Source organism: Amblyraja radiata, chromosome 25, assembly GCF_010909765.2.
Source record: "Amblyraja radiata isolate CabotCenter1 chromosome 25, sAmbRad1.1.pri, whole genome shotgun sequence".
NCBI classification, from domain to species: domain Eukaryota; kingdom Metazoa; phylum Chordata; class Chondrichthyes; order Rajiformes; family Rajidae; genus Amblyraja; species Amblyraja radiata.
This window is the reverse complement of record NC_045980.1, coordinates 14,176,322-14,464,679: the sequence shown is the minus strand read 5'-3', so window position 1 is coordinate 14,464,679 and position 288,358 is coordinate 14,176,322. Positions and strand designations below refer to the sequence as shown.

Here is a 288,358-nt window from a genome sequence, read left to right as displayed (position 1 = left end):
GAAGCCAGCTACTTGGATGTCCTGGTTTTGCACCATTGTAAACTATTCAGGGGCAAACATATAAGTGAATGTTTATGTCAATCGAACTACATTGACATCATGAGGTCAGGGAAGTGCTCGCGTATTAGTGGTGCAGCGTATGGAGGTGGTTGATTAAACCAATCTGGTTCAGAAGTTCCTTCCTCAGAGGTGACAGGATGCTGCAGTATTAGTAGTTCTTCATTTACAGCTTCTCTTTTCCTCTTTGCTTCCTTCGGTTCAGCTTTGCTTCCTTCATTCCTTCATATGAGCGAGCACCGCTTTTTACATGAGCATGTCAAACAAAATGATCCAAAGCATGTTGTGCATAAGTTCATAAGACTCTGTGCCATCCATTATTCTGGCCACCTTCCATCACGGAGTTGTTGGACAACTGTGATGAATGTTTTTGAGGCAACCACAATTTGCCTTGTTCTTCACAGAGCCCTTATGGCAAACAGGGTTGCAAGCTTTTATAAACTCAACAGAGGTGGTGAACAACTTTGCAGATTTGTTCTGGGCACTTCTCTCGGTAGACACCTCACAGTGATGGTCATGTTTACTCTTTCACGCCCTTGATGGAAACCACATTGACTTTCAGGAATTAGGTCTCCTTCGAGGTGAGTAGTTGGACTCCAGCGAGGATTTTAATGACAGTCGAGAGGAAAGAGGTTCCTTTGTGATTGTCACAGAATTGTAATTTCCCCTTAGTCATATGGGATAGGAATAGAATTAGGCCATTCAGCCCATCAACTCTACTCCGCCATTCAATCATGGTTGATCTATCACTCCTAACCCCATTCTCCTGCCTTCTATTTGAGTATTGAGAGGATTTGAGTATAGGAGCAAAGAGGTCCTTCTGCAGTTATATAGGGCCCCGGTGAGACTGCACCTGCAGTATTGTGTGCAGTTTTGGTCTCCTAATTTGAGGAAGGACATCCTTGCTATTGAGTGCAGCGTAGGTTCATGAGGTTAATTCACGGGATGGCAGACTGTCATATGAAGAAATAATGAAACGACGGGGCTTGTATTCACTGGAATTTAGAAGGATGAGAGGAAATCTTATAGAAACATATAAAATTTATTAAGGAATTGGACACGCTAGATGCAGGAAACATGTTCCCGATGTTGGAGAAGCCCAGAACCAGGGGCCAGTTTAAGAATAAGGGGTGGGTCATTTAGAACTGAGATGAGGAAAAACGTTTTGACACAGAATTGTGAATTTGTGGAATTCTCTGCCTTGGAAGGCAGTGGATGCATTCAATAGAGAGTTAGATAGAGCTCTTAGGGCTAGCAGAATCAAGTGATATGGGGAGAAGGCCGGGACGGGGTACTGATTGTGGATGATCAGCCATGATCACATTGAATGGCGGTGCTAGTTCGAAGGACTGAATGGCCTACACCTGTACCTATTTTCTATGTATTCTCCCCATAACCTCTGACACCTAAACTAATCAAGAATATCTGACTTAACAATATCCATTGACTTGGCTTCCACAGCCTTCAGTGGCAAAGAATTCCACAAACTCACCACCATTTGAAAAAAAAAAATTCTCTTCATCTCCTTCCTGAACGAATGTCCTTTAATACTGAGGCTATGACCTCTAGTCTTATACTCTCCCACTAGTGGAAACATCCTCTCCTCATCCTTATGCTTGTGTAGGTGAATGATTGAGGCATTCTTGAAGTCATGGGATACATTCTCCTAGTTCCTTCCCCTAAATCATGAGAGGGAGATAGAGTGAATGCCTTTATTCTTTGGATTTTATTCCTAGGAGCGCAGATGGCTGAGGGGTGATCGTATGGAGGTGTATAAAATCATGAGGGGAATAGATAGGATGAATGTGCATAGTATTTTACCCAGAGTAGAGGATTCAAGAACTAGAGGACATTGGTTTAAAGTGAGGGGGGAAAGATTTAATAGCAACCTGAGGGGCAACCTTTTCAGTCAGAGGGTGGTGGGCATATGGAACGAGCTACCCGAGGAAGTAGCTGATTCTTGAACGATAATAACATTCAAAAGACACTTGGACAGGTCGATGGATAGGAAAGGTTTAGAGGGATATGGACGAAATGTGGCAAATGGAACTAGCTCAGATGGGGCATCAAGGATGAGTTGGGCTGAAGGACTTTATGACTCTGTATGACTATGACTTTAGTTCTATCATTTCCCAATCAACTGTGGGCCCCCTTGTTTGATAACTTCCTCTTGTGTAGTATCTGTTCTCCACATTTCACTGACGTTTAAACTTTTGCAAGCCCAGGGTTTCTGCAAGAGTCAGGCTTATTGGATGTTGTGGCGTGCAACCCACTGCTTCATCACCAAGTGTAGATGGTCTATTTTAGGAGAGCGTTGAAATGCTTAGCTCATCTCTTCAAGGTCGGTTTTCCAGTAATGACTCAGTCCATCTGTACTCCGTAGCGATGAGCTGCCAGGAAGTTGAGGAGCATTCATAGATTTATATATAGAGCAGTGTAGACATCTTTCGAGTCTTTCTGATCAACGTAATCTGTACTTCATCTGCCACATACTCCAGCCACGGATCACGCATCTTGTGGAATCTTTTCTGGACACTTCTGCAAGTAATGGAAAAAGCCTGTGTAGGAAGCAACAGCAGGTGCTGGTTTACACTGAAATTAAACACAAAATGCTGAAGTAACTCAATGGGTGACAGCATCTCCACACAAAAGGAATAGGTGACGTTTCGAGTCAGAACCCTTCTTCAGTCTGAACGATAGAGATAGGGGGGGAGGCGATAATGGTTCATTGGAGGCGAGAAAAGGCCAAAACAAAACGGCCGGCAACAGATGACCTCGGGAAGGGTGGAGGCCATAATGGTTCATTGTTGGCTGGGGTTGATGTGCTAACGACAGAACGGATGCTAAGAAAAACATCCTTTTTAGAAATGGATGTAGGATGGACCAGGAATGCTCTGAAAAGTTTGCGTTTCTTGCAAACTTGTCTCTTGTTACTTTAATCAAATCAGTTGAGAGAGAGAAAGGGTGGCGGGGAGAGGGATGGTTCAGGAGGGGGGGCTGGGGTAGAGGGAAGGAGGAGACACAGAGGGAAGGAAGAGAAAATGGAGAGAGAGAGAGAGAGAGAGAGAGAGAGAGAGAGAGAGAGAGAGGAGAGAGAGAGAGAGAGAGAGAGAGAGAGAGAGAGAGAGAGAGAGAGAGAGAGAGAGAGAGAGAGAGAGAGAGAGAGAGAGAGAGAGAGAGAGGAGGAGAGAGAGAGAGAGAGCGAGAGATTGAAAGAAATGGTAGACAGGGGGGAGGAGAGAGAGAAAGAGAGAGCGAGGGAAGGAGAGAGGCGGGAGAGAGAGACGGAAGGAGGAGAGAGAGGGAAGGAAAGGGGGAGAGAGAGCAGGAGAGGAAAGGAGAAAGAGAAAGGGAAGGGAGAGAGAGAAAGAGAGGAGAGAGAGAGATAGCAGGGGAATGCAGTATATAGAGAGGGAGGAAGAAGAGGTGTCCGGGTTGAACCTGGCCATCGCGGACACTCTGCTAATCTGCGCCCTACCATTTCGAGTTGACTATTACATCCGTGGGAAAGACTGGATTTTCGGCGATGTTGCCTGTCGCCTGAAGATATTCACGATATTTATGAACCGGGCAGTGAGCGTTGCTTTCCTGGCGGTTATGGCGCTTGAACGCTACTTCAAGGTGATCCACCCTCACCATAAAGTGAGCAAAATGACCACAAGCGGTGCGGTGAAGGTATCCTGCATTCTTTGGCTTGTAACGCTGGCGATGTGTCTGCACATTTTGACTGAACCTCGCACGTTCCAGCACATGAATGTGTCAAATTGTGAGCCGTTCAAACCATTCAAGCCCTTAAGTTCCACAGCGATTTTGACTAACATGGTTTTTATTATTTTCAATTTCCTTTTACCGGCTTCGATCATCCTGTTTTCCACTTGCTGTATCGCCTGGAAGCTAAAGCAGATGAAAGCTGAACTGAGGGCCAAATGTAAACGAGCAACGAGGCTTGTGGTGGTCGTGGCGACGGTTTTCATCATCTGTTTCTTACCCAGCAATGTTGCTGTAATTGCTGTTTTAATCTCAAACCGTGTAAGTAATTGCAAGACGTTCGACGTTACCGTGCAGATCTTCGACAACACTCTGTGCATCACTTACTTGAACAGTGTGCTCGATCCGGTTGTTTACTACTTCTCCAGTTCCACGTTCAAGGAAACTCTGAAGAAAGCTCTCATTTCTCACAACATCAGACTTTTCAGATCAATAATTCGCTCAGCTCCACCAAAACCAGAAACACAAGTTGAACCGCAACGATCATCTGTTCTCAACACCTGGGACAATTTACGAACTGTGTCGAGTGACAATCTGTGAACCAGCTCCCAAGGTAGCTGCTTGCTTTCTTCCAACTTGCTCTGGGAAGTAGGGTCTGGGCGGGGCGCACTCCCAAGTATTTTTAAATCTTTTGATCTTCTAATGCAAAAGGCAACCATAGTACTAAAAATATTGCTAGATGCAACCGCGATAACCAGTAAGGAGACACAATGAACTGCAGACGCTTGAGCCTCGATTAGAACACAAAGTGCTGGAGGAACGCAGCGGGTCAGGCAGCATCTGTGGAGGGAATGGACAGACGACGTTTTGGGGATTGAGACCCTTCTTCAGACTTCACGTCATGCCCAATGTCTAGGAAGTCACCGCCAAAGCTTCATTGTTTGCCTTGGACTTTACTTCACAAGTGCGGGGAAGCGAATGAGATCCTTGGGTGGCTTCAAGGTGCAAAGTCCCGCAATCACTCGTTGCCCGATTGGAGTGCCTCAAACACTGAGACAGGAGTAGCTCCCCACCGGTGTTCACTGTGAATGTTCCCTGCACCCAGCATGGTTCTTGTCTCCTGCCTCCTCCCGGCTTCACGATATCGCTGATTGCTGGAATAACTCACCGGGTCAGACAACATTTCTGGAGAAAAAAGATGGGTGACATCTCCGGTCTGGAAGCTTTCTTCAGACTGAAAGTATGGGTTGGCGGTGAACGGGAAGAGCTGGAGGTGAGGAAAGACCACAACTCGCCTTCTCTCTCCAGCTCTCCCTCTCCCTCCATCCACCCCTACTTTCAGTCTGAAGAAGGGTCCTGAACCAAAACGTAACTCTTTTTCTCCAGAGAGGCCGCCTGACCCACTGAGTTATTCCAGCACTTTGTGTCCATCTTTGGTCTAATCCAGCATCTGCAGTTCTTTGTTTCTTCATCATAACGCTTTGGGATAAATCTTGTTAACAATAAAACAATATTTTGTATGTGGCAACTGGTCATCTTGTGGCACCAGAGAACAGAGGCGGCGGGAGCGGCGACCCGGCCTCGGTGATCGGGCAGTGTTCCGGCGGCAGCGACCACCCGACCCGACCGCGGGCCCAGTGGACGACATCGTCGGGAGCTCGCAGGTCACAGGTTGGTTCTCCGGAGCTCCCGCAACAACAGCTGCGTCCGCTGGACTGGAGGGCCGCAGCTTCGACCACCCCGGGTCGCGGAGTTGAACCGGCCCGTTCGCGGAGCTCGGATTCAGCCGCGGGACTGACATTACTTACCATCACCCGGCGGGGTCACAACATCTGAAGCTTGGATCGCCTCGGTGCAGAGGGAGAATAAGAAGTGATGAGACAAAGACTTAAGACTTTTGCCTTCCATCACAGTGAGGAGGTGCCTGGTGAACTCACTGTGGTGGATGTTAATTTGTGTTTATTGTGTGTTTTTGTCATTTTTACTATATGTAGGACTGCAAGGCAACAAAATTTCGTTCAGACCGCAAGTTCTGAATGACAATAAAGGCTACTTTGACTTTGACTTTGACGAGGTGGGGGCTGGCAATCAGGCTGATCAATGATGTCTCACTGGGAGACAGTACAAACTGCTGAGGTCAGCACAAATTGATTGAAAGATGTAGCATGGAAACAGGTGCTTTGTCCCAGCGAGCACACCGACCATCGATCACCCACTCGCTCTAGTTCTATGTTAACCCATTGACCTCAGTTGCTGTCTGTATGGAGTTTGCATGTTCTCCCTGTGACCATGTGGATTTTCTCCGGGTGCTCCGGTTTCCTCCCACATCGCAAAGACATGCAGGTCTGTAGGTTAATTGGCCTCTGTAAATTGCCCCAAGTGTGTTGGGAGTGGATGAGAAAGTGAGATAATATAGAACTAGTGTGAATGGGTGATCGGTGGTCGGCGTTGACTCGGTGGGCCGATCATCCTGCTTCCATGCTGTATCTCTAAACTAAACAAAGGGCGTTGGATGGTTGGGCGTTGGCAATATCTATACAGGGCTGAGAAGTATTTATTTATGGATGTTATGGGAGGCATTGGTGGAACAGAATTTTGGAGTTGTATATTAAGTCCTATTAAAAGAAGGATCCCGATTCAATGGTTGAGTGGCTTTTATTGTCACATGTGCAAAGTGCAAACGCACAGTGAAATTATTTTCTTACAGCCCAGTGGAGTATTGACATACCCAAGCACACCCTCAATTAGCAATTGTACAGAAATAGTCTACTGAGCCTGCGTGAGGCGCCATGTTTTGGTGCTATTTTTCAAGTCCAGTCCACTTTCCAGTCTGAAGAAGTGTCTTGACTCGAAACGTGGGCTGAATGGCCTCCTCCTGCACTTATTTTCTATGTTCCTATGTGTCTGTGTAAAACTTGCATTTCCCTGGGTTGGTTTCTAGATAGACCAGGAACCAAAGCAGAGAGTGAAAGAGGAAATTCCTAGAGTTTTTCAATCTATTACTCAAACCACTATTGTAGTTAACATGTGAGCCATATTTTGTGTGAGATATCTAGAAATGGGCTTTGTAGACACAAGGAACAGTAGATACTGGAATCTTGCATTGAGCACAAAGTGCTGGAGTAACTGTGGGCAGCACAGTGGTGCAGCGGTAGAGTTGCTGCCTTACAATGCCAGTGTTCTAGGTACGATCCTGACTATGGGTGTCGTCTGTTCAGAGTTTGTACATTTTCCCCATGACAGCATGGGTTTCCTCCAGTTTCCTCCCACAGTCCAAAAACATGCAGGTTTGTAGGTTAATTGTCCTCTGTAAATTGTCCCTAACCTGTAGGATAGAAGTAGTGTATAAGTGATCGCTGGTCAGCACAGACTCGGTGGGCTGAAGGGTCTGTTTTCATGCTGTATCTCTCAAACTAAATCTAAAATTAAAACTCAGCAGGTCAGGCAGCATCTCTGGGGAGCAGGGGTAGGTGACGTTTGAGGTGGGAACCCTTTTTCAAAACACAGTGGTATAAACGTTGATTTCTCTCATTTCTCGTCACTCCTGCACATCCTTCCCCCCCTCCTCAAGATCGTCGCGTCAACGGAGGACTCGAGGACCCCGACCGCGGGCGAGCAAAAAAGGGAAGAGATTTGAACTTTTTTTCGCCTTCCATCACAGTGAGGAATGTGGAGGAGTCACTGTGGTGGATGTTTATGTTAAAATGTATTTTGTGTGTTACGTTGTTTTCTATTTGTATGACTGACTTGGCAAATGAAATTCCTCGTATGTTGCAAAACATACCTGTCCTAATAAAGTATTATTGTGTTTGATTGTGATTAACTTCTGTACAGTTCGATGCTCTATGTTCTATGTTGATCCAATTACAGTTAGAACAGAAAGACAGTCTTGCGCACTAGCTCATTAAAGAGGTTTGCACTGGACTGACAACAAGGTGAGAAACAATCACCTAACGAATAAATAATTAAAAAAGACAAAATACCCCTATTTTCCTCAATAGTCTTGAAACAACCAGCCACAAGTAGAGGAACTGAACCCAGCACTGGTGTAAACTGCAAGAAAAAAGATAATAGTTTATAATATCTTGTGAGAAGCAATTACTTTCGCAATGCTTCTTCTCGTTGTTTTGTTCCACATTAGATTTTAAAGCAAGATATAATTATTTATAATGTGAACATAACAGTCTTTCACATTGTCCAGTTTAACCGTCGCTCTCACCAGATAATTTGCATTGTTGAATATAATTTTATAATACTTTTCCACTTTTATAATTTGACACCTGTGCTGAAACTTATGTTGCAGGTGCACTTTGAGAATTGCTCAGGTTTTACTAAAGTTCTGATACAGCTGAGGATAATTCACAACCATAGTGCACTGAGCCTATCAATACCAGTTATACAAGTAAAGCAAAATTATGAGTAGGAAGGAACTGCAAATGCTGGTTTACACCGAAGATGGACACAGAAAGCTGGAGTAACCCAGTGGGTCAGGCAGCATCGAAGCAGGGTGACAATGAAACTAACAGGACAACTAGGATGCTATAGATCAGCATCTGAGATCTGCAATGTTAGTGAATAAACACGGGTCACGAGGACCTGTGGTCACAATGTTCTCAGGATGGATAAGGAACTGGCTAGAGCATCAACAACAGTGCATGCAGTCTCCTCATACAGCTTCCAATGGCTACTGCACTTTTCCTAATTTCCCACGTGGTGCATTATGTCAATGGCCCTAGAGTCAGTTTTAAGAAATCCTACCCAATTTCACAGCTCAGATGAGCCCAAAGACGGGTGGGTTTGTATGTTAATTGGCCTCTGTAATTTGTCCATAGTGTGTAGGGAGTTGAGTTTAATGCTCCATATGTTGCACATGAACCCACAATTACAGTTGGATCTTCATTGCTCCCCCTCTATAGCAAGTGCAGTGTTTCTTCGGTAAGGAGACCATTACTATAAGCTACTGTGCTATACAAGTTACAGTGGGGGCAGTTTCACCCTGTAGTCAAATCCAGTGATAACTACTACATTTATTTTGCTCAGGAGGATCCCCTCCGGACCCTGTGAGTCCCAAGGCAACTATCTCTTTAATCCCATAGGAACCATCCTAGCAAAAACTAGAGAGCAGCCCTGAGCTACGATCTACCTCATTGGAGACACTCAGATTATCTGATCGTAATTTAATGGATTTTCTCTTGCACTAAACGTTATTCACATTATTCCTATTATCATATTTGTACACTGTGGATGGCTTGATTGTAATCATATAATCATAGCATGCAACAAAAACGTTTCATTGCACCCAGGTACATGTACTAAACAAACTAAACGTAAACTAAACTCAACCTCCTTGATTTACAATTTTCCTTTCTCTAAAGGGTTTTCTGGGGTATTCATAAGATGATTTACAATTTTCATCAATGTGATTTTCAGTTTTTACTACAATAGTACATCCAATTTGTTCATTCTGGTAAATTACTTGAGGGGGTTCTAGAGTAGGAGGTCATGTCTCCATGCCCACAATTCCAGGGCGGGTTGGTGAGTCAGGACTGAGAAAATGGGTAGGTTTGAGTGAACGGTGCGTGACTTCTTAGTTCCTGACATTCAGGCCATCTCTCTCTCTGGTCCTTGAATTAAAGGACCTCCCAAAATTCCTTGGATTTCAGACATTTCTATATTCCCTAGGATTTCTAAATTCTTCGTAATCCTGGACTTCTATAACCCTTCTCTTTCATTCGCTCCTTTGTTGGACAGGCCTGACTCCAATGTCCCATTCCCCCACAAGTATCACAGTGATTAGGCAACATGGTTGGTCTTATTCTGCCCCTGGGTTCCATTGGAATGGGTTCTAAATTGGGAGTGTGGTGGTGATAATAATCTGAGTAATCTGGGACCCTAATTTCTCCCAATCCGTAATTTGCTGGTACTCTAGGAATCCATGGTTCAGAGTTAGATCTTGGCAAATCTTTCTTGGCTCTGCGTTCACTTTCTCTTCTAGTTACAGGATAATTTTCCTGGTTCCTACCTTCCTTCCAATATTACCTCACAGCTCTGACTATTTGACTGGCTCGGTTCTCAGACTAGTTCCTGTTATCAGTTTTAATTAAATCCGCTACTTTAGTGGGGAGAGCATTCAGCAAGATAGCACAATATTGAGGGGAACTTGCTCCATTCTGATAGTCTAAATCACCTGATTGGTCCATATATAATTTTGAAAAACGGTCAAGAAATTCGTCTGCTCCTTCACCCTTTTCTGGTTTTATTTCCAGAACTCGACTTAAATCGCCAGGTTTGGACTTCAGGAAGCGCTATGGTGGCTCAGGGCATGCGCTATTCACCTCCGCACCGTTTAACGCCAAAAACCTACTGAGAATTCAAACCGGACAGATCTAAAAATTCGCACCGGCAGACGATCAGCAGTCGCGTAAGTGACATAATCAGAACGCGACCCCGTACTTTTAATAAATGAAAGTTAGGCGTCTGCCTAAACGCCTGAAACATCAACCAAAAGTTATTGAAGGGCAAGAAGAAGCCTCGACCTCAATCATGGCACCCCCCCGAGAGGAAGCAGCAAGGCAAACTCCGGATTTGGTGAAGGAGATCCATTCAGCACTGTGTCAGGAGCTTTCGGCTGCGAAGGCAGAAATCTGTGGGAAGATTGACAAGATTGATGCCCGTATAGAGAAGGTGAATTCCGACATGAAAAAGGAAATCCACAGGCTTGAAACTGACATCAGCCGTAAGTTGGAACCTATTCTTGCTACTTCACAAAAAGAAAGCGAGGCTATTCGGGAATTAGAAACTGCTGCGCCTTTAAATATCGAGACAACACACAGGCTGACGGCTGAGGTGGAACGTATCTCCGGGTTACCAGCTAAAGTAACAGAAAAATGTCTAGATTTGGAAGGGCGCTCTAAATGTCAGAACCTAAGGATTGTTGGAGTGAAATATTCCGATTCAGCTTAAAAGGTTGCACTTTTGATCTTGATTCCCCTAAAATATTCTGTGCAGTCACTGTGTCCATTCCCCTCATGACTTTATACACCTCTATACGATCAGCCCTCAGCCTCCTTCACTCCGCGGAATAAAGTCCCAGCTTGCTCAATCTCTCCCGATAGGTTAAGGCCTCGAGACCTGCCGACATCCTCTTAAATGTTCTCGGCACCCTTTCCAACTTAACAACATCTTTCCCAGAACAGGGCGACCAAAACAAATACAAAACTCTAAATGTGGCCTAACCAAAGTTTTGCACAACTGTAACACAACTGTTTCAACCAGTCCCTGCAAACCTGTACTGTCCCTGCCTGCTTCAAAGCCTCCACTATTGTCCCTGTACCCAAAAAGGTAAGGATTACAGGTCTTAATGACAACAGGCCTGTCGCACTGACCGCTGTAGTCATGAATACCCTTGAAAGGTTAGTGCTGGCCAAGCTGAAAAATATCACAAACCCCCTGCTGGACCCTCTGCAGTTTGCGTATCGGACCAATAGATCTGTGGATGATGCTGTCAACCAGGGCCTGCATTTCACCCTCCAGCACATTGACCGCCAGGGGACATATGCAAAGCTTTTGTTTGTTGATTTTAGCTCTGCATTCAACACCATTGTGCCAGAGCTACTACACTCCAAACTTTCCAAGTTGACTGTGCCTGAACCCCTCTGTCGGTGGATCACCAGCTTCCTGACAGACAGAAAGCAGCATGTGAGGCTGGAAAAGCACATCTCGGACCCGCAGACCCTCAGCATAGGAGCACTGCAAGGCTGCGTACTCGCCCCTCTCCTCTACTCTCTACACCAATGACTGCACCTCCACGGACTCCTCTGTCACGCTTCTCAAGTTTTCAGACGACACAACCCTGATTGGACTGATCCAGGATGGGGAGGAATCTGCCTTCAGACAGGAAGTGACACAGTTGGCATCCTGGTACCATCGCAACAACCTGGAGCTCAATGCTTTTAAACCAGTGGAATTGATTGTAGACTTTAGGAGAGCTCCCCTTCCTCTCACCCCACTCACCATCAACAACACCACAGTCACATGGGTGGAGTCTTTTAAGTTACTGGGAACCATCATCTCCAAGGACCTTAAAGTGACAGCACTTTCAGGGAATTATGTACTTGTGCTACAAGGTCCCTGTGTTCTCTAACACTCCCGGGCCCTACCATTCACTGCCCAAAACTGCAACAATTTGTCAACCTTAAATAGACACAAAATGCAGTGGGTCAGGCAGCATCTCTGTAGAAAATGGGTAGGCGACATTTTGGAGTGGGACCCTTTTTCAACAGCACGGAAACAGGTCCATTGGCCCATCGAGTCTACATCAACCAGCGATACCCGCGCACTAACACTATCCTACACGCACTAGGGACAATTTACAATTTTTCCCGAAGCCAATTAACCTACAAACCTGTACGTCTTTGGAGTGTGGGAGGAAACCCAGAGAAGACATACACTGGTCACGGGGAGAACGTACAAACTCCGTACAGACATACCCGCGGTCTGGATGAAACCCAGGTCTCTGGCACTGTAAGGCAGCAACTCTACCACTGCGCCACTGTGCCACTCTAAAGACGAAGTTCTATATTTCATTAGTTTTGTTTAGTTCAGAGATACAGCATAGAAACAGGTTTTTCGTCCCACAGAGTCCACACCGACTATCGATCATCCATTTACACTAGTTCTATGTTATCTCACTTGTCATCCACCCCCTACACACCAGGGGCAAGTTACAGAGGACAATTAGCCTATAAATCTGCATGTTTTTAGGGTGTGGAAGGAACCACCACTGTGGCCACCATCACCACCCTGGCCACGCTCTTGTTTCAGTCCTGTATTGTAATGTTTTTTAAATTTACCCATCCACACTCCCAATGAGAGAAAAGGAATGGGTGACGTTTTGGGTCAAGACCCTTCTTCAGGCTGTCTTCAGACTTTAGATCCTTCGTCAGAGGTGCATATGCCCAAAGTGAACTGAGGAGAAATATCAACCACGAACGTTGAATGGCAGATCAGACACGAGCGACAGGTGAGCATCTTTATATATATCCTTCCCTCAGTAATCAAACAGGGACCATTAGCTTTTAGCATCAATGTGCCGGTTCACAACTGAAGATCATTTCAGAGATTTGCTTTGGACACTCACAAGGCCATCACTTCTATTGAGTTGTAAAATATTTTTATCAAATATCCATTGAAACCCTTAAGGCAATCAAAACTAGTTATTAAATGTGAGGCATTCTGAATCTACAGCATTGCAACTGCAGGGAAAGACGATTAATAAATGTTCCCATTTGTCAACAGCTAGGTGCAGCTAAAATTAAAGAATGTCGTATTGTGAGAGGGGAATAATTTAAAGGGATATGTTGTTCACACAGAGGGTGGAGAGTGTCTGGAATGACCTGCTGTCGGGGGTAGTTGAGGCAGATACAATTACAACATTTAAAAGACATTTGGACAGATACAAGGATAGAAAACGTTTTGAGGGATATGGACCAAATTCAGGAAGGTGAGACTAGCCCAGGAAGGGATCTATTCTGCATGGATGAGTAGGGCCAAATGGCCTGCTTCTGTGCTTATTGGAGAGCCCCCTACTTAACTGCAGTATGAGAGGTCAGGTAGGACTGGGGTTGTTTGGATAAGATGAGTGCAGTCTTGTAGACAGGATCCATGAGACCACTGGAACCAGGTAAACCATAAGAACATAAGACATAGGAGCAGAATTAGACCCTTCAGCCCATGGAGTCTGCTCCGCCATGGCTGATCTATTTTTTCCTCTCAACCCCATTCTCCTGCCTTCTCACTGTACCCTTTGATGCCATTACTAATTTTAAAAAAGCCTATTTATCTCTGTTTTAAAAATTCCCAATGACTTAGTCTCCACAGTCCACAGCCATCTGTAGCAATGAATTCCACAGATTCACCATTTTTCTGACAAAATAAATTATTGGCTTGTGCAGGAAGTAACTACAGATGCTGGTTTACGCTGAATATAGACACAAAATTGTGGGGTAACTCAGTGTGTCAGGCAGCAATCTGGAGAAAGGACATTTGTGATGTTTTGGGTCGAGACCCTTCTTGTTCAGAGTCTGAAGAAGGATCTTGACCCGAAACATTATCTATTTATTTTCTGACCCGCTGAGTTACTCCAGCACTTTGTGTCTATCCCCATCATTGACTCCATCCACACTTCACGCTGCCTTTGAGAAAGCAGCCCAATGTATCCCACTTGAGATCACACCTTCCACAGCCTACAATTGGCCTTTCAGTGAACCACCCTGCCTGAGGTCATCTGTTGCCACCTAGTTGTCCTGGACTTTACTTGCCTCCAGTTTTTTCTTCCCCTTTCCCCTCCAACTTACAGTCTGAAGATAGGTCCTGAACCGAAACCTCACCCTTCCAGTTTCCCCAGAGATGCTGCCTGACCCGCTGAGTTACTCCAGCACTATTTGTCTATCTCAAGATTCAAGATTCAAGAGAGTTTATTGTCATGTGTCCCAGATGGGACAATGAAATTCTTGCTTTGCTTCAGCACAACAGCATAGCATAATCTTTGGTATAAACTGCCATCTGCAGTTCCTTCTAATTCCCAAAACAAAGACCTTTCTGACTTTGGTCATCCCTTATTTTCCCCACTCACATCAGGCAGATGGAAAGCAGCTTGAAAGCGCTCACCACCAGAATGAGGAACAGTTTCTTCCCCTCTGTTACGAGGCTTCTGAACAGTCCTTCAATAAGCTAGGGGACCATCAGGTTCACCTCTACCTCATTGCAGACATTGAACTTGGTCTCTGCAACTGATGCGCTACAATGCTGAGAATTATATTCTGCACTCTGTATCTTTCCCTTTGTTTTACCTATTGTTTTTGAGTTTGGCTTGATTGTATGTATAGTAATGTCAGATTTGAAAGCAACAAACCTTTTCACTGTACCTCGGTACATGTGATAATAATAAACCTAACCCCAAGTAGACCAAATAGCCAAGCAGGTTTCAGAATTCTTACAGCAAACTAGGAAACAAAAAAAACAATACTTTCTTGAAAGGCTTGGATAGAGTGGATGTGGAAAGAATGTTTCCACTAGTGGTAGAGTCTAGCACCAGAGCCCATAGCTCCAGAATAAAAGGACATAGCTTTGGATAGGAGATGAGGTGGTATTTCTTTAGTCAGAGGGTGGTGAATCTGTGGAATTCATTACCACAGAAGGCTGTGGAGGCCAAGTCAATGATATTTTTAAAAGTGGAGATTAATAGATTGTTGATTAGTGCAGGTGTCACGGATTATGGAGAGACGGCAGGAGAATGGGGGTTGAGAGGGAAAGATAGATCAGCCATGATTGAATGGCACAGTAGACTTAATGGACCGAATGGCCTAACTCTGCTCCTATAGTTTATGAACGAAACTTTGTGCAGTCTCTTGTGTCTCCAATAAACCCATTCAACATAATCCCAGGTTCCTCAATGTGATTTAAGGCTGCCGTGTACCTTGGTAGGATTTCTCAGTGAGTTGTTGGAAGTTTCACAATGCAACTTATTTTAGCTGTGCGGTTTTGGCCGTGGAACCACCCCAGATCTATGATGCGACGTAGCATAACCCCCCCCCCGTACATATTACACTGCATCTCATCTTATTCCTCTTTCAAAGTAACTGAGTTTACTTCCACGATGGGTGACGAGAACAAGTCTTGCTTATTCGTGAAGGACATTAACTCATCCTACAATCCGCCAGTGCTCATTTTAACATTTATCTTTGGATTCATTGGAAATGCAATTGCTCTGTGGGTCTTCTCTTTGCATGTGAAAACCTGGAGATCAAGCGCAGTGTACGGGTTGAACCTGGCAATCGCGGACACTCTGCTAATCTGCGCCCTACCATTTCGAGTTGACTATTACATCCGTGGGAAAGACTGGATTTTCGGCGATGTTGCCTGTCGCCTGAAGATATTCACGATATTTATGAACCGGGCAGTGAGCGTTGCTTTCCTGGCGGTTATGGCGCTTGAACGCTACTTCAAGGTGATCCACCCTCACCATAAAGTGAGCAAAATGACCACAAGCGGTGCGGTGAAGGTATCCTGCATTCTTTGGCTTGTAACGCTGGCGATGTGTCTGCACGTTTTGACTGAACCTCGCACGTTCCAGCACATGAATGTGACAAATTGTGAGCCGTTCAAACCATTCAAGCCCTTAATTTCCACAGCGATTTTGACGAACATGGTTTTTATTATTTTCAATTTCCTTTTACCGGCTTCGATCATCCTTTTTTTCCACTTGCTGTATCGCCTGGAAGCTAAAGCAGATGAAAGCTGAACTGAGGGCCAAATATAAACGAGCAACGAGGCTTGTGGTGGTCGTGGCGACGGTTTTCATCATCTGTTTCTTACCCAGCAACGTTGCTGTAATTGCTGTTTTAATCTCGAACCGTGTAAGTAATTGCAAGACGTTCGACGTTACCGTGCAGATCTTCGACAACACTCTGTGCATCACTTACTTGAACAGTGTGCTCGATCCGGTTGTTTACTACTTCTCCAGTTCCACGTTCAAGGAAACTCTGAAGAAAGCTCTCATTTCTCACAACATCAGACTTTTCAGATCAACAATTCGCTCAGCTCCACCAAAACCAGAAACACAAGTTGAACCTCAACGATCATCTGTTCTCAACACCTGGGACCATTTACGAACTGTGTAGAGTGACAATCTGTGAACCAGCTCCCAAGGTTGCTGCTTGCTCTCTTCCAACTTGCTCTGGGAAGAAGGGTCTGGGCGGGGCGCACTCCCTAATATTTTTAAATCTTTTGAACTTCTAATGCAAAAGGCAACCATAGTACTAAAAATATTGCTGGATGCAACCGCGATAACCAGTAAGGAGACACAATGAACTGCAGACGCTGGAGCCTCGATTAGAACACAAAGTGCTGGAGGAACGCAGCGGGTCAGGCAGCATCTGTGGAGGGAATGGACAGACGACGTTTTGGGGATTGAAACCCTTCTTCAGACTTCACGTCATGCCCAATGTCTAGGAAGTCACCGCCAAAGCTTCATTGTTTGCCTTGGACTTTACTTCACAAGTGTGAAGAAGAGAAGGAGATAAGCTTAAAGTATGGGTTGGCGGTGAGCGGGGAGAGCTGGAGGTGAGGAAAGACCACAACTCGCCTTCTCTCTCCAGCTCTCCCTCTCCCTCCATCCACCGCTACTTTCAGTCTGAAGAAGGGTCCTGAACCAAAACGTAACTCTTTTTCTCCAGAGATGCCGCCTGACCCACTGAGTTATTCCAGCACTTTGTGTCCATCTTTGGTCTAATCCAGCATCTGCAGTTCTTTGTTTTTTCATCATAACGCTTTGGGATAAATCTTGTTAACAACACAATAATATTTTGTAGGTGGCAACTGGTCATCTTGTGGCACCAGAGAACAAAAGAGGCGGGGGCTGGTGATCAGGCTGATCAATGATGTCTGATCAATGAAGTACAAACTGCTGAGATCGGCACAAATTTATTGAAAGATGTAGCATGGAACCAAGTGCTTTGTCCCACCGAGCACGCCGACCACCGATCACCCACGCGCACTAGTTCCATGTTAACCCATTGACCTCAGTTGCTGTCTGTATGGAGTTTGCATGTTCTCCCTGTGACCATGTGGATTTTCTCCGGGTGCTCCGGTTTCCTCCCACATCGCAAAGACATGCAGGTCTGTAGGTTAATTGACCTCTGTAAATTACCCCAAGTGTGTTGGGAGTGGATGACAAAGCGAGATAACATAGAACTAGCGTGAACGGGTGATCGGTGGTCGGCGTTAACTCGGTGGGCCGATCATCCTGCTTCCATGCTGTATCTCTAAACTAAACAAGTTGGCGATATCTATACAGGGCTGAGAATTATTTATTTATGGATGTTATGGAAGGCATTGGTGGAACAGAATTTTGGAGTTGTATATTAAGTCCTATCAAAAGAATGATCCCGATTCAATGGTTGAGTGGTTTTTATTGTCACATGTGCAAAGTGCAAACGCATAGTGAAATTATTTTCTTACAGCCCAGTGCAGTATTGACATACCGAAGCACATCCCCAATTAGCAATTGTACAGAAATATTCTGCTCAGCCATGTTTTGGTGCTATTTTTCAAGCCCAGTCCACTTTCCAGTCTGAAGAAGGGTCTTGACTCGAAACGCCACCTTTTCCTTTTCCCCAGAGATGCTGTCTGACCTGCTGAGTTACTCCTGCTTTATGTGTCTGTCCACATTCCAGTTGTTATGGGCGGTGCCCGATTCTGGCAAACCCCAGGCTGCTGCAGGGCATCCAGCCGTCACTTTCCCCTGGTCAACCAGCAACCAACGTACTCTCCTCACTGGTCCACCTTTGTTCCCTGCGGGCTCATGATTGTTGTAACTCATGATTTTCCATACCTGAATTATCAGGAACTGTTTGTGTCAGAGAAATAAAATGGGCATTACTCCACTTTGCACATCGAATGGATATATTGGCTTTAAAAAATAATAATATCAATTTAAAAAAGTCCCAGGTGAATTTTGGGCTGGGCCTCTTTCAAATAGCAAGTGGTGCGAGATTTTGTTTAGTGAATATGAAGAAAAAAAGCTTCTAAATCCACCAATCCATAAACTCAGAACTGAAAGATGTTTTGAGGAAGAACATCCTTGCTATTGAGGCAGTGCAGCGTAGATTCACAAGGTTATTCCCCGGGATGGTGGGACTGTCATACGAGGAAAGATTGGAAAGACTGGGGTTGTATTCTGAATTTAGAAGGTATCTTATAGAAAGTATAAATTATAGAAAGGACTGGACAAGCTAGATACAGGAAAAATGTTCCCAATATTGGGGGAGTCCTGAACCAGGGGCCACAGTCTAAGAATAAAGAGGAGGCCATTTAAAACTGAGATGAGAAAAAACTTTTTCACCCAGAGAGTTGTGAATTTGTGGAATTCTCTGCACAGATGGCAGTAGAGGCCAATTCACTGGATGAATTTAAAAGAGAGTTAGATAGAGCTCTAACGGTTAGCAGAATCAAGGTATATGGCGAGAAGGCAGGCATGGGTTACTGATTGTGGATGATCAGCCATGATCACAATGAATGGCGTTGCTGGCTCGGAGGGCCAAATGTCCTCCTCCTGCACCTATTTTCTATGTTTCTATGTTTCTGTGTAAAACTTGCATTTCCCTGTTTACAGGGTTGATTTCTAGATAGCCCATGAACCAAAGCAGAGAGTGAAAGAGGAAATTCCTAGAGTTTTTCAATCTATTACTTAAACCACTACTGTGGTTAACATGTGCGCCAAATTTTGTGAAACATATCTAGAAATGGGCTTTGTAGACACAAGGAACTGTAGATACTGGAATCTTGCATTGAGCACAAAGTGCTGGAGTAACTGTGGGCAGCACAGTGGTGCAGCGGTAGAGTTGCTGCCTTACAATGCCAGTGTTATGGGTACGATCCTGACTATGGGTGTCGTCTGTTCCGAATTTGTACATTTTCCCCATGACGGCGTGGGTTTCCTCCAGTTTCCTCCCACAGTCCAAGGTTTGTAGGTTAATTGTCCTCTATAAATTGTCCCTAATCTGTAGGATAGAAGTAGTGTATAAGTGATTGCTGGTCAGCACAGACCTGGTGGGCCGAAGGGCCTGTTTTCATGCTGTATCTCGCAAACTAGATCTAAAACAAAAACTCAGCAGGTCAGGCAGCATCTGTGGGGAGCATGGGTAGGTGACGTTTGAAGTTGGAACCTTTTTCAAAACATTGTCGTGGGTAAGAGAAAGCTGAAAAAGCGGATACGAAAATGAGACAAAGGAGTGTCGATAAGGAGAGAAGGGGTTTGTAATACAAATGCATTATAAAGCCAGAGGGACGGATATAGGTGTAAGGTCACAGAGGGAGGTGGCAGTGAAGGGAGGAAGGGTAGTAGGAGAATGGGTGCAAATTGGGGTCAGGAAAGGGCAGGGGGAGAAAGAAGAAAAAGGATGGGGTGGGATGCTACCTAAAATTGGAAATCCTATCCAATTCAATTCAATGGGCCTTTTCTCCTTGTTTTTCTCAACCATGATACTGTACGTAGGTTCCACACAATATGCCAAATGCAAATTGGAGGAACAGCACCTCATAGTTTGATTTGGCAGCTTACAACCCAGCGGTATGAATGTTGATTTCTCTAATTTCTCGTAACTCCTGCATTTCCTTCCCCCCACCCCCCCACCCCCACCTCTCCTCTCCCCGCTCCCTCAATCCTACTAGTTCCACTGTTCACATCCTTGCATCCCTGTTGTTAGCACATCTTCCCTACCCAACAGTGGCCCATTTAGGCCTCCACATTTCCTGAGGTCATCTGTAGCCAACCCTGTAGAATCTATGTGGAAAAATTAACTCGCTTTATGTGTGAAATTGTTTAGCTTAACATTAACATATCTGATTCTAGCTGAATTGAGCTGATAATTCATGTTACTTAAACTTTTATTTTGAAATGATCAGAAGCTGTCTGTATACATTTTTTTTGTGAATGTAAAAATACAATATAAAGTTTGAATATGATTGTACCATCTATGGTTTGTGGTTCCCGGACAAGTAAAAAACCCTTGTTTTTTGTCCACCATTTGCAAGATTCTAGACCAGCACATTTACCATAGATCAGCATCTGAGATCTGCAATGTCTTTGAATAGATACGGAAGCCACGAGGACCTGTGGTCACAATGGAGAAGGAAATGGCTAGAGCATCAACCACAGTGCATGCAGTCTCCTCATACAGCTTCCAATGGCTACTGCACTTTTCCTAATTTTTCACATGGTGCATTATTTCAATGGCCCCAGTGTCAGTTTTATGAAATCCTACCCAATTTCATAGCTCAGATGAGCCCAAAGACGGGTGGGTTTGTAGGTTAATTGGTCTCTGTCATTTGTCCATAGCGTGTAGGGAGTGGAGTTGAATGCTCTATATGTTGCACAAAAACCCACAATTAGTCTGGTGGATCTTCATTGCTCCCCCTCTATAGCAAGTGCAGTGTTTCTGCAGCATGACCAAAATTGAACACAATATTCTAAATGTGGGCTCACCATTCACTGTATGGATGAGTTGGGCCGAAGGGCCTGTTTCCATGCTATATCACTTTATGCCTCCAAATTAAATGATGAAGGAGATAGAAAGAGCTTTAAATTAAGTAAGAGTTAGGGGCAAAAACATTTATAGTACTAGACTAGACATCACACGGGCGGGCTGGTCCCCCAACGCAATATTCCACCTCTCCACCAATTCCAATATTGGTGGCTGGGGGTGGGGGCTTTCTGGAGCACTAGTATGGGTGTTGTGGGCTGAAAGAACTGGTTTCCAGAGGGTTAGTATGGACATTGTGGGCCGAATGGAGTCTTGGGCTGGCGGCTCAGTCACTCAAGCATGTTGTGCTGGCAGCTCACTCACTCACGGCTGGTGGGCGGGCAGTTGACACGGCTAATCCTTGAAATTCAATTTTAAGCAGGGTGCAATGCCTCCAAATTCAAGTGCAATTTTTTACCACTTCAAGCAGGGTGTAAGGCCACCAAATTCAAGTGCAGTTTCATAGCATTTCAAGCAGGGTGCAAGGCCACGAAAGACAGTGAGTCTTGACCTCTCCCTCCTCCATCTTGCAGAGACTGAGCCACGCCCACACTTCTGGGTTTTATAGTCCATCCCCCCCTCCCACCAGAAGGGGCGTGGCCTTCATGACGTGGTTGACAGGAGAGAGAATCTCAAAAATCTTTAAACACTAATAACTCTTTTCTTTTTCATCGATGGGAAAAATCCTCAGCACCTGATGAGCGGAGGGGGACTCTGAGTAAGAGAGCCAAAAATCAAAGCCGTACGTGGTGGCGGTTTTTTCTAAGTCAAGATTAGACTTTTAATTATATAGAAGGCAAGGCAACTTTAATTAGGCAAGGCAACTTTAATTAGGCACGGCAACTTTAATTAGGCAAGGCAACTTTAATTAGGCAAGGCAACTTTAATTAAGCAAGGCAACTTTAATTAAGCAAGGCTACTTTAATTAGGCAAGACAACTTTAATTAAGCAAGGCAACTTTAATTAGGCAAGGCAACTTTAATTAGGCAAGGCAGCTTTAATTTGGCAACAGAGCTTTAGCATTTCCAAACCAAAGGCAACACAGCTTTAGCATTTCCAAACCAAAGGCTACACAGCTTTAGCATTTCCAAACCAAAGGCAACACAGCTTTAGCATTTCAAAACTATATTTTCAAACCACATTATGGGCACTGACAGGTCAGTAAAACCACACAGTTCAGTTAACATGTGTTCAGAATTATTCACAGCTTTCTAAAATCAATATACAGAACAAAAGGAAGTGGTCAAGATCAGACTTTTAGTTATATAGATTAAAAAGACATATTATAGTATGATGTTATCCAAGTTTCATATTCTGTGCACTACACATTAGGGGCAATTTACAGAGGACAATTAACCTGTAAACCCGCACGTCGTTGGAATATGGGAGGGAACCGGAGCACGCGGAGGAAACACATGTGGTCACAAGGAGAACTTGCAGACTCCGTCCAGACAGCACCCGAGGTCAGGATCCAACCAAGGTGTCTGGTGTTGTGAGGCAGCACCTCTACCGGCTGACCCACAGTGGCCACACCAAATGAGAGAGGGAGAGGAGAGATGGTCACTGTGTGTTTGGTAAATGTATTCCTTCCCAGTTTTCAAAAAATGTCCTGAATTAAGAGAATAGAGAAATGGTTGCTCTGCCCATGGTCTTGTGACTAGGGGAACAAGATTCACCGACCTTCCTTTTTCCTTGAGATCTTGTGTTACTAAAATTGCTTGTTGCCATCTTACTTAGGCTGCATGTAACTGGAGTGAGATTTCTATATTTCTATATTCTATTCTCATTGCATTAAAATCTAATGCACTAATTATTTGTCTTCCTAATCGCTTGCCAGAGATCCAGGTTCGATCCTGACTACGGGTGCTGTCTGTGAGGAGTTTGCCAGTTTTCCCTGTGTCGGCGTGGGTTTCCTCCAGGTGCTTCGGTTTCCTCCCACATTCCAATGACGTGCAGGTTTGTCGGAAAATCGGCCACTGTAAAATTGCCTCTAGTGTGTAAGGAGCGGATGTGAAAGTGGGATATCATAAAACTAGTGTGGACAGGTGTTCGATGGTCGGCGTGGACTTGGTGGGCTGAAGAACCCACCAAGTTTCCATGCTGTATCTCTAAACTCAAAGAAATTTAGTAAGGGTTGGAATTGTTTGCTCTGTGATTTCTTCTGACTGACAGTTGTCGCCTCCTGCTGGCCAGATCACCCCTGATATAGACACAACTAGCTGGAGTAACTCAACGGTTCAGGCAGCATCTCTGGAGAAATGGAATAGTTGACATTTCAGGTCGAGACCTACTCACCCCTGATTCATCTCACCTTCCAAAAAGGTTTCTTAAACATAGTAGGTAATTAAGCATGGAAACAACCTTCCATGCCCTTCAATGATCACCCGTCCACACTAGTTCCATGTTATCCCACTTTCCCATCAACTCCCTACACGCTATGGGCAATTTACAGAGGCCAATTTACCTACAAACCTGCACGTCTTTGTGATGTGGGAGGAAATCGGAGCACGAGGAGGAAACCCACGCCATCACAGGGCGAACGTGCAAACTCCACACAGACAGCACCTGAGGTTGAGATCGAACCCCGGTCTCTGGCGCTGTAAGGCAGCAGCTCTACCGCTGCGCCATTTTGTCGCCAAATAGTTTGTCCAAATGGTTTCTCCACCAAATCTATGCTGCACATAATGTTCCATCTGCCCCGCTCATGGCCTTCCTTTAATCTGTACCTTTATAGCCACTTCATATGTTCCTCAGAAGCTGACTTTCTCACTCAGATATGTATCTGCAAACGTCACAAGGGTCTGGACTTTCTGACCATTGTCATCTGCTGCTGAGAGGCAGAAATGTTCTCAGAGGATTGCATGGACCCTGTGGTATCAATTATCTCTAATTTCCTAATTACCGATAGGAAGCAAAGAGTACGAGTGAACGGGAGCTATTCAGAATGACAGGCAGTGGCGAGTGGAGTGCTGCAAGGCTCGGTGTCGCAACTGTTTACCATATATATTAATAATTTGGAAGAGGGAATTAGGAGCAACACTAGCAAGTTTGCAGATGACACAAAGCTGGGTGGCAGTGTGAATTGTGAAGAGGATGTTAAGAGGTTGCAGGGTGAACTGGACAGATTGAGTGAGTGGGCAGATGCATGGCAGATGCAGTATGATATAGATAAATGTGAGGTTATCCACTTTGGTGGCAAAAACAAGGGGGCAGATTATTATCTCAATGGGGTTAGGTTAGGTAAGGGGGAGGTGCAGCGAGACCTGGGTGTCCTTGTACACCAGTCACTGAAAGTTGGGGTGCAGGTACAGCAGGCAGTGAAGAAAGCTAATGGAATGTTGGCCTTCATAACAAGAGGATTCCAGTGTAGGAGTAGAGAGGTTCATCTGCAGTTGTATAGGGCTCTGGTAAGATCACATCTGGAGTATTACGTACAGCTTTGGTCTCCTAATTTGAGGAAGGACATCCTTGTGATTGAGGCAGTGCAGCGTAGGTTCACGAGATTGATCCCTGGGATCGCGGGACTGTCCTAAGAGGAAAAATTGAAAAAACTAGGCTTGCATTCACTGGAGTTTAGAAGGATGAGGGGGTTCTTATAGAAACATAAAATTACTAGACTAAGTGGGACCCGTTGGGTCCCATGTTCACACGGGAGGGCTGGTCCCCCGACGCAATATTCCAATATTGGTGGCCAGTGTGGGGTGGGGGGGGGGGGGGCTTTCTGGAGAGCTGGTATGGGTGTTGTGGGCAGAAGGGACTGGTCTCCAGAGGGCTAGTATGGACATTGTGGGCCAAATGGATTCTTGGGGTGGCAACTCTGTCCCTCAAGCCTGATGGCAGCTCACTCACGGCTGGTGGGCTGGCAGTTGACTCACGGCTATTCCTTGAAATTCCATTTCCAGCAGGATGCAAGGCCACCAAATTCAAATCAATTTTCCTACCATTTGTTCAGTTTCCTACCACTTCAAGCAGGGTGCAAGGCCACTGAATTCAAGTGCAGTTTCATATCATTTCAAGCAGGGTGCAAGGCCACCAAATTCAAATGCAGTTTCATACCATTTCATGCAGGGTGCAACGTCACCACATTCAAATGCAGTTTCATACCATTTCATGCAGGGTGCAAGGCCACCACATTCAAATGCAGTTTCATACCATTTCAAGCAGGGTAAAATCACCATAAAACCACACAAAACACCACACTCACAGTTCAGTAGACATTCAGTGTATTCAGTTGATTCACAGCTCAGACAGAGTTGTGATCTCTCCCTCCCCCATCATGCAGAAACTGAGCCACACCCACATTTCCGGGTTTTATAATCCATCCCTCTCCCACCAGAAAAGGTGTGGCCTTCATGGCGTGATTGACAGGAGAGAGATTCACAACATTTTTTCAATACTAATAACACTTTTATTTTTCATTGATGGGAAGAATCCTCTGCACCTGATGAGCGGAGTAAGATGGCCAAAAATCACAGCCGTAAGTGGTAGCGTTTTATCTAAAATCAATATACATTGCAAACAGGAAGTTGTCAAGTTTAGACCAAACAACCATTTGCAGTGCTTCTTACTTCAACCCAAACCCCCCAAACAACCATTTGCAGTGCTTTTTACTTCAAACCAACCATATTTTCATTTTCAAACCACATTAAGGGCACTCAAGGTCAAACAGTTTAATTAACATGTGTTCAGTGTTATTCGCAGCTCAGACTGAGAGACGTGATGCTCTCACTTCCCTCACTTCCCCCATCTTGCAGAGACTGACTGAGGCACAACACTTCCGGGTTTTATAGTCCCTCCCCATCCTACCAGCAGGGGCAGCAGAGAGAATGTCAACATTTAAAAAACATCAATAGCTCTTTAATATTTCATCGATGGGAAAAATCCTCTGGTCCAGCTCAGCGGATGGGGACTCTGAGCGAGGTGTCCAAAAATGACTGCCGTAAGTGGCGGCGTTCTTTCAGAAATCATGAAACAGAAAGTCAGCAAGTGGTCAAGAACTTAGTTTTAGTAATATAGATAAAAAGGACTGGACAAGCTAGATGCAGGAAAAATGTTCCCATTGTTGGGTGAGTCCGGAACCAGGGGCCACAGTCTTAGAATAAAGGGGAGGCCATTTAAGATTGAGGTGAGCCAAACTTTTTCACCCAGAGAGTTGTGAATTTATGGAATTCCCTGCCACAGAGGGCAGTGGAGGCCAAATCACTGGATGGCTTTAAGAGAGTGTTAGATAGAGCTCTAGGGGCTAGTGGAATCAAGGGATATGGGGAGAAGGCAGGCACGAGTTATTGATTGGGAACGATCAGCCATGATCACAAATGAATGGCGGAGCTAGTTCAAAGGGCCGAATGGCCTCCTCCTGCACCTATTTTCTATGTTTCTATGTTTCTATCCTAATGAGATCTGGAACAAGGGGCTAGATGTCAGGGAGCAGTGGAGTGTCCATCGCTGTGTTATCATCAGTGACTGCTCCCTTGAACACACAGACAATACTCCCCATCATTGGCTTGTGTAGGAAGTAACTACAGATGCTGGTTTACGCTGAATATGGACACAAATTGTGGAGTAACTCAGTGTGTCAGGCAGCAATCTGGAAAAGGGACATTTGTGATGTTTTGGGTCGAGACCCTTCTTGTTCAGAGTGTTACGACTTCCGAATGCAAGTACTTCAGAGCCACGTAACACAAGTCAAAAAACCAGGTTCAGGTTCAAAAAACAGTTTTAATTATTCATTGGAACACAAAACTCAAACCTGATTTAAACAACCCAGTCAGGGATATGGATAAACCGACAAACAATTTAACAATGCTCCAGCCAGCCACGCTATGGGCCGTCGAACCGGAGATTCCAAAACCTGCCCAAAGAGATACAACCCTGAAACCAAAATACACGAAAACTCTAAGGTCAGCCCTTATCCGTCCCAACTCAATATCTGTTAACAAGGAATGGTGAAAATACACAAAGTTCTATGCCATGTGGTCAGGCTGCCTCGGCCCCCACCAACAGTCTGCTCATCAGTCAGAGTCTACGACGAAGAGACGAGAATCCTGGGAAGCTCTCGTATTTATACTTCAGATGAGTCACCCGTCACCTGACGCAGCTGGGCCAATCGGGTACAGGAGCCTTTAACCCCTCGATTCCAGACTCACAGCCACGAGGCCTGTACTTGGGATAGAAACAGAGAGGTAAGTACATAGCATTCACCAGGAGGGGGAAACGCCTAACACCCCCACCCAAAGATACTGAATAAGTTTCTGAAAATGAACAAAAAAAACACCACCAAATTTCAGCAACTATTCAGTAACACAGACATCACTGGCGCGACAATGCATAAGCCAATGCATCATCCTTGCCACGGATATGCCAGTCAAATGAGACAACCGCAAGGGAAGCGTCTCCAAAGCCTCAGAGTTACTCAGCTTTCCCTGCGTTACTGCCACAGACAACCGTGCTTCCCCCACATCACCACCCGTGTCAGGGGGCAGCACCACTGCAGCCAAAACAGGCTTAGAAGGACATAGCTCCGACCCATCAACCTCCACAGGCTCCTTCCTGTCGAACCAGTCCTTCATCCTAGACTGAGCAGAGGCAAGATTACCCATTGCCAGTTCGCATGCCCTCCTCAGTCTAGAGCGAAAAGTACAGACGTGGTCTAAAATACTACGTTTTGTATCCTCCTGCAACCATTTCTCCTTCAGGACCCTCAACGGACCACGTACGGTATGCGCGAACACCAGGTCAGCAGGACTGAACCCTAAAGACTCCTGCACGACCTCACGCACCGCAAACATAACTAGATGAACCCCCTCATCCCAGTCTTTTTCAAACTCCAGGCAGTAAGTCCTCAACATAGATTTCAAAATCTGGTGAAACCTCTCGAGAGCTCCCTGGCTCTCAGGATGATACGCACTGGAGTAACAATGCTTAATATCTAACAACTTCATTACCTGACTAAAAACCTTCGACATGAAGTTGGTACCTTGGTCACTTTGCACAACCTTGGGCAAACCGAACAACGAAAAAAACTTAGTGAGAGACTTAACAATTGCAGGGGCAGTAATTCTACGCAAAGGGACCACCTCCGGAAAGCGGGTAGTCGCACACATAATTGTTAATAAAAACTTGTTGCCCACCCTTGTCCGAGGTAGAGGGCCCACACAATCAACTAGAATCCGCTCAAACGGCTCACCGACCACAGGGATTGGATATAAAGGCGCAGGAACAATCGATTGGTTCGGCTTTCCTGCCACCTGGCAAATGTGACAACACCTGCAGTGCTGTTTCACGTCCTTTTTCAACCCTGGCCAAAAAAAATTCTGTAAGATGCGGTCATACGTCTTATTGACCTCCAAATGTCCACCCAGAGGACCATCATGAGCCAAACAGAGTATCTCGTCCCTATACCGACGAGGCATCACAATCTGATCAACCACGCTCCAATCATCATGCCCAGATATATCCAAGGGAGACCACTTTCGCATCAGTAAGCCATCCCTTAGAAAATACCCCTTTGCTGTGGAATCCATATCCCCCTCAGGCACTGCGCAGTCGCACAGATCAGATAAACCTGGATCACTCTTTTGCTCCTCAACCAGCCGGTCACGTGACAGTGACACCGGCACATTTCCAGACACTATCCCATCTTGAGATGGAGAAACACCCTTCACAACACAGGATCTATCATCCTGATCCCCAAAAATGCTCTCACTCAGGTCCACCACATCCTCAAACTTCGCCTGGCTCTTAGCCATAGCCCTCGTGACAGCACAAGCTGCGAAGACCTGTGGATGCTGCATAGCCAATCTATCAGGACTCTGCACCATCGGAACAGCCGTCACCTCAGGAGTGACTAAAACTCTACCTCCTGCCAAGTCATTCCCCAAAATCACAGAAACTCCCCCAACGGGAAAACACCACCAACAGTTACCCGGCCTGAAACCAACTCGGACTCGAGACGCACGGTATGCAAAGGCACTACCATGTCATCCATCCCGAATCCTACCACTGGGACACTTGACCCAACCGATGATTCCCCAGAAAACGGCAGTACACCATCCAATATAAAGGACTGAGTAGCACCAGTATCACGCAAGATGGATACTGGAACTCTGTCACCCCCATCCTCTAGAGAAACAAAACCATTCATGATGAACGCAGAATAATTCCTACACTCATCAGACTCAGGCACCTCAGGTACGACAGGTGCCTTCTGTGTTCCCACCAAAGCCACAGGCTTTGCATTTTTCTGCTTCAGAACGGGACACGACTTTAACATGTGCCCTCTCCTTCTACAATAGTAGCACACAGACCTTCATCAGTCCTTACATTTCCGTCAACCTTATCAGCTCGGACCTCCCCCTGTATCAACGTGCTGCCATTTGCAGGCACAGAAACAGCTTTGACACTGCCACCGGCGACACCACCACGATCAACCGGCCGTGCACCAAAACTATAGGATCGCCCAACAAAATCAGATTTATGAGTCAATACATACTCATCTGCCAACACTGCAGCCTTAGACACCTCATTCACCTTCTGCTCATTAAGGTAAGTAGTAACCCTCTCAGGGAGACAGTTCTTAAAGTCTTCCATAATTATCAAGGCCCGCAGTAGCTCAAAATCCTTCACTCCTTGAGAAGCGCACCACCTGTCAAAAAGTGCCTCCTTCTCCCTAGCAAACTCCACATAAGTCTGACTATCAAACTTCCTAAAGCGCCGGAACTTCTGCCGGTACGCCTCTGGAACTAATTCATAAGCCCTTAATACTGTAGACTTCACACACTCATAGTCCAGACTGCTTTCAACAGATAAAGACGAGTACACCTCCCGTGCTTTACCCACAAAGACACACTGCAATAGCAAGGTCCACACGTCCCTAGGCCACTTCAAGGACAAAGCCACTCGTTCAAACACTGTGAAATACTTGTCCACATCCTCCTCACGAAATGGGGGAACCAGGCGGATGTTCTTGCTCATATCAAACTCCCGTTCCCTAGAAGAAACCCGGGAATTATCTATTTCTTTTTCCCGCAGCTGAAATTCAGCCCTTTTGGTTTCCTCCTCAAGCCGTTTCATTTCAAGAACATGCATGAGCTCTTTCTCTTTTAACAAAGAGGCAATTCTCTGTGACTCAAGCTCCATCTCCTTCAGTTTAATGACGGCCTCCATGTTCTGAACTGGCTGAACAGAAGGTGGGGGACTGTCTGCACCACCAGGCAAAACCCCAGCCTCCACCAACGCAGCCCACAACTCCGATTTAATGGAGTGTTTCTTTGAATGCTTGTCAATAGTCACGGCATAGTTCTCAGCCAGCAAAATCAAATGTTCCTTCGTACATCTATCAAACAACTCCCGACTAGGAGCCTCAACAAATTCTTTCACCTTAAATTCCATTTCTAAAGTAGCCCCAAAACACCAGCTAAAACCTGGGCACTAATGCTACCACAAACAGGGAAGAAAAAATTCCCTCTCAACACACAGACTTCCTCAGTCCAGAAGCCTACCAAAAATACCCCCTAAAAACGTCTAGGGTCCTCAAAACTTAGGACGAGCCCCCATTTTGTTACGACTCCCGAATGCAAGTACTTCAGAGCCACGTAACACAAGTCAAAAAACCAGGTTCAGGTTCAAAAAACTGTTTTAATTATTCATTGGAACACAAAACTCAAACCTGATTTAAACAACCCAGTCAGGGATATGGATAAACCGACAAACAATTTAACAATGCTCCAGCCAGCCACGCTATGGGCCGTCGAACCGGAGATTCCAAAACCTGCCCAAAGAGATACAACCCTGAAACCAAAATACACGAAAACTCTAAGGTCAGCCCTTATCCGTCCCAACTCAATATCTGTTAACAAGGAATGGTGAAAATACACAAAGTTCTATGCCATGTGGTCAGGCTGCCTCGGCCCCCACCAACAGTCTGCTCATCAGTCAGAGTCTACGACGAAGAGACGAGAATCCTGGGAAGCTCTCGTATTTATACTTCAGATGAGTCACCCGTCACCTGACGCAGCTGGGCCAATCGGGTACAGGAGCCTTTAACCCCTCGATTCCAGACTCACAGCCACGAGGCCTGTACTTGGGATAGAAACAGAGAAAGGTAAGTACATAGCATTCACCAGGAGGGGGAAACGCCTAACAAGAGTCTGAAGAAGGATCTTGACCCGAAACGTCAACTATTTATTTTCTGACCCGCTGAGTTACTCCAGCACTTTGTGTCTATCCCCATCATTGACTCCATCCACACTTCACGCTGACTTTGAGAAAGCAGCCCAATGTATCCCACTTGAGATCACACCTTCCCCAGCCTACAATTGGCCTTTCAGTGAACCACCCTGCCTGAGGTCATCTGTTGCCCACTAAGTTGTCCTGGACTTTTCTTGCCTCCAGTTTTCTCCTCCCCTTTCCCCTCCAACTTACAGTCTGAAGATAGGTCCTGAACCGAAACATCACCCTTCCAGTTTACCCAGAGATGCTGCCTGACCCGCTGAGTTACTCCAGCACTTTGTGTCTATCTCAAGATTCAAGATTCAAGAGAGTTTATTGTCATGTGTCCCAGATGGGACAATGAAATTCTTGCTTTGCTTCAGCACAACAGCACAGCATAATCTTTGGTATAAACCACCATCTGCAGTTCCTTCTTATAACATAAACAAAGACCTTTCTGACTTTGGTCATCCCTTATTTTCCCCACTCACATCAGGCAGATGGAAAGCAGCTTGAAAGCACTCACCACCAGAATGAGGAACAGTTTCTTTCCATCTGTTTCTAGGCTTCTGAACGGTCCTTCAATAAGCTAGGGGACCATCGGGTTCACCTCTACCTCATTGCAGACATTGAACTTGGTCTCTGCAACTGATGCGCTACAATGCTGAGAATTATATTCTGCACTCTGTATCTTTCCCTTTGTTTTACCTATTGTTCTTGAGTTTGGCTTGATTGTATGTATAGTAATGTCAGATTTGAAAGCAACAAAGCCTTTCACTGTACCTCGGTACATGTGATAATAATAAACCTAACCCCAAGTAGACCAAATAGCCAAGCAGGTTTCAGAATTCTTACAGCAAACTAGGAAACAAAAAAAACAATACTTTCTTGAAAGGCTTGGATAGAGTGGATGTGGAAAGGATGTTTCCACTAGTGGTAGAGTCTAGCACCAGAGCCTATAGCTCCAGAATAAAATGACACACCTTTGGATAGGAGATGAGGATGAATTTCTTTGGTCAGAGGGATGCGAATCTGTGGAATTCATTGCCACAGAAGGCTGTGGGGGCCAAGTCAAGGATATTTTTAAGATGAAGATTGATAGATTATTGATTAGTGCTGGTGTCACAGATTATGGGGAGAAGGCAGGAGAATGAGGGTTGAGAGGGAAAGATAGATCAGCCATGATTGAATGGCACAGTAGACTTGATGGACCGAATGGCCTAACTCTGCTCCTATAATTTATGAACGAAACTTTGTGCAGTCTCTTGTGTCTCCAATAAACACATTCAACATAATCCCAGCTTCCTCAATGTGATTTATGGCTGCCGTGTACCTTGGTAGGATTTCTCAGTGAGTTGTTGGAAGTTTCACAATGTAACTTATTTTAGCTGTGCGGTTTTGGCCGTGGAACCACCCCAGATCTATGATGCGACGTCGCATAACCCCTCCCCCCCCCCCCCCCCCTCCGTACATATTAGACTGCATCTCATCTTATTCCTCTTTCAAAGTAACTGAGTTTACTTCCACGATGGGTGACGAGAACACGTCTTGCTTATTAGTGGAGGACATTAACTCATCCTACAATCCGCCAGTGCTCATTTTAACATTTATCTTTGGATTCTTTGGAAATGCAATTGCTCTGTGGGTCTTCTCTTTGCATGTGAAAGCCTGGAGATCAAGCACAGTGTACGGGTTGAACCTGGCCATCGCGGACACTCTGCTAATCTGCGCCCTACCATTTCGAGTTGACTATTACATCCGTGGGAAAGACTGGATTTTCGGCGATGTTGCCTGTCGCCTGAAGATATTCACGATATTTATGAACCGGGCAGTGAGCGTTGCTTTCCTGGCGGTTATGGCGCTTGAACGCTACTTCAAGGTGATCCACCCTCACCATAAAGTGAGCAAAATGACCACAAGCGGTGCGGTGAAGGTATCCTGCATTCTTTGGCTTGTAACGCTGGCGATGTGTCTGCACGTTTTGACTGAACCTCGCACGTTCCAGCACATGAATGTGACAAATTGTGAGCCGTTCAAACCATTCAAGCCCTTAAGTTCCACAGCGATTTTGACTAACATGGTTTTTATTATTTTCAATTTCCTTTTACCAGCTTCGATCATCCTGTTTTCCACTTGCTGTATCGCCTGGAAGCTAAAGCAGATGAAATCTGAACTGAGGGCCAAATATAAACGAGCAACGAGGCTTGTGGTGGTCGTGGCGACGGTTTTCATCATCTGTTTCTTACCCAGCAACGTTGCTGTAATTGCTGTTTTAATCTCGAACCGTGTAAGTAATTGCAAGACGTTCGACGTTACCGTGCAGATCTTCGACAACACTCTGTGCATCACTTACTTGAACAGTGTGCTCGATCCGGTTGTTTACTACTTCTCCAGTTCCACGTTCAAGGAATCTCTGAAGAAAGCTCTCATTTCTCACAACATCAGACTTTTCAGATCAACAATTCGCTCAGCTCCACCAAAACCAGAAACACAAGTTGAACCTCAACGCTCTTCTGTTCTCAACACCTGGGACCATTTACGAACTGAGTCGAGTGACAATCTGTGAACCAGCTCCCAAGGTTGCTGCTTGCTTTCTTCCAACTTGCTCTGGGAAGAAGGGTCCGGGCGGGGCGCTCTCCCTAATATTTTTAAAACCTTTGATCTTAAGAAAGTAATCGCCCTGCAGTTTCTAAGTTAAGTTACTCGCCTGACCACATTTCTAATGCAAAAGGCAACCGTAGTACTAAAAATATTGCTGCATGCAACCGCGATGGCCAGTAAGGAGACACAATGACCAATGTCTAGGAGGTCACCGCCAAAGCCTCATTGTTTGCTTTGGACTTTACTTCACACGTGTGGGGAAGAGAAGGTGGCTTTAAGGTGCAAAGTCCAGCAATCACTCGTTATGGGAGGCATTGGTGGAACAGAATTATGGAGTTGGGTATTAAGTCCTATCGAAAGAAGGATCCCGATTCAATGGTTGAGTGGCTTTTATTGTCAGATGTGCAAAGTGCAAGCACACAGTGAAATTATTTTCTTACAGCCCAGTGGAGTATTGACATACCCAAGCACATCCCCAATTAGCAATTGTACAGAAATATTCTACTGAGCCCTCGTGAGGCACCATGTTTTGGTGCTTTTTTTCAAGTCCAGTCCACTTTCCAGTCTGAAGAAGGGTCTTGACCCGAAACGTCAACTATTCCTTTTCCCCAGAGATGCTGTCTGACCTGCTGAGTTACTCCAGCTTTATGTGTCTGTCCACATTCCAGTTGTATGGGCGGTGCCCGATTCTGGCAAACCCCAGGCTGCTGCAGGGCATCCAGCCGTCACGTTCCCCTGGTCAACCAGCAACCAACGTACTCTCCTCACTGGTCCACCTTTGTTCCCTGTGAGTTCATCTCCCAGTTGTAACTCATGATTTTCCATGCCTGAATTATCAGGAACTGTTTCTGTCAGTGAAATAAAATGGGCATTACCCCATTTTTCACATCGAAGGGATATATTGGCTTTAAAAAAAATTAATATCAATTAAAAAAAGTCCCATAGAAGTTCTATGCTATTGAGGCAGTGCAGCGTAGGTTCACGAGGTTAATCCCCGGGATGGTGGGACTGTCATATGAGGAAAGATTGAAAAGACTGTGGTTGTATTCGGAATTTAGATGAATGAGAGGGGATCTTATAGAAACGTACAAAATTATGAAAGGACTGGACAAGCTAGATGCAGGAAAAATGTTCCCAATGTTGTTCCTCGTCTGTTGCAAAACATACTTGGCTAATAAAGTATTAATTGTGATTGATCGTGATTATCTTCTGTACTGTTCGATGCTCTATGTTCTATGTTGATCCAATTGCAGTTAGAGCAGAAAGATAGTCTTGTGCACTAGCTCATTAAAGAGGTTTGCACTGGACAGACAACAAGGTGAGAAACAATCACCTAATGAGTAAATAATTAAAAAAGGGAAAATATCCTTAATTACTCCAACTGTCTCTTGAAATAACCAGCCACAAGAACTGAACCCAGCACTGTTGCAAACTGCAAGAAAAAAGATAGACACAGAAAGCTGGAGTAACCCAGTGGGTCAGGCAGCATCCAAGCAGGTCGACAATGAAGTTAGTAGGACGTAGGATGGGGGAGGGACAGAGAGAGAGGGAATGCAAGGGTTACTTGAAGTTAGAAAAATTATTAGTCATACCGCTGGATTGAAAGCTGCCCAAGTGAAACATGAGGTGCTGTTCCTCCAGTTTCTGTTTGGCCTCACTCTGACAGTGGAGGAGGCACAGGACAGAATGGTCAGAATGGGAATGGGAAGGGGAGATAAAGTGTTTGGTGACCGGGAGATCGAGGCGGACTGAGCAAAGGTGTTGAAGTTCTTTTTAATATTTAAAACTAATTGTGGACTTTATGTGGAAACATTTACTCGCTTTAAGTGTGAAATTGTTTAGCTTAACATTAACATATCTGATTCCAGCTGAATTGAGCTGATAATCCATGTTACTTAAACTTTTATTTCGAAAAAACAAAGTTTGAATAATATTGTACCATCTATGGTTTATGGTTCCCGCACAAGTAAAGAACCCCTTTGTTTTTGTCCACCATTTGCAACATTATAGACCAGCACATTTACCATAGATCAGCATCTGAGATCTGCAATGTTAGTGAATAAACACGGTCACGAGTGTAGCGGCAGATTTTTCAGATCTTTCAGGAAATTAACTCCCTAGCCACTAATTGGTTGAGAGGGGATAAGGGGAATATCTTCGGTACGCATGCAAGCTGCCTCAGAGACTTACAGAGCTTCTACTTTCATAAAGCTTCAGCACACAGTCTTTTAATGAATATTTTCTTTATTGTAGATATAAAACAGTAAGATACATCCAAGGTTTTCCGACTTGTTCTAGCAATCTTCTTCAAACTCCAGCGCATTGCTTCAGATACTAGAAAACTCTTCGTGTCTTCTTCTTCACATGAGGCTTGACATGCTTGACCTGCTTGACATGCTTGACATGGTCGAAGGATAAACCTTCTCCCTCTCCTGTCCAAAACGAATTCCCAACTAAACTAACACGCAAGCAGTTAAGCTGCATAAACACGCCCCAAGACATGTCATAAAATCCCACCCACATTATAACGGGCTGGCTAAAATTTAAAGGAACATGCCATCCACAATGACATGCAAAATAGGCCAAATGGCCACTACATACCGGCCCCTAATTGTTCCGAATACATAATGAGGCAATTACCAAATAACATCAAAAAAGTGGCCATTAAGGCTTAACATACATCAAAATCAAAATCAAAATATCAGGGAATAAAACCCTGTGGCTCCCTCGTCAGGAAATCAAACCGCGATCGCCCGCATGCCAGGCGTGGATACTAACCACCATACTAATGAGGAAAAAATAGCATGCACTATATATCTGCAATCACAATTCTTTCTCGACTCTTCCATCTTCGCTTTCGCCTTCTAGAAGCAAGCACAACTTAGTTATTGTGGTCTTATTAAAACATTGTTTTTTGTTTTCAGTCGCACTATACGTACCAAACCCTGAACATCAGGCATGATTTCCAGTATTCTACCCATTAACCAAGAACCTCTAGATGCTGTAGAGTCAGCCACCAACACAATGTCGCCTGGAACAAAGTTCCTTTTAATCCTTAGCCATCGTTGTCGTTCTTGGATTAAAGGCAAATACTCTTGTATCCATCTCCTCCAAAAAAGATTTGCCATATATTGTACTTGCTTCCATCTACGTCTCATATACAAATCTTCTTTTACAAAAAGCCCAGGTGGAAGTGTTGGAATGGTTTTCAGCAGAAGAATATGATTTGGTGTGAGTACTTCCAGGTCATTAGGATCATCAGAACCTTTCGTAATAGGTCGATCGTTTAAAATCGCCTCAATTTCACAAAACAGTGTCTGTAACCCTTCATCATCCAAAACTTGTTGTCTCAGAACGGAGCGCAGCACATTTCGTACCATACGAATTAATCGTTCCCAAATACCGCCATGATGGGAACCCATTGGAGGATTAAAGTTCCATTTTATGCCTTGTTGAAGCATAGTATATTGGATTTTATCCTGATTTAAGTCTTTGAGTGCTTTTTTTAGTTCCCTATCCGCTCCAACGAAATTCGAACCATTATCCGATCTTAACGAAGTAACTTGACCCCGTCGACAAATAAATCTCCTTAATGCCTGAATACATGAGTCCGTGTCGAGTGTAGATGCAACTTCAAGATGTACCGCTCTACTCGCCATACAAGTGAAGATCACACCATATCTTTTCACAAGGCTACGTCCTCTCTTAACTTCCATAGGACCAAAATAATCCACCCCCACATCTGTGAATGGAGGTTTGTCTGGAGTGATCCTCTCCAAAGGCAAGTCTGCCATCTTCTGTATACCAAGTTTCCCACGCTCTCGCGTGCATATGATGCAATTTTTTATTATCTTTCTTGCTGCTGAATTAGCCTTGGTAACCCAATATTTTTTACGAAGTTGGGATAGCATGTAATTTCTTCCTCCATGCCCAATTTGTTCATGAATATGCCGTAATAATAATGTTGTTATGTAAAAGTCCTTAGCGAGAATGATAGGACGTTTCCTTTCTTCAGGCATTGCCAATCTGTTTAGGCGTCCACCCATCCGCAGAAGATCTCCTTCCCAAATTGGGTCGAGCTTATACAATTGACTACTTCTTTTTACCCCTTCTCCACCAGCTTGTAATGTTAATATCTCTTCTTTGTATTTCTGCCTTTGACAATAATCTAGACATTTCTTCATGTTCTTGGCTGGTACTTTCATTGAAGTCATGATTATATTGCTTCATTAACAGCTTTTCCAATTTACCTGTAGATATTTGGTTAACAGCAACAGCTCGGCAATTCATTTTACTGGTGCTTTCCTTATTCTTACCCAAGGAGCCATAAATAACCCATCCTAGTAGGGTCTTCATAGCATATGGTCCATCCCCTTGGCTCCTAATTATCTGTACAGGTTCTAATGCTCTCAGGGCATTCGTTCCAATAAGTAAGTCAAAATAACAAAGATAAATTCTGATATTGACTTACTTATTGGAACGAATGCCCTGAGAGCATTAGAACCTGTACAGATAATTAGGAGCCAAGGGGATGGACCATATGCTATGAATATTGCCTAAAATCCGTATCTACCGAGTTAGAGGCAATTCAAATAGTGAAGCACCTAACCTTTCTCTGCAATAAGGGAGGATTTGTACTTACCAAGTGGGTCAGCAACAGTCGTGCTGTTTTGGAAAGCATTCCACCAGATGACAGAGCCGAAGAAACCAAGGTGATGGATTTAGACAAAGACAACTTGCCAATGGAAAGGGCACTGGGACTGCACTGGTGTGTGGAAACGGATGTGTTTAAGTTTAAATTGTCAATTCAGGAACGACCATGCACAAGAAGGGGTATCTTATCTGTGATTGGTTCAGTATATGATCCTTTGGGATTTCTGGCACCATTTACACTGCTAGCCAAGTTAATTTTACAGAATCTGTGTCGAGAAAAACTTGGTTGGGATGAGAGTATAACTCAAACATCCTCGCACAGTTGGACAGAATTAACTTGTCCTAGTTATTTTGACTTCTTTCAGGTAAGGCCATCTGGGTACATTTTGACGACCAACAGGCATTGTTTCATGTGTGAAAACCTCTGAAATTGGAATAAAATTATCTTCATCCAAACTGGATATCTCCATATTTGTTATATAATAACTCTGGTAATCCTTTTCTTTATTCATGGTACGCATTTGAATTTTAACTTTCTCTCCAGTAATGTCCAACCTTCTCATCAAATTCTCTGTGCAAAAAGTAGCTGAACTCCCATGATCCAGAAATGCATATGTTTGCAACACTACATTAGTTTCCCTATTTCTCACTTGTACTGGTAAAATAGAGAAAATGCATGCTTTCTCTCCGGCCCCAATATGTGCAGTTACTTGAGGCGAGGTGATAGCATTTACATCCGCTGACTCCTTTTTCTGCTCAGTATGATCTGGCTCTTTCTTTACAGTATGAAGCACATCAGGATGATTCTGCTTACATTTGTCACAAATTATTGGACACTTACAGTCTTTTACCATGTGCCCTTTCTTTAAACATCCATAGCAAATTCCATTCCTTTTTAAAAAGTCCATCTTTTTTTCATATTTCTTTTCCTTAAATTTACGACACCATCTTATGGTGTGACCTACTTCATCACAAAATGGACAGAATTCATTCTTTCTGGTCGGTGCATCCTCTTTTGCACCACCTAACACCTTCTCAGGTATTATATTGGTAGCAAAATTGCTTTTCTTAGGCCCTGTCTTTTGTTTAGTTTTGACATAGGTAGAACCCTTATAAATTGCAAGTGGCTTGGCTTCTTCAATAATCCCGCTGCATGAATCTGACATGTACCGTACTTCTCTTTCTAAATATTCCACCAGGTCTGGTAGCCTGGCTACTTGTTTGCTCTTATCACGTATTTCACCTGCCCTATCTCTCCACTTTTCTCTCATTCTTCTGGGCAACTTGCTAATGATGATTCTCATATTACTTGAAAGATTAATTTCCTCCATATAGCCAAGATTTTTCATCGAGCTGCAACATCTTCTCAGAAATATTGCATATTCACTCAATTTATCCACATCTTCTGGCTTGATTTCTTTCCAATCATGGGCCTTTTCAATGTATGCATTCGCAATCCTCTGTTCATCACCAAAACGTTCCTTCAATAATCTTCTCGCCTTTTTATAGCCCTGGTTGTCTGGCTCCATCTGACAACTTTCCACAAGCCCCTTCACCTTTCCTTGTGTGTACTTCACCAGAAACCGTAAGCGCTCTTTTTCATCCATAACTTTCTTCTCTAATACCTCTTCCAGTGCCCTCACGAAAGTTTCATATTCTAAAGGATCTCCAGCATACGTAGGAATTTCAACTGGTGGCAAAATGAGAGATTTATTTCGTCGAGCTATAATCTCGTTGAATTCAGATTGCTTATGTAGCAGTGCCAATAGACCAACCTGATTCCCTTCTCCTTGGTCCACTGGTCCTTCTCGAGTTTGTACGGGTGTTCTTATAGTAGCTAGTTTCGGTCCAGCACCCATTTGCTGAGCTGAAGGTTCACTCAACCTATTTAGGTTTTCCAATCCAAGGTATCCTGTGGACTTTGACCGTGGAATCGATTCAACTGCCAATTCACTCTGAGCAGGTCTGGCTCTCTGTCTAGAGCTTATCGCCTTTGATGATCTAGAGCTGCATCTAGACCCTTCACTTTCCAGTATGTCCCTGGCTTTAGCCACCTTCAACTTTGTATCTAATTCCAGTTGTTCCTGACATCGCGCCATTTCTTCTTGCTGTCGGGCCATCTGTTGCATCATTTCTTCTTGCTGTCGGGCCATCTCATGTTTTTTCTTCATAGCATCCGCTTCTATTGAGAGCGCTGCTAACTCAGCCTTGGCTCCCAAAGGAGCAGAAGCCCTCGAAACCGAACTGGCTGAGCTACCAGATTTACGGCCTGATCTTTGTGAAGATACATTTGAGATACTATCTCCCGGTTCTATTTCATCACCTTCTTCTTCTGGCTTAGTATCTTCTTTTCTGCTACCTTTACTTTTGCTAACTTGCTCTAACCATCCTTCTACAACTTTGGATTCATCATAATACTCCGTATTTTCACAATCCCACTTAAAATGTCTTTCACGCTCCTCTGGAGAACGCTCTGCCTCCAGCAGTGTGTCCTGCTTCTCTTTCAGCTCATGGTTAAGGCTACTTATCAGGCGTAATTTCTCTTCCACCTTGTCCTGGTTCTCTTCTGATTCCATGAGTGTCTTCACGCTTTCAAACAGCTTTCTAATCTTCTTCCCCAACTTGTTCCTATCCAATTCAGCCTCCTTGAGAACATAACTTCGACCTTTCTCAGTGAGTTTAAGTTGTCTGGCTGGTCTTTCTTCACCACCATGTGGCTCTTCTGGCATAGCTCTGCCCTCATCTTCCTTCATGATTTAAAAGAGGTCTTGGCAGATTGCCAAGTCTTTAAATTAGTCGAAAAAAAGTCTCTGCTTCTGAGTGACTTTGTTATTATCAACAATTTCTTCTGGCTCTAAAACATACTGATAATGTAGAGAACCTCTCTCTAATTCCAGGTGCAAAATAAATGATGCTAATTCCAATGGAATGCTCCTTTATCTCTTTGATTCAAAACAATCCAAGGTCGGTCTGCCTTTCCCAGACACGCTGGAGAAAACAGCTTGTTGAGCTCTATTACAGAATTCTTTCAATTAAAACCGTAATTTTAATTCAAAAGGTAATAATCAATTCGTACTCACAATCCAGTGATACGTCTTCTGATGCGTTCCGATGCTGTTGATAGACCTCAAGGCTCCTCCTGGCCGAGATCTTCTTCAGTTCCACGATTGGAACCAATCTTCTTTGGCTGCGCCTTTTCGAGGTCTTAGCCTTCGTCCTGCTCTGGCCGCACCTCTCCTAGGTCTTAGCCTTCGCACTTCGATCTTCTGTCCCTATCTCAGGGACTGGTATTTACCCCCGCCGGAGGTTCGCTTTTACTTATCTTCTTCTTCTTCTTCTGTCCCAATCTCTGGGACTGGCAATTACCCCCTGCCGGAGGTATCCTTCGACTTAATGTGGCGGCAGATTTTTCAGATCTTTCAGGAAATTAACTCCCTAGCCACTAATTGGTTGAGAGGGGATAAGGGGAATATCTTCGGTACGCATGCAAGCTGCCTCAGAGACTTACAGAGCTTCTACTTTCATAAAGCTTCAGCACACAGTCTTTTAATGAATATTTTCTTTATTGTAGATATAAAACAGTAAGATACATCCAAGGTTTTCCGACTTGTTCCAGCAATCTTCTTCGAACTCCAGCGCATTGCTTCAGATACTAGAAAACTCTTCGTGTCTTCTTCTTCACATGAGGCTTGACATGCTTGACATGCTTGACATGGTTGAAGGATAAACCTTCTCCCTTTCCTGTCCAAAACGAATTCCCAACTAAACTAACACACAAGCAGTTAAGCTGCATAAACACGCCCCAAGACACGTCATAAAATCCCACCCACATTATAACGGGCTGGCTAAAATTTAAAGGAACATGCCATCCACAATGACATGCAAAATAGGCCAAATGGCCACTACAACGAGGACCTGTGGTCACAATGTTCTCAGGATGGAGAAGGAAACGGCTAGAGCATCAACAACAGTGCATGCAGTCTCCTCATACAGCTTCCAATGGCAACTGCACTGTTCCTAATTTGCCACGTGGTGCATTATGTCAATGGACCCAGAGCCAATTTTAAGAAATCCTACCCAATTTCATAGCGCAGATGAGCCCAAAGACGGGTGGGTTTGTAGGTTAATTGGCCTCTGTAATTTGTCCATAGTGTGTAGGGAGTGGAGTTTAATGCTCCATATGTTGCACATAAACCCACAATTAGTCTGTTGGATCTTCATTGCTCCCCCTCTATAGCAAGAGCAGTGTTTCTTCGGTAAGGAGACCATTACTATAAGCTACTGCGCTATACAAGTTGCAGTGGGGCAGTTTCACTCTGTAGTCAAATCCAGTGATAACGACTACATTTATTTTGCTCAGCCCACCGGCTCCATGTGAGTCCCAAGGCAACAATCCCTTTAATCCCATAGGAACCATCCTAGCGAAAACTAGAGAGCAGTCCTGAGCTACGATCTACCTCGTTGGAGACACTCGGATTATCTGATCGTAATTTAATGGACTTTCTCTTGCACTAAACGTTATTCACATTATTCCCTTAATCGTATTCGTACCCTGTGGATGGCTTGATTGTAATCATATAATCATAGCATGCAACAAAAACGTTTCATTGCCCCCAGGTACATGTACAGTAATAAACTAAACCTAAACTCAACTCAACCTCCCCCTTTCTGATGTGGAACGGTCTGTCCTGAGCAGAGGCCTCACATTTGTTCCCCTCCACCCCCACCTATATGAGTTCCATGTCCGTCACGATGTAGAGCTCTTTTTCTATCGCAATTCCTCCGGGCCTTTTTATATGGGAAGGAGTCCTCGCCACCCGGTGGTGACCCCTTCTCCCGTCTCCAACAGACCCCCTCCTCTTGGACTCCTCCAGATGGCCATCTACCTTCTTTAGATCTTTTCATTTACAACTGCCGGCGGGACATCAACAGACTCACATTTACCGCCCCCGCTACTCACTGTAACCTCTCCCCCCCCCCGAACGTACAGCCCTCCGCTCACTCTGCAGTAAACCCGACTGGATAATCAAACCTGCTGACAAGGGAGGTGCCGTGATAGTCTGGTGCGACTGAGGCCAGGCAACAACTCTCTGACTCCTCCTCCTACTTATCCTTGGACCATGACCCCACAGACAAGCACCAGGCCTTAATCTCAAGCACCATCACTGATTTCATTACTTCCGGCACTCTGCCCTCTAAAGCCTTCAACCTTATCGTTCCCCAGCCCTGCACGGCCCGATTTGATCTGCTCCCCCACATCCACAGACACAACAGTCCTGTCAGACCCATTGTGTCTGCTTGTTCATGTCTCACCAAATGAATTTCCACATCTTAACCCCCTAATCCAATCCCTCCCTACTTATGTCCAAGACACCTCACACACTCTTTGTCTCCTCAATGACTTCTGTTTTCCAGGCCCCCACTCCTCATCTTTACTATGGATGTCCAGTCACTCTACACCTCCATCCCCCACCAGGAGGGTCTTAAAGCCCTGCGCTTCTTCCTCGACCGCAGAACCAGCCAATTTCCATCTACCAATACTCTCCTCGACCAAGCAGAGCTGGTCCTTACCCTCAACAGTTTCTCCTTAGACTCCTCCCACTTCCTCCAAATCCAAGGCGTAGCAATGGGCCCCAGCTATGCCTGCCTCTTTGTGCGGTATGTCGAACAATCCCTATTCCAGGCATACACTGGCCCTATCCTCGAACTCTACCTCCGCTACATTGACGACTGCATTGGTGCTCTCCTGCACCCATGCAGAACTCACTGACTTCATCAACTTCACCACTAATTTCCATCCTGCACTCAAATTCACTTAAACCATCTCCGACATCTCCCTACTGTTTCTATATCTCACCGTCTCCATCACAGGAAATCGACAAATCAAAATCTACTACAGTCCGACTGACTCCCATAGCTATCTTGACTGCATAGTGTGCAACAAAAAAGCTTTTTGCTGTACCTCGGCACAAGTGACAATAATAATAAACAAAACTAAAATAAACACATGAGTAGGGAGGTTATGCTTCTATCTTAGAGTGTGTAAACTCCACACAGACAGCACCCGAGATCAGTATTGATCCCGGGCCTCTGGCGCTGTGAGACAACGGTCCTACCCGCTGCGCCACTTTCTGACAAAGCTTTCCGGGGAGAGTAACTTTAACAAAATCAGAAAATATTAAAAACTGGAAACAATTCCTTATTCAAATATTTCATGCTCATAGGATATAGGAGCAGAATTAGGCCATTCAGCCCATCAAGTTCACTCTGTCATCCAATCATGGCTGATCTATCTTTCCCTTTCAACCCCATTCTCCTGCCTTCTCCCTATAACCCCAGACACCCAAACTAATCAATAGAGTTTTTAGTTAGAGTCACAGAGTGATACATTGTGGAAACAGGCCCTTTGTCCCAACTTGCCCAACCGGCCAACATGTTCCATCTACACTAGTCCCACATTCCCGCGTTTGTGTCATATCCCTCCAACCATGTCCTATCCATGTAAACCTGTCCCATCCATGTAAACCTGTCCTATCCATGTCCTATTCATGTGTTTCTGGCTTCTTACCCTCAAGCGTTTTTGACTAACATGGTTTTTATAATTTTCAAGTTCATTTTACCAGCTTTGGCCTGAGAATCCTGCTGTCTTCCTGCTTTTCAACTATGTTCCAGCCTACTACCCCTCCCCCCAAATCAGTCTGAAGAAGAGTCGCATCCAATCGGTCCATTCCTTCATAGATGCTGCCTTAACCGCTGAGTTCCTCCAGCATGTGGCGCTTTTCTCAAGATAACAGAATCTGCAGTTCCTCATGTCTCCGAGCACCATGGTTCAGATGGGGGAGGGGAAGAGGGGGTATGATGCCATTGGATCCGATGACGAGTACCCACATTACAGGGAAATGGCAGCAACATCTGAAGGTAAATTGCAAAGCTACACCCAAGTGAAAGATCTCTACACCTTTGCCAGAGTTTCGTGAATTTGGATTGTTATTTTATTATTCATTTTTCCACCCTTTGTGGAGTTCAGTTTAGTTTAGTTTAGTTTAGAGATACAGCATGGAAACAGGCCCTTCGGCCCACCAAGTCCACGCCGACCAGTGATCACCCGTACACTGACACTATCTTATACACCAGGGACAATTTACAGAAACCAATTAACCTACAAACCTGCATGACTTTGGAATGTGGGAGGAAACCGGAGCACCTGGGGAAAACCCATACAGTCACAGGGAGAACGTGCAAACTCCGCACAGACAGCACCCGAAGTGCGGATCGAACCCGGGTCTCTGGCGCTATAAGTCATTAAGGTTCATATTCATTTGAAGGTTTTCTAGTGAGCTCTGAAACTTGTAGCTCTGAAACTTGAGCAAATTGCATTTACTTTAACTTGGTTCTCAGGATGTGGGAAACACATAAAAAATTGCACACACTCGGCTTGATAAAGAGACATGTCTTTCGTGACTGATGGTAGTGTGTGAAACCGGACGGATTAATGGTCAGACAGTCGGCGATGTAGTGCTCTGGGTGTGTTTAGCACTCGCTGTTGTTGCCTTTAGTAGAGGACTTCCCATATCATAGAGTGTGACATTAGCAAACACAGACAGAAGGCCAGATTCCTGCACTTCACAATAAATTCAGATTCAGATCAGATTCAGATTCAACTTTCATTGTCATTGTCAGTGTACAGTACAGAGACAACGAAATGCAGTTAGCATCTCCCTGGAAGAGCGACATAGAATATGATTTCAATAAATAAAACTATTTACATGCGGCGGCACATTGGGGTAGCTGGTGGGCTGCTGCCTCAATGCACCACGCGCCCGGGTTTGACCCTGACCTTGAATGCTGTTCGTGTGGAGTTTGCGTGTTCCCCTTGTGACCGCTTGGGGTTCCTCCGGGTGCTCCTGTTTCCTCCCGCCTCCCAAAGGCTTGCAGGTTTGAAGGCTAATTGGCCTCTGTAAAATTTCCATGACTATGTAGGGAGTGGATGAGAAAGTGGGATAAAGTAGATTGATTAGCAAGGGGGTCTGGGGTTATGGGGAGGGCAGGAGAATGGGGTTGAGAGGGAAAGATGGATCAGCCATGACTGAATGGTGGAGTAGACTTGCTGGGTCGAATAGCCTAATTCTGCTCCTATAACTTCTGAACTTATGAACTAGTGTGAATGGGTGGTCAATGGTTGGTGTGGACTCGATGGGTTGAAAGGCCTGTTTTCATGCTGTATTTCTAAAACTAAACTGTATGACAGGTGCCTATATTGAGTGATATTGCTGCCAGAATCACATGCATCCATTTAACCGACAGAGGCTGAGGTGTTTTGAGGGTGTTTTATGGGACAACAACAGCTACTTAAAAGGGAGCAAAAATGTTGCTGCCCAGTTTATCCTTTTGACCGGTACACAAAATTACTGGGGAAACTCAGCGGGTGCAGCAGCATCTATGGAGCGAAGGAAATAGGCGACGTTTCGGGCCGAAACCCTTCTTCAGACGGGGTTGAATTCCAAAAGTTATCCTTTTGACCTGCAGGAGCACTGAGAAGGACATTAGTCATCCTACTATCTGACCGGTCCATAGGACCCATGAGCTGCTCGAGGATGTGGTTGAGAACTAGATCTTCGGTAAAGATAAGGGTCTTGCAGCAAGCTTTCCGTTCTCCTGTCAACAAGGCTTTCTGATCTTCACACCTTTTCGTGCTGCCTGAGATTAGATTAAAAGCCACTCATTGTGGGGAAGTGAGTTTAACAGTTTGTACATGTTCTGCTACTGTGCTTCGTAAGTTTGCAGGGGGGGACAAGTTCTTTACAGAGTGATGAGTGCCTGGAATGCGCTGTCGGGGGGTGGTGGTTGAGGCAGATACTTTAGCGGCATTTCAGAGAATTTTGAATCGGAATCGGGATACGCAATATGGTGACCAGAGAAACTCGGTTTTTGTTCTGTTTGGGAGGAGAGGAAGTGAGAATAAACGTGCAGAAAATAGATGCTGAATAGAGATGACTTATTTAACTGTGAAAGAGAAGAAGTGATGATTCAGGGAAGAAGGAATTCCCCACAGAGCCATCCTTCTCAGAGCAGTGGAAAATATTTAACCTCAGAGATTTGAATTTGAGCAGTTGGTATATGATTAAACAGGTTTGGTTAATGGCATTCTTCAGAATGGACTGGAGTATTCCCTTTAAAGCTTAATAGTCATAGTCCTGGAGTCATAATGCATGGAAACAAGCCCTTTGACCTAACTCATCCATGCCAACCAAGATGCTCCATCTAAACATGTCCCACCTGCCCATATTTGACCCACGTCCCTGTCCAAATGTCTTTTAAATGTTGTTATTGTACCTGCCTCAACTAACCCCCCCCCCCTGACAGCTTGTTCCATGTACCCACCACCATCTGGGTGAAGAGGTTAACCCCCTCAGGTTCCGTTTCAGCTTAAAACATTGCACTTTAGATCTTGCTTCCCCTATGGTGGGAAAAAGACCCTGTGCAGTCACCGTGTCCATTCCCCTCATGATTTTATACACCTCTATAAGATCAGCCCTCAGCCTCCTTCACTAGACCACCAGGGGACCTATGCAAGGATTTTGTTTGTTGATTTTAGCTCTGCATTCAACACCATTGTGCCAGAGCTACTACACTCCAAACTGTGCCTGAACCCCTCTGTCGGTGGATCACCAGTTTCCTGACAGACAGAAAGCACCACGTGAAGCTGGGAAAGCACATCTCGGACCCGCAGACTCTCAGCATAGGAGCACCGCAAGGCCACTCCAAAGATAAAGTTCTATATTTCATTAGTTTAGTTTAGTTCAGAGATACAGCATGGAAACAGGCTTTTCGTCCCATGGAGTCCACACCGACTATCGATCATCCATTTACACTAGTTCTATGTTATCCCACTTGTCATCCACCCCCTACACACCAGGGGCAATTTACAGAGGACAATTAGCCTACAATTAGCCTACAACCCGGCATGTTTTTGGGGTGTGGAAGGAACCACCATCACCACCCTGGCCACGCTCTCATTTCAGTCCTGTCTATGGGACGAAGGTATAGGAGGAGCCTGAAAACAGGTTCTGAAGCAGCTTGTTCCCAACAACCATCAGACTCTTTACACTTTAGACTTTAGAGATACAGTGCAGAAACAGGCCTTTTGGCCCACTGGGTCCGTGCCGACCAGCGATCACCCTGTACACCAGCACTATCCTGCACACTAGTTACAATTAACCCACAAACCTGTACATCTTTGGAGTGTGGTAGGAAACCAGAGCACCCGGAGAAAACCCATGCTGTCACATGGAGAATGTACAAACTCCATACAGACAGCAGCCGTAGTCAGGAATGAAGCCAGGTCTCTGTCACTGGAAGGCAGCAACTCTACTGCTGCAACACTGTGCCACCTTCACATGAACTCTACAAACACCAACTAAACTGCAAACTACAAACTGTCTTGGTTGCCCTTTTATTTTTATGTTGCATTAAAAAAAATATTACTTTTTAAATTTTAATTTACTAAATTTACTTTTAATGTATCTTTTGTTCTCTTTTTCTCTTTTTCTTTTTCTATGGCTTGCTTCTTAACTCTTTTTCGAGTTTTTCGTTTCTAAGGGTCTCTCTTGATCACTCATTCACACACTTACTATCCTATCTAACTCTCTTTACTTTTCTTCTTTTTAAAGTTTAAAATATGAAGTGGTACAGGAAATGTATTATGTTATATTTGGCTGATATCGTTGTAATGTACACTACTTCTAATAAATAAAATAAAAAAATAAAAAAAAAAAAAATATTGAACTAATATTGAATATTAGTCGTGTTATCTATAAATACGGTGTTGACAGATCTGTTAAGTTCCTACAAGGAAGAGTTGAATTGTTGCATTTTCAGTAGATGTGACAATTAAAGATGCATGACTCAATGAAACTGAAACACCCAGAGGAAATCCACGAGTGCTTTTGTTTGGTTCTCTGTAGTTAACTGTACTAGTTTCAGATGTTTTTTCCACATGGTGCCATTGAGCCATACAGCACGGAAACGGGCTCTTCTGCCCACCCAGCCTGTGCCAACCATTTATGCTCAATTCTTGTTATCCTCCCCACCTTCACATCAACTATCCTTCATTCTACCACTCACCTTCATACCAGGGATCGCCAACCGATTCATCTCCTGACTGACTCATCTTTGGGGTGAGGACAGAAGAACTCCACACAGGCAGCACCGGAGTATCTCAGGATAGAATGCAGGTCATTGGAGCCACGAGGCAGCAGTTCTACCCATCCATCTACGTTATCAGGAACTTGAACGCACTGCGCCCACTGTTTGGAAGCTTGTTGGACACGCATACTAATTAGGAACAGTTGCTAGTATACTCCGGCTCTGCTCTCCGAGCTAACATACCGGCATGGATTATTCCTACCTGCCCATGGCCATGGAGATTGGTGGGACAAAGGTGGACTGTGGTTCCCCTGTGACTAGTTTGGGGAGAACACAAAATGCTGGAGTAACTCAGTGGGTCAGGCAGCATCTCTGGAGGACATGAATAGATAGTTTTGAGATAAGACCCTTCTGCCCCAAGAACCACCTCCCCTCTCTCTCACTGTCCTCCCCTCCCCTGAACCCTAGCTGACCTTGCATTGGTTTCTCCCCGTCCCCTCCCCCTTCCCCTCCCCCTCCCCTCCCATCTTTACTGTTTACAATGGATGCACAATAGGCAACCTTCTACCCCCAAGCGAAGCCATTTGCAACCCTTCATCCTTTTTGGGTTCACAGCTGTCTCTTCACCTCTGACCTTTGACTAACAATCAGCCTATCAAATAACCCCCTTGCCTGTGACCACCTCTTACTGCCCATGCTCTGTCCTGTTCATCCTTCCTTCCAGCTGTTTTCCCACTCCCCCTTGCAATCAGCCTGAAGAAAGGTCCCGAGCTGAATTGTCACGTATCTATCTTCACCAGGGATACTGCCTGATCCGCTGAGTTACTCCAGCATTGACTATTAACCTCGGGCCCTGCTGCAGTGGTTTACATGCACTCCACGCATTTCAGTTCAGTACACTTCCTTTTTTTTCTTATCATTTATAAATATCTTTCTTGGAAATTGAACTAGCTTACATTTCCCCATTTAAACAGAGCTGACTAGACTATCTTCCCACTCCTCACATTTCCATTTCTAAATTCTAACATCTACTGTTCCAACTTTCTGTCTTTGCAGACTGTGATGTGTGATTCACAACTTTCTATGGGCACACGCATGGGCCCCAGCTATGCCTGCCTCTTTGTAGGGCACGTCGAACAATCCTTGTTCGAGGTGTACCATGGCCCTATCCCCGAACACTACCTCTGCTACATGGACGACTGCATTGGTACTACTTCCTGCACCCATGCAGAACTCACTGACTTCATCCATTTCACCACTAACTTCCACCTGGCACTCAAATACACCTGGACCATTTCCGACATCTCCCAACTGTTTCTAGATCTCACCATCTCCATTGTAGGTGACAGACTACTGACTGACATCTACTATAAACCCACTGACTGCCATGGCTATCTGGACCACACTTCTTCCTACGCTGCTTCCTGTAAAGACTTTATCCCCTACTCCCAATTCCTCCGTCTACGCCGCATCTGCACCCAGGATGAGATGTTCCAAACCAGGGCATCAGAGATGTCCTCATTCTTTAGGGAACAGGGGTTCCACTCTTCTACTATAGATGAGGCTCTCACCAGGGTCTCTTCTATACCCCGTAGCTCCGCTCACACTCCCCAACCCCCCACTCATAACAAGGACAGAGTCCCCCTCGTCCTCACCTTCCACCCTACCAGCCGTAACAAAAAAACAGATAAACCTCCGACATTTTCACTATCTCCAACTTGATCCCACCACTGGCCACATCTTCCCATCTCCTCCCCTGTCTGCTTTCCGCAGAGACCACTCCCTCTGTAACTCCCTGGTCAATTCGTCCCTTCCCACCCAAACCACCCCCTCCCCTGGTACTTTCCCTTGCAATCGTAGGAAATGCTACACTTGTCGCTTTACCTCCCCCCTCGACTCCATCCAAGAACCCAAGTAGTCTTTCCAGGTGAGGCAGAGGTTCACCTGCACCTCCTCCAAACTCATCTGTTGCATCCGCTGTTCTAGGTGTCAACTGCTCTACATCGGTGAGACCAAACGCAGGCTTGGCGATCGCTTTGCCCAACACCTCCGCTCAGTTCACATTAACCAACCTGATCTCCCGGTGGCTCAGCACTTCAATTACCCCTCCCATTCCAAATCCGACTATTCTGTCCTGAGTCTCCTCCATGGCCAGAGTGAGTCCCACCGCAAATTGGAGGAGCAGCACCTCATATTTCGCTTGGGCCGAAACGTCACCTATCCATGTCCTCCAGGGATGCTGCCTGACCCGCTGAGGTACTCTGGCATTTTGTGTCATTTTGTTTTCCTGTTTGGCATTTGCACTGGCAACGAAAAGTGAAATTCTTATTTGCAGCAGTATAACGGGCCTATAACACAATACACATTGATATAATAAACAAAAAATTAAATGAAATTTAAACAAAAACAATACTAGTGCAAGAAGCCTGAAGTCATAGGTAAAACCATGACAGTTCATTGTTCATAGATTAGTTCATGTTTTGTTGTGTTCATGATCCTGATGTGTATTGCGAAGAAATCAGGTTCTTGAACTTTCGTTTTCAGGCTTCTGTACCTTCTTCCCAATGATAGGAGTGAAATGATAGTGTGGCTAAGGTGGTGTGGGTCTTTTGTTGATGCTGGCTGCCTTATTGAGGCAGCATCTCCTAGAGATCCCTTCGATAGTGGGGAGGTCAGTACCAGTGATGGGGTGGGTGGTGCCAGGATTGAGGACTGGTGTTTGATCACTTTTATTCAGTCAAATGAAGGCTATGCTGATGCTTTGGAGATGATAATGAACATTGCCATCAAACTTATAAAAACCTCCAGCAATCTTTTATAAATCCCACGTGGTTGATGGTCAAATCAGGAACATAATTGGAAATGAAAGTCTTTATTTAAATACATATTTTTAGGATTATTTTAAGGTTATTGATTTCTCACATCCAAATTAATCTTCTATGGTACACTGCTGGATCATGTAGGCAGTTCATATTCTAGAGCTGAGTTATGAAACACATCTTAATCAGGGCTGCCAACATTGGGTGAGAGTTGGGAGTGAGAAATCGCGAGAAACCAAGCCCGAGGGAGTATAGCGACTGGGGGGGGGGAGGGGGGGGAGGGGGGGGGGGGAGGGGGGGGGGGGGAGGGAGGAGGGGGGGGGGGAGGGGGGAGGGTGCCCCCCTCCCATTGGTACGGAACATTTGCATTTTTCAGCTTGAAATTGTGCAATATGGTGCATACTGTAGCGAGTCTTTTAACTTACACTTGAATGCAATATATATGCTTTAAATTGGATTGGAGCGTTTTTGAAAGGAGGGAGGCTGTGCAATCACTGATCACTGGCCTTTGGGGTACCCGGTGAGGAGTGGAGCAACCGAGTGGGGAGAGGGTGTGGAAGAAGGGTGTCCCCCCTCCCAGGGTAGGAACATTTTGAAATTTGATGTATTAAAATCATGTTTTAGTGCACTGCAGAAGCATGATTTCATTGTTTTTTGTATGAAGTATTTTTAAGGGGTAACTTTATCCACACAAAGGGTGATGGGTGTATGGAACAAGCTGCCAGAGGAGGTTGTTGAGGCAGGGACCATCCCAACATTTAAGAAAAAGTTAGACTGATACATGGATAGGACAGGTTTGGAGGTATGGACCAAAAGCAGGTGGCGTAGCTGGGACATGTTGGCGGGTGTGGGCAAGTTGCACCGAAGGGCCTGTTTTCACACTGTATCCCTCTATGACTACATTATACCTCCACCATGCATGAATGCTTCAAAATCAAGTGATCAAGTTTTATTGCCATATACTCAAGCATAGAAACATAGAAAATAGGTGCAGGAATAGGCCATCGGCCCTTCGAACCAGCGCTGCCATTCAATATGATCATGGCTATTCATCTAAAATCAGTTCCTCTTTCCTGTTTTTTCCCCATATCCCTTGATGTCGTTAGCCCCAAGAACTAAATGTAACTCTCTCTTGAAAACATCCAGTGAATTGGCCTGCACTGCCTTCTGTGGCAGAGAATTCCACAGATTCACAACTCTCTGCGTGAAGAAAGTTTGTTCTCATCTCAGTCCTAACTGGCCCCCCCTTTATTCTTAAATTGTGACCCATGGTTCTGAACGCCCCCAACATCGGGAACATTTTTCCTGCAGTTACAGTAAGTGAAAATCTAGCAGGCAAGCAGGATGCTTTCACCAACCACCCCCATTTGAAGTCCACTATCTTCCACCGTATCTACCCAGTGCTTGGTACTTACTTCCAGCAGCCACTGGTTGTCCTCCAGGATGCACCGAGCCGCAGCCTGATCCATGCCGGTCACCTGGGCAAATTCGGCACAGAGACTCTCACGGCAGCGGCGCAACGCTTCGACGCCTCCGACGGCCCGGGACTCTTGCACTGAGGCTGCTCCATGGCCGGAGCTGCAGTGAGCGACTCACCAGCCCGGCAAACATTCGCCAGCCCCGCTCCCCGTACGCATCTGTCCCCGCCGCTGCTTCTGCTTCCAACACCCGCGGCCCATGCAGTTGATATGAGTTTTGAAATTTTCGTTGATCACAGAATTTCTCACAACAGAGCGAGAGAAATTTGTGATCAGCGTGAGAATTTGGTGAAATGCGTGATTCTCACGCTCAATGCATGGGAGTTGGCAGCCCTGCCTCTCAATCCCCCTCTCCTTCTCCCCCCTTCTCTCTCTCCCCCTCTCTCTCCTCTCTCCCTCCACCTCTCTTTCTCTCCCCTCTCTCTCTCTCTCCCTCCCACCTCACTCTCATCCCTCTCTCTCTCCCCTTCTCTTCCACGCTCTCTCCTCTCAACCCCCCTCTCTCTCCCCCTCCCCCTCTCTCTCTCCTCTCTCCCCTGTCTCACCCCTCTCACTCTCTCCCCTTCCCTCTCTATTTTCTCTCCCCCTCTCTCTATCTCCCCCCTTTTTCTCCCCCCCTCTCTCTCCTCTCTTCCCCTCTCTCCCTTCTCTCTCCCCCCACTCTCTCTCCCTCTCTTTCTCTTCCCCCTCTCTCCCTCCCACCTCACTCTCCCCCTCTCTCTTGTCCCCTCTCTCCTCTCTCTCCCCCTCTCCCCTCTTTCCCTTCTATTTCCCCTAACTCTCTCTCCCCTCTCTTTCTCCTAACTCTCTCTGCCCCCCCCCCCACTCGCTCCACACCCTCTCTCTCTCCTCTCTTCCCCTCTCTGTCCCCTCTCTCTCTCCCACCTCACTCTCCCCCTCTCTCATCCCCTCTCTCCTCTCTCTCCCCCCCTCTCTCCCTCTATCTCCATTCTCTTTCCCCTAACTCTCTCTCCCCTCTTTCCCCTAACTCCCCCCCCCCCTCTCTCTCTCCCCCTCTCTTTCTTCTCTCTCTCTCCCTCTTCTCTCTCCCTCCCTCTCTACACATTCTCCCCTCTCTCTCTGTCTCTCCTCTCACCTCTCCCTCACCTCTCTCTCTCCCCCCCCCTCTATCTCTCATCTTTCTCTCCCTCTCTCCCCCATTTCTCCCTCCCACCTCACTCTCCCCGGCTCTCTCTCCCCTCCCTCTTTCTCCTCTGTCTCTATCTCCTCTTTCTCTTTGCCCCCACATCTCTCTATCTTTTCCCCTCTCTCCCCTCTCTCTTCCCCCTCTCTCTATCCCATTCTCTCCTACCCTCTCCTCCCTCTCCATCCCCTCTCTCTTCCCTATTTCTTCCCTCTCACCCCTCTCTCTCTCTTCCCTCTCTCTCTTCCCCCCTCTGCCACCTCTCTCTCCCCCCTTTCCCTCTTCTCTCTCTCCATTCACGCCCCCTCTGTCTCTCCCCTCTCTCTCTCCTCCCACTCCCCTCTCTCTCTCCCCACTGTATCCCTGTCTCCTTCCCCTCTCTCTCTCTCCACCTCCCTTTGAGAGTCTGTCCCTTCGGCACAGAGACTCTCGCGGCAGCGGAGCTTCCGACGGCTCCGCGGCCCGGGACACTCGCACTGTCCGGAGCGCTCCATGGCCAGAGCTGCAGCGAGCGACTCGCTAGCCGCGCAAACACTCGACAACGCCGCAAACTCACCAGTCCCGGCTCCCCGCATCTGTTCCCGCCGCTGGTGCTGCTTCCATCCCTCCCGCAGCCCCGGCTCTCCAACACCCGCGAACCATGCAGTTTATCCGAGTTTTGACATTTTCGTTGATCACAACATTTCTCACCACTGAGCGTGAGAAATGTCTGATGAGCGTGAGGGCGTGAGAGTTTGCTTGAGGACGTGAGTCTCACGCTCAAAGCGTGAGAGTTGGCAGCCCTGTCTATTGCATCCGCTGCTCTAGGTGTCAGCTGCTCTACTTTAGTGAGACCAAGCGTAGGCTTGGCAATCACTTTGCCCAACAACTTTGCTCAGTTCGTAATAACCAACCTGATCTCCTGGTGGCTCAGCACTTCAACTCCCCCTCCCCCTCCCCTTCCGAATCCGACCTTTCTGTCCTGGGCCTCCTCCGAATTCAAGTGCTTTCTCTCTCTTTCCCCTCCCCTTCCCAGCTCTCCCACAGCCCACTGTCTCCGCCTCTTCCTTTCTTCTTCCCACCCCCACCACCCCCACATCAGTCTAAAGAAGGGTCTCGACCCGAAACGTCACCTATTCCTTCGCTCCATAGATGCTGCCTCACCCACTGAGTTTCTCTAGCATTTGTATCTACCTAAGATATAGGCTGGGGTCATTTGAGCGAATCTTGAGCAAAACACACAATGAGGCAGGCACCATCTCGGGAGAACATGGGCAGGTAACATGTTGGGTCGGGGCTTTTCTTCCGACACTTCTTCAGAAGCTGTTACAAGTTTCACTGTTGAATCTGAAGAAGGGTCCCGGCCTCAAACGTCGCCTATTCATGTTCCCCAGAGATACTGTCTGTTAAAGAAAACTTTAAAACACACTGCAAAGATCAGTCAAGGCAATCAAGACTTTATTGAAGAGCATCAAATGCAATGATCAATGCGGGCTGATCTACTGTAGTTAAAGATTCATGTGATCTTAGATCCATTACCTCCTTTTGAAGTGTCGTTTACCATTGCAGGCACGTAAGCATTTCCTCTTCTTCAGAATAGTCTTACAGTTATGAATCATGCACCTTGATAGACACAGCAACAGCCACAGCTCAATCCAACACCAATGTCGCTAAACAGATGTGTAAGAAGGAACTGCAGATGCTGATTTAAATCGAAGATGATGAAGGAAACAGGGTGAAACAGCTAACAATGGCACTGCGTTCTTTACCATCGCTACTTTTTTGCATATCATTCATTCATTATTCTTTATCTCCCCACATCACCGTCTATATCTCTCGTTTCCCTTATCCCTAACCAGTCTGAAGAAGGGTCTCGACCCGAAATGTCACCCATCCCTTCTGTCCAGAGACGCTGCCTGTCCCGCTGAGTTACTCCAGTTTTTTGTGTCTATCTGCAGCTAAACGGATGTCGTGTGACGCTTGCAAACTCTTCCTAATTTATTCCAATTGCCATTTGATCCATTACACTGATCGGCTGAGTTACTCCAGCACTTTGTGTGTTTTGCTCAAGATTAAAACATTTGCAGTTCCTCGTGTCTAATGAACAAATATTGTGCTTACAGCGAATACATGGAAGAGGAACTGTTGCGACCTTGATCTTTTTCAAAAAATACATAGTTTGCTGTTTCATATCTTGATCTGGAAATTGAATATTTTTATATCAGAAAATATTCGTAACAAAAAAAACATTGACAAAATATTTCATGTTTGCACAATTTCACAGTTTCCATTCATGCATCAGCTTTGCCCTCATTACCTACTCAAATAAGCATCTGGTTCAGTCTGGATGCAAATGATCAGAGCGGAGTTTCAGAGATCATTTGTCGATCCGCAGTCAGTCCATCCATCGAGTCCTCTTGTCCAGTTTCCTGACTTATGACCGATCTGCCCGACTTTAATTTCAGCCGAACGAGAGCTTTCATCAAGGCGTTGTTAAATGACGAATTTAAAAAATAATAAACAACGGGATTAATCATACTATTCATGTAAGTCAGAAACAATGTATTATAAAATAAATGTATTGCTATTTTAAACGCATTACAGTGTCGGGCACTTCTTAGCTTCGTGACTACAACTGCGACAAAAGCAATATTGGTGGGCATGAAGCAAATGATGAACATTGCCGCCACAGTTGTCACAATCCTCACAGTCCGTTTATATTTACGCCGCGCGTTGCTTTTGATCTGTCTTAACTTCCAAGTGATGCAGGAGGTACAGAACAGAATAACTGAAGCTGGTAGAATAAAGAGAAAGATTATGTAAACAATTCCACTCCAAATACTTGTGCCATTTAGAGGGCTGTTTATTTTGAAGGACTCACAGAGCGTCACATTATTATGCTCCAAGTCGTGTCGTTGTGACACCAAATGATGGCTATAACCATTAGGAAAAAGATGCTGCCAGTCCGATTTATGGAAATCATGAATAGATTAATGCGGCAAAGAACATCACCATAAATCCATCTCTTCTCGTGTACCAAATAACTAATTCTAAAGGGTAGGCAGATGATTAGAAGCATGTCGGCGATGGCCAGATTCAGTGAGTACACGGTGTTTGGTTTCCAGCGTTTTACATGAAAGAGGAAGATCCACAGAGTTTGCTTGAGGGCGTGAGTTTGCTTGAGGGCGTGAGTCTCACGCTCAAAGCGTGAGTTGGCTGCCCTGTCTTAATTTACTTCCAGAAATGTAATTATAATGTTGTGTTTTGTTGGCAAATTCAGGAAATTATTCTTGTTCAGTTTGGAGTATGTGGCCCAAGCTTTGAGTCAGCATTGAAGGTCAGGGGGGTGGGGGATGGGGGATGGGGGATGGGGGATGGGGGATTGGGGGGGGGGGGGGGGGGGGGGGGTGCATTTCCTGTTTTCAATGCAATTTGCACACAGAAGCTAGTTACGCAGAAGCTGAGCTCTGCAGCAACAGAGAGACTCCAAAGGGCACAAAGTGCTGGAGTAACTCAGTGTGTCAGACAGCTTCTGTGGAGAAAAAGGATGACGTTTCAGGTCAGGACGCTTCTTCAGACTGTTCAGTTTGAAGAAGGGTCCGGAACCAAAGCTTTACCTGTCTCTGGAGATGTTGCCTGACCTGCTGAGTTACTCCAGCACTTTGTATCGTTTTTTGTCATTGGTACTGGCAATAAAATAATGAAATTCTCTCTTGCAGCAGCATTACAGGCCTGCATCACTCGGCACATAGATTAACAAACCCCAATGTACGAATTCCTTAGTGGAATCAAGACAGTTCATTGTTCATAGATTAGTCAATGTTTTCTTATGCTCATGAGCCTGATGGTTGTTGGGAAGAAATCAGGTTCTTGAACTTGGAGGTTGTGATATTCAGGCTCCAGTACTTTCCTCTCTATGGTAGGAGTGAGATGATAGTGTGGCCAAGGTGATGTGGGACTTTGTTGATGGTGGCTGCCTTTTTAGAAGCATAGAAACATAGACAATAGGTGCAGGTGGAGGCCATTCGGCCCTTCGAGCCACCACCGCCATTCATTGTGATCATGGCTGATCGTCCCCTATCAATAATCTGTGCCTGCCATCTTCCCATATCCCTTGACTCCACTAGCCCCTAGAGGTCGATCCAACTCTATCTTAAATCCATCCAGTGACCTGGCCTCCACTGCCCTCTGTGGAAGGGAATTCCATAAATTCACAACTCTGGGTGAAAAAGTATTTTCTCACCTCAGTCTTAAATGACCTCCCCTTTATTCTAAGACTGTGGCCCCTGGTTCTGGACTCACCCAACATTGGGAACATTTTTCCTGTATCTAGCTTGTCCAGTCCTTTTATAATTTTATGTTTCTATAAGATCCCCCCTCAACCTTCTTAACTCCAGTGAATACAAGCCTAGTCTTTTCAATCATTCCTCATATGACAGTCCCGCCATCCCAGGGATCAATCTCGTGAACCTATGCTGCACTGCCTGAATCACAAGGATGTCCTTCCACAAATTAGGAGACCAAAACTGTACACAAAACTCCAGATGTGGTCTTACCAGAGCCCTATACAACTGCAGAAGAACCTCTTTACTCCTATACTGAAATCCTCTTGTTATGAAGGCCACCATTCCATTAGCTTTCTTCATTGCCTGCTGTTCCTGTAAGCCAACTTTCAGTGACCGGTGTACAAGGATCTGCCTTGTAATAATCTGGCCCCTTGTTTTTGCCGCCCAAGTGGATAACCTCACATTTATCTATATTATACTGCATCTGCCACGCATCTGTCCGCTCACTCAACCTGCCCAGGTCACCCTGCAACCTCCGAACATCCCCTTCACAGTTCACACTGCCACCCAGTTATGTGTCATCCGCTAACTTGCTAGTGTTGCTCCTAATTCCCTCTTCCAAATCATCAATATATATGGTAAACAGTTGCGGCCCCAACACCGAGCCTTGCGGCACTCCACTCGCCACTGCCTGCCATTCTGAAAATGACCCGTTCACTCATACTCTTTGCTTCCTGTCTGCCAACCAATTTTCTATCCATGTCACCACCCTACCCCCAATACCATGTGCTCTAATTTTAGACACCAGTCTCCCGTGCGGGACCTTATCAAAGGCTTTCTGAAGGTCTAGATACACTATATCCACTGGCTCCCCTTCATCCATTTTACTTGTCACATCCTCAAAAAATTCCAGATTAGTCAAGCATGATTTTCCTTTCATAAATCCATGTTGACTTGGACTAATCCTTTTACTGCTATCCAAATGCCCCATTATTACCTCTTTAATAATTGACTCCAGCATCTTTCCCACCACCAAAGTCAGGCTAACTGGTCTGTAATTCCCTGTTTTCTCTCTCGCTCCTTTCTTGAAAAGTGGGATAACATTAGCTATCCTCCAATCCACAGGAACTGATCCTGAATCTATTGAACATTGGAAAATGATCACCAATGACCATCAGGCCCAGGGGATTTATCATCCTTGTCCCATTGGCCTACCTAATACTATTTCTCGCCTAATGAAAATTTATTTCAGTTCCTCTACCCCCTTAGATCCTCTGTCCTCCAGTACATCTGGGAGATTGTTTGTGTCTTCCTATTAGTGAAGACAGATCCGAAGTACCTTTTCAACTCTTCTGCCATTTCCTTTCCTTTTGAGGCAGCGTCTTCTATAGATTCCTTCAGTGGTGGGAAGGTCAGTTGGTTAACCAGAAGCTAGTTAGGCAGGATCTGAGCTATGCAGCAACAGAATGACACCAAAGGACACAAAGTGGTGGAGTAACTCAATGGGTCAGGCAGCATTTCCGGAGAACATGGATAGGTGATGCTTTTGGTACGGACCTGAAACATCACGGATCCATGTTCTCCAGATATGCTGCCTGACAAATTGAGTTACTAAAGCACTTTGTGTCCTTTTGTGTAAACCAGCATCAACAGTTCCTTATTTCTACAGAAAGACGCCAGACAGGGTGAACAACTAATCAAATAGAAATTCCCACAGAACAGAAACTAAGATTTGCTGACAATTTTACAGAAATTACTATTGTTAGTTACATATGAGATGAATGTGAAATATTATAAATAGGCACATAGAATAGGGCAGCACATGAACAAGCCTTTCAGCTCACAACGTGTGAATCAAACATGATTCTGAGTTAGATCTTAGATTAGATTAGATTATACCTTTAATAATCCTTTACAGGAAATTACAGTGCCACGACAGCTTCAAGACAGACATAACACCACACATTTCCTCAAATAGCTTCCATACTTAACAAGTTAAAATACAAGTTAAAATACAAGCTAAAATACAATTAATTAAAAAAAGTGCAGTTATTTATGCACATTATATAACCTTATAGCAGCTGGTATACAAGACTTCCTATATCTCTCAGTTTTGCACATTGGTGCAATCAGTCTCTGACTGAAGATGCTGCTCTTGATCACCTTCAGGGCATGGAGTGGGTGAGTGGGGTTGGTCATTATTGAACCCAGTTTGTTCAGAGTTCTGGCCTCTGCCACCTGCTGGACCGTTCGTTGCTCAGCCCCGACCACTGAGCCGGCCTTCCCAATCAGCTTGTCCAGTCTGTTTTTGTCCGCTATGCGGGCGCCATCTCCCCAACAGGCCACAGCAAAAAAACAGAGCACTGGCCACCACTGAATGGTAGACACTGCACAGTAGGGGTTGGCAGATGTTAAATGACCTCAGCCTCCTTAAAAAATACAGTCGGCTTTGTCCCTTCCTGTACACCGCCTCCATATGACACTTCCAGTTCAGCTCACTGTCAAGCTGCACCCCAAGGTACCTGTGGTTAGCGACCACCTCCACCTCAGTGCCCTTAATGGTGATTGGTGTTGCATGAGTCCTCATCCTCCCCCTCCTGAAGTCCACAACTATCTCCTTGGTTTTTTTGGTGTTAAGATGGAGGTTATTGTGTGCACTCCACTCCACAAAGTTACTTATTATGTCTCTATACTCCTCCTCATTGCCCCCTTTAATGAGGCCGACAACAGCTGTGTCATCCGAAAATTTCTGCAAAAAGCAGCTGTTGGTGTTATATTGGAGATCCGCTGTGTAGATGGTAAACAGGAACGGAGCCAGCACAGTTCCTTGTGGAGCCCCTGTGCTGCTCAAGATGGTGCCCGAGACACTGTTCTGTAGGCGCACATACTGTGGTCTGAGGGAAAGGTAATCCAAACACCACAGTACCAGTGATGGATCCACTTTCATCTTCTCCATCTTCTCCCCTAGCAGTCTGGGCTGAATTGTGTTGAAGGCGCTTGAGAAGTCAAAAAATGTAATCCTTACAGATGCATCAGTAGTGTCCAAATGTGTGTACACCCTCTGCAGCATGTAAATGAGGACATCATCGACACTGATGTTAGGCTGATATGCAAACTGTAAAGGAACCATTTGATTTGACACACTAGTCCTGATGTAGGAAAGGACAAGTCTCTCAAATGTCTTCATTATATGTGAAGTGAGCGCTACTGGTCTGTAGTCATTGTGGAGAGTGGGATGGGTCTTCTTTGGGACAGGTACCAGGCAAGATGTTTTCCACAGGCTGCTGGTAATCCAAGGTTTGTTATTAGGGTAGCAACGAATTACCCTGGATGGCATGATGTCATCATAACAGAAATTGATGTAATGGGTAATGCATTCTGTTAGTCCGTCAATGTCTTCCCCATACTCCCCACAGAACACATCCCAATCTGTTGTCTCAAAACAGTACCTCAGGGCTTCATCTGCCTCAGGATACCGGCGCCATTTTCCTCCTATCTGCTCTGCCTGCACCTGATCCACAAGTTGCCGAACTCAGCTCTGAAGATTGGAGAGTCGAGGGGAGGAGCCGCTGACGACGACGGATGCGAGGAGTGGGCAAGTAGGAGAGGAGTAGGTATTGCCTCCAGCACCTTCAAGGTCGGCTGCAGGAGGCGCCCCCGGGACACAGAGGCGGTCGGTCGGGCGAGGAGAGGGACGCCGGTCCGTTGGGCGAGCCGGTCGAGGGCGGTGGAGGAGGCCCTGCAGCTGCCTGGGGGTTATCTGGATCTGGAGCTTCTCCAGTACATCGAACTCATGGACCGGACTTTGGACTTTTGTAAATGGCGCCAAAATATGGTGACTTGTGCATGTGTGAGCTATGCAACAAGAATTTCACTGTGCAGTGCTTAAGTGACAATAAAGAACCATATGAACCATTTCAGCTATTACCCTCTAACCAGACTGTATTCTGGTAAACCTCACCTGCACCTTCTCTAAAGTCACTCCATCTTCCTATAATGGGCTGACCAAAACTGTACACAATACTCCAAATGTGGTCCATGCAAGCTTTAATTAAGTTGCAGCATGACTTCCTGACTCTTATACTCAATGCCTTGACCGATGAAGCAAGGGTACCCAGTGCTTTTTTTACCACTCTATTTATATATTACCACTTTCAGGGAGCTACAGACTATGGAACTATGGAGCCCAAGATTCCTTTGTACATTAATGCTGTGAAGAGCTAGCCATTAACTGTATACATTCGATCTCCTAACATCTCACATTTGTTAGGATTAAACGCCATCTTCCATTTCTCGGTCCATATCAATACTTTATCTAAATCCTTTGAATCTATTTCCTCTTTCTTTATGTCTCTCTCACTTTATGTCCCTCTCCCTTTCTCTGTTTTCCCCCTCTCTCTATCCCTCTCCCTCCCACACTTTTCCTTTCTCCCATCCCGCCCCTGCCTCCTCTCCCTCTCCGCATTCCCCCTCCCCATCCCTCCCCACACTCTCACCGTCTCTCACTCACTCTGTCTATCTCTGTCCCTCTCTTTCTCCCCCCCCCTCTATCTCTCACTCCGTTTCACCCTCTATCTTACACCCTCCCTCTCTCTCTCTCTTTCTCCTCCCCCTTCCTCTCTCTTTGTCTCTGGCTCTCTCCCACACTCTCGCAGTCTCTCTTTCTTTCTCTCTCTCTGTCATTCCATCTCTCTCTCCCTTCCCCTATATCTCTTTTGCTCTCCCTCTCTCATTCCTCCCCCTCCCTCTTTGTCCCTCTATTTCTCCCCACTCTCTCTCCCTCTCTCTTGCCTTTCACTCCCCCCTCTCTCTCTATCTTTCTCGCTCCCCCTTTCTCCCCCTCTCTGTCCCTCTTTCTCTCTGTCTCTCACTTCGTCTTTCTATCTCTCTCTCTCTCTCTCTCTCTATTTCTTTCTCCCTCTCCTCTCACTCTCTCCTTCTCTTTCATAGAAACATATAAAATAGGTGCAGGAGGAGGCCATTCGGCCCTTTGAGCCAGCACTTGTGATCATGGCTGATTTTATTTATTTAGCGAATGCAAAGTCCTTTAGCCAAGCAGTTGCCTCTTGATCTGCTGTATGAAGGGTGACAAGTCCTCCTTTGAGCCTTTGTTGAGGGCATGCTTCAATGATGTGTTGCATTGTTTGCTGCTCTCCACAAGCACACCGTGGGGTTGGACTGCTGCCCCATTTGTGAAGGCTGGCCAAGCAGGGGCCATGTCCAGTCCTGAATCTATTCAGCGTCGTCCACTGCTTCCTTGGGAGATTGGTGCCAGGGACCGGTAGGGTGGGGTCTGACACCAGATGTGTATTTGGGACGTCCTTGGACTCCCATTCCTTTTTCCAAGCTGATTGGATGGTGAAATCAGCTGGTGGTGGGTTCTTCCAAATTGGTGGTCTAGATGGAAGTCGAGCAGTGGGTGGGTTGAAGATGTCCATGTGAATTGGCAGGTGAGGGGAGTTTTTGGTCTTTTGGAGCATCCTTTGAGTGAGGACTACTCGCCGGATGTGTGGAGGGGCTATGTTGGATAGGACAGGGAGCCAGGGGAGTGGTGTTGAGCGGATTGTTCCTGTGATGATCCTCATTGTTGAGTTCAATTGGCTGATCATCCACAACCATCAATTTTGATTTACAAATTTACCAATCAATCTACATTTACGAATTGGTTGGATATATATCACAAAAAACATAGGTCCTTGCAAAGATCGCTGTGGAATACTACATATCATAGACCTTCCACCACTACCCTTTGCCTTTTATGGGTAAGACACTTCTGATTCCAAACTACGAAGACACCACTGTTCCCATACATTGTAATCTTCTGGATTAGCCTACCATGTAGGACTTTATCAAACACCTTAGTAAAATCCACGTAGACAACATCCACTACTCTCATCAATCATCTTCCTCATCTCCTCAAAAAACGTAATCAAGTTAGTAAGACATGACGTGCCATGGACAAAGTCTTGCTGATTGTCCCTTGTTATCCCATTATCGTCCAAATGTGAGTAAATCCTCCCCTGAAGAATCTTCTCCAATAGTTTCCCCACCACTGACATGTGGCTCACAGGCCTATAATTCCCTGGATTATCTCTACTTTGTTTCTTAGACAATGGTGGCTCTGCAGTGCTTGGGACCTCATCTGTGATGAGAAGGAGGTACTAAGATTTTCCCAAGGCCACTGCAGTCTCCTCACTTGTTTCCCTCAATAACATGGGATTGATCCCAACAAGCCCTAGACGTTTATTTCAGGTGGCCCAACTCCATCTCCATCTGCCCTAGCATAGTAGCATATCTTACACCATTCTCACTATTGACCACTGGCAAATGACCACAAGGAATGAACAAGCATAAATCACTAAAGGCCCAAGGCTTGTGTCTGAAATAGGGTCTCGACCCGAAACGTCACCCATTCCTTCTCTCCAGAGATGCTGCCTGTCCAGATGAGGTACTCCAGCATTTTGTATCTATTTTCAGTTTAAACCAACATCTGCAGTTACTTCCTACATCCTCTGACTCCTCGTATAATTCTCTCCTTTATCCTTAGGTTCTCCCGTTACCCTCTTGGTTTTAATCTGTGTATAAAAACCCTAAGAATTGTCTTTACTCTCAATGACATACAATGGGCCCTTTTAGCCAATCCAAATCTGAGGAAGGACATTATTGCCCTAGAGGGAGTGCAGAGAAGGTTCACCAGACTGGTTCCTGGGATGTCAGGACTGTCTTATGAAGAAAGACTGGATAGACTTGGTTTATACTCTCTAGAATTTAGGAGATTGAGGGGGGGATCTTATAGAAACTTATAAAATTCTTAAGGGGTTGGACAGGCTAGATGCAGGAAGATTGCTCCCGATGTTGGGGAAGTCCAGGACAAGGGGTCACAGCTTAAGGATAAGGGGGAAATCCTTTAAAACCGAGATGAGAAGAACTTTTTTCACACAGAGTGGTGAATCTCTGGAACTCTCTGCCACAGAGGGTAGTCGAGGCCAGTTCATTGGCTATATTTAAGAGGGAGTTAGATGTGGCCCTTGTGGCTAAGGGGATCAGAGGGTATGGAGAGAAGGCAGGTACCGGATACTGAGTTGGATGATCAGCCATGATCATATTGAATGGCGGTGCAGGCTCGAAGGGCCGAATGGCCTACTCCTGCACCTAATTTCTGTTTCTATGTTTGATGCCTGATTTGAGTGCTTGCCTGCTTGCATTTAAAAAATATTTTAAATCTGTAGATGCATCATGGAATGGAGAACTGGAAATGCATATGTTTCCATGTCAAAGAGGCTATTAACTAATATGTAGCATAATTAAAACTTCAGTTTCACGAGGCTTAATATTTTTACTGGTTCTTTCATTGAGAAGATGGGTGTAAAAAGTGACATTTCTCATCATTTTACTGTGTTGATTGCATCTATGGAAGTTTTGCCACCAATCCAACCTCAAATGTCCCAATAAAATGTTTAGAAATATCATGCCCCAGGTCGCAAGAATGCCAGGTAAATGTATTTCCCTTTTGTTTTTGAGACAACTTTTTTCCGTTTTGTTGACAACACAAAATCTGGCAATAACTTGGAAGTGTGACTGTGTAAGCAAGTTAGAATTTAACTGTTGTGCTTTCAGTACAAGGTCATTTAGACACTGTTGACTGTTACTCAACAGTATCTTGAAGGCAGTGCTGTGTCTTACAGCACCAGGGACCCAGCTTCGATCCTGGCTATCAGTACTTGTCAGTATGATGCTTGTACATTCTCCGTGATCGTGTGGGTTTCCTCCCACATTCCAAAGATGTGGGTGAATTGGCGTTGGTAAAATTGTTGAATTGTCCCTAGTGTGTGGGATAGTGTTAGTGCATGGGTGTTAAATCGTCCCTCGTGTGTAGGGTAGTTACTGTATGCAGCTGGTCGGCGCGGACTTGGTGGGCTGAAGGGCCTGGTTCTGCTCTGTATCTCAAAAGGTTATACTTTTGGGCGTATGACAAACAGCAGCCTATTGTTTCACAAAGTTAGTTTTATTGGGATAAGGTATATCAACGCAATATCCAAAATAAACAACACCAGCTTCAACTAAAATAAAAAAAAAACTCAAAAAATCTCCCAGAAAATATAGTGAATGAGGCAGAGTTAAAATATTTAAATTATATAGGTGTAGTGTGAGAGGGGTATGATTTAATAGGGACCCAAAGGGTAACCTTTTCACACAGAGATTGGTGGGTAAATGGAACGAGCTTTCAGAGGAAGTTGTTCAGACAGGTACAACATTTAAAATAGACTTTAGAGATAGTGTGGAAACAGGCCCTTCGGCCCACTGAGTCTAGCCGACCAGTGATCAGCCTGTACACTAACACTATCCTACACACTATGGACAATATTACCATAGCCAATTAATCTATAAACTTGTATGTCTTTCGAGCATGGGAGGAAACCAGAGCACCCGGAGAAAACCCACGTGATCACAGAGAGAACATACAAACTGCTTAGACAGCACCCATAATCAGGATCGAATCTGGGTCTCTGGCGCTGTGAGGCAGAAGCTTTCCATCTGCTCCATTGAATGTTTGAGAGGTACATGGATAGGAAAGGTTTACAGGAACATGGTCCAAATACCAATCAATGGGACCAGATTAGATGGCATGGCGAGTTGGGCTGAAGGGCTTGATTGTGTGCTATTGACTCTTATCAGTTTAAAATTAATCTGGCTGCCAATGGAATCAACAAGCAAAAGAGACCCCAAAATTATTTGAATATTTATAGTCTACCTGGTTACAATATTGCAACCTAATTTCTATATATTCTGCCTTATTCTTTTATCTGTAAGAGGCGGAATCTGGATAGTCGTGGATAAATATATTTTATATTTATTGTGCAGTGCCATGTTTTACTGCTAGGAGACATCACAACCTGTGATGTGAACTTACTTAAATATACAGCGTGGAAACAGGGCCTTCAGCCCAACGAATCACTGCTGACCAACTATCACCCCATACACTAGTTTTATCCTACACACTTGGGACAATTTACAGAGGCCAATTAATGTACAAACTCGCCCGTTTTTGAAATGTGGAAGGAAACTGGAGCACCCGGAGAAAACCCACACGGTCACAGGGAGAACGTACAAACTCCATAAAGACAGCACCCGTAGTTGGGATCAAACCCGGGTCTCTGGTGCTGTGAGGCAGCAACTCTGGCACCCTGCTGTCGAGCAATAAAGAGCAATCGAAAATGCTGCAGTCCACATACAGTAGTTGGTTAAATGGTTTCTCTCTCCATGGATGCTGCCCAACTTCATAATTTTCAGCATTGTCTCTTTTGATTCCGGCATTTGCTCCTTACATGATTAGCTGTGGCTTGGAAATTGGGAGATTTTTAGACATCTTCTGCTTTGCTTGGGAGATTCCAATTGTTTAAGCATTTTATTGCACCTTGAAATCTTCTCCTTGGTAGACCTGGAACACTGACCCCCAGTATCACCCCAAGTACCCTGTCCTTCTCACGCCACTGAAAACCCCTGGCTGTTTCCAACCAGCATCTGAGGGAGGTTGACTGGAAAGTGTGCACTACCATCATGGTGACTTACTAAACCTCAAGTAAAGCTCCCTGCATCAACGTGCCAGGTGCTTTAATTGCATATTAGACCCTCCACTCTTCCCATTGGGGACTCGAGTGTTGTCACTTTCCATTGAGGCATCAGCTGCTCTGGAGACTGCCCATGTCAAGCAGCAGCATATATTATCAAATTCTTGTGGATTATTAAGTCAGAAGCCACTGGCTATTTTCACAATTCCACTTATCTGACTGTTGTTATGAATTACCTTCACATAAACTGCCTAGATTTGGCTTTTTTTTCATAAATATATTGCATACTGCTAAACCTCCATCACAAACACATAGATTTTTCTTGTGAGGTTCATACTTCCTTGTTCTTCAGCCTATTGAATCATATTGTGGTTGATGATAGGTGTGATGGAGAAATAACACTTCTGAATTTTCTGCCATTTCTTCTTTCTGTGCCATTTGTTGGGGTGGAATGAAAGGCAAAAACAAGTTTGGCTACTATATGCAACTGATTTGAAGAAAGCCAACAAGTATCTTGCAAATGGTGCACATAAACATCTCAATTTATCTGACACAGGAATATTTGTCATCCTCAACTGGATTAGCTGAGTGTCAAGCTTCCTCCTTCTGTGGGAGGGTCACTTAACATCGACGGTCTTCCACCTGGTACTAGTTCAGTAATGACAGTGGAAAAGTGGGTCTGATTCTGAAAGTCCACTTACCAACTTAAGGCAGGAACTACCATCCCTTCAGCTAAGAATGTTAGCATTCCCCTACAAGGTGAGTTAACCCTAATGTTGCAGTATTGATAATAGGTAGCGAGCGTAATTAGTGTATCTCTAACCAACACAGCAGCCATAAATGGAGGTAGTTATGCTACAAGTGGTTAACTATTGCTGTTGTGGGAAGGTTGCAGCATGGAAGTGCAATGTATGATGATCAAGCAATGATCACCACTGTGCTAATCCTCCATTTATCATATGCAGCTGGATATTTATGTAAGACTCTCTGATATTGATACTCCTTATGTAAATTTATCTGCGACTGCATTCTTGGTTTTCCCAGAACCTTTGTCTTTGCTTAATTTCAATCTTCAATGTTTCAAAATCTGTTAATGAATTTGATCATCTTTGCATAAATCAGAAAATATTATTTCATGATAGTTGTCAGTTGCAAAGCAATTACCTAGCTCCCATTGAAAGGGTTAATGTATTCTTATTTATTGCATTTGCATGTATTTCACATCTTTGTGCTGTCTGATAGGTGATGCAGAACCACAATGCGTTGGACTAACAATGTTTGAAAACAAATCCCAACTCTAATGATCCACAAGAGATCAAAACAGATATTTTATTAAAGTAAGGATCTTAGTGCACTCAATGTTCTTTTTTTAAAGCATAATCCAGAATTTTCACAGGAGCTTTGGCAACCAAAGTACAAGAAAATAGCCTCAAATCCATTGAGGACGTTTGACTAGAGGGGATATCTGTAATAAAAAGCCTTATCACTGTTTGTCCAAATATCTTCCGCCAGTTGAAACGAACAATAAAAGTGCTGGTCACTTCTTTACTTCTCCAAGATCTTCAATTGAGTCATCATCCACCTGCAAGAATAATTTACATTCAGCAACTGGAAAGGTGAAGCAGGTTAAACACAAGATTGATTGGCGAGGACCCTTCTTCAGACCCGAAACGTCACCTATCCATTTCCCCCCAGAGATGATGGCTAACCCGCTGAGTTACTCCAGCATTTTGTGTCTATCTTTGGTATAAACCAGCATCTGCAGTTCATTTTTGTTACATTTAAACAGAAGATTGATTGAGTCCCCTCAGTGTCGTTGTTGAATTATGCAGGACAAGCATAAATATTCAAACAAGGTGGAAATATTCTGACCCCTGAAATGTTATTGGGTAGTCATTAACCAGAGCCTGATAAGGTTGTTGTTATAGCAGAGAGGACAAAAGGAACCAAGACAGCAGATATTTCCAAACCTTGCACCTGCAGATGCTTCTGTACCTGTCCGAGAACATCTTTATAATAAACTTTATGCCTTGATAGTCTAACCTCACTGAACTGAAGTTAGCATAATGTTGAAATCTATCACCACACTCATGTCATTTTAAAGTTCTCCCCTTTGTCCAGTTTCCAAATTCCTGTTCTACCTGGTTCCTTCCCTTTGGTGACGTCCACTGGGGAAAGCCAGCATGAATCAGTCCTAATTTCAGAGACCCTCCACACTGATCGACTATAGTAAATTCACATCACCTTTCTCTCCAAGGTCCAGCCCTGATACTGTAATATAATGTGGTACATTTTCACCCTGCTGTTTCGAACACAGACCTACATAATACAACTCTTGACACCTCTCTCTATCTTCTTTTACACTAGAAATCAAGATTAATCATTATTTCACCTAACATTTCTTGACATTGCACTCAAACTCAACCTTCAATGCCAAACCAGTTTCTCTCCCTTTACCACGAGATACAAACACGATTGTCATTGTAGAATTCACACTTCAGCCTGTTCTTTCCTCAAGAACCTTATTTCTCTCTAAAGATAGATACAAAATGCTGGAGTAACTCAACGGGACAGGCATCATCTCTGGATACAAGGAATGGATGACGTTTTGGGTCGAGACTATTCTTCAGACCCGAAACTTCACTCATTCCTATCCCGAGACGCTGAGTTACTCCAACATATTGTGTCTACATTATTTCTCTCGATGGGTCTTTCCTTATCCAGTAACTTCAGATCTACATTTTGACCATTCAAAGCATCCAAAGCAAGCACCCAGTTAGGACAGGGCGACAACTCTTCAACAGGACTTTTTTCTTGAACAAAACCCCCATCAGTTTATACCCACAACCATCTTCCTCTGCCTAAATAAATATATTCTTAAATTGAACACTCCTTTCAATTCCCTTAATACTTCTAAATATAAAATACAATATTACTAACCATGCCTGGCTGGCTGTGGAACCAAGGCATTGCAGCCCTTCACAGTCTTCTTCATCTTGATTCCCACTGACCTTGTCCTGCTTCCCACTATTACTCCAAACTAGAAAATGCAATTAACCTCGGTCCTCCTTTGCCTTTACATTGGTGATCATCGACATTTCTATGCCATCTCCATTTGGGGAAACAAATCAAACAGTGCCCAATATAAACCTGCTGGTACCAATAGCCACCGTGATCACATTTCCTTCTTCCTTGCTTCCTATGAGAATACTATCCAATTCTATTATTTTATATACTTTGGTGATAGCTGCTCTTACAATGCCAGCTTTCCATTCCAATGCTTTGTTGGTCTTGTTTCAACTGTAGTTGACAAGGGCCCAAGTGTGTATTTGCCTCGATATCTGAGTTTTGCCCTCACCTCTGTTATTCCCTCCTGTAATCATAAAAGGGTTCACCCTTTAAACCAGAAGCCACCACTTCAATAGAGCATTCTCCGAATTCTTTAATACATCTGGGATTTATTTTTTCAGTATTCCAAAAATATAATTCATTCCACACCCAGCTCGTCCACCATCCCCTAACAGTGCTCCCTTCACATACATGTTAGAAGATGCAACACCTGCTCTTTTACTTCTGCACTCTGTGAAGGCTCCATAAAATGGTGACTTGTTTTTAATTGTTTCATGTTTATTATATTCATTACTCACTGTGCTTTGCTCTACCTTGGGACCAAATACTTGCTGGCGTATTGCTTCCCTCTTCAGATCACAAGTATGACTGAGCATTTGTCTTTATACTTTTGTCTCTCTATCATTCCCACAGCTGTGGCCTCAGTTTCCTGTTCTCAACAGATACTCATCTCTCCATTAGGTATTTTATACCCTTCCAGGCTCCACAATCTATTCCAACTATTTAAAATGATGAACCCTGTTTATTTTGTGATAAAGTACGAATTGGCAATGATTCTGTTACAATTTACAGAGTCTTATGACAGTTAAAAAGCAGGTCAGAGGATGCACTAAACTTAGATTTCCAGGAACTATTTAAATAAAGTGCCACATCAAACATTACATCTAAGTGTGGAAGGAAGATGCACTAGATAACAGGAAACAGAGAAAATATAAATAGATGTGAAGGATGGAACTGCAGATGCAGGTTTACACTGAAGATAGACACAAAATGTTGGAGTCAGGTAGCATCTCTGGTGAAAAGGAATAGGTGACGTTTTGGATCAAGACCCTTCTTCAAACCTTTCTTCTGAAGAAGGGCCTCAACCTGAAATGTCACCCATTCCTTTTCTCCAGAGCTGCTGCCTGACCCGTTGAGTTACTCCAGCAATTTATGTCTATTTGAACATAAGTAGATCTTTTCTGGTTGCCAAATGTGACAAGGGGTGGTGCTACAGGAATTGGAGCCATGGCCTCAACTTCAAACAATTTATATAAATGAATTAAACAAAGGCAGCGAAGGGATACAAGGAGGAGAGGGAAATAAATTGTGGGGAGAACATAAAACAGGGACGCAAAGGGATAATAGATTAAATGAGTGAACAAAGATGAGGTAAATGGAGATCAACGAAAGAAAATGCAAAAGTGTTAATTTTGGTACAAAAAATAAAATAAGCAGTTTATTTAGATGGTAAGAGATTGCAAGAGTTCTGAGGTGCAAAAGATTCTGGATATCATTGTGCACGATCTGCCAAAGTCAATTACAAGTCAATAGATAACCAACAGAATGTTTACCATTATTTTTTGCAAATTGAATGCAAAAGTGCAGGTAAAGCTTCAGTTATACAGAGCATCAATAAGACCACATCTGGTGAAGTGTGCGTAGCAATGGTCTGCTTATTTAAGGAAGGATATATATGAGTTGGAAGCAGTTTATTGAAGGTTTAGACTAATAACTACAATAGGCATATTTCCATGAGGAAAAGTTGGACAGGTGGAGTTAAAGACTTGAGAGATTAAAACATTAAGATCCAAATGGATCTTAACAAAGTGGATGTGGGAGAATCTACAGCTAGGATTCACTGTATAAAAACAATGAGTTACACATTTAAAACAAATTTTGTTCAGCACGAAGCAGGTTACTATATCGTAATTATGGTTAAACAGCCTTAAAAACCCTACTCAGATTTCCCAGATGATATCTAAAGTATAATTTGCAGAAAGTCTGGTTCATTTTATACCAGAGGCTCTAGTCAGCTCAATTAATTTGCGTGGATAACAGGCAAAAAAATTTAAAGAATTCCATACCTAAATGCAGAAATGCTGAAATTGCTGTCATTTCAATGGCAAAATCCAGTAGCTTCATTGTCAATACAACTGCAAAATCGAGGGCAATGTTCAATAATGAAGGACCTTAACGAATGCTTAAAAGATGTCTCGTTAAGGCCAAAAGATAAAATTGTTATGCCTTGCTGGATGAGTTTTATTTATATGCCAACCTTTAGTCAGGTGGAGGTTGAACTTTGCGCCGCATCATGCTGTGCATTAACAGTTCGACTGGCAAGTGCCGTATATCAGCCGTTTAGCTGCTCAGCTCATTTTGGGCATTGCTTGGACAAAAGCAGATGTCTGAAATGACCCAGGTGTCAGATGCTGGTGCAGCTGACTTTCTGTTCCACGCCTGGACTCCGAAGCAGAATTCAGCAGAACATTGCGTAGAGGTAGAGTTTAGAGATTAGTTTAGTTTTGAGATACAGCTCGGAAACAGATCCTAAGGCCCGCTGAGTCCGCGCCGACCAGCAATCCCTGAACATTTACATTATCCAACACACTAGGACAGGGGTCGGCAACCTTGTTCTGCATAGGGGCCGGGAAGCATGTCTGTGAGCGGATGGCGGGCTACATCTATCACGTGTACACATGGATCCCGCCCCGAATGGCAGGCATCAAATCACGTGTTCACATAGATCCTGCCCCTTCGAGGACGCCACCCAGAGCATTGGCCCCTAGTTACGGGCGCTCACTAACATGGCGTATCTACGGGCCATTGCCTTGGCTCTGTCCTGAAGGCGGTGGCCCAAATATCATACTCACTCGTCCCCGGCCTATTGACAACCCCGATCCCGACAGTGAAGCCCAGACACAGAAGGTGCGCGGCCGTGCTGGCGGCTTTGTGCAGGACACGGTACAGCCAGAGCTCGGCGCTTAGCCGCTCTGCAATTACGACTGCCAACGCAGGCCTCCTTGTGTCCTTGCGTCACTGTGCCTGGGCGCCTCGGGCCAGCGAGGTACCGGAGATGAAGGAAGTCTGCGGGCCGGATGATTACGGAAAAATAAATACGCCTGCGGGCCGGCTGATTTCGGGTTACGGGCTGCATTTGGCCCAGGGGCCGTAGGTTGCCGACCCCCTGCACCGGGGACATTTTATATTTTTTACCAAAGCCAAATGACCTACAAACCCCTACATCTACATGGAGTGTGAAAGGCAACCGGAGCAAATCACAGGGAGAACGTACAAACTCTGTACAGACAGCACCCGTAATCAGGATTGAACCCGGGTCTCTGGCGCTGTAAGGCAACAACTCTACCGCTGTGCCACCATACTGCCCCAAAGATACAGCATGACAACAGGCCCTTGGCCTACCAGGTCCACCCGGACCATCGATTACCCGTTCACACTAGTTCTATGTTATCACACTTTCTCATCCATTCCTTAAGACATTAAGGGCAATTTACAGAGGGTCAATCAACCTGCGTGCCTTTGGGATGTGGGAGGTAACTGGAGCACACGGAGGAAACCCACAGTCAAAGCGACATTGTGTAAACTCCACTCAGACAGCACCCAAGGTTAGGATCGAACCCTGATCTCTGGCGCTGTGAGGCAGAAGCTCTATCAGCTGTGCCACTGTACAGATCTCACTGTGACAACACAAATTCAGCAGCAGAGTTAGAAAGGAGTGTTACATGCATTTTGTTATCCTTGTGCAAAATGATATGTGTACGAATGCAGTTCAATTATATATATTTATAATTTGATTTTAAAAAAAATCTTATTTTTAAAATTATTCCAATCTATTTGAATTTTTTTTTTAAATCTTCAGCTATCAGAGACACTAAATAAAATTCAAATTACTTTGACGGCAGCCAGCACCAACGCTACACACCCGAGGCCTATTCACCTCCTACAGCCCACTGCAGCATACAGTATGCCTGTCCAATGCAGCAGGCTGGGTTGGCCCTCCATTACCAGAGAAGAATAGTGGGGGCGGAGAGGCAGTGAACCCAAGTTAGATCAGAACCATCTAGTCTGGTTTTTAGTTTACCTTAGTTTAGAGATACAGCGCGGAAACAGGCCCTTCGTCCCACTGAGTCTGCACCGATCAGCAACCCCTGCACATTAACACTATCCTACACACACTAGGGACAATTGACACTTATACCAAGCCAATTTACCTACATATCTGTATGTCTGAAGTGTGGGAGGAAAGAAAATCTCGGAGAAAACCCACACAGCTCACGGGGAGAACATACAAACTCCGTACAGACAGTACCAGGAGTCGGGATTGAACCCGGGTCTCTGGTGCTGCAAGCGCTGTAAGGCAGCAACTCTACCGCTGCCCTAGTGTTAGATTTTTAAAAATTTTTTTTTTATTAAGAACAATCTAGCAGAGCTCTTTTCCGGAGATAGATACTCTGGTAAAGTTAAAACCTCAAAATAACAGTGGCGCTTCTGGTAGACTGCTGTCTCACAGCACCAGAGACCCAGGTTCGATCCTGATTTTGGGTGCTGTCTGAAGACAGCTTGTACGTTCTCCCTGTGACTGCGTGCGATTCCTCGGAATGCTCTGGTTTTCTCCAACACCCTAAAGATGCGTGATTTTGTAAGTTCCTCCCTGTGTGTAGGAAGTCGATGTGAAAGTGGGATAACATAGAATTAGTGAGAACGGGTGATCGATGACCAATGTGGACTGGGTGGACCAAAGGGGCTGCTTCCATGCTATATCTGTAAAAATGAAACTGAAATTCCTTTATCAGATTTGCATTTAAAGAAACAAATGGATCAATGTGTACCGAGAACAATAAATACATCTGCAAATAATGAATAGTCCCTCACCATTGATGGAAAGTAGCAAATTACCTATTTTCTTTCGCCTCCACTGACAAACCCTGGAGTCTGCAATACGTTTTTATAGAACATAGAACAAACAGTACAGCACAAGAATGGGCCTTTTAGCCAATATCTGTGCCGAACACGATGCCAAGATCATCTCTCATCTACCTGTCCACAATCCAAGTGCATCCATACCTTGCATGTCTATATGCCCATCCAAAATCTTCTTAATTGCAATCATTGTATCTGCCTCAACCAACCCTGATAGTGCATTCCAGGCGCTCACCACCCTCTTTGTAAGAAAATTTCCTTCAAAATCTCCTTTAAACTTTTCCCCCGTCGACTTAAGGCTATTCTATCCTGGGGTAAATGTTGACTGTCTACCCTATTTATGCCTCTCATAATTTTATATACTTTTATCAGGTGTCTCCGCAATCTCTGGCATTCTGGAGGAAACAATGCAAGTCTGTCTAACCCCTCTCTGGAGCTAATACTTTCTAATGTAGGCAAAATTCTGGTAAACCTCCCCTGCACACTTTCCAAAGCCTCCACGTCCTTCCTGTAATGTACAATTCTCTCTCCAATTAATCTTCACACTTTTGATATATCTGGTTGGGCCCATTAGGAAGGCAATTTTCCTTGTTACACACCAGAAAAAATTGTGCTTAGAATTTCTTCAGCATTGTATGTGCATAGATTGCAGGCATTGAACACCCATCAAACCTGAACACTTCCATCAGGGGACTAGTCTTGAACTTAAAGTTCATTAACTTCATGTGTGGGAAGGAACTGCAAATGCTGGTTTAAACTGAAGATAGACACTGGAGTAACTCGGCGGGTCAGACAGCATCTCTACAGAAAAGGAATGCGTGGTGTTTCGGGTCAAGACCCCTCTTCAGACCTAGACTTCAGAACAATAATTAGTCTCAACATTGGTGAAGGTTTTCAAAGCCACAATCTGAGAAATTTTATAGAGCAGAGAAAAGTAGCTCATAATGTTTGTGGCAAACAAGATGCTAAGTTACATGATCTCATCTGTCCATACATGCTCCATATCCATCTATTCCCTGCACTTCTATGTGACTATCTATAAGCCCTTAAACACTACCTCCACCACCACCCTGGCAATAAGTTTCAGGCCCCCACCACTCTCCGTGTGGCAGTGAAGAAAAAGGAAGTCTTACCTCTGGCCATTTCTCTTGAATTACATCCATAATATCATCTGTTACATCACCCTGAATCGTAATTTCATCTTCTCCTGTAACGGATGCTCCACAGGAGAACTTCTGAGCAAAGAATCGTTGGGCTTCTTTAAGTTCGATCTCTGTTTTATATACAAAGAAAAGAACCATTAATAATAATTTCAACTAAGATTTTGGGCTGAGTTAACCAAATTCCAATTTTAGAACAATGTTGCATGGGAAATTAAAAAGAATAAAAGGCATTCAGTTAATCCATCAGTTTTCCTCTCTGTATTAAATTATTGCATGATATTTTGTTCAACTGCTAAGGTGTTTTGTTTGAGGAGAGGCAATTTTAGAGAAAATAGGAATTAAATCAACATGCAGGAAAATTCCAATTCATATTTTTCATGCTCCCCGTATTCAGAAGAATATAAAATGACAGTAAAATGATTAACATCGAATACTTGCCAAAGGTTGCAAGGCCACAGACTCTTGTTACATATTTCTTTTTTGCTCTTGGGATTTTGGCTATTGTAACCTTTTGAGGGGCTGTCTTTTTCTTTTGTTTAATTATACCTCTGCCACCTTAAAAACAAAAATGCAACTTTTATTAGAACACGAGTTCGATCACTACCAACAATCCGCACATGCTCAGCTTGTTTTATATAGAGGCAAATCACATTTGTAAATTATCTGTAGTTAGAAAATTCAAACTTTATTTGACATTTAGTTATGTAACTTGCCACTTAAGCACAAATCATAAAGTACCAGAGTAAAGGGCTTGTCCCACTTGGGCGTCATTTACGCGACATCATTTAGGCGTCACGACGCACACGTGATGCGCGTACGGCGTGCATGAAGCGCGCATGGCGCGTGGTGAAGCATGGTGGCGTAGGCAGTGACGCGCGGGGCGCCCCAGGATTTTGGGATTCACAAAATCTTGGCGCTCCACCTGCGTGACGCGCAAATGACGCCCAAGTGGGACAGGCTTTAAACCAGCGAGTTAGGCAGCGATTTTCAGAAGGCCTTTGATAAGGTGCATCACAAAGGCTGCTAAACAACGAGAGCCCATGGTATTAGAGGGAAGATACAAGCATGGATAGAAGGTTGACTGTATGGCAGAAGGTAAAGAATGGGAATATAGCAGGCATTTTTTGGTTGGGTGCCGGTGACTAGTAGTGTTTCACAGGGGTCGGTGTTGGGTCCGCTGCTCTTCACGTAGTATATTAATGATTTGTACGATTAAATTGATGGCTTTGTAGCCAAGTTTGCATATAATACGAAGGCAGGTGGAGGGGCAGGTAAGTGTAGTGGAAGCAGGGAATCTGCAGTAGAGCTTGGACAGCTTGGGAGAGTGGGCAAAGTGGAAGATGGAACACAGTGTAGCAAAGTGTGAGGTCATGCACTTTAGTAGTAGTAATAAAAGTGTAGACTATTCTCTAAATGGAGAGAAGATTCAGAAATCGGAGGTCCTTCAGAAAGAAGGTGAAGAGGAATTTCTTGGTCCAGAGGGTGGTGAATCTGTGGAATTCATTGCCACACATGGCTGTGGAGGTCAAGTCATTGGGCATTTTTAAAGAGGAAATTATTGGGCAATTTTAAAGAGGAAATTGACAGATTATTGATTAGTAAGGGTGTCAAAGGGTATGGGGAGAAGGCAGGTTAATGGGATTGAAAGGGAAAGACAGATCAGCCATAATTGAATTGCGGAGTACTCAATGACCCAATTCGGCTCCTATGAACCTATCTGTGGAAGAAATGGATAGGTGATGCTTCAGGTTAGGACCCTTCGAGTCCCAACACAAAATGTTGTCTATACATTCCCTCCATCAGCGCTGTCTGACCCACTAACAGAGTTAATACAGCACTCTGTGTTTTGACAAGAGTTCCAGCATCTGCAAGTACATCTTTCAAGTACAAATCATACTGCTTGTTTTGAATATTTAAAAATATTGTTTTACTCTGGAGGGCAAGAAAATGGCATATCAGTTGTGTTAATGAATCTTTAAACTGCATTTTAAAAAGAAATTGGATAGAAAATAATATTTTATTTTTTGTGCACTGATTGCAATTCAGGAAACTAAACACGGAGTTCCAACTCCTCTCCGTGCATTAAGTCTAGAAGAGTAGGGAATAAAATTAGTATAAATGCATCACTTCTGGTCATGGTTCAGGGAAACTATGAAACTACATTAAGTGTTCATAATAAGTGCAAAAAGAAAAGGATGGAATACATGACAATTTCCACATTTGGGTAGCCAACATTCACAGGGCCACGCACGGCCAATTGCCCAAGCATTGGGGATTGTCTATTCGCGGAAAAGTATCTCTGCGAATGGTCAACAACTTCTTCAGCAGAAAAGCAGTTGAAGATAGAAATATATAATTTGAGATAGAGTCATAGAGTCTGCCAACTAGGCTCACTTGTGATCCCATCCGATTACTTAATGAGGCAACATTCTCTTAGAAAAGTGGCAAATGGAAAACTGTATTGAAACCTAGAATATTCCAACTATTAATTATTTGTGAGGGTTGTTTTATAGAGAAGCAGCAGTTCAAGGTTAACACATTGACAATAGTATTCACATTAAACCAAAGTACTAGCAAAACAGAAAACGGAGTAGACACGTAGCAAGCTTTAGTTTACCACACAGAGATAAACGCCCATCTTTGATGTTAGTTGACGGATGTGTAACCCGTAACTATTCATAGTTACACCAATGATACATTGCTTTTTGGTGTAGCAGAACTCTCCCACTCTGCACTACTGAAGTGGAAGAAATTGAGTGTGTCTGGAAATGGGAGGTCTTGGAATATACACAAACCTTAATTTAAATGGATGGAATGTGCATTGAAGTTAGTCTGAATATACAAGTCGACATATATGCAGTTCGTTCGCTCGTGTGTCAGACTAAGTTCTGCCATTGCTTTGCCACAGCCAGTGCCACATCTGTGCCTCTGTGGAGATCGTCCACAGTGCATGCCTCTCCACCGCAAGTCAGTAGGTGGGCCATTGTCTGTACCTCTCCACAGTTGCACTTGTCAACTGGGGAGAGTTAGTCTGCACATACAAATATTTGAGTGGAAAATTACATTCAGATTCGGAAAAGGCTATCTACTCACCAGAAAGTACAGTGCAACTGTGGATCTCACTCAGTGTGGGACCTATAAACCCATTATTTACTTGGAAGCAGATCAAATAGGTAATAAAAAGGAACTACAGATACTGGTCTATACCAAAAATAGGCATAAAATGCTGGAGTAATTCAGCGGGTCAGGTAGCATCTCTGAAATAAATTTTTGATGATGTTTTGGGTAGGGACCTTTCACATAGGTAGCTGGAAATCAAGAGATTCATAATTTTTTTTTTAAATGACCGGTGGCTACTTCAGTGATGTTTTAGCTGCCTCCTACTGATTATGTTGGTTTGAATGTTTGTAAATGTTTGATATAAAAGGCACAGTAACCTCGTCTTTGTTTTTTCTTTTCTTCCTCCTCTCCAGCTGGCGGTTCTCCTCCTCCTGAATCGGGTTGTGTAGACTGATCTATTAAATAAAAATCAGAGTTAATTTTCAATGGAAAATCTTGTCTCATTCATTTTTTAAATAAATATTTGATGTAGATTCTGAGTTTCAATTGTATACTTTGTTGACATGATCTAGTTGAGAAAAACTGCTCAAGCAATTTAGGGTGACACAGTGGTGCAATGGTAGAGTTGCTGCCTTACAGCGCCAGAGATCCGGGTTTGATCCTGACTATCTGTACAGTGTTTATACGTTCTCTCCGTCACCCCGTGGGTTTTCACCGGGTGCTCTTTCTTCCCACACTCAAAAGACGTATTGGTTTGTAGGTTAATTGGCTTTGGCAAGTTGTAAAATTATCCCTAGTGTGTGTAGGTTAGTGTACAGGGATGATCGCTGGCATGCACTTGGTGGGCCGAAGGGCTTCTTTCCATGCTGTATGTCTAAACTATATAGTTTGTAGATAAAACACGATTAACACTTTTTAAAATCTCTCTCAACTCTTTGTAAGCAAAAGTGAAATTATAAGAATGATATGATGCAAAGACTGCCTCCTTATTACATTAATTTATCCAGTGCTTGTTAATTCTCGCAAGACCAGGAAGGTTCTTGGACAGTTTACTGACTGCAGGAAGTTTCCAGCTAATTGCAAATCAAGAAATTAATTGTGGTGCTCCAGAGCAGAAAGGCACTTGCATTCAAGATTTACAAGCCAAGTTAGGTGGAGTTGACGCATACAGGGTCAGCATTCACATTATGCCCCGTAAACAAAGACTAGTTCATTTTTCCCCCAAAATGTTACAACTGTGCAAAAGCAAGAACATCTTTTACAATAACATTTTAATAATGCCACTGCTGAAAGACTGTGGATTATTTGAGCAATACACATTAGAAAAGATCTTCATGCAACATATATTGATGGGGAGAAACATCCTTGGTTGTGTTCAGATTCTAAAGATGTCTTCATAATTGTGATGAACTTGTGTTTGTCTTGTGCCTATTCTATGTGCCAAGACAGATGACATTGTTTTGTTTTAACCCATTTCTTCCATCAAAGTATCAAATACTGCTGGAATTTTATGTAAATGCATGTTATATTTATCAGTCCATTCTTGGCACAATAACAATATTATTGAATTCTGAAAGTAATTTTTTAATCTTAGTTCATAGCAGTGGAAGGCAAAAAGTCAGAAAGGGTGGCTCAGTAGCGCAGCTGGTAGAGCTGCTGCCTCACAGTGCCTGAGAACTGAGTTTGATCCTGACCTCAAGTGCGGTCTGTGTGGTATTTACACATTCTTACTGTGATCATGTTGGCTTCCTCTGGGTGCTCCAATTTCCACCCCCGTCTTAAAGACGTGCGGGTTTGTAGATGAATAGGCCTCTGTAAAAAACAATATGCTCCTAGTGTGTAGGGAGTAGATGAGAAAGTGGGATACCATAGAACTAGTGATCAATGGTCGGCACGGACATGGTGGGCTGAAGGGCCTGTTTCCATGCTGTATCTCTAAATTAAACTGTGAAATAAATGTTTCTTCTCTCTCCCTTATCTCCCCACCTCTGAATTCATTTACAACTTATGGTCGTTATCTCTGTTAGGATATTAAATGATCAATTGTGGGTTGGGAATATTGGGCACTTTAACACACACAAGCTTGTGGATAAGCTAGCCTTTCTTACTAATCATTTATTTTGCTTTAAACTACAGTGATATATTTCAAGTCAAGAGTGTTTTATTGTCATTTGTACCGAAACAGAACAATGTAATTCTTACTTGCAGCAGCATAGCAACTTTGACTGGAGATAGTAAGGCCAGTGTCTGTATCATGGCAAAACATAAAGGCAGGAGATAGGGTGCTGTATTAATACCTTTGGAACTGATACAGTACATAGCATATGCACCACATAAGATGCTTCAAAAATTAGTTTCCCCAAAGGGAGCTCACATCAACATCCTGAAGCACAGATCTTTATATTTAAAATACTACACGAGAAATGATTCTTTCATACCTATACTGAGTTTTGCAAATTCCTCTGGGCAGTTCTTCTCCAGCCATTGTCTGCACTTGGTATACTGAGGCATATACTCACAATACTGTCAAAAGAAACAGCGTGTATATAATAATTTTAGAAACGTTATTGAGTTAATGAAGATTTCCCATTTGGAGAGTCAACATTATAAGTACCAATGGTAGAATCAAGAAGCCAAGCAGCCAATATTGATTCCGTGATAGAAAACGCCAACCCATTACTAGTTTTTATACGAGGTAATGCATCATACAATTTTGGAAAGAAACATCAAAATCTTCAAATTTTGTCAAAATTCAAACACAAAATAGAAGAATTTTGAGCTTATACTCTGTAACAGCAAATTTTTCCAGTTCAAACATGGCCAAATGGATTCGACATAAATTAACAACCTAAAACCAATAACGTCTGAGGAAAGATCATTGGCCTGAAATAACGGCTCAAGTTCTCTCTCTACAGACACTACTGGACCTACTGAGTACATGTTACATTTATCAGTTCATTCATGGCACAATAACAATGATATTATTAAATTCTGAAAGGAAAATTAATGTTTATAATGATTTTCAAGAGGTTCACAGCAGTGGAAGGCAAGAAGCAGTGGTTCAATATGCAGCTGGGAGAGCTCCTGCTCCATAGCGCCAGAGATTCGGGTTCGATCTAACCTTGGGTGCTGTCTGTATGGAGTTTGCATGTTCTCCCTGTGTGGCTTTGTGGGTTTCCTCCAGGTGCTCCGGTTTCCTCCCACATCCCAAAGACATACAGGTTTGTAGGTTAATTGACCTCTGTAAATTACCCCCTAGCTTGTAGGGAATGGGATTACGTAGAACTAGTGTGAATGGGTGATCTATGGGTAGCATGGACTCAGTGGGCCAAATAATCTGCTTCCATGCTATATTTCTATACTACGAGTCAGACAAACCTAACCCACTGACTCAGTCAGAAGTGTTGACTGTGTGTGGTTATCAAGATCCTCTATGGACTGACTACTACTAAAGTGCAAAATATTTAAATGGCACAGTCCTGATCCCTAATGACAGAAAATTGGTACTTTCGCCAAATGTGAAAATAAATTGAAATGCGTCATTTTGAAAGGAAGTGGCCTTAAGTGCTCCAAAGTGGGAAAGGTTATAGAACTCCGTACTCACTGAGAAACCGTTAGCAACGTCCAGACAATCCCCTTGGCGTGGGCAAGTTGGGCCAAAGGGCCTGTTTCCATGCTGCATGACTCTAACATGCTATTGAATGCAGAAGCCACGAACCTGCTGCCAGTGATTTCCTGCACTTCCCCGGTTACATTGCTATGTAAACTACTCTCAAGTCAGCAACAAATAAAAACCTTGAATTGAGGTGAATTCAGAAATGTCTACAACTTAGCCTCACTGGAAAGCACGCATAAAGTAACACAAGTTTGTTGCACAATTTGACAATCTTTAATACTCAGTCATACTTTGTGTATTTTTATATACACGGTTGGACAAAAATGGACATCTAGAAATAAGGAACTGCAGATGATGGTTTGACAAAGAAGACACGAGTGCTGGAGTAGCTTAGTGGTCAGGCAGCATCTCTGGAGAACTTGTATAGGTTCCGGTTCGGGACCCTTCTCAGACTGCAAAACGACATCTATCTGTACTGTCTGCAGGGAGTTTGCACATTCTCCCTGCGATTGCATGTTTACCTCTGGGTGCTCCGGTTTCCTTCCACATCCCATAGACATGTCGCTTCATAGGTTAATTGGCCTCTAAATTGCCCCCAGTGTGCAGGGAGTGGATGAGAAAGTGGGATAACATAAAACAAGTATATGGGTGATCGCTGGTCAGCGTGGACTCGGTGGGCCAAAGGGCTTGTTTCCACACTGTATCTCTAAAAGTAAAATCTAAACTAAAGCCAATATATATAAAATAGTTAAAGAACGGTTCTGACCCAAAACATCACCGATCCTTGTTCTCCAGAGATGTTGCCTGACCCGCTGAGTTACTCCACCATTCGTGTTATTTTTTGTAAGCCAGCACCTGCGGTTCCTTGTATCTCTCTCTAAAATATTTGATGCCTGTCTTATTTGTAGCATAATCTGAAGAAGGGTTTCGGCCCGAAACGTTACCTATTTCCTTCGCTCCATAGATGCTGCTGTACCCGCTGAGTTTCTCCAGCATTTTTGTGTACCTTTGTAGCATCGACCATGGTTTGGGAGTATGAAATCATTAATAATTTAACCATGGAGTGTGATTGATTGGGATATAAAAAGGTCTTAAGGTACCATTTACATATGTATCAACACTTTATTTGTTATAACTGAATATTCGTACAGTCCGAGTAAAATGCAGATAAAGGTCACATGAAAAGCTAAGCAAATAGAAATATGGGTGCAGTAAAGTTTAATTAAAGAAGTGTAACTTCTCCATATACCTATCTTTTCTTTCGCTGTATAGCTGGGAAAAACAGGAATTGTAAATTGCTATCTATTTACACCATCCAATCAACAGAGGCTCAGAGAACTTGAAAAATACCATTCAAAATAGGAAAAAAAGTAATAAACAAAAATAAAAAGGAGAGCTTAATAGATTTGGTAATTATTTGTACTTACCTCTGTTGGCAATGAACAGACTAGAAAGAGGGAAAAAACAGTAATTTGAGTTTAAACAATTATAAAATTTTGGAACAAGCAATGTACGAAGAGTTTGAAAATGCTTGCATGCAATTAAATCAATTAAGCAAATTGATTAAGACGCCAATTATATGCCTTAGAAGTGGCAAGTTCAGTAAGTGCAATTTAAACTCATATCCCAATGTTTAATTAGAATAATATACAGGGAATAAACAACTTCATAATATTTTTGCTAGATAATTTAACTTCCATTAAAAGATTTTTTTAATTTAAAAAAACATGATACTTTGTCATAGAGAATGTCATTGCACTGGGCATGTCTTTATTTTAGATGTTTAATGTAAATAAGTAAAACATTTTATGTATATTGTATTATTAAATGTTTTTTGTTCCACACTGATGTATTTTGTAAACCCATTTTTGGCTTAACTTTAAGTTGTTTCCCTTCTCAGTTTTGCTGCTCGTCCTCTTTCTTCCCATCTCCCCTCACCTCATAATGAACAGGTTCATCCAAACTTTACCATAAATCCTGTTGTATGCGATCATGGTTACATTCTCATTTTCCATATTTCTGGCAACATGACTAGATGTAGAACTGTTTAAAACGTTATCATTTCAGCCCGGCATTTCATCACATCAAACTAATAAGATCCTCATCATGTTAAGGACCTGTCCCACTTTCACGACCAAATTCACGACCTCTGCCAAGTTTGCCCTTGACTCATACTCGCAGCATGGTCGTCACAAGGTAGGTCGCAGCAGGCCGTGATGCTTGTCGTAGATACTCGTGGCATCAAGTAGGTCAGGGTGTTTTTCTAGCATGATGAAAAATGTCCACGAGTAAAAAAGATCGTGAATTAGGTCGTGAAAGTGGGACAGGCCCTTTACTGTTTTAGCACATAGTACTTGTCAAACTTACTTCCACAGTAGAGTACTTTTAACGGACATGGCACCTTATTGCTGACTGTTTTATCTCCCATTTTGTTTCCTGATTCAGCAGTTTCTGTAGTGGCCATCTCATCAATCTAAAGAACAGATTCATTCAAAACAAACAAGATAAACATTATTTCTCGTTTTCTACTCATAAATTATATATATATTTTTATCCTGTTGTTAAACTCCCCAATCGGCAGAAAGAAATTCTCTCATCTATATTATCAATTGCTATTGCCATAGATTACTACAACAAAGAACAAACACAAATTTCACACGCTGTTAATCCGTTTCATATCTTACTTCACCCCATGACTACGAGACGACCACATGTATCATCAGTCTGAAGAAAGGTCCTGACCTGGAACATTGTCTGCCCATTCCTTCCACAGATGCTGCCCGACCCACTGAGTTCCTCCAGTAGTTTGTTTTTATGCTCAAGATTCCACCATCTGCAGTTTCTTGTGTCTCCAATTAATAGCAGGTTTTGTCGGCCCGAAACGTCGCCTATTTCCTTCGCTCCATAGATGCTGCTGCACCCGCTGAGTTTCCCCAGCAATTTTGTGTACCTTTGTATTATCAAAGTTGTGTTTATGCCAATTTTGGTCCATACCAATGGCTTCTCTATTGTCATGTGTACCTGGTACAGTGAAATACATTGTTTGCATTCAGCTCAGCAAGACTATCTCAGTACTACCATAAACTCTTGCTGCTCAATCCCTCTCCTTCCCTGGTCAACTGCACAAGTTAAAGCAAACAGCGTGAACCTTATCATGAGCTTTGACAAAGTCAGGCTTCAAATACTCCATTCATGCTCTGTTATCGATTTCTGGCACTACCTTACCCCACTACTGGCAAAATAATTATAATGTTTGGACACAATTTCTCAAACTGCTTCTTATAATACAGCTTTCTAGCTTTTTAAAACACTCAAGCCACTTCCTCCACAGCAGTACATCCCATACTTCAAATACCATGTCTTCATTGAACTACTGTCTGTGTCCTCTAATGCATGGGTTTAAAATTCAGGTCCTCCTCCATGGCCCTGCTCATGACCATTCTTGTAATCTTCTCTGCCTATTTATTAATCTTCCTTCACTCCTCCAGCATTACCTTCTTCAGCTTATACCAAATGCCTGTCCCTGTATTTCCTGCTTCACCCACAGTGACACACTACAGGTGAGGATACTAGAATTGAACACCGTGGCCCCCCTTTGCACGGCGCCTGTTTAGACGCACGCTGGTCTCCAACTCGTTGTAGTAGACCCCATCTCTATCACGGAAGGTGGAGCAGTAGTTTTCCTTGTATCAGAGGTCCCTCACAAATTAACTACCTGAATATCCAATTCCCTTTCCAAGGGAGTCTGCCGGGATTAAGGATTCTGTGTTCGGAGGTTGGTGAGAGGCCAATGTGGCATCCACAGATCCTTCCAGAGATGGAGTACAATATACTTTGGATCAATCTGGTGGTGTCCGAAAAATTCCTACTCTATTGACATAAAGGCACTTCATGAAACAGGCTTAAAATGTGCATAACTTTTAGTTAATACTTTCAATGGTGCTGACCCTCAGACCTTATGTCAACAATTCAGTCATAAATTAAAATTGATAGATTTATTTAAGTCTGAAGAAGGATCCCAACCCAAAACATCACCTATGCATGTTCTCCAGAGATGCCTGACCAAATGGGTTACACCAGTACTTTGTGCCTATCTTTGATAAACCACCTACAGTTCTTTGTTATTACGGATTTATTTATGCCCCTGGTCACACCCACAGGACAGCCAAAAATGCTGTAGAACCATCAAAAGCAAATTGAGTAATAACATGTTTTGATGAATACTGCCTAAGAGATAAATATTGGTTAGCACACATGGGCTGAACACGGCGCTGAATCTTTTACATTCATTTGAAAAGGCAGATAGGAACTTAATTTGAGGTCAACATCTTTCGCAGTTTGGAGTTTCCTCAGTGTTATGTTAAGGTACAAGTACATTTTTTGCAATAGGACGTATTCAAAGATGAGAAGGCTAACCATTGAATGGCTTATGAAGGGTCCAGGATAAAATGGGCACACCAACAGAGTTATATTAAATGGCTGATGAGATTCTGGCCTTTTTACTCTTGTTTAAATCAGATACGCTTGTGAAATGGTTACAGCTGTGAAGAATTCTGGTATTCGCCCCCTGCTGGACAGTTCTGGACACTTCAGCCCTGAAGTGATATACTGAACTTGGAGGGGATGCAGAGTACATTTACAAGTTGCAAGGGCTCAAAGAAGACAATAGCAAGGACAGGCACAGGTGAGGCTGACATGCCTATGAGATTAATCAACAGAATGGAGTAACAACAGCGTTAAACCTAAACACACTATCTAGGTGAACGTCCAGTGTAATATTGAGTGCGCCACAATGTCTGATACTATTATGGAACTGAATGTAAAAGATCCCAAGACTCTATTTGAAGAGTAGGAGTAAGAGTCTCCCAATCAAGATTTTGCCTCCAACCCAAACCCTTCAGGGTTTATCAAGTCAGTTGTGCATTTCTTTCTTATGGTGCTAACAATATGGATAACTTGTGTCTTAAAAATGAGTAAACAATATAATTCATTGTTTGCAATAACCCATTGTGACATCCAGAGGGTGTAATCAGGTGTTATGCAGATGAACAATACTTGTTTCCAGCCTGACAAATGTCAAATTTCAGAAGCACAAGGAAGAAATACTGTTGTTTTAATATTGCACAGCTTACATGCAGGTTACTACATAATATTATAAGCGTGGATTAGCTCACTTTACTGTAGCAGGCACTTAGATTATTTGCCACCCGCTATAAACCATCAAAATTGTTGGGGAAACCCGATTAATGATAGATACCTTCCACAATAATTTCATATTTTGGTGGAGCGGAAGGCATAGTTGAGACGTTGGGATAGTCCCTGTCTCAACTACCTCCTCTGGCAGCTCATTCCATATACCCACCAACCTTTGTGCAAAAAAGTTACCCCCCAGATACCCATTATATCTTTCCCCCTTCACCTTAAATCTATGTCCTCTGGTTCTCGATTCCCTTACCCTGGGCAAGTACTCCTTTATCCTTCTGCGCTCCAAGGAATAGTCCCAGCCTGCTCAACCTCTCTCTATAGTTCTAGGAAGATAAAGTATATCAGTTTGCAAACAAATTAGGGAAGAAAGAGTCAGATAATTTAGGCTTGGAAATAGGTAGTCTTAATGATGGCACAATTGTATGGTCCAAAAATCAACTCCAGTTCACACATGGTAACAAGATCAAGAATAGTCTGGTTCAGTTCACTATAGATTCCTGGAGGAAAAAGTCGGAGGTGAGAGAACAGAGTTTGCAACAGGAATTGATATCAGTGCGTTTGGTCTTCCCAACAGTTAATGGGAGATGTTTTTACCCATTGCTAACCATCTGTCAAACAATCTGATACTTGGAATACAAGGATCACCAGGTGGTGCTTCAGCGATGGCAGTCTCGCCAATGGTATGTCTGTCTATTCATCTTTTTTATTATTTTTAGTGTGTTTTAAAAGTATGTGTTAATGTTCTCGGCTTTGTTTTATGTGGGGCGTGGGCCGGGGGAAACCTTTTTCAATCTCTTACCTTGCCGGAGATGCGATTGTTTTCCGGATCGTATCTCTGGTCGCTCTGTGGCCTAACATCATGGGGCTGGAGGCCTTGCTCAAGACTGATTTTGAACCCCACCCCAGGGCTGTGGACTGCGATCCCTTCCCTGGGATCGACACTCCAAACGCGGCCTGCGGATTTCAACATCGAGGAGCTCGCAGTCTCGAGTAGTGACTGATGTCAGGAAGCTCCAAAGTTGCAAGAGGGTCGACTAGCCCCGACCCGGGGTCCAATTGACTGGCACGGGGGAGCTGAGATCCCCCCGATGCAGGAGCTTGATTGCCCCGACGCAGAGGGCCCGACCGCCAGCTACGGGAGCCAAGATCGTCCAGTCAATGGAAGGCTAGAGGCCCCCGACCGCAGGTGAACAAAGAAGGGAAGAGATTGAACTTTTTTTTCACCTTCCATCACAGTGAGGAATATGGAGGAGTCACTGTGGTGGATGTTTATATTAAAATGTATTTTGTGTGTCTTGTTGCTTTATATTGGTATGACTATGGCAAATCAAATTCCTCGTATTTGTAAAACATACTTGGCTAATAAAGTACGATTATGATTATGATGATCAAGAGAGGCGGTGATGATGCACAGCTATGTATAATGCCAACATCAACATGATCATGTTTGAGATAATGCATCTTGCAAGAGTCATGGAGGGATACAGAACAGGAACAGACCCTTCAGCCCACACAGATCATCAACCACCCATTCACCCGAGAATCATGAAGTCATAGAGCACTGACATAGGCCCCTCGGTCCAATTCATCCATTCCGACAAAGATGCCCTTCCAAAACTTTGCCATTTGCCCATGTTTCTCACATATCCCTCGGCACCTTTCCCCTCCGTGTACATTTCCAAATGTATTTTTAATATTTTTCTTGTATCCGCCTCAACCATTTCTTCTGGAAGCGCATTCCATATATCTACTAGGCACTGTGTGAAAAAGCAGTTCCTCGGGTTTCTATTAAATCTTTTCCCGTCACCTAAACCTGTGCTCTGTAGTTCTTGATTCCGCTACCCTGGAAAAAAGACCGTGCATTCACTGTATGCGTGGTCCTCAGGATTTTATACTTTTGTAAGATGACCATTCAGTCTCCTACGCTCTAAAACCTCTCATTATAACTTAGTCCCAAGTCTTGGCAACATTATGGTAAATCTTTTTGGCATTCTTTTCAGCTTAATGACATATTTCCTGAAGCAGAGTGACCAGATCTGAACAGAATACTAATAGTGCAGTCTCGTACAACACCCCAACTTCTATGTAGAAACAAGGAACTGCAGATGCTAGTTTACAAAAAAAAGACACAAAGTGCTGGAGCAACTCAGCAGATCAGGCAGCACTCAGGCCGAGTTCCTCCAACATTACGTGTCTTTTATTCATCTCAACTTCTATACTTAATGACATGACTGATGAAGGCCAGCTTGCTAAAAGCTTTCTTCGTCACCCTGTCTACTGGTGACATAATTTACAGGAAACTATGTACTAGTACACCATGATTCTTCTATGCCACGTATTCCCCTGAGCTCTACCGTTCACTGTGTTTGACTCCCCAAGAAGCTACACCCTACACTATACAAATGAAACTCCATTTGCCATTCCTTGGGCTACTAACCCAACTGTTCAAGAACCTGCCGTAATCTTGACAACGTTCTTCACTGTCTACAATACTACCTATTTTAGTGTCGTATAAAGACTTACTTTTACCTTCCTGCCACAGAACATGCCTTCTACATTCTCATCCAAATCGTTGATATAGATGACAAACAACAAACCTTTAAACCCAATTTTGAAGGCACACCACTAGTCACGGGTTTCCAGTGCGAAAAACAACCTTCCACCATTACCCTCTGGTTCCTACCATCAAGCCACTTATGTATCCAATTAATTAGCATTCCCTGTGGGATTTCATGTGATCTAATCTTCCAAAGTAGCCTACTATGCTGAACCTTATCAAAGGATATATAGACTATGCCTACCACCCTATCCTCAGCAACCTGTAAAAAAAACTCAATCAAATTTGTGAGACATAATCACAAAGCCACGCTGACTATCTCTAATAAACTTTAGTCTTTCCAAATGCATGCACATCTTATCCAGGGCTGCCAACTCTCACGCATGAGCGTGAGACTCACGCATTTTACGAAATTCTCATGCTCTCACGCTGATGACAGAAGTTCTCACGCTCAAAAATATATATTTTTAAAATATAAATAATAAATAAAGTCACAATCCTCCACACTCACCAATGAGAATAGTTTTCTGTCGGCGGGTTTCCCGTAAAGAAACTTTCACTTTGAAGAAAGATTTGATAACTGGGATTGTATTCTCTGCAGCAACGGAGGTGAAGAAAATACTTAGTTGAGGTGAATAATATTATGAGAATAGGACCTGTTTCGCTTAACAAAGGGTGTAGGAAGGAACTGCAGATGGTGGTTTAAACTGAAGATGGACACTAAAAGCTGGAATAGCAGAACAGGCAGCATCTCTGGAGAGAAATGTGTGATGTTTCGGGTCGAGAGGTTGAAAACCAGCCATAAAACACAATGACTGGAGATGTGTATTATCCAACTAAGGCCAGAAATCAGATTCATGTGTTCATTTTTATTGACGTGACACCATAATATATTACAGAAAAAAATAATTTAATGGGGTGGCACGGTGGCACAGCGGTGAAGTTGATGCCTTGCAGCACCACAGACCCAGATCAGATCCTGACTACGGGTGCTGTCTGTACAGTATTTGTACATTCTCCTTATGACCACATGGTTTTCTCTGGATATTCTGGTTTCTCCACATCTGAAAGAAGTGCAGGTTTGTCGGTTAATTGGCTTCTGTAAATTGTCCCTGGCGTGTAGGATACAACTGGTGTATCGTAGATTGCTGGTCAGTGTGGACTTGGTAGGCCGAAGGCCTGCTTCCATATATATGTTTTACATATATATATTAATTTCATTGAACCATATACAGTTGAAAATGTGGCATTATTTTCATCTTGTTTCTATAGTCAAAGGGTAAGGTTGATTGATTTATTTGTGCAGACCAGTGATGGAAGTCTGACCACTCTTGCCTTGATTCTATGTTTTTGTTTCTCTATCTCTCTCTATCTCTCTCTATATACATATATATACACATATATATACACACATATACATACATATATATACACATACACACATATATATACACATACACACATATACATACATATATATACACACACACATATACATACATATATATACACACACACATATATATACACACACACATATACATACATATATATACACACACACATATACATACATATATATACACACACACATATACATACATATATATACACACACACATATACATACATATATATACACACACACACATACATACATATATATACACACACACACATACATACATATATATACACACACACACATACATACATATATATACACACACACATACATACATATATATACACACACATATACATACATATATATACACACACACATATACATACATATATATACACACACACACACATATATATACACACACACACACATATATATACACACACACACACATATATATACACACACACACACACATATATACACACACACACATATATATATACACACACACACACATATATATACACACACACACACATATATATATATACACACACACACATACATATATATACACACACATACATACATATATATACACACACATATACATACATATATATACACACACATATACATACATATATATACACACACATATACATACATATATATACACACACATATACATACATATATATACACACACATATACATACATATATATATACACACACATATACATACATATATATACACATATATATACACACACATATACATACATATACACATATATATACACACACATATACATACATATATATACACACATATACATACATATATATACACACATATACATACATATATATACACACATATACATACATATATATACACACATATACATACACATATATATACACATATACATACACATATATATACACATATACATACACATATATATACACATTCATATAATATATATATATATATATGCATAACAGCATGAATTATAATCTGATTTCCATACATGAATATACTAAGGTCATTCATGTGCTGCACCTGTTGACCAGAGCCTGGCCTAACCTTATTCATACCTAATCCAATTTGAAGCATAAAAATATTGCATTCAAGTGCAAGTTAAAAGACTCACTACAGTATGCACCAGATTGCACAATTTCAAGCTCACCCAATGTTGGCAGCCCTGTCTTATCCCTCAGAATCCCCAGTAACTCACCAACCACAGATGTTAGGTGTATAGGCCTATAGCTCCCTGGGTTTTCTTTGCAGCCTTTCCTAACTGAAGTATAACTTCCAGTACCTCATCCTAATCCCACATTATTCCATACACAGGAAACCAGAAGGCAGCAAAAAGGTCAAGTTAAGATGCATACTTCATGGTTTTAGAATAACTGCACATTTCGAAATTTGCTGAGAATGTTGCAACAATCCGTCTAGCACATTTTGAAGGTAGTAAGGGAGTTATTTCAGTCCTCACCTATTTTTATCCCATGTTTAGGTTTACAAAGAACAGATTTCCAGTTAATTTTTGTATTCAAGTTTGCGAGAAATGGCGAGCAAATTGGCTGCACTACTCACCGCATGTTACACCACTCCCCGCAGTTACAACCGTCGGCTGTACCACTACCCACAATTACAACTGCTGGTCCCACGGCTCCCCACAATTGCAACCGTTGACTATACTTTAAAAAAAAAATGTCACCAGCTGTGAAGGCATTTGGGACACCCTGAGGAAGAAAACACACACCCCACAGTCGAGTGGGTCGTGCACAAAATTGTCATTATGCAATCCGTATAAAGGCAAATGGAGCAATAATACCCCAACCCAGTGCAGTAAATGATGTGGGATTGCACCGAAAACATTTTTGTTTAAATGAGGGGAAAAAAAGCAAAGTAAAATAATTGCAGCAACGCATGGCTCGGGCAGCAACTGTCCCCCAGGAGATTGGGAGTGGACAGGTGTCCGGCCGCACCTTCACACTGAGCTGCAAAGGCCGCATCATACCTTTGCACCAGTCGCCGGGTTCCAGTGTGATCATCAAACGCGGATCATTGATTCCTCATCAAATGAATCAAACTGTCCCCGTGAACCAACCGTCCGCACGGCCTCCCGCACCGCCCGACGCACACACACCGCGCCAAATAGGCTTCCTACGCGAAGCCGGAACTAATTCCTGCAGCTTGCAAACACCATCTGTGTCTGGATGTTGTCGTCCGCATTGCAATACAGCAGTGAGATAAGTGGGTATCGATGGCGAACATTGCTGCGGGTAGTTTTCGCTGTGAATTTGTGCAGGCGGAGCGGTGGCAGTTCCAGGGGCGGGCCTTCCTCACCAGTCGCACAGACAATGGCGGCCCCGGGCAGCGGCGAGAAGGGTGAGAGCCGGGGAGAGAGAGGGATGGGAGCCGGGGAGAGAGAGGGATGGGAGACAGCGGCCGGGGAGAGAGAGGGATGGGAGCCGGGGAGATACAGAGGGGATGGGAGCCGGGGAGAGAGAGGGGTGGGAGCCGGGGAGAGGGTGGGAGACAGCGGCCGGGGAGAGGGGTGAATGCCGGGGACACCAATGGGAGTTCATCTGGTTTGTCGCCGACGACTTTAATTTTAGACCGAACTGATTCGGAGCGATTGGGAAACCCTCAGGGTCGGTTCCGGCTCCAGTTAACTGAAGGGGAGATCATAAAAGTTGGCTGGTCTTGATTCACACCATCACCAAAAACAGTGAGAAACCATCTCCACCACACAGATCAGTCTGAAGAAGGGTCTCGACCCGAAACGTCACCCATTCCTCTCTCCAGAGATGCTGCCTGGCCTGCTGAGTTACTCCAGCATTTTATGTCTACCTTCGATTTAAACCAGCATCTGCAGTTCTTTCCTACACAGACCACAGCACCATCTTATTAACATTCATCACCACACACACTCCACCACACACACAATCTCCACCACACACACAGCACTATCCCTATCACCATTCACCACCACCATTGCAAACAAACATCCCCATCATCATCTACACACACACACTAATTATCACCATACAGACATACACAGAGTGAGAAACCATCACCATATCACTCACTACAGCACCATCCCTATCACTCAACTGTCGTGAGTAGTGTGGTTTCATCATGCCGCCACCCCAACATCACCTTCCCACACCCCCCCCCCCCCCCACCACCCACCTACCAACACTACCACTACCCACGTACACCCGCACCATCCCCAGTATCATGCTCATCACCATCACCACTATCGGGAGCATACACGCACATTCCACCATTCCCACCAGCACATACACAACATCCCACCACCACACACACCCAACCCCCTGATAGAAAGGATGGTATTGAAAGATTTTCACCTCCATCAATTTCTGGGTGCATTCATTGGTTTGAACCTTTTTCTGCTTCGACCCATTCAAAGTATTTTTCTAGATCAATAGTTTCCATGCCAATTTCGACGCACTTCCACAGATTATTTCACACATTTCTCTGACCTTGGCTGAAGATCTGATTTTTGAGTCTTGGTGTCTGAAATTAATATTTATGTATTTAATAGTAATATATATTGGTTTAATATCATCATAGGATCATGTTTTCCCTTAACAGTTTTGCAAAATAAAGTCCTTGCTGATTTTTTTTTTGTTTAAATACGAGTTCTGGTCTAACTGAAAGTATACCCGGTACACTGCTTCTAAATGTTTACATAGTGTACTTATCTAGTATACTTTTTCTAATGGTCCTGCGCATTCAGTTTCCCTGAGTGCATTGGACCAATATTTTCTTGGTCCCATGCACTTAAGAAAACTGCCTGTGCAATTCACCTCCAGTAGTAACAAGGGCCAGAGACAGACCAAAGTCAGAGTCAATTTTATTCGTCACATGCACCCAAAGGTGCATGTTTAGTAAATTGTCTATGATACGGGTGATGATATAATTTGGTGGTGATAGAGTCGAGGGTTCGGTTGGTTCAACATTTAGACAATCTGTTGGTTGAACCAATCCTTGAGTTTATTGCGTCGGAAAGAAGTGCAGATGCTGGTTTAAGTCTGAAGAAGGGTCTCGACTGAACGTCGCCCATTCCAGCATTTTGTGTCTACCTTGAGTTTATTGTTTTAAGCACATTGGTACAGCTGACTCACTGTCTAATATTGAGTCAGATTTACCAGAGGATATTTTATTTATTTTGTCGAGGTGATGATTTTGATAATTCAGAAAGGTTAATAGCTAGCCAGAAGGGGGGCTGACCAATGCAAAGGTGAGCTCAGGGTAGCTGTGAGCTGATTGGCTGGCCAGTACCACTATGGCATCATAACTGAAGTGATAACACATCACGTTGTGATTATTTGTGAAATGTCCTGGTATCATTCAGTTAAATAAACTCGCATCGCGACGGTACAAACTATCTTGCATGCATCAGGAATATTTATAGGTTAGCCTTTACTCTTTTTTTCATCTTTAGGAATTATTTAATTAGACAGCTTCCATTTTTAGAATAATGGTGAGTATATATAATGAACTGATTATCTTTTCTAATTCCGATAATTATGAGTCAACATGCAATGAAACTTTGAGGACCCATTTGCAATGATCATCAGGACCCATTTTATGCTTTCTAACTGTTGCAATAATTAAATGTGAACCATTTATCTGTCTCAATCAGTTCATGCACTATTTTATGATTGAAACCAGGTAATCAGAAGGAAAGAGATCAGGCAAGATTAAGGTTATGTACTCTATGAATATGCTTTAAATTGAGTTTGTTCAAGTGAATGAAATGTGCTGTATGATTGTATATGATTAATTCAAACCAAATATATTTTCCACTTGGATTACTTTTCCTCATGGCACTTTAGTATTGTTGCCTTTCTTTCACCACTGTCTTTTTTTTAAATTTTGCTCAATTTGTTACCCTGTTGCTCCCCCTTCACATGACACATGAATACCTGAGGTGGTCCAACAAAGTGAATTTCAGAAGCAAAGTTCAGTAACCATACGTAACAATCATATTTTTGGCATTACACACTCTGTATTGATAATTCACACTATTTAAATTGAATTTCATATTTCAAATTCATCGGCTTTTCTCCTTGTGATTGGTTCATATGAATTTGGTAAGGATTTTTGAGTTCATTTAAAGAAAAAAAATCACTCTTTGCTGCAATTATGTTGGAAAACTGGGCTTTGAAATAAATCCTAGTTAAGATCTTAATACACTTCTTTAGTTTTGAATTATTTGGTTTTAGAGGTTGTATAAAAATTATATTGTAGCTTGGCTGTGAAATTTTTTATAATAAATTACTTTGACCTAAACTTTCTTTGACCTGACTGCGGTATATAATTCTGCACTTCTGTTAGGCACCAGGTGTCGAAATGGAAGGAGACATCCCTTCAGGAGACTCCACCCTTATTAACCCGAGGAATACAGTAACTGCAGCAGGTTCCGCCTCAGGTATAATGCATGATAGATCTTTATTTTGATATGACTTACATACTTCTGTGCCATTAAATGACATTCCTAACTCTTAATTGATTGAGGTATTAATAGATTCTATTTATGTCCATTATAGAATGTCACATTGAACAGTGGCGAAGCACTCCTAAATCTAAAGTAAGAGAGCTATCTAAAATAATCATTAAGTATATCATTTGTCTATCATTATTTATAGTAGAGTTTCATTTTTGTCAACTGATGAGAGCGGGAAGCCAGTTCATGTTACCTGAAAGAGCTGATGGACCACGGTTACTTAACTTGTACAGCCCTGTGTTTGTCTTCCACTCAATGACCTTGATTTTTTTTCTCACCGCGCCCCCTCCACCTTGCCCAACAAGTGTGTTGCAAGAGAAAGAGAAAGATTAGTCTGAGCGGACTGTGGATATGCCAATTTTGCTCCGCTTCATTGCCAATATTCAGTTAGTTGAGGAAGTCAAATAGGCCGAAAAGGGCCTGACACAAGAAGTCACCTCTCCATTCCCTCCACAGATGCATCTGACCCACTGAGTTCCTCCAGCACTTTGTGTGTTGTTCAGGATTCCAGCATCTGCAGTTCCCTGCGCCCTCGGTTATGTTGAGACAGATTTAAGACCTAATTGAATGCATGCCTCCGACTCAATTTTTGAGTTTACAAGAGCCTCCTCCCACTACCCAAAACCAAATTTTTTTAACACCATCTGCACAATTGTTATCTCACTCTCCCATTCCAAACATTGTTCCCCTCCAGGTCTCTCGTCCACTTACTGCTGGGGTTCATTCCCAGCAATGTCCGGCCACTCTGCCCTGTAGGTAGGTCCACTGAGCAGGTGATGCATCGGCCTGGGTTCTGATCACTGCAAAATTCCACATAATGGTTCCCATCCTTCCATTAAAATTTACCAGGCCTCATTTCCCTGGACTCTGATTCCATGACCCACTTTGGAATTTTCACTATTCTTCTCTTCTCTTTTCACTATTCTTCCCAGTGTCTCTTCCTCCAGCATGGCTGAGATTGGCATTGGATGCTTCAAGACATAAGATACATTATGAGTGGAACCAAAACATTTTGTCTGCCTTGTTAATTTTTCAAATACGGTCAAACTACAGATCTAGTTAGTGATGTATTCCTTTATTATAATTAACACAAAAGATAACTCATTTTGCTCATTAAGTCTCCTGGTGACTTTCAACAAGGACATTGGCGAATAGAAAATCTGACCATCTCTCATATTCTTCAGGCTTACTGAATTAAATGGTGTTGTTCTAATATTGATTTTAATTTATTTCAGCCTTCATTAGAGAATGTTAGCTGTTCAAAATCTATTGGAGATTCAAAAATGAACTTTGGAAAAATGCAAGACTTTGCACCAAGGTATAAAACTGGCCCGACTAAAGCCATTCATGCAATTCCAACACTGAATGGCTCTTCCAAAAATGTGAGTAATATATTTTGTTTTGTCCGATTACGTTTTTACCCAAAGAGCATAATTTAGATTATCTTCTGTACAAGGTCCTTTTTCATTTGGGCAGAGTGAGACCTTCTTGAACTACTGTTGTCTTTCTGGTGAAGGTGCTGTCACTGTGCTGTTGGGCAGGGAGTTCCAGTGCTTGGATCGATCTCTTTCCATGTCAGGTCAATGCACGAGCTGAAGAAGAACTTTTTACTGAACACTTACGCTCAGTCTGCCTTGGCCTACACGATCTCCCGGTTGCCAAACATTTTAACACCCCTTCCCATTCACAAATGACCTTTCTTTCCTGGACCGCCTCCACTGTCAGTTAGGCCACTGCAAATTGGAGGGACACCACCTCATATTTTGCTTGGGCAGCTTACATTCCAGCGGTATGAACGTTGATTTCTCTAATTTCTAGTAACTCCTGCATTTCTGCATGTGAGTTTGTACGTTCTCCGGGTGCTCCAGTTTCCTCCCACATTCCAAAGACGTGCAGGTTTGTAGGTTAATTGGCTTCTGTAAATCGCCCTTTGTGTGTAAGAAGCGAAAGTGGGATAATGTGGAACTGGTGTGCGGGTGATCAATGGTCAGCATGGACTCGGTGAGCCTAGGGCCTATTTTACTTCGGAGTCACGTGAGTGACTACGTGAAGAACCCCGCCAGGACGCATGCGTGTCATATCGCTTTCACGCTTGCGAAACGACAGGCGGGGTGGAGCGTTCCCCCGCAGCGGTAAGTTTGAAACCGCGACCTGCAGGTAAGTGATTTACTCTGCGGTAGTTTTGTCCCCGCGCTGTTTTTACACGGGGGGGAAGCTGGACAAAATAGTGTCCACAAGTGCTGCGAGTAAAGCTGGCTGGGGAGGACCGCGAAGTTGCGAGAGCCAGCAGCAGCTGAAGGCACAAGCCCCGTAAGGGATCAGCTGTGCCGACTATTGGTCCCGCGCCGGCCTGAACACCACGGCCGGGCGGGAGACTATTCAGATGGGGCCGTCGACTTTTGACAAGTCGAAAACAGCAGGAGGCGGGGTGGAACGACGTTTCCCCATAGCGACAATTTAAACCTGGACCTGCAGGTAAGAGCTGCGGTCTTTTTGTGTTTTCCCATGCTGATTACAGGTGGAGAAACCAACGGGCTGCGACAAAGCTGGTGGGCTAGCAGCGGCCAGCGGCACTTGAATCACCGATAATGGGATCAGCTGTGCCCGATGTCGCCTCCGCACCGGCCAGATCCACTCCGCGGCCGGGCGGTAAGGCAAGACAAAAAACCATCAAAGTCGTGGACTCAGAGGAGTCCGACTTTGAGCAGCCGCGGGCGGCCAGCGACCGTGAGCATTGGAGCCGGATAGAGCGGTGTGTGGAGCATTTGCTCCAATGTGACAGGCTCCGGGAGATGGAGTCGAGTCACTGTGGGCCCTGTGTAAAACCCACAGCAGCACCTCTTGTAGGGCTGCACAGTGCTTCTCCCTCGTCAGAGGGGAGTACTGGGGGTCAGTTCTGGGCTGATCCTGAAGAGGGGTTTGCAGAACAGAAATCAAGTGTGCAGGGGGTGCAGGAACGTGAAAATCTACTGGACATGGTGTCCAACTTCATACAGCCAGACCAGACTGGCCAAAACCTGGAGGACACCTGACACCGGGTAACTGTATATCCCGGAATGTTTCCTGTCGTAAATAATTGTATATGGAAACTCCTAAACAGCGGGGATAACAGCTTTCACCCGCACAGTGGATGAGAAGGATATGTCGCAGGACCAACAGGGTGCACTGGCACAGCTTTGCAACACACGGCCATAGACAGCACCCTTACGCACCCACCAGTAGAACAAGACCGACTGGTGAAAGCTCGAAGGTCCGGTACACCAAACATGAGTCTTTCTTAGGCCATGGCCCAGACTGGCCTTCTTGGAAGATATGCAAACCTCCAACATCAACCAAACCACAAACCCAGACACCGACGCCTCAACATCAACGAAGGATTTACAAAAAATGTTTGCCACAACGATGCTGGGGATAATTGAGATGTCATGAGGAAAGGTAAAAGGTTCAACAGGTTGAGTTTATATTCATCGTCTCAGAGGTTTGAGAGGTGATCTTACTGTAACGCATAAGATTCTGAGGGAGGAATTTTGAAGTAAGGTGCACAGTTTCAGTTTAAGCGATTGCCCGTTTTAAAATGGTGAAGAAGAGTTTCTACTCTCAAATCATGAATTTTTGCAATTCTATGAACTTTGGGTCGTGACTGTTAAAGTAAATGATACTATTAGATACTATTAGAAAGGCGCTATATAAATCCCATCCATTATTATTATTATTATGGAGAATATTGAACAGAGTTGCCATGATTTCTAATAGAATTATGGGTTAATGTTATTGTTGCCAATAACTCAACTAGGATTGCAATTGGTGATATTCCGTATACTCTTAAGAAAGTTTAATAATGTTCTCCAAATGCAAGAAAAGATGCTTTATTATAACATTTTTTATTTCCAGAATGCGAATATAGATCTGGAGAATGCTACAATCCAGAAACAACGCACTGAATTACAGCTGCTTGTTGCAGAACTCAAGGATCGGGATAAAGAATTAAATGAGATGGTGTCTGCGCATCAGAAGCAGCTCCTGGCCTGGGAGGAGGATCGTCTTCGCATACTTGGCCTGGAAGAGAGATGTGCCAAAGTGGAGCGTTAGTACTCTTTCTAAACATTTAAACTGCATTTCAGTGTCTTATGTGTGGCAAAAAGTTAATTACTTTGTGGTTTGTTACTTTGAAACCCCCTATAATACTGGATCATAGAGATGATTCACATTGATGGGAAAAGTAGAATTGGATTTATAACTTTAGACTTTAGAGATTTAGTATGGAAACAGCCCCCCCCACCCCCCCGTACACTAACACTATCCTACACGATAGGGACAATTTACAATTTTGCCAAAGCCAATTAACCTACAAGCCTTTATGTCTTTGGAGTGTGGGAGTAAACTCGGAGCACTCAGAGAAAACCCACGTGCTCGCAGAGAGAACGTACTTTGTACAGACAGCATCCGTAGTCGGGATCAAAGCCGAGTTTCCGGCACTTTAAGGCACTCTATCACTGTGCCGTCTATAGTGATTTAGGTCAATTTTAATATTCAGTGCCCTCCATAATGTTTTGGACAAAGACCTATCATTTATTTATTTGCCTCTACTCCTCAATTTGAGATTTGTAATACATGTGGTTAAAGTGCACATTGTCAGATTTCATTAAAAGCCATTTTTATACATTTTGGTTTCTCCATGTAGAAATTACAGCTGTGTTTATACATAGTCCCTCCCCATTTCAGGGCACCATAATGTTTGGGACACATGGCTTCACAGGCGTTTGTAATTGCTCAGGTGTGTTTAATTGCCTCCTTAATGCAGGTATAAGAGAGTTCTCAGCACCTAGTCTTTCCTCCAGTCTTTCCATCACCTTTGGAACATTTTATTGCCGTTTATCAACATGAGGACCAAAGTTGAGCCAATGAAAGTCAAATAAGCCATTATGAGACTGAGAAACAAGAATAAAACTGTTAGAGACATCAGCCAAACCTTAGGCTTACCAAAATCAACTGTTTGGAACATCATTAAGAAGAAAGAGAGCACTGGTGATCTTACTAATCGCAAAGGGACTGGCAGAAGAATTCTAACTATAATAAAGAAAAATCCCCAAACACCTGTCCGACAGATCAGAAACACTCTTCAGGAGTCGGGTTTGTCAATGACCAAAATCCGCAGAAGACTTCATGGACAGAAATACAGAGGCTACACTGCAAGATGCAAACCACTGGTTAGTCACAAAAATAGGATGGCCAGGTTACAGTTTGACAAGAAGTACTTAAAAGAGCAACCAAAGCTCTGGAAAAAGGTCTTGTGGACAGATGAGATGAAGGTTAACTTATATCAGAGTGATGGCCAAAGAGCAAAGTATAGAGGAGAGAAGAAACTGCTCAAAATCCAAAGCATACCACCTCATCTGTGAAACACGGTGGTGGGGGTGTTATGGCCTGGGCATGTAGGCTACTGAAGGTACTGGCTCACTTATCTTCATTGAGATAGACAAAGACAACACAAAGGACATTTATTGTCACATACACCATTTTGGGTGCAGTGAAATTTGAGTTGCCATTTGCAGTACACCAATAAAAATAAAACACAACATTAAAGAACTTGGCATTAAACATAAAAACATCCCCCCACAATGGTTCCCACTGTGAGGGAAGGCAGCAAAGTCCAGTCCTCTTCCTCTTGTTCACCCGTGGTCGGGGCCTATTTGAGGCCGCCGCAGTCGCCGCGGTGGCGGCCCGATGTTTCAGGCCTTCTCGCCGGATGATGGAGTTCCGGCATCGGAGGAACACTCTCAGCGGCCTGGAGTGTCTGGAACGGCCGCTTGCTGCCAGAGACTGCGGCTCCCGAAGTCCACAGGCTGCGCTGGTCGGAGCTCCAGCATTGGCGATCTTGGCGAGAGGTCCCAGGCGCCGCGGTGTTTGAATTCAGCGCCGCCCGCAGCTGGATGCTCTGTGACCACAGTTCCGCGATGTTGGAGTCGGTGGTCCCAACACTCCACACGCTTACCACACGGCGACCCGGGTAAGGCATCACCCATGATGGTGCTTCATCTCTGTGCCGCCGCCGAAGTTCTGGCTGGTCCCGGCAGGAAACGCCGCTCCAGTCCCCCTGGTAGGCCGCGCGGAAGGGGGCGAAGATGCGGCTCGGAGGAACGCCGCATCTCCGACCAGGTAGGGACCATGAAATACAGTTTTCCCCCTTCCCCCCCCCCTTCACCCCCCACATCAAAAGATTAGACCTCCAAAAACAAAAACTTTTGGCACACTAAAAATAAAAAAAAAGGGTGAAAAGACGAACAGCTACAGGCTGGGCAGCCATACTCGAATGCGCGCCGCCTTACAATTGCTGATGGTAGTAGCATGATGAATTCTGAAGTGTACAGACACACCCTATCTGCTCAAATTCATTGGACGGAAGTTAATTCTACTGCAAGACAATGATCTCAAACATACTGCTGAAGCAATAAAGGAGTTCTTGAATGGCCAACCTAATTTAGCATGCCTTTACAGCCCCCAAAACAAGAATAAGCTAAAGATGGCTGCAGTACAGGCCTGGCAGAGCATCACCAGAGAAGACACCCAGCAACTGGTGATGTCCATGAATTGCAGACTTCAAGCAGTCATTACTTGCAAAGGATATGCAACAAAATACTAAACATAAATCAGGTGCGGACCCATTGGGCCCCGGGTGCCCAGGGCAATATTCCACCATTGACCCATAGCCCCCAACTGCGCAGGCGCGGCTGAGGGGTTTCCGTTATGATGCCAGTGATCCCCGTTGTGACGCGAGTCATGGCAACCCTCCCCAACTGCGCCTCTCCATCCTTCTTACTACCCTATTCTCCTCCATTCCCCTTCATCTCCCTCCCCCTCCTCTTCACACTCCTTCTTTCCCCTCTCCTCCCCTCCCCCATCCCCACCCCACGTCTCCCTCCCTCTCCTTTCCCCTACCCTCAGTCACTCCCTCCCTCCCTCCATACAAACTTAAAGCACACGGCATTGGGGGTTCAGTATTGATGTGGATAGAGAACTGGCTGGCAAACAGGAAGCAAAGAGTAGGAGTAAACGGGTCCTTTTCACAATGGCAGGCAGTGACTAGTGGGGTACCGCAAGGCTCAGTGCTGGGACCCCAGCTATTTACAATATATATTAATGATCTGGATGAGGGAATTGAAGGCAATATCTCCAAGTTTGCGGATGACACTAAACTGGGGGGCAGTGTTAGCTGTGAGGAGGATGCTAGGAGACTGCAAGGTGACTTGGATAGGCTGGGTGAGTGGGCAAATGTTTGGCAGATGCAGTATAATGTGGATAAATGTGAGGTTATCCATTTTGGTGGCAAAAACAGGAAAGCAGACTATTATCTAAATGGTGGCCGACTAGGAAAAGGGGAGATGCAGCGAGACCTGGGTGTCATGGTACACCAGTCATTGAAAGTAGGCATGCAGGTGCAGCAGGCAGTGAAGAAAGCGAATGGTATGTTAGCTTTCATAGCAAAAGGATTTGAGTATAGCAGGGAGGTTCTACTGCATTTGTACAGGGTCTTGGTGAGACCACACCTGGAGTATTGCGTACAGTTTTGGTCTCCAAATCTGAGGAAGGATATTATTGCCATAGAGGGAGTTCAGAGAAGGTTCACCAGACTGATTCCTGGGATGTCAGGACTGTCTTATGAAGAAAGACTGGATAGACTTGGTTTATACTCTCTAGAATTTAGGAGATTGAGAGGGGATCTTATAGAAACTTATAAAATTCTTAAGGGGTTGGACAGGCTAGATGCAGGAAGATTGCTCCCGATGTTGGGGAAGCCCAGGACAAGGGGTCACAGCTTAAGGATAAGGGGGAAATCCTTTAAAACCGAGATGAGAAGAACCTTTTTCACACAGAGAGTGGTGAATCTCTGGAACTCTCTGCCACAGAGGGTAGTTGAGGCCAGTTCATTGGCTATATTTAAGAGGGAGTTAGATGTGGCACTTGTGGCTAAGGGGATCAGAGGGTATGGAGAGAAGGCAGGTACGGGATACTGAGTTGGATGATCAGCCATGATCATATTGAATGGCGGTGCAGGCTCGAAGGGCCGAATGGCCTACTCCTGCACCTAATTTCTATGTTTCTATAACCCCTCTCCCCTCCCTACCCCCTCCTCTTTCTCCCTGCTCCCCCACTCTTCACAACCCCCTATCCCACTCCCCCACACTCCCTCCTCACCTCCCCACTGCCCTCCCTATCCCACTCCCCCACACCCCCTCCTCACCTCCCCACTGCCCTCCTGTCCCTCTATCCCCCACTTCCTACCCCCCCCCCACTTCACCCTCTCCCTCTATCCCTCCTCCTCTCCCTCCTCACTTCCCCCAAATACCCTTCCCTACCCTCCTCCTCTCCTCTATCCCCTATCCACTCTTCTCCCCCACCTCCTCACCTCCCCCTATCCCACTCCATCACAATGAAAATCGCATTTAAAAAAAAAGATGAAACCTCCCCCCCATCCCCCTCAATGAAAATCGCATTTTTACTTTAAAATAATTGAAACACAATTTTAGCGGTTAATGAAAATTGAAGAATTTGATTAAAATGAAGTTTTTTTTGAAAATCGCGATTTTTAAATTTTTTTAATGTAAATGACATTCGGGATCTCATTGTGAATGAAAACGGAAGAATTTGATTAAAATGTTTTTTTTGAAAATCACTATTTTTAATGTAAATGAGATTCTGGATCTCATTGTGGCGTCATTATGACGTCAAAGGCGGCTGACGGCAGGGCAAGTGAAAAAATGGTTTGAAAAGTGAATATTGTAAAGTTTTAAATGTCAATAACTTGTAAAATATAACATCAATCCAAACAAAATATGTTTCATTTACATCCCAGGACAATGCTGAGTAAGGTGGGCCAAAAATTGTAGACCTATCCTGTAGCGTTTTGGTGGCGTTTTGTGATCTCACGCAGATGCATGCATACAAACAAACAAACAAGATGAGAATTTTAGTATACTAGTGCTTGTTTTGGGGACTAGTCCCCTTCAGTTTTCTCTTCAGCATATAAAAGGCGTGCTCAATTGGGTTCAGATCTAATATATACTAGACTAAGTGGGACCCATTGGGTCCCTGTCAGACGGGAGGCCTTGTCCTCCAATGCAACCCGTTTCCCAACGCAATATTCTACCACTCACCCGTTCCCCCAACGCAACCCGTTCCCCAATGCAATATTCCACCACTCACCCATTGCTCCCAACTGTGCAGGCGTGGCTCATTTCCCTTCATTCCCCAGCACTCCCTCCCCCTCCTCTTCACACTCCCTCCCCCTTTATTCGCCCTCCTCCCCCACTATTCCCCTTCTTCCCCACTCACTTCTCACCCCTCCCCCCACTTTCCCCCCTCCCTTCTCACCCCCCCCCCATCCCTTCTCACCCCCCCCCCTCCATCCCTACCTCCTCCTCTCCCTCAATCCCCCCACTCTCCCTCCTCACCTCCCCAGGATCTCGTGGGTGCTGCTCCATTCCCCCCTTGCGTGCCCGGACAGCAGAGCCACCTCCCTCAGAGCCAGGCTCAGCGCCCAGGCCCCGGATCGTTGGCGCGGCCTCTCCCCACCCCCGGAGCCAGCTGCTGCAGCCCCAGCCTCAGCGCCAAGGAGGCGGATCTCCACGGGTCCGGAGCAACAGTAAAATGAAATTAATCTTACCCGTGTCGCTGTATTGAAAAAAAGATGGCGATCTGAATTGTGGAAAGGCACAACTGCACAGGCGAGGCTGAGGACCTGTTGGGTGCCCTTTGAGACGCCAGTAAAGACGCGCACGGGATCCCTCCCCCAACTGTACATGCACGGGTGGGGGCACTGTTTTGTTATTTTAGGTTTTAAACGTTAATAATGTTTAAATTATCCCATCAATCTGAACAAAACTTGTTTCATTTACACCACAGGACAATGGTGAGTAAGGTAGGTATGTTGCAAAGCCTACCTGAAGCGTCGCTGAATATCTGCCGCTGAGGTTGTGCGCGATTTTGGCGCCGTTTAGAGGGGGCGGGTTTAAAACGCGATTTTCTCTAAGCTGTTCCAATCGAAAATGTTCAGCCTAGTTAATTATTAACGAAAAATCGCTGATAGACCCCGTCGCAAAAGCTATTATTAGGTTTAAAGGCCTTGAATAATAGTTATAGTAGTTTAAAAATCAATCTTTAAACCCGCGACCGTCAGCAACCGCAGGGTCTCATAAAGAAAATAGCAGAAGGTAGGTTGTATATTTTTACATTCAAAAGGGCTTCTAAAGATCCCTTTATACAAAGTTTAATATTGCGAGTAGCTCAATTTGGGCCCATTATATCGCGCAGTATTTTTCTGGGCATTTGAGGCACAAATCTACCGCAATGTGAACGTTCTAAACCAGCGCGTTCCACAGGGACCCACTGGAAAGCTGATTTAAATGGGCATTTATTTACAGCAATTGAACACTGAATTCCTTCCATTTGGCCTATAAATTAATGTAAATGAGATTTAAAAATCATGTTTTATTGTGAATTATTTGTGAATATTATTTGGACATTTAGGCTATTTAAAAATGTTAATCATTTATTAAGAAATGGATAGATGTTTAGATCTAGTAATTGAAGTCTGAAATTAGCTACAATTAGGTAACTAACTAATTATATGCTTTAATTTCAGGTCATCCAAGTAAGATTATTTTATATTTGTTTCAGAATGCTTCAATCTATGATAACTGAAAATTTCATTCAGTTCTCTTAATTTTTAAGAAAGTTATGGGCTTTTGACTGTTCACGATCACAACTTTTTTGTTATGTCCATAGAAAATCAATAGGGAACAAGATGCTCATTTCCCAGTATGAAAATGGCCACAACTTTTTAAATACTTGAGATATGAAAGTGAATTAGATGTCAAATTAAACTTATTTTTATGCTTTATCTGATGGGATAAATTACAGACTTGATTTTTAAAATCTCAAAATTTTGTAACATTGCTAAGTAAGGTGGGCCAAAAATTGTAGCGCTATCGTGTTACGTTTTTGCGCAAATAGAAGTACTCACAAACCAGCAAACAAACAAACAAGATGAGAGTTTTAGTAATATATACTAGACCAAGTGCAGACTGTTGGGTCTGCTCCCCCAACGCACCTGTTCCCTACCCGTAGCCCCCATGGGAGGCTTGGTCGTCCAACTCAAGTCATTCCCGAACGTAAGATTCCAGCACTCCACTACCTCCCTGAGCCGTGGCTTTAAAAAAAATTCCAAGTGCACTTCCCCTGAGTGTGCAATAGCAATTTGCTCTCCCCCTCCTGTAAGGTGAAAAGTGCAGAGTGTTCCTGTGTCGTCAACTGCTAGCCGAGCCATTGTGACGTCATCAGTTGAAGCTGGTCATTTTAAATTCAGTATTTTTATTTTTTTTTAAACCTTAATCAGTAATGTTGAGAAATAAAGCATAAAATGTTCAGTGAAGGAGTTCTCGGCCTCGAGGGGAAAAATGTCAATCAGAATATGTAAAAATGTAATCGTTACCGCGTAGTGTTTTTGCGAAGATGTAAAGACAACCACATGTACACACACATATACACACACATATACACACGTACAAGATCAGACTGTTAATAAGTATATGATAAGATAGATAACTACTTTCATTTACATGACATTGCTGTGTCCCAAACATTATGGTGCACTGAAATGGGGAGTCTATGTATAAACACGCTGTAATTTCTACATGGTGAACCAAATTGTATAAAAATGGTCTTTATTAAAATCTGACAATGTGCACTTTAACCACATGTGATTTTTTTTCTATTACAAATCTCAAATTGTGGAGTACAGAGGCAAATAAATAAATGATGGGTCTTTGTCCCAAACATGGAGGACACTGTAGGCTATTCATGAATCACAAAACTAACACATAGGTATAGCAAGCAGTCAAGAAGACACATGGCAACCTGTGCACAATTGATATTGCAACATCTTTAAAACCTTATTGCCATTTTATTTTCCCAATACTAGTTTCATTATTGATGCTTAACGGCTTTATTCTGTTTTTGTCCTTCAATATTCTTTTTGTACTCTTTGAATTTTGCACTTTAATTTTGCATCATTCTACTGTTTTACATTCATCCTTGTACTTATTTTTGTATTCATCCCCACATATGTATGTTGTTTACTTCAAGCTTCATGTGAATCAGGAATTTCATTGCACTCTGGTGTATATGACAATAAACTAATCTAATCTAATCCTTGTTCATTTGTAATTTGCTTTATTCAGCTTTAAGACCCTAGTTTTAAATTTGTTCAGAACTAAAATTGCTTTTAGTTTTTATATTCAACTCTATTATATTGTGTTCATTATTCCCTAAACGCCCCTTAACTAATTAATCCTGTTTGCTTGATCCTGACAGTGTACAACCAGTATATATGAACTCAGGATAAGGTGTACATAGTATAACCTATTTTTTGTCAAATAGTCCCCTGACAAAACCTTGCTCAAAGAATTAGAAAAGCATTCTCCACAGACCAGTAGTGTGCAAAGGAAATTGCATTAATGTGTATACAAATTTTTTTTTTAAAGACACTTAATAACATTGTGTTCAACAGATGAACTGCGAAACAGGAATGAAATTATCAGAACTTTAAGTACACAGCAAAAGATTTTAGAATCTCAACAAGCTGATTGTTTAAAAACACTCAACTGCACCCAGCAAAAGCTGAAGGAAATGTCTGAGAAAGCAGCAGAGTCTGTTAACATCTGTGAAGAGCTAGAGGTAACAAAAAAGAAAATCATTGACACTATCGCCCCATAAATGTGTATGTGAATTCAATTAATTGATTTTGTTTGCTTCTACTAGGACAGGAACAAAAGTCTGAATTCCTCTGTAATGGAGCTCTCTGCCCAGGTGGGACAGTTACAGGCGCATGAACAGGAGCTCGCTACAATGCTGGAGTTAAAGGTACTACGTGATCAGTAAAATGTGCATACACATGTGCTCTATTCTGAACTATAAGCAAATCCTAGTTTCCATTCAAGAGAAAAAAAAGGTGTAAATGGAATGAACAAGATGTTATTGCTAGACCTGATGCTATTGAAGCCAGGGTTTTGAAAAATGATTATTAAACTTTTGTAGACACAAGGAACTGCAGATACTGGAATCTTGAGCAGAAAACACAAAGTGCTGGAGTAACATCCATGTCGTCAGATATGGATCGACACCCTATCCATGTCAATCTATATCCGTTGAGATGGATATGGACTTCACATTGAAGAAGGGTCCCGATCCGAAACCTGATCCTGATCCATATCCTCTACAGATACTGCCTGACCCGCTGAGTTACTCCAGCATTTTGTGGATTTCAGCATCTGCAGTTTCTTGTGTCTTCTTGAAAATGTTCTAAATGGTGTCTAGCATAAATGCTGCAATAACCATGATGCTAATATAATATATTTTGTCTAGGACAAAGATATGGTTGAAGCTACCAATCATATCATGGATCTTACAGCTAGGTTTAAAACCTTGGAAGGTGCATTACGAGAAGCCAGGTTAAATGAAACAAATTCCAGGAAAGAGGTTCATGATTGTAAACAGCATTCAAAGAAACTGCGACATGAAATCTGCAAGCTTAAGGGTAGGTATAAAATACTATTCTTTAGGAATTGATGTTAGTAAAGGGCGGTTCTGTGGCGCAGTGGTAGAATTGCTTCCTTAACGCCAGAGACCTGGTCTCGATCCTGACTACCGGTGCTGTCAGCGTGGAGTTTGTACCTTCTCCCTGTACTTTTTTCCGGGAGCCCCGGTTTCCTCCCACACCCCAAAGACGTGCAGGTTGATGCGTTAATTAGCTTCTTTAAATTGTCCCTCGTGTGCAGGATAGAAGTGGCAATCGGTGATGGCTGGTCAGCGCAGACATGGTGTGCCAAAGGGGAAGTTTCCTCGTTGTATCTCTAAACTGAACTAGATGTGTTTATGAATTAGGATTTTCCAATATTCTACATTATTTGGAAAAATACTGATATCCGGCATGCTTGGAACTTTGGTGGTGCCCAACCAGTAGCTTTTCCAGATTATTGGATGTTAATACCTCAACTAACTTTTAAAGTTGTTGTATAGATATAGATATAGATAGATATCATACAATAACTTTAAAAGTTAGCTGAGGGGGAATGTGTACATCACAATGGAATCTCATTTAGCAGCAAATTTGGGATCGTTAATCTCATTTAGGGAGGAGGTTTTTAATGGTAGGGGGGGGGGGGGTGAAATGGGGGTAGGTCCCTGTTTCATTGTTGGGGGGGGGGAGGGTGGAATAGGGCAGATGTTTCATTTACAAAATAAGACACATGTGGGGGGGATGGGATGGGGGAGGAGATCCCCATTTCACTCACCCCTCCCCCCCCCACCCCCACATAACCATATAACATATAACAATTACAGCACGGAAACAGGCCATCTCGACCCCTCTAGTCCGTGCCGAACACATAATCTCCACGTGTGGGTTTTTATTGTGGGGTGGGGGTTGAACAGGGGAGAATTTTCATTTACAATAACAAATTCCAGGTCTCCTTGTGGGGGGCGGGGGGGGAGGGGTGGGGGTGACGGGGGAGGTGATCCCCACCTGCGTGGGGACGATTGATTGCCTCTGCAAATTCCGGAGGTGAGGAGAGGCCGCACCGGGGTCCCGGGGCCTGGGCACTGGGGTTGTGTCTGCGTGCGGTGGCACTGCTGCTCCGGGCCCGGGGCAGCAGAAAATGGGGCTGACGGTGGTGTATGAGTTGCATGTTTTCAGGAAAACTATTAGGTCCAATGTCATGATTTGCATTTGTCATTCCCTGCATTGACCAGCAGGGATTACTTTCCGGATAGTATCTGGACTCGTCGCATCAGATGTAGTAGTTTCAGGAAAGATGGAGCAAAGTGGGAGGTGATGGTGGTGGGTTTATTTCAGAGAAAAAAGTTCTAAATCAAGAATTCTAATTGTAAAGCAAAAAATTCTCTCAAAAGCAAATTGAAACTGTAAATCTGTCTAAATTAGTACTTGCCAGAGATTGAGAAAACTAATGATTTAAAGGTAGAGGCTTGATGTCAACATCAGACTGCAAAATTCTTCAACACTTTGAGCGTAATCATTTTCTGTCCTATGTCCTGAATTTTCACCAGTCCACCACTGATGACGTTTTACCTTTGTTCTGTTTATTTAGATGAGTTGGATGAAAAGACAGCAGAAAATAATGAGCAGAGGGAAGACATTATTCGCCTTAAACAAGAAAGACAATATCTTGGAAATGAGCTCACTTTAGCTGGTGAGTAAATAATCCTACAGAAATAACCAGGATTATTAGTTCTGCTGCATGATATTTTATGACCCATCAGGGATTCGAGGTTGGTCACGACACGCGAACGAAAGCAGAAATCAGTGCTAATACCCGTGTATTCTGGGACATTGAGAGAAAATACAGTGCTCACTCACCTAATTCATTATTCGTAGAACTTGGAATAATACAGCACAGGAACAGGCCCCGTTCGGCTTACAGTGTTTATGCCAAACATCATGTCAAGTTAAACCCATCTCATCCAAATCCCTCTATTCCTTGCACTTCCGTGTGCCTATCTCAAAGCTCTTAAACACCTTTATTGATTCTGCCTCCACCACCACCCCCATGAATGTGTTCCAGGCCCCCATCACTTTGTGTTAAAAAAAAAAACTTCCCCCTCACTTCTCCATTAAACATTCCCCCTCTCACCACAGTGATCAAAGGGCTAAAGTGTGGTGCTCCCAGGGGTGCAGTGTTGCCAGAGCTCACCGGAGCGCCACTCCACCTCGGGCACCTCTGTAAGAAAAAAACAGGGGACTTTTAACTAGCGGGAGTGTGGTCGGGGTAACCTGATTAAAAGAAGGGGAAGACATCACTACTGATGGGTTTTCCCTGTAGGAGGGGGGGAGCACTAGGACCCACCCAGCAGAATCAGACCATGTGCTGTCTGCATCGTGGAGGATGGAGGTTGTGGGCCTAATGCTGCACCTGGAACTCTGATGAGGTGAGTGTCGGCTCTGGCCCGCTGGTGTCTGGTGGAAAGGCGAGGGTCGGCGGAGTCGCTGGTGGAGGCCCGTGAGTAGAGGGTCGGCGGCAGCAGCATCGGTGTCCGGGGAGACAGTGAAGGTGGGTGACAGCGGCGGTGGCCCCACCCGGGTAGGTGGTAAGAGTCAGCAGCCGCGGGCGGCAGTTTCGGTGGTCCGACTCCGGGCCTGGGTTTGGCCGGGTAGGCGGTGAGGGTCGGAGAGGCGGTGGATGTTGCTGCTCCTCGTGGTGGCCATCTCGGTCATGTGGTGGTCAGGCAGGCGGCGCCATGGTCCAGCGGTGGAGCTCCGGCCTGTGGGCGAGTGGTCGAGTCGAGGAATGTCTGTGGAGGGACCAGTCTGGAGTGGGTGAGTAAGTGGGTGTGTGAGTGAGTGGGTGGGTGTTTGTGAGTGGGTGGGTGTGTGAGTGTGTGTTTGTGTGTGAGTGGGTGTGTGAGTGGCTGTATGAGTGGATGAGTGGGTGTGTGTGAGTGGGTGGGGGGGGGGGGTAGGTGAGTGTGTGTGAGTGGGTGAGTGAGTATGTGAGTGAGTGGGTAGGGGTGTGTGTGTGATTGTGAGTGTGTGGGTGGGTGTGTGTGAAGGCCCAGAGCTGAGGGAGGGTCAGGGCGAGTTGGTGCAGGGCATCCACCTCTATAAAAAAAACTGCATTTTAACTTGTTTTTTCTTATGATACTTTGCTTGCAGTAATAAATATTCATGATAATTATGAGCTGCAAACTTGTGCAATTATTTTGTTATTGGGAGAATCCCTCCCCGATCTCGCACTGAATTTTTATTGGATTAGCGCTCCAAACTGGCGATTTAGGATAGTCTATTCATCCATTGTGTTGGAACCTCTTGAGGCAGACTAGCTGTGGCCCCGCCCCGCGTTCGTCGCGTCCACCCCAAGACAAACCGAATAATAATGCCCCTGTTTGACAGCTCCAGCACCTAAAAAAATAGCACTGCAACACTGGGTTCTCCCTTTTGCTTTTCATAATTCAGCACAAACAAAAGACCTGCTTAATAAAGAAATATTAAAGGGTTTCTTTTATTTGGGGCTGTGCTCTTTAGCTTCAGGATCAGAGATTGTTGAAAACAATACCTTCCAGAATTCTTAAGTAATTATATGAGTAAATAAATTGAGTTAATTTGCTAAATCAGCTTAAAGCCAACATTTCAACTGAAAGACTGGTAGGAAGGTCAATTGTGAAAGGACCTGAAACAGACGCTGCAGGGTTTGTCTGGCCCCCATCTCTCTTTTGCAGCTTCATCCCCATTTCAATCAGTCCGAAGAAGGATTCCAACCCAAAATGTCGTCTGTCCTTTCCCGCCACAGATGCTGCTGGAACACTATGTTTGCTCAATACTTTAATATTGATTGAACATAGAACAGTTTAGCACAAGAAGTCCCTTCGGCCCAGAATATCTGTGCGCATGGTGTCATGACCATCTCTTATTTGCCTGAAAAAATCTATATCCCTCCATTCTTTGCATTTCGATGTGCCTATCCAAAGTCTCTTAAATGCTACAATTGTAAATGCCATTGGTTATGTTTAGATTTCACTTTCCAATAATTTTAGTAATTTTGCACGTTAAAGAGAAAAAAAAAAGAGAAAATCAGTGCCATGTCTTGAAATTCTATTTTAGTCGAACGAGAGAAGAGAAAAGACCAGATTCTGGAACTGGCAAGATCAAAGCAGGAGCGAGCTGACACTGAACTGCATGGTCTACGGCAGGTAAGACCACCTGTAACCTGTTACTTACCTCAGGATTTACATTGTGTACCACAAATTTGCTTTGAGGTACTCAGGTGAAGGTTGGAGACCTTCAACTGCTACTCAATCATCGTGTGTATAAATATAATTGATTTCCACATTCAGTAATCTGATTGTATAAATTAATTATTTTACATATTTAAAAAATGGATCATAGAAGCTCAATTAGTATTTAAAATGAACACTCCAATGCAGCAATTTCTTTACAGAAGATTGATCTGGAATTATTATGCCTTCTACTTTGGTCAGTGATATAAGTGGAAAAACTTTGTGTGCAAAGCTTAAAGTGAAGCTTATCTCTCATGAGATGTGCACAAATAACTTCTAAAAGACAAGACATTACATAGAATAAATTGCATACAAAAGCACAATAAATTACATAAAAAGGCACAGTAAATTACTTACAAAAGCACAATAAATTACATACAAAAGCACAATACATGGTTTAAGATCAAGAATTTAAAAAATCAGTGTCCTGCAATGAGACAACTATACCAATGTCTCCACAGCTGGGATTGGTAGCGTGTAGTGCTAAACCTTATGTTAGATGAGGCCAAGATGATTTCATTTTCAGAGTCATTAATCCGGAAAATAAATTTATACATAAGATTTCTTAAGACAGTTTGTAAAGTATTTGCTCCTGCAGCCACAAACATTTCACTTGCACTACACCATCTCTTAAGTAATATTCTCATGGCATTCTTATAAGCTACTTTAAGTCTCTGTAAGCTTGCTTTTCTATAGTTTGACCATAGGTGTGCAGTATAGAGTGGTGTACAATATGCTCTGAACAGAGACCACTTCATCTGTATACGCACTAAACTTGCATAAAATAATTACATTCATCATACGGCGTTGCCTATAAATATCCTCATCATCTGTCAACATGAGGACCAAAGTTGTGCCAATGAAAGTCAAAGAAGCCATTATGAGACTGAGAAAAAACAAGAATAATACTGTTAGAGACATCAGCCAAACCTTAGGCTTACCAAAATCAACTGCTTGGCACATCATTAAGAAGAAAGAGCACTGGTGAGCTTACTAATCGCAAAGGGACTGGCAGGCCAAGGAAGACCTCCACAGCTGATGACAGAAGAATTTTCTCTATAATAAAGCAAAATCCACAAACACCTGTCCGATAGATCAGAAACACTCTTCAGGAGTCAGGTGTGGCTTTGTCAATGACTACTGTCCGCAGAAGACTTCATGAACAGAAATACCAAGGCTACACTGCAAGATGCAAACCACTGGTAACTGCAAAAATAGGATGGCCAGGTTACAGTTTGCCAAGGAGTACTTAAAAGAGCAAACACAGTTCTGGAAAAAGGTCTTGTGGACAGATGAGACGAAGATTAACTTATGTCAGAGTGATGGCAAGAGCAAAGTATGGAGGAGACAAGGAACTGCCCAAGATCCAAAGCATACCACCTCATCTGTGAAACACGGTGGAGGGGGTGTTATGGACTGGGCGTGTATGGCTGCTGAAGGTACTGGCTTACTTATCTTCATTGATGATACATCTGATGGTACAGGTGCACAATCTTTTATCCGAAATTCCAAATAACGAAAAGCTCCGAATAGCGGACATTTTTTCGGTCCTTGAAGAAAGGTCCTTGAAGATGTACACCGAGGGTGGCCCGCAGAGGTGACAGCGGAACCTCCGGTCGGTCCTCGAAGAAAGGGGAACTAAATCCCCATTCATAAAAGAGAAGGTGAGGGTATATTGCGCGGGAGGGTTAATAATTGACAATCTGCTGCTGCCTGCGATTGCGTGGGAACTTTTTAACTCAGCGGGCAGGCAGCAGCAGATTGTCGCTCCCTTCAGTTTCACCCCACCTACACCCCTTTGCTTCCCGGCCATGTGTGTGACCCCTACCCTCCCCTCTCCAGCTCCCCGCCCATTGCACTGGCGCGGGAGCTTTGCACTGTCTTCACGTCGGCGATGCCAGCAGGTCAGTGCCAGTCACCGGAGACGTCAGGACCAACGGGACACCGACCCCCAGGCCCACTGCAAGCACAGAGATCCCAGAGACCCACAGCCAGCAGCAGCCCAGCCCCGTTCCAACTCCAGAGGAACATGCTCCCCATAGGGACAGAAGCTGATGGTGTGCAAGGTACGTCTTGTTCTTGGGGTTGCGGATGAGGGGGCGCAGCTCGGGCTGTGACGTCTCCGGCCACCCCCCTGTACAGGAGCTGAGACTGGGAACTGTACCGCCCTTGCAGGTGAGCAGGAGAGTGGGGTTGTTTGCAGTTGCAGAGGGAGGGGGCAAGGGCGGTACAGTTCCCAGTCTCAGCTCCTGTCCAGGGGGGTGGCCAGAGATGTCAGGACCAACGGGACATCGACTGCAAGCAAGGAGATCCCAGAGACTCACAGCCAGCAGCAACTCTAGCCCAGCCCCGTTCCAACTCCAGAGGAACCCGGGTTGCGGATGAGGGGGCGCAGCTCGGGCTGTGGGCGAACTGCCACTTGTCGCTGTAGCGGCCCATCGGGGAGCGGGTTCCTGTTGGTCCTGACGTCTCCGGCCACCCCCCTGGACAGGAGTTGAGAGACGTCAGGACCACCAGAAGCTGCTCCCCGATGGGCCGCTACGGCGACAAGTGGCAGTTCGCCCACAGCCCGAGCTGCGCCCCCTCATCGGGACACCGACCCCCAGGCCTACTGCAAGCACGGAGATCCCAGATCAGCAACTCCAGCCCAGCCCCGCTCCAACTCCAGAGGAACACGCTCCCCGTAGGGGCAGAAGCTGATGGTGTGCAAGGTACGTCTTGTTCTTGGGGTGGCGCAGCTCGGGCTGTGGGCGAACTGCCACTTGTCGCCGTAGCGGCCTATCGGGGAGCGGATTCCTCTGGAGTTGGAGGGACAGGGAGACACAGCGGCTTTTGAGAATGGTGGGCAATCACTTCCAAAGGTGTGCCCACACAGTCAGTACACCTCTCCTACACTTGTCTCCCGCACTAAGATCATCTCGTAGAGAATGATCCCAGCCTAACCCTCCCTATTCTCTCCTATTCTGCAAGAAAAAACTACATTGAAGACTCAAACTCGCGATCGAGTAACTGCCGGGATCGAGGCGCAAGCCTTGCGGATATGAGCCGAGCACTCTACCACTAAGCCAGCCGTTAAAATCTACGCTAAAAATCTTCCATTCCGAAAGCCGAAAAATTCCGAATTACGAAAAGTGTCTGGTCCCAAGGCTTTCGGATAAAAGGTTGTGCACCTGTAGTAGCATAATGAATTCTGAAGTGTATAGACACATCCTATCTGCTCAAGTTTAAACAAATGCCTCAAAACTCATTGGCCGGCAGTTCATTCTACGGCAAGACAATGATCCCAAACATACTGCTAAAGCAACAAAGGAGTTTTTCAAAGCTAAAACTGGTCAATTCTTGTGTGACCAAGTCAATCACCCGATCTGAACCCAATTGAGCATGCCTTTTATATGCTGAAGAGAAAACTGAAGGGGACTAGCCCCCAAAACACGCATAAGCTAAAGATGGCTGCAATACATGCCTGGCAGAGCATCACCAGAGAAGACACCCAGCAACTGGTGATGTCCATGAATCGCAGACCTCAAGCAGTCATTGCATGCAAAGGATATGGAACAAAATACTAAGCATGACTACTTACTTTCATTTACATGACATTGCTGTGTCCCAAAAATTATGGTGCCCTGAAATGTGGGGGCTATGTATAAACACTGACATAATTTCTACACGATGAAACCAAAATGTATATAAATGGCCTTTATTAAAATCTGACAATGTGCACTTTAACCACATGTAGTTTTTTAATATTACATATTTCAAATTGTGGAGTACAGAGGCAAATAAATAAATGATGGGTCTTCGTCCCAAACATTATGGAGGGCACTGTATGATCTGTTTGGATAGAATGCATAACAAGGCATTTTACTGTACCTTGGAACATGTGACAATAATGTGACTATATCTTTGGCACCAGGAGAGGATGGTGACATTTTAACTGCATGCTATTGGGTCTTATTCTGAGAAGTCAATAACTATTGAATCTTTATTTCGGCTACTTAATATCTTACTCCATCCATGTTGGTTAATTAGGCTCTATTACTGAGCTTTTCCAACCTACATCTAACATTGTCTTAGCTCTGCAGGAATCTTGCTTGCATGTGGAATACCCACTCTGTGTTGAATACATGAAGATTCAGTAGTTGATGATTTCTCAGTTAACTGAACTTAAAAAAATATCACCATTGTTCTTAGTTACAATGCATTATTATGTCCGTACATCATTGACAACGTACAGATTCAGTGTTCATAAGCCAAAATTATGATGAAAATAACTGACATTAAGGAAGACTATTTTCTTAGTTCATTCTAGCATGTTGTAACTCGGCACTCCTTCCAGAGGTCTGTATGCTTGTTTATATACTTTATTATGATTTGAGGTCTAGCAATTTTATTTCTTGTGATCAGGTAAATGAAAAACAGCAACATGACTTGCAGCTTCTTCATTTGAATCTTGAAAGTTCTCAGGAATTGATCCAAAAACAGGAAGAGAAAATTCTTGAAATTAGGTAGGTCGACAACTTTGATTTTGTGTTTTTAAGTGTCAGTCTCGTGTGCCAACTCTACTCTATGCTGTCATCAACCCATCATAATGGTCTACGCCAAAATTAGCACAAGCTACTGAATATGCAGTGGTGTGCCACATATGAACGGAACGTACATGGCCGTGGGGGTTACAATGGCCTTGTTTATTAGAAGATAAGTAATGAATCTCATTGAGACTCTCATCAACAGTGTAGAAGGTGTTAGATTTCTGAAAACTGTTCCATATTAACATGCTTGGAGATTTGGATGTTAGGTCTTGCATGACTAAAATTTCCTTTCTTCTTTAGTTTAGTTTAAACTAAAATAGAAAAAGGCCCTTCGGTCCACCGAGTCCTCGCCGACCGTCAACCACCAATTCACAGCAATTCAATGTTATCCCGCTTTGCATGCACTCCCTACACACTTGGGGTAATTTACAGAGGCCAAATATCCACCAAACTCTGAGCAAATCAGAGCACCAGGAGGCAACCCACGCGGTCACTGGGAATGTGCAAAGTCCGCACAGACAGCACCTGAAATCAGGATGGAACCTGCCTCCAGCGCTGTGAGACAGCATTTCTGCTATCTGTGCCGTGTTCTCAAGAAGGGGAAAATGCATAATATCGAATCTTTGATAGTATTGGGCGAAGGTTTTTCAGTGGACAAGTCTAGATGCTTCTCCATATGCTTCATTGGTATACCACGTGGTGTTTTAGTGAGATAATTATCAATGCTATATTTCTGGTTGTGTTAATGTGCCCATTCTTGTGAAAAAATTTCAATGTCATAATTGTGAATGGTTTCCCAAGTCATGTTAGGATAGAAGTAACTATTTCATTAGAACTATTTCATTTTGAGGGCAGCAGATGAATATTTGACTGATCATTTTGATGTATTACAGAATAAAATAATTTATTTTTTAGTCGTAGTCTTTATATCTGATCCTGGGCAAAAATTGGCCTGCTGGATTATATGACTTGCCATTAAATTATATGATTTGCCATTAAATGCATTTCGTTGTCTAATGCATTTAGTTGTCTCTGTACTGTACACTGACAATGACAATTAAAATTGAATTGAAATTGAATCTGAATCTAAACTGGGCATAAAGGAAAATTAAATGCTTTCTTTTATGCTTTTCTTAAAACGTACACCTTTACAAAGTTTCTGATCTAAACAAGTTGTTTAAAAAGATACAGGATAGTGAGGTAGTTTCATGTAATGTGATGTTCAGAATAAGGGATGTAATATTGATGAGGTCTAGTCTAATCAGGTGTAAAATAAGGAGGCATTGTTCACACGAGGATAGTGGGGAAACTTCTCAAAAGTCTGCAGTTGATACAGTTAATGGAAATCTCCAAGATTCAGATCACCCAAGGTTAAATAAAAACCTTGAAAAGGTGTATGAATAGATTTTAAGCTGTAGAGACATGGGACTCAATGGCTGACTCCTGCTCTGATTTTTCTATGGTGTTATACCTATCAATGCGAATCGTTTTGATAAAAGTCCTGAAGATTTCCGTGCCCAGTTGAAGCTAGTCTGGCTCTGATCATGGTTCAGCATGATCTTATCCTCAGCTTAAAGGGGCAGTTCCTCGTGGTTCTGTGTGATTCCTGGCAGAGTTCACTCAATTGAGAATGCAAATACTTACTTTATATTTGTTTTTTTGGATCTAGAAACTCAAGCCAATTGTTTGTTGGGTTTTTTAATAATGACAAATAGTTAAGACATGAACGTTGAAATTATGTTGTTAATGCAGCAATGGAACAGAATTTTGATAGTAGAGTGTACAATGCATGGCTGCCACTCTTTTTGTGTATTTACTGTTTTGAGCTTGCTGGGGATCAAGGGATTGGGCATTTAAAGGGATGAATTTACTACTTTAATGTGTATTTTTACGTTTGGAATGACATTTTATAAAAATGGAGAATTTGTTTAATGATAATATATTGTGGATGCTGAATGTTGACTACAAATCAGCAAATTGAAAAAATGATAACTATTCCATTTTACATGTTTCTGTACCTTACATTTTAATCGTGAAGCAGATAAGGTTCCACTGAATTGTTAGTATAATAGTATAGATTTTCTAAATGTGACATTTTTATGTTTACCCATATAATTCCTTAATCAGAACTTGATTTAAAAAAAAATGTCATTAGTATTAACATTTTGAAAAAAATATAAAGGGACTACTCGACGTTAATCTTACCGTTGTTCCTGTTGTACCTTTTGTTTTAGTTCTGATAGATTTCTGTCAGACTCCAAATGTATTATACAGAACAACAATGGACACAATAAAGTAGAGGGACAAGAACATAAAAATGTCTTAAAATGGAAAAGGGGGCCAACTAAAGATCACAAAGTGGAATCCATGACCAAAAGACACACAGAAGTACCTACCTCAACTCAGAACCTTGATACTGAATTAATTCCTATGAGTACCAAAGAACAAGGCCACTTAATGGGACCAGAAGGGTGCAATGCTATCGATTCCAGATGTTACAGCTCGAATGATGGTGCAAATACTCAAACAACCTATCCTATTGACTTTGATCAATGTAGTAATGGAAATATGACATTCAAGACCCAGAGTCCACAGTGTAACACCAATGATTCCAATAAGAAGACTACAAAATACGTGGTGCAAAAGCAAAATTGCAGGTATACGACTGCAAAGGACTGTGGCTCGCCTCAGGGAAGAGAGAACAATTTGCAGCAAATGTCGAGGAAGCAAAAATGGAAGTATGAGGGCCCTTGTGATGCCCCCACATTTGAGCATGATAACTTGGCATATATAAACTCTGACCACCGCAGTCCCAGCTGCGGCACCTCTTCCCGTTGCAAAGGCAGCATTTCAGCAGACAGTCATCACCCTCTTTGCACAAAGCCAAGTACGACTTCACTCATATCAACAAAAGAAGCTGTAAGGATTTCTGAGAGTCATAGCCTGGAAGACAGATACAATAATGAACTGAGTGAACATGGAATGAGTGACGAAGTGACTCAGTCCCCTGCAAGGAATGAAGCTGACCAGGAGGCTCCAATTTCTGAACAAGATTGGATGAAGCTTTATCAGCCAGCTGTTGATGTAAAAGATTTGTGGTGGTTGTACCTCAATGATGGTTCAGTATCATCACATGGGTTAGGTAGTCCTACTTGTGTGGAAAAAAAGAGGTGCGATACTCTATTTAACTCTCTACATTAATTAGAAAAGGAATTGTTTACTTTGACCACCATTTCTGGTGCCTTTGGCTCATTAGACACTTGTGCTAGCTCAGTATTTGGGAAGTATTGAGTGAGTAGAATTATATTTGAAAGTAACTTCCTTACTTGGAAAACTCCAGAGACTGTGTATCAGGGAAGAACACTTGGGTGCTTCTGTGTTGCTTGAATTGTGACATTTTATTCTATGATTTATCACCATTAACAATAAACAAGAGAAAATTGGAGAAAACTTAAAACAATAAATATGAGGAGAACTGACGGGGAAAAAACTGCAATTACTGGAAATCAAAAATTAAAGCAGAAAATGTTGGTAATACTCAGCAGATTAAGCAGCATCTGTGGAGGGTTTAGTTTTAGTTTAGAGATAGAGTATGGAAACAGGCCCTTTGGCTCATTGGGTCCACAAATGCTACTGATCACCTATTCACATTAGTCCTACATTATCCCACCTTCTCATTAACTCCCTACACACTTGAGGCAATTTACAAAGGCCAATTAACCTACAAACCTGCACGTCTTTGGGATGTGTGTGGATACCAAAGCACTTGGAGGAAACCCACGTGGTCACAGGGAGAACGTGCAAACTCCGCACAGACAGCACCTGAGGTCAGGATCGAACCTGGGTCTCTGGCGCTGCGAGGCAGCAGCTCTACCAGCTGCACCACTCTGCCACCCTCATTGCCAGAGAGTCAATGATCAGTCATCGACCTGAAATATTGACTCTCCTTCTCTCCCTATGTATATTGCCTGACCTGCTGAATATTTTCAGCACTTTCTGTTTTGGTTTTGGTTGTTAATGAGACCTTGTAGCTGGACTTCACTCTGCAAAAAATAGAACTTTGTTAAATTGGTGTTTGGAAATTGTCACGGTTTTTCCTTCTTCATTTTATTCTTGTACCAATAACAGTGATGAGAGACTGGACCTGAATGCCTACGGTTTGGAGTCACCACTACGTTCCATGACTTCCTCACCGGTGAGAGAAAGGGCGAGGAGAAAGAGCAGCCTCCATGGCGAGCTTTGCGGCTCTGTGTCACCGTCAAGACTGAACGCCAACGAGGACAATGCATCGGCGTCTGCTCCTAATGTAAGTTGTTGTAGTCTAATGAAGATTAGTGGCTAAAGAAGAAAACCATTACCGTCGGTGGGACCTTGCGCTGGCTTGGATTTCCATCTTTACAAACGTAAACCATGATGGAATTTTCCCAGAAGATCACACAATGGCAACTTTAACAGACCAGTGTGAATCATATTTGAACACCAGTATATTTTGAAACAAAAGATAAAGTGATAAAAAGAGATATAAAATTGCATTTGCTACAGTTCTAAAATGCTTGGCAAATTGAGTAGACTGTCAGGCAGAATATATAAGCAATTAATTTCAACTTTATGACAATGCATTTGTGAAGACTTTGTAGTTATGACCTACATGAACATCAACTCCATGCTTATCCAGTATCAGCTGAAATATTGCTACTGGGAATTATAACTTTCCCTGCTTGTAAAATGGAAGGGAAGAGCAAATGTTCAACATTATGTTGTACCTGTAGTATCCTTAAAAATTACCATTTTGTATCAATATCCTTAAATTTCAGAAACTTAAATTGCCAAACTAGTAAATTGTATATTTGACACCTATTTTAGTGAGAACAAATAGCATGGTTTATGGAAAATTACTTGCATTAATTATGTAAGATGTGTATTGAGAATAAAAGCTACTAATTTTTGTCACAAAGTGCAAGAGTAACTCAATGGGACGACAAAGTCAATTTTATTTGTCACATGCACCCGATGATGCAGTGAAATGAATTTGCCAGCAGCGATACACTTAAAAAGAACACACCATACACAATAACATTTAACACAAACATCCACCACAGCATTCTTCACTGTTGTGGAAGGCAACAAAGTTCAGCCAGTCCGCCTCCTTGTTCACCCATGGTCGGGGCCATAAACCCTCCTTAGTCGCCACTACGGACGGCCCGATGTACAGGCCCTCTCGTCGGGATGATTGAAACTCCAACGCCGGGACGGTCGAACACGCTCCACGGCTTTTAAGGTCACAAACACTTTCCTACTGGAGACAGCGGCTTCAGGATGCTATAGGCCGGCGGTCGGAGCTCTCACAGCGAGGGATCCCAGGCTCCGAATGGTAAGTCCACACCCCGCCCGCGGCTAGAAGCTCCGCAGACCACAGCCCCATGATGCCAAAGTCATCAGGGCAGCATTCGGAGCACTCCTCGCTGGCGAATCCCTGGCAAGGGTTCACCCACTCCGCGATGGAAAGTCCATGCTGCCGATTCTCCGTGCCCATCTCAGGGAATGGCCACTCCTATCCATGCTGTTAGGCTGCGAGGGAGGCGACTTGGAAAAAGTTGCCTCTCTGTGGAGGAGGTGACCGAAAACGCTTCCCCCCTTTCCCCTCCCCACCACCCCCCAAACAAGATACACCGAGAGACACCCAAACCAACACTAGACACACCAAAACCCCCCCCAAAAAGTAGAAATAACGAACACGCTGCTGGCAGGGCAGCTGACGCGCAGCGCCCCCACCGACCAGTCAAGCAGCATCTCTGGAGAACATGGATAGGTGATGTTTCGGATCGGGATACATCTTCGAAAGAATGGTCTTCTAAAACACAGTATGGCACAGTGGCGCAGCTGGTGCTTCACAGCGTCAGAGACCCGGGTTTGATCCTCACCTCAGTTGCTGTCTGTGTGGAGGTTGCGGGTTTGTTGGTTATTTGGTCTATGCAAATTCCCTCTTAAGTAGAGAGTAGATGCAAAAGTGGGAGAACGTGGAACAAGTGTGAATGGGTGATCGATGTTCGTTGTCGATTCGGTCGGCTGAAGAGTTGCATGCTGTGTCTCTAATGCAAGAAAGGTCCCGAAGTGAAGCATAACCTATCCATGTTCTCCAGAAATGCTGCCTGACCCACTGAGTTACTCCAGCACTTTGTCTTTTATTGGTAAACCCACATGTGCAGTTCCTAGTGTGCACTAATGTTTGTTCTGTTAATATTAACAAGGCTTACCGTGAGGACTGTTCACCCACTAGTAAACTGCAACGCCTCCTAGCTGAATCCCGGCAGATGGTTGCCAGCCTAGAACGCAGCACTCAGCTTCCTCTTAGCTTGTCCTCCTGTGCCAGTAGCAATAGCAACTTAAGGGTGAGTGAAGTTTTTGTATTAATGCACTACATTGTTGGGGGAAAAACCCATCAAGCACATTAGGTTGTGGCACAGTGATAAAGTTGCTGCCTTACATTGTCAGAGACCCGAGTTCGATCCTGACTACAGCCGGCGCAACATGGTGGCCGAAGGCCCTGTTTCTGCCCTGTATCTCTAAACAGTTACATGTTCAATTAATGAATAAGTAACACAATTTCCACTTAAGTCTTTCTGACCTAAATAACTGGAGCATAGAGCATAATGGTTGATGTGGATGAATGGGTTGGTGTTGTGTCTGTGCCATAATTAATGTGTGGTGCTCATTCCCTCTGATCTGATTACGGCTGTTGTTGATGCCATCATTGCTGTTACTTAAATTGCGAGATCATGTGTCACCACTTGTCTCACATGTTAGGCATTAAGTTTTATTTACATTTGGTTGCAAAACTCTCGTTGCCATTTTTGCTCATCACTTTGTTCCAGGAAAATAAATAGCAAATTTCCAAGATTAATTTATTCCTATCCCGATTGAAACTCTTGAAAGCTGCTTGCTGGTGAATGTTTGAATTTACTGCTGTGCTTCCAGGACAACTATTTAATCCTCAGTCCCTTAGAATCTTTATCCCATCACCAGGCACGCAAACATACATGGCCTCAAATTTCTCAAACCACAAGTTTTATGGAAATAACTTTTTTCAAACTCGTGAATTGAAACAGTCTGTAAATTACTTGCACAAAGGGTTACTTGGGTGGAAATAAACATTTAAAAATTGGTTTGTTTAATTTAAAAGATAATGTAAAGACATTTGTTAGAGTTCAAGTTAACACTGTACAAATCATTTGACTTTAATGACACCATCTTATCAATTCTGATTCAAAGTTAAGGCTTGTTCCTACTCTTTGTAAGTCATTAGGGAACAAAGCCATTACCACCAACAATCTTACCAATTTCCTTTCCATTCCCAAAAAATGCACAATGCCACCCATTCACTATTCAAACAACACTGCAGAAAGCTGTTATAATTTCCTCTGCTTGGGGGATACAAGCATAAAGCACTGATATTAAAGTAATTTACTGTACAAATAGAAACTGATCATATTTGCAAAATGTATTAACGGGATAATCCAGAAATGTGTGAGCTGATCTGTTTGGGGTGAAGGAATATATGATAAATGGAAGGATTCATAAGATCATGTGATAGGAGCAGAATTAGGCCATTCGGCCCATCATGTCTACGCCATTAAATCATGGCTGATCCATCTCTCTCCTAACCCCATTCTCTTCCTTCTCCCCATAACTGACATCCGTACTAATCAAGAATCGTATTTATCTCAGCCTTAAATATATCTACTGACTTTGCCTCCACAGCCTTCTGTGGCAAAGAATCCCTCAGATTCACCACCCTCTGACTTAAAGAAATTCCTCTTCATCTCCTTCCCAAAAGAACATCCTTTAATTCTGTAGAGGAATTGAAAGATAGTAGGCTTTTAAGAAGCTTTTGAATGGGCACATGATACGTAGGGAAAGGAAAGATATGGATTACATGCAAACTGAAGAGAGTAGTTTAACTTGGCATCATATTCAGCGGGGACATTATGGGCGAAAGGGCCTGTTTCTGTGCTGTACTGGATTATGTTCAATATTCTACGGATTAGTATTGGGGCAAAAACAACGAGGTTCAGTTTAAGTTCGAATATAGGTCAGATTAAAATTTAAAGTTTATAATTTATGTCGGGTAACATCATTCAACATGTTGTAAATGTCACCATTCTGCAATCTATTGAAATCTTTCCTGATTAAATTGTCACTATGCAATTTTATTTTTGCAGGATGGCGGTTCACTGTAGTGTAAGAAAAATCCATTCAGTAAATATTACTCCTGCTTGATGAAGTAAAATTGTAAAGCGGAGTAGATGCTAAAACAAGACTTCGGCTGCAAAGGAAAGGATATTGAGCTTTCAAGGTGATTCACAATTAGGCAATGTTTACCAATGGACCAGATACTGATGTGTTTTAGGACGCAGATATGAAAATTGCAAATAAATACACAGAAGCAATTGTCGTTTGTGCACAGCAATAACTAAGGTAGAATTTCAAGTTAGACACTTGGTTTTCATGTGTACCTCACTTTTTCACGTGTGTATCGCGTTAACCATGACATGTGAAACTTGTATTGCTAGTGGCGCTTTGAGCAAAATCTCCACTTCTACAAGTTGTGAGGTAAATGTATATAAGCTACAAAATTTCATTACTGTTTGTGTAATCTGTCTCATATAACCAGAGACTCTGGGTCGGCCACTGACGCTTCCCCCTCAGCAACCGCTCCACCGCCGCCGCCTCCCCTCCATCTTCCCGCTTCACCGGAAGTCACTCTAGTCTCGACAAGTGTTGGACGATAAGATGTTACAAGATAAGATATCAGTCTGAAGAAGGGTCTCGACCCGAAACGTCAACCATTCCTTCTCTCCAGAGATGCTGCCTGTCCCGCTGAGTTACTCCAGCATTTTGTGTCTACCTTTTGGACGATATGATGTGGATTTCTGTGAAAAATACTTCAAAATGGAGATAGACACAAAATGCTGGAGTAACTCAGCGGGACAGGCAGCATCTCTGGAGAGAAGGAATGGGCGACGTTTCGGGTCGAGACCCTTCTTCAGACTGATGGTCAGGGGAGTGGGCGGGACAAAGATAGAATATAGTCGGAGACAGTAAGATTGGTTGGAGAACTGGGAAGGGGAGGGGATGGAGAGAGAGGGCTACGTTGGAGAAGACTATGGAATTATTGCTGCTTGCTTGCTTTTCATTTCAAATGGAAGGACAGTTTTTCCACATTTTGGGATAAATGAGATTGACGACCATTTCTATAAATTATCACTTGATAAGAAAATCCTTATAACCAACTTGTGGCAAAAGCCCCCCCAAAATGCACCAGATTTCAAATGTCTAAATGTAAAAACTGTCCATTCCTGCTAACTTTTTAATTGACTTAATTATCATAAAAAAAGGCCCATTAGTCTGATTAAATCTCGATACTCAGGGACTGAGTCAACAGCTCAAGAGTTGGGTCAACAGACCACACTGTTTAGAGTGATAAATGGGAGAGGAGATAATGCAGTTGAGGGTTTTCCTTCATCGTAGATGTTTAATTCTTTACAATTCTGTGAGAGCAATTCTAACTCCACCAGGCATAAATAAACCAGTTGGTTATGTAGACGTTCCCTTTCAAGTAATTCAGTTTCAGTCATAGATATAACATAACCACAGATGAAAAGTAAACTTCAGTGAGCCATCTGCAAATGGAGGAAATGTGCTGACTGCTCCAGATCTCCAGTGTGTCTGTTCACTTTGAATGGTATAGTCCAACCTGGACTGGGTAGAATGTGGATTTTTAGTCCTAGACTAGAAGTAAACAGCAGCCTTGTTTCTTGAGCAGCATCTTTTGGTACTTTTTTTTAAAGAAGTGCACTATTCTAATTCAAAGATAGACACAAAATGCTGGAGTAACTCAGCGGGTCATGTAACAGCTCTGGAGAAAAAGAATAGGTGATGTTTCGGGTCGGAACCCTTCTTCAGACTTATTTTGGGTTGGAGCCCTTCTTCAGAAGTCTTCCCAAAACATCGTCTAGTTTTCTCTAGAGATGCTGCCTGATCTGCTGAGTTACTCCAGCATTTTGTACCTATCTTCGGTATAAACTAGCATCTGCAGTTCCTTCCTACACCTGTTCTAATAATCTAGTTTTCAATTATGATATAAACTTAGCAAAATGAAACAATTTCTGATGCGCATTGAAAGAATTTCAAGCAAGGACTCAGGAAGGCAGCTAAATTAAATGATTGCATTAATTCATTATGCAAATTAAGTTAAATCCATTTGCTCTGACAAGAATTTATTGACAGTTTATCATTAGACCCACTAGTTATGCTTTACTCTCTGGAGTAATTACTTTTCCATCCATATTTTAAACTGCTGAAAATTGATATTTGCATTGAAGTATGTTTGCAGTTTTACAAGATATCAGAGCCCAAACAAAGCATTTGTACATTGAGGATGTTATGGCATTCAACTACATCATGGGCAATCTTGCAACTAAACTCAACTCCAATCATATCTCTTGGCTCCCTTAGATTCCAAAGGTTTATAGATTTTGATCTTGAATATACTCAACAACTATGCTCCACAATTATCTGGCAGTGAATAAGAATCCTCTGTAAGGAGATTTGTTATAGATCTAAGCAGACAGTCCTGAGAGAGCAACCCCTGGTTGTAGACTTTCCAGCCAGAGGAAAATCCACAATAAGCCCACTGATGTCCTGTCCAAGTATCGGACCATACATGAGAGGATAGTCTAGACCAGTAGAGGGAAAGGCAGTACGTCAAACTCAAACTGGATTCTCTAATCACTTACAATCCACAGTCTAGCATGTGCTGAATAGTAATGAGGAGCAGTGTTGTTCCAGCACAGTAGGCAATTATTGCAGAGATTGGCATGTGCTGGGGGTGGAAAGCATTAGTTCCCAGTTCATGTAGATTGTTCTCCCACTGAATTGCACACTATATGCTGTATTTAAATGGCCTTTCTGCCAGTTCACATTCCCAGTTCTTGTAGATTGTTTCCACACTGAGTTGCACGCTATATACTGTATTTAAATGGCCATTCTGCATGATTTTTTTAATTGAGATGTATTGTCTTTGGACAGGACCTGTAAATATTGACCTGTAAATGTTGAACTAATTTAATCTGTAAAAAAATATTCTCTGTATAAATTGTAAATATTTTTTTTATTTGGTGGACCCATTATTGTACAATTAAAATGCTCCCTCAGTTGCATGTCTACATGCATGTATCTATGTAATATAATTAATGATTAAAACAAATCTGTCTTTTTCAAATTTGAAGTTTCCCATATTTGATGGGAATCAAATGTTTACGTATCCACTCATGTTGTTAGCAAATGTAGTAAGTTTACATTTTTAAGCAAGCCACTATCTCTAGTGTTGGAGTGATCAATCCAAGATGAGGATTTTGCCTCCATTGTGTGGACGAGTGTCTCCGATTCCCTGCCAGAATGCTCTTGTGTGTGAGCTGGTGGAGTAATCATCATGTGAAGGGGAATTAAACTACAAGGACATTTGCTATGCAATCCCCTGCAACTAATTGTGCCTCTTCTTAACTTGACAATTCCAACACTGGTAAAAGTTAACTTCCCTTCCCCATTGAAGCTGGGAAGTGAGGGTTTCAGCAAGAATGCATACATTAATTATGAAGATATTTTATTGCATGGAACGACAGAGTAATGTTTATAGTATGTATTTAATTTTTAAATGTGTCCTTTTGTATCCTTTGTTCATTTATTAGAAATCAAGCTGCACAATACATTCATAGTTTATTAAGGAGAACAAAATACTTAATCTCACTGTTATGTGCAGCATTAATTCTACCAGCAAAATTAACTTTTTCACATAAATGTTTCTAAACATAACTGACTTATTTTGAAGCAATGTAATTGCAAGTTTTGTACTTGTTTTTTTTTAAACATAAAAGATTATTTAAGTATAAAAAGAAGTATACATGTGGTTATTTTGTTGCACCTGGCAACTCAATATATTTTCCACCCCCAGAGCCTTGTAAAGATTGTGTTGCAAATAATAGTCTGAACTTTGACGGCGTGGAAGGAATTAGATAAAAAGTACTGAACAAAATTCCCAGTTTAATAATAGGTTTTTTTAAATGGTCTGTTTACTGTTCTTTTTGGTATAACTTTAAACAAAAATATCTGTATACATGTGGATACATTTCATTTATATTTCTTATAGTTTTCAAGATCCTGATATGCTTTGGTGGGATAACATGTGTATAAATACCATTGAGCAGTCTCAAATGTTATGGGATTAATTGTAGGTGGAACCCAGTCGACCATCCATATGACCTAAGTAAATGTAACAGAGTTCTAAAGTAATTAGGTGACCCATGTGCAATTTCTATTTAGTTCATAGTTTAGAGATACAGCATGGAAACAGGCCCTTCGGCCCACCGTGTCTGCGCTGACCATGATCACCTGTACACTAGTTCTATCCTACACACTAGGGACATTTACAGATGCCGATTAATCTACAAACCTGCACGTCCCGAGTATGCGGGAAGAAACCGGAATACCCGGAGAAAACCCATGCAGTCACAGGGAGAATGTGCAAACTCTGGACAGACAGCACCCAGAGCCAGGATCAAACCAAGATCTCTGGTGCTGTAAGGCAGCAACTCTACCACTGCCCGCTGTACCGCCCTTTGTGTTACCCTGATACCAAGCCCAGTATTTAATTTGAGAGGGTTTGTGTAAGTGTGTTGGTTATTGGAAGGAAATCACAGCCATGCAGCCTGCTTTTCTGCTTGTGCTGAATAAGTAACTGGGTTGTGCTGTTTATTTCCTGCCCTTATTAGATGGAGTGTATTCTTTCCTCGCCCAGAAGAAAATATTTAAGCTGTTTTTCTTTTTCATTTATACATCCTTCTGCTCCTTACAGTCATTAATTCTTTCCTTAGAAAAAGACTAGCATTAATAATTTTAGGGGCATTGCTGCCAAGGCTGGCATTTATTGCTCATTGCTAATTGCCCTAGAGAAAGTAGTGGCGAGCTGCCTTGAACAGCTGTGGTTTTGGTTGAAGGAACTCCAGTGGTGGGGAATGTGGTCTGAGATTAATTTCCATTGACCATGTATGAACAGTAACATTTCCAAGTAAGGATGGAAGGGACACTTGTGGTGGTATTCCTTGTGCCCGTTGCTCCTAGGTGGTGGTTTGGGAGCCTTGGAGAATAATTGCAGTACACTTTGTGTATAGTACACACTATGTTCTACAGCGGGAGGACAAGAATGCAAAGAATTGTGGAATGGTTCAATGGTACTTTATTGTCACATACCTAGACCCAGTGAAATTCCTTGTTTTGCATACAATTCAGTAAAATATTACCATGCATAAGCACAATCATACCCAAGTATCAGTAACAACGATCATAGTGTAAGCATAGTCGATTACACTGAGGCAGTACACAAAGAGTTGCCACGTTTCCAGCTCCATCTTGAATGGGTGACAGTAAGCCTGTTGTAAATGTGTGTTGAGCTGTTGGAAGTATTGTCAGATTCAGTCAAACAAATGTTGAGAATTGTATCGTACAGCAGTACAGTGTACAGCGGTAGAGTTGTTGCCTTACTGTGCAAGATACCTGGGTTGATTCCTGACTACGGGTGTTGTCTGTAAGGAGTTTGTACGTATCCTTGTGACTGCACGTCTTTTCTCCAGGTGCTCCGATTTTCTCCCACATCTCAAAGACATGTTGGTTTGTAGGTTCACCAAAATGCTGGAGAAACTCAGCGGGTGCAGCAGCATCTATGGAGCGAAGGAAATGGGTAACGTTACGGGCCAAAACCCTTCTTCAGTTAATTGGCTTCAGTGAGTAGGATAGAGCTAGTATGGGTGATGGCTGGTCGGCGCAAACTCTATGGGCCGAAGGGCCTGTTTCCATCCTGTATCTCGAAACTAAACTAAACTATACTAATGAGAATTGCATCACAAGACACTCCTGTCTTGCACTTTTGCAGATGGTGGAAAGGGTTTGGGAATCAGAACATGACATTGACTTCATCTGCAGGTTCTTTTGTTTTACCTGAAGCTTTCTCTCAACTAATGGTTAATACGGTGGGGTTTCAAGATTAATCTCTCACTGCTCCCCCTCTGTAATTCCCCCTGCCCTCCGACTTAAGAAGAAGGGTCGCGACCCGAAACGTCACCCATTCCCTCTCTCCAGAGATGCTATCTGTCCTGCTGAGTTACTCCAGCATTTTGTATACCTTTGATTTAAAATAGCATCTGCAGTTCTTTCCTACACAATAGTAACTTTCCTGTTTTCCTTCAAATTAGTGCTAATTCAAAGGTCAGATGAGTCCATGGTTTAATTCACATCTGAAAGGAGATATTAATAATACACTACATTGCATCTTAATTTTGCTACTCAAGTCTTGGAGTGAGTTTTAAACTCAATTTTCAGATTTTGCACTGATTTATATGACAAACGTCAGATTACCAGAATATTTGAAAGCACCATATGGTGCAGACAGATGTTTGTGGATTCAATATAAACTCTGGGGGAGAGGGAGAACAAGGATGAGGAAAGATAATTCCTACAGTATCCACAAGGTGGTGCAAACTCATACACTTGTATCGCTCTGGTTTGGTAATTTTATTGGGAAAGACAAAAATAAGCAACAAACATTTTGAAGGAAATGTGGAAAATGTATTTTTCCTAATTTTCCCTAAGCACCTAATATAAACTTGCAGGTCTCAGGATTTTTAACATAACACACCAGCTATCTGGACAACTAAGGATCTCGACCCAAAAACCTCACTTGCTACATTTAACATGGATGTTCCTCAATCCAGGAGAATTTCTTTCAGCCAAATTCTTTCAAACTGGTTCAGAGTCTTAAACAACTCCTGGTGGTAATGTTTTAATGTGTCTCTGATATTTCAACTGTTCATGTCACCTATTCCAACTACTTCAAAGCCTACACTGTCCAGGTTTTCAGTTTTAGTTGAGTAAAATAAAACTTACCCCACATACCATACAATAGAACTTTATTTATCCTTGGAGGGAAATTGATCTGCCAATAGTCATAAAATACAAAATTCATGAAATATGAAATTAAAGTGATGAGTGGAAAGGATTGGGGATGTGCAACAGAAGGGGGAAGAGTGGTTCCGTTTGATAGCCACAGGGAAGAAGGATCTCCTGTGGCCTTTCTGTACTGTAACTGGGTGCAGTGCTAAGATATTTGAACCGGACTGAAAATGTAGTGTTTTCTGGATACCCACCTGCATATTCAGTCTGGTTCAACACTGCGCCCGTGCCATAGAACAAGGAACAGTACAGCACAGGAACAGGCTCTTCAGCCCGCAATGTCTGTGCTGAACGTGATGAAAGTTAAACTAATCTCACCTGCCTGCACGTGATCCATATACCTCCAGTCCCTGCATATCCATGTGCATATCTAAAACACTTTTAAATGCTGCTATTGTATCTGCCTCCACTGCCACCCCTGACAGCACATTTCAGACACCCATCACTCTGAGTTTAAAAAAACACCCCACACATCATCTGTAAATGTTGCTCCTCTCACCTTAAAGCAAACCTTTCTAGTCATTGACATTTCCAATTTGGGAGGGAGGGAGGGGGGGAGGGGACGACCTTCTATCAGGTCTCCCCTCAGCCTCTGATGCTCCAGAGAAAACAATCTGAGTGTCCATGCTCAATTGTTCCATTTCATTCAATTTCATGCAATCATTAATTGTTTTATTGTTATTGTTAACCCTTTTATCATTAAACATTGTGAGCGCTTCTTGGTATTATAGTCATCATACTTTTTAAGTACTCTAAATGCTGAAAACTTAAGAAATTGTGAACACAAAAAAAACACAAGGTGCTGGAGTAACTCAGCAGGTCAGGCAGCATCTGTGGAGAACATGGATAGGTCACAGTTCGGGTCAGAACCTTTCTTCAGGCTGAAGATGAGTCCTGACCCAATACATCACCTATCCATGTTCTCCAGAAATGCTGCCTGACCTGCTGAGTTACTCCAGCACCTTGTATCCTTTTGTGTAAACTAGCATCTGCAGTTCCTTGTTTCTACATCTTGAAATTTTGAGCACCTTTGTTTAAGTTCTTGCTTTCATTTCATTTGCTCAATTTTACATTATGCTTATGCCTACAAATTCTGATGATGTGACCTTTTACATCACATGGCAAGCGCTCAGATGGCATTTATTTCCTCTCATGACACTAATAGTCTTTGTTTACCTAAAATGACATTCAGTTTGTTTCTGAACAGTGTGTTTGCCGTGTGTGCAGTCTCATTTGCAAATCCTTACATGCTCATTCCATTGTCTGGCATCTCTGGTAGGTTGCCTCCTGTTTCATTTATGAGTATAGGAAATAAACTATAAGACCAAGTTAATGTGGGAGATACAAGGAACTGCAGATCCTGGATTACAAAATAGATACACAGAGCTGGTGTAAATCGGTGGGTTCGGCAGCATCTCGAGAGAACATGCATTGCTAACCTTTCAGTTTGGGACCTTTCTTCCCCAAAATGTCGCCTATCCATGTTCTCCAGAGATACCTGCTGAGTTACTTTAGCACTTAGACTATTTTTCAGGCTAGTATTGGATGCTTACAAGGTTAGTTATTTAAAAAATGACAGTACAAATCATGTTTTGAGTGCATTTAAGGTTTAAATTTAGGTTTACTATTGTCATGTGTACCAAGGTACAGTGAAAAGCTTTGCTTTGCATGCTGTCTAATGTCAGTTAATAGAATACATAAATCAAGCCAAACACATGTAAAATAGGTAGGATGAAAGGGTAGATACAGAGTACAGAATATAGTTCTCAGCATAATAGCACAGCAGTTCCAGAGACAATATGTACTGTATTTCCTAATTTTTAAATCATGAGTCCATTTAAAGGACTGAAGGAAAGCAGGGTTGAACAACTGTTACAATGCACAGCATGTAGAAACACCCCCACGTGTAGATTGTCTCGTGTTCAAGGTTAGTCTTTACAAATTGACTGTGGAAATCATGTTTTATTTGCATTTTATTTTTATTGCCATATGTTCTGAGGTACAGTGAAAAGCTTTGATTTGCATATTCAATGATATCATACATAAATACAATCAAGTCAAAGTCAAGTACAAGTAGAGCAAAGGGGCAGATTCAGAGTGCAGAATATAGTAAGCATTGTAGCACATCAGTTCCAGAGACAAAGTCCAATGTCGGCAATGGGGAAGAGGTGAATTGGACAGTACCAGAGCTAATGGAAGGACTGTTCAGAAGCCCAATTATGGAGGGGAAGAAGCTCTTCTGGCACCACTGATTTCAGTAACAGTTTATATCAAAGATACTCCTAGGTTTATATTGTCATAACAAGTCTTAGTAGCCTTATTTAAAATAAGAACATGTTTCAGTGTTTGGGAGTGACTGAGATAGGAATCCAAGAGAAAATCAGTTATAGGAAGAACTGTTTAGAAGCTTGATAACAGAGGGGAAGAAGAGTGGGGTAAAAGTGTACTGCCTATGTAAGGTTTGCTGTATGATTTTACCAGATTGTATGTAAAAACAGAATTTCACTGCATCTAGGTACATATGACAAAGTATCTTAAGAGCACAACAGTTCCAGAGACAATATGTACTGTATTTCCTAATTTTCCACTGTCAGTCTGAAGAAGGGTTTCGGCCCGAAACGTTGCCTATTTCCTTCGCTCCATAGATGCTGCTGCACCCGCTGAGTTTCTCCAGCATTTTTGTGTACCTATGACAAAGTATCGTTGAATCATTCAACCCTAAATATACATTTTTAATTCTCAATAACGCTTATTTTTAAAATTAATAAAATGCTTCATCTATGCATGTGGGCTTTTTTTCAAACCTAAAAAATAAACTTTATTCAGAATAAAAATATATATACAAAGTTTAAAAATCTGGGAAAACAGCTCACACATTCTCAGTGTCTACACAGTCAGTAGACACAGTGAGGAGTGTGTGTAAGCAGGTCGCCTCAGTGCAGACCTCAGCTCGCCTCCCCCCACCCTCCTGTAGCCGTGGCCGCTCCGCCCCACGCCGCCGTCCTGCCCCGCCCTCGCCCCGTGCACGCGGACGGGCGCGCGCACGCCGTCGCTCGCGAGCTGTTCCCCGGGGACGCGGGTACGCGCCGCCACCACCACCACCACCACCAGCAGCAGCAGCAGCAGCAGCAGAAGCAGAAGCAACAGAGACATCGTCGCCTGTGCCGCATCGGGCGGCAGCCAGGAAGACTTTCCCCATGAACACCATCAGACAAGTGCCGGCCAAGGTTCTGCACCGCCGCTCGGTGCACAGCCTGGAAGCGGAGCGGGAGCAGTTTGACAGGCAGCAGGTACACATACAGAGGGTGGGAGGGAGGGAGGGAGCGCGGCCAGGCGGCAGGTACAATGCAGAGAGAGGGAGAGAGAAGGGGGGGGGGAGAGAGAGTGAAGCGAGAATGAGCGCGCAGGCAGGGGAGAGATGGAGATACAGGGAAAGAGGGGGAGCGCAGGAAGACAGGGGAGAAATAAATGGGGCGTGGGCGCAGGCAGGGGAGATATAGAGATGGAGGGAAAGAAAGAGAAGACAGGCAGAGAAGGGAGATAGAAATATTAGGGGGGAGAGCACAGGCAGGAAGGAAAGAGATAGAGGGAGAATACAGACAGGCAGAGGAGAGAGCACAGACAGACAGTGGGTGCAACACAGCACGTTCCCTCCCTCTGTGGATAGACTAACGCCTGGATACACTGCAGGAGAGCTCAGGTAGGCAGGTGTGCGGAGAAAACCCGGGCAGGCAGGAGGGAGAGACACGGAGAGGAAGAAATAGCACAGACAGTGGATATAATGCAGTGTACCCCGGTGTTAGGATATGTAGAGGGACTGAGGGAGAAAGCCCAGGCCAACAGGGGATATATAGGAGAGAGAAAGCACAGAGTGTACACAATGCGGAATGTACCCAATACAGAGTATACTCGGGCGTTATGAGTGAGAGGGAGAGCCCAGGCAGTTTTCTTTTTACAAAACAAAGTGCTGGAGTAACTCTGGGTCAGGCAGCATCTCTGGAGAACGTGGATAGGTGACATTTCGGATGGGGACCCTTCAGACCAATTAAACAAAATGTAACCAATTGACTAATTAAATTAATGCAAAGAGAGTTCGGGCTGGGGGGGGGGGGGGGGGGGATAGAGAGAGTGACAGAAAGCATGGTACACCCAGACACAAGGATACCCACTGTGAGGGAGAAAGCCCAGACAACGGGAGGGAGAGGGAGCTCAGATAGTACAATTAGATTGTATTCAGTTATTGGAATCAATTCAGGGAGCGGAGGGGAGAATCAAGGATGGAGGGAGGGAGGCAGTTGATGCAGGTAAATAAATGGCTCAATTGTCACAAGAAATCATCCTCGCTCCAACATTCGCCATCTTCTTGCTTTGAGTAGTTTTACTCCCGTTTATTTATCTTGTTTAACAATGATAGAGAGTTCTGCAAGAATCTAGGTGACACTGACAACTTTATTGATCGGTGCCCGGGGGGGCGGGTTGAGTGAAATTGGGGTTTTCTGCAGATACGATGTTGACGGGGACACACCGGAGGTGGTCATAAACTGCCACCATCCGTTTATTTCACCCGGTTTCGCAAACCTTTGGACGTGACGATAGTGCTACTCACTGCCCCCGCCTTTGTCGGCTGCAAATATTGACATTGCAAGCGTCAGTTTACAAACTGCTCTGCCTGGATTCGAGCCACCTCGCTGAAGGTGACAGGACAGGGGGAGTCACGTCTCTGTTATAGGGGTCTCTTGCTTCTCACTGAAATGGGCAGGCACTTGTCAGACAGAAACTTCAACTCTCAATTGTTGCGTGTTCATTCTGTCCAGGAGCCGATCTGTCAAGTCTCCAGCTACCCGTGCTCAGATGTTGCTAAATGGTGCCGGAAATGAGACCCTTGACCATTGACAAAATACACGTAGAAACAAGAAACTGCAGACGCTGGTCCTGGAGAAAAAGAAACAACGTTTCTGGAGTAACTCTGGGTCAGGCAGCATCTCTGGAGAACGTGGATAGGTGACATTTCGGATGGGAGCCATTCAGACCAATTAAACAAAACCTTTAACCAATGAACTAATTAAATGAGTCCCTCAACGAATTGACCAATTAAATGAAAACATAGACACAAAATGATGGAGTAACTTGGTGGGTCATGCAGCATCTCCTGGAGAAAAAGGAGAGGTGACGTTTTGGGTCAAACATCACCTATGTTCTCCAGAGATGCTATCTGACCCATTGAGTTACTCCAGCATTTTGTGTCTCTTTGGTATAAACCAACATCTGCAGTTCCTCTTTATTACATGACCATTATGAGTCGCATAACCAACTGAGCAATTAAAATCTGCTTGCCCCTTGTAGTGTCATGACCAGTTGCATCCATGTCTAAGGATAGGTGCTGCAAATCATATCTGTAAAAGTAGCATCCAATGCTGCCTTGTTGTAACATTAGCTCCCTGTGCATGTGATATCCTAGCAGGATATTTTTAAATGAGGATGTCAAAGGCCAAGATTTGGCTTTAACCAATTCAGAATTTAGCTTGGCTTGACTTTGATGTTCAGTCTGAAAGGTTCAAGGGTTTAAAAAAAAATCCTAATTTCCATGAAGCACTGGCTTTTAATACTAGATATTATTTTACAGCGGCGCAAAATGTCACTTCATAGAACCATACAGCCCCTGGAACCAGGCCTGTTGGCCCAACCTGCCCATGCTGACCAACATGCCCCATCTACACTAGTCCCACCTGCCTGCACTTGGTCCATAACCCGCTAAACCTATCCTATCCATGTACCTGTCCAAATGACCCTCAAATGAAATGATTGTACCTGCCTCAACTATCTCCTCCGGCAGCTTGTTCCCAATACTCACCACCCTTTGTGTAAAGAAAACCTCTCAGGTTCCTATTAAATCTTTTCCCCGCTCACCTTAAACGTATGTCCTTTTGTTCCCAATTCGCCATCTCTGGGAAAGACTCTGTGCATGCACCCGATCTATTCCTCTCATGATCTTGATCTCTATAAGATCACCGCTCATCCTCCTGTGCTCCAAGGAATAAAGTCGAAGCCTGCTCAACCTCTGTCTAAAGCTCAGACCCTCGACTCCTGGCAACATCCTTGTAAAATGTCTTGGTCTTAGAAGGAGGAGGATATGTTGCATATTGAACAGAGATAATACAATCACCTAAATCCCATTTATTATCATAGGATGCAAATTATTTGTTTCCCTATCAGTCTAGTTTTGCATGCCTTTGGACCAGTGTGGTTTATGTTGCTTACTCATCGCAGAGGTATAACCTTGGCTAATGGCAACCTTTTAGAATCTTGCTTGAGAGGGTGTTTTTTTATTGTTGAGCCTTCAGCGCTGACTATCCATTGATCGGCTGTTCCCATAATGCCTGCACATGCACACGTCCCTGAAGTCACAGAGAAAGGGGAGTACAGACACTGATGACCCACTGACACCAGTGCTATTACCCTGCCCTATATCCGAAAGGCTGAAGCTCAGTAACAGATGAAATAACCCAGCACTTATTGGGTAATCAGCTGTGATTTGCATCAAAATGTTTTGTCACCGGATCAGAAGTATTTGAATGTGGCTCAGGAAAGGTGTTTTTGGGGAGCAGGACTAGGTTGAAATGTCAGTACATAGAATCATACAGCATGGAAAAAGGCCATTCAGCCCACCTTACCCGTGCCGACCAAGATGCCTCATCTATTCTTGACCCACCTTTCTGCATTTTGACCACATCCCTCTAAACCTTTCCTATCCACGCTCTTGTTCAAACATCTTTAGCGTAGGGAATTTGTTTTTGTATGTTTCAAAATACTCTTTATTGGCTAACTCTAAATATTGTTGGTATCAGTGAGATGAAAAAAAAAATGCAGATCAATATTAGAACAATTTTATGCAAAAAGCCCATGAAGGTTGGAAAGATTTTCTGTGTGCACCGGATAAGCCAATTAATTCTAGAACGAGGCAAAAAAAAGCTAAAAGATAGACACAAAATGCTGGAGTGACTCAGTGGGTCAGGCAGCATCTCTGTAGAAAAGGAATAGGTGACCTTTCAGGTTGGAACACTTCTTCACACTCAGTCTGCAGAAGAGTTCCGACTTGAAACGTCACCTATTCCTTTTCTCCAGAGATGATGCCTGACCCCTGAGTAGCATTTTGTATCTTTTAGGTGAAAACCAGCATCTGAGTTCCTACCTACGTGCTAACTAAAGGATAGATCTTACTATAACATCCAGTAGTAAGTGATAAGGGTTGTTTGCTTTCTGTCATTGACTTTCAGGAAGTGGTGTTGAGGCCCATGTTTTAATGACTAAGATTTAGCACTAATGGAACTGATTCACTGGAACTGACGCTGTGAGGAGTTACATCTATGCAATATATTCGATCATCATTTCCCTGATGTTTCTGTCCATTTTAATCCTGAGTGAATTAATTTATCTCTGAATCAGTTCCCTTCAATCTTTGTTACATTCCTAGTTCAGATGAAGGCTCTTATCATAATATCATAAGACATAGGAGCAGAATTAGGCTATTTGGCTCATCAAGTCTGCTCCACCATTTGATCATGGCCGATCTATTTTCCTCTCTCAGCCCCATTCTCCTGCCTTCTCCCCATAACGTTTGACACCCTTACTGATCAAGAACCTGCCAATCTCCGTTTTATAAATACCCATTGACTTGGCCTCCACAGCCGTCTGTGGCAATGAATTCCACAGATTCACCACCCACTGGCAAAATAAATTCATCCTAATCTCCATTCTAAAGATACATCCTTTTATTCTGAGGTTGTGCCCTCTGGTCCTGGACTCTCTCACTACTGAAAACATCTTCCCACATTCACTCTACCTAGGCCTTTCATTTTCCAGCAGGTTTCAATGAGATACTCCTCAACCTGAAACGTGATCTGTGTTTTTCTTTTCTGCAGTTGCTGTCTGGCTTAGGGAGTGTTTCTAATTTTACTTTTCCATTCCACTTAACATCTGCCTCAACCACAGCTTCATTCTTTATGCCAGGCCCTGCTCATCCATCAAGTGTCACCGGTTATGCGGAGAAGGCAGGAGGATGGGGTTAAGGGGGAATGACAGATCAACCATCATTGAATGGTGAAGTAGACATGATGGGCTGAATGGCCTAATTCTGCACCTATCACTTATGAACATGAACATCGCCCAGACACTTTGGCTGCTGGTTAAACATTGAACACAGGACAGGAACAGGCCCTTCGGCCCACATTATCCGTGCCGAAGATGCTGTGAGGTTAAACAAATCTCTGCCTGCACGTGATCAATATCCATCCATTCCCCGCGTATCCACATGAAAATGCTTTCTTTAAAACAAAATCTCAATTCACATGCTTCAAACCCCTTCAAGATTTCTGCTTCTCCTTTTCCTCCATTTCTGCAACTGAAATATTCACACTACCGTCTCTATTGTGATTTGTTCCTCACTTAATTTTCTCCGGCATTGTTGGTGGCTGTGCCTTCATCTGCCAGCTCCCTCCGCTCTGAAACCTTCTCCACTCCATCTACCATACTTTCATGCTCGTTAAACTATTCTCTGACCAAGCTTTTGGTCACCATTCCTTAATGGGTTGGAACTAGTTTTTGTTTGATTATATTCCTGGGAGGCTCATTCATATGATAGACACAAAGTGCTGGAGTAACTCAGCAGGTCAGGCAGCATCTTTTGAGAAAAAAGATGGGTGACCTTTTGGGTCGGGACACTGCTTCGGACTGTAGAAGGGTCCCGACCCGAAACGTCACTCATCCTTTTTCTCCAGAGATGTTGCCTGACCCGCTGAGTTACTCCAGCACTTTGTGCCTTATCTTTGTTATTACATTGAGGCACATTCATATATTTTATTACTGTGCCATATTAATGGAAGCTCTTGATTGCTTACTCCATCAGATGAAAATAGAGGCACTTCTGCTTTCCGAGCGTACACTTGGGACTTTTTGCTCCTCTGAGCTTCATCACTTGTTCTTGGCTAGTTTATTATCTTAATGTTGAGTGCAGTAAAATATGTAGGACACAGCCTTAGGAACAGGTTACACTGGATTTCTGATGAATAGCAAATGAAAATTTGAGCAGAATTTGATTGTTCGGGAACCTCTCACGAATAATGAGCATAACTTGAATAAATTTGCCATGGTGTGTGAGGGCAAAATTAAGATTTTGACCTGAAATACACTGATTCCTGTGCCTTTAGAAATCTGTACTTTTACAGCCCAGGTATACTATTGAAGTATGATGTGCTATGAAGATTTTGAGAAGAAAGCCACATAAATAAACAAATGGAAAATCAAGCTAACTGGAGAGCTATAAAAAGCAACAAGGGGATGCAAAGGGACTTCTGTAAATATATTAAAGGAGAGAGGGTGATATGTGAGTCCATATGAAATATGGCTTGCATGAAATGGATAGCGAGCGGGTTGCACACAGGTTAATTGCAAACAGTTCATCCATTTTCACATGGGAGCAAAATGCTTGAGGTCCGAAAGAAACTCGAATGATTACGGGGGCAGTTGGTGTTTGGGTCTTGGTGGTTCTAATGTGAGGGAGAAAATAACAATCTCAATGAAATGAGAGAAATGAAAATAATCACTCGCAATTCAAATGGGAAAATTGACATCTCCGATACAGAAATGTAAAGAAAATGATTGAAAATTGCAGATTTTAACTATCATTTCCGAAAACACTCTCAGCTCAGGAACAGCTTTGAGAGGAGAGGGCTTGGGAGGCCAGTGCAGTTTAGAATCAGTTGATGCGTGGAGAAAGTTATTAGATGTGTCTTTGAGAACGTAGACAAGACAAAATTTGAAACCGGTTCAGAGACCGCAGTAACTTTTGTGGAAAAAACACGTTGTTTCTAATCAATACAGTTGGTGCTCCTGGCAAGATGCCTCTGGATGTTGTCCACATAGACATCTTGAAGGCATTTGGTCATGAATAAACATCGAGAGCAATTGTGAATGAAGGAAACATAGCAGAGGTTTAGAGGGATATGTCCCATCTGCACTACTCCCACCGAACAGTGTTGTGTAGATAGGGCATCTTGGTCAGCATAGGCAAGTTGGGCCAAAGGGCCTGTTTCCATCCTGTATGAGACTATGAATTTATCTGGCGTGAACTGATAGTATTTTGAGCATGTGCACACAGTGGGTTCCCTGACTGGCCAGCCTGACTTGGTGTACCACACGGATCCATAGTTCAGTTTCACGTTCCCAATGTAAGAGCAAAGAATTGTACATCAGAGTTTGCAGACACTGCAGTTAGAAAGACTGGAAGTTACAAAACGCATAAGTTGTAATAGTGGATAAAATTGTGGCAGGTGCTGTGTTCAATTATCTTCCACTTTGGACTTCCGATATACAAATCAGTGTCCTTGATGGATCTTGGAATGGGTAAGCTGCAGATACATGCGGAGATAGATATCAACAGCCGTTTTATGTTTTGCCTATCTACATTCCCAATGACACATCGAATAACTTTCTCCACACTGCAACTGATGCTAACCTGCGCTGGTCTCTCATGGCCTCTCCTCTCAAAGCAGTTCCTGAATCGAGAGTTTCAGAAAATGATACTTAAAAGGCTGCAATTTCCAATGCTGCCTGACCTGCTGAGTTACTCCAACATTTTGCGTTCTTTTGTGTCTTAACTAGCATCTGCAGTTCCTTGTTTCTACATTGAGTATAGGAGTTGGGACATCATATTACTGTTGCAGAAGGCTTTGGTGAGACCCCACCTGCAATATCGTTGGCAGTTCTGATCGCTGTTCTATAGGAAGGATGTGATTAAGCTAGAGAGGATGCAGAGATAATTCACAGGATGTTCTTGGGACTGGAGGACTTGATTATGAATAGAGACCGGATGGGCTGGAACTGTTTTCCCTGGAGTAAAGAAGGCTGAGGGGTGATCTTATAGAGATTCATAAAATAATGATGGGCATAGACAAAATATATGGTCACAGTCATTTTCCCAGAGTAAGAGACTCGAAAACTACAGGACATAGATTTAAGCCAGGAGGGAAATGATTTAAAGGGAGCTGAGAGGCATGTTCTTCACACAGAGTATGTGGGAATATGGAACAAACTGGCAAAGGAAGTGGTAGAGAGGTGATTACAATTACGTTTAAAATATTTTTTGACAGGTTTAGAGAGTTATGGGCCAAACGCTGGCAAGTGGGATGGGAAGGAATCTTGTTTGGCATGAATGAATTGGGCCGAAGGGCCTTGTTTTTGTGTTGTACGGCTCTGCACTGTTCATAAATAATACCTACCAAGTTTTTAAGGGCCAAATTATGAGGATAGTTAGCAACATTACAGCATATTTTCATGGGTTTAAGAGGTTGAGGGGATGACCTGGTCAATGTATTTTCAATATAAGGCAATTGAATAAATTGATTGAGGAAATTGATAAATAGATTTCAGGGAATGGTTACATACAAATTATTTGCTCTGGTGTGGTATGCAAAACATTTGAGTTAAATTGGGAACATTTTTAAAAATAACCATCTTATCTTTAATTAAGAATGTTAATAGCCAAATCAATATTTATTTTCGCTGATGTGAATTGTAACCCATTCAAGTTTCTGTAGGAGGGGGAGGTTTAATTTTCATTTCTCCACAAACACTATCTGGTTGTAGCACTTCATGTTTGCATTTGATTAGAAATGAATTTTCTGGTGAATATTTGTACCAGCATTAGGTAATTAGTCGAAGTCACCTTCCACTGGCATAAATAAATCATTTATATAACTACTATGTGGGAAATGCCAAGTCACCCATGCTAATAATACACCAAAACTGCTTCAAACTTTTGCTTGAACCATGAGTATTAATTAAAGTCCCTTGCTTAGGTTGGAAACGTACTATTTTGCATATTTGCAAACTATCCTCATGACTTAACACTTAAAGCCTTGGTAAAAGTTATTTCTATGCAGTATAGTAATACAACACAAAAAACAGGCCCTTTGGCCCAACTCATCCATACCAACAAAAATGCCTTCTGTTCCATTATGTTGTTCAAATAAGTGCTTTAATACACATAAGCGCAAGAAAAGGTTAGTATTTCACTAAATTAAGGCACTTTGAAAGACATAGACCTTACAGAATTGGAATGGACGCAAGCCATCCTCAACCCTGAGAGACTGTAAAGGATAGGGAACGAAGGTAGACACAAAAAGCTGGAGTAACTCATCAGGACAGGCAACATCTCTGGAAAGAAGAAATGGGCGACTTTTCGGGTCGAGGCCCTTCTTCAGTCTGAAGAAGTCGTTCTCTCCAGAGATGCTGCCTGTCGCCCACTGAGTTATTCCAGCTTTTTGTGTCTATCTTTAGTTTAAACCAGCATCTGCAGTTCCTTCTTACACATAGTGAACAAAGGCACTGATATCATATCTATTGCTTGAAAAGGGGACTATAGATTTTGACCCTGGCTTTGTAATTAATATAGACACTTCATGTCTCGTGGAGATAATTGCTTGCACTCATTTGGTTTGAAATAAAATTCCAAATAATGATCCAACTATCCTTGTTTATGCGTTGTACGGCAGCTGATCGAGACTGTTGTGTTCCAGGTTCCTTTCTATACAATCCTGCACATTTCCCGTGACTCAACAAATCGTGTCCAAATCCTTCTCATCGCTCATTTCTATTCCACCTGATCGTTTGCAACTATATTCCCAACAACAGCAATTGGTCTCTTTGCTGCTTTATGACTCCAAGGCAAAGCAGTCTTGAGATGTTCCTTGTTTAAAGAGGATATTGTAATAATTGTTGGAATCAGGACTTTAACATTCAACATTCACCTATTATTAAAATATATTTTGGCAGTCATATGGAACGGAAGGGTTTAGAGGGCTACGGGACAAATGCAGGCAAATGGGACTAGACCAACATGGCAACTGGGTCAGAATGGACAAGGTGGGCTGAAGGGCCTGTTTCTGTGCTGTTCATCTCTCCATCCCAGAGAATTGTAGATATTGCTGTCCTTTATGCTATATAAATACAGTTTTATTGAGGAATGGAATTCATAAATCTTAATATGCTTGTCCCTAAAATGGTTTGATTATATTGCATACACAGCTTTGTGTGTGTATAAAATACATTTTAGTATTAATAGGAAGATGGATCATAGGTGCAATTCTTCTTTCTGGAAAATAATTTTGTAGAAATGGTTAAATGCTGACCTTTAAAACAACACCTCTCTTAAGATTTAGAAGGTTGCAGATGTTATAGTGAATCAGAAATGACGCAAATGGTGTACTCTATTGTCTGGTAGAGACAAAAGGAAATAGTTCATGGTTAAATGGTGGGTAGGTGATGTTTCAGCCTTTGATGTTATGTGAGGAAAAAATAGAAAGTGAAAGTATACAATGATAATCTTGTGATAGCAATAGTGATCATGAGACAAAACCAACAATACTTAAAACAATTTCTTTATCAGAGTGGGGTTTGGCTCTTGTCGCTTTGCTCAGCTATTCCTTTTCCATTTACTTCTATTGGCAAAGCAAATGCCCACAGGATTTCATCCACATTTATTTGAAGCAGCATGATAAACATCAGGGATGTACCCATCACAGCTGAGCCTAATTCTACGCTCCCAAGAGCAGTTTCTTTGCTCTTTATACCTTCCAAGTCGAGCAGTTAATGAGACCAGATGTGGTGAGGAATTGAGGAAATGCAGAAAATTAGTTGCTGTTTCTAATATATTCTCACTTCCTCAGAACAATAGTTCAGATACTATTTCCAAATTTTGTAATTATTATGTACGCTAAGTATGGGAGGAAAATTATATTTGGAAGTTGCAATATTTTAGCATAATAGTCCATGCCGACCATCGATTACCTGTTCACATTAGTTTTATGTTATCCCAGTTTCACATCCACTCCCAACACACTTGGGGTAATTTACAGAAGGCAATTAACGAACAAACCCATGGGTCTTTGCAATGTGGGAGAAAACGAGAGCACCCGGAGAAACCCATGCAATCGGTCACAGGGAAAACGTGCAAACTCCACACAACCAACAGCTGATTTTAAGATCATACCCAGGTCTTTGACGGTGCACCACTATGCTGCTCAACGTTACAGAGAATGAGAGGATATTGTAAATTATACATTGAACAATTGAATTAATTTTTTAAAGCATATTTGAATGGTTCCCAACTGCTTAGACTAAGTGTAATGAGGATTGTTAAACTCAAATTACAATAAGGTATTTTCGAAAATGCAATTAATGTGAAAAGACAGGCTGCCTACAAAATCTCTATCTTAACGTAGAACATAGAACAATAGAGCACAATAACAGGCCATTCAACCCACAATGTCTGTGCCGAATAAGATGCCAAGACCATCTCTTATCTACCTGTGCATAATCCATATCCTTCCATTCCCTGCATATCCGTGTGCCTATCTTAAAGGCCACTATCATATCTGCCTCCATCACATAGAAACATAGAAAATAGGTGCAGGAGTAGGCCATTCGGCCCTTCAAGCCAGCACTGCCATTCAATTTGATGATGGCTGATCATCCAAAATCAGTACCCCATTCCTGCTTTTCCCCCATAATCCCTTGATTCCTTTAGCCTAAGAGGTAAATCTAACTCTCTCTTGAAAACATCCCGTGAATTGGCCTCCACTGCCTGGCAGTGCGTTCCAGGCACTCCCCACCCTGTGTAAAAAAAAGTTGGCCTGCACATTTCCTTAAAACTTTGCCCCTCTCACCTTAAATCTATGCCCTTTAGTATTTGATTTTTAAATTAAAATAAATATTACACACAGACAACCTTGGATTGTGATTAGGAGAAGTCCAACCTGTGTTTTGTAAGAATCTTGCATTGTCGGATTTCCACTTACATCTGGGCTTAGTTAAACTTGTTGCTGTGAATGCAAGTCAAAGAAACCCCATTGATACTTCTAAACATAAGCCCGTGTGCTTTTGACTCCTCGATTGTGGAGTAGTAAAAGGAAAGGAACTGAGTGTGTAGGAAGGAGAGGAAAACTGGAGATATGGAAGGTTACAGAGAATGTAGTTTTCTCACCTACCATTCTCTTTGTACCCATCCATATCTCCATCTTACTCTAAGTATGATGAAGGGTCTCGACCCGAAACATCACCCGTTCCATCTCTCCAGAGTTGCTACCTGTCCCGCTGAGTTACTCCAGCACTTTGTGTCTATCTTCGAAAGGAAATGAGTGTCTCAGTTAAAAAAGAAACATCTGACTTCCAATATCTGTAGCCACTGGATACTGTTGACAAGGGTGTGTTTTAATTAATACGCTAGTGCGAGAATCCTTCTCTTGACTTGCGCACAATAATCTCTTGTTGCTGGAACTGTTTGGAATCTGATATTTTTGCAAGCTAAACTTCCGCACAAAATGTTGTGTGTCTCTATTGAAAAATAAATGCGTAAATGCTCCTGCTGAGAATTGACACCGGTGATTGAAGAATGGTGAAAGCAAATATCCCTGCTGATGCAGAGTGACATGACCGAGCCTGACTGAAGGTGCAAGGTTGGGTCCTGAGGACACGATGTGTTGCTGTGATTCCAATTAGTTGCCTTGTCCCTGGGTCAGAAAGGAGAACTTTTATAAAGCCATAATGTCAAAAATACAATGTCCCACATTCTTCCTGAAGCTTGGAGAGAATATCAGCATTTAAAAGACACTTGGACAGGTACATGGATAGGAAAGGTTTAGGGGGATATGGACTGATAAATGGGGCAATTAATAGCACGATATTGGAAAAATATTTAGATAAAAGTAAATACATGCATAAAGACCAAATATTGGAATGAGCTCTTTTTAAGGTTGTCGAGTTGTATGTGTAAAAAAAAATGTTTTGGATTTGTTTTGTTTTCTATTCCCGTTGAGTCTTTGCAACAGTTTTGTTTGGGGTGAGGTGCGGTGCGGTGATTTAATCCTCAGGGGGATCTGGTTTTCTGTAGTAGACAGTGGAGGAGCGGAATCAACAAGAGAAGATGCAGTCACTAATTTGGGATGCCTCGGTGATTTTTGTCATTATAAACATCTAATTTGGCTTTTTCGTTGCATTGGGGGATTGGTGTTGCTGGGCTGGTTTCCTCACTCTCACGATAATACATATTTAGTGCCATTCAGGCAAAGAAACCTCTTTGAAGCCATCAAACTGCATAAAAAAACGCTGATTTTAAATCATAAATGAAAATCTGTTGTATAGTTGTGAACTTCCCTTAAGTGAGAAAACCCATTGAGATGCAATAATTCATTGACTATTCAGTGTGGTTCACTGTGGGTTGATGAGATGCAGATTTAATCTGATATATTTACATATGATGAGTTCTTCCTGTCTATCTTCATAGAATATGGGTTCATTGTCATCCCCTGCAAATGAAAGGAAGGTGAAAGATTTTTTTTAAATCTGCACTTTTTCTGTAACTGTAACTCCATAGTATATTCTGCACTGTTTATTTTCTCTTTTGCACTATTTGACATACTCAGGGAGCGCAGGAGGCTGAGGGATGATCTTATAGAATCTTATAAAATCATGAGGGGAATAGATAGGGTGAATGCACAAAGTCGTTTACTCAGTTGGGGAAACAAGAACAAAAGGACATAGGTTTAAAGTGAGAGGAGAAATATGTAATAGGAACCCGAGGGGCAACTTGTTCACTCAGAGGGTGGTGGGTTTATGGAACGAGCTGCCAGGGGAACTAGTCAAGGCAGGTACTATAACAGCATTTAAAAGATGCTAGGACACGTACATGGAAAGGAAAGGTTTCGGGGGATATGGGCCAAACGTGAGCAGGTGGGACTAGCGTAGATGGAGCATTTTGGACAGCATGGGGAAGTTGGGTCGAAGGGCTTGTTTTCATGCCATAGAACTATATGACACTATGTATTGTATGATTTGCCTAGATAGCATGCAAAGCAATGTTTTTTATTGTATCTTGGTACATGTGACAATAATAAACCAGTACCCATACCAATTTTCATTGGCAGCATTAGCACTTCTAGGGGGATGTCTGTCGAGCATCATTGGCCTGTTGTGTGTATGCTGATTGACAGTATCAAACACAATGGTGGCAATATATGATTGAAGCCATTAACTTGCTTAATCACTTCCTTCTGTGTTTCCCTTCTGCCCAGAAAGATCTTTAGTCATCCTTATCCTGTATATTCTTTTGATATGGTCTCTCTTCTTTGTTCCCATTTAATCCTTTAACTGTGCCTTCATCATCTCCAGATATATATATATTCCAGTGTAGTCTGAGCTAATCACCATTGATCAGCAAATTTCAGCTGTTTCAAATGCGTACAGCTTGTGTTCTGTTCACTTATTTCTCCCTTCTTGCCAACCTAAAGTCCCTTATGGCTTTAATGCACACCTTGAGTCTTGAGGTTTTCCAAGTTGACTTTCCTTAGTTTTATAACTTCCTCTACTTCAAAAAACGCCTGCATTTTCTGTTTCTGTGAGTGGTTACTTTATGCATTCCACCTTCTCTTTACCCTGATAATGGTAGCCACGTCTCTCTAGGCTCTGTGGCTCTTTAAATATCTCCATTCCACTTCTAACATTCTCCTGCTGAAAGAGCAAAGAACACAAAGTGCTGGAGTAACTCAGTGGGTCAGGCTGTATCTCTGGAGAACATGGATAGGCAACGTTTTGGGTCGGGACACTTCTTTAGACCTTATCCCAATCCGAAATGTTGCCTATCCATGTTCTCCACAGATGCTGTCTGGACCACTGAGTTCATTTGCTCAAGACTCCAGCATCTGTATTCCCCCGTGTCTCCTGCTTCAAGATTTCTGCTTTCAAGATTTCAAGATAAACTGCTTTCACAGTTTAAGGATAAGGGGGAAGTCTTTTAGGACTGAGATGAGAAAAACATTTTTCACACAGAGAGTGGTGAATCTGTGGAATTCTCTACCACAGAAGGTAGTTGAGGCCAGTTCATTGGCTATATTTAAGAGGGAGTTAGATGTGGCCCTTGTGCTAAAGGGATCAGGGGGTATGGAGAGAAGGCAGGTACTGGATACAGAGTTGGATGATCAGCCATGATCATATTGAATGGCGGGGCAGGCTTGAATGGCCGAATGGCCTACTCCTGCACCTATTTTCTATGTTTCTATGTTTCTAAGATTCTCTTTTCAACACCTTCTCCATTGATCGAGCTTTTCTTAACATTTATGCTACTTGCTGGGAAATTCACTTCCACAATTCAGTTTTGTCTTTCTGCAGATGAAAACAGATTGTCTATGTATGAATTAAATGTACCCATGACCAGTTCTGGGGCATTTCATGTCATATGGAAAACGTGACAAGGCTTTACATCAATGATAAGGAGTCTTATTAATCTCCTTGTGGCCCTTTTGACACCTTGCAGGGGAACTTGGGCCACAGTGTTTGGTTCCACTGACTTTTTGGATTGTTACCCTTGGGACAATGTGGTCTTCATCCCACAGTGATGCTTTAAAAGGCCTGCAAGGTTAGTGCATTGAACGTCCTGTGGGTAGAGCCCATACTGAATTTACTCTTTTACCCCACCCACCGCCCCAAGTTATTTTACTTCTACCCTGTCCCAGGAGTGGAGAACAACACAGGACATTTTGGACATATGAATGCACCTGGTCATAGAGTCATAGAGCACAGAAACAGGCCCTTCAGCCCAACTAGTCCATGCTGACCATCTTAGCTAGTTCCCTTAAGCTAATGTAGTAGAAGCACACCAACATCTCTAGTTCTTTAGATGGCTTGGGAAGTTTGGCATGTCCCCAACAACTCTCACCAACTTCTACAGATGCGCCATAGATATCATTTTATCGGGATGCATCACAGCATGGTTCGGGGGCGGCTACATCCTAAGACTGCATGAAAATGCAGAGAGTTGTGGATGTAGCCCTGACCATCAGTCAAACTAACCTCCCTTGCATTGACTCCATCTACACTTCATGCTGCCTCGGCAAGGTTCACCAGCATACTCAAGGGCCAGTCTCACACCGGTCACTCCCTCTTCTCCCATCAGCCAAGAGGTACAGAGGTTTGAAAACACATACCTCCAGATTCAGGGGCATTTTTCCCCCAGTGTTATTAGACAACTGAACCATCCTATCACCAACTAGAGAGCGGTCCTGACCTCCCATCTACCTCACTTCAACCCTCGGACTTTCTTTAATCGGACGTTGCTGGCCTTTATCTTGCACTGAACATTATTCCCTTTATCCTATATCTGTACACTGAGGACCATTTGATTATAATTATGTAAGAGTCTTTTTGCTGACTGGATAGCACACAACAACAAAACTGTGTACTATACCTCTTTACATATGACAACAATAGGCTAAACGAATTATAAACTAAACAAAACTAAATTTGACCCATAAACCATGATGTCTTTTTTGACATTGAGTTACTGCACATTTCTCAACTACTTTGTCTGGCAGCTCATCCCATACACATACCACCCTCTGTCTAACGTGACGGGGAATTAAATATTCAAAATGTTCACTACCACCTAGGCTGGTGGCTTTGCTAATAAATCATTAGGAGAGTGTGAAGATTGCACATTAGAGCTGTTGTGCTTTGCAATTAATCGTATGTGCATATTAATAATTAACCATGAAGCTGAGAAAGTGAAATGTTGTCAGAAATCTTCACAATTACACATTAATTATTAAAACTGTGAGGTTAGGTACAGCTCTAACATTCAATTTGTAACAATTTTGAGTTACAATTATGTAATGACTTTAAAAGTCTGATTACATATGATCTTAATTTAGTTATAACTTTTTAAATCACCTTGATTTGCAAGAGGTCCATTAGTTTTTATTCCTTCACTTTCCTGTCATTTTCTTTGGGAGTTTAGTAGAATGATCTGTTTTACAGTCGCTACAATGGTTGATGTATGACCAACTAAGTGGTTTACTTTTACATTGTAGATATTCATATCACTGCAGGTAGTGATAGGATTCTAAGTAAAAAATAAATTGTTATCTCTGCATGAGGGAGTGATTGTAGTCAAGAGTCAAGGAATTGAAAATCCAAAGATAGTGACAGGAAAGTGGTGGAACTCGGGGCAGCAACCGCGGTGCACAGCTGGTAGAAATGCTGCCTCACAGCGCCAGAGACCCAGGATCAATCCTGACCTCGGGTGCTGTCTGCGTGGAGCTGTGACCGCGTGGGCTTCCTCTGGGTGCTCCGGTTCCCTGCCACATCCCAAAGACGTGCATTTTTAGATCAACTGGCCTCTGCAAATTGCCCCCTGCGTGCAGGGAGTGGGTGTGAAAGTGGGATAGCATAGAACTAGTGTGAATGGGTGATCGATGGTCGGTATGGACTCAGTAGGCAGAAGGTCCTGTTTCCATGCTGTATCTTGGACTTAAATAAAAACTATATCTACTTCTTGCTGATCAAGGTGATTCAAAAAGTTATCATTAGATTAAGTTATGAAAGTTCCTAGGTAACCAGTTTAAAAAAAATCATTCTTTGATGCACCATATCTGTAAAGAAACACAGACATGCTTTTGATGTCGGTTGCATTTATTGTGAGTTGTTTGGTTTTCTATTTCTGTGATAAAGAAAATAATTTCCTGTCTAGGTTTTGGGAATAATCTACCTCATGTGCCTGTCTCAAATGCAGTTCCTTATTTAACAAAAATATTAAGATGCTATTACCCTTCATGGTCACAAGGTTGTTTGATAAATGAAGCACATTAAGGCGTGTTTTGTTTAGTTTTGCTTACCTTCCCTCGGTAGAAACTTTGTGTGTTGCATGCTGCACTGAGAATTGTCCATTACAATCCCGATTGTAATGCTTCCCAGTCATCCGTGGGTACGTGGTCAGCTCTGATGGCACCATTCTGTTTTTCATTTTGTGGCGACACCTCCAGTCAACAGCTGCTGCTTGACGCGACTGAAATCAGGAGCTCCCGTGAGCAACCAAGAGTCTTGGACTGCAATTAACTTGTCCAGTTGATCCAGAATGAATGGATCGTACTTGCATATCATTCTGGAATGATGAATACTTTAGCTGTGTTGGAATATTATAGGGCAGATAAAACTAGCAACTAAATCCTGGCTTCAGGATCACTCACACGTTGGACATGTTCATCCAGAAATAACTGTTAGAGTTCAGACAATGGAGATGAGTTGTCACCTCCCCTGCACAACAGAAAATAGAATTGTGAGAGGAAGTTGTCTGCTAGTCATTATGATGTCGCAGACATCATCGGCGTAGCTTGTTTAGGGTATTGGAAGGGGATATAAACTACATGTGGGCCAGGCAGTGTGGCTGATGAAACAGGACAAGTTGGCCTTGTTTTCTTTGAAGTGGAAAAGATTTTTGGGGGTGCTAATAATGTTAATAGAGGGTTAATAGATGGTTAATAGAGTTAATGGGGTGGCTATTGGCTGTTAAGGGATTAACAGAGTATTAATATAATAATAGTTTAATAGTATTCATATATTAATAGAGCATTAATAGTATTAACAGTTATTGCTCTATTAGTATTTAAAGTAATAGAGTATTAACAGCTAGCCGTTCCCATTAACAGAACGTTCTAGAACCCGGTGGCATAGGTTAGGATGGTGATTAAGGAGATTTCAAGGGGACGTGAGGGAGAATTTGTTCACCCAGAGAGAGGTTAAAATCTAGAAGAAGGTGCCTGAAGAGTGGTGGAGGCCTTGTGATATTTAGGATACATTTAAATGAGCATATGAAACACATAGAAGGCATCGTGCCGGAATATTTATGGGTACGTAATGGCTAGAATGGACATGATAGTCCGTGGAGATTGACTATCCACGACTATTGTGCTATCTGACTATTCTACTATATGTGTCTATTGTACTCTCTGTGACTGGTATACTACATACCATCTGCGAATATTCATGGACATGATAGTTTGAGGTGATTGTGTCTCTGTGACCTCCCAGACGGTGTTGTTGGTGGGAACAGGAATGTGCAGTGATGGGTGTCTCCAGAACACCATCAGTGCCCATAAAATAGATGTTGCATGGGGGTTGAATCTAGGCCACATGGTCTTTACACTTCAGACTCTAGACTTTAGAGGTACAGCATGGAAACAGGCCCTTCAGCCCATCGAGTCCACACCGACCAACGATCACCCCATACGCTAGTACTCTCCTACATACTAGGGGCAATTCACAGAAGCCAATTAACCTACAAACCCACATGTCTTGAGCGTGGGAGAAAACCTGAGAAAACCTACATGGTCACAGGGAGAGTGTACACATTCTGTACAGACGACACCCATAGTCAGGATCAAACCCGGGACCCTGGCGCTGTAAGGCAACAACTCTACTGCTGATCCACCGTGCTGTCCCTGTGGACCTGTTGTGAAAATTGTGTGGGGTTTGTAAGGACAATCTCCAGAAGAATTTTTTGAATGACCCAAATCACCACAAAAAATATTTTTTCATTTATATAACACTGAAAAAAACTGCTGAGATTGAACATCCAGGCACATCAACTTTTTTCTTTGGCTCCAATTTTACAATTTTTATACGAGTATACAGGACAGTTACAGTTTATTTCTAATGGCAGAGGCAGCCAAGATAGTATAGGTTCCCGTGGTTTCCTGGTCAATTGCCCTCTTGGGTGGCAAAATTGACATATCAGGCAAATCATTTATTCTTAAAGTGCAACCAAAAATAATGCTTACATTTGTGCTCAACCAAAACCTTGTGTAGTATTTTTTTTACATATCGACTGAGGTATAACCAATCTTGTTCAAATGTAACAACCCAATGGGATTGCTAGAGTGAGAACACACGCAAACTGGCGGACCAGCACCTCGTATTCTGCTTGTGTTGCTTACAACCCAATGGTATGAACATTGAATTCTCCAATTTTAGATGACTACAAAACCCTTCCCTTTTGTACCCACCAATCATTCACCAGGCTTTGTCCTGCCCCTGCTCTCTTCCAGCTAACCTCCCTCCCCCCACCCACCCACCGAGCTTAGTCTAAAAAGAGGTCCCGATCCGAATTGTCACCCATCTCCCAGAGACCGCGTGGGTTTCCTCTGGGTGCTGTGATTTCCTCTCACATCTAAAATACTTGTGGGCTTGTAGGTTAATTGGCCTCTGAATTAGCACTGTTGTGTAAGGAGTGAATAAGAAAGTGGGATAACATGGAACGAGTGTGAACAGGTGATTAAAGGTCAGCATGGACTTGGGCCAAAGGGCCTGTTTCCGTGCTGCACCTCTAAACCAAACTCTAAACTCTAAAGTGACCATGCTTTTGACAACCCTGCCTTATCTAATGAACATTTGACTGTACATATTTTACCTGAACTTCTGGCATTGCATTCATCATGCTGCTATTTCCTGCTTGAAGGTGGTTTGACTGCTTTGATTCCTTATCTCTGTAACCTTAAAGGCACTTTGCAACCAGTTATTTCCAGGTGTATATTTAATGTGTTGCTTTGACAGCACCTGCAATCTTTACTGTGAAAATATCAAGAGCACCTGCACCATAGAAGTACCGATGCCTTTTCTGGGTCACAGGTTGGCACTGTGGCGTAGCTAGTGGAGCTGCTGCCTCACAGCGCCAGAGACCCGGACTCCTCGTGTGTGGAGTTTGCACGTTCTCCCCGTGACTGCCTGTGGGTTTTCTCCGGGTGCTACGGTTTCCTCCCACATCCCAATGACGTGCTGGTTTACAGGTTAATAGGCCCTCTGTAAATTGCCTCAAATATGTAGGGAATGGATGAGGAAGTGGGATAACATAGAACAAGTATGAACAGGTGGTTTATGGTCGGCGTGGACTCGGTGAGCTGAAGGTCCTGTTTCCATACTGTATCTCCCTAAACTAAACACAAACCTTGATAAAGAATACAGAGGGACAAGGTGTTTGTTGCCCTTATCTATGTACTGTGCTGCCTCGTGAGAACATCTGTGCCTTCATAAAATGTCATAAAAGGAGCAGCCTTTCATGGCCTTCTCGGGATGTCTGGTTATTGCAATAAATATAGCTCTGCCAAGACTGGCCACACTATGTGCACAAACCAATTCTAGATGGGTTAAAGTGATTTCTTTAACTGAATCAAGAACCAGTGGACATAGTGTGTAGAAAGGATCTGCAGATGCTGGTATATACTGCAGATAGACACAAAGTGCTAGAGTAACTCAGCAGGACAAGCAGCATCTCTGGAGAGACGGAATGGGTGACGTTTCGGGTCGAGTTTCCGCTAAGTTACTCCAGTTTTTTGTATCTATCTATCTATGAGATAATGGTCCTTCCTGACTCTGGGAGCTCCCCCCTACATAGCAGCCTTTAGTGTGTTTACAGCTGAAGCCCTTTATATTATTGCACAGTAAAGTATCAGCTTGAAGAAGGGTTTTGGCCCGAAACGTCACCTATTTCCTTCGCTCCATAGATGCTGCTGCACCCGCTGAGTTTCTCCAGCATTTTTGTGTACCTTCGATCTTCCAGCATCTGCAGTTCCTTCTTGAACAGCTTCTCAGCTGAATTCAGTCCGGTGATGATGGGAACAACTATGTTGTAAAGCATCGCATTCTGGGGGGAAAAGCATCCAAATTCTGTTACATACTTGTGTTTGACCAGGTTTGCTATATTTTTTGAGGGGTACAGGTTTTATGTTATCACTGAACACAAAAACAATCCTGAACTGACACATTTCTGAATGCAAAACATGCATTATAGAGTCAATTAGGAATGCAGTCTCCTGACAGAAGTTCACTTGTATAGGGGCCACCATCATTGACAACATGGTGTTAGTGACGTCGGTATCAACAAAGTGCTAGAGTGTCTTTGTGTCGTGGAAATCAGCTGTGTACATGGCATATGTATATGCCTCACTTAGTTTTCTATCACCATTTGTCCCAAATTCATTACTCCAGAGTAAATTTTACTTCTTTGGAAAAAAATACTCTTGTATGAAAACATGAGAAGTGTAAATATTTATTTTTATTTTTAGCCCCAGTCCAGTCTGAAAACTGTACAATTAACTTTTGAAAATATGCCAGAAATTATTGTCTGAAGAAGGGTTTCGATCCAAAACGTCACCTATTCCTTTTCTCCCAGAGATGCTGCCCGACCCACTGAGTTACTCCAGCAGTTTGTGTCTACCTTCGGTGTAAACCAGCATCTGCAGTTCCTTCCGACACAACTATTTTGTCATGCGATCATTTATGTATTTATTGAGACTTGTGAAAGGAAGGCAGTGTAGTTCTCGGGTTTACCAGTCAAAAGCAGTTTGAATGAGTGAGATCAGGGCTGCCGGATTTTCAGATCCAAATCAGGTAATGGTGACTACTAGTTGGCAGCTTGTTCATTTCTGTAAAGTTTAGTAAAACAGTACGGAAATGGGATCTTCGAACTAATTCATCTATGCTTACCAAGATACCCCATCTGCCCAAGTTTGGCCCATATCTCTCTAAACCTTTCTTATCCATGTACCTGTCCTAATGGCTTTTAAATGTTGTGATAGCATCGACCTCAACTACCTTCTCTGGCAGCTCGTTCCACATAGCCGCCACTGTCTGGGTGTCAACGATGCCCCTCAAGTTCCTATTAAATCGTTTCCCTCCCACCTTAAACCCATGTGCTCAGGTAGACACAAAGCGCTGGAGTAACTCAATGGGTGAGGCAGCATCTTTGGGGAAAAAAGGGATGAGTGTTGTTTCGGGTCTGAAGGACTCTTAAAGAAGGGTTCCGACCTGAAACGTCACCTCTCCCTTTTCTCCAGAGATGCTGCCTGACCAGCTGAGTTACTCTAGCACTTTGTGTCTGTCTGCGGTATATACCAGCATCTGCAGATCCTTTCTACACACTATGTCCACTGGTTCTTGATTCCCCTATCCCGGGTAAAATACTTTGTGCATTCTCTCTATCTATTCGCCTCATTATTTTATACACCCCTCAGATCACCCCTCAGCCTCCTGCGCTTCAAGGAATATAGTCCTAACTTGCCCAACCTCTCCCTATAGATCAGACCCTAGAGTCCTGGCAATATCCTGGTAAATCTTCTCTGCCCTCTTTCCAGCTTAAATGCATCCTGCCTATAGCAGGATGACCAAAACTGAACATAATACTCCAAATGTGGCTTCGCCAACGATTGTTAGCAGAAAGGTTCACAGATGAATTCTGAATAAAATTAAATCATAATATAAAATAAAGTAATGTTAAATGATGTTTCATGAAGAGAATACAGCATGGGGAAAAAATGGGACAAAATATAGATATTATTATCTCAACCTTTCTATTACCACTAGATCCAGTTTTACAATACTATACCATTTATTTGTCATTTGAAACTCACATGAGGTTCAAACGAAATTTGGTTTCTGCAGCCATACAAGAAAAGAACCAAGACGCACATCAACACAATTTACACAAACATCCATCACAGTGAATCTCCTCCTCACTGTGATGGAAGGCAAAGTCTTGTCTCTCCCCTGCTCTCCATTCTTCTCCCGAAGTCAAAGTCAAAGCCCCCGGCGGGTGCTAGCAAGTCTGCAGCCATTTAAAGCCACGCCGGGCGATGTAAGACCCTGCTCCGGGTCTTGATGTTGGAGCCCCCGGCGGGCGCTAGCAAGTCCCGCGGCTGTTTAAGCCGCGCCGGGTGATGTAAGGCCCTGCTCCAGGTCACTCTCAACCCCGCAATTCGAGTGGGAGAAGTCGCCGTTGCCGGTGCCCCGCAAAGCAGTCTCCCACCGCTCCCGGTGTCACCATCCACCGGAGTCGGGTCGCAGCCGCGCGCCACCGCAGCTCTCCACGCTCCGAACTCCTCACGCTCAGAAGCTGGCCAGCTCCACGATGGTAAGTCCGCAGCTCCGCCGGCTCCGTGACTTGAGCCCCCAGGTCTTTCCGGTTGGAGGCCGCTCCACGGCGCTAGGCCCCAACGACAACGGAGACCCGACAGAGAAAAGGTCGGGTCTCCGTGCAGGGAAGAGATTTAAAAGTTTCCCCCACCCAACCCCCACACATACACATTTAAAAGCCCACTACAAACTATACACTCAACGGGACAATGGCGAACTGTCAATGTCAAACGGTGCCACACCTTTTCATCAAAGTAATTGAGGTAGTTGAGGCCAGTTCATTGGCTATATTTAAGAGGGAGTTAGATGTGGCCCTTGTGGCTAAAGGGATCAGGGGGTATGGAGAGAAGGCAGGTACGGGATACTGAGTTGGATGATCAGCCATGATCATATTGAATGGCGGTGCAGGCTCGAAGGGCCGAATGGCCTACTCCTGCACCTATTTTCTATGTTTCTATGTAATTGCAGATTTATCTTTCAATTCCATTGAGAAATCAGGCCAATTGACTCTATTGGAACAGGAGCAGTATTCTCTAAACACCAAGTGCTGGAGGTTCGCTTCTTGTGCCTCCAGCAACCTTTCCTACCTTTAGACTTTAGAGATACAGTGTGGAAACAGGCCCTTCGGCCCACCAAGTCCATGCTGACCAGCGATCATCCTGTACACTAACACTATCCCACACACTAGGGACAATTTTTACAATTTACCAAAGCCAATTAACGTACAAACCTGTGTAGCAAGGAAATGTAGTTACGTAACCTATGAACCTGTTTGTCTTTGGAGTGTGGCAGGAAAACCGAGCACCTGGAGAAAACCCCCATGTTCACAGGGAAAACTTACAAACTCCATACAGACAGCAGTACCCATAGTCAGGATCGAACCTGGGTCTCCGGCACTGTAAGGCTATGTAAGAACACCGCTGCCACTGTGCCGCTCCTTTTCAATATTTGTTGTTTATCTGTAGTGTTTAGTCCAATTTCACTTGCCTTGAATAGACAGGGTGTGCCTTCTGAGCTTGATTGCCTAAAAAGAAGAGTTAAGGCTATTCCCTGGTCCAGGGAGTCTTAAGCAGTCCAGCTAAGAGCTTTCTGATACATCAATGAGAAACATGAGCTGGTTACTTTACTTGTTTGGCAGCTTTTCCCTGGCGATTAATTGCATCTATTCATGAGCATTGAACTGGAATGAGACTCAATGTGTTGCAAAATCCCTGGCATTCTTTTTTAAGAAGTATCACCAATTACTATCTTCTTCAGTCAACATTTATTTAACACATGGGAGATGTGAACATAGCTAATTGCCATTGATTTCTAGAATCAACCTAATAATTGTGAAAAAAAACCTAACACTGTATAGCACCCTGACATTTACAGTTGTAAATATTGATTCCAGAGTTCTTTAATTGGGAAACGATGCAGTGGAAATGCTGGTACAAATCTATTTGTGTTAAAAGACAGTAAAAGACTGTACATCCTACTTGCCCTTGAGATAAACATAGCATGCGGATTTGTTCAATTTAAAATTATCTTTATTAACCCATGTAAATGTTAGCATCTGAAATTAATTAAAGAATAAGCATCTTTCACTAATGGTTCAATGGTGTATTTAATGTCACGTTTACCAGCTTAGCAACACGATTTTTAAAAAATGGTGTTTCTCGTAATGGTTATATAGTTAGTGTTGACATTATGGTGCAGTTAGGTAGAGCTGCTGCCTCGCAGTGCCAGAGGTCTGGGTTTAATAATAACCTTGGGTGCTGCCTGTGTGGAGTTTGCGTGATCTCCCTGTGCCTTAGTGGGTTTCCTCTGGGTGCTCTGGTTTCCTCCCAAATCTCAAGGCGTGTGGGTTGGTAAATTAATTAGACTCTATGCATCATCCCTGTACAGTAGTGCGATCTGTTTGGAGTTAATGAGAATGAAGGGAGACTTCAATTAAAAAATGGGATCAACGTGAGATTAGTGCAGATGGGTGTGAGGTGGTTTGAGCAGACATGGCGGCTGCGAGTGGAAACAAGGAACTGCAAATGCCAGTTTACAAAAAAAGACACAAAGTGCTGCCGTAACACAGCGGGTCAGACAACATCTCTCGAGAACATGGATAGGATAAGTGACTTCATTGCATACTCCCCTCCCTACTCTGCCCTTGCCCCTCCCTCCTCCCTAGTTGTTTTACCAGTTCTCCACATTGTTTCTCTTAATGTCACACCTTCGATAGTCAACAATGGACCTACCAGGCAACCAGACCTAAGGTAATTTGTGGCTGGTCCAGAATGGTCCTAATTTACCAAAGCTAATTAACCTACAAGCCTGTATGTATTTGGAGTGTGGGAGGAAACGGGAGCACCCGGAGAAAGCCCATATGGTCCACGGAGAGAATTTACAAACTGTACAGTCAGCACCCGTAGTTAGGATTGAACCAGGATCTCTGGTGCTATCTGGCACCAACTCTACCATTGCACCACCATGCTACAAGGTGTGCAAGACAAGTTTTATTACAGAGAGAGTGATGAATGGTTGGAACGCGCTACCAGGGGTGGTGCTGGAGGCAGATAAAATAGGCATTTAAGAGGCTTTTGGCAGGCGCACGGCAATGTGGTTTGTAGACCACTGTCAATGGCTCCGTGCAGACAGCATGTCCAGCAATGACCTTTGTGAGTGCAGTTTCTGTACCAGCTTGTCCTCATGACTGGATTAGAGACATTTCCACTCCTCAGTGTTTCTTTATTTACTCGCCGACAAGGCTGTGTGTGTGCCTAAATGTGGGGGTTGTTTCAGTTTGTGTACTTAAGATAGTTGTTCAACTGCAGCAACGCTGACTTTGTTACAAAGTCATTTTAGTTTTCAATTGAAATTGCCTTTGATGGTAGGATTTAAGGAGAATGGAATGAAAAGGAAACATATTGAAGTATCATGGGCCTGTCAAGGATTAGTTTAGTTTAGAAATAGTGTGGAAACATGCCCTTCGGCCCAACGATTCCAGGCCGACCATGATCACCCCATGCACCAGGGCTGCCAACTCTCACGCATTGAGCGTGAGGCTCACGCATTTGACGAAATTCTCACGCTCTCACGCTGATGACAGAAGTTCTCACGCTCAAATTTTTTTTTTTTTAATAAATAAATAAATAAATAAATAAAGTCTCCTCTCCTCGCCACTCATCAATGAGAATATCTTTTTGTTGGCGGGTTCCACGTAAAGAACGAGCAATTTAATTGGCTTAAGCCCATCGCACACTATTTAAAATGGCAACGTAGACAGAAATGCTGGAGAAACTCAGCGGGTGAGGCAGCATCTATGTCTGAGTTTGACCGTTCTTCAGACTCAAGCATTTCTCCAACATTTTTGTCTACGGCTCTATAGATGCCGCCTCACCTGCATTCACATTCCCGTGCAGATGGTTTGATAAGTGAGACACGGCGGTGGTCCCAGCACCGCCCCCCCCCCTGAGGCACCGCTCACACCTCCCACCCTCACCTCCGGGGGCTCTGTGTCCGGTGGCCACTCTGTCCACACCGTGTGGAGTTTTAACCCCGGCCCGGAGCCAGGAGCGAACCGGGTGAGTGTGTGCGTCGGTGCCGCCTCCGGACCGCGCGGATGAATCTCAGGCTATAGCTCCTCTCCGATGCCCGACCCCCGGGTCACTGATCCTCACCTACCCCGGGCCTCCGGGTCACTGATCCTCACCTCCCCCGGACCCCTGGATCACTGACCCTCACCTCCCCCGGACCCCAGCTGGACACAGAGCATCGGGGCCGGCCCGCATTCCCGGGAGGGGGAGGGAGAGGGAAATGCTCCCCGGACATCGCCAAGTTTCCGCTCACTCCGGGTGTTGTCGCCGCTTCACTGACACACTCTCACACACAACCTAACACACACCCTTACACACACACTGGCACACACAAGGTTTGATTGGATATGTGCCAAATGGGGATAAATTGGACTAGTTTAGATGGGGCATCTTGATCTGCATGGACAAGTTGGGATGAAGGATCTGTTTCCATACTGTAAGACTATGACACACTGTAGAAAGGGTGCAATTGCTCTGGAGAGGATCCACGGGCGATTTATGAACATATTGGCTGGGCTGGATTTTTTTTTTTCACTTTGAAGAAAGCTTAGGTAACTGGGATTGTATTCTCTGCAGCAAAGGAGGTGAAGAAAAGACTTAGTTGAGGTGAATAATATTATGAGAATAGGACCTGTTTCACTTAACAAAGAGTGTAGGAAGGAACTGAAGATGGCGGTTTAAACTGAAGATGGACACTAAAAACTGGAATAACTCAGCTGGACAGGCAGCATCTCTGGAGAGAAAGAATAGGTGATGTGTCGGGTCGAGACCTTCACACTGAAGACGTTGAACAGCCATAAAACACAATCACTGGAGATGTGTGTTATCCAACTCAGAGCAGAAATCAGAATCATCTTTATTGACATGACACCACAATAAATATATTACAGAAAAATGAAGTTAATGGTGTGGCACGGTGGTGGAGCGGTAGAGTTGCTGCCTTGTAGCACCACAGACCCAGATTAGATCCTGACTACAGGTGCTGTCTGTACAGTATTTGTACATTCTCCTTATCTCCTTATGCCCATATGGTTTTCTCTGGATATTCCGGTTTCTCCCACATCCAAAAGATGTCCAGGTTTGCAGCTTAGTTGGCTTCTGTAAATTGTCCCTGGCGTGTAAGATACAACTGGTGTATGGTAGATTGCTGGTCGGTGTGGACTTGGTGGGCCGAAGGGCCTGTTTCCATATAAATGTTTTACTTATATATCTTAATTTCATTGAACCATATACAGTTGAATATGTGGCATTATTTTCGTCTTGTTTCTATAGTCAAAGGGTAAGGTTCATTGATTTATTTGTGCAGAACAGTGATGGAAGTCTGACTCCTCTTGCCTTGTTTCAATGTTTTTGTTTCTCTATATAGAAACATAGAAAATAGGTGCAGGAGTAGGCCATTCGGCTCTTCGAGCCTGCACCGCCATTCAATATGATCATGGCTGATCATCCCTCAGTATCCCATATATATATATGTATATATATATATGCACAACAGCATGAATTATAATCTGATTTCCATACATGAATATACTAAGGTCATTCATGTGTTGCACCTGTTGATCAGAGCCTGGCTCCACTGTGGAATGTAATTAGGAATGTAATTTAGCCTAACCTTATTCATATCTAATCCAATTTGAAGCATAAATGTTGCATTCAAGTGTAAGTTAAAAGACTCGCTACAGTATGCACCAGATTGCACCATTTCAAGCTGAAAAATGCAAAAGCTCCCTCCCACCCTCCCCCCCCTCAGTCGCTATGCTCCCTCGCAATTTCTCATTTTCAACTCTCACCCAATGTTGGCAGCCCTGCCGTACACTAGCACTATCCTACACACTAGGGGCAAGTTACAGAGGGCCAATTAACCTACAAACCTGCACATCTTTGGAATGTGGGAGGAAACATGAGCACCCGGAAAAAAACCCACGCGGTCACAGGGAGAACGTACAAGCTCCGCACAGGCAGCACCCAATGTCAGGATGGAAGCCGGGCCTCTGACGCTGTAAGGCAACAGCTCTACCTCTGTGCCGCAGCGATAGACAACTCAAAAGTTCTACTTATAACTTTCCAGCCTCCATCTCTTATCCTCCCCCTCCCCTCCCCTCCTCCACCTCTTCCTCTATTTTTATTTTAATTGTCCTGGTTCACCTATCACCTCCCAGCCCCTGACTCACTTTCACACTTACTTCTTTATACTGGCTATCTTCCCTCTACACTCTAACTCCTGGTGCATTGACACATCGACCATAATCGTGCCTCCACATATGCTGTTGATCTGCTGAGTTCCCCAGCCATTTGTCTTCCTTCAATTGTTCAATGATGGTTTCTTTATATCACGTGCACCAAGGCACAGTGAAATACATTTTTTTTCCCCGTACTATTACCGTACTACATTTTTTTTTAGTACTATTACCCCTGTCGTATGTCCCGCCCCCAGTACCAGCTTAGCTGGGTCCCCTGCCAAGTGCGAAGAATTCTCTACTTTTTTCACCAGTAAAGTTGAGAACATCAGAACGAATATTTCCCCTCCCACCCGTAACCCAGCTGCCTCTTTGGTTTGTTCTTCTAAATTAGACTGCTTCTAAACCGTTACTCTATCCTCCCTTGTAAAGCTTGTCTCCACTATGAAACCTGCAACCTGCCCCCTTGACGTTGTTCCCACTGCCCTTCTGAAGGATGTTTTTGCAATAGTCGGTCCCAGTATCCTCTCTATCATCAACAGTTCTCTGGCCACTGGCACTGTTCCAACCTGTTTCAAGCACGCGGTAGTCCAGCCACGCCTGAAAAAAACTAACCTAGACCCCACCTTGCCTAGTAACTACAGACCTATTTCCAAACTGCCTTTCCTCTCAAAAGTCCTAGAAAAGGTAATTCTAGCCTTACCTTCACCAAAATTCCATCCTGGAAAGTTTCCAATCAGGTTTCATGGCCCACCACAGCACTGAGTCTGCCTTGTTCAAGGTACACAACGACCTCCTTCTCGCCATCGACTCCGGCAACTGTGCAATCCTGCTCCTTCTCGACCTCAGCACAGCGTTTGATACAGTGGACCACACCATCCTAATTGGCCGTCTCCGGTACGGGGTTGGTGTTGTTGGCACTGCCCTGGAGCTGGTTTGTTTCCTACCTAAAAAACAGGAGTTTCTCTACAAACATAGGCAATTCTTTCTCTTCCCCAGCTAGCCTTTTCTGCAGGGTTCCACAAGGCTCCATCCTAGGCCCCATTCTCTTCTCTCTCTACATGCTCCCCTCGGCCAAGTCCTTCAAAGGCATGGCGTTTCTTTCCACTGCAATGCAGATGACACCCAACTCCATCTCCCCCTGAAACCCAACAACTGATCTAATTTAAGCAGCCTCATGCACTGCCTCGATGATTTAAAATGCTGGACAGCTCAGAACTTCCTCCAACTAAACGAGAGCAAGTCTGAGGTTATTGATTGATTATACCTTTAATAATCCTTTACAGGAAATTACAGTGCCACGACAGCTTCAAGACAAACATAACACCACACATTTCCTCAAATGGCTTCCATACTTAACAAGTTAAAATACAAGTTAAAATACAAGTTAAAATACAATTAATTTAAAAAAAAGTGCAGTTATTTATGCGCATTATATAACCTTATAGCAGCTGGTAAACAGGACTTCCTATGTCTCTCAGTTTTGCACATTGGTGCAATCAGCCTCTGACTGAAGATGCTGCTCTTGATCACCTTCAGGGCATGGAGTGGGTGAGTGGGGTTGGTCATTATTGAACCCAGTTTGTTCAGAGTTCTGGCCTCTGCCACCTGCTGGACCGTTCGTTGCTCAGCCCCGACCACTGAGCCGGCCTTCCTGATTAGCTTGTCCAGTCTGTTTTTGTCCGCTATGCGGGCGCCATCTCCCCAACAGGCCACAGCAAAAAACAGAGCACTGGCCACCACTGAATGGTAGACACTGCACAGTAGGTGTTGGCAGATGTTAAATGACCTCAGCCTCCTTAAAAAATACAGTCGGCTTTGTCCCTTCCTGTACACCGACTCCATATGGCACTTCCAGTTCAGCTCACTGTCAAGCTGCACCCCAAGGTACCTGTGGTTAGCGACCACCTCCACCTCAGTGCCCTTAATGGTGATTGGTGTTGCTTGAGTCCTCCTCCTCCCCCTCCTGAAGTCCACAACTATCTCCTTGGTTTTTTTGGTGTTAAGATGGAGGTTATTGTGTGCACTCCACTCCACAAAGTTACTTATTATGTCTCTATACTCCTCCTCATTGCCCCCTTTAATGAGGCCGACAACAGCTGTGTCATCCGAAAACTTCTGCAAAAAGCAGCTGTTGGTGTTATATTGGAGATCCGCTGTGTAGATGGTAAACAGGAACGGAGCCAGCACAGTTCCTTGTGGAGCCCCTGTGCTGCTCAAGATGGTGCCCGAGACACTGTTCTGTAGGCGCACGTACTGTGGTCTGAGGGAAAGGTAATCCAAACACCACAGTACCAGTGATGGATCCACTTTTATCCTACTCGGCTCCTCCGACCCCATCAAAACGATAACAGGCAGCCTTGGAAGCCTAACCTCCTTAGTCAAACCGCTCGTCAAAAACACTGGCGTTATATTTGACTCCGCATTAAAGTTTGACTAGCAAGTCAACTCTGTGGTAAAAGCTGGTTTCTTCCAGCTTCGTACAATAGCTAAAATCAAAACATTCCTCAAATTCGACGACCTTGAAAAAATCATGCACGCATTCATCTTTTCCCGCCTTGACTACTGCAACTCCCTATACACTGGCATCAGCCAATCATCCCTGTCCCGTCTGCAATTGGTCCAAAACGCTGCAGCAAGACTTCTGACTGGTACCCGTAAAAGGGACCACATCACCCCGATCCTGGCCTCTCTCCACTGGCTCCCAGTACGGTATAGAATCAACTTCAAGCTCCTCTTATATGTTTACAAAGCCCCCCCCCCCCCCCATATCAAAAATCTTCTAACCTACCATTCTACCTCCAGGTCCCTCAGATTGGCCGACTTGGGGCTACTGATTATCCCGCGGTCTAGGTTTAAGTTCAGGGGATACCGCGCTTTTGAATAGCATCCAGGGAGAGACCGCTGTGGAATAGCATCCAGCTCCTCATCAGAACTGCCCCCACCATTGACTCCTTTAAGTCATGACTCAAAACCTATTTCTACTCCCAAGCGTTTTTGAGACCCTCTGAGGGGGCGCTGTAAACAGTTTATTGTTAATGTTATATGTATTGTTAGGTCTGTCTACCGTTGTATGTATCAAATTAGTACCTGCACTGGTGTGAAGCACTTTGGTCAACGTGAGTTGTTTTTAAATGTGCTATACAAATACATTTATTATTATTATTATTGGATCTGCAATACTATCACCATACATAAGCACAATCCCCTAGTTAGTACAGAACAGCCCAATGAGTCCATATGCAAGAGTCACCATTCTGGCACCGTGTTACAGTCCCAGTTGCAGCTGGCCCATTGGATCTGTCGCCTCCATTCCAGTCGTCCCGCGAACCGTCCTCCCCCATCTTGCACGGCCATCTTCAGCCCTTGTTGCCATCTTCAGCCCTTGTTTCCATCTTCAGCCCTTGTTCGCCGGGGGATACTTGCCACAGCCGATCTTGAGTGAGTTTATTCCCTATACTCACCAGCCTCATCATAATGGCTATCATGACACCATTTATTGGACATGGGAGTCTTGCTAATGTCTGGCCTACAAATATTCCTGACCAAAATGCTAAAAATAAATGAACTACTTGTTGACTTTATTTGCTCGATGTGGGCCCTGTCTATGTGTGCATTTATGGGCAGCTGTATTTGTTTACAAAAGATCAGTGACTATGTTTTAAAAAAGACACGTTGGCTGTAAAGTTGGACTGTTTGCGAACACGGGGTACTTTATAAATGAGAAACTGTCTGTTTATTTACTCATTTACTGCATTACTATCCATTATGTTGATTACTAATGCCATAAATCCATTAATCCTTTGTGGGAATATTGACTTGATGGGTAGAGTTGTTGCACCTTCAGTAGCAAATAAATTATACATTTAAATATTTTCCTATTACTCATTAGTTTGTGACTTTTTTGGAAGTGTGAAAAAGCAAAGAAAAAGTTTGATATTTAATCATTATTACTAGATTTTGGATATCCCGGAACCTTTCAATGATTTAATGCGAATTTAATTGTAAATTCCAAATATAAGACTGGAAGAGCTCCAGAAAAATGCAAAAGCACAATTGTTCAGGCCCGTTTTGTTGCAATATTTTTCATAGTTATACAGGTGCACAACCTTTTATCCGAAAGCCTTGGGACCAGACACTTTTCGTAATTCAGAATTTGTCGGTCTTCGGAATGGATATTATTTAGCGTAGATTTTAATGACTGGCTCAGTGGTAGAATGCTCGGCTCATATCCGCAAGGTCGCGAGTTTGCGCCTTGATCCTGGCAGTTACTCGATCGCGAGTTTGAGTCTTCAATGTCGTTTTTTCTTGCAGAATAAATGTTTGTATGAAATACAGTGTAGGAGAAGTGTACTGACTGTGTGGGCAGAACTTTGGAAGTGATTGCCCACCAGTCTAAAAAGCCGCTGTGTCTCCCTGTCCCTGGGATAGCAGGGGGCGATCAAACAGCACAATACCCCCCTCCCCCTCCAACTCCAGAGGAATCCGCTCCCCGATGGGCCGCTACCAAAGATCATAGAGGAGCTCCTCTATGATCTTTGGCCGCTACAGCGACAAGTGGCAGTTCGCCCACAGCCCGAGCTGCGCCCCCTCATCCGCCACCCCAAGAACAAGACGTACCTTGCACACCATCAGCTTCTGCCCCTACGTGTTCCTCTGGAGTTGGAGCGGGGCTGGGCTGGAGTTGCTGCTGGCTGTGGGTCTCTGGGATCTCCGTGCTTGCAGTGGGCCTGGGGTTCGGTGGGCGGCGGTGGGAGCTGTGGACCTACGGACCTACCTCCGTGGAGCTAGCCAGCTTCGGAGCGTGGAGAGCTGCGGGGGCGAGCTGCTGCGACCCGACTCCGGTGGATGGTGACACCGGGAGCTCGCGGGTCTCCGGTGGGAGACTGCTTTGCGGGGCACCGGCAGCGGCGACTTCTCCCGCCCGAATTACGGGGTTGAGAGCAAACATCATAGAGGTTGAGAGTGACCTGGAGGGGGGCCTTACAACGCCCGGCGCGGCTGTCAATTGCCGCGGACTTGCTAGCGCCCGCCGGGGGCTCCAACATCAAGACCCGGGGCAGGGCCCTACATCTCCCGGCGTGGCATTGAGTGGCCGCTCCCCGATGGGCCCCTACGACGCCCCGAGCTGCGCCCCGTCATCCGCAACCCAGGTTCCTCTGTAGTTGGAGTGGGGCTGGGCTGGGCTGCTGTTGGCTGTGGGTCTCTGGGATCTCCGTGCTTGCGGTGGGCCTGGTGGTCGGTGTCCAATTGGTCCTGGCACGGTCCTGCTGCAATCGCCGACGTGAAGACAGTGCAAAGCCCCCGCGCCGGTGCAATGGGCGGGGAGCTGGAGAGGGGAGGGAAGGGGTCACACACATGGCCGGGAAGCAGAGGGGTGTAGGTGGGGTGATACTGAAGCGAGCGACAATCTGCTGCTGCCTGCCCCGCTGAGTTAAAAAGTTCCCACGCAAGACTCACGAAACACTGTGTATCGTGAGTCTACCGTGGGAACTTTTTAATTCAGCGGGCAAGCAGCAGCATATTGTCAATTATTAACCCTCCCGCGCAATATACCCTCATCTTCTCTTTTATGAATGGGGATTTAGTTCCCCTTTCTTCGAGGACCGACCGGAGGTTCCGCTGTCACCTCTGCGGGCCACCCTCGGTGAACGTTTTCAAGGACCTTTCTTCAAGGACCGAAAAAATGGCCGCTATTCGGAGGTTTTCGTTATTTGGATCTTCGGATAAAAGGTTGTGCACCTGTAGTGCCATAGTCATCCAGCGTAGAAACAGGCCCTTCAGCCCAACTTGCCCATGCCGCCCGACATGCCCCCATCTACACTAGTCCCACCTGCCTGCGTTTGACTCGTAGTCCTCTAAACCTACGCTAGCTATGTACCTCTCCAAATGTTTATTTAAATCTTGCGATAGCACCTGCCTCAACTACATCCTCCAGCAGCTTGTTCCATACACCCAAAAAGGAGCCCCCTCAGGCTCCTATTAAATCTATTCCCCCCTCATCTTAAACCTATGCTCTCTCCTTGTTGATTCCCCAACTCTGGGTAAAAGACTCTGCTTTTATCATATCTATTCATCTCATAATCACTTTTATTTGTGCCTGCATGAATGGCCCTGACCCACATAGAACGTTTCCTATCCATATCCTCAACAGATGCTGCCCGATCTGCCAAGTTACTCCAGCACTTTGTTTTTTTAAATATTTCAACTGGTTCAACATTATGATTTTAAGGTTCTCGTATTCAAATCCCTCTATGTCTATGCTCCTCCCTACTTCAGCTCATCTTGGTCTGCGGGATTATTAATGAAATTCCTTCAAATCTAGTCTTGATCATCTTTCTCATTAATTGCACTGTCATTCTATACTGGATGGATTTAAGAGAGAGTTAGATAGAGCTCTAGGGGCTAGTGGAATCAAGGGACTGGTTATTGATTGGGGACGATCAGCCATGATCACAATGAATGGCGGTGCTGGCTCGAAGGGTGGAATGGCCTCCTCCTGCACCTATTTTCTATGTTTCTATGTGTCCATTTGGTGACCATACCTTTACTTCCAAATGGTCAAAATGGTGCAATTCACCCTTAGTCTCTTTGCTCCTCTCTCTGCTTTTATCAGAACCCTATCTCTTTGACTAAACTTTTGGTCATCTGCCCCATTATCCCCTTCTGTGGTTTGGTATTCAATTTTGTTTACTTAAACTCAGTGAAGTGGTTAGGGATGTTTTGCTATGTTGTAAATATAAATTGATCTCCTGGGGAATGACTGGGTGATGGAGGTCTGCGTTTACAGAAACCGTGATAATTTTTCTATTGGTTCAGTTTCCGTTGCAAGTGTACAATGTAGTCTCTCCCTGGGTGGACTTTTCATTACATACAGAGATCGACCAGCTGCCCAAACATTATGTGCACTGTTTGATATCTCTTGAGATGAACGGTAAACTTGCATTTTACTTTTGTTCTTGTGGTAGGCTGAAGATCACGCTTACGAATTGCATTCCAAGTATAAAATGGTTCTGCTTTTCTAACAGCAGATTTTTACCCTTAAATGCATCAGAATAGAAAGGTGTGTGACCAGTAACAAGAATTCCAGGATAATATATTTCAATCAGACTGTGCAGAGATCAGTTCAGGTTCATTTATTGTCATGTACAGGACCGCAGGCCCTTGAGGCCAAGGTACGAATCAGCAGCAAATGTCTGTGGGCCCATAGTCTCAAGTCCTTCCGCTGCTGGACATTGAGGGATAGAGTCGGTGGGGACAACCCTCAAACAAGGGAAGGGACGTCACCCCAGGGGGGCACCTGAGTTGCAAGGGTCTTATGTTTAAAGATAGAAGCGAACCACTACTGAATATGACATTATTGAATGTATAGAGAATGTATTAAGAGTTTTTGCACAGTTTTTGTTGTGTATATATTTTTTATTCTATATTTCTCTATTTTTAAGAACTTGAAGGATACAAGTTGGTGCCGGAAACTTGGCAACTCTTGTGCATTTCCTCGGCATAATTTACTATTCTTACACACTTGTACTTAATATGGTTGTGCTTATGTGTAGTAAACATTTTATTGAATTGCATGTAAAAAAGGAATTTCACTATACATAGATACATGTGACAAAGTAGCATTGATGTACTGTACATCAGAGTGCATTGAAATTACTTGTTTGTACAAATGTTGCAGAGTAAACTAACCACACAGTAACATAGGTTTGTTTGGGTTTAGGTTTATTATTGTCACGTGTATGGAGGGACAGTGAAAAGCCTTGTTTTCCCCCCCATGATATCCAAACAAACCAGATACACAAGTATATAAGTCATAGGAGCCATTAGGCCATTCGCCTCCACAAGTCTACTCTTCCGTTCATTCATGTCTGTTCTATCTGTTCCTCTCAGCCCTATTCTCCAGCCTTCTCCCCATAACCTATGACACTTTTACTAATCAGGAACCTGTCAATCTCCGCTTTAAAAAAACCCAATGACTGACCTCCACAGCCTGATTCACCACCCACTGACTAAAGTAATTCCTCCTCATCTCCTTTCTAAAGGTATGTCCTTTTATTCTGAGAATAAATACAATCAAGTCAAGCTCAAGTACAATAGATAGAGCAAAGGGGAAGGTACATAGTGCAGAATACAGTTCTCAGCAGACATATAGATAACACTTAACCATATGACCACTTCAGTCTGCAATAAAATGATGAGACTGAGAGGACAATGTTTTTACTTAAAACCGTTTTGAGCATTTAACAGTGTGTCAAAACTATAAACATGGAACTGTGGCAATTTGGCTCAGCCTTCCATCACAGTGAATGGAGAAGCTGGGAATGATTTCAATGAGTTCTGGTACTCTGAGAGAAATCCCAGCTGTTATTAGAAGACGCACAATAAGTCATTGTTCAGTTTTGTCTCGGCGTACTGTCCCTCACATTCAAATTTGTGTAGATGAGTACAGCTGGAATGATAAGGTACCGTTCTAAAGCAATTCGCAGCCGGCTGAAGATCTCTGAATGTGAATTGTGAAGGGACACAGAAGACCCTTTGTGTTAAATGAGGTCATTTATGTTGAGTATTTTGCCGTTTAAGTAAAGGGTACAGTGCAGACTGAGCAGACGGGGTACAAAGAGGAGGGTTAATGTTTGGGTAGAGGAGGGGATGTGCATTGGAAACATCCTATTTTAACATTATTCTTCACTGTCAAAATGCCAACCACTCTTGGCCATATTTTAAAATAACGGCTATTGCCTTGAAATTCAGAAAAGACCAGCTTAGAATAAAGGTGGTGCTTTATGGTGCTATACAGTCCAGAGACAGTCCTCTTGTCCCAACTTGTCCGTGCCGTGGAGTTGTACAGTTCGGAAACAGGTCCTACTGCCTAACTTGTCCACGCCTACCAAGGTGGCCCATCTAAGGTGGTCCCATTTTCCCGCATTTGGCCAATATCCCTCTAAACATTTCCTATCCATGCTCCTATGCAAGTGGATCTGTGAAAATTTCAAAGATAGGGTGAATGCACAAAGTCTTTTACCTAAAGTAGGGGAATTGAGAATCAGAGGACACAGGTTTAAGGTGAAGGGGGAAAGATCTAATGGTAACTTGAGGGGCAACTTTTTTACACAAAAGGTGGTGGGTGTATGGAATGAGCTGCCGGAGGAGGCAGGTACTATCACAATGTTTAAGAAACATTTAGACAGTTACATGGTTAATGATAGGTTTAGAGGGATGCTGACAAGGGGGCCTAATGCCGAGGGGCAATTTACAGAGGGCTAATTAACCTACAAACCTGCTGGGTTGTGGTGGGAAACCGGAGTACCCGAAGGATACCCATGCAGTCACAGTAGAATGTACAAACTCCACACAGATAACAACTCAAGATCAAGACGGAACTCGGGTTGCCTGGTGCTGTGAGGCAGCAGCTCTACCAGCTTCACCGCTGTGCCTCCCATATAGAAGGATTTGCACAGTCTGATGTTTGTCACATTCAGAGCATCTTGGTCAAGTTTATCGGTGGAAAGGCCTTTCAGTTCTGTATGGTCAGAAAGATCAGGAAGGCACCCGCATTCTTTGGACACTGGTGTCCACTTGGAAGTTATCTCTGAACTCCGGGTGAGAATGTCAGTGTCTGCTTTCCAGTAATGCTTGGCGCAGAGTTGTAGGACTATATTTTCTGACTCATGTGCTAATGTCTGTTGAGGAGAAATCAATCATTGTGGAAATACACTGTAAATTTTTACCTACAAGACTAATTATATTTTTAGTGTATGAGAGCATAGTCTGACATCAGTGTCATCATTCTTCCGTGCATTTTCTAATATCACAGGGAACATCATAATTGCCTTTAGATAAGAAAGGATTTTGGAAATCAGCTTAAAATTGGATGTGCCTTATGGGGGTTTGTATCTGGAAATGGTTGTGTAATCACCATATATGATTGTCAATCTGCCATGTGAGAGAGAGATATTTTTCTACATTCAATGTAGAGCACCGAAGCCCAGGAGATTTGGAAAGTGGGATTCCAGGAGAAACTACATGGAGGTTGAGGAAAGAGTACAGGTCCACCACCCTTGGTCCCTGAACCTTGCTGGATTATCCGTTTGGCTGGACCAACAGAGGTCACGGCCTGGGGGGGGGGGGGGGGGCCAAGACAGGGCCCATGAATTTGGCCGTGGAAGTCGGTTATGGCGATGGATCTGCCGGCTCCGGCCAGGCCTGAACTCCAAAGCCCTGGCCTAGGCGGGAAATTCAACCAGCCGATCGGCAATTCCAATGAGGATCACCTAGCCGAGGCACCGCATTTTCGGGCGTATTTCCAGGGAGGATTCAAGTGCGCTCACGTATTGTGTGCAAGTTGAAAACCTGTCATTCAGAACAATTGTTACCTAGAGTTTTATTTTTGTTCGAAAGATCAGACGTTGAGGAATTTGTCCAAAGATATACTCTTGTGTGTGGAAACTCAAGCTTAGAGTCATGGAATCATCAAGTGTGGAAACAAGTCCTTCGGCCCAATGTGCCCACATTGACCAATCTGCATGGTGCACTGACAACAACCTGGCCCTTAACTCCAAGAAGACCAATGAGCTCATTGTAGACTTCAGGAAGTCCAGGGGCGGCACGCACACCCCCATCCACATTAACGGGACGGAGGTGGAACGTGTTTCTAGCTTCAGGTTCCTGGGAGTCAACATCTCCGATGACCTCTCTTGGACCCACAATACCTCAACTCTGATCAAGAAGGCTCACCAGCGTCTCTTCTTCCTGAGGAGACTGAAGAAGGTCCATCTGTCTCCTCAGATCCTGGTGAACTTCTACCGCTGCACCATCGAGAGCATCCTTACCAACTGCATCACAGTATGGTATGGCAACTGCTCTGTCTCCGACCGGAAGGCATTGCAGAGGGTGGTGAAAATTGCCCAACGCATCACCGGTTCCTCGCTCCCCTCCATTGAGTCTGTCCAAAGCAAGCGTTGTCTGCGGAGGGCGCTCAGCATCGCCAAGGACTGCTCTCACCCCAACCATGGACTGTTTACCCTCCTACCATCCGGGAGGCGCTACAGGTCTCTCCGTTGCCGAACCAGCAGGTCCAGGAACAGCTTCTTCCCGGCGGCTGTCACTCTACTCAACAACATACCTCGGTGACTGCCAATCACCCCCCCACCCCCCGGACACTTATTATCACATTATTATTTATTCAAATCATTTGCTATGTCGCTCTTCCAGGGAGATGCTAAATGCATTTCGTTGTCTCTGTATTGTACACTGACAATGACAATTAAAATTGAATCTGAATCTGAATCTGAATCTGCACTGGTCCCACCTGCCTGCTTTTGGCCCTTATCCTTCTAAACCTATCCTATCCATGTACATAGCCAAATGTTTTTTAAACATGCCTGAACTACCTCTGCTCGCCATACAAGCTTGCAATACAAGGTTCTTCTTTTCCTTGATGAACTCCAACCAGGCTTCCTTTGGGCACAAGACAAAAACAAACCATTTATGACATTAACGTAAATATTTTCTACTGTGGTCAGCTGGAAATTTGCAGCTTGATTTCATTGTCAACTGCAGCCCTGCTTTTTCTCTTACTCCTGGGTCCTATACACTTCTCAATGCAGTGCCATGCGTTCTTAAAATAGCACCTTCTAAATGTGAGTTATTTGTAGTAAATCAGTCTTGGACAGAACATTGTATTCAAAAAGGAACTGCAGATGCTGGAAGATCGAATAAACCATTCTTCAGACTCTGAGTCTGAAGAAGGGTTTCGGCCCGAAACGTCGCCTATTTCCTTCGCTCCATAGATGCTGCTGCACCCGCTGAGTTTCCCCAGCAATTTTGTGTACCTTGGACAGAACATTGTCATGTCCAGTTGCTGCTCAGTCCCTCTGGAGGCTGAGAATGGTATTGCAGGAGTGGTGTGTTCTGAAGAAGGGTCCTGATTGAAAACATCACCAATCCATGTTCTTCAGAGATGCTGCCTGACACCGCAGAATTAATCCAGCACATTGTGTCCTTTTATGTTCTGAGCAACAGGGTTCTGGATTCTGCTTGAATTTTTGCTCCTGTAATTCAGTTTTGTTTTGAGATAAAGCATGGGAACAGGCCCTTTGCCCCTCTGAGTCCACACCAACCATCGATCACCCGTTCACACCGGCTCAATGTTATCTTATTGACTTTGGATGAAGTTCTTAGACTGGCTTAGTTTAGCATAGTGTAGTTGATTATTGTCACTGAGATACAGTGAAAGCTTGTTCTAAATTCTATCGAGTCAAATCGTACACACGTGAGTACGGTCAAACACGAGTTGCGGTCTGAAATAGGGTCCTGACCTGAAACATCACCTATCCATGTTCTCCAAAGATGCTGCTTGACCTGCTGAGTTACTCCAGCACTTTGTGTCTATTCTTAATCTTTGTAGGTATTTAAGAGCAACAAATAATCCTCAATTTACTGCATCAAACACGATAATTTTGAATCTTTTGAATGCCACACTAGCTCTGTATCCATGGACTGCAGCCTTAGGATTTCTGAACTAGTTTTCTCATCCAAGAACATTATTTTTTAAAGTCTAATGTTTATGTGGAGCCTTTCAAGAGGTGTCCAAAAATGCTCGACAACCAATAGAGTTGCTGTTGTAATATAGGAAACTGGAATATTCATCATGGTTTAATAAGTAACCAAATTGCATTTTAGGAAACCATCAAGGGTTTATTACTTAGCTGTGAAGTTATGAACTGTAACATAACATGTAATGTGTATAAGAGTTATCTACGGGCAGAAATATTGAAAGGATAGGTTTTGTAGTAAATGCAAATGAGTGTATAAAAGTTTTTCTAAATTAAATATAGCCACAACAGTAGAGCATTCCTTTATCAATAGGATTCAATCCCTAAACCACAGCATTGGCTGCCATTTGTAGTCATTGCATCACCCCTGGTGATAGGCAAGTTACAAGTTTGGGGTTTTATCCTGTATAGTCAGCTAATCACACACAACCCATTTTGATTCTTCTATTCAGCTGTTAAGTGATAACCTTATCTGTAAATGTTCTGTTAATGCTATCGGTAGACTTTCATCAGCTGAATACATCTAACCAGTGTTTTTTTTTGTTATGGGAAGTGGCTTACTGGCATCTATTACATAATTACAAACTAGATTGATGCACAGCAGGTAAGAGTATCACATGAACTATTCTATGTGTCAACAAAAAAGGCACCGCTGCTAACTACTTGCACTGAAAGATCTTGGATGTTGGTTAACAGAGCCAGTGGTTAGAGTGACACAGAGGTGCAGCGGTAGAGTTGATGCCTTACAGCGCCAGAGACCCAGGTTTGACCCTGACTATAGGTGCTGCCTGTACACTAGTTCTATCCTACACATTAGGGACAATTTACAGAAGCCAATTAACCTATAAATCTGCACGTCTTTGGAACGTGGGAGGAAACGGGAGCACCCTTGAGAAAACCCACGCGATCAAACTCCCTGTGACCACGTGGGTTTTCTCAGACCACGTGGCTTTGCTCCGGTTTACACCCACATTCCAAAGACATACAGGTTTGCAGGTAAATTGATTTCTGAAAATTGTTCCCACAGTGTAGGATAGAACTAGTGTACGAGTGATTGCTGGTCGGCGTGGACTCGGTGGGTCGAAGGGCCTGTTTCCACGCTGTACTTCTAAACTAATGTAAAGCTAGGTATCAGATTCTCAACGCCAGTTAATTTGTCCAAGTCCTTTTGAGAAATGTTCAGTTGATTTTCTCCCTCCCACAGTGATTTATAGTGATTGATATAAAAATTGGAATCCTCCTTAATAGCAACATTTGAACCATTTAACGGCCTCTTTTAACTACAACGTTTGTCTGTGGAGATCCTTTCTCCTCTGTTCTTGGAGCAGGTCCATGAAGGAGAACTAATTGGCTCACCCAATGTGACAATCATTTGTTCCATTTGATGTAGAAGTGAGGGGGATTGCTGGGCAGAGGGAATTTTGCATTAACTACCTGCAAGAGTTGGTGTGTTCTGCCTCTAAGACCAAGAGCGGGGAGTTACACTCTGTAGAGTTTGATGTTTTCTTCAGGATATGGGTTTCAATGTTCTTTCAGGAAGTGCAGACCAATTTAAGATATTTGGGGACACAAGGAACTGCAGATGCTGGAATCTTGAGTAAAGCACAAAGTGCTGGAGGAACTCAACGAGTCAGGCAACAAGTGTGGAGGGAGTGGACAGGCGACTTTTCGGGTGGGAACCCTTCTTTAAATTGATTGGAGTAAGGGGAGAGAGCTGGGGACCGGTCAAAGTGTGGCAAGTGATAGGTGGATACAGGGGAGGGGGTTGATTAGCACATGGGTGGAGTCAGTGACAAAGGCTAGTGATGAAAAGGAGATAGCAGGGTGTCAGATAAGTCGAGAAGAGGAGGAATGAAATGTAAAGTTGCAAGGAGGGACAGAGTTGGAAGGAAACGGGATGAGGAGAAGGGAAAAGAGGTGGGAAGTGTGAGAAATGAGTGCACAACCCAGTTGGGGAGGGGCACAGGAAAGAGAAAGGGGATGGGTGGGGCGACTATTACCTAAAACTGGAGAATTCAGTGTTCGTACAGTGTGTTTTAGAATTCTGTTATCAGTGGGCACCAAAGGAAGTACTTTCAGGGGTGAGTGCACACAATGAAAAGAGAAGGACACAGTGCGTTTGTTTCAACGGCATCAATTACAAATAGTGACAAGCTCTGGAACAGAGGAGAGGAAACTGAAACCCAAACCTGCCATTATCGATGTGCTGTTGGTGCAGATAATCAGTCCCAGGCAGACTTGTCTGTGGAAACAACGAACGGCAGATGCTAGTTTACACCGAAGGTAGTCACAAAATGCTGGAGTAACTCAGCGGGACAGGCAGCATCTCTGGAGAGAAGGAACGGGTGACGTTTTGGATCGACACCATTCTTCAGACAGCAGATGCAGATTCATGAAGGGTCCCGACCTGAAACATCGCCCATCCTTTTCCCCAGAGATGCTGCCTGGCCTTTTGTGTCTATCTTTGGTGTCTATCTGTGTGACCGGTTGCAGTTGCATTGGTATCAAACCACCTACAGTACAGAAGGCCACAGAAGATCCTCCTTCCCTGTGGCTATTTTTTATTTATTTAGCGAATGCAAAGTCCTTTAGCCAAGCAGTTGCCTCTTGATCTGCTGTATGAAGGGTGACAAGTCCTCCTTTGAGTCTTTGTTGAGGGCTTTGGGATAATGACTAGGATTCTTTGACTTGGCTCTCAGGCGTCGTCTTGTAGAATTTAGTCTGCTGGAAGGATCATTGGCTTCCCCAGGCGAACCTGGGTACTGACGGGAGGCGCGACGAGAACGCTGATCCATTGTCCCCCCTGTGGCTATCAAACTGTACAACTCATCCCCCTTCAGTCGAGTGGTAGACTGACTCCCCCCCCCCCCCAATCTTTGCACATCCGCAACCCTTTCCTCTCGTCATTTTAGTTTGATGTATTTTGTGTTTTATGACTGTTGGCAGATCAATTTCCCTCCTGGGATAAATAAAGTTCTATCGTATCATTTTGTATTGTGTAGGTTCTGCTGATGCCTGTGTTTGTATCTTGCTGACAGCTGTTGTCTCTTTCTCTCTCCCAGGCGGCCAGCATCAGCAAGGCTATCAACAGCCAGGAGGTGCCCGTCAAAGAAAAGCATGCACGCAGTATCCTTACTTAGCAAAGACTAAAGTTTAAGCAAGTGAAACCAAGCAGAGATCGAATACCGTCATTCTTCATTTAGTAGGCACAAGGAACTGTAAATGATGGTTTACTAAAAGAGGACCCAAAGTAAGCTCAGAATAACTTCATGTTGTGAGCAGAATTAGGCCATTCGGTCCATCAGGTCTATTCCGTCATTCAATCATGGCTGGTCTATCTTTCCCTCTCAACCCCATTCTCCTGCCTTCCCATAACCACTGAAGTCCGTACTAATCAAGAATGTCAATCTCCACTTTAAAAATATTCATTGACTTGGCCTCTACAACTGTCTGTAGAAATGAATTCCACAGATTCACCACCCTCTTGACTAAAGAAATTCCTCCTCATCACCTTTCTAAAGGTATGTCATTTTATTCTGATCGGGGAAAAGCTGAGTGAGTGGGGTGGAGCACCTTCAATGGGGTGAGTCACTTGTAGTACAATGGGCCTTTGAAGTGAAAATAAATCTGTCACCAACTCTGATTTGCAATCTTTCCATTATGACTGAATTTAATATTGAATTTTGCCATCAAGTCAAGTCCATTAAGTATATTTCGCACTCTTTCCCATCTTGATTATCTCGAATATAAATGTGATTACTTTTTAAATTGGTCATCCTTTCTTACTTGTGCTGCTTTAGAAGTCCTGTATCTGAAAGAGGAATGTAAAGAGAACGACAAGGAATTAGGTTAGGAAAAGCTTCATTTGCATTTCCAAATGACTAGATTACAGCTTGTAATTTACCCAGACTCTGCACTTCACGTCAGACCCTGTATGTTTTTTCCCTCATTTTCACCAGACTACATATCGAGATCAAAACACAAAGTGCTGGAGAAACCCAGCGGATCAGGCAGCACCTGGGGAGGGAATGGGTTGGATGAAATTTTGGGTCTGAAAAGGAATGGTCTTGATCCGAAACATTGCCTATCCATTACTCCCACAGGTGTGGCCTGACCCGCTGAGTTCCTCCAGCATTTTGTGCTTTGCTCAAGATTTCAGCATCTGCAGTTCCTTTTGTGTACATTTTATGATATTTGGTCAGGACAACATTGCACAACCCAAACAAGGAACCAACTAAATAAGCTGAACAGAATTCTCTTTTTTAATAACTTCAATTCAAAGTTTCTTTCCGATCAATTTTAATTTTCAGGACTGCACAGAACTAGGAGCAGGATGACTTTTCAATGGCAGCCTGAAATTAAATGGTTTATATTTGCTAGTGTATGAAATGCAATAATTCATATGACTTAATATAATGAATGAAATGTAATAATTCATATGAGAGTAATAAAAAAATTACAACCTGCAATGTCCAGGAATAAGTCTGATCTGGCAAAAGAAAAAGATCTTCAAGAAGGAACTGCAGATGCGGGAAAATCGAAGGTAGACAAAAGTGCTGGATCTATGGAGCGAAGGAAGTAGGCAACGTTTTGGGCCAAAACACTTCTTCAGACTGATGTAGAGTGGGGGGGTGGGGGGGGGGGGGGGGGGGGGGAGAAGAAAAGAAGGGGAGGAGCCAGAGGGCTGAGGGAGAGCTGAGAAGGGGAGGAGACAGCAAGGGCTACCGGAAATTGGAGAAGTCACTGTTCAAGCCGCTGGGGTGCAGACTGCCCAAGCGGAATATGAGGTGCTGCTCCTCCAATTTCCGGTGGTGCTCACTCTGGCCATGGAGGCCTGGTGCAAATTGCCCCAAGTGTGAAGAATAGAACAAGTGTATGAGATCGCTGGTCGGCCGGGACTTGGTGGGCCGAAGGGCCTGTTTCTATGCTGTATTTCTAAACTAAACCAAACTAAATATAACTAGAGAATAATTTGAATGAAAATGTTTTACTTCAGCGAGCAAAAAAATGTTGTTCTTGGGGTAGAATCATAGACCATCTTTCTTGAAGAATTATCTGTTTACATTTAAATACTTGTTCTCTGTAAATGATAGCAGTACTTGTTACAAGAGACTGACATTATGGACGGACATAATATTAATTTAAAATGATTGAACGGTGTCATATTTACTCCAAGCACTTGTGAATTTTCTTGACTCCCTCTGTATGAATTATATTGGGAACGCACCATGAGAAAGGGGCCTTTACCTTCTGGTCCTATGCCATTGGACTCCCTTTATCCAGCAATTCCATCATGAGCTGGAAGTTCTGCCACGTTCTCCACAAAATCTTGAGAGATGGACATCCAAATGTAAGTCACTCTTTTCTATTCACGAATACTCCAATGAAAGAGAGTAGTTTTTAATCCATGCCTTTAAATGTAATTATCATTTACATATAATGCACTTCGAATATAGAATTTAGGAACTTTATGCCAATGTTGTGATATAGGAATTGTGGCAACCAATATGCGCATAGCAGTATTTCCCAGACTACAATGGCCTGATAATCAGTGAGTGATGTTGATTAGAGAATGACTATTTTCCACTATACTTGGCACCAAATGTTCTAATTTTCCTTATGATTGTGCGAGATAACTGAGAATAGAGGGGGTCTCGGTTTTACCATCTCATCCAAGGGCTGGCAACATGGATTGTGTAGCTGTTCCTCAGTAACCTTAAGGACCCAAGGCGACACAAGTGTAAGGGGTTATGGGGAGAAGGCAGTAGAATGGCGTTGAGAGAGAAGGGTAGATCAGCCACGATTGAATGGCGGGAGAGACTTGATGGGCTGAATAGCCGAATTCTGCTCCTATAACTGATGAACTTATGAGGTCACTCCACCATTTGTTGACTTTGCTTCCTGAACTTTATATCCTTGGGTTTACTTGGTATCCAATAATGTGGGAATCTCGGCCTGGAATATACGTTACTATTGACTATCACCAGGCCTTTGATGTGGAAGATTTTGAAGATGTACAACCCTCTTTGTTCTGGTAGCCCTTGCCAATAAGGTGTCATTTAGGAGGATCAGGTTGGTTGGTCAGCCAAATGTGTGTCGGGCAGCAGTGAATGTTGCTTAATGAAAACATTTCTGATATGTTGTGTTTACTGTACATTTGACACATTCCTTCTAAAGAAAGGTGACACATTTAATTATAGTCATGCAGTGTATCACGAGGTGTGATATTTACCCTGAAGCAAAAACATACATTTCTGGAAATAATCAGCAGGTTGGGCAGAAATGGAGGTAATGTTTTGGGTCAATAACCTTCCATCAGAATATCTACCAGAACACAGCATGAGAATTTCCAACATTGTTAATATTTACAGTACATTCAGCATTTCATACATTTGGTTGTTGAAGACTGCTGGGTTAAGATTACCACAAATCCAAAAAAACTAAAGTCTCTAGTTCATTGGGAAGGGACTGTAATCCGTGGTGAAGTATTGAACATCTGTGTATATGGGTGCAACATTTGTCGCTCTGCCTAAAGCACTGATCATTTTCTTCTTGAGGATTGTTTTGTCAAATAATGCTGATGTTTTTAAAAAGAATGTTACGACAAAATTCTGCTTCTGCTTATTTTTAGGTTCTTCACGATTTTACCAGGCATAAAAGTAACATCCATGAAATGGGAAATTTATGGGTATGTTGGGTCATGAAAATTATGACATTCCGATGTATTGATTGTTTGAAAAACATCATAAATGTTTTCTTTTTTATTCCCAGTTTGTAATCATTGGAAGATCTAATGCAATATTTAAACATGCAGCTTCATAAAAATTAGAAAAAACTAGAATTTAGAAGAATGAGGGGGGATCTTATAGAAACTTACAAAATTCTTAAGGGGTTGGACAGGCTAGATGCAGGAAGATTGTTCCCGATGTTGGGGAAGTCCAGAACAAGGGGTCACAGTTTAAGGATAAAGGGGAAATCTTTTAGTACTGAGATGAGGAAAACATTTTTCAAACAGAGAGTGGTGAATCTCTGGAATTCTCTGCCACAGAAGGTAGTTGAGGCCAGTTCATTGGCTATATTTAAGAGGGAGTTAGATGTGGCCCTTGTGGCTAAAGGGATCAGGGGGTATGGAGAGAAGGCAGGTACAGGATACTGAGTTGGATGATCAGCCATGATCATATTGAATGGCGGTGCAGGCTCGAAGGGCCGAATGGCCTACTCCTGCACCTATTTTCTATGTTTCTAAAAGTACCATAAGTTTTAATTGGAGGGAAAGAGTAACGTATATCGCAGTTGAGATCTGTAACATTGCTTGTAAGGTGAAAAGAAAGTTCTGTTTTTTCAATGAAGTGACACAGCGATAGAGTTGCTACCTTACAGTGCCAGATACCCGGATTTGATCCTGACCACAGGTGCTGTCTGTACATAGTTTGTACGTTCTCCCTGCGACAGCATAAGTTTTCTCCGGGCGCTCCGGTTTCCTCCCGCACTCCAAAGACGTGCAGGTGTGTAGGTTAATCGGCTTCTATAAAATTGTCCCTAGTGTGGAGTAAAGTGCTAGTGTAAGGGGTGATCACTGGTCGGTGTGGACTCGGTTGGCCAAAGGGCCTGTTTCTGTGCTGTATCTCTAAACTAAACTAAATAAACAAAACTAAGTTTGGATGAATGGAGCAATAACTGGACCACACTGTTCTGATGCCATTCAATCTGTCTTCGGAAGTGATATGTGTTGTCTTTGATTTTCTATTTTTATTATAAATATATTTTCATTTGCTTTTATAATGGAAGATGTAAATATTCTTCACTATACACATACTTGTCAGTGGTAGAACTGGGTTCAGGGTGTGACTGTAGCAAGACAGGTTTACGTAGGTACATTCCATTGGGAGGAAGGTGTGTGTAGTTATTGTCTGACTAGTTTTGCACAGGTGGATGAGTGGGAGGCTGTTAACTGACCAATGTTACATGGACTGTATCCATTATGTGTACAAAAGTACAAATTTGTAATGGGATCGAGTGTCGACAGAACTAAGTTTATCATATGTTATAGGTAGAAACACAGACACAATGATGATGCCATAGAGTTTAGTTAAAGATTGTGAATGTACTGGGCTATATGATACATAGAATATATGACACATAGAATAGATTCTAACCCGTTTTGCTCACACCCACACCATTGCATATTTTAGCAATTTTTCTTGTCAAAACAAACCTTTGTCTTCTGTCAGAATGACTAGGAATTAATTGTCTATATTGTTGGTTACGAAATTTATACCTGAGTGGTTAACTTATAAGATTCTTGGAGTCTTGATTGTACATGTATGTGCATATACGTTACGTGTAGACACAAAATGCTGGAATAACTCAACGGGACAGGCGACATCTCTGGCTTTATTTATATATATATATACACACACACACACACACGTATATGTATACACACGCACACTCATATATATATATATATATGTGTGCGTATATGTGTACATATACGTGTGTGTGTGTGTATGTATATATATATATACACGTATAGATACATATATATGTGTGTGTGTGTGTGTGTGTGTGTATGTATATATATATATAGTATTATATTTACATATTCTGTTGTGATGCTGCAAGTAAGAATTTCATTGTTCTGCCTGGGACATGTGACAATAAAACACTCTTGACTCTTATATAACCTAAAATGCTGTTTTAAACAATTCTGCTTATCTTTACTCTCACTTTAAGGGAAAGTATTTTTGCCCTGGAACGTCTCCAATCATGCCATTGTGGACCTTGCCCTTTTCTTTAATTACATTCTCTTTCACTGTGACAATATATTCTGCACTCTGTTTGCTTTCTCTTTGCACTACCTGATGCACACATGTATGGTTTTTGATTGTAATCATCTATAGATTTTTTTAAACCTAGATAGCACTATTAATCCAACCTCTCCAGTGTCCTTTGTCACAAATGTATCATCCCATTCCTTGCCTGCTGCTTTCAAAGTGCCCTAACGTGATAAATGCCATCTTCCATATGTTGATCAATTTGCCTGTCTGATCTCCATTTATCACACTTGATAAGTGTATGTATGGGCGGTGTAAAGTATAAAGAACATCCCAGCTAGTTTCATTATCATAGGTGTAATCAGGCTGTTGAAAACAATTCTTGATAACGTTTTCCCTTTATTTGTGAGTGCGTTGGAGGTGTGAGGCTGCTGTATTCTGCCTCTTCCCCGATCTTTGTTCCAGTGGGCATTGTGTACGTTTTGGTGCTGAATACTGGCAGTGTAGTCAGCCTTAGAGTACAAGAGCTGAACCCAAAACCACACTTGCCCAATGCCCACTTTCCGTAGGAATCCGGCGGTAATATTTCATCTTTGCCCCAGGCCATTTGGAGCGGCTGTGGTTAATGATTATAGAGGTTAATGAAACCTCTAATGATATCCCATCTCAGATATCAAGTAACTAAGCAATCCCTCGAGGCCTGCCAATGAGCCAAGTCTTGCTTGTTTGGCATGACTCAGCCAATTGTGAGATAACTAACGAATCTGCTTCTGAATTGAAGAGTTTCACTTTTACGAATATTATTCACCACTGCCATTCAGTTTTATGCCATAACCATTTGGGACGGCACAGTGGTGTAGCGGTAGAGATGCTACCTTACAGTGACACAGAGTTGAGTTTGATCCTGACTACGGGTGCTGTCTGTACGAAGTTTGTATGTTCTCCTTGTGAACACATGGGTCTTCTCTGGGTGCTCCAGTTTCCTCCAACATTCCAAAGACGCACAGGTTTTGTAGGTTAATTGGCTGCTGTAGATTGTCCCTAATGTGTAGGATAGAACCAGTGTGTGGGAATCGATGGTTGGCGTGGACTCGGTGGGCCGAACGAGCTGATTCCACACAGTATCTCTAAAGTATACTAACCTAAACAATATCTAATCTCCTTCAGGATGGGAACATAATATATCAATAATATAGAAATACAATCTGGATGTGAAGGTAAAATTCACTTATTGATTGGTAATTTGACTTTAGTATGTTTGTAAATTAACTATGAAAGCAGTCATGTGGTTGGGGGATGAAATCATTGTAATTGATTTCATTTATATACATGGCCATCTAGCTGGAAAATGTACTATAACTTACTGTACTTTCATTTCTGTTCCCAGTCTGGGCTTCGTCCAGTAGTGTTTAGTTTAGTTTAGTTTAGAGATACAGCGCGGAAACAAGCTCTGCGACCTACCGAGTCCGCACCAACCAGTACACCAGCACTATCCGACACAACAGGGAGAATTCTGAATTTTTACCAAAGCCAAATTAATCTGGAAACCTGTACATCTTTGGAGTGTGGGGGGAAACCGGAGCACCCGGGGAAAACCCCGCTGTCACAGGGAGAACGTAGAAACTCCGCACAGACAGCACCCATAGTCAGGATCGAACCAGAGTTTCTAGTGCTACGCTGCGCCACCGTGCCACCCCTTATAGTGCGAATAGGTTCACATTTTATGGAAAGAGCTATTGGATAACAATACATTTGGTAAATGTATTTTGATGACTTTTTTTGGATAACTACTGTTAAAATCATTGCTCACTAGTCAGGCTGAATCCACAGATTGACACTGGGTCTTGTCAGACTGCATTTCACACAGGGCAACAAGGTTACCATCTGAGCCACTTATACACACACTAACATTCCCCAGTGGCAGCATCTTGAGAGCATGGGACATATTTATTCACATGTGGTCGGACTATCCAACGGTTTAAAACGTACATAGAGCAAAACAACACAGGTACAGGCACTTTGGCCCACAATGTCTATGCTGAACATGAAGCCTGCACATAATTCATATCTCTCCATTCCCGAAGAAGGAACTTGAATTAACAATGTCTAAGAAGGAACTGCAGATGCTGCAAAGTCGAAGGTAGACAATAATGCTGGAGAAACTCAGCGGGTGCAGCAGCATCTATGGAGCGAAGGAAATAGGCAACGTTTCGGGCCGAAAAGTTGCCTATTTCCTCCGCACCATAGATGCTGCTGCACCCTCTGAGTTTCTCCAGCATTTTTGTGTAACTTGAATTAATACCACTGGAAAATAGGGCAATAGACCTTACTGATTATTTCTGGGTAATATTACAATAACACAATGTACGCATCATTGTCTTCATTACACTAATATTTGAAAAGTTCCCATCTCTATTAGAATGCAATTCTTGGTGCTATCGATTATCTGAGAATTGGGGCTTCGGAATTTGTTGAACATTTCCACAGTTGATAGTTTTGCTTTAATCCAGCTTGGCCAATTTGACTGTAAAGTGTCTAATTTTCAATTTCATATTTAGTCTTCTTTAAATGTTGCATTAATATTGTTGCATGATATCCCAGTGTACCGTACTTCTCTGGGCACTGGTGGGAGATTCTCACCATGAGCACACTGGATATTTACACCAAGCGTGGTCTACCTGTCCACCATTCCAGCAGAAACTGCATTAGAACATTGCTGGCTTCATTAAAGTTGAGTGGCACAGTGGTGTAGCTGGTAGAGCTGTTGTCTCACAGTGTCAGAGACCCAGATTCAATCATGACCATGGATGTTCTCTCTGTGGAGTTTGCACGTTCTCCCTGAGACCGCATGGGTTTCCCATGGGTGTTCCATTTTCCTCCCACATCCCAAGGACGTGTATGTTTGTGATTAATTGGCCTCTAAATTGCCCCTAGTGTGTTGGGTGTGGATGCGAAGATGAGATAACTGGAACTAGAGTGAATGGGTGAGCGATAGTCGATGTGGGCTTGGTGGGCCTTATGACCTATTTCCATTCTCCATCATCCCACCATATTCTATCCCACCCCACCCCACCCATGTCCATGTTACCAGTTCAAAATATGTTGTCTGGCATCAATTAGTCCCTGATATTCATGGAATTGCATGCAGGGTATAGAAGAAATCCTATGTGGAACATGGGAGGTAAGATGTTCACTTTCATTAGGTTTCCTGTACACCAGAGGTTGATGTTGAAGGTAGGACATGTTCGTCATTAATGGAGGTGAAGTGGATGCCCAGGTTTTGAGAGGACATGAGACCATGGGTATGAGTTACTGTATCTGCTGGGTGGCATTTACTCCATCGATGGGTCACACTCCAGCAACTCTTGGCCTTTCCCGTGAATAGTGCTGCCTGTCTATTTACGACTGCTGGATTTACGACACTCAGCCATACTGGCTTACATAGTTTAAAACCAGAAACATTCTTCAAATATCCAATCTGACTTAAGAGTTTTAAAGTGACTGATCTTCATCTAATAGTGATTGGTTTCTGCCCTCGTCTTGCTCGAAGTAAATCATAAATGGATGCGTTGAGTTGTTTTAGATTTTTAACCTTTTTAACCTCTTGCCCGATCCAAATGTAACAGTTTGGGAGGCTTAAAATTTCCCTGGTAGTTACTAAACAACCTATATCATTGTGAGAGGCGACTCAAACAGCCACATCTTTGGAGACAAAAAAAAGATGGTTGCATAGATTTACATTTGAGGGGTGCAATGTGCCCAAGCGAGAGACAAGGGCTTCTCCATAAACAGAAACATTTCCAGTTGGAACACTACCTTTTAATTTTGTGGTACTATCTTTTTTTTCCTAGGCGCATATGCATGATCGTTATGGACAACTGGCAAGTGTCTATGTTAAACTTCTCAACACCAAGATGGATTTTCATAAAAAGGTATTTTCTTTTCACACAAGATTGTTTGTATAGCCTGCATTATTTTATGTTTTTTTATACTGAAAGTATCCAGAAGCAACATAGTTAAATATAATGTTTAGGAAAGAACTGCAGATGCTGGTTTAAATCTACTGTCTGAAGAAGGGTCTCGACCCAAAGCGTCACCCATTCCTTCTTTCCAAGAGATGCTGCCAGTCCTGCTGAGTTACTCCAGTATTTTGTGTCTATCGTAGTTGAATATTGTTGTGCCAGGCCGGCACAGTGGAGCTGCTATCTCATAACGCCAGAGACCCGGGTTCGATCCTGACCTTGGGTACTGTCCATGTGGAGTTTGCACGTTCTTCCTGTGACCCAGGTGCTCTAGTTTTCTCCCACGTCCCAAAGACGTTCGGGTTTATAGGTTAATTGGCTTCTTAAATGTGTAAGGAGTGGATGAGAAAGTGGGATAACAAGAACTGGTGATCGATTGTTGGTGTGGATTCAGTGGGCCAAAGGGCCTGTTTCCCCGCTGTATCTCGAAAGTAAACTAAAAGAGATTAGAGATACAGTGTAGAACCAGGCCCTCCGAGTCCACGCCGAGCCAGCGATCACCCGTACACTAGTTCTATCCTACACATTATGGACAATTTACAGAAGCCAATTAACCTGCAAACCTGCACGTCTTTGGAGTGAGGGAGGAAACTGGAGCACCCGGAAAAAATCTACACAGTCACAGGGAGAACGTACAAACTTCATACTGACAGCACCCGAGGTTTTGGTGGAACCAGGGTCTTTGGTTCTAAGGCAGCAACTCTACCACTGCGCCACCATGTTGCCCCCTGCGCCAGTGTGCTGCCACAAACTAAAAACTAAATACAAATGAATATTTCATGAACAATCTGTCTGCTGTTGTTAATATACCGACTCCTTTGATCTTGTACAATGTTAGAGTGCATCTGCAGAGTGCTTTCTATATTCCTTGGCTTGCATCCAACAAGCTTAGTCTTATTAAGAAGGCAATTTCAAACAATGAGCTGTGGAAGGTGGGTTTCTGCAGCAGCTCCTTAGTAATTGAACACTGCGTAATGCATCCTCTAGGACATACTTTAAAGACTGCACAATTTAAAGTGTGCCCTTATTTATTATTATCATTGAGAATAACCAGACAATCTAACTTGTGGACAACTTAATTGCCACCGTGGTGGGTGGGGTGAGGACTGTTTTCTTACCAACAAGATTGTGGGTAAACTCTTACCTGTTAATGCATGAGGCTGACAGTTCCCTGTTACATTTTCTCCAACATACAGTCACCGTCGAGCTGCAGTACACTTGCCCTGAGCATTCTCAGCCCCATCTTCGGAATGGGCCAATCTTGAACTCACTGGCTCAATTTCATTGTGTAGGAAGAAACTGCAGATGCTGGTTTTTGTGTCTATCTTCGGCCCAATCTCTTTCATCCCTTCAAATATTCCAATTTGCTCGCAAACAAATTGGCAGAACTGCCAGAGAAAGGTAGTTGAGGCAGATACCATAACAACATTTAAAAGACATTTGGACAGGTACATGGATTAGACAAGGTTGGAGGGATATGGGTCAAACGCGGGCCGATGGGACCAGTTTAGATGGGGCATCTTGGTTGGCATGGGCAAGTTGGGCTGAAGAGCCTGTTTCCATGCTGCATGACTATGACTCTCTATGACTATGACTTCTTCATGTTCATAAGTATTAGGAGCAGAATTAGGCCAGTCAGCCCATCAGCCCTAATCCACCATTTAATCATGAATGATATATCTTTCCCTACCATCCCCATTTCCCTGCCTTCTCCCTGTAGCCTTTGACGCTCTTAATAGTTAGGAATCTGGTAATCTCCTCTTTAAAATACCTAATGATTTGGCCTTCACAGCCATCTGTGCAATGAATTCCACAGATTCACCCCCCTTCCCTTTCTCTTCTTTAATTGTTGAAAATAAGTAGCATTTTAAAAGCACAAGCCCCACTTCACATTGGCTTGCATGGGATTTGCACTTTATGGATATTAATGTGTATTTATTGTCTGAGGGTAAATTAAACGATTCCTAAAGAAAGATATGCTTGCATTTATGTAGCTTCACAAATCGGCTGAAGGCCCCACATAATGGTTCAACCAATTAATTCAGGAAAAAAGGGCCCTTAAACAGTAGTACAATATACAATGTGGATCTTTCGGCTTGTACAAAATCATGAGAGGAATAGATCGGGTAGACGCATAGAGTCTCTAGTCCAGAGTAGGGGAATCGAGAACCAGAGGACATTGGTTTAAGGTGAGGGGGGAAAAGATTGAATAGGAATTTGAGGGATAGCTTTTTCACACAAAGGGTGGTAGGTGTATGGAACAAGCTACTGGAGGAGCTAGTTGAGGCAGGAACTGTCACAACATTTAAGAAATATTTAGACAGGTACGTGGCTAGGACAGGTTTAGAGGGATATGGGCCAAACACAGGCAGATGGGACTAGTGTAGATGGGACATGTTGGTCGGTGTGGGCAAGTTGGGCCGAAGGGCTTATTCCCACACTGTATCACTCTATGACTTGAATAAATTATCACATGCCTCCTCTCCACTTTGAAATGGTGACATGGAATCATAAATGTCCTCTTGACAGGGCAAGAGGGACCTTTATTTAATATTTCAGCTGAAGGACAGAAGCTCTACTGCACTGTTTACATCCTGACATTTATTGATCACCTCCTCAAATATATGCAGCGACTTGGCCTCCATGGCCTTCTGCAGTAGATAATTCTGTTGGTTCACCAAGTCACGCTATTTCTCCTCTTCTCAGTGCTGTATCCCGGGACAGAAACTCATGCTTCTTGAACCTTCAGCCAAGGGAATCTTCACCCTCGGCTTTCTGCTTGTCGAGCCTGTGAGATTTTGTACATTTCTATCTTCTAAATGCTAGCGAATGGAGGTCTGGTTGCCTAATACTCAAACCCACATGCGATGCAGGTCAAAGTACCTCTGCTTTCCACTCTGTGCCTCACCTGGATGCACACCCATTTCTCTCTTGGACCTTCTCTTGTCCCTTACACGTATATTCCTTCCTCTAGCTTCACAATTCGAACTCCCTTCTATCCTTATCTCACACTTTTTGTCTTTTCATCCCTCCCCTTTTGTCAACCATCTGCCAATCAAAACCCCCCTCACCTGTATCCACCTATCACTTGCCAGGCTTTGTCAGGCCCCCAACTCTCTTCCAACTTTCACTCCCCTATCACAATCAGTCTGAAGAAGAGTCCTGACCTGAAACGTCATCGATCCATGTTCCCCAGAGATGCTGAGTTATTCCAGCACTTTGTGTCTCATTAAGACCAAAGTGCTATTTGCCTTCTTAATGGCTTTCCGCTCCTGTTGTTTGCTTTCAGTGACTCATGGCCAAGAGCCCTGAGAGCCCTTTGTACATCAATGATTTCCAATCCATCACCATTACGCTTGCTTTCTATTTTCCCTTCATTAGTATCTGTGCGTATTTTTCCACTTAATTAACTTGTCTAAATTGCCCTGAAGCCTCTATATCAAAATATTCTGTCATCAGCAAACGTAGAAATAGTAGAGTCTCTTCCTCCCATCCAAATCATTGTTAGATTTGGTGAATTGCAGGGTCCCCAGCACTGGTCCTGTGGTACCACACAGCCAGCACCGACTGCCTACAAAAAGATCTGTTTTTTCTTCCGTTCCTGTTAACTTTCTTTTCAGGTCAGAATGTGACTCCCAGTCCTAAGTGCGATAATTTTGCACACATAATTTCTTACGTGAGATTTTCTGAAAGTCCCAGATAAATCACATCCACTTGCTCTCCCATATCCCAATGCAGATTGTGTTGGTTATTCATAACTCCACCATTATTTAATCACCTTGGCATTATGTACCTACTTACCAGCAGGTGAACAATAACCATAGGATAATCCAAGGGAGACCTCTCATGCTACCAAATGGACTTAGCCTTACAATAATTGGAAGAAGTTGACACTAGGGCGGCAAGGTGGCGCAGCAGTAGAGTTGCTGCCTTGCAGTGCGTGCAACACCGGAGACCCACTCTGGTTCGATCCCGACTATGGGTGCTGTCTGTACTGAGTTTGTACGTTCTCCCCGTGACCGCGTGGCTTTTCTCCGAGATCTTCGGTTTCCTCCCACACTCCAAAGACATGCAGGTTAGTTGGCTTGGTGTATGTGTGTAGGGTAGTGTTAATGTGCGGCGATCGCTGGTCGGCACGGACTCGGTGGGCCGAAGGGCCTGTTTCTGCTCTGTATCTCTAAACTAAACTCAAAACAAACTAGAAGTAAAGCTGGGAATTGGATATTCTGTAATACAACCTGTATTTACATTGTGCATTTAGATGCCTGCAGGGAATGGTGCCTAACAAGATTGTATACAGACAGTTTAGATACCTGGTGTTTGATTGTATTGCTTGCTGCGGGCAGCAGCTGTTATTTGCTGGAGTGTCACTGTCGATGTAATTACTTTTTAATGTGCTGAATAAATTCAACAGTTATTGCTAAATTTAATTCAGGATGGGAAAGAAATTGATTTCTTTTAGAATGTAGGTGAGGGAAAACAGACTCAAGGAACTGCAGATACTAGTTTACGACAAAAGGCACAAAGTGCTGAAGTAACTCAGTGGGACAGGCAGCTGGACAAAATGGATAGCTAACGTTTAGGGTCAGGAAGAAGGGTCCCGACGCGAAAAATATTTGTGTTCTCCAGAGATACTGCCTGATCCGATGAGTTATTTCAGCACTTTGTGCCTTTTTTTGTGTGAGAAACAGATTCTGTGAGATATGTACACAAAATGATGAGAGGCATAGATAGGGTTGGTAGGCGGTCAGAACCTTTTTCTCAGGGTGGAAATATCAAAGACTAGAGGGCATAGCTTCATGGTGAAAGGGACAAAGTATAAAGGAAATATGCGGGGTGTTTTTTACGCAGAGGGTGGTGGTGGTAGATGGCTGGAACATGCTGCCAGGGGTGGTGGTGGAGGCAGATATACTGTAATAGTGGGTTTAAGAGACTTTTGGATAGGCATGTGAATATAGAGGGATATGGATTTTGTGCAGGCAGATAAGAGTTGGTCGTGGCATCATAGTTAGACACAATGTGCTGGAGTAACTCAGTGGGTCAGGCGGCATCTCTGGTCACGTTTTGTCACGCCCCCAAGGATGAGTGATTTTTTGGGACGGAACCCTTCTACAATCGGGTCTTGGCATCATGTTGGGCTTGTACATTGTGGGCTAAGGGGCCAGTTCTCCTGCTGTACTGTTGTATGTTCTAACTCTCAAATAAATTCACTTCTTGAACACAGATTGTGGTTATTATTTTGCACAGCATTCTGAGTTCCCATCGAATCTGGAAGTGACAGATGAAGCACTGGATAAAGCTTCTGGCACAGATGTAAATAATATGTAAGTCTGATCAGCACCAGGCCACCACTGTGTTTCTTTTGAACGTGATGCATTGAGTTGATCTGAGCGTGTTTATGGGAGGAGTAGTTGGAATTATACCCGAGGAGGGTGGCTGTGATTGTTGGCCAGTGCCCCCAGGCTTGGACTTCACTGCAGGAACTCCTCAGCTAGTTATACTTGGCCTTTCAATATTCAACTGTTTCATCAGCTCTTGCCTTCCTTCCATCACATGCTCAGCACAGACATTGTGGGCCGAAGGGCCTGATCCTGTGCCGTATAGTTCTACATTGCACAGCTCAGAAAATAACTCATGCCTGCCTGCATGCTGCAAGATGTAGGCAATCTCCTGCCGATTACTGTGAGGTTGCAAATCACATTTGTGCCTCAAAAGTGCCGGGCAATGTCGATCTCCAGCAAACGATGGACGAACAAGCTCGGCTTTCAGATAGGTACATGGATAGGAAAGGTTTAGAGGCATATAGGCCAAATTGGACTAGCTTAGATTGGTCATGTTGCTTGGCCTGGACAGGTTGGGCAGCACAATGGCACAATGGCAGAGTTATTCCCTTACAGCGTTAAAGACCCGCGTACAATCCTGACTACGGTTGCTGTCTGTATGGAGTCTATACGTCTCCCTCTGACCACGTGGGTTTTCTCCGGATGCTCCAGTTTCCACCCACACTCCAAACACAGACATGTTTGAAGGTTAATTAGCATATTTAAATTGTAAATTGTCCTAGTGTGTAGGATAGTGCTAGTGTACGGGGTGATCGCAGTTCAGCGTGGACTCGGTGGGCCAAAGGGTCTATTAACACACTGTATCTAAAGTCTAAAGTAAAGTTGGACTGAAGGGCCTGTTTCCGTCTCTGTTCAATGGTATTACTATCAATGTCCTGCAGATCCCACTTAATTGAAAACTAAATCATCTTGGTTGCAAGACTACAAGAGGGGCTGGGTATCCAGTCCCGAGGGTCTCACCTCCTGACACCCCAACACTATTCCACAAGGCACCAGTCACGAACAATGATGAAACACACTCCACTCGAATGGTTGAACGACGCTCCATCACTTACCCGTGACAGCATCCAGCAGAGGCATTCCCTCCACCGCCCGTAATACTCATTCTCACCAGTGGCTGAATTGTGCACCATCTCCACCATGGTCACTCACCCTGGTCACTCTGCATCCTCTAACACCAGGAAGCACAAAGGCAGAGGACACACAGGAACACCACCACCCTGCAAGATCCCCTGCAACCTGTCCAACATGCTGACTTAGAAAAATATGGCAAATATTTCCTCATCACTGGGTCTAAATTCTACAGCTACCCATCCAATAATACAATTTCATCAGAAGGAGGAAAGTTATTGATTGATTGATTGAAAGATACAGCATAGAAAAGGGGCACTTCGGCCCACCAAGTCTATGCTGGCAATCGACCACCCGGTCACACTAGTTCTATGTTACCCCACTTTTGCATCCGTCCCTACACACTCGGTGCAATTTACGGTCAATTAACCAGCAAACCTGCACATCTTTGGGATGTGGGAGGAAACCGGAGCTCCTGGAGAAAACCCACGTGGTGACAGAGAGAACGTGCAAACTCTACACTGACACGATCGAACCCAAGTCACTGGCGCCAGAGATAAGGACAGAAGAGGTGTGGAATGTGAAGCCAGAGGAAGGGATGTAGATGGACAGGGTGGGTGTTGGGGGGGGGGGGGGGGGGGGGGGGGGTAGGGGTGGAGGGAGGAGCAGCATTGTGAGAGAATAGGATTGAACCCGAGTCTTTGGCACAATGAGGCAGCAACCTTACCAACTTGTTCCACCATGGGGCCCTAAATTGGGGAGAACGTGCAAACTCCACACAGACAGCACCCGAGGTCAGGATCGAACCCGGGTCTCTGGTGCTGTGAGGCAGCAACTCTACCAGCTGTGCCACTGTGTAGTTCCTCAATGGTTCATGATATCAATAACCCACAAGCTGCACATGGACAATTATGAATTGGCGATAAATACTACCTGTCCTTGCACTGTCCACTGTCCAACAAATACAAGCAAATTCCATTGTTAGAGGATTCCTACATTACTGGAGAGATTGAAAGGAAGAATGTGTGTCCCTCCTCAACCGCATATAATCGGCACATTTATCCATTTACAATTTGACTGAGTTGTTATATATTTAACCTCAACCTAGTTAATTTGCCTTGCTGAATCTTAAATTGAATTGTGGTTGAAATCTCCAAGTAGTTTTAATAATTATCTTGAGCTGTGAGAACATCTCAGGTGATTCATGATTTATTATTTTTGACCTTGAAATCGAGTGCTTGTTATTCTCAAAAGCAAAATATTTACCTGAATATACATTTCACTTTGCTGCCTCTGGGCTTTTTGCACCACATCTGAACAATTGTGCGGCACGGTGGCGCAGTTTCACAACGCCAGAGACCCGGGTTTGATCCTGACCTCGGGTGCTGTCTGTGTGAATTTTGCATTCTCCCTGTGACTCTGGGCGCTCCGGTTTCCTCCCACATCCCAAAGACGCGTGGGTTTGTAGGTTAATTGGCCCCTGTAATTTACCCATAGTGTGTAGGGAGTGGATAAGAAAGTGGCATAACATCGAACTAGAGTGAATGGGTGATTGATGGTCGGCATGGGCCGAAGATCCAATTTCCATCTTGTTTCAATAAGGTAAATTAAACTAAACTAAGAGGCACAGATAGATTCCCTTGGTCACATACGTTGCTGCTGTATGAATGATCTGTGGGGACCAAGGAAGAGCTGCTTGAAACTATGCCCTAATACTCTTCTGTTTTTGAACTGTGTCCATGTTTGTCCAACTTTGTATTTATCCAATGTTTTTCCTTGGGAAGAAATATTGGGAGAGCTCTATGTTAGTTGGGCATGTCCATAAACCAGATTCATTTTAACAGAAGACTTTAAGATTAGACATGTGTAAGACAGTATTGTTTTCTCAAAGTAGTGCCCTGGACTCATTGATTATCACCTGAACTATGAGGAGAGACAAGAGAGGTGCTAGTGATATCTCAGCTGAATGAAGGTAACAAAGATTCCCTGTGGAAAGGACCAGCTTTTCTAAGGCCTGCTGGATCTCCCGGTTGCTAACTAGAAACTAGAAAAAGTCAGTGCATGTTTAAAATTAGGAAACTTCCTTTCACACCCACGGTAAAATATTCTCCCCAGTATTTGTTTTCTGTGATCAAACTTTACTGTTTGTACCTTTTTTAGAGCATTATTCTCTTTTTGGAGGTGAGTTGAAAAGACTATACCTGGATGCCATTTTCTCAGTGAGTGAGCAGAAAAATGATGCCACTAACATTGGCTGTTTTATGTAATAATATTTACCACCATATCAAACCTACCAACCCCCTCCCCACCCCAAGTTCAGGAGAATCACAGCTAACCTCAAATCTTATCATTTTGAGCAATAAAGCTAGTTTTGTATTGAAAGAATGTTGGCAGGGCAACGTGGTAATTCTGGTGTAATCAGCACTGGTATGACGGATATAGCCTTCAAAGGTCTATTGGAACAGGAAAGTCTGATATTTATGAATTACTGTCAGTCCTCTTTTAAAACATTGAGATTTGTTCTCTCTTTTGCATTAAAACCCTAAATGCTGGTATTCCAATTTAACTGACAGTGAAAGACAGTAGTTTGTAGATCAAAGGACTTCTTCACGGTCTGATCTGAAGACATTGTAAGCAATCCTTTTGGTAGATTTTTGTTCAAATACTACATTTCCGTGCAACTTAGGGCACTCTGCATCATTCGGTTTACATTTGTAAACATTAACATTGATCTTCCCAATTTATAAAGGTGGTGAAATAGAACACTGTCAATGCTCTTAGTCATTCTTGCTCACCATACCTCACGATTGTTGACCAAAGGCTATTGCCCTGAATGCGTAAATAGATAATTATTTAGTTCCATATTTGTATCAGGCAAAAACATTATCTCCACAAATAATGTGCTGTTAGCCATTTCCAAAATTAAGGTGCCTTTGCGGTAATAGGTGATGTTGGGGAAACAATGTAGACCCTGAGAAAAACACACAGTGCTGGAGGAACTCAGTGGGTCAGACAGCATCTGTGGAAGGAATAGATCAATAATATTTTGACCACCTTCAAACTGTTTGGAGTAGGGGGGAAACTGGAAAAGTTCGTAAGTTATAGCAAGTTATAACTATAGAATTAGGCCATTTGAATCCCCATCATCTATTCTGCCATTCAATCATGGCTGATCTATCTTTCCCTCTTAACCCCATTCTCCTGCCATCTCCCCATAATCCCTGACACCCGTACTAATCAAGAAAAGAGAGGTGGGGATGAACAAAGTCTGGCAAGTGACAGGTGGATACAGGTGAGGGAAGGGGTGTGATTGTGCTGTTTTTTTTACAAAATTGTCGTGTTATGTTATTTTTACAAAATGCTGGAAACACGCCTGGGTCTATGCTACCCTGGCATCACGCATGCATACATACACGTGTGGGGCTTTGAAACTGCTGATGAGTTGAAGACATAAAAAGAGTGATCCTGCATCTTGTATTTATAGATTAAACAGTTGATATAATTAGAGGAGCCAGCCTCCTGGTCTGAATGCAAAAGCAGAATAGTTGCAAAGTTTTAATCTTACGTAAACCAGAGCACAGTTGCTCTAAATGTCTATCTGTAGCATCCACTAACCTAACAGGCCCTTCGGTTTAGAGCATGTTTCTAACAAACACAAGTTATGGTGACATTTTAATAAAGGCATTGGTTTGCATTTAAATCTGAACTTTTTTTACCAGCGTTAAATTTATCATTTGGGCTCTAACTTTGTTGCATTTATAGTTTAGTTTTTTTTTAAAGCTAACTTTACTCCAGTGACTATCTAACAGGAACAAACATGCTAGCAGATGTACACTGTTGTACCAAATAATAGTTCATGTCATCTATCAGTAAGGCATTTGTTTTTTGAATGGTGATCTGAGAATAGAGATGTATACACAAGGAGCTGCAGATAGAGTCACAGAGTCATAGTTTACAGCATGGAAATAGGCTCTTTGAACCAACTTACCCACACCAGCCAACATGTCCCATCTGCACTAGTCCCACCTGCCTGCATTTGGCCCATATCTCTTAAAATGAAAGCTCGACAAATACACGGAGTTACAACTGCATCCAAGGATGAAACAGAGTTTTTTCTTTAGGTAATTGTTGATGTGCGCGATGCTGATGATTTTTCAGACTGGAATACTCAGGCTGTGTTTGCTTCCCATGTGATCTAAGGGAACGATGGTGCCCTTGAATTCGTAGGTCAGGCAATGATGAGTATTACTGTGACCTTCCTGGCTTCTGTTGTTGAGGCTGACCATTACTTTTCAGAGGGTAAAACCCAAAGAGCTGGAGGAACTTGACCTGATCTCCTCGGTTCCTCCAGTACTTTGTGCTTTGCTCAAGATTCCAACATCTGCAGTTCTTTGTGTTTACGTTTCAGAGGGTGCTGTTTTCTCCTCAAGAGTTTACTTGCTAACCCTTCAGTTTACGTTTCACACAGAGGGTGGTGGGTATATGGAACGAGCTGCCAGAGGAGGTAGTAGAGGTAGAGACGACAACAACATTTAAAAGACATTTGTACAGGTGCATAGATAGGAACGGTTTAGAGGGATATGGGCCAAATGCGGGCAGGTGGGTCTAGTGTAGAATGGGGGCACCTTGGTCGGCATGGGCAAGCTGGGCCGAAGGGCCTGTTTCCGTCTTGTATGACTATGATTCTAAACCACAAAGTGGCATTTGTGAAGGTGGAGGGTGGGTGTCAGTGGGTAGCTTGTACCGATGCCATTGTGCTTCTGTGCAGTTAATCAATTTCAGAGACTGGTTAATGATATTAGGTGCAGAGGACGAGGAAGTGCAGCTGCATGTTTGAATATGCTCTGTAACAGATTCGATGTTAAAGTAAACTTTTTTTTCATTGCAGCTTTCAGCTCACGGTGGAAATGTTTGATTATATGGATTGTGAACTTAAGGTTGCTGAATCTGGTAAGGATGTTTCACTTGGATACATTTCCCTTCCACCATTTGGCTGGAATGTTAATTGATGTCTAGCTGGGCTGATAAAAGAGATTTTTAAGTCATAGTGTTATAGATTTCTACAGCTCAGAAAAAGGGGCCCTTCAGCCCGTCTTGAATCTGATCTTAGAGATACGGCGTGGAAATAGGCCGTTCGACCCACCGAGTCCACTCTGACCTTCGATCATTAGTACACTAATTCTATGCCCTACATACGAGGGGACATTTTCAGAAGTCAATTAACCTACAAACCTACACGTCTTTGGCATGTGGGAGGAAACTGGAGCACCTGGCAAAAACCCACGCAGTCACAGGGAGAACATACAAATCCCATACAGGTAGCACCCGAGGTCAGGATCGAACCTGGGACTCTTGCGTGTGCGGCAGCAACTCTACTGCTGCGCCACTGTGTCGCCCCAATCGACCTTTTGGAGAATTCACTGTTCATGCCGTGGTGTTGTGAGCTGCTTAAGAGGAATATGGGGTGCTGTTCTTCCAGTTTGTGTGTTGCCGCACTCTGGCAATGAAGGAGGCCCCGGACTGAAATCTCAGTATGGGAATGGGAAGGGGAGTCAAAATGGTTGGCTTCGGGGAAAATGGTTAGCAACTAATTATTTAGTGAAACAGTTGTCAAGGCTACACCTGGATCAGGAATGCTGAATTCAGTGGACGAGGTTGGTGGAGGTGCATGTAAACATCTGTCTCTCCTGGGGGTGCTGCAGGGGATCCCTCTATGGAGGTGAGGGAGGTGGTGTACGGACAGGTGTTGTACCTCCTGTGGTTGTAGTGGAAAGTGGCTGGGGAGGGGTGGGTGGAGTAGGTTGAGCAAACCAAGGGACCAGGTAGAGTTGCTGCCTTACAGCGCCAGAGACCCGGGTTTGATCCTGACTACAGGTGCTGTCTGTATGGACGTTGTACGTTTTCCCCATGGGTTTTCTCCAGGGTGCTCTGGTTTTCCCACACACTCCAAATATGTACAGATTTTTAGGTTAATCGGCTTCGGTAAAATTGTAAATTGTCCCTAACGTGCTGGATAGTGCTAGTGTATGAGGTGATCGTGGACTCAATGGGCCAAAGGACCCGTCTCCGCGCTGTATTTCTAATGTCTAAAGACGGAATTCAATGCCAGTAAACATCCTCCTTCCTGTGCTCACTTCTTTCCACAGATACCAGGCTTTTAAAGGATCTACTTTCTGCGCTGTGAAATTAATGTCCCAATCTCCTGCAGTATTTTAAACTCATAGGCGTCTTGATTCTAAACCAGTCCTCGTTACACAGATGCCTTTAGAGATTCCTACCGTCTAATTCTGGCAGCCTATATTTATTCTGTTATTTTTAAGTGTATTTTTAATATTTGCAGTTGAAGAAAATAATTTTTAGCAAAGTAAAGAAAAAGCTACTTTTGGAGATTGCCTTAGTTTTCAAAAATACATTTAGCATTGAAGAACCGGCAGGAGGTCATTATTAGAATCTTTTATAATTTGATGATGCGTTACGCTGTAGAGTGTTGTACTGTCAAGGATCAGTGGATGTTTATCTAGAGTTTGAAATATAGTGGAATGAAATGGTATGCATTCCTTTTTTCAATTAAAATTTAATGTAAATTTTTTTTTTCCTCTTCCCTGACTGTTGTCAGTGAAGTTGTTCCCCAGACAGTACGGGTCCACCACTGATTTTCTGACACCCTTTGTTCCAGAGCCTTGCCATATTATTTGTTTCACCAGACCAGCAGAGGTCACGGCCTGGAGGGGCGCGAGATACCGGCCCACAAAGTCGGCCATGGGAACGGATCTGCTGGCACCGGCCAAGCCGGAGTTCCAGAGCCCTGGCCCCAGGAGGCAAATTCCACCCGCATTTTCGGGGGGACTTCCGCGGTGGATTTAAAATGCGCTCTCGCGATTTTGCCCGGGTTAAAGGAGTCGCTGGACCAGCAGTTGCCGGAAAATCAGCGGTGGACTCATAGTGGCTTTAATGTATCACCCAACAGCATAGAGAGCAATGGACTCATGGAATTTGTTAGTTGGCCATTAGATATCCCACTTGATTTTATGTACATCATGAGGTGATGTACAGAGGTCAACAAGCCAATCAGCCATTATTGATTCTCTATTCAAAAAGCATCCGTGGTGCATGGTTCCCAAGGAGGAGTAAAGAACCTGGCTGAATTCCCCCATCAACCTTTATGCCCTGACACTGCCATGCTAAGTATTACAAACCAGGCAACTTATTTCCTAATATACTGGACATTCAATATCCTCAGGTTCCTATTAAATCTTCCCTCCTCCCCCCAGCCCCCTCCCCTCACCTATGTTCTCCGGTTCTTAATGTCCCTACTCTGTCTAAAAGAGTCTGTGCATTTAGCCGGTCTATTTAGTTGATGTAACTGAATTACAACGACTAGTAGGGTGGTGGCTACATTTGTACTCAATACCAATAGAATTAGAATGTAACCGCTCATTTAAAATATCACATTATAGCGTGACGCCACAATCAGAAGCCCTTGGGTGTGGTTTGAATATATCTGGTACAGCTGTCAAATCAGATCATACTTATCACCTCTATTTTACATAACTAATATTTAACTTTTATGTTTTTGCTGCTGAGTTCCTGGACTACTGGACTGCCATCCATCAATCATTGTAACTGGAAAATAACTGACAGGCTCCAGCTGATGGAGATAATTGCTTCCGTAACTTCCCCAGTCTGTTTATAGCAGCTTGTAGCAGCTTCTACACTTCAAACCAACGCTGCCCCAGTTCTATTCAGATCATAAAGAGAATGGAAAATAAATTGATGTCAGATGAGCAATGAGTGCGCAATAGCAACTCATATCAACGCAAACATATCAGTTGTGTAAGAAGGAACCGCAGATGTTGGTTTAAACCGAAGATAGACACAAAATGCTGGAGTAACTCAGCAGGACAGGCAGCATGTCCAGCGAGAAGGAATGTGTGATGTTTCGGGTCGAGACCCTTTGTCAGATATATCATTCTCTGTATTAGAACGTAGAATTAGAGGGCGGCGGAGTATGTAGTGGTAGAGTTGCTGCCTCACAGTGCCAGAGTCCCGGCTTTGATCCTCACACAGGTTCCGTCTGTATGAAGGTTGTACGTTCTTCCTGTGGCTGCGTGGATTTGCTCTGGTTTCCTTCGGCACTCCAAAAACATACAGATCTGTAGGTTAATTGGCTTTGGTTAAAATTGTAAATTGTCCCTGGTGTGTAGGATAGAGCTAGTGTACGGGGCGGTCACTGGTTGTGGAATCAGTGGGCGGAAAGGCTTGCCCCGTTCTGTATCACTAAAGTCTGTAGTAAAGTCTAAAGAACAGAGGAGCACTGGATCCACAATGTCTGTGCCGAACATGATGCCAAGTTAAACTAATCGCCTCTGCCTGCACAGGTTCCATATCCCTCCATTCCATATACAGTACGTGCCTATCTAAAAGCCTCTTAAACACCACCATTGGATCTGTCTCCACCACCACCTCTGACAGCGCATTCCAGGCACCCACCATGCTTATGTGCGTGTGGTTAAAAAAAATCGTAGTTGCTTACACATTCCCTTTAAACTTTTCCCCCCTCGCCTTAAAACTTTTCTCTCCCTCCTCTGAAATCTATGCCCTCCAGCCTTTGAGATTTCCTCCCTCGGGAAAAAAGCTTTGATTGTGTACCCATGCCTCTCATAACTTCATATACTTCTACCTGGTATTCTACCTATTAACTGGAAACGTACTATAGCCACTAAAGCTCGGAGAAGGCGAGGTGTCAGGATATGGAAGTTTGTGATTGTTGAGGCTGGGGAGGAAGTGGATAGAGAATCGGATATTATATTTATGATTGTCGTTTTGGCCTGTCACTAACCCTGAACTTATCTCAATTGAACATCCCAGAGCTGTTTGTACAGATTTGCTTTAATGTGCAGTAGTGCAGACTGGAGTGTAGAATTAGCATAATAAACTGAAAATATTACTGAGTGTCTTCAACGGATTTTGTTTTACTGCAGATTTCTAAGATATTCAATTTTGTTTGCTTCTCATTAAAGTATCTGTAATTGTATTTTGTGCTGTTAATGTCAAATATCTTTATTTATCTACAAGGGGTTTAAATGCATGCTGGTTATTTGCATAAGAAGCACCTTATTTACCAATAGGCATTTTACTGGATTTGCATCTTGATTAGTAATTGACATGCCACAGAAAACTAGTAACTAATGATGTTTGTGTCCATTTAATAAGATGGCAAATGTTAGTGCAATGTAAATCAAGATCTTTGGCCCATAAGCTGAAGTTTAATGAGTAGGAAAGAACTGCAGATGCTGGTTTAAATCGAAGGTAGACCCAAACTCAGCGAGACAGGCAGCATCTCTGGAGAGAAGGAATGCCATTCCTTCTCTCCAGAGATGCTGCCCGTCCCGCTGAGTTACTCCAGCATTTTGTGTCTACCTTCGAGCTGAAGTTTCATCTCTGGTACTCGTTCAAACAGATTGTAAATTGTAGCTTGGTGTTAAAAATGTCAAAAGAGGTGGGGTGGAGTTGTTTGTACCTTCCTACCCCTTTCCCCCCAACCCCCTCCAACCCCCTGCAATCTTAGTTCAACTTTCTTCTATATTTAATTTTGACAAGACTTTGTCCTCTTTCTCTGTCATCCCTCAATCCATCTCAATATTCACTCTCTGGTTAAAGAGAAACACAGGTGTTAGCTCAGCAGCTCCCAAAGACCCAATCTGAGCCCATTATTAAGTTTAACACAGTCGCAGGCAAATGCAACCAACTTGGATGGGGCATCTTGACCTGTGTGGAGGAGTTGGGCCGAATGGCTTGTTTCCGTGCTGCCTGACTCGAGTATAACTTCCAGCAAGTCACACTGCAAATATTATTGAATTGATGCTGCCCAGCTGAAAGGTGTGCAGAGAAGATTTACGAGGATGTTGCCAGGACTGCAGGGTCTGAGGTTGAGCAGATTGGAGGAAGAGGTTGAGCAGGTTGGGACTCTATTCCTTGGAGTGCATGATGATGAGGGGTGATCTTATAGAGGTATTCAAAACCATGAGAGGAATAGAATGGGCAAATGTACAGATTCTTCCCAGAATGGGTGAAAAGAGGCCATAGGTTTAAGATGAGGGGGGAAATATATAATAGGAAGCTGAGGAGTAATTTTGTTTACACAAACGGTGGTGGGTGTATGGAACGAGCAGCCAGGGGTAGTTGAGGCAGGGACTATCGCAACCTTTAAGGAACATTGAGACAGGTACATAGATAGGATAGGTTTAGAGGGATATGTGCCAAGTGCAGGCAGGTGGATGGGGCATGTTGGTTGGTGAGGGCAAGTTGGGTCGAAGGGCCTGTTTCCATGCTCTATGACTCTATAATTGGTGCACTAAATGTGAAAGCCCCACAAAGATTGGATGCTTCCACAGGGCCAAGTCTGGTCTTGCTGGCTTTGAAGAATCTGGTAAATCAACAAATATGTGGCTGTGATTATACAACGCCTGATTGTCAGGAACTAGTAGCTGTGGCTTGGTGCTTGGACAATCTAAAATAAGTTTGCTGTACACCACTTAGTTGTCACCCGCAAATGGAATTGATTTTTTAAACAATTGATATTGCAACTCAACCATGCACGTTGCAGAGATGTTTGTTGCAATTGTTATCCCTGCATTGTCCCCTCTCGCCCCTCCCGCACCATTCTATTTATTATGCAAAATGGATGAACTGAACAGCAGTGCTGCCAATACTGTATTATCCTGATTCATGGACAAACCAGATCTCCAGTGTCCCTGATATTATCAGTGGTTCCGATTAATTCATTTGGGTTAATCTCCAGTTTAATTAATTAATGTTTACAAAATAAAGTATTTGTCAGCATAGTTAATCCCTTTAAACAGTGAAGGTTATCAATTCATGTTATAATATCCTTTTATAATATATATCATATATAAATAGATGAGTTAGAAGTGTACCTTTGTTAGGACTACTTATACATCGGCACTAAATTTATTCTTGTAAGGAACTGGATTTTACCAATATATATGTATTTGTAGAAGAGTGGGAAGGTTTTAAATAAAAATGTATAAAGTTGCAAGGAGGAGCCAAATTTATAGCGATCTCTTGAGCTTTAATTTTCTAATGGTCTATTTATCAGGGTCAAATCTCTCACAGATCTTTATACAGAGACTGACTTCAGACGAAGTGCATACAGATTTTCTGTTCAATACCATGGACTCAATATAAAAAATATCACCAGCTAGGCCCTGAGATTGTAAGAAGTGTTACAAGAGTCATTTAGGAGTCCAAGAAGCTAAAGTATTTGTAAAGAAATAGTGAAATTAATTCAAAGTCTTGACTGACCTGAGATAGTCAGAGCATGGAAATGGGCCCTTCAGCCCAACTTGTCCATGCCGATCAAGATTCCCCATCTAATTGAGCCCATTTGCCTGTGTTTGGCCAATATCCCGTTGAACCCTTCCTGTCCATGACCATATCCAAGTCTCTTTTAAATTGTTATTGTACCAGCCTCAACTACCTCCTCTGGCAGCTCGTTCCATATATCCGCCTCCCTCTGTATGAAAAAATTGCCCCTCATGGGAAATATTTCCCATTTCATCTTAAACGTCCTCGGTTTCTTGATTTCTCTACTCTGGGTAAAAGATTGTGGATTCAAACTATCAAGTTCCCTTCAATACACCATACACCGATCAATACACTATAAGCCTCCCGCTTGGATACTAAGGGTTTGACGTCTGCTTTTCATCCCCTCTAGTGGATCAGATGTGGGCGTTAGCTGATCTCCTTGCTCCTTTGGTCACACTGAAGTGTGAGTCTAACAGAGGGCATTGACAGGCTATTGAACAGTAAAGGCACAAGGAACTACAAATGCAGAAATTGAGTAAAATATCGTGCTGGAATTCTCAGCGAGTCAGGCAGTACCTGTGGAGGCACCCGCTGAGTTTCCCCAGCAATTTTGAGTACCTGTGGAGGGATGGACTGATGACATTTCGGGTCTGGACTATTTAACAGTGATGGCTGTGGTGACTACCCAATTAATCTCTCTCACTCGCTCTTACATTCACATGCATGCACGCACAGACACATACGTATTCTGTTCTGTCAAAGTCCTTCAAACCTCTCTATATCTCTCTCCTTCCTAAGTCGGTTCTTCACATCAACTTCTTTAACCAGACAATCCCACACATACCAGCAGATTAGCTTGCTGTCAATTCTTTGTTTGTACTCCAATGAGGATGTCGCTATGTAAAATGCAAATTTATGGCCAATTAATTCTTCATTGATTAGAGGGAAAACTTTGGACAAACTGTTCTGCAAGGTTAAGCAAACCATCATGAAGTTTGCATGGACAGACTTCAGTAATTCCCCTCCTGTGCTTTGGAAGTCAGCTTTGTTCCATTTAAATTGTTGGTCCCAATTAATTGTGTATGTGCCACAGCTGGTAGAGCCACTGCCTCACAGCGCCAGAGACCCAGCGTTGAGCTGCTCCTGTGAAATTGAAGGAAGAGTGGAATGAGAATAATGGGGACTTAGAAACATAGAAAAATAGGTGCAGGAGTAGGCCATTTGGCCCTTCGAGCCTATATGATCATGGCTGATCATCTAAAATCAGTACCCCGTTCCTACTTTGAGTACAAGCCCAGTTGACCCATTCTTTCACCATATGTCAGTCCCGCCATCCAGGGAATTAACCTGGTGAACCTATGCAACACTCCCTCAATAGCAATAATGTCCTTCCTCAAATTAGGTGACCAAAATTGCACACCATACTCCAAGTGCGGTCTCACCAGGGCTCTGCACAACTGCAGTAGGACCTCCTTACTCCTAAACTCAAATCCTCTCGCAATGAAGGCTAACATGCCATTAGCTTTCTTCACTGCCTGCTGTACATGCATGCTTACTTTCAGTGACTGAAGTACAAGCACATCGAGGTCTCGTTACACCTCCCCTTTCCTAATCTGACACCATTCAGATAATAATCTGCCTTCCTGTTCTAGCCACCAAAGTGGATAACCTCACATTTATCCACATTATACTGCATCTGCCATGCATCTGCTCACTCACCCAACCTATCCAAGCCACCCTACAGCCTCATAGCATCCTCATCGCAGCCCACACTGCCACCCAGCTTTGTGTCATCTGCAAACTTGGAGATGTCACATTTAATTCCCTTGTCTAAATCGTTAATATATATTGTAAATAACTGGGGTCCCAGCACCGAGCCTTGCGGCACCCCACTAGTCACGGCCTGCCATTCTGAAAAGGACCCTTTAATTCCAACTCTTTGCTTCCTGTCTGCCAACCAGTTCTCTATCCATATCAATACCCTACCCCCAATACCATGTGCTATAATTTTTTGCACTAATCTCTTGTGTGGGACTTGTCAAAGGCTTTTTAAAAGTCCAGATACACCACATCCACTGGCTCCCCTTATCCACTTGTTCTACTCTCAAAAAATTCCAGAGGATTAGTCAAGCATGATTTCCCCTTCATAAATCCATGCTGACTTTGACCAATCCTGCCACTGCTTTCCAAATGCGCTGCTATAACATCTTTAATAATCGACTCCAGCATCTTTCCCACTATTGATGTAAGGATAACTGCTCTATAATTCCCCGTTTTCTCTCTCCCTCCTTTCTTAAAAAGTGGAGTTACATTGGCTACCCTCCAGTCCACAGGAACTGATCCAGAGTCAAGGGAACATTGGAAAATGATCACCAATGCATCCACGATTTCTAGCGTCACCTCTTGAGGACTCTGGGATGCAGACCACCAGGCCCTGGGGATTTATCTACCTTCAGTCCCAACAGTTTACCAAACACCATTTCCTGACTAATGTGGATTCCGTTCAGTTCCTCCCTTCCACTTGATCCTCGGTCTCCTAGTATTTCTGAGAGATTGTGTCTTTCTTAGTGAAGACTGTTTAACTGTTCTGCCATTTCCTTGTTTCCCATTATAAAACAACATTGAAACATTACACTGCTGCTGGTGAAATGACTGAGCATGTGTGTGGTGTGTTATTCCCTGGACCACGGCAGCAACATGCTATTGGCTGAGCTGCCTGACTTGCATCACCATTGGCACGGTGCTCATTCCCATTCTTTGCACAACACGTACAGTACTTTGATTGTTCACCAAGTCTGTTTTTGTTTGAAAGAAAAATATACCTAACTATTTTTGCATCTAACCTGAAAAGGTCAAATGGAAGGAAGTCGTTCAAACTGGGAACTGCTTGTCCAAGAGCAGGAATGAAGCTCTACCAGGGCTTTTCCGGTTTTGCTGCCTCACAGTGCCAGGGATCCGGGTTTGATCCTGACCTCGGGTGCTGTCTATGTGGAGTTTGCACGTTCCACCTGTGACCATGTGGGTTTCCTCTGGGTGCTCTGGTTTTCTCTTACATCCCAAAGACGTGCTGGTTTGTAGGTTAATCGACCTCTGTAAACTGTCTCTAGTGTGTAGGGAGTGGATGCAAAAGTGGGATAATGTAGAACTAGTGTGAACGGGTGTGTGATGGTCAGCGTGGACTCGGTGGGCTGAAGGGCCTGTTTCCATCAATCATTGAACAAATGAATGAGTGAATGAATGAATGAATGAACAAATGAATCGATCGATCGATCGATCAATCAGCCTCTGTTTCTAATTTAATGGGTCTTTTAAAATTACTATGGTGTAGACCAAACTGTTCTCCTACATCCTGTAACTCTAGTATACACTGTAAGCACCCTTTATAACATCTTTGTTCTTTATTTTTAGTCTTCAGGTCGCTGGATACTTCGTACGCGGTATCGCAGACGCCCTCTGGTCAGTGCCGTCTGGCTCCTCTCATTCAGGTGATTCAGGACTGCAGCCACCTGTATCACTACACTGTAAAGCTAATGTTCAAACTCCACTCGTGTAAGTACCCACGATTCTGCAACACCTTGTAAATATCTGATGAAACTGCAGACTGCAAAAAGAATAAATAGAGCATAGAAGAGTACAGTACCTCAACAGGCCATTTGGCCCACAATGTCTGTGCCGAACATGATGCCAAGACTAAGCCTGTCATCATCGAGTTACACAGCATGGAAACAGCCAACTTGCCCACACCGAACAACATGTCCCATTTACACTAGTCCGTCCTGCCTGCATTTGGCCTATATCTGTCTAAACCTATACTATCCATGTACTGTACCTGTCCAAATGTTTTTAAATGCTGTTATATTTTCTGCCTCAGTTATCTCCTCTGGCAGCTTGTTCCATATACCCACCTCTCTATGTTTGGCATCGATTACAATCTCTGGACAAACCACTCAGCTCTGGGTTCAGAATTGGACATTCTAATCCCGATCCAACCTTGTAAAGCCACCCTAGGTAGACAAAAATGCTGGAGAAAACTTTGCGGGTGAGATAGCATCTATGGAGTGAAGGAAATAGGCAATGTTTCGAGCCAAAACTCTTCTTCAGTAAAGACACCCTTATTTGTTTGCTTTCCCCTTAACATCCCTTGCCTCGACCACACAATTTCCCTTTCACCTTTACCAAGAGTCTTGGGCAGCCTTGCCAACATGGAGGTCACCACAGAGTCCTCGATGGTTGAAATTTGTTTGTTGAAGGCAGATGAATAATTAGTGTTGTGTGTTGTAAATAAGCCTAAATAAAATTGCATCGTGAAACACATCGTGAGAAAATTATTCCACATCCTCAATTTGCATGTTAACTTTGCAGCAAACATGTCATTAGTGCGACAGCTTATATAACATAATAATACAGGGGCTTGCAAAAGTATTCATACCCCTTGAACTTTTCCACATTTTGTCACGTTACAACCACAAACGTAAATGTATTTTATTGGGATTTTATGTGATAGACCAACACAACGTGGAGCATAATTGTGAAGTGGAAGGAAAATGATACATGGTTTTCAAATTTTTTTTAAAGTAAAAAACTGAAAAGTGTGACGTGCAAAAGTATTCAGCCCCCTTTACTCTGATACCCCTAAATACAATCCAGTGCAACCAATTGCCTTCAGAAGTCACCTAATTAGTAAATAGAGTCCACTTGTGTGTAATCTAATCTCAGTATAAATACAGCTGTTCTGTGAAGGCCTCAGAGGTTTGTTAGAGAACATTAGTGAACAAACAGCATCATGAAGCCCAAGGAACACACCAGACAGGTCAGGGATAAAGTTGTGGAGAAGTTTAAAGCAGGGTTAGGTTATAAAAAAAGATCCCAAGCTTTGAACATCTCACGGAGCACTGTTCAATCCATCATCCGAAAATGGAAAGAGTATGGCACAACTGCAAACCTACCAAGAAATGGTCATCCACCTAAACTAAAAGGCCGGGCAAGGAGAGCATTGATCAGAGAAGCAGCCAAGAGGCCCATGGTAAATCTGGAGGAGCTGCAGAGATCCACAGCTCAGGTGGGAGAATCTGTCCACAGGACAACTATTAGTCGTGCACTCCACAAATCAGGCCTTTATGGAAGAGTGGCAAGAAGAAAGCCATTGTTGAAAAAAAGCCATAAGAAGTCCCGTTTGCAGTGTGCCACAAGCCATGTGGGGGACACAGCAAACATGTGGAGGAAGGTGCTCTGGTCAGATGAGACCAAAATTGAAGTTTTTGGCCTAAATGCAAAACGCTATGCGTGGCGGAAAACTAACACTGCACATCACCCTGAACACACCATCCCCACTGTGAAACATGGTGGTGGCAGCATCATGCTGTGGGGATGCTTTTCTTCAGCAGGGACAGGGAAGCTGGTCAGAGTTGATAGGAAGATGGATGGAGCCAAATACAGGGCAATCTTGGAAGAAAACCTATTAGAGTCTGCAAAAGACTTGAGACTGGGGCGGAGGTTCACCTTCCAGCAGGACAACGACCATAAACATACAGCCAGAGCTACAATGGAATGGTTTAGATCAAAGCATATTCATGTGTTAGAATGGCCCAGTCAAAGGCCAGACCTAAATCCAATTGAGAATCTCTGGCAAGACTTGAAAATTGCTGTTCACAGACGCTCTCCTTCCAATCTGACTGAGCTTGAGCTATTTTGCAAAGAAGAATGGGCAAAAATTTCAGTCTCTAGATGTGCAAAGCTGGTAGAGACATACCCCAAAAGACTTGCAGCTGTAATTGCAGCGAAAGGTGGTTCTACAAAGTATTGACTCAGGGGGGCTGAATACTTTTGCGCAAGAATTTGTAAAAAAAATTGAAAACCATGTATCATTTTCCTTCCACTTCACAATTATGCACCACTTTGTGTTGGTCTATCACATAAAATCCCAATAAAATGCATTTACATTTGTGGTTGTAACGTGACAAAATGTGGAAAAGTTCTAAGGGGTATGAAAACTTTTGCAAGCCACTGTAAGTGCTCACAGCTAAGGCTTCATAGTAAACAGAGCGGATTACAGCACAATGTAATAAAAAGGAACTGCAGATGCTGGTTTATACCAAAGATAGACACACATTGCTGGAGTAACTCAGCAGGTCAGGCAGCATCTCTAGAGAAAATGGATAGGTGACGTTTTGGATCAATTACACCACAAGCTGTCTTACAGTGGTGTTGAGCTCTGTTAAGCTGCTGCTGTACCAATTGACTGGTTAGGTTGAGCACTGTAAGACCAGCAGTTATGGGCAAGTTTCCAGAGAGTGCTCTGTCCAAGTGGATGGACTGCAAGGTTTAGGGAGGTGTGCTTGTGTTGAGTATGAATATCTAAAGTAAATTCAATGCAAGCGTGATTTTCATGCAGTGTTGTTGATGTGAGTTAGTGCTGCCCCTGTGGAAAGAAGCAGGTGTTGATTTGGATGTACAAGGAACTACACATACTGGAATCTTGAGCAAACTACAAAGTGCTGGAGTAACTCAGCAGATCAGGTGGCTTTTGTGGAGGGAATGACCAAAGGATATTTTGGGTCAGGACCTACTTCAGGATCTTCTTTGAAAAAGGGTCCCAACTTGGAAACCTCCCCTTACCTGTATCCACCGATCACTTGCCTTTGTTCAATCCTCACTTTTTTTTCCAGCTTTCTCTCCCCTTCTACACAAGTCTGAAGAAGGGTCCTGACCCGAAACGTCATCTGTCCATTCCCTCCACAAATGCTGTCTGAGCCGCTGAGTTACTCCTGCTTTTTGTGTTTTGGTCATGTTATGGTGCAGTATTAGAAATTTACGTTTTAATTTAGAGACACAATGAGGATACAGGCCCTTCGACCCACCGAGTCCACGCTGACCATCGATCACCCCGTACACTAGCACTATCTTACACACTATGGACAATTTACAATTTTTAGTGAAGCCAATTAACCCACAAACCTGTACGTCTTTGGAGTGTGGGAGGAAACCAGAGCACCCGGAGAAAACCCACAAGGTCACAGGGAGAATATACAAACTCCGTACAGACAGCGCCCGTAGTCAGGATCAAACCTAACACTGTAATGCCCCTGTCCCACTTAGGAAACCTGAACGGAAACCTCTGGAGACTTTGCGCCCCACCCAAGGTTTCCGTGCGGTTCCCTGGAGGTTGCAGGTGGTTGCCGGAGGTTGCAGGTAGTGGAAGCAGGTAGGGAGACTGACAAAAACCTCCGGGAACCGCATGGAAACCTTGGGCGGGGCACAAAGTCTCCAGAGGTTTCCGTTCAGGTTTCCTAAGTGGGACAGGGGCATAAGGCAGCAGCTCTACCATTGTGCCACTGTGCTGCCCGAAGTGTTTAGCAGTATGATGGGTGGGGAAGGGACAGGCTAGTAGGTGATGTGTGGGGCCAGCTGGGGAGGAGATGACGGGCGGATAGAAATGGGAGGGGGAAAGGATGTGATATTGTGTTCCACATTCCAGCATCTGCAATCTCTCTTTATCTTCTTGACCTTTCATTGAAAGCTGAGCAGGGACTGGTCTGGAAAAACTGGTTTGGCCAGTTCATGGTGTGATGCTGTGACACACTCATGTGATGTGTGGGAGGGAGTGTGTTCTTCCTCTATAAATCATTCATCAGCACATATCTGGTGATGCATCACTTCCCCCATCCTTGCTTTACAATTTCTCACCTCCTTCCTGCAGCCTATTGATCTGCCATGATCACATTGAATGGCAGTGCTGGCCTACTCCTGCACCTATTGTCTATTGTCCCAGCCAAAACCTCTCCCTACTTTTCCTCCTTCAGCTCGCAAATCTGTTTCACTATGAATGCAATAGTTTACTTTAGTTTAGAGACATAGCATGGAAACAGGCACTTCGGCCCACCGAGTCCACGCCGATCAGCGATTCTCGTACACTAGTTCTATGCTGCACCCTAGGGACAATTTACAGAAGCCAATTAATCTACAGACCTGCACATCTTTGGAGTGTGGATGGAAACCGGAGCACCCGGAGAAAACACACGCAGTCACAGGGAGAACGTACAAACTCCGTACAGACAGCACCCGTAGTCAGGATCGAACCAGGGTTTCTGGTGCTGTAAGGTAGCAACTCTACCGCTGCGCCACCGTGCTAATCAATGGACCCGCCAACACCTGTTCAGTGAAGTACTACTGGACTGTAAATGATCACCATGATTGCCAGCATTACAACAATGTATTAAATAGTTCAAGGGCAATAGATGTCAGATATATGTTCATGGTATGCTTGCCGTGGAGTCGCTGTCGAAAACAAAGGGACCCGGGGGGGTGGGGGCGCCAAGAATGAAGAGCGACCATTGGGGCTTCATGGAATAGTTTGTAACTTTGTCGGTGCCCTATACATAGCGACTCTTTGCATACTTGTGTGTGGTTTACAAAACAAAGACTTTCATTGTGACATGTCACATGTGATAGTAAAATATCATTCATTCATTCGATTTTTAGTAGGACCAAATGAATGCACAGTTCATGACTTAAATTGTGTTAATGTTTACCTTAAACAGGTCTGCCGGCTGAGACGCTGCAAGGACATAGGGACCGATTCTATGATGAATTTCACAGGTAACAAAGAATTTTCTAACAATTTTAGGTAAATAAAATCATGCGGAAAATCGACAGGGTAAATGCACAGAGGTTTTTTTAAACCAATGTAGCGGAATCAAGAACCAGATGATATAGGTTTAAGGTAAGAGGGGAAAGATTTAATAGGAACCTGAGGGGTAATTTTTTCACTCAGAGGGCATCAAAGGTTATGGTGATAAGGCAGGAGAATGGGTTTGAGGGGGAAGGTTTGATCAGCCATGATTGAATGGCGGAGTAGACTCGATTGGCTGAATGGTCTAATTCTGCTCCTATGTCCTTTGGTCTTATGGGTGATAGGGTAAATGGAATGAGCTACCAGAGGAGGAAGTTGAGGCAGGTACTACAACACCATTTACAAAACATTTGGACATGTACATGATTAGCAAATGTTCAGTGGGATGTGGGCCAATTGTGGGCAAATGGGACTAGCTTAGATGGGACATCTTGGTCAGCATGGACAGTTGGTCTGAAGTTTCCGTGCTGTATGATTCTATGGCTCTAATCTTAACAAACCAGAAATAGGTCCCGTCTGGAAATGTTAGTCGAGCCACGTTTTCTGGCTGGATAGATGGGTGAGAGAATAAACGTTCTGTAATGTGCAATATTGCATATGCTGTGGGCTGCAGATCTTTGCTACGTTTGAACAATGGAGCAGCAAGGATAGAAAGTTTGTATAATATTTTCATACTAATTGTGTGAGGAATTATGCTGAAAGATGTGTGCAAAACCAGCAGTGGCTTCCACATAATTAACTTGTCACAACTAAAGATTATAAGCACCTCCTCTCAGCACCAAGCTCATTGTACTTTTATGGTATTTATAGGTCATATAGTACAGAAATAGGCCCTTTGGCCCATCATGTCCATGCCAACCATCTAATACCTATCTGTATTAATTCCATTTACCAGCAGACAGTCTGTATGCCTTAGGCATGCCTTATGTGGGGCGAAGGCAGGGGAATGGCGTTGAGAGGGAAAGATAGATCAGTCATGATTGAATGGCGGAGTAGACTTGATTGCCTGAATTACCTTATCGTGCTCCTAGAACGTATGAATTTATGAAGCGCCCATTTACACTAATCCCACACTAATCAATCCAATTTTATTCTCCCCATATTGTCATTAATTACCCCCAGATTCTATCACTCAACTACACATAAAGGACAATTTACAGTGACAAATAAACCTTGCAGGTACTATAACAGCATTTAAAAGACACTTGGGTACCTGTATAGGAAAGGTTTAGAGGGATGTGGACCAAACACGGGTAAATGAGACCAGCATGAATGGGACATCTTGATCATCCTGGGCAAGTTGGGCCGAAGAGCCTGTTGCTGTGTGTTTCTATGATTCTATAAACCCGCGTGGCTTTGGGATGCGGGGGAAAACCAGAGTACCTGGAGGAACCCACGTGGTCCCAGGGAGAATGTGTAAACTTCACTCAGACAGCACCCAAGGCCAGGTTCGAACCTGGGTCCCTGGTGCTGTGAAGCAGCAGCTCTACCAACATGCGTCACTGCACCGCCCATGGTGAATTGTGCCACGTCATGAAACAGCATTTAGCATTTACATGACAATCTCCTTGTTTACGCAGTAGGTTTGTGCTAAGTTCACCTTTGTCCTGTATGTGTTTAAATAGACATGGGTGTGCGACACAATCTTGAAATTGCTGATATCACCATATCAGTCATGAACCTGATGAGAGAGATTGTAAATAGACACAAAATGCTGGAGTAACTCAGCGGGCCAGGCAGCATCTCTGGAGAGAAGGAATGGGTGACATTTTGGGTCGAGATCCTGCTTCAGATTGTAAAGGATTTTGAAAAGATACTTGGGGAAAGTACTTTTTAGTGAATACGTTTAGTTTAGAGATACAGCACGGAAACAGGGCCTTCGGCCCACCGAGTCTGCATCGACCACCAATCCCCGCACCCTAACACTATCCTACACACTCCAGGGATGACTTACAATTTTACTGAAGCCAAATAGCCTACAAACTTTGGGGCGTGGGAGGAAACCGGAGCACCCGGAGAAACCCCACGCGGTCACAGGGAGAACATGCAGACTCCAAACAGACAACACCCATAGTCAGGATCGAACCCGGGTCTCTAGACTGTGATGCAGCAACATTATAATGCACGCAAAATAAAAATGATTTATGGACATGATGCAGAGATGATTTAATTTTGCTGTCTCTCATTTTATTGCAGTCTAAAGAGTTTCTTCAGCCGTTCTCGTGACATGTTGTATTTCAAACGTCTCATCCAGATCCCCAAATTGCCCGAGGTATGAGGTTTCTGCAGAAAAATAGTATTTGTGAATGAGCCCTTTATCTGATCAAACTTCTTATAAACTACTGGCTTCAATTATATTTGCTGAAGATGTTGCTGAGATTACACTTTTAAGAGTTTAATGTGGCACTCACCATTTGCTGCTCCTGGAAGTCATTAATTCTACCCATTTCCATGTGGTTTGCAGAGCAAAATAATATTTTAAATAATTTCACGTACAGACTATAATAAATGTAAACAGTCTGTTAATGTTATTGGTATTTAATTATTTCATTCCAATTTGCGATTACTATTATTTGATGTTGCACTTCTATTTATTTTGTTCCCATCTCTTCTGAATCCAGATGAGGGAATCGGGTTCATAATCTGTATCAAAGTCTGCAAGAAATTGCAGAGTTGTAGATGTAGCCCAGACCATCACACAGAGCTGACTCCCCATCATTGACTCCATCTACAATTCATGCACCCTCAAATAAACAGCCGACACAATCAAAGACTTGTCCCACCCTGGTCACTCTTTCTTCCTGCTGGTATACGTTGGGTATAAGGTACAGAAGTTTGAAAGCGTGCACAACCAGACTCAGGAACAGCTTCATCCCCTCTGTTATCAGACTCCGGAGTGGCCCTTCCGTAAGCTGGGACACTGTCCATTTCACTTCCACCCCATTGCGGACATTGGACTTTATCTCTGTAATTGGTGTTCTACTATAATCTACTATATTCTGCACTCCGTATCTTCCCCTTTGCTCTACCTATTGTACTTGAGTTTGACTTGATTGTATTTATATATAGTATTATTTAATCTGATTAGAAACTATGCAAAATAAAGCTTTACACTATACTACGGTGAGCATGACGGTAATAAACCTAACCCCCCCCCCCCCTCCCTAAAAAAAACCTAGGGTTTGAATGCAATCTATGCTCTTGGTTGATGATTCAAAAGTTCTGAGTTACAGCTACCAGGATTTTCTTCACTGTCACCTACCTTTAGACGTGGTGACCAGAATATAGGGAAAGTCCTACCCATTTATAGCAATAGAGTCATAGAGTGATACAACGTGGAAACAGGCCCTTCGGCACAACATTCCCACTCCGGCCTACCTGTCTAACTGTTTCTTAAACATTGGGATAGTCCCAGCCTCAGCTACCTCCTCTGGCAGCTTGTCCCATACACCCACCACCCTTTGTGTGAAAAAGTCACCCCTCAGATCCCTATTAAATCTTTTCCCTTTCACCTTAAACCCATGTCCCCTAGTCCTCAATTCACCTACTCTGCGCAAGAGACTGTGCATCTACCCGATCTATTTCTCGCATGATTTTATACACCTCTATAAGATCACCCCTCATCCTCCTGCGCCCCAAGGAATAGAGTCCCAGCCTATGCAACCTCTCCCTGTAGCTCAGACCCTCAAGTCCTGGCAATATCCTTGTAAATCAACTCTGTACCCAGCTTGACAACATCTTTCCTATGACATGGTGCCCAGAACTGAACACAATACTCTAAATGCGGTCTCACCAAAGTCTTATACAACTGCAACTTGACCTCCCAACCTCTATACTCAATACTCTGACCGATGAAGGCCAATGTGCCAAAAGCCTTTTTGACCACCTTATCTACCTGCAACTCCACCTTCAAGGAACGATGCACCTGCACTCCTAGATCATTCTGCTCTACAACACTCCCCAGAACCCTACCATTCACTGGGTAGATCCTGCCTCTGTTAGACTTCCCGAGATACAACATCTCACATTTCTCTGTATTAAATTCCATCAACCATTCTTCAGCCCACCTGGCCAATCGATCCAGATCCTGCTGTAATTTTTCACAACCGTCTTCACTATCTGCAAAACCACTAACTTTTGTATCATTAGCAAACTTGCTAAACCACCATTTAATTTAATTAAACCACCATTTACATGTAATTCATTGCCAAAGATAGATATTAATATTTTTGGACAAAATATAGATGTGTAACATTCTCCTTTTGGCAGAGTCCACCAAATTTTTTGAGAGCTTCTGCCTTGGCAGAGCATGTGAAACCAGTGGTGATAATTTCTGATGAAGTCCCGACTGATGACATCGAGGAACCAGAGAGTCTCATCGAGGTTTCTGCCGCTCCAGTGACTGAATCCCCGGTAAGAGAAATATTTTGCAACAAGACCCTCCCGGCAAATAATCTTTGCTGGCCTTGAAATAAGTGTAGCAGATTTTGAAGATGTCTGAATTAAGACCACAAAAAAATCCTCAGAAAGAAGAGGCTGGGGAAGAATGAATGATGGAGTGTGAGTGTTTAATTTAGAGATACAGTGTGGAAATGGGCCCTTTGCCCACTGAATCCGTACCCACCAGCGATCCCTGTACATTAACACTATCCTACACATCAGGGAGAATTTAAAGAAGCCAAATTAACCTACAAACCTGCACGTCGTTGGAGTGTGGGAGGAAACTGGAGCACCCGGAGAAAACCCACGCAGTCACAGGGAGAACGTACAAACTCCGCGCAGAGAGCACCCGTCGGCTGGATCGAACCCGGGTCTCTCGCGGTGTAAGGCAGCAACTCTACCTCTGCACCACCGTGCCGCTCTTTTAATATTAAATTAATGAGTACTTTCAGATTCAGTGAATGTGACTAAATAAGGTTATAGATCAGTAATGAGGCAGGTGAGATAACCTTTTTCCCAGCATGTAAATATCAAAGACTAGTGGGAATAACTTTAAGATGAAAGGAACAAAGTTTAAAGGAGATGTATGGGGCACTTTTATTTCCAGAGGGTGGTGAGTTGCCTGGAATGCGCTGCTGGGGGTGGTTGTGGGGGCAGATATGATAGCGGTGTTTAGGAGACTTCCGGATAGGCACATAGATGTGAGTGGAATGGAGGGATATGGATCATGTGCAGGCAGATAAGAGTTGGTCTTGGCATCATGTTCAGCACAGCCACTGTGGGCCAAAGGGCCTTTTTCTGTACTGTACTGTTCTATGTTTTATTAACTGCTTTTGATTTTTTGCTTTTTATAGCAAATAAAAAGTTGAGAAACATTTGTATATTAAAAAGCTGAACATATTTTCTTCTAGAATTTGGTGAATGTGGACATTTTCGATGCTGCTTTTGGACCTCCAACTAATAATAGTTTTGAGAAAGATGAACGGTAAGCTGAGCTTTGGCAATGAACGGCTGGGTGCAGTAAGATATGTTTTTACTTCCCTTTGACATTTCCTTTTGTGCGATTTACTGCAGAAACCTTCAAATTGACAATTTGAAGAAGGAGGTGGAGATGCTGAGAGTTGAGCTGGAGAGAGTAAAGTCTGAGGTAGGGCCTTCTGCATGTCAATGAGTCAGGTAAATGCAATGGGTAAAAATAAATTCTTTCGAAGTATGCTTTAATGTTGGCAAAATCCAATCAAATTCCAGGCCTCTCTTAATTACTCAAAGGTGATCTCTCTGAGGAACCCATGTAGAGACTGTACAGCTCCCAATATCCCTGACCTTAATAGTTTATAGTTTAGAGATATAGCATGGAAACAGGCCCTTCGGCCCACCGAGTCCGCGCCGACCAGCGATTCTCGATATAGAAGTCTATTAAATTCCCAAAGGCATAATTAAGGCAAAAGGAGAGGCGAAAAGTAGACACTCAAACTGTTTTCCCCTCAGGGTGGAAATGTCAAAGGCTGGAGGGCAGAGCTTTGAGGTGAGAGGGACAAAGTTTAAAGGAGATGTGCGGGGTAATGTTATACACACAGTGTGGTGGGTGCCAGGGCTGGCAGTGGAGGCTGATATGATAGCGGCATTTAGGAGGCTTTTGCCTAGGCGCGTGGATATGGAGTGATATGGATCGCATGCAGGCAGAGATCAGTTTAACTTGGCATCATATACAGCACTGACATTGTGGGTCAAAGAGCCCGTTCCTGTGCTGTACTGTTCTGTAGAAAGGAAGGGCAGATGCTCATTTATACTGAAGACAGGCCCAAAGTGCTGGAGTAACTCAGTGGGTCAGGCAGCATTTCTGGAGAACATGGATAGGTGATGTTTGGGGTCAGAACCCTCCTGTCTACATTTGACTGTCTGGTGTCCTGATTCATTGTGCGGCAATGTTGCAGCATGCAGCCTGGTTGTCGTAGTTGCCTATAAAAGAGCAGTAGCGACACATGCAGCAGTTGTGAAGCACTTGGAGGCATCCCGCGTGTATGGGAGAAAATGTCCTGGCAGAAGCAGCTGATGTTGGTTTTATGTTGTTGCCAGGCCCAGAAGTACATCGCACAACTGAAAGCCCAGATTAACGGCCTAGAAACGGAGCTGGAGGAAACCCGCAAGCTGAAGCAGAAGGCACTGGTCGACAACGAGGAGCTGAGGGATGAGCTGGAAAACCTGCGGAAGCAGAAAGGCGATGTGGATAAAACAGAGTTCCTGCTCGTAGAGTCCGACAGTGAGTTCTGCCATGTTAGTTATAGAGCAGTGGATGGTGTTTGCAACAGAGGCTGATCCAATGGGAGGGTCGCTCACATTCAATTGACAGCACATGACGCACTGGCCTGTGTTAGCCCATTTACACACCCACTCCCTACACACCAGGGGCAATTTATAGAGGGCCAATTAATCTACAAACCCGTACGTCTTTGGGATGTGGGAGGAAGCCAGAGCACTTGGATGAAACACACACGGTTCAATGAGAATGTGCAAACTCCACATCACAGGGGTGGTGCAGTGGTGGAGTTGCTGTTTCACAGGACCAGGGACCCGGGTTCGATCCTGATCATGGGTGCTGCCTGTACAACATTTGTATGTTCTCCCTGTGACCACATGAGTTTTCTCCAGGTGCTCCGGTTTCCTCCTACATTCGAAAGACGTATGAGCTTGTAGGCTAGTTGGCTTCTGTAAATTGTCCCTAGTGAGTAGGATAGAACCAGTGTATGGGTGTTCGCTGGTGGGCTGAAGGGCCTGTTGCCAGGCTGTATCTCTAAACTAAGCTGAGCTAAACTAAACTCTCCTGAGACAGCACCTGAGGTCAGGATCGAACCCCTGGACTGTGGAGTTGTAAGGCAGCAGCTCGACCTGCTGCACAACTGTGCCACCCCTGCGCCACTTCTCCTACTTAATGATATCTGTGCATTTTTGCCATATTCTAACGTATCCCTGCATATTCTTCACTCCCATTCATAATCACCAAGCAGTGGAGATTTTTGATGCTTAAGTTTCAACCTATCTCATACACGTCCTATTGGTTACGCAGCTGAGACCTGGTATTGTATAGAATAGCATTTGGATTTCATGCACTTCAAAATATGGCAAAAACATGCCATTAGTAAGTGACTGACATAGAGGAGAGGATTTTGACCATGGAGGAGATTCTTGAGTCTGTTTAAGGACTTGATTTTAACTGTAATGATTGGGCATTTACTAACCTATCTTGAAGAGACTTCCAAAGATAGACACAAAAAGCTGGACTAACTCAGCGGGTCAGACAGCACCTCTGAAGAAAATGAACAGGTGACATTTTGGGTCGAGAGCCTTCGTCCCATCTGAGTCGACCCGAAACGTCACCTATTCCTTTTCTCCAGAGTTGCTGTCTGACCCGCTGAGTTATTCCTTTTGAGTCTTTCTTCGATTTAAAACCTACATCTGAATTTCTTTCCTACACGTTGTTTGGATTTCCATGTCCTTTGAGTCACAGAAAGGATTTCACAGAAAGGAAAAGATCATTAAAAAGCACTGGAATCCATTCTCATCCAAAGCTGGAAATTCTAGATTCTAGTCAGGAATTTGTGTATTTGTCTGTGTTATGTACGTCATCTGTCGATATAAGCAACAGGAAATAAGGTAAACAAGTGGACAGAATGCCATTGAGAATGCAGACGACCCTAATGTTGCACATGTAAATGTGATGATTATCACAGTGCGATTGTTGATGGAAATATCCCTGACCCAGAGGATGTATATGGTATTTATTGGTTGGCTTTTGTTTTTAGTCACAATGAGTCCAACCACAGAAGAGAAGTTAGCTGTCCTGCCACCCAGTATCTATTCTGGCCTGAACCAGTAGACGTATCAGATAAAATGTCTGGAGAAATTGAATAGGTGACATTTCGGGTCGAGACCCTTCTTCCGAGATGCTGCCTGACCCGCTGAGACCAGGCCCATTTCTGGATTCTGTTGTTCTTCTGAGAGTACAAGTTACTTGGAAAGGCCTCAGAAAGCTCACTAATTATCAACACAAAAACAAACACCCGCTAAAACCTATCGTCTTAATTTAACACCAGCTCCATCCAGTTTCACTTCAATGTCGCTTAATTTGCTTTTGCAGAGAAAGTCCAAGCGAACGAGCAGCGCTACAACAAACTAAAAGAAAAGCACAGCGATCTTGTCAACACTCACGCAGAACTCCTCAGAAAGGTACGAGAATCCTTGCACTGGGCACAACCATGTCAAAACAAGCAGTTACGTTTGCGTAGGAAGGAGCTGCAGATGCTGGTTTAAACCGAAGATAGACACAAAATGCTGGAGTAACTCAGAGGGGCATGCTTCTCTAACTTCAAGTAACCCTTGCTTTCCTTCTCTCTCTCCATCCCCTACCCCCTACCCAGTTCTCTGACCAATCTTACTGTTTCCGACTACATTTTATCCCTGTTTGCTTTGTTGTTTATCTTCTCCCAGCTAAAAATCACCTATTCTACATTTTCCTGTCCGATCCACATTCCCTTTGTCCTATTTTCACACCTTACACGTCCTTATCTATGTCTCCCTAACCTCTGACATCAGTCTGAAGAAGGGTCTCACACGAAACGCCACCCATTCTTTTTCTCTAGAGATGCTGCCTGTCCCACTGTGTTACTCCAGCATTTTGTGTAAGGTTAAGGTGGGTTCCTGGTTCCCAACAGGAAGTTTGACTGAACTTTCTCTCTCTCACTCGGTTGTGGCCATTTACACTTGCTTCGTTTAGTTTATTACTGTCACGTGTACAGTGTACAGTGAAAAACTTTTTTGTTGCATCAGAGGAAAGACTACTTGATTACAGTCAAGACGTCCAGTGTATAGGATACAGGATAAAGTGAATAACATTTAGTGCAGGATGAAGTCCAGTAAAGTCTGATTAAAAATAGTTTGAAGGTCTTTAATGAGATAGATGGTAGATCAGCAATGCTCTCTAGTTGTTGGTAGGATGGTTCAGTTGCCTGATAAAAGCTGGGAAGAAACTGTCCCTGAATCTGGAGGGGTGCGTTTTCACACTTCTGTACCTCTTGCCTGATGGGAGAGGGGAGAAGAGGGAGTGACTGGGGTGAGACTCATCTTTGGTTTTTGTTTTTGAATGTGCATGGTTGGATATTTGTATTAATGTTGCAAATATTTAGAGGTGATTTGGAATTAGGCTTGGATTATTTCTGATTCCTGCAGCAACCTTTTGAAACGAAACCACCCTTGAAATCAAACCATGTTTGGAAATGGGAACAATTTCCTTCCCTTATTCTGTTGACTGGAATTTATTGTTGAAAGCATTTCAACATGTTTTGAAGATGTTGAAAACATATGAAGCTGAACAGATTGCACATTGCTGAAGATGTTTCCCAATTAATTGCACCTATTAAAATTTGCCCCTGGGGCTGTTGTGGAAGGTGGGGTGACTGGTTCAGACAGCCGGTTTACAACGCAAAATTTGTGCAATATCTGTTAATTGTTTGGGTGTGATAAGAAAAGTCGGCTGAAATATTTATCTGGTTGTAAATGTTTCCTGGGGAATGAAAGTACTCGCACACACCTTCGTTCCTTGTTTAAGAAGGAACTGCAGATGCTGGAAAATCGAAGGTAGACAAAAATGCCGGAGAAACTCAGCGGGTGAGGCAGCATCTATGGAGCGAAGGAAATAGGCAACGCTTCGGGCCGAAATGTTGCCTATTTCCTTCACTCCATAGACGCTGCCTCACCCGCTGAGTTCTCCGGCATTTTTGTCTACCTTAGTACCTTGTGATGTGTCATGTCGTGGACTGCAGCCTAGGGGCCTGCTGCTTTGCTGCCTGTGGTGGGACTCAAACTGGAACCTTGACATTGTCAGGAAACCACAGCTGACTCTTAACCTGTTTAACCGGTTTCTTCATGGCGACGGGGGAAGATGGTGAAGTTTCCAAACTGCAGGAGCCAGTCTCCCACCTTCCTGTCAAATCTGGGCACCAGGCTTTGTTAGTCATTGAGTCATACAGAGTGGACACTGGCCCTTCGGCCCAACTTGCACTGTCTCCACTAGTCCTGCATTTGGACCACATCAGACATCCCGCAAATCTCTCAGAATGTTGGCTTTGTTAACTGAGACACAATAAGTAAAAATTAGTTTATTTTCAGCAAATACACGACAGTGGTGCAGCTGGTAGAGCTGCTGCTTCACATTGCCGGAGACCCAGGCTCGATCCTGACATTAGGTTCTGTCTGTGTGGAGTTTGCACGTTCTCCTTGTGACTGCATGGGTTTTCCCCGGGGACTCCTGTTTACTCCCACGTGTGGAGGTTAATGGGCCTCTTCAAATTGCCCCGAGTGTGTAGGGTGTGGATGAGAAAGAACTTGTGTGAGTGGGTGATCGATGGGCGGCTTGGTGCTCACAACTGGTGCTCACAACATCAATATTCACACACAGAGGTGGCAGGGCAATAAGCAGTAGAGATGGTCACTGGTTACATATGAGGGAGCTGACCTGGGCCTCTATGTCTCACGCCATCATCCCATATATGGTGCCATTGCAGTTGTACGGAATCTTTGTCCTCAGTAATTCTGAGTCGCACTAGTTGCTCATATCCATAATAACTCCTGGGCCTCCTCCATTGCCAGAGTGAGCACCATCAGAAATTGGAGAGTCCACACCTCATATTCTGCTTGGGCAGTCTGCACCCCAGTGGCTTGAACATTGACTTCTCCAATTTCTGGTAGCCCTTGTTGTCTCCTCCCCTTCTCAGCTCTCCCTCAGCCCTCTGGCTCCTCCTCTTCCTTTCTTCTTCCCCCCCCCCCCCCCCCCCTGCATCAGTCTGAAGAAGGGTTTTGGGCCGAAACGTTGCCTATTTCGCTCCATAGATGCTGCTGCACCCGCTGAGTTTCTCCAGCATTTTTGTCTACCTTCGATTTTCCAGCATCTGCAGTTCCTTCTTGAACATATCCATAATAACTTTTTTTTATGATCAGACTCATTACAGTGTGGAAACAGGCTCTTTGGCCCAACCTGCTCACCCCAACCAACATGTCCCATCTACACTAGTTGCACCTGCCTGCATTTGGCTCATATCCCTCCAAACCTGTCCTATCCAAGTATTGTCAAACTGTTTCTAAAACGTTGCGATAGTATCTACCTCAACTACCTCCTACTGTAGCTCGTTCCATACACACACCGCCCTTTATGTGAAAAAGTTACCCCTCAGGTTCCTGTTAAATTTTATCCCCCTCACCTCGATTCACCCACTCTTTGTGTGCCCACTCGATCTATTCCTCTCATGATTTTGTACACAATGGAGTTATTTGTGATTCTCCTGAGCTTATACTGGATTCATAGAGAGCAACGTAAATATTGTACTGTGATAGACACAAAATGCTGGGATTAAATTTGCGTTCTTTTTGTTCGATACATGCAGAGTGCTGAGACAACGAAACAACTGACAGTAACACAGCAGACCCGTGAGGAGGAGACGCGGACTAAACAAGAGCTTGAATTTTCCATGGAGGAAGCCAAGAGGGAAGCGGAGATGAAGGTGAGACTCAGTTCTACCATTCAGGTTTCCCTTCACTGAACAGGCCTCCACAGTTGCGGCAATGACCTCAAATATCAGAATAGTAGTGCACTATAATGATGGCCAATGCTATATTCACTAATGGATATTCTCTTTGTACCGGAGAGATCTTCACAACTTACTTGGTGTCCAGGGAAATAAGTGAGATCTTGACATCAGGAAAAATTCAGGGGGGGAAAGCTTTAATAGGAATCTGAGCGGCAACTATTTTACACAGAGGGTGGTAGGAGAGTAGTGTGAGTGTATGGAATATGCTGCCAGAGGAGGTAGTTGAGGCATCAACATTTAAAAATCATTTGGACAGGTACATGGATAGGACGGGTTTAGAGGGATATGGGCCAATCACAGGCAGGTGGGACTAGTGTAGATGGGACATGTTGGTCGGTTTGGACAAGTTGGGCCGCAGGGTCTGTTTCCACACTCTGTGACTAGTGTAGATGGGACATGTTGGTCGGTTTGGACAAGTTGGGCCGCAGGGTCTGTTTCCACACTCTGTGACTAGTGTAGATGGGACATGTTGGTCGGTTTGGACAAGTTGGGCCGCAGGGTCTGTTTCCACACTCTGTGACTAGTGTAGATGGGACATGTTGGTCGGTTTGGACAAGTTGGGCCACAGGGTCTGTTTCCACACTCTGTGACTAGTGTAGATGGGACATGTTGGTCGGTTTGGACAAGTTGGGCCACAGGGTCTGTTTCCACACTCTGTGACTAGTGTAGATGGGACATGTTGGTCGGTTTGGACAAGTTGGGCCACAGGGTCTGTTTCCACACTCTGTGACTAGTGTAGATGGGACATGTTGGTCGGTTTGGACAAGTTGGGCCGCAGGGTCTGTTTCCACACTCTGTGACTAGTGTAGATGGGACATGTTGGTCGGTTTGGACAAGTTGGGCCGCAGGGTCTGTTTCCACACTCTGTGACTATGATTAATCCTGGCAGCTGTAGACGTTACCATTGAGACTTCCGTATCTGCAACGCAATAACAGATCACTGCTTGCACAGTAAATCAACAGACAAACTTAGTTAATATTTAAGCTGATAAATAACCAGTACTTAATTTAAAGACAGCATGTTTGCGGTAGTTACTTCTTACCAGTATCTTCAATGTCGAGACACAGCCCACTGCTCCTCATCAGCTATCAATGCAACGTTAGCAAAGTATCCCCCTGTATCTCGGTACATGTCACAGGACTAATCCAGTACAGGTTCACCACCCATTTTCCAAAACCCTTGGTTCCAGTGCCTTGCCGTTTTATCCATTTTGCCAGACCAACAGAGGTCATGGCCTTGGGGGGCTGAGATACCCTCTGGAAATTGGTCACGGTGGTCAGCTGTGGGAGCGGATCTGCTGGCTCCAGCTGGGCCGGAGTTCCAGAGCCCTCATCGCAGGGGCCAAATTTGAGCCACTGATGAACCCCAATGAGTTTAGTTTAAAGATATAGCATGGAAACATCCTCTTTGACCCACCAAGTCCACGCCGACCAGCGATCACCCGTACACTACACACTAGGGACAATTTACAATTATTACCGAAGCCAATTAACCCATAAATCTGTAGGTCTCCGTGTGGGAGGAAACCAGAGCACCCGGAAAAAACTCACATGGTCACAGGGAGAATGTACAAACACCATACTGATGGCACCCAATGTCAGGATCGACTCTGGCGCTGTAAGGCAGCAACTACGCTGCTGTGCCACTGTGCCGCCCGAATGGTAACTTGTCGCTGGAGTCTGGTGGAACTCTGTAAATGAGCTGGGTCTCATGATGAATAATGTGGGAGTCCTGCTGAAGTTATTGATGTGGATGAGAACACCCACAGAGTTTCAGCGCCGCAATGATTAAATAATGCAATCACAGCATTAAATTAAGATGAATCCAGATTTGGCCGAAAGTCTTTTTAATCATTAATCCGTTTAAAGGACAATTTCCAAGACTCCCTTCAGCCAGTTCCTTCATAACCCGATAATTGTGCCGCAAGCTTCTCCAGTCCAGTCAATAGCTTTTAAAGCTGCTGATAAATTAAGGGAACAGTGTGAGGCTTTGAGCTAACCCTCTTGTCAAGATTTTTAGTTCCTTCTTATTACATTATGCTGGTCTACATGGCTTACCATGTCGTTTTTTAATACTTCTTCTGGTGGCATGTTCTTTTAATTCTCCTTTCCGCTCCTACACACACTTGTCTGTCAGCCTTCTCTTTTAGCAGAGAAAGGTCAAATTCAAGCATCTCATGTTCTGTTGGATTGCTTACAACCCAATGGTATGAACATTGAATTTTCCAATTTGAGGGAACCCACAACCCTGGTGGTCTCCCCCACACACACTCACCCGTCCACCTGGTTTCCTACTCTCGTTGTTCATCTCTCCCATGCCCTCCTCCCACCTGCTCAACAACTATTCCACCTGCCAGGCTATGTCTCACTCCTCCAACCTGGTTTCATCTCCTCCTCATCTCCACCTTTCGCCTACCAGCCTATACCCTGCACTGCTGGCAAACGTTCCTGTTCCTTCTCGGTCCTGATGCAGGGTTTTGTCTCAACGTCATCTTGTACCTTCTTCCTCCATAGATGTTAATGACCTGCTGAGTTCTTCCAGCATCCTAATGTGTCTCTCCTTACCCTGATCATCAGGGGAAGTGTAACTGATATAGATATGAAGAGGTTTCAATATTGTGCTGTGCTCTACACCTATGTTCTGCACCTGATGTAGATGAGAGAAAAGAGCAAGTTAGGATCTAGTCCACAGGGAAATACAGAGACTGTGGTGTGAGGAGGGGAAGTTTACCCATTGTCAGTGACTCTCTGTCTATGACTGGATGGGAAAGATGGAGGAGTGGAGTGTCCTTCAATGGTTCTATATTGTCACGTATGCTATTGATAATGGCACTTGCAAGTAGCCCATGGTGTTATCTTCAGGTGTGAAGTGACTGCTGAGATTCACTCCTGAAAATAAGAGACTGCAGCCTAGTACTTTCAAAGTTAGTTGCGGTCATGGATTGGAGTTCGCAGGTTGGGCAGCTGGTAGAGCTGCCGCCTCACAGCACCAGAGACCCGGGTTTGATCCTGACTTCGGGTGCTATCTCTGTGGAGTTTGCAAGTTCTCCCTGTGACATGTGGGTTTGCAGGTTAGTCGGCTTCTGTAAATTGTCCCTGGTGTGTGATAGGACTAGTGTAGTACACGGGTGATCGCTGATCGGCGTGGACTCGATGTGCCGAAAGCTCTGTTTCCACAGTGCATCTTTAAACTAAACTAAAATCTTAATTTAAAAATATCCTCCTGCATCTCTCAGTTGTGCTTGATTTGGATTAAACTCATAAGTAAGCTGGGATAGATAACTGTAACATTCACTGGTTCGAAGCTTCCTTACTCGTGACTTGCCCGAATGAGTTGTAACGAATGGTGGCGTGTGGAATATCATTGTCACGGAGTTCGCCGGGATTACTAAATTACGTTTATTCACCGAAGTTTAACTCTGCTTAACATCCATACCTGCAGCTGGAGGACCAGACCTTTACAATGGAACAACTGAAGAGGGAAATAGAGGCAAAGAAGGAAGAGCTGGCTACCATCCAGGGCTCACTGCGTAACTCTGACCAGGTACAAAGTAGGGGAGCAAGAGTGAACAAACGTTCAGGTTATATCGTTTTCCTGCTGTTTTTCTCCTCTTGCTGTGTAAGGTGCTGACCTGTGCTGTGATATTGTTACATGGCTGTTGATCATTACCCTAGTTGGCCACTCATTCGGCTTTAGTTGAATGCATGTTCCACTGTAAACCATTGGAAAGCAATCCTGGCGCAATGTTGCGTCTTGAATCCTTCTTCATTTCGGGGGCATGAAGAGCTATTGTTTGCCACAAAGATAGGCCCAGGTATTGACAAGGCAGGAACGTGCTTGATCTCTCCTGCTGGATGATGTATCATGTCGTCCAGCGACACTATTGTATAACGAATATTCTCCCGTTAATAGTGGAAGAGATTGTGAGACAAGACTGGAGCAGGTAGAGGATCCCAATCAATGCTTGACTGAAATGTTCAGGGTGATGGTGAGAGCAAGGAACTAGGGTGGCACAGCGGTGCAACTGGTAGATCTGCTGCCTCGCAGCACCAGAGACCCGGGTTCGACAGTGACCTTGGGTGTTGCCTGTGCGGAGTTTACACATTCTACCGGTGACTGCGTGGGTCTCCTCTAGTCTCCTCCCACATCCACAAAAATGTGCATTTTTGTAGGTCAATTGGCCTCTGTAAATTGCCGCTGGTGTGTTGGGAGGTGATGAGAAAGTGGGATAATGGAGAACTAGTGTGAACGATGATTGATGACCAGCATGGATTCAAAGGGCAGAAGGGCCTGTTTCCATGCTGTATCCTTAAACTAAACTAAATGAAAAGGGGCTGTCCCACTGCGGCGACCTAAATCCCAAGTTTAGAAGAGTTTAGGAGAGTTTGAAAAAATGACATGTTGAAGACCTCCTTCGACTGTGGAAGACCTCCTTCAACCTCCAGTCGACTATGTTGAAGACTATCTACGACTACCTTCGATTACCTTAGACTACCCTCGAATACCTACGAATAACATGCCGACATACTATGACCTACTTCGACTAAACCTATGAGTAAAAAAAAAACGATTTTTTTTTCCATGGTGACCTTTTTTTACTCGCGGACATTTTTCAGCATGTTGCAAAATACGCCACGACCTAGCTGAGGCCTCGAGTATGCGGGAGGAGAGTTACAAAGACCTCCTAGGACCTCGTGTTGACCATGCTGCGAGTATGAGTCGAGGGCAAACTCTTCTAAACTCGCCAATTAGGTCGCCGCAGTGGGACAGCCCCTTTAGGAGGGAGAGATTATAGATCAGCCATGATTGAATGGTGTAGACTTGATGGGCCGAATGGCCTCATTCTGCTCCTATTACTTATGACCTTATGATGTGAAGGGGATTTTAATGAAGTTATCTGAAGGACAAATTGATCCAATTCTGCATTTACTTACAATAAATGAAGATCCACCTGTTGATTAAGTATGTGAAAGAACTTTGAGATTTCATTTACTAATGAGCTCGGGCACTCAAGGCCGTGCGCTGTATTGGGCCTTGGCTCGGAGATGCACCTGTAGTAATGAGCACGGTGTGTGCCTTGGTTGCAGGCGGGCACAGAGATGAACTCGAGGCTGCGGAGCCTTGAGGCAGAGAAGGACAACCTGAGGAAGACGGTGGCTGAGAAGGAAGCTGAGGCCTACACACTGAAGAACACGCTGCAGGAGAGAGAGATGGCGATGCACACCGAGAAAGACAAAGCCTGCAGGGAACTGGAAGAGCTCCAGGGGAAATTCACAGAGAAGGTCAGTGTCCCGGGGTTACCATTGCAGCTTTGTTCATTAAATTAGATTGCAGCTCATCACTCTGTGGAGGCAGCTTCATCACACAATCAAAAGCTCATGGGTTCAAACCTCCTGCTGGAGTGCGAAGTCCAGCCTGAACCCAGCGTAGCAATGAAAGAGGACAACGTTAAACTGAGCTTCCACCTGCACTCTTGACATTAGACACCAGGGAACTACGCAACAAAAAGAGTAGACAGAAATACCTGAGGGTGGTGTAGCGGCACAGCAGTAGAGTTGCTGCCACACAGCGCCAGAGACCCAGGTTCTATCCTGACAACAGGTGCTGTCTGTGCAGAGTTTGTAAGTTCTCCCTGTGGCCACGTGGGTTTTCCTCTGGGTGCTCCGGTTTCCTCCCACACTCCAAAGACCTGCAGGTTTGTAGGTTAATCGGCTTCTGTAAATAAATTGGCCCCAGTGTGATGGATGGAACTAGCGTAGGGGTGACCGCTGGTCGGCGTGGACTCGGTGGGCCGAATGGGGCCTGTTTCGACGCTGTATCTCTAAACTAAACTGCAGATGCTAGTTAATACACAAAAGGATATAAAGTGTTGGAGTAACTCAGCGGGTACTTTTGTGTCCTTAATCCTTCCGTTATCCTTCCATCATTCTCCCCTGCCTCTTCCCCTTTGCTTGCCTCCCTGCTGGCCTTGCTGCTTGTGTTCTTGCTCTTTTCCACACTCCACAACGGCTTTAATTCCAAAATAAGAAGAGTCTCGACCTGAAATGTCATCTATTCCTTTTCTCCAGAGATGCTGCTGAGTTACTCCAGTTTTTTGTGTCTCTATGAGGTATAAACCAGCACTTGCAGTTCATTCCTACACAGAATGATACGTTTGTTCTCTCCTCCGGCCACTGCTGCCAGCCGCCTTTTCACTTATGTTTCAGGCAAACCGTGAGCAGCTGCTTCAGCAGAAACTGCTGGATGAGCAGTTCCACATGGTCCAGGGCACGGTGAGGGAAGCCGAGAGCATCATCCAAGACGCCGTGGCCAAGGTCGACGACCCCCTGCACATTCGATGCACCAGCTCGCCAGGTAGGCGGTGGCCGACGAGTCTAATGATCATCACACGGAGACACAGGGAGCTGCAGACGCATCAATCCTGAGTAAAACACACAGTGCAGACAGAGCTAATTCCGAGTAAAACACACAGTGCAGACGCAGGAATCCCGAGCAAAACACACAGTGCAGACGCAGCAATCCCGAGTAAAACACACAGTGCAGATGCAGCAATCCCGAGTAAAACACACAGTGCAGATCCGGTTAATCCCGAATAAAACACACAGTGCAGATGCAGGAATCCCGAACAAAACACACAGTGCAGATGCAGGAATCCCGAGCAAAACACACAGTGCAGATGCAGCAATCCCGAGTAAAACACACGTGCAGATGCAGCAATCCCGAGTAAAACACACAGTGCAGATCCGGTTAATCCCGAGTAAAACGCACAGTGCAGATGCAGTAATCCCGAGTAAAACACACGTGCAGATGCAGCAATCCCGAGTAAAACACACAGTGCAGATGCAGTAATCCCGAGTAAAACACACAGTGCAGATGCAGGAATCCCGAGCAAAACACACAGACGCAGGAATCGTATCTATTCCTCTCAAGATCGTATACACCTCTATAAGATTGCTCCTTAGCCTCCTGTGCTCCAAGGAATAAATTCCTTGCCTGCCCAACCTCTCCCTATTGCTCGGGCCCTCAAATCCTGGCAACATCATCTTATATCATCTCTGCACTCTTTCCTACTTAATGATATCCTTGCCATAGCAGGGTGACCAAAACTGAATACAATATTCCAAATGCAACCTCACCAACATAGATAGAGCTTTAGACCTGTGTTTGAGACTTTGAAGAAGGGTCCAAGCCCGAAACATCACCAATCCTTTGTCTCTAGAGATGCTGCCTGACCCGCTGAGTTACTTCAGCACTTTGTGTCCATCTTTGGTATAAACGAGCACCTGCAATTCTTTGTTTCTATGGAATTCTATGGAATTTAATTCTTTATTTCGAACAGAATAAAAGAATAAAAAGCAAGTGTGATACAAAAAACAAAAAAACAAAACAAGAATATTTATAAAGTGTCATAAACAATATCTATAAATAAATGAAATTGTATGTGTCCGAAAAGGAGCAGGAAGAAGCCAAAGCCATATTCATTGCCATATATGTATAAACGATATGTATATCAAAATATATGATTTTGCATATTTATGGCATCACCTCAGGACCTGTCTTGTTACTTTGCACTAATTAAAGATGGGGGAACTGCTTGTCCGTCTCTTACAGATTACCTCATCAACAGGGCAGAAGCAGCCATGGAGTCGGTGAACTTGATGCAACAAGGACACTCGCAGTACCTAACGAACATGGCAGGTACTGCCACCTCTGTTTCAGTCGCATGTGCCCACATTCTGTACAGATGACAATTAAGAAATTGTGCAAGTTAAGATGCTGATAGCCCAAACTTCTAGGGACCGGAGGACATAGCCTCAGAATAAAAGAACGTACCTTTTGAAAGGATATGAGGAGGAATTTATTTAGTCAGAGGATGGTGAATCGGTGGAATTCATTGCCACATTCGGCTGTGGAGGCCAAGTCATTCGGTATTTTTAAGGCAGAGATTGACAGACTCTTGATTACTAAGGGCGTCAAGGGTTATGGGGAGAAGGCAGGAGAATGACGTTGAGAGAGAAATATAGCCATGTTTGAAAGGTAGAGTAGACTAAATGGGCCGAATGGTCTAATTTCTATTCTTATGAGTTATGAACATAAATTTGCGTTTGGTTTAAAGGTAAAAGACCTCTTAAATATTTTCCTCATTCGCTTTATCGGGACTTTCCTATCAGCAAGGGGGGCTGTGACCATCTGTTTCCAGGTGCAGAAGAATGGGCTCCCGCAAGGGTCAGTTTTAGCCCCAACCTTGTTCAACCTTTACACAAATGACCTACCCACCACCAAATCCCGCAAATTCATCTATGCAGATGACATCTGTTTGGCCTTCCAAGCACCAGATTTTGGTACATTGGAACAGGTGCTCAATGAAGACCTTGCTAAACTGGACGAATACTGCAAAACCTGGCGCCTAAAACCAAGCCCAGCAAAAACGCTCCAGTGTGTTCCACCTCCATAATGCAGAAGCCACAAGAGAACCAAACATCTATCTGAGCAGGACCAAACTGAAGTATGCCCCCACTCCAACCTACCTCGGAGTGACCCTTGACAGGACCCTAACCTTCAAGGAACATCTCAAAAGAACAGCAGCTATGGTGAAGTCCAGAAACAATCTCCTCAGTAAGCTTGCTGGCTCAAAGTGGGGGGCAGCAGCCCCCACACTGCGCATTTCAGCACTAGCCCTTGCATTTTCTTCAGCCGAATATTGTGCCCCTGTTTGGTCCAGGTCATCCCACACACACCATGTGGACACCCAATTGAACTCAACAATGAGGATCATCACAGGAACAATCCGCTCAACACCACTCCCTTGGCTCCCTGTCCTATCCAACATAGCCCCTCCACACATCCGGCGAGTAGTCCTCACTCAAAGGATGCTCCAAAAGACCAAAAACTCCCCTCACCTGCCAATTCACATGGACATCTTCAACCCACCCACTGCTCGACTTCCATCTAGACCACCAATTTGGAAGAACCCACCACCAGCTGATTTCACCATCCAATCAGCTTGGAAACAGGAATGGGAGTCCAAGGACGTCCCAAATAAACATCTGGTGTCAGACCCCACCCTACCGGTCCCTGGCACCAATCTCCCAAGGAAGCAGTGGACGACGCTGAATAGATTCAGGACTGGACATGGCCCCTGCTTGGCCAGCCTTCACAAATGGGGCAGCAGCCCAACCCCACGGTGTGCTTGTGGAGAGCAGCAAACAATGCAACACATCATTGAAGCATGCCCTCAACAAAGACTCAAAGGAGGACTTGTCACCCTTCATACAGCAGATCAAGAGGCAACTGCTTGGCTAAAGGACTTTGCATTCGCTAAATAAAATCCAGGTGCTAATACTATTATGTGCATTAACCAGAAATAATAGGTCTTCAAAGGTTTACAATATTACCCACTATCTTCCCCCTGCTTTAATTTGCATTTTTTTTTGTGAAATTGCCCATGTAAGACTCAGAAGAGGTGCAATTCTCTCTGCGGGTCATAAGTCTTTGGAAAACCTTTCCTCAAAGGGTAGCAGAAGCAGAGTTTTTGAACATTTTGAAGGCAGTGTTAGATTGAGTAGGTTAATAAGTGACAACAAGAGGTTGGGGGAGGAATTGAAAGGGTAGGAGGAAATACAGAGTTGACCCGTAATCTTGTGGTTTGTGGGACCCAGTGCCTTACTCCTGATCCTTGTTTGTACATTCATATCAATTAACTCAACTCTGCCAAGCACCTTGTGATTAGAATGCCTTAGTTATTCACGAATTTGAGCTTATTAAAACACAATTTAATGTCCTATTAACTATATCTTAATAGGGGTTACAAAAAAGTTGTTAAAGTCCAAGTAGCAGGTAGTGAAGAGGCTCATCTGGGAGTTTTAGCACGTTGAAGCATTGTTATGGCAACGTAAAAATAATTTAATAAAATGTGCAATTCTCCCTAGATCTACTGATTCTGTATATAATGTGTCTTCACTGAATTCCCCCTTTTATTTTCCATTGGTTCCCACAGATGCCAGCAGCCTCCTGCAAGCATTGACCAGGTTTGCTCATTTGGCTGCCGACGCCATCGTGAATGGCAGTGCCACGTCACACCTGGCTCCGACTGACCAGGCGGACAGTGAGTATTGAGCATATCCTAGATGCTGGAGAAAAGTCTAACTTCACATTCAGCAGGTGTTTGCGTTCCTGTTCAGCTGCAGCACTGAGACATGATGGGAGGAAGCAGATGGAGATGGGGCAAATAGCAGATGTTAGTTTACCAAGCGCTGGAGTAACTCAGCGGCTCAGGCAGCAGCTTTGGAGAACATGGATGGGTGACACTTTGGGTCGGAACCATTCTTCAGATTCAATGATGACTGAAGATGGAAGGATGTTTTACAGACTGGAAGCTGTGACTGGTGGTGTGCTTCAGGGATCATTGCTGGGCCCATTGCAGTTTGTGGTTTATATCAACGATCTGGATCAGATCAGAACGCACAAGGCATGATTAGTTTGAGGATTGTCTTTTATCCAGGGTAGGGGAATCAAGAACCTGAGGACATAGGTTTAAGGTGATAGGGGAAACATTTAATACGAACCTGTGGGGCAAATCTTTCATACAGAGGAAGGTGGTGGATATATGAAACAAACTGCCTAGGGAGGTAGTTGAGGCAGGCAGTATAATGATGTTTAAAAGACATTTGGATAGGTACATGGATAGGAATGATTTAGAGGCGTATGGGCCAAGCACAGGCTAACGTAGATGGGGCATCTTGGTCGGCGTGGACTCGTTGGGCCGAAGGGCCTGTTTCCCTGCTGTATGACTCTATGACGATGACTGTTAGATTAAATATCGAAGGATTCTTTGTGGTTTCCAGGAATCTTGCTTCAGGGGTCTCTGTGGGTTTTGCAGCCGTGTCCTCTGCAGTTTTTTTGTACGCCAGGTTAATGTTAGCACTGATCCAATAGAAGGTATCGGATCCTGGACCTGAAGGGTATTGGATGCTGTTACTGTGGAATATTGTTCCAAAGTAATCGGCCTTCCTCAGGGGAACACTGAAACCTGTCGAATGCAATGTGATAACATTCCTATAAATCGGAGTTTATATTTATTTACCATCCTCACAGGACTGACAGACGGTTGCAGAGAGTGTGGGAAGGAGAGCCTACGCTATTTGGGTGATCTGAAGGATAAGCGGTCAGTCAGTCATGCCGACCCAGCCTCCGTGAGGAGTGCGATTCAAAAAATCCTTGACCTCGGACAGGTATGATCAACTCATCACTCCCACCTGAGCGTTTGACATCACCAGGCCTCTACTCGCTGGAGTTTAGAAGGTTGAGGGGGGGACCTCGTTGAATCCTACAGAATAATGAAAGGCATAGACAGAGTGGATGTGGAAAGGATGTTTCCACTGGTGGGAGAGTCTAGGACCAGAGGTCATAGCCTCAGAATTAAAGGGTGCTCTTTTGGAAAGGAGGTGAGGAGGAACTTCTTTAGTCAAAGGGTAGTTAATCTGTGGAATTTATTGCCACAGAAGGCTGTGGAGGCCGTCAGTAGATATTTTTAAGGCAGAGATAGACAAATTCTTGATTAAAACAGGTATCAAGGGTTAAGGGGAGAGGGCAGGAAAATGGAAGTAGGAGGCAGAGATCAGCCATGATTGAATGGCAGAGTAGATTCGATGGGCCGAATGGCCTAATCCTACCCCTATAACTTGTGGGAAGACTTATTAGTTGAGTTTATTTTAGTTTAAAGATACAGCGCGGAAACAGGCCCTTTAATACACCAAGTATGCGCCGACCAGCGATCCCTGTGCACTCGTGCTATCCTACACACACACACACACACACGAGGGACAATTTATTATCTTACCAAAGCCAATTAACCTACAAACCTGCATGCCTTTGGAATGTGGGAGGAAACCGGAACACTCAGGGAAAACCAATGCAGGTCACAGGGAGAACGTACAAACTCCGTACAGACAGCACCCGTAGTCAGGATCGAACCGGGTCCCTGGCGCTGTAAGCCAGCAACTCTACTGCTGCACTAGCATGCCACCCCTAAATTGTAAAATGATCTGAGGAAAGCCCGAATTGAGATGTATCTGAGTTTCCTAGACAAATCTGATCATTGTCAACATTTTAATCATGTAAGAAATCATGAGAGGAATCGATAGGGTGAATGAGGAATCTTTTTTCCCAGAATAGGGGAATCAAGACCCAAAGGACCTAGGTTTTAGGTGAGAAGGTTAAGATTTCATAGGATCCCGAGGAGTAATTTTTTCACTCAGAAGGTGATGGGCATTTGGATTGGGCTGCCAGAGGAGGTAGTTAAAGCAGGTACTATAACAGCATTTAAAAGACATTTGGACCGATAGATGGATAGGATCGTTTTAGAAGAATATGGATGAAACACAGGCAAATAGGACTAGGTTAGATGGGCATCTTGGTTGGCATGGACACGTTGGGCAGAAGGGCCTATTTCCATGAGGTACGACTCGAAAAATCTATGAAATGAAAAGCTGCAAAATTCAATTTGCTGCATTTGGGATTTGGCTCAAACTTCAAGGAATTAGTATCTTTGCGAGATAAAGATCCAGTTGCTACAAAGTTGTTAATTTTGCTTTAAATCGGGAATCATTGGCATGTATCAAGGAGAACTGCAGCTCAGACTTTAACGTGCTTGAGCTGGATCTCGTTGACCCCAGGAGCAGGCATGCCAGCTTCTCAAGCTAGTAATTGCATTGCATAAGGCAGCAGATAGTCTAGTACCGTGACTCTTTCAAGCAGTCAGGGAGGCTCATAAAGAACATAAGTCTAGGAACAGGCCCAGGTCTAATGCCTCATTCAGTCGTATCTTGATAGATCTGCAACTTTTCTCCAACTCCCCTCAATAGTTCCATAATCTTTTAACCCCTGTTCTCTCTCACACACGCATGCTCACAGACATGCAATGGCAGTGTCTGTGGAGAAGTTAGAAGCTTCTGCTTTCCGAATACTGGATTCTCCGTTTAGTTTGCAAGATACGACTTAATAACAGTAATAAATCTTCCTTCTTGAAGTTTACGCTAAATCCCCAGTAAGGTGTTTCTGTTATAGAGCCAAAGGGTCATACTGCAAGGAAACATGCTGACCAAGATGCCCCATCTACACTAGTACCACCTGCCCATGTTTGGTTCATGTCCCTCTAAACCCTTCCTCTCCATGTACCTGTCCAAGTGTATTTTAAATGTTGTTATTGTACCTGCCTCAACTACCTCCTCTGGCAGCTCGCTCTAAATATCCACCACCTTCAGTGTAAAAAAAAAGTTGCCCCTCAGGTTCTAATTAAATTTCCCCCCTCTCACTGTGGGGGGATCGGCCCTTTGTTTCTTGATTTCCCCTACTCTGGGGAAAAGACTGGTCGTTTTAACCTTGTCACTGCATCTAGACTGAGAGACTCCCATATAACCTTGGATAAGATCTTTCACCAAAGTGTTTGAATCCGATCAAAGCCTGGCTTCATGTCATGATGACACGCTCCGAGAACGAGACCTGGGTTACAACAGTCTGAAAGAAACTAAACCTTGAGAGAGCAGGAAATAGTGCTATTATATCCAACAGGGTACATATCATTGATTTTGATTGTTTATATTCATTCAAATGTCATATGTTTTATTAGTACGTTGTGCAAAAAACCCCAAAATATGAAGGATTTTTATTCAAAGCGATCTTATCTAGATATTTTCAATGTTTAAAATATAGCCTAAATAGAGAATACTTTTAACATGTCCTTTCAGGAGTTGAGGCCCAAGAGCATTGATGTCAAACAGGAGGAGCTCGGGGACATGGTGGACAAAGAGATGGCATCAACATCCACAGCCATTGAAGATGCAGTGAAGAGGATTGAGGTAGGGTAGAATCCATCTTCCTAGAAAGCAGATCATCTCAGAACATAGAAGAATACAGGACAGGAACAAGCCCTTCCTCCCACAATGGCTGTGCCAAACATGATGCAGTTGAACTGATCTCATCTGCCTGTACCTGATCCATATCCCTCTGTTCCCTGTATATCCATGTGCCCATCTAACAGCCTCTTGAACGCCACAATGGTATCTGCCTCCACCACCACCACCCTGGTAATGTGTTCCAAGCCCCCATCACTCTGTGTGTAAACAAAACTTGCCTCACACATCTCCATTAAACTCTTCCCCTCTCACCTTATGATTAGTTGTGCCCTCTATTGTTGGACATTTCCACCCTGGGGAAATAAAAAGTTCTGATCATGGTTGGTTAAAGTTTCCCTGATTTCTTGTACAATCATAATGCCTAAAATGGTTTGCATTTTCTACTGATAGTAAGTATACTGATAGTCATAAGATGACCGTAATTGTTTCTTTACACACATTTCTGTAGGTTACTCCTTCCAGCTTGTCTGACCCATGGCAGACAGAGCAAGTAATTTCTCTAAAAATTCTAAAACACCAATCCAGGCTCCGATGGACTTTAGTCAAGCTCGATAAGGCCACTATACTTAATGACCCCTTTTCTTAAATAGTTTTTACGTGAGAGGGTCTGCTATAATTATAGTTGTTAAGAACTATTTTATCATGTGTTATGTTGATCATGGGGGACATAAGGATAATGGATTTTGGTATATGAATGTAATGGGGGGGCTGAAGGGTCATCTAGAATTGTTTCTCTTTTCATGTTAAGGCATTCTATAAAAAATGTAACAACATTCAGATGGAGATTTTAGTTTGTTCTATTTCAGACTGTCATGGCAAATGTTATTGGCATCTTTAATGGTTTAGAACATGCCAGCAGGGAAGTTTTGAGTTGGTAAAACTTAGTTTACATTGCCTTTCTGGGAAGAGGAGCAATCCAGTACAGTCTGCATCTTGCCCAAAGAGCTGAAAGCTAATGTTGTTCTAAACTGTAGGAAATGATGAAGCAAGCCCGACAAGGAAGCTCTGGCATTAAACTGGAAGTTAATGAAAGGTTAGTAGAAACTCAGTCATGCACAGAACCCAGTTTATATCAAAACTGATTTGGTATTTATTTTTTACCACTTGTACACTTTTCACATCATCACTTTTTTAATTGCAGAATTTTAAACTCGTGCACCAGTCTCATGAAGGTAAGAAAACACACACTAGTTTTTAGGTGTTTATTAAATTATTAAAGTAATATTAGTCAGCAAGTGATAGTTTTGTAAGTACCGCACAGCCGCCATGTTCCACGGAACAAATTCTTAACTATGACAATAAGCTTAATGTTAGCCGAAGCCCTTTCCTTACAATAACTACATGTAAAAAGGAAAGTCAGCAGACTGCATTGTAGAGTGATGTCAATATGGTTATGGCTGTGTTATTTGGAGGATATGTTGATTTATTTAAACAGATGGTCAGATACAGCTGATGGTTTGAGATTTTGTTAAAGATGGTGTCTTTTAATCCAGAGTTCATGGTTGTCACATGAGTACAAGTTTACTGTGTCACTGGCTTGCATTTTCCCTCATTTTAGGCAATACGGCAACTGGTGATGGCCTCAACAAGCTTGCAGAAGGAGATTGTGGAAAGTGGAAGGGTAAGCGCAGGAGATGGGGTGGGAGATTGCAACCTTCACGTGGTCCACCCTGTTTCGACGAATGCAATCGACCTGCCGTGCACAAACAGTCGAAGTTGTCTTGCAACTTTAGGCTGTGCACGCCATACGCAAGAAGAAGCACAGGAGACACAATCCTCTTGAGAATTGTAGGGCATCCCCAGTGATCCACTGAAAGGAAACTCCGTCACAATGATCACTGTAACTTGCGACGCAAAAATTATAGAACTAGTGTGAACAGGTGATTGATGATCGACATGGACTCGGTGTGAGGAAGGGTCTGTTCCATGTTGTATCTCTAAATTACTCTCACCTGAGGTTCAGCTGTATCAGGCTCAAAGTCTCTTGACACTGGTAATGTTTGACAGGGTTGGTAATATTGCCAGTAAACCATCACCCATTTAACTACAACTATTATCTATTTAGTTTCTGCCTGTATCATAAGACTTAAAACGTAATTTAGGCACCCCACCCCAAACCACAGCACTTACATTTTGCTCCAGTTACTGCTGTGCCTACAGCATCAGTTGAGCTCAGTATTTTGATAATCCACAGACATAAAAGCAAAATTACACCAACTATTTCATTAGGCTTTTCCTACCTAGAAACAGTGGTGCAGGAGTAACGTTTCTGCCTTACAGCACCAGAGCCCCAGGTTCGATCCTGACTACAGGTGCTGTCTGTATGGAGTTTGTTTGTTCTCCCTGTGTCCCAGGTTCCTCCCACACTCATAAGACAACAGGTTTGTAGGTTAAAAGGTACACAAAATTGCTGGGGAAACTCAGCGGGTGCAGTCTGAAGAAGGGTTTCGGCCCGAAACGTCGCCTATTTCCTTCGCTCCATAGATGCTGCTGCACCCGCTGAGTTTCCCCAGCAATTTTGTGTACCTTCGATATTCCAGCATCTGCAGTTCCCTTTTGAACAAAGGTTTGTAGGTTAATTGGCTTCGGTAAATTGAAAACAAATTGTCCCTAAGGTGTAGGATAGTGTTAATGTACGGTGTCATCGCAGGCTCGGTGGACAGTTTCCACACAGTATCTCTAAAGATCAAACTCTCCCTCCCGCCCACCACCTGCCCCTTTACAGAAATTAAGCAGAGTACAAAATAATCTGGAGCGAATTCAAAGAGTTGGGAAAATCCTGATACTTTTAATATGACTGAGTGAACCTAGTTGTACCTTTTGACATGCATGGAAATAATGTTTTTGGATTTGGTTCATTAAATGTTTTATAGGGAGCAGCAACTACAAAAGAATTCTATGCAAAGAACTCTCGCTGGACAGAAGGTCTAATCTCTGCTTCCAAAGCTGTGGGATGGGGCGCGACACAGTTGGTGTAAGTACCAGCCCCAACCACTGGGCAACTCTTGTCTCTTGTTCTTCATCAAACTGTGACAATAATAGAGGATGTTTAGTTCCTGTATAATGGATAGAGGAGAAAACATCAACGTCTAATCATCCAGTAGAAACAAACAACTGCAGATGCTGGTTTATAACAAAATGCTGGAGTAACTCAGCGGCTCAGGCAGAATCTCTGGAGAAAAAGGATGGGTGACGTTTCAGGTCAGGACCCTTATCATAAATAAAAAAGTTTAATCATAAATGGATAAAGTGTGGCTGTAAATGAATAGGCGCGCTAATTTAATAGAGCACGAAATAAGTGTTGGTGCAAAATACAGCGAACTGATATTTGACTAACGTAGAGAAAATCTCTCCAGATCAGACATCAAATAAAGCGTCTTCACGGTTTATTGAAATCGTTCAATTCTGGGTGTATTTTGAGCAGACTCAGCATTTTCTTCTCCATCGCATATAAACTGGAGCAAGCATTGGGCTGAAAACAGCCTGCGTTTGTGACTATTCTCCACACGGATTGTAATTGTGCTTCACTGCCTTGGCCTGGTTTCACAGATCACAACTCCCTTCAGCTACTGTAAATATCAAATCAGTGCTTAGATGGGGCGAAGGTACACAAAATTGCTGGGGAAACTCAGCGGGTGCAGCAGCATCTATGGAGCGAAGGAAATAGGTGACGTTTCGGGCCGAAACCCTTCTTCAGACTTAGATGGGGCGATGCTTGCTTCACTTACCCGCTTGAATTGCATTCCTTGCCTACGAGCCTCTTCACAAAAGCAAGCTTAGTTCTGTCATTGAGAAATGGTGCCTAGAAAGGAAAGTCCACGTGCACAAAATTTCTCGTCGTTTAAGATTGTAACTCTCTATAGTTTTGCTCAGGGTTCCTCTGACCGAATCTGAGTGCACACTTTAGTCCTTTAAACAAACATGTTTGTATATTCTAGCTTAAATAAGAGTTTTACCTGACACTGAAACGTCAACCCATTTAAAATTGCTCTGCAACTAAGCAGCTTCAAGAGTGTCCACTGTTGTCTGAAGTTCATGTTACTTATTACAACACTTAATGATGTTCATTCATTCATCACCTTTTATCCAAGGAATAGCCCTGCTGTTCTGTAACTGTCCACCAGATGGCATGTGAGAATTACTGTCCACCTCCATTCCTTTGTTATTTTCAATCACCTGTTAACTCACTGCCAAAGGGTTCTTGCTCTAGTATCTTTGCTCACTACTCTCAATCAAGCCAATGGAAACAGCAACTGTGCCCACTTTGGGTATTATAGAGGTGGCTGAAGAAGGGTTTCGGCCCAAAACGTTGCCTATTTCCTTCGCTCCATAGATGCTGCTGCACCCGCTGAGTTTCTCCAGCATTTTTGTCTACCTTGGCTTTTCTAGTGTAGCCTGAAATAATTTGTACTGATTCAGGTCAATGATGTGGATCATTTACTTGATTAAACTCCAAGACACAATGATCTCCAGATGCTGATTTGCAGAAAGATGTGTCAGGGGTAACTCAGCGGGTCAGGCAGCATCTCTGGAGAACATGGATAGGTGATGTTTTGGGTTGGCACCCTTCTTCAGTCAGTCTATGTGCTGCTGCCTGACCTGCTGAGCTAATCCAACTCTTTGTCATTTTCTGGGGATGGAATGGGCAGGGGAAGTTTTGGGTCAGGATCCTTCTTCAGACTGATGGAACTGTAACTGATCAACTGACAGGCAACTTTGATGCATTTATCCATCTGAAAAGATGGTTCATTACCTCACAAAAGATGCAAGTTTGTGGGAGTTTTATTTCACACATTGAGTACTCGGTTTTCGAGTTCTTGCCCCAGGGATCGAGGGGGTGAAACCTAGAGGTAATGCTTTTGTTTGTTTTTGGCGTGCAGAGATTCAGCTGATAAAGTGGTGTTGAAGACAGGGAAGTACGAGGAGTTGATTGTGTGCTCGCATGAGGTGGCCGCCAGCACAGCCCAGCTCGTGGCTGCGTCAAAGGTAAGACTAAAAAAATCAGGTGAAACATATGCTAAGCACAACTGAAATAAGAACCAGGCACATCACCATTTGATGGGGTTTCGCGTTGACAGAGGAGGCGGCAGAAACCGGGATCGATCCTGACTATGGGTGCTGTCTGTACGGAGTTTGTACGTTTTCCGTCACCGTGTGGGTTTTCCCCGGGTGCTCCGGATTCCTCCAACACTCCAAAGACGTGCAGGGTTGTAGGTTAATGGCTTCGGTAAAAAGTTATAAATTGTCTCTGGTGTGTAGGATGGTGCTGGTATACAGGGATCGCCGTTGGGGTGGCACAGACTCGATGGGCCTAAGGGCCTGTTTCATTGTTGTATCTCTAAACTGAACTCCAGAAACAGGATCATCTGAAATAAAACTATAAATGGGAGTGGTCACAAATAGTATCAGGTAGAGATTGATTCCATTGTTTGTAATTGACCCATCGAGTTCCTAGCCCAGCGCATCCCTTTAACACAGCCTCCATTCCTGCACCCTATTGATTGGTCTATTGTCACGTCCCTCTCCAGAGTCTGTGGCCACACACCTTTCCCGTTTCCTGTCTACACTTTTGCTAATGCAACCCGCTCAATCATGAACACTGTTGCTGTGATCTAGGTGAAAGCAGACCGGAGCAGCAGAAACCTGTCCCGTCTACAACAAGCCTCTCGGCACGTGAATGAGATGGCGGCCAATGTGGTGGCATCAACAAAGTCAGGACAGGAACAGATCAAAGACAAAGGTAAACCGACCGCACGAGGGTAACAGCGCATCCCCTTACCTCACCTGCCGCAGTTTGATATTATGCATTGTCTTCATCTGTACTTGGGTAGTGACATCCCCGTTTCAATATTTTTTCCAGATACAATGGATTTTTCAGGAATCTCAAGGATTAAGCTTAAAAAGCAGGAGATTGAAACACAGGTACACTACTACTTTTAGATTGTCACCAGATAATGTAGTTTATAGCCCATGGAAAAGGTTCTGACTGTCTACCCTATCTATGCTTCCCCTAATTTTGTATGTCTATCAAGTCTCCCCTCAACCTCTGACACCCCAGAGAAAACAATCTATGTTCATCCTCTCCATATAGCCAATCTAATCCAAGCTGCATTCAAGTAAACATAGAAAACAGGTGTAGGAGTAGGCCATTCAGCTCTTCGAGCCAGCACCGCTATTCAATATGATCATGGCTGATCATCCAAAGTCAGTACCCCATTCCTGCTTTCTTCCCATATCCCATTAGCCCTAAGAGCTAAATCTAACTCAAAAACATCCAGTGAATTGGCTTCCACTGCCTTCTGTGGCAGAGAATTCCACAAATTCACAACTCTGAGTGAAAATGTTTTTCCTCTCCCCCAACATCGGGAACATTTTTCCTGCATCTAGCCTGTCCAAACCCTTAAGAATTTTATGTATCTATAAGATATCCTCTCATCCTTCTAAATTCCAGTGAATATAATCCCAGTCGATCTATTATTTCATCATATGTCAGTTCCGCCATCCTGGGAATTAACCTGGTGAACCTACGCTGCACTCCTTCAATAGCAAGAATGTTCTTCCTCAAGTTAGGAGACCAAAACTGCACACAATACTCCAGGTGTGGTCTCACCAGGGTCCTGTACAACTGCAGTAGGACCTCTTTGCCCCTATACTCAAATCCTCTCACTTTGCTTTCTTCACTGCCTGCTGTACCTGCATGCTTACTTTCAGTGACTGATGTACAAGGACACCCAGGTCTCGTTGCACCCCCCCTTTTCCTAATCTGACACTATTAAGATAATAACCTCTTCTGCACCCTCTCCAAACCCGGCATATGCTTACCGGCTCTTATACTCGAAAGGTCATAAGTGATAGGAGCAGAATTAGGTAATTCCGCCATTCAATCATGGCTGATCGATCTTGCCGTCCTAACCCCCCTTCTCCCCTGACACCCGTATTAATCAAGAATCTATTTAACTGCCTAATCTCTGCCTTAGAACAAGCGGTGCTCTTCAAGGTTGGTTTATTGTCACGTACCAATTAAGGTGCAGTGAAATTCATATTGCCATAGTCCTACCAATAAAGAGCAACAAGATACCCAAATTAATTGTTTAACATGAACGTCTACCACAGTGACTCCCCCACATTCCTCACTGTGATGGAAGGCAAACAAAAGTTCAATCTTCTTCCCTTCTTTGTTCTCCCGCGGTCGGGGCGATCTTCGCTCCCGCGACCGGCGGTCGAGCCCTCCGCATCAGGGCGATCAAGCTCCCGCGTCCGGAGGTTGAGCCCTCCGCATCAGGGCGATCAAGCTCCCGCGTCCGGCGGTCGAGCCCTCCGCATCGGGGCGATCAAGCTCCCGCGTCCCTAGTCTCAGTCCCCATGTATGTTCACGACATTATCCAGAATTTAAGGGTATTGACATATGGGGTTGGTGTTTAAATCAGGTGGCCTATCCTTACATACTAACTGCTTCTGTTTAGGTGAAAGTACTGGAATTGGAAAATAAACTGGAGCAGGAACGAATGAAGCTTGGAGATCTTCGAAAGAAACATTATGAGCTGGGAGGAACCAACGATGAAATATTGGAAGATAAACTGCCTTCAAAACCTGAGGTTTCAAGGAAGCCACCACTTTCTCAAAAGCCAAATATCCCACCAAAAAAAGATTCACAGGCAAGTGTGATCAGGTCCAACTTTTACTACTTCTGTTAATTGCTAAAATGAGTGACATCTTGGATGAAAGGATCTAGACCGAGAATTACACTGTTGATTTGGCATCTTTAGGATGTTCCAAGATATGTCACCCAGTTGAAGTAAAAATTATGCAGAACGATGGGAAGCAATTTTTCCACCGCAGCCTCTGTATTTAAAGCCTTGTGACCAAGTGTGTTGGATTATTTTTTACTTGTAATTATTCAATATTTTGCAGTTAAATGCATCGGACCTGGCTTATGTTTCTCATTTACGGAACTCTCAATAAGGAAACATGAAGGTGGCTGCATTATATTGGAACAGAACAAGACTCTGCATTCTTTACAAGTCAAGCACATCGGATGGCAGTGTCACATTCCATAAACGTGCCAGTTTTACTTTTTTGATGAGCCCCTTATCGAATTAAAATAGTGCAAAGCAAATTATAGGAGCTAATTTCACATTAATAGGCAACATTTCAAATTGGTCAAGCAGGATGAAATTGAAACAGCCGTTCATTCTAGCCTTTAATCAGTCCTTCGAAAAAATCAGAGAGTTATCATTGTTTTTTTAAATAAAGACTGTTTAGTATGTACATTTACTACTGGGCCAGGATATTTGTTTGGTTGCTGGAATGCAACCTAAATAATGAAAGATTAAGTAGTTTCAGCTTTGCATATACTTTTAAACTACAATTTCTGGGAAATGCAGTATAAAGTATTTTGTATGTATGTGAAAATTTTAATAGGTGTGGTGTATTTATTAGCAATAGAACATAATTTGCCCAATGAACATTTGTCTTCAGCTGTATTGAATTTTATGAGAAACCTAGGAATTTTAACGTGAAGTTTGAAATAAACTGAGTATGTATATTATTTTTGTAAATCAGATGTAACTAAAGATTCAAAAGTCAAGGAAATCTTGTATCTGTTGGAACAGCTGATCCGCTGCTTCCTTTGAATTTAAGATTGATCTCAGTTTCTCTTTGAATATTCAAGTTGAAAGCTGTGCCAAGAGCATTATCTCCTCCAACCTCATCTACTGCATCCGCTGCTCTAGATGTCAGCTGATTTACATCGGGGAGACTAAGCGTAGGTTGGGCGATCGTTTCGCCGAACACCTCCGCTCAGTCCGCAATAACCAACCTGACCTCCCGGTGGCTCAGCACTTCAACTCCCCCTCCCATTCACAATCCGACCTCTCTGTCCTGGGTCTCCTCCATTGCCAGAGTGAGCAACAGCGGAAATTGGAGGAACAGCACCTCATATTCCGTCTGGGGACCTTGCGTCCGGATGGCATTAACATTGAATTCTCCCAATTTTGCTAGCCCTTGCTGTCTCCTCCCCTTCCTTAACCCTCTAGCTGTCTCCTCCCACCCTCCCATCCACCCGCCCTCCGGCTCCTCCTCCTCCTCCCCTTTTCCTTCCTTCTCCCCTCCCCACCCCCCATCAGTCTGAAGAAGGGTTTCGGCCCGAAACGTTGCCTATTTCCTTCGCTCCATAGATGCTGCTGCACCCGCTGAGTTTCCCCAGCAATTTTGTGTACCCAAGAGCATTAATGTTGGTGCGAAACAGCATCTGCAGTTCTTTCAGGCACCAATTTATTTTTCCTCAGTGAAGTCTTTCCCTGTACTATAATTGACCGGACTCTCAGCCACACCCATTTCTTGCAGTTCTCCCACCCCCTTCTGCCCCAAGCACAGATAGGATCCCCCTCATCCTTGCTTTAACATGTCTCCACTGCCCCATTCCCATCTTCCATTATTACGCCCAGACAAAATCAGTTAGTTACCATCAGCTTACTGTTTAGCGTTTGTATCCACTCCATTCTCATTATCCTCCTTCATAAAACCTTTTACCTAGTTCTGATGCCAGGTCTTTCAACTGAAACATTAACTGCTCCTCTACTGCCTTTACCCACATCAATCACTTGCAAAATGGGTGGTGTGAATGGGGTTCAGTAAAACTCAATCATCTCTCAGAGTCCTGATGCTTTGTTAACCAACTGGTTCACCAGGTGAGGTTTCCCCACATTCCTTTTGAACTTCTGATTCACAGGAGAATAACACTATTATTATTATTATTTTTTCTTTTTAAGTATTTCTATCACTGCCTGAACTCAATCCAGAAAATCTGCTAGTTTGGCACCAAAATAGCAAGATTGCCTCTGATTGTTGGAGTTTGTTGCAGATCATGAGTACAAGCGTTTGTTGTCAGCGATCATGAATGGTAATACAAACTGTGCCAGAATTCAAATCATACAAGAACCAGGAGCAATGCGCCACTTCAATGTTCACACCCAAGACAGCTTGCCTTGGCCTTCATTCAAATATGAAGAAAAATGTGACTACAATTTAGTCTGCAGCTTCAATCCCCATGATTGCATTAATCTACTTCTAGAACATTGGCCAGTTGCCCCTTATCTTTCACTCCTATTTATGAACTTATGTGCAAATCTTTCTTAACCCCCTCCCCCTCAACCAAACAACTTCAGTTGCTTTCAGACTACAGATCCCATGTTCCCCATTAACATTTGACATTGCTGCCTACACATCCACTGATTACTGTCCAATTAATTTTCAAATCCATCCAAGTTCACGCTTACTCTTACCTAAAGATCAAGACCTAAGCATCTCTAATTCTGGATTTTAGTTTAGTGATACAGTGCGGAAACTGTTGGTTCACCGATTCTGCACTGACCCCTGCACATTAACACTATCCTACACACATCAGGGACAATTTACATTTACACCAAGCCAATTAGCCTACAAACCTGTACGTCTTTGGAGCATGGGATGAAATCCACACAGGTCTTGGGTAGAACAAACAAAATGCTACCAGACAGCACATGTAGTCAGGATGGAACCCGTGTCCCTGGCGCTACTATGGGCTACACCACCTTGCTGCCCACTGGGCTTCGTGAATATTTGCTTTTTTATCCCTTACCCGTTGGCAATCATGCTTTCATTTATTAACAGCTGAGAATCCAGTTCCATCTCGACCCATTACTTTGAAGTATCCACCCCTGACCAAGCTTCTGTCCTTCCATATTTTGTTGGACAGCCTTTCTGTGAAGTACTGTGGGGTTACAAACAGATCAAAGGACCAAAACCCTTCCCTAACCCAGAAGATGACCTGCAGAGATTGTGCAACTGTGCCAAATCACTGAAGGAGTCACTGAACAATGGGAAAAACAAGTTCAAAGCGAACAAGATTCACTTAACCAGAGCAAACCGCTTAATATGTAGTGAATATTTGAAATATGCACACATATTTCAAATTCCTAATCAAACAATTAGGCTTCAGAAATTTGAGAATTTTCTACACCTAAATGCTTGTTTTTGTTCAGTACTTTAACTTGAAGCTTAAAAATAGCTTGTCTTGCTCCGTCACAAGACCATGGTTCAGGCAGAAGGCAGCAACAACAAATTGTCAATACAAAAACAAGATTTCTAAATAAAAAAATGCTGCCTTCCTTCCTTCCTCTGCTCATCTTGTCACTTGATCTTGTCTTTGCAAGCACTCCCAAACAAAGTAGGTCACTAGACAGCTGTCAATAATGACTAATGACTAATTTATCCTCCCTAGCCTTAAACAACTGAAGACAACTCTAGGTCTTAAACCCACCCGAGTCCAGGTTTGGTAACGAGGATCAAACATGGATCTGGATGCAACTCATATTAATCCAGAGAATGAGCTCCAAATAAAAACTGGGATAGAGGCAGTCAATAGTTAAAGCCATTGGAACAATTTGATAAACATGAATACATTTTCTGATGCAAGGACTCTTATGCTTATGGTATTCATTGGAATGATGAAACTATCCTTGAAAACTCAGGGAAGTTTAGGTCGATACAGGATATCCATTACTGCTGTAAGAACAGCTCCACAATATTCAGAGCAAGGGAAACACATTCTCCATTGTGTTTGTTACACAATGCAATATAACAACATTCTAAGTGCAACACCTTAAAAACCATTAGTCTTAACAACAGAAGAGGAAACGTGTTACCCAGGTGGGTGATACAACTGGCCAATGTTCAAATGCACATCACTGAGCTTGTCATATCTGCCAATTACAAAGAGAATTATAATTGGACCTATAAGCGAGTTCCGTATTCCAACTGCGCAAGCCCAGGTCACAGGTCACAAACGAAAAACACTTGTCAGCCGTGCTGCGGCATGGACACAGACCTGCGCCTCATCCGCAGCCAGGATAGATCCCGGGTCTCCGGCACCGCAATCGCTGCCGAACCGCCACTGGACCATCCCCGTCCCTTCCCGAGTGCCCCCCCTCCCCACGTCCGGGGGCGGCCAGAGACAGCGGGAGTCAGATGGGAGCGGCGCCCCCAGGCCTACAGCCAGCGCGGAGAAACAGCGTTAAATCCAGCTCAAATCTGCCTATCCCGCCGGGTTAACCTACAGCCCTGCCTGGATTTACGGGAACGATGGCCCAGGCTTACAGCCAGCGCGTAGAAGCAGCACTAATTCCACGGCTCCGGGCTAGTGTCCCGTCAATCCAGGCAGGGCTGTGGGTTAACCCAGCGAGACAGGCAGAGTTGAGCTGGATTTAGCGCTGCTTCTCAGCACTGGCTGTGGGCCTGGGGACTCCGCTCCCATCTGACCGCCCCCGGACAGGGGGTAGGGTATGGTCCAGTGGCGGTTCGGCAGCTGTTGCGGCGCCGGAGACCTGGGCTCGGTCCTGGCTGCAGATGAGGTGCAGGTCTGTGTCTATGCCGCGGCACGGCTGCCGAGTTTTTTTAACCGCTTGTGACTTTTGACAAATCCCATCATTCCTTGCATTTTTCAGAATACCGAACTCTCTTATTCTTCTTACCATTGTTGGGTGAAGACCTGATCAGTTTTTATATTTAAGAAGGAACTGCAGATGCTGGAAAATCGAAGGTAGACAAAAGTGCTGGAGAAACACAGCGGGTGAGGCAGCATCTATGGAGCGAAGGAAATAGGCAACGTTTTGGGTCGAGACCCTTCTTCAAACGGATGTGAGAGTGGGGGGGCGGCAAAAAGAAAGGAAGAGGTGGAGACAGTGGGCTGAGGGAGAGCTGAGAAGGGGAGGAGAAAGTAGGGACTACCTGAAATTAGAGAAATCAATGTTCATACCGCTGGGGTGCAAACTACCCAAGCGAAATATGAGGTGCTGCTCCTCCAATTTACGGTGGTCCACACTCTGGCCATGGAAGAGGCCTAGGGCAGAAAGGTCGGATTCGGAATGGGAGGGAGAGTTAAAGTGCTGTGCCACCGGGAGATCAGGTTGGTTGGTGCGAACCGAGCAGAGGTGTTGGGTGAAGCGATCGCCAAGCCTACGCTTGGTCTCACCGATGTAGAGCAGCTGACATCCAGAGCAGCGGATGCAATAGATGAGGTTGGAGGAGGTGCAGGTGAACCTCTGCTGCACTTGGAAAGACTGCTTGGGCACTTGGATGGAGTCAAGAGGGGGGGGGTAAAGCGACAAGTGTGGCATTTCCTGCGGTTGGAAGGGAAAGTGCCTGGAGAGGGGGTGGTTCGGGTGGGAAGGGACAAATTAACCGGGAAGTTACGGAGGGAGCAGTCTCTGCGGAACGCAGACATGGGAAGAAATAGGAAGATGTGGCAAGTGGTGGGATCACATTGGAGGCGAAAATGTCGGAGGATTATTTGTTGTATGTAACAGCTGGTAGGGTGGAAGGTGAGGACAAGGGGGACTCTGCCCTTGTTACGAATGGGGGGGATGGGGAGAGCAGAGTCATGGGGTACAGAAGAGACCCTGGTGAGAGCCTCATCTATAGTAGGAGAGCCCCCGTTCCCTGAAGAATGAGGACATTTCCGATGCCCTGGTGTGGAAGACCTCATCCTGGGTGCAGATGTGGCGTAGACGGAGGAATTGGGAGTAGGGGATGGAGTCCTTACAGGAAGCAGGGCAGGAAGAAGTGTAGTCCAGATAGCCATGGGAGTCAGTGGGTTTATAGTGGATGTCGGTCAGTAGTCTATCACCTGCAATGGAGATAGTGAGGTCAAGGAATGGTAGGGAAGTGTCGGAAATGGTCCAGGTGTATTTGAGTGTCGGATGGAAGTTGGTGGTGAAATGAATGAAGCCAGTGCGTTGTGTGTGGGTGCAGGAAGTAGCATCAATGCAGTTGTCGATGTAGCGGAGGTAGAGTTTGGGGATAGGGCCACGGAAGGCCTCGAACAAGGATTGTTCGACGTTCTCTACAAAGAGGCAGGCATAGTTAGGGCCCATGCGCGTGCCCATAGCTACGCCTTGTATTTGGAGGAAAGTCTTTCCAAGTGCGGCAGAGGTTCACCTGCACCTTCTCCAACCTCATCTATTACATCCGCTGCTCTAGATGTCAACTGCTCTACATCGGTGAGGCTTGGCGATCGCTTCGCCCAACACCTCCGCTCGGTTCGCACTAACCAACCTGATCTCCCGGTGGCTCAGCACTTCAACTCCCCCTCCCATTCCGAATCCGACCTTTCTGTCCTGGGCTGCCTCCATGGCCAGAGTGAGGACCACTGTAAATTGGAGTAGCAGCACCTCATTTTTGGCTTGAGCAGTTTGCACCCCAGCAGTATGAACATTGACTTCTCTAATTTCAGGTAGCCCCTACTTCTCCCCTTCTCAGCTCTCCGTCAGGCCACTGTCTCCACCTCTTCCATTCTTCTTCTGGCCTCCCCCATCCTCACATTAGTCTGAAGAAGGGTCTCAACCCAAGACATTGCCTAATTCCTTCGCTCCATAGATGCTGCCTCACCTGATCAGTTTTTATGTTCACATAAACATAATCCAACAGGAATGACTGGAAAATTATCAACAGCAATTCAGATGGAAGGGTCCCAACCCAAACTTGTCTGCCCACCCCTGCAGATGCTGCCTGACCAACCAAATTCCCCCAGCGCTGTTTTGCACACCACTCCAACATCTGCTGTTCCTCGTATCTCCATCCGCATTTATGTTTTTTCTCATTTATTCTCATGCTTGCACAATTCAACTGCACCAGTCAAACCCTGAAACACTGGGAACTTGTGGTTTTCAAAAGCTCATTACTAATCTACAACCGATACCACTCCATTTCCAGCTTTGTTCCATGTTCTTGTAGCAAGTGTTGCCTCGTATATTACAAATCCACCTTCTCCTGGCCCTGTTCAGAACTCGCCTCAGCTTCAATACTTTGTGATAAACGTAGCTCTTTCTCTCACCCACTCCCCTCCACCCTGGCTGCTAGGGGAGAAGGCAGGAACGGGGTACTGATTGGGGATGATCAGCCATGATCACATTGAATGGCTGTGCTGGCTCGAAGGGCTGAATTGCCTACTCCTGCACCTATTGTCTATTGCCTATTGCTCACTTGCTCCCCACCACACCTACGTCCATGCCCCCCTCATATCTAATCTTACACTGCTCTTGCATTGCTCCCTATGCAGATGCATCACATCCACCCATTATCTATCACTGTGGTCTTCTCATCTCATACGCTTGCTCCAAGTTTGACCACTGCACTTATGGATAACTACTTTCTAGAGTCGTGCCTCGTTTTGTAACACAGGTGACAATAACATCATTATAAAACCCAAACTGTTCAAATTCCAAAGCATCACATGTTGTTACGTTATAAGTACTGTATAAAAGTTGCATTGGTGGCAGGAAGTTGCTGCTGATTGGGAAGAAATACAGAATACACATTAATACACAAACGCGAAATGCAGACGTTTACAACTTGCATTAAACTTCACAGCAGACAAGACATCATTACAAATGTCTGAATGAGGCATGGATATTTTAATTGCAATGAGGTATGGACAACTGCAAACCACCCAAGATGCGAGTCAAGGCCTTTACGTGACCCAGTTTGATTGATCACTTGTGTCAACCATGGTTACAAGAATTTCAGCAACCCATTTGTAACTATGATAAAGCAAAGAAAGATGATGCAAGTGTTTTAGATGTAAAGACAATGCCTCTGTACAAGGGCAGCTGATGCAAGAATTGACATTTGTTTTAACAATAATTTGCAATTAATTCATGCAACTTTAAAATAAATGGCTTTTAAAATGTTCTACTTTTAAACAATAGCTAGCATCTAATTTTAACTCAAAAGATGGGTAAGTATACACAATAAATAGTGGATTTATTAGCATTACTGTCCCATTCTCATTTGGGATTTATCCAACGTGTGATATGAGAAAAGTTCTTTCATTAAAACAGATGAAGCACTTTGAAATGAGAATAGCCACTTTCACACAATGCGGCACAATTATGATGGTTCTGAAAGGAAACATCCTGGAATCTATTGAGTTTTCAGTAATGAGACCTGTAATATTCAATTCTCATAAATACTTCCAAGATTACTGTAAGAACTTTTTACCTAAAGATGATTAAAAAACTTTTGTACAAAAAATAGTTTAATTGCAGGGATTTATATAATGAGTTAGTAGCAGTGGAATATGTTAAATATTAAATATAAAGATCAAAAACATTAGAAAAATATACCACATATGTACTGGATATAAAAATGTCTTAAGCCATTATTCAAAACTTTAAGTGTTTAAGAAGGAACTGCAGATGCTGGAAAATCGAAGGTGCACAGAAATGCTGGAGAAACTCAGCATCTATGGAGCGAAGGAAATAGGCAACGTTTCCGTCCGAAACGTTGCCTATTTCCTTCGTTCCATAGATGCTGCTGCACCCGCTGAGATTCAAAACTTTAAGCTCCACTGGGAATGTATCATTTTTAACTAAAATTGCATTCTGTACTTTGTATTTTTACAAATATAGACAATTTAAATCTAATAAACAGACTAATAAGGTAGAATTTAAGAGAGTTTTGTCCATAGAAAATTCAAAAAAGTTAGGTGACAACTTTTACCACAGAAGAGCTATATTCAAATGTAACTTTAAATACTTCAACTTAGCAAATCCAATTCTGATGCACACAGTAGAGCCAAGCGTTCACAATGTGGCAATGAAAATAAAGACATCGGAGAGTGGATATAGTACAATGCATTTTATTAATAGAACATGATTAAAATATTCTGAGGTAACCTTTTTAGCTCACCACTACATTAATGACAGCAGTCGTGAACTATAAGACTTGTACGGTCAAACAATTTAGTTAAAACATCTGAAATTGGAGTGCAGGATTTTTCGTGAGAGACACTGTTCACCGTTAACATAAAAGTTGTTTCCAGTTACTGATGAACGAGCTGTAGTTGGGACAATCCTGGGGCCCTTTCAAGATAACTTCATTCAAAGTCATCATCATTCAAGATGTACTCAGCAGTACACTCCGCAACTGTGTTTAAAATGTTACTAGATGACTTGATCAAAGTACTGAATGAATGGAACTGTTTAATTTCAGGAAACAAGAGAAAGTTTAATCTCAGTCATTTGCAGCAGTGTAGTTTTGCACATGTTGCTATCAACTAATTTACTTAATTTTATTATTGATTAGTCATTAAATCTAAATTTATAAATTTTAGTTTAAATAAGTCAAATATTTTGATTAGCTTCAACACTCCACCCCCCTTAACAAAAACATGAAAACCTATGGTGCTATCACAAGTAAAAGACTTTCCAATTGTCCCTCATTTTCAATATTGCTAAGGCACATAACATACAGCCGCAGATGACACTGAGCTTGCAAATAAATAAGGTCCATCTGTCTAGAGCCCTAAATAGAACTAAATATGCAGAAACGTTACATGGCTTACCATTAAAAATAAAAGGGTATTTATTTTTTACTAATACACGTCAGAACAGTTACCAAACACTCCAGTTTGAAAACTGTTCACATTCACAATTTTAAAGTACATATTTCATGGTACCAGTTAACGAAGTGAAATCCAGTTTTGACAACAGGCCCCAGATTATGCTTCTTGCACACAAAGAATGTGGTAGAGCATTATCAAACAAGTTTGCATGCTACCAGTAATTCCTTGATTTACAAACGTTTGATCTACAATTTTTTTGCTACAAGTGCTGACTCTTTGGGGTATTGATCTTCAACTTTTGAAACTGTTTTTTGTTATAACAAAAAGCCACCATTCTCCCGACAAAGAAGCACTTCATTTTCCAAGAACCCGTCCCGTTTGCAAATCTGGGTATTATTGTAGGGCCTCCCATGGTTGGGAGCATAATAAACAGCAAATGAATAATTGCCTAGTTTGACTAAATCTTGAGACCATTTTACTAGCAGAAGCATTTTAAAAGTTAAACATCAAATGTGTCAAAATAAGCTGACTTTCCATCAGAGCTGTTTAGTTTTAGTGTGTACATGACAAACATTCAAAGTTATTTTTCAGAACTTGTAGTAATCAGGATTTAATAAATCTATAATGTTCTTGCTGAAATAACACAATGCAATCCCTTCCTTCAAAGCAGGACAAAAAGTGTGAAAAATGATTATGAAAAGTATACCCAATCACATAGGCACAAACCTCAGAGCCCTGAAACTCTGAATACAAATTGCCCTCCTATAAAAACTACATAGTTATACAGTCTATGCTTCATCACAGTACTTGAAAGAAGAGGAAATACCATTTTTCATCAGAAAGTACATTTCTATAACTTGTGTGTCAACTGACTGTCAAGCTTGTAGTTTTATGGCAGTTGCTGCTAAAGAACTTCTCAACGTCCCTGCAAAAAGTGCAAAAAGATTTCAGAAGTTAAACGACTCAGAATTACAGAAAGGCCCCATTATGTTGCGTCTTCCGTCCAAAATGCTTCACAAAATAGAACTTTGTGGCTGCACGTGATTTAAGAAATTCTCAATGAAATAATGCCATGCCAACTACTGATCTGCAGTCTGCCAATAACATTCTCTTAAAGGAACACAGTTCACTTACGCAACAGACAACAAATGCTGCAGCAGTATCTTTGCAAAGAATGCACTTGGAACCCGTTTTGCAGGATTACTGGAAAATAAAGCCAGGTTGAGGAGGATGTTGCCCCGCTTTCTGAGGACAAGGTGGCCTGTACTGGAGCGGAGACACAAAGGTTGGAGGAGTGTTCCCCGATCTTGGTGGGATGGGAGGGAAAGAAGGAGCAGGGTATGGCGGTACCAATGTTGCTCCCAGGACCGCACTTGTAAAAGGGGTGGGAGAGGCTCCCGCTTGGGGCGGTAGTGGTGGAACCCTCCGTGGCATCACCGTGGGAGCGTTGCCTTCTGCAGCGGTGGAATTCCAGGTTGTCTGTGCTGGCTCCGGTTGCTTTTGTGCCTGGGGTAACTGGGGCCGGATTAACCTTGGCCCTTTTATGACCATTTCCTGCAGCTTCTCAATTTTTACCCGCCGTTGATGTGCCAGTTTGCGTTTTGTTGGATACTGTTCAATAAACACATCCAAGGGTACTTCACCGTCTAGAAAATCTTGAGCCATGATCTAAAAAAGTAGAGATTAAAACAATGAGTTTTTTGATCAGTAATAAAACACTGCAGATGCCATGACATGTTTTTTGTTTTAGACCTTCAGCATGGAAACAGTTCAAACTAGTTCTACACACAAGGGGCAAATTACAGAAGCCAATGAGCCTACAAGCCCACATATCATCGGGACGTGGAGGGAATTCAGCACACCGCAGGAAACGCACACTGCCAGCAGACTACATGCAAACTTCACATACAACACCAAGAAGAGGATTGTATCCGGACCTCTGGTGCTGAGAGGCAGCAGCTCTTTCAGCGACTCCACAATGCCGCCCTTATAAATCTGAAATAGCAAAATGCTAGACACAGTTCGATCAGACTGCATCTGTGGTTTACGGCCTTGAACAGGACTGGAACATTTTCAAACGGTAACGAGATGCTGATGGGAGTTGGGGGGGGGGGGGGGGGGGGGGGGCAGGGAGGAATGAAAAAGTCAGGTCTGGATAGGCTAGATGCGATTAAATGATAATGATGCACAGCAGAAAGAGACAAGATGGGTCTGCTCAAGGAACAAATGGGAATAGGAGAATGATTATCTAAATTAGTTGAATCCATTCAAGTCTGGGAGCAATAATGTGCCGATTTGGTTCTTATCCAGCCTCCATTTGACATCTCTCTTTGCTCCTGCCTAAACGGCAGAACACTGGAAAAGTGGCGGAGCAAAGAGAGATGTCAAATGGAGGCTGGATAAGAACCAAATAGTCAGATGAAACACAGACACACCACGTCTTTCATGTTGTGATTGATGCCCCAGTATGGCTCTGTAAGATGCAAACAAGAAATTGGAATTAAAACAAGTCAATTAACTTTTCATCTGACAATAATATTTTGAGAACACAGGGAACTGGTGAAGGACAAACTTAGCACCACCTGAATTTGCAATACTGTGGCTGGGAATGTAGAGAAATAAATAGAATTTTGAAAGGTTAAGAAAGGGAATGATGCACATGGTGAAGGCAGACGTTGGAAATGGTGTACAGTCTGTTAGACACGGGCAGGAGATATGGAAGACTACGACAAGGGCTCTTAATTCTGGTTTTGGAACGCAAGTGGTGAAAGCTTAATTGCAAGAAATGGAATGAAGGCTGTTGAGGTCATGTCATCCATAACGAAGGGGAAGCCTTAGAAGCTGTGGATTCCACAGAGACAAAACAGGAAGCGAGTCAGTAGTTTTGCTTGTCACATATACCGAGGTACAGTGAAAAGATTTTTGTTGTAGGTTATAGTCAGCGGAAAAACTATACACAATTACAATCCAGCCTTCCGGTGTCCAGATACAGAATAAAGGGAATAACATTTAGTGCAAGATAGAGTCCAGTAAAGTCCAATTAAAGCTAGTCCGAGGGTCTCCAGTGAGAACACGGGGAACAGCCTTAGAAGGAAGTGTAGCAAAAGTAGCCTTGAGTGTGTGGAATTGTATTCAATACTAATCCATCCTCAAATGAATAGTTATGAAAAAGAGGAAAATCAGTGTGGATCATGTGAAGGTGTGAACAATGGGATTTTCTCAGTTCATCATAAGATGCGGAAAAGTCAAATACAGTCAATGTACCTGAAAGTGGGACTGTCATTATCATGGAATGATTAGGATGACTTGTTCCTGTTTACAGTAGAGGTTGTGTGGTCTCCTTTGGTCAGAATGACTTCAATACACAAAACAAGAACCGAAATGGGAGAAGGAACTCAGATTTAAGAATTTAAATCATGTCATACTTGCATGCCTTTTGAAGATATTAGATAGGCAGAAATAGTACAACATTTGAAGAACAAAACAGCGCCACAGCATATAATTACATTGCATTTTCTATACCTGGTTTATAAACAAAGAATCCTGGGACTTCAGAGACAGTGTGGAAACACGGCCTTCAGCCCAACGAGTCCGCGGTGACCAGCAATCACCCCAGACACTTACACTATCCTACATATAAGGGACAATTTACAATTTTACCGAAGCCACACTTACACTATCCTACATATAAGGGACAATTTACAATTTTACCGAAGCCTATTAACCTAGAAACCTGCATGTTTTTGGAGGGTGGGAGGAAACCAGAGCACCTGGAAAAAAACCACACGATCATGGGGAGAATGAACATAGAAACATAGAAAATAGGTGCAGGAGTAGGCCATTTCTCATCTCGGTCCTATAAGACTTCCCTCTTATCCTTAAACTATGACCCCTTATTTTGGACTTCCCCAACATCGGGAACAATCTTCTTGCATCTAGCCTGTCCAACCCCTTAAGAATTTTGTAAGTTTCTATAAGATCCCCCCTCAATCTTCTAAATTCTAGTGTGTACAAGCCGAGTCTATCCAGTCTTTCTTCATATGAAAGTCCTGTCATCCCAGGAATCAGTCTGGTGAACCTTCTCTGTACTCCCTCTATAGCAAGAATGTCTTTCCTCAGATTAGGAGACCAAAACTGTATGCAATACTCCAGGTGTGGTCTCACCAAGACCCTGTACAACTGCAGTAGAAACTCCCTGCTCCTCCGTACAAACAGTACCGTGGTCAGGATTGAACCTGGGTCACTGGCACTGCAAGGCTGCAAATCTACCACTACACCTCCAGCAGGTAACTTCAAAATTAAATGGCATGGCCTACTTGACAATGTGGAACACAGATTATCCTGGTCAAATTATTTCGCAAAGCCTCACACTTCTACCTCAACATTTAAGGGCAATGATTGTCCTATTAAAAGGGCACCAAACACAACTGCGCTTAGCCAGCTCAAGAGTCAATGTCAGCGATCCTGTGTGTCATAGCCTGCATAGTTTACTGAGCAAGCGACTTGCATAAACTGAATCACAAGAAATCACCTCAGTTTCCTCTTCAATCTTTGCTCCTTCAGTCTGTAGGAGTGCAAGTAGCGTGTCCAGGGAAGTGCCACCGGATTGACTATCTGTGAAGGTGAAGAGAAAAATTGTTTCAAAGTCAAATTTCCACAATGATAATGTAAGATTTTAAACAATGAATTCCAAAGATTTTTTGTTAAAAAAAAAAAAAAAAAGGGGGTTAAATCTTGTAAATACACTTAAATTCTACTTGGGAAAGGCACATAACATCTGCAGCATGAGTGTTCCAATGAGTTTATTAGTTTTTAAGTTTAGTTATACAGCGTAGAAACAGGCCCTTCGGCCCACCAAGACCACACCGACCAGGGAGCCCCATACATTAACACTACCCTACACACAATAGGGACAATTTTTACATTGATACCAAGCCAATTAACCTACAAACTTGTACGTCTATGGAGTGTGGGAGGAAACCGTAGATCTCGGAGAAAACCCACGCAGTCACGGGGAGAACGTACAAACTCCATACAGACAGCACCCGTAGTCGGGTTCAAACCCGGGTCTCTGACACTGAAAGCGCTGCAAGGCATCAGCTCTACTGCTGCGCCCTATGCCGCCCAGTACAGATCTATTCAACTAATTGCATGATCGATAGGAAAATGTTGGAACAAAATTCCATTGCCCATTTCTTTTACTTCCTTAGTTCCACCCGCTTCAAAGATTATTTACTACTCCAAACAGATGGCGTATTCTGTCTCAGCTACCACCCATGTTAAAGCATTGAATGACTAAGCAATGATCATTCCCCAGCTTCATGGGCATTTTACGTTATTAGTCAGATGCTGACGGAGAGAAAGAAAGGGGCAATTCACTCAACACTAAATATCTCTATACTAAGTCCCCTTAGCCATTTCTGCAATTTCATATCCTTATTACCAAAGTTGCAAGAACTGAAGGAGGGATGATTGTTGATGCTTATGCAACATTCAGTGCCATTTATGACTCCTCAGAAAATGAAGTAGTTTATGACCAAGTGGAACAATATCTGGGCAATATTCAGCCCCCGGCTGATAGGTGGCTAGCAACATTCGCAAACCACAAGTGCCAAGCAATGACATATCCAAATAAATAATTCAGCTATCATCCTAACATTTACTGGCAGTACCATCATAAATCCCCCACTCTCATCTGGGAGTTACCACTGACCGGAAAGGATCTGGAGTATTCATATATACATAATGAGGCTCCAGGCAGGATAGAGGCTGCAGGGAGTCCTGCAGAGAGCAACATGCCTTTAAAATCCACAAAGCTTGTCCACCATCTAACAAGGCTCAAGTCATGAGCATGATGGAATACTCATCAATGCCCTGGATGAGTGCAGCTGAAATACTTCAGGAAGTTCCGGCTATTTTGATACATTTTTACTGGAAATTTAAAAAAAAAAATTTAAATGGCCTGATCCCAATGATCAATTTCAAAATTTATTTTCAAAAGAATCACATTAGAGACAAGCTTTTATAATGTTTGTTTTTGAAATGCCAGTTTCAGTTCCTACTAAGTGCAAAATGTCCACTACCTTTAGCTAAACATTTACTACATAAGATGGAACAACTTGCACCTAATGGTTTGTCACTCCGACCTGGGTGGAATACAATACTGACCAACAATGGCCAGAAATATCCTACTAACATGTTGGAATGTGCAGCAAGGCAAGGACACTCGAGAGGCATATAGGGAACGGCTGCTTTAAAGCACACAAATGGACGGAAGAGAAGGAATCTTGCCAATTCAGAATTTAATCTCAGTTCTATTGCAAGATAAAAAGAGAAACTATGATCGACACTGAACTGGCAATTTCACGCCTGGAAGGAATAGTAATTGATAGAAATATAATTGGCGCTGAAAGGAAATGCAGGCACTGGAATAAATACTTTCTACAGTATTTGAAGTAATACTACATGAAAATTGGTTTTGTCAAATGAATGGCAGGATACTTTACATTGCAAAGGTATGCCTTTGTACTTTAAATTTCATTTCAGTTAACATCAATTAACCTGGGCTCACTATACTAGTACTTATGTTGCAGCAAGGCAACTTTCCCTCCACCACTGAAAGATTAGGTATCGATATTTTAATTTTGCTATCAAAAGTTGTGTCAATGAAAAATAAACAATTCCTCACCTCTTCACAGTTCCATCATTCATTTCTGCAAGTTAAATGCAAGAAAGGATGTTCATGCATGAACATTTCAACTGTTAATCATCGATTTACCATCACACCAGCAGAGCTAATCAATATAGCTCCTGCTTCACGGACACAGACCTAATTGTCTTAATGACATTTTTCATGCTCCAAGTTAGATTGATTTGAATTCCAACTAATCAATCAAGCAGATTCCACCCTCCCCCCCAAAAAACAAGGATAATTTATAATTCAACGGTATTTTCACATTATTTAGGAACTCCTCTCAATCTGAAGGGCCCAATCTTCCTTGCTATCTGTTTTAAAATGAACCCATTAGCATTCAGCTACTTCATCAAAAGCAAGTCCTGGTCTTGAGCAGACCTGCTCCATAACCAAGTTCACTGAGCAACAGATGACGTTGCACGTCACTGTACTCCATTGTGAACTATGTGGAGGTCAGCGGTGGAGACCAACATTGCTGGGATTTCCCCAGCATTACTGTTGGGAAGGCACACCTCTCTGATCCTACTGTGATCTGATCTGGCATAGGATTACCACCATAGTCATTATACTGAGGGCTTCTAGATGTGCTGCTCGAGGAGCCATGGGTAAAACACTTCTATTTGATTCAATTAATTTTAAAGTTCTCCAAATAGTGGAAAGAATAATGTTTAAAACAACCACTTTTCTATTCCTTCGTTCCATAGATGCTGCCTCACCCGCTGAGTTTCTCCAGCATTTTGGTCTATCTTCGATTTTTCCAGCATCTGCAGTTCTTTCTTAAACTTTTCAAAACGGGTTAGTTAAAGCTTGCAGTTAGGGTAATTCCAGAGCAGCCTCTGTACTATGCTTATAAAGGCCAAATCACCCTCACGGCTCATCGCTCAACTCCAGGGTGCCGAGGGCCAGCAGGATGGGGGACAGTTGAAGGAATTGGACAGTAGGACATGTGGAGGGAGAGGAGAGAGAGGGAGGGAGAGAGGAGAGAGGGGGGAGAGAGGAGAGGAGGGGGGGGAGAGAGGAGAGGAGGGGGGGGTAGGAGAGAGGAGGGGGGGAGGAGAGAAGAGGGGGGGGAGAGAGAGAGGGACGGGGGGGGAGAGGAGGAGAGGGGGGCGAGAGGAGAGGGAGGAGAGAGAGTAGAGGGGAGGGAGAGGAGAGGGGGGGGAGAGAGGATGAGGGGGGGAGAGCGAAGCAGGAGGGGGGGGAGAGGAGAGGAGGAGAGGGGGGGTAGAGGGAGAGAGAGGAGAGGGGGCGGGAGAGAGGAGGGGGGGAGAGGTTACAGAGAGAGAGGGGGGGGAGAGGAGAGAGGAGGGGGGGAAGAGGAGAGAGGAGGGGGGGAGAGGAGAGAGGAGAGAGGGGGGAGAGGAGAGAGAGGGGGAGAGATGAGAGGGGGGGAGAGGAGAGAGGGGGGGAGAGGAGAGAGGGGGGAGCGGAGAGAGGGGGGGGAGAGGAGAGAGGGGGGGGAGAGGAGAGAGGGGGGGGAGAGGAGGAGCGGGGGGGGCGAGGAGAGAGGGGGGGAGAGGAGAGGGGGGAGAGGAGGGAGAGGGGGGGGAGAGGAGAGGGGGGAGAGGAGAGGGGGAGAGAGGAGAGGGGGGGGAGAGGAGAGGGGGGAGAGGAGAGGGGGAGAGGAGAGGGGGGAGAGGAGAGGGGGGAGAGGAGAGGGGGGAGAGGAGAGGGGGAGAGGAGAGGGGGGAGAGGAGAGGGGGGGAGAGGCGAGGGGGGGAGAGGAGAGGGGGGGGGAGAGGAGAGGGGGGGGAGAGGATGAGGGGGGGGGACGAGGAGAGAGGGGGGGGAGAGGAGAGAGGGGGGAGAGAGGAGAGAGGGGGGGAGAGGAGAGAGGGGGGGAGAGGAGAGAGGGGGGGGAGAGGAGAGAGGGGAGGGGGGGAGAGGAGAGGGGGGGAGAGGAGAGGGGGGAGAGGAGAGGGGGGGAGAGGAGAGGGGGGAGAGGAGAGGGGGGAGAGGAGAGGGGGGAGAGGAGAGGGGGGGAGAGGAGAGGGGGGGAGAGGAGAGGGGGGGAGAGGAGAGGGGGGGAGAGGATGAGATGAGAAGAACTTTTTTCACACAGAGAGTGGTGAATCTCTGGAACTCCCTGCCACAGAGGGTAGTCGAGGCCAGTTCATTGGCTATATTTAAGAGGGAGTTAGATGTGGCCCTTGTGGCTAAGGGGATCAGAGGGTATGGAGAGAAGGCAGGTACGGGATACTGAGTTGGATGATCAGCCATGATCATATTGAATGGCGGTGCAGGCTCGAAGGGCCGAATGGCCTACTCCTGCACCTAATTTCTATGTTTCTATGTTTCTATGAGAGGGGGAGAGAGAGGGGGGGAGAGGAGAGGGGGGGAGAGGAGAGGGGGGGAGAGGAGAGGGGGGGAGAGGAGAGGGGGGGGAAGAGGAGAGGGGGGGGGAGAGGAGAGGGGGGGGGAGAGGAGAGGGGGGGGGGAGGAGAGAGGGGGGAGGAGAGAGGGGGGAGGAGAGAGTGGGGGGAGGAGAGAGTGGGGGGAGGAGAGAGTGGGGGGGGAGGAGAGACTCTTTATACTCTTTAACTATTCCCTTACAAATGTAACATCTCAAAATGTGGATCCATGAACAATTTTTAATAGTTGAACCGATACTGTATACTAGACTCAATACATTAGAATAATGTTAGATGAACAGGACTACTTGTAGCATAGAGCAGGGCAGCAAAAGTTTGTTCATCTGTGGGAATCTTGCCAAGGCAAGAGAACTTGATTTAAGATCCATTCCACAAAGTGGCGTCAAAAATCTCTCAATGAAAAATCATGGAATGGTTTCCTATTTTTTCATTCAATGGCTTAGAAAACATCAGGTAAATCCTCACCATCTGAAACAAGAGAATTGCAGCAATATAAAGCAGTGGTGAATATTTTATAAAGATTTAATAAACTTCATGGCAATGGCAAAATTCCCTAGTTCTTTTAAAATATTTTTTGATGATGGTTTTTCATGTACTTTGATCAGTGACAGAACCTGAATGGAGATTTGATGTTTTACAAGGGTTAGAACAATAGATTTGCATATAGTGCCTTTTACAGCAATCCAATGTGCCCAATAGCCAATTCCTCCACTACGGAAGTAGTGTCAGCCTAGATTTATGCACCCCACTTTGTGGAATGGATCTTAAAGTAGCCTTGACAGGATTCCCACAGATGAACAATCTTTTGCTGCCTTGCTCTTTGCTACAAGTACTCCTGTTCTTCTAACATTGCTCCTAACATTACTTCGAACATATGAATTGAGCCATGATCTCCAAGCTTCCAGGTAAAATATGTTTAATTCTTCAAGGTTAAAAGGGATGTTCAAGGTACAGTTAGCGCCTGTATTTAGGAAGCAGGAACAGTTAGCATATTACTCAAACACATTTACAATGTGGTACATACTGTACATTAGGACATGATTGTAAAGAAAATTAAAAGGAAAGACATATACTGAGTATTTGCATCAAAATGCGATTAAGTGGTAGACGGCTACACTGAATGCCAAACCATTTAAAAGTGTATTTATAGGTGAAACTGTTTATAGCATGTGCGTGCTACAGTTAAAGGAGACTCAAAAAAGTTACCTAATCTTGATTTCCTCATCTGATATGCTTCATACAGTGTTTGTAGTTGTTGGTATTTCCTGGTTAATTGAAGTTTCAAGTCGTCCAATTTGGGGTGATACTGCAGATTCTGTTCTGCTAGACTATGATTACTAGCAAGACTCATGTCTTTATTTGGTTGTATATTCTGCAGCTGAAAAACAAAGATCAAATTGTTAACTTTGTATTATACAACTACACTTTAGTTATAAAATCGTCCAAAATGTTAATTTGTTGCTCTTTCGAATTCTGCTGTGTTGGTACCTTTAAGGGCCTGTCCCACTGAGGTGATTTTTTTAGGCGACTGCCGGCGAATGTCATACCTGTAGCAGGTCACCGAAAACCCAGCGACTGGACCCCCTCCCCCGGACGATAACGTCTACAACAAGCTACAACCTACCACCTAGTCGACAGCAAGCTACCAACAACCAGCGACTCATTAGGACGTCCACCTACGACCACACAGGCGACAACCCACGACAACCGAAGTCAACCTACATCCACCCGAGACAAACTACGACCCTGTCAGCGACAACTGAAGACAATTCAGTCGCCGGTACCTGTCGCCGGTTGACGTAGGTAGTCGCCAATGGAATTCACTGAGGTCCACACTGGCGACAACCTACGACAGCACCTCCGTCAGGAGAAGTCAAGCTACGCTCATTGGCGTCAAGCCCACTGTCGCCAATTTTTTTTTGAACACTTCAAAATCCAGCCGACCAGAAATACGCTACGACTTTTTGGGCGACTGACGAGACTACTCACGACCATACAGGTGACACCCCGGCGACAGCCTAGAAGCCTAAAAAATCGACTAAGTGGGTCAGGCCCATTACGCTTGGGATTTGAGACATTGCCCACAACAATATGAAGATTCGAGGAATGCTTGCAACATAGACAGTCGTTAAAATAACAAATTAGAATTTAGACAAGGGTTTTAAACTCAAACAGCCACGGAATTTAAATTCAGTCAATAATTTGGAATTAAAAAGCTAAGCCAAGGCATCAATAATGATAATCACAAAAGTACAAGACGAATTCTTATGAAAATTTGGTTCACCAGCGTCTCCAGGAAATGAGTAGGAAGGAACTACAGATGAAATGTGTAGGAAGGTACTGTAGATGCTGGTTTAAACCGAAGATAAGACACAAAATATTGGAGTAACTCAGCGGGACAGGCAGCATCTCTGGAGAGAAGGAATGGGTGACGTTTCAGGTCGAGACCCTTCTTCAGACAGAGTCAGGGGAGAGGGAAACTAGAGATATGGAAGGGTGAAAATGACAGATCAAAGCTGACGATGATCAAGGTAATGTAGAATGGTTCATTGCTGGCTATGCGGAAAGTGATAATGAGGCATACAATCAGTACAATTAATTAAGGGCACAGTGAAACTAGTCAAAAAACTCGGGTGCGGGAGGAATGGAGAGAGGGGGAAAGCAATGGTTACTTGAAATTAGAGAAATTAATATTCATACCACTGGATTGTAAACTGCCCAAGCGAAATACAAGGTACTGTAATTCCAATTTGCATTTGACCTTACACTGACAGGCAGGATTGCAGGAAATTATATTTGCTATCCACACCCAGTCTGACTAATGTGGACAAACCTACCAATGTTTTTCCACCATCTGCAGTTCCTTCTTAAACAACTATCAATGTTTGACTACCTCTGGAGCTGAGGGGTGATCTTAAAAGTTGTACAAAATCATGACGGGCAAAGATAGGATGATTGCAGTCTTTTCCCCAGGTTTTTTGGGGGGGGACGGGATGGACAGTGAGATCAGGAACTAGAGGGCATAGTTTAAGGCAGGATAAGGTAGTTTAAGGTGGCACAGCGATAGAGTTGCTGCCTTACAGCACTTGAAGCATCGGAGACCCAGGTTTGATCCCGACTACAGGTGCTGATGGTACGGAGTTTGTCAATCTCCCGTGGGCTTTCTCAGAGATCTTCGGGTTCTTCCCACACTCCAAAGACGTACAGGTATGTAAGTTAAATGGCTTGGTGTATGTGTAAATTGTCCCTAATGTTTGTGTGATGGTGTTAATGAGCGGGGATCGCTGGGCTGTGCGAACTCCGTGAACCGAAGGGCCTGTTTCCGCACAGTATCTCTGAACTAAATTAGCTTCCCCCTTCCCTGACACTTAGTCTGAAAACGGGTTTCGACCAGAAACGTCACCCATACCTCTTCTTCAGAGATGCTGCCTGTCCCACTGAGATACTCTAGCATTGCATCTATCTTCAGTGCAAACCACCATCTCCAGTTTCTTCCTGAACAAGAATATTTAAATATTCTGTTGTGCAGCTGCAGGTAAGAATTTATTTGTTCTGTCTGGGACATGTGACAATATAACGCTTGACTATTGAAGATTTAATAGGAAGCCAAGGGCAAGTATTTCCACAGAGGATGGTGGGTACGAGCTGCCAGAGGAAGTAGTTGAGGCAGGTACAGAATCAACATTTAAGTGGCATCTGGACAGGAAACATTGAGGGATATGGACCAATTGGGACCAGCTTAAATTGTCATCTTGATGAGCATGGACAAATTGGACCGAAGGACCCATTTCAATGCCGTATAACAATGACGCTAAATGCCCTTCAATCTACTCAGTCATATCGTAACAATCAAGTTGAAACAGAAATAAAACGGTGGCAATGTGTAGAGTTGCTGCCTTACAGTGCCATAGACCCAAGTTTGATCCCGACTACGGGTGCTGTCTGTATGGAGTTTGCACGTCCTCCCTGTGACCTCCCTGTGTTTTCTCAGAGATCTTTGGTTTCCTCCCTCACCACACTCCAAAGACGTATAGGTTTGTAGGTTAATTGTTTTAAATGCAAATTGTCCTTAGTGCGTGTGTCGGATAATGCAGGGATCGCAGATCAGTGCGGACTCGGTGTGCCGAAGGGCCTGCTTCCGTGCAGTATCTCTAATCTAAACAGATGGTTCACTGAGAGCTATAGGCACAAAGTCACTTCAAGTCCAGTTGATTTTGCAAAGTTCTCCTCAAATCCTGCATCTAAACTGAGATCAACAAGCTGGGCAAAAGGCAGGCAAGCATCCTCCAAGGCAATATGACAAAGTTTTCTATCACAATCCAAGCACACTCCCAATTCACAATTAATCATGGAAGTCTAGCCATTGATTTCCATCATTAGCATCCTGGGTGTCATGACTAACCAGCAACTCAGATTGACCAATCATTTAAACAATGTGGCTACAAGGTGCAAGAAATGATCCATCAATTCAGCTCTTATTTTAAAGAGATGTGCTGCAACTTTTGCTTTTAACACTGATGCCTCATGCAGTTATATCTGATTACAGTCAAGAAAATTAATAGCGCGAGTGTACAAGTGACGTGGCTTTGATAAACTAAAAAACATTCCTTTCTTATCTGCAGTAAAATGTCCAATGATTATAAATTGTGGTAAAATCCTTGGCCTGAACTCTACACATTGCCACCGTTTTATTTCTGTTTCAACTTGATTGTTACGATATGACTGAGTAGATTGAAGGGCATTTAGCGTCATTGTTATACGGCATTGAAATGGGTCCTTCGGTCCAATTTGTCCATGCTCATCAAGATGACCATGTGATAAATAGAGTACAGAGGAGATTTACTAGAATGTTGCCTGGGTTTCAACAACTAAGTTACAGAGAAAGGTTGAATAAGTTAGGTCTTTATTCTCTGGAGCGCAGAAGGTTAAGGGGGGACTTGATAGAGGTCTTTAAAATGATGAGAGGGATAGACAGAGTTGATGTGGACAAGCTTTTCCCTTTGAGAATAGGGAAGATTCAAACAAGAGGACATGACTTCAGAATTAAGGGACAGAAGTTTAGGGGTAACATGAGGGGGAACTTCTTTACTCAGAGAGTGGTAGCGGTGTGGAATGAGCTTCCAGTGGAAGTGGTGGAGGCAGGTTCGTTGGTATCATTTAAAAATAAATTGGATAGGCATATGGATGAGAAAGGAATGGAGGGTTATGGTACGAGTGCAGGCAGGTGGGACTAAGGGAAAATAATTGTTTGGCACGGACTTGTAGGGCCGAGATGGCCTGTTTCCGTGCTGTAATTGTTATATGGTTATACACTTTATAAATTCGAGCCAGTGCCAAGATTAGAAGTCAATTTAACACTGCAGAAGATCACATAGCCTTTATGAAAAGAATGAACTCTGCTGTACGGACTGAAAACAAGGTGAAAATACAGTTTACACCCTCCAAATTCTTACAAGTTCTAAGCCAGCTGACCCTAGCAATCCTGCAGTTAGGAAGCACCAACTGCTGCACAGCTTCCTAGTGCTAACTCCAATGACACTGCAAGAAAGACTTGTGCTTTCATGCTGAGTGCGCATTGTTACTTAACTCAAGTTCAAAGGGAAGTTCTAATCAGCCCACATTCAAATATTTACTAAAGAGATATCACATCAAAGCAGCAAATCAGAAGCAAAACATTTTGCAGTGATTACCAAGAAATATATGACATTTAATTTCTGTTATTATTTTAAGGTTTGCCATTTTATTTTATGGCCCCTCCACCTCCTGGGTTACAATTGCCTGACTTATGGACACCTGCATGAGCAAGCTCCCATTAAATTCAGAAGTACAATGTATGCACATACATATATTTGTTCCTACCAACGGCAGAATTAGTTTCCTCTCCTTCCACTTTTAATCATTGTTCTTTTCCATCGGTCTCATGTGCTTTTAATGCCATTGATGACAATATTGTGGAGGGATAATCATTAGTGTGATTTTGTGGATTCCCCAATGTGCAGACAAGATCAACTTAAGGTCTCTGGAAAATAGTCCCATTCATTATCCAGGGTGGTCAGTACTACATTAAAAATACATTTCTGGTTTGCATGTTTACATCTGTGCAATTCAAGTTCTTAGCGTAAATGCTTTTAATGTGCAATAAGATACATGGTTATTCCAAGATATAAATGACTAACATCACTTGACCAGCTTGAATATATACAGCACACAAACATACCCTTTGGCCTGCCATGCATATGCCAACCATCACGCCTAGCTATACCAATCCCACTTGCTTACATTAATTCCATACCCCTCCTTGCCTTGCTCATTCCAGTACCATTTCTTAATGGCCCTCACCGTTATCTCTGGCAACTCATTCCAGATATCAGGGGTTGCTGTGAAAATTAGCTCATCCAATCTCAGTTATCTTTTTGTTGGAAGGCTTTAATAGGGCATAGACTACAGAGATTTTAGAAGAAAAGAAATGTACGTAAAGACGAGAAAGTCTCCAGAGTTACAATCTACAGAACCTGCTGGGTTGTAGCAGGGAATCGTTCATGAGAACTGCTCATAACACAGAAGGGTGGAAATGTGGCCAGCTGACAATATATTTAAATTCAACACGGGCCAACCAAGGGCACCCTGTTAAACCTGGGCGTTTAACCCAACCAGATCTCTCTGCAAGGTGCAATAAGATTAATAAAAAATAGGGAGGAGTAGGCCATTTGGGCCTTCGAGCCAGCACCACCATTCAATATGATCATGGCTGATCATTCAAAATCAGTACCCCGTTCCGGCTTTTTCCCCCATATCACTTGATCCCCTTAGCCCTAAGAACTAAATCTAAATCTCTTGAAAATTGCATTCCTACGAAACAAATTCCTGCACAACAGAACATCCGTGCAGCCCGCAAATCCATCCCCGCCAGAGTCCCAAATGCTCGCACATATGCACAGGTTGTGCAACGAGTGTTTGTAACATGGGGCAGTGCACCTGAAGTTCTTTAAACTACTACACTGACAAGTGAGATTGAATAAAACAAACAAGCGGTTGGTTCTCTTCAGTTATGTCAATTTTCTATAATTTAGAATTAGGATCTTGTATTTTTCAAAATGAAATAAAAAAATTATTACAAGTAATATTACACTCGTGGCTTAAAAATGCTGAATTAATTTTAGTCTACAAGTACAACTGCTCCACTGTTGTACATTTCCCTCTCCCAAACAATTTCAGTGATATCACTTGCTTATAACCTGTTCAACAATGAAAAGGACTATTCAGTTTTCAATGAATAGATTTTCCAGTAGCTTTCATTACACTTGTTAAATCTTTCGGCTATTTATAGTTGAAATAACCACATTCAAATACCTACTTGCTGCACAGGCAGGAAAATATTTAATAACGGCAGGCACAAATATGGCTCATAGACAGGAGTCATAAAATCCTGGTTTTAAGGCTCTCAAAGAGTTACTTGATTTATCCATAACGTATTAATAGAAGAGTTTAAAATAAGCCAACATAATCCTACTTATTCACCTGTCTTCTCTGGTGCTGCAGGATTCTACAATCCTAAACATTTGACTAAAATGTTGCTAAAATGGTCTTTTTGATATCCCCCCCATGTACCTTCAGAAGGGAAGCCCTGCATAAAGAAAGCTATTTTTGGGGAAGATAGAAGTAGAAAAGAGAAAATATAAAATTATTTAAATTTAGACAAATTCAAATCTGTTAACTCAGAGACTTCTGGCATACAAGCAGCGATGGTCCATTGAGCAATTAACATAATAATGCTATCAATTTAAGCTACAAATTAGTGAGGCACAGTTCAATTCTCCAAAAGGTTTGAATGGTTGCCCTCTAGGTGGTTTATGGTACAGATTATTGTAGAAATAATCATTGACAATCTGCAATATTAACAGAATGTAGTAATAAACAAATCTGATGGGCTTTGGCTCAATATCTCTGGAGTTTTCCACTCGATCGGTTTCATCAAAACAATTCCTACAATTTAATTGGGCTTAAGTTTCCCAAGCACATACTGCATGGCAACAATTTGAGCCAACTCGCCCATCGTAATACAGTCGAGAGAAAGACACAATGCTGAAGTAATCTGTAGTTCCCCGTTATTAAAGCTTAGAGAGTTTAGAGATAGAGCGTAGAAACATGCCCTTCAGCCCACCAAGTCCGTGCCTAACACAATTACCGATACATAAGTTCTATCCTAGGCATTATGGACAATTTACAGAAGCCAATCAACCTACAAACCTGCACGTCTTTGGAATGTGGGGGGAAACTGAAGTACCCAGAGAAAACCCAAGCGATCACATGAAGAACATGCAAACTGCGTACAGCCAGCACCAGTAGTCAGGATTAAACCCGGATCTCTGCCGCTGTAAGGCAGCAACTCTACCACTGTGTCACTGCGCCGACCTTTACGTAACAGTCCGGGTATTTCAAATGAATTGAAGTGCCTCCACAATAAACAAACACACTGTAGCATGTTCCCATTCCCATTTCGCAGCCAAGTGAACATCCAATAAAGATACTGTAGACATCGTGCCTGGAATTCTCTTTATCTTGTATTAGTGTCCTGTTAACATCTGCACTGATCTCACTACAGGTAATGAAACCAACACTTCCTGCCAATGCCACGGACATGCTTGAATGCAAACAATTTCATAATTAGAAGATCCTGAAACAGAAGAAATGATCCCAACTTCCTCAACATTCTAACTTTATGAAAATTAGCTTGTAACCATCATACCATAATTTGCATAGTCGTAGTCTCTGGAGACTGCACAGAGGATCTGCACTGGTGTTTGTCACATAAGCTTCCTCCCAAACTTTGCGGCTCCTTTCTTCATCAGGTGCTTTAATTGCATTCCATATTCTTGCCATCCAGATAAACAAGGATTCTTTATGAATGTCCTACTGCATTAGTGACTGTCCTTTTATCACCTCAGGTTTGGATTTTCCCCTCAACTTCTGGCCAAAAAAAAATCCAGATTTAACTAATTTATCAAAACCCTTAATAATTTTTAGATACTCCCAACTTTCCTTAAAGTTAGTTCTCTCTGACTGGTCAATGTCTTTACTAATACCTTGAGTCACAGAATCAGTCATACAGCATGGAAGCAGGCCCTGTAACCCACCTCGGCATGGACGAGGTGGACCATCCAATTGTCCCATTTTCCCATGCCTGGCTCACACCCCTCTAAATCTATTCTGTGAATGTCCAAATGTCTTTTAAATATTGATAATACACATGGTTCAACTACTTCTTCTAGCAGTTTATTCCAGATACCCACCATCCTCGGAAAATGTTGCACTTCAGGCTCCTATTAAATCTTTTCCATCTCACATTAAACGTGTGTCATCTAGTTCTTAATTCCCCTATCTAAGTAAAAGTGTGCATTGCCCTATTTATTCCTCTCGTGATTTTATTCTCTACACCTCTAGATCACTCCTCAGGCAGCTGCACTAAAAGAAGAAACTCCTAACCAGCCCCAAGCTCCATAGCCCAGACCCAAGTGCCGACAACATTCTTGTAAACTTTTAAACATCGAGACACTACTACACTGTCAATAAAACGGAAAATAGATGCTTTTCACAGATGACTCGGCCAAAGTGAAGATGCTCCACTTTTTAAAAGAAAAGCTTATGAATGTACATCTGGGTCCAATTAAGAATGTAGATTTTTTTTCATACCGTTAAATGTTAGATTTCTAATCATATAGTAAAGCCATCAATTATATAAAAAAGTTACAGAAAAATAAATGAATTACCAGTGATAAAGCCAAACCTATACCGATGGCCGTGACTGGTGATGTGCCAGGCTTAAAAGTAAATGCATGCTGGTTTACAACCAGCATAAGGGCACTTTAGAAACACAAGGAAATAGTCTTTTACACAGGAAAAGTCAAAGGTAATTAGCAAAATGGATTGATGGATATTATTTGCAAGTAGCACAAGTGATTGAGAAATTTTGTAGTAGTGCCACTCCAGTGTAGATATTGAAAAATAGAATTCAACTGTTGGCTCTTGCCAAGAAAATCAAGCTAGATTCTCAATTTTCAGGAAGCATATTGGCAGTTATTTGAACTACAAATACTATTTTCAAAGCTAAAAAATTGTAAATTCTTGAGTGGCCAAGCCAGACCCAATCTGAACCCAATGCCTTTTATATGCTGAAGAGAAAACTGAAGGGGACTCGCCCCCAAAACAAACATAAGTTAAAGATGGCTGTAATACAGGCCTGGCAGAGCATCACCAGAGAGGCCACCCAGCAACTGATGATGTCCATGAATTGCAGACTTCAAGCAGTCATTGCATGCAAAGGATATGCAACAAAATACTAAACATGACTACTTTCATTTACATGACATTGCTGTGTCCCAAAATTATGGTGCCCTGAAATAGGGGGGGGGGACTATGTATAAACACTGCTGTAATTTCTACATGGTGAAACCAAAATGTATAAAAATGGCCTTTATTAAAATCTGACAATGTGCACTTTAACCACATGTGGAGTACAGAGGCAAATAAATAAAAGATGGGTCTTCGTCCCAAACATTATGGAGGGCATGGTATGACACAGTAACATGTGTATTCTGCTAAATTAACCAGGAAACAGAAGCACTGATTACCTTTACTAGTTAAGAGGTTCACTGGAATATATAAGTATATGCCAATTATATATTTACCCACAACTTCCTTCTTTCCCTCCTATGTGATGCTACTCAAAACATTAGATTTGGTAATAATTCTGGGAGCAGAGATATCTTATCAAGTTAAATAGCTGCTATAGAAACAAATCACATAAACCTGTTTGTACTGAGTTTAGAAGCAGAAAATAATGTAAATAACACCACGGAGTTATGTGGAAAGATTTATAAATATATATTTTTATACATTGTCGAGAAGAAATAGTCAATAAACATTTAATTACCCGTCCTTTCAACGGTATTATCAAGTTTGACAATGTTTCACAGAGGACAACAAATAGCTCTATTCTAGAAGCCATATTATTTCTTTAAATATGTAAGAAGGAACTGCAGATGCTGGTTTAAACCGTAGACACAAAAGGCTGGAGTAACTCAACGGGACAGATAGCATCTCTGGAGAGAAGGAATGGGTGACATTTCAGGTCAAGACTGAAGAAGGGTCTTGACCCAAAACGTCACCCATTCCTTCTCTCAAGAGATGCTGCCAGCCCCACTGAGTTACTCCAGCTTTTAGTGTCTATCTTATTTCTTTAAATCATCGTCATGACAACTGCAGCACTACTGCCATTATCCATCATTACTCATTCCATTTCTCTGCTTCTGGATTCACCACCTATTCTATCTAGACTTACATAAATATCGCTCACATTTGAACATAGGACCAGCAGCAAACTAATGATGTAAATATAAAACTGTACAGTGCAAAGCTCCATTGAATTGAAATCACAAGATTTGAGTAGTTAGAGTACTGATTCATTTAAATAACATACCTCATCTCAAATACAATGCTGCAGTTTTCAAATTATTTCAAAACAAGTACCTATAGTTCTTATCCAGTCCTTCCAGCTTCTAGCACCACTAATGAAAGCTGTTTTTCACCCACCAACCAAAGCAAAAGCAGAGTACATCCTAAATTCTGCTGCTACAAAATATTCTCATGTCAAAAACCACAGTAACGGAACTTCAGTGAAACATGATGTGGAAGCAAGGCAAAAACAACAAGATCTACCACACGCTAGAAGAGCTGCTTTTTTTCAGAGAGGGGCGGGAGGGGGAGAAAAAGGTAGAAATTGCAGATCAAAACAGATTACAGAAGGGCAAGAACAAAATGAGCCATATGCAAGCCATATAACATTGAAAGGCAAGGCAGCATGGCTGAAATTAGCATAAATCTCAGATGGACATTGATGTTCAATGTTTAGGAAGGAACTGCAGATGTTGCTTTATACCAAAGATAGATGCAGAATGCTGGAGTAACTCAGGACAGGCAGTATTCCCTGGAGAGAAGGAGTGGGTGATGTTTCAGGTCGAGGGTCTGAAGAATGGTCAGGTGAAAGAAATGTAATTCCTTTCATATCTCTAAACAATCTTTATTGGCATATTCTCCAATACATGCATAGAGGGAGAGAGCAGCTAAGGAAGTGACTTCCAAACTTTGACTAGTAACTGACTTCCTGAAAATACTGACATGCCCAAATTCCCTATCCAATTTTCCAGAAGGCAACATTGCTGCAATTGGCACAAAATATTCCAATCATCAACTTAGGGGCAGTGACATTATAAACCATGCACAAGAGAGACCTCTATAAGTTCAGTCGGAAACAAAAAATGTCCTGGAGGAACTTAACAGGTCAGGCAGCATATGTGTGGAGGGAATGGGCAGATGACACTTCAGGTCTAGACTCTTCTGACTATAAGGGGGGGGGGGGGGGTGGACAAAGCCTTAATACGCTCACTTGCCATCCACATGTCCATTTTGATTTAATCTCCTCTCCCATCTATTTCCCTCTCTCTGGCTGCTCCTTACATTTCCCTATTCTCTCCTTATCCAACACCACTTTGTATCCCTATCAGCTCTAGCCTTTGTGGACAACGATGAGTCAGCCTACAGAGAGGAGGTCCAGCACCTGACAACCTGGTGTGCCAACAATAACCTCGTCCTCAACTCCAAGAAGACGAAGGAAATTATTGTCGACTTCAGGAAGGTCAGAGGGGGCAGACATACCCCCATCCATATAAACGGGACTGAGGTGGAGCGCGTCTCCAGCTACAAATTCCTCGGGGTACACATCTCGGAGGATTTGTCCTGGTCCCTCAACACCTCCAAGCTGATCAAAAAGGCACAGCAGCGCCTTTACTTCCTGAGGAGGCTCAAGAAAGCCCACCTGTCCCCCCAGATCCTGACCAACTTCTACCGGTGTACCATCGAGAGCATCCTGACCACCTGCTTCACGGTATGGTACAGCAGCTGCACTGTTGCGGAAAGGAAGGCACTACAACGGGTGGTGAAAACCGCGCAGCACATCATCGGTGCCCCGCTCCCTGCCATGGATGCCCTCCACCGAAAACGGTGTCTGAAACGGGCTGGGAAGATCATTAAAGACCCCTCCCACCCCAACCATGGACTGTTTGCCCTCCTCCCATCAGGGAGGCGGTACAGGAGCCTCAGGTCTCGTACCAGTAGGATGAGGAACAGCTTCTACAATCATACCGTCGCATTGCTGAACTCGGAGTCCCGCCGATAGATTCCTCCGGTCCCTCCGTCCCCATTGTTTAATTATTCTGTATTTTTTATTATTCTGTATCCTCCTTTTTTTTTAAATTTCTATATTGCGCTACTACGGACTGACGCAAAACTGCATTTCGTTGTACCCATACTCAGTATTTGTGCAATGACATTAAAGTTGAATTGAATTGAATTGAATTGAATCATGTACTCCTCTCTCCAACTTTATATTTCACTCAAAAAGAGACAAAGCAGTGATGTAACTCAGCAGGTTGGGTGGTATCTCTGGAGAACATGAATAAGTGACATTTCAGGTCAGGGCCCTTCTTCAGATATTTACATTTCACTCCACCTGACACCCTTTTGCCTTCCTCTAGCTAGCCTTTGTCGTTCCACCCATCTGCCAATTAACCCCCTCTCACCCCATCCATCTGTCTTTGTCCCACCCATCTACCTTTTCCAGCTTTCTTCCCCCTTCTACAATCATTCCGAAGAAAGTCCCAATCAGCAAGTCGTCTGCTCATTCCCTCCACAGATGCTGTCTGACTCAGAGTTCCTCCAACGCTGCGTTTTGTTCACGGCTCCAGCATCTGCAGTCCAGGTGACAACTCACCCCGGCTCCACCCACCCGGTTAATCCCAAGGTTAGTTTCCTGGTTCTCAGCCTCTGCTCAAACACTGCAAAGGTTACTCGCAGCAACTGTTTATGAATCACACAGTAAACACAAGCAGCCTGTTGGCCCTTCACCAACTAGTTTACCCGTCGGAAACTTGGAACTGGTTAACACTGAGCAGTCGCCGGTACCAGCGCCGGCTCCTTCAGCCCCAAGCCCAGGGAACTTGGCTCGGCCACTGCTCCATCTCCGACCGTCCAGGTCCGCGCCCCTCCCGGCCCCGGGTCTCTATCTCTCCCCCCCCTGGGTCCACGGACCTCTCTACTCCGTCCCGTCCATGGACCACACCCCGTCCCTACTCCCACTCCACCCCGTCCCTACTCCCACTCCTAACCCCCACTGTCCTCACTCCTTCTACCCCACCACCCAGGTCAGCGCCCCTCCCGCTCCCGGGTCTCTATCTCCCCGCCCCTGGGTCCATGGACCACAACCCGTCCCCGAACTCACTCCTTCTACCCCACCAGTCCCTACTCCATACCTTCTACTCCCCCACCCCACTCCTCCCCCTGTCCCTACTCCTTTCCCCCTCCGTCCACTACCAGTCCCGGTATCCCCCCGCTCAAGGCCTAGCCCCGGGGTCCCATCACTCCGCCCCAGTCCCGGGGTCTCCGCCCGCCCGCCCGCCCGCGCCCTGCCCCTGTCCCGCGGCCCCGTCCCCTGCCGGATGCCGAGGCCCAACCCTGGCCCCCCGGACTCCTTTGTTACCGCCCGCTCTCCTCCTCCTCCTCCTCCTGCCGGCCGGCCGGCCACCCACCTCCTCGGCCATGTTGTTGAGCTTGTGCTCGTCCTCCAGCAGCTCGTTTAGTTGGTGCAGGCTGAGGGAGCTGAAGTCGGGCAGCGCCATGGCGACCGGCGACCCCCCGCGCACTGCCACCGCCGGAAGTGACGACGCCGCCCAGCGCCCGCCTCCCCCTCTGACTGACGTCCTCGCCCGCCAATGGCAGCCGCGCTGAGCCCGTGACGAGACGCCCTGGGACACACGCCCTGACTGTGCAACAAC

At 43.7% G+C, this 288,358-nt stretch overlaps 5 protein-coding genes and 1 long non-coding RNA gene across 11 annotated transcripts; 3 read left to right on the top strand and 3 right to left on the bottom strand.

The window, feature by feature from the left end:
• Nucleotides 1–32,583: 32,583 nt before the first annotated feature.
• On the top strand, nucleotides 32,584–33,621 carry LOC116987129 (hydroxycarboxylic acid receptor 3-like). Its single transcript, XM_033043006.1, has one exon. It carries the CDS (start codon nucleotides 32,584–32,586, stop codon nucleotides 33,619–33,621), a length of 1,038 nt encoding a protein of 345 aa, XP_032898897.1.
• A 36,414-nt stretch (nucleotides 33,622–70,035) lies between these two features.
• Nucleotides 70,036–95,961, bottom strand: denr (density regulated re-initiation and release factor). Of its 4 annotated transcripts, XM_033043201.1 has the most exons (10): nucleotides 95,826–95,961; nucleotides 90,073–90,145; nucleotides 86,985–87,090; nucleotides 86,045–86,064; nucleotides 83,440–83,524; nucleotides 83,204–83,248; nucleotides 81,379–81,456; nucleotides 78,380–78,496; nucleotides 77,912–78,051; nucleotides 70,036–70,311 (listed from the first exon to the last, which is right to left on the bottom strand). In XM_033043201.1, the coding sequence occupies exons 3-10, from the start codon at nucleotides 87,079–87,081 to the stop codon at nucleotides 70,267–70,269; spliced, it is 627 nt and encodes a 208-aa protein (XP_032899092.1). In that variant the 5' UTR covers nucleotides 87,082–87,090; nucleotides 90,073–90,145; nucleotides 95,826–95,961; the 3' UTR covers nucleotides 70,036–70,266. The 4 variants fall into 4 exon arrangements, with proteins under 4 accessions (XP_032899092.1, XP_032899088.1, XP_032899094.1 ...); XM_033043197.1 differs by lacking the exon at nucleotides 90,073–90,145 and having other exon boundaries at nucleotides 95,826–95,960; XM_033043203.1 differs by lacking the exon at nucleotides 83,204–83,248 and having other exon boundaries at nucleotides 95,826–95,959.
• Nucleotides 95,962–96,147: 186 nt separating this feature from the next.
• Nucleotides 96,148–130,167, top strand: ccdc62 (coiled-coil domain containing 62). 3 transcript variants are annotated; one of them, XM_033043194.1, is made up of 16 exons: nucleotides 96,182–96,196; nucleotides 98,283–98,321; nucleotides 99,179–99,272; nucleotides 99,391–99,431; nucleotides 100,583–100,729; nucleotides 103,239–103,431; nucleotides 111,913–112,079; nucleotides 112,164–112,265; nucleotides 112,767–112,938; nucleotides 114,509–114,610; nucleotides 117,016–117,104; nucleotides 121,596–121,696; nucleotides 123,955–124,890; nucleotides 125,849–126,026; nucleotides 127,969–128,109; nucleotides 129,940–130,167. In XM_033043194.1, exons 2-16 carry the CDS (start codon nucleotides 98,319–98,321, stop codon nucleotides 129,955–129,957), a joined length of 2,484 nt encoding a protein of 827 aa, XP_032899085.1. In that variant the 5' UTR covers nucleotides 96,182–96,196; nucleotides 98,283–98,318; the 3' UTR covers nucleotides 129,958–130,167. The 3 variants fall into 3 exon arrangements, with proteins under 3 accessions (XP_032899086.1, XP_032899085.1, XP_032899087.1); XM_033043195.1 differs by lacking the exon at nucleotides 98,283–98,321 and having other exon boundaries at nucleotides 96,148–96,196; XM_033043196.1 differs by lacking the exons at nucleotides 96,182–96,196; nucleotides 123,955–124,890.
• Nucleotides 130,168–139,841: 9,674 nt separating this feature from the next.
• On the top strand, nucleotides 139,842–255,619 carry hip1r (huntingtin interacting protein 1 related). The gene is made up of 32 exons (XM_033043192.1): nucleotides 139,842–140,070; nucleotides 184,930–184,993; nucleotides 187,075–187,217; nucleotides 188,499–188,555; nucleotides 194,496–194,576; nucleotides 199,914–199,990; nucleotides 205,968–206,029; nucleotides 215,816–215,956; nucleotides 220,945–221,002; nucleotides 223,233–223,308; nucleotides 225,306–225,449; nucleotides 226,388–226,461; nucleotides 226,551–226,623; nucleotides 227,553–227,736; nucleotides 229,612–229,700; nucleotides 232,910–233,026; nucleotides 236,556–236,657; nucleotides 238,202–238,396; nucleotides 239,321–239,468; nucleotides 240,726–240,812; nucleotides 243,112–243,219; nucleotides 244,209–244,345; nucleotides 246,860–246,970; nucleotides 248,002–248,060; nucleotides 248,169–248,199; nucleotides 248,586–248,648; nucleotides 249,901–250,001; nucleotides 251,908–252,013; nucleotides 252,644–252,767; nucleotides 252,888–252,949; nucleotides 254,491–254,682; nucleotides 254,939–255,619. Exons 1-32 carry the CDS (start codon nucleotides 139,978–139,980, stop codon nucleotides 254,987–254,989), a joined length of 3,210 nt encoding a protein of 1,069 aa, XP_032899083.1. The 5' UTR covers nucleotides 139,842–139,977; the 3' UTR covers nucleotides 254,990–255,619.
• On the bottom strand, nucleotides 191,759–201,021 carry LOC116987295. The gene is made up of 3 exons (XR_004415689.1): nucleotides 200,985–201,021; nucleotides 197,656–197,658; nucleotides 191,759–191,769 (listed from the first exon to the last, which is right to left on the bottom strand). It is a non-coding gene; the product is annotated as an uncharacterized LOC116987295 (long non-coding RNA).
• An 8,067-nt stretch (nucleotides 255,620–263,686) lies between the features above and the next one.
• Nucleotides 263,687–288,257, bottom strand: vps37b (VPS37B subunit of ESCRT-I). The gene is made up of 4 exons (XM_033043191.1): nucleotides 288,113–288,257; nucleotides 274,680–274,851; nucleotides 268,939–269,021; nucleotides 263,687–266,075 (listed from the first exon to the last, which is right to left on the bottom strand). The coding sequence occupies exons 1-4, from the start codon at nucleotides 288,200–288,202 to the stop codon at nucleotides 265,608–265,610; spliced, it is 813 nt and encodes a 270-aa protein (XP_032899082.1). The 5' UTR covers nucleotides 288,203–288,257; the 3' UTR covers nucleotides 263,687–265,607.
• Nucleotides 288,258–288,358: the final 101 nt, after the last annotated feature.

What these genes read in the sequence shown, in the direction of transcription:
- LOC116987129 (XM_033043006.1), top strand. Translation starts at nt 32,584, where the DNA reads ATGGGTGACGAGAACACGTCTTGCTTATTAGTGGAGGACATTAACTCA.
- denr (XM_033043201.1), bottom strand. Translation starts at nt 87,081, where the DNA reads ATGGCCACTACAGAAACTGCTGAATCAGGAAACAAAATGGGAGATAAA. An exon ending in AAAAGTACTCTACTGTGGAA is followed by an intron (nt 86,065 to 86,984) that starts GTAAGTTTGACA and finishes CCCTCTTTCTAG; the next exon opens with TCTGTTCATTGCCAACAGAG. An exon ending in TTCAAGAGAAATGGCCAGAG is followed by an intron (nt 70,312 to 77,911) that starts GTAAGACTTCCT and finishes TTATTCTTGCAG; the next exon opens with GTGGATGATGACTCAATTGA.
- ccdc62 (XM_033043194.1), top strand. An exon ending in GAGATGTGCCAAAGTGGAGC is followed by an intron (nt 103,432 to 111,912) that starts GTTAGTACTCTT and finishes TGTGTTCAACAG; the next exon opens with ATGAACTGCGAAACAGGAAT. An exon ending in ACATCTGTGAAGAGCTAGAG is followed by an intron (nt 112,080 to 112,163) that starts GTAACAAAAAAG and finishes TGCTTCTACTAG; the next exon opens with GACAGGAACAAAAGTCTGAA.
- hip1r (XM_033043192.1), top strand. Translation starts at nt 139,978, where the DNA reads ATGAACACCATCAGACAAGTGCCGGCCAAGGTTCTGCACCGCCGCTCG. An exon ending in AAACTGGAAGTTAATGAAAG is followed by an intron (nt 248,061 to 248,168) that starts GTTAGTAGAAAC and finishes TTTTAATTGCAG; the next exon opens with AATTTTAAACTCGTGCACCA. An exon ending in TGGGGCGCGACACAGTTGGT is followed by an intron (nt 250,002 to 251,907) that starts GTAAGTACCAGC and finishes TTTGGCGTGCAG; the next exon opens with AGATTCAGCTGATAAAGTGG.
- vps37b (XM_033043191.1), bottom strand. Translation starts at nt 288,202, where the DNA reads ATGGCGCTGCCCGACTTCAGCTCCCTCAGCCTGCACCAACTAAACGAG. An exon ending in TCAACAACATGGCCGAGGAG is followed by an intron (nt 274,852 to 288,112) that starts GTGGGTGGCCGG and finishes TTTGTTTTTCAG; the next exon opens with CTGCAGAATATACAACCAAA. An exon ending in AGATTGAAGAGGAAACTGAG is followed by an intron (nt 266,076 to 268,938) that starts GTGATTTCTTGT and finishes CTACTTTTTTAG; the next exon opens with ATCATGGCTCAAGATTTTCT.